General features: G+C 45.6%; 1 protein-coding gene and 1 pseudogene across 2 annotated transcripts; both read left to right on the top strand.

The window, feature by feature from the left end:
• Positions 1 to 57,038: 57,038 nt before the first annotated feature.
• LOC139053001 (pre-mRNA 3' end processing protein WDR33-like) lies at positions 57,039 to 276,897 on the top strand. Of its 2 annotated transcripts, XM_070530134.1 has the most exons (19): positions 57,039 to 57,377; positions 62,401 to 62,477; positions 62,581 to 62,676; positions 63,521 to 63,785; positions 73,254 to 73,322; positions 106,899 to 107,003; positions 120,057 to 120,152; positions 131,254 to 131,405; positions 152,635 to 152,732; positions 161,727 to 161,853; positions 162,406 to 162,560; positions 177,202 to 177,280; positions 185,562 to 185,672; positions 186,300 to 186,394; positions 218,862 to 218,954; positions 227,302 to 227,601; positions 238,334 to 238,591; positions 251,597 to 251,733; positions 274,588 to 276,897. In XM_070530134.1, exons 4-19 carry the CDS (start codon positions 63,534 to 63,536, stop codon positions 274,951 to 274,953), a joined length of 2,493 nt encoding a protein of 830 aa, XP_070386235.1. In that variant the 5' UTR covers positions 57,039 to 57,377; positions 62,401 to 62,477; positions 62,581 to 62,676; positions 63,521 to 63,533; the 3' UTR covers positions 274,954 to 276,897. The 2 variants fall into 2 exon arrangements, with proteins under 2 accessions (XP_070386235.1, XP_070386236.1); XM_070530135.1 differs by lacking the exon at positions 62,581 to 62,676.
• LOC139053002 (general transcription and DNA repair factor IIH helicase/translocase subunit XPB pseudogene) lies at positions 105,010 to 105,942 on the top strand (annotated as a pseudogene).
• Positions 276,898 to 288,358: the final 11,461 nt, after the last annotated feature.

Genomic DNA, 288,358 nt, shown 5'->3' with positions numbered 1-288,358 from the left:
TTATAAGACCACATACATAAATTAGTAGCTGTACAAAACCTTGATTTCCCAGCACTTCCACAAAATTCATGCAGATGTGGAAACACAGATTACACTTCATTCCTCACCACAGCTTACTATGTCTGCATCAAAGCTTGATATTACCTACACGTGTGCACTGTCTTTGTGTCTTCCTTTCTAGCTGTCGGTCACTGCATGAGCAGAAAAAGATTTTGTTGCTTAAATGTTCATGTGCTTAAGTAGGCAATGTAGTGTACTTGATTTTCACAATGCTTAACTCAATTGGTGGTATGCCTGCCCTATAACATGCACAAACTGAACAGCATATCCAAACCAGAAAATTACTAGCCTATCACAGTTAGTTTGAGTCATTTGAATGAAAGTAGGGACAGTTTTGTATGGGATGGCTGATGGCATTCAGGCTCATCATGTCAACATCAAAGTGGGAGCAAAAACGCAGTACATGTATAAAATATGAGCAGTTTTATTGGATTGTGGTGCTTTACATGCACCTCACTTCAAGCACAACGATGTCTTTGCGTGTCACCTGTGTCGAAATGAAGCCACTGCAGCTGGTGAGCAATGTGCTTGTAGATGGCACTGGCTACATTCCTTTGGAAAGGCATCCTCATGTTGCACAATGTAGTGAAGATGAAGGCTTTTAAATTAGTGTGTACTTTATTTTTTATTTACCTCTCACCTACTGTTGCCAACACAAATGATGTCTCCTGGTAAGCCGAATGCCTGTGAACATTGCAAGGCACAGTGTCAGGCAACCGTTTATAATCTTCAGCATAATACTGTAGAAGGCGGCCTTCTGGTTTGTACACATGAAAGCACCAGGAAAGCAAGCTAGATAGACTAAAGACTAGCTGACTTGACAGCTCTGTACAGCCTGTACTGCTTACAGAAAGCAAGTCACACTAGTCACGGGACCTATAGTAGCGGCATGCAAATAGAGGTTTGTATTGCCTGTAGTACACATGCATAGCCTTTCTTTGAAAAATATGTTTGGTCACATTTCATTAACTTTACCTAGTCAGGACATGCATTATCACTTAAGCTGCTTGGTCTTCAAATAAAATGAGCATTTTCTGCATAGTAACTTTTACTTACATGAAATATGTGGTGGTGTTGACCTGTAGAAGTGTACCGAATACATAAAATCTTGAAGCACTTAAGCATAATTTATAAACAATGCTAAATTTAGGTGGACTGACAAACTGGACTGTACAACACAGATAATATAGGGCACTTGCGAGACAGTTTCTTTGTGGCCTAGTTCCTAGAAGGTATTTAGAACGAAAACAGTGTCAACTGATTGGAAAAGGAAAGGGGACAGACACAGTGCTCACTTATGACTCAAGGTTTTTTTTTTTTTTTTGTGTGTGTGTGTGTGTGTGTGTGTGTGTGTGTGTGTGTGTGTGTGTGTGTGTGTGTGTGTGTGTGTGTTTGTGTGTGCAGTAATATATACGAGGTGGGTTCAAAAAGAAACCATACTTTTCAAATAGCATGCCAATCAGCAGAGCGAGCGCGCTGCGGCTACTGAGCGCATGTTTGAAGTTTGAAGTTTATTTCCTTTCTTCAATACAGAAAGAGGAAACAAGAGCTAAAGGCCATTTGGCCTGACAGGGGCTCTTGCTCCTAAGTGCGTTCGGCTTACATGATGAACCGATGTACGAAAAAAAGCAAATATAATAGGAAACAAGCAAGTATGATATACAAAAGAAAAATAAACAAGATAATGTGAACATTATACAATGACTATATGTAAAAGACTTTTATGCTTCAGTTTTGGTTTGTGCAATCACATTACCGCGCAGATTAAGGAATACATATATAGTGCATAAAAAAAATTAGTGCGAGAGCAATTTATGTGTAATTAATTTGATAGTGTATGAGTAGGTTTTTTATATATTGCTTAAAATTAGGCGCACAGAAATCAACCTTTTGCTCAACAATGTTTAGTAGCCTAGGTATTTGATAGTTTATATCCTGACGTCCGTAGTTAGTACGCGTGAATGGTATTTTCTTGATTTTATAACGTAATGGGTATTGAAAAGAAGTGCGTATGCTGACAACATGGAGCCTGTGTTTTTTTTATATGTAAGAGTAATCTATAATAAAATACTTGATTTGCTCGGATCAATAAATGTTTGTCGAAGAGATTGTGCGTGGGTAAGTCACGCGGCCTACCATGGTAGTTTTCAAAAATTCGGACTACTCGTTTTTGCAAGCTTAATAATTTATCATAGTTTTTTTTTGTAATTGTTCCCCAGATCAAGACACAATAATTTAGCTTCGAGTAAAAAGGGCGTAGTATATTGATTTCTTTAGCCATAGAGGTATTAAATCACCTATTTTATACATACAGCCTACTACTTTGCTAAGATCATTGCAAAACTTATTGACATGATTGCCCCAGGAGAGGTTTTCTTGGAACCATGTAATGGCAGGTTTAGCCAACAAACTGCCATTTGCTGCGTTTCGCTCTGACCGTAGGTGGCGAGCTACAGCCACTGAAGTGAGCACATGAACAAGCTGCTCTTCGGATTGGTGCCAAAGTGAGAATGAAGGAATTGGAAGAACAGCGTGTGTGTGTGAAGTTCTGCTACAAACTTGGGAAAACTTTCACAGAGACTTTTCAGTTGCTTAGCCAAGCATACGGGGAGGACTGTGCGAGTCGCACGCAGTGCTGTGGTTGGTTCAAGCGTTTTGAAGAGGGAATAATGTTGGTAGGTGACAATCCCAAGCCTGGACAACCTTCGACATCCACAGATGATCACCATATTGAGAGAGTTCGAACTGTGATTCGCGGAAATCGTTGTTTGACCGTTCGAGAAGTCGCTGATGAAGTGGGTATCAGCGTAGGATCATGTCATGAAATTTTGAGTGACAAACTAGGGATGCGTCGTGTCAGTGCAAAATTTGTGCCACGTTTGTTGTCTGGTGCACAGAAGCAGAGCCGTGTTGAAATCAGCCAGGAAATGCTTGCCACTGCCACTGACGATGAAAACTTCCTTAAGAACATCATAACAGCCGATGAGACATGGATTTATACCTACAATGTTGAAACGAAAGTGCAGTCGTCGCAGTGGGTGGCGAAAGGTTCTCCTCGTCCAAAAAAAGCACGCATGAGTTGGTCAAAAATGAAGGTGATGTTGGTTGTGTGTTTTGACTGCAAAGGCATTGCCCATCAGGAATTTGTGCCACATGGTTAGATGGTAAACAAAGAAGTTTGCCAAGGAACCCTAGCATGTTTGAGAGATTCTGTGTGCAGTAAGAGGCCTGAATTGTGGGAAAATCAGGCTTGAATGTTGCATCATGACAATGCCCTGGCTCACATGTCGCTCCTTGTCCGCAGCTACTTAGCGAAACACCACACTTCTTTTGTGCCCCACCTACCATATTCTCCGGACCTAGACCCTTTCCAAATAGTAGAGGAGATCCAGGACAATGCGAGAAGAGACCTGCATGCCATTCCAGAAATTTCATTCCAGGAGGCTTTCCAAAAATGGAAGAAAAGATGGGAAGAGTGCATTGCCAGTAGAAGGGACTATTTTGAAGGGGACAGCACTTAAGATGTTGTACCATAAGCAGCAAAGCTGTTATAGCAAAAGTTCGGTTTCTTTTTCAACAGCATGGAAAGGGTGGGGTTCAAGGCAGGTGCAACAAGAACGCCCTATGTGAGGTCGAATGTAGAGTTTAATGTCCAAACCACAGCAGTAAGCTGGTAACCTTTAATTGGTAAGCACAACAGTAATGCTACGGGAACTGTCAGGCCCTTCATAATTGTAACAACCGTCGGAATGTTGAAGTGTCTTTTCAATGTCCCATAATTTTCCACTATTCTCATTCTAAATGGGCAAATGCACCTCCATTCATTTACCATAAGACATATCAAGAGATCAACCCCGCTAATGCTAGTTCTTTCTAGGTAGCTGAAGCAAAATAGCATTTCGTTCAGTCAGTATTGATGCAAGTTTTCAAACACTCCTATCATGAAATAGCTCAGTTGCTCAGATCTTGGGCAAGGCAGTTATTAGCTGGTATAATGTCAGAATTTGTTTATCATTTACTGGTAGACCTGCTGATGATAATGTAAGCAGAATGCTGCTGAGACCAATGAGAAAATGTGAAAAAGAAAATAATTATTACATTGTTCCAGCCATCATTCTCTAACGTGTCCACCCTGCCCCATCGTAAGCAATCACTTCACATCCCAGCATGCATATCTTGCGCATTTCTTTATTTCACTCTTTCTCTATTGTGTAGGACAGGCCATACTAGCTTAAAGCACTAGAAATCAATAACAATGACATCAGCATTGCCGCTGAGGAAAGACTGAAGTTATAGAAAACAGAACAAAATCATACAAGGAAAGTAAGGTACAACACAGGTACAACACAAATTGATAAGAAAAAAAAATGTTCACGGAAAATCTGTACATGTGTAACAGACCCTTGTGGGTGCATAAAGAAAAAAAGACTAAATGTTAACCTCATCACCCAAAGGGTCCCTGAAACTATTTTATTGGTGTGACCTACACGTACACAGTATCTCTCCTGGAATGGTTACTCAAAAAAAGCTTCATGTCACCATGCTATATAAAGAGCTGCAAGTGGTTAAAAATTACCCTCCTCTAAAGCCTTTCCTCTCCAATGTCACTTTTATTCTATGTGGCCTTGGCTATGTCCTGCCTCATTGGACACGACATCGTACAGTGGCAGTAGTGTTGGCTACTTGCAGTTTACTTGAATCTAGTGCGTTCCCATATGACTTAGAGATGCAGCTTTTTTGTTATTGTGGTGATGATGGCCTCAAAACGAAGTTTACATAGAGCGCTTATGTTTTGTACAGTGTGCAGTCGCGGTAACTTACTCTCTGCACTCACCTGCAGTACAAGAATATAAGTGCAATAGGTACAGTGCAAGTTTCTGCCACCACATGTACCCCTCTGCTGCTTTGCTTTAGTTGCTGTCGTCACTGTGCTATTGTTAAACATTATTGCATTCGTTTTCACTCTTTGCCTGCACATCTACAGCCTGGCACATCTATTGCAAAGCCCTGCTTTTTTGGAGAAACTCTCTAATGCATACCTTCCCTACCACACACGTACAAATGTACTATCGACCCAAAAACTTAACGAATGAAGGGATCTCACAAAAAGCTGAATATCTCCGCAGCCTCAAAACGAAGCCTGGTATTCCCATTTCCAGCCTCTACTAGTATATGCAAACATTGTGATGTACGGTTTTACTGGCTACTTTTAAAGGCTGCTCGGATATTTAGCATTTTCTGAGATCCCATGGTTCGTAAACTTTTTTAGTCGATAGTATGTGTGTAGATAACAGTGGCAGACAATCTGCTATCTCAGGCTAGTCTACCACTGGACTCAAAAAACATCTACATGTCTTACATTAGTGTGTTTACGTTTACAGGTACATCAATTACTATGCCTTCATATCCTACTAAAAATAAGCTAAATGAGGAGGCTTGCTTTGTGTATTCCTAATGATGTCATGTGGGAAGCCAATCCACTTCATGAAAAAAGATCACTAGTTCGTTCTACTAGAGGTGGCTCAAAACCTGGGGAGTGGTGCCGCTATGACATCTAGCAATGGTGATTTTTAATACCTAATAATTACACAATTGATGCAGAATACCTAAATTTTATTTCATCATTCATCATTAGTACAGAAGGAGGTCCCGCAGTTGCAAAAACTGTCAGTGGGACCTATTAGTAGTTTAACAATATAGTAATTAATACATTATGGCAACATAGCAGTGATACACATCAGAATACACGAAGTTAATGAAGTGAGTAATCAAATACAAGGAAGGTGCTTACAAATACAAGCAAATGAAATAGATGCTGCGTATGAATAAATAAAAATGTAGTAATTGGCACGTTATGGAAACATAGGGATGACACATATCAAAGAACACAAGGCTAATGTACGAGATAATCAGAAACAAAAATGTGCTTACAATATGCAAAGTACAAGTGAAATATATACTGTGCGACAAAAAACTTAAAATTTCTAAAATTATGGAAGGAAACAATAAAGACAATGTGATATAGAGAATAAAAGCGATACATTTGGCAAATACAGAAGCACTGAAAGTGGTAAAATAAGTTTGTATATAATATATGTTCGTAGTAATGAGTCTGTAGCCAGTAGTGTCGATAGTAAATATGTCTTCATATTTCTCTTGAATGTTAATGTTGTGCGGCAGGCTTTAATATGGGGTGTATGGCAAAGAAGTCCGACACGGCTGTGGACGACACGAAGGACGTGGACAAGAAGACGCAACAGCGTAGGCTTAGCCGGTAGAAAAACCAGGAACAGCGTCTAGCCCGAGCCCCACTTCAGTAGCGCTGGCGATCCGGCTGCGGAACTCGGCACGGCGCACTCCTTCTTCCTTACAGGTGGTTTAATTTAGTGTTTAATCGCCATAAAAGAGCAGTAAACATTGACAATTAGTGTTTATTTGAGGAAGGAAAGAATTGTTAGAGGAATATCTCTTATTGTTAGTGTTGGTAAGAGCAGATATATTAAATGCTGAACCCTTGATGATCACCAGTAGGTACGCTACTGACGGTGCACTTGCACAAAACTCAAAATAATTTCAGAGCCCTCAAAACGAAACTTTTTTTCCCTACTCGTCAGGTGTTTCACAATCTGCACTGATGGTATTCTTCTCGAGTATGGCTGGAGTACATATTTGCTGTGCGAATGTTCAAAATGTCAAATGTAAATCAAATAGCTGTTGACCATTTGACTTGTATTTAATTGGAGAACACGCAATTAGAAATTATGAAATCTTCCTTTCTGTCAATAATCACACATACTGGAATCTTTAGGGAGAAAGTCAGGTGCTTGTGGTGACCATTCTCAAAGGGAACTGCAGTTCCTGAGCGGACATATACGGCAGGTATTTTCTTGCTTTGCTTAGTAATTTCTAGTCGCGCAGTAAGGATGCCTCGCTTTTAGGCAGCCAACGCATTTTTCTCAATTGAGGCTGTAAAAATTATCATTTGGACAATGTGAACATGTTCCTGATGTCATCTTGGTGCAGCAGATACTATCACCTTTCAGTCACTCTCATTTACAAACTTATCAGTTGACCAGAAACCTGGTTGTGACTGGCATTACACGTGTCAAACAATCTAAAAAACATCTCTTCTAAAGTTTTCCGTGGTTTCTCTCCACCTCTTGAGTTTCAAAACCCGCCATAATGCCTTTGGCATTGTGTGCTGCTAATCCCAAGGGCGCGGAATCAAATTCCGACTGCAACAGCTGCATTTCCACGGGGAAGAAATGCAAGAACACCTATTTACCATACATTGAGTGCACATTGAAGAATTCCAGGTGGTCAAAATTAATTCGGAGTCCCCCATTATGGTGTGTCTCATAATCATGTCGTGGTTTTTGCACATAAAACCCCAGACTCACCTCTTGTTCCCTGTAAGTAGCATTGGTTACACGAATTTAAGGCCATACTGCTCCACTCGAGGCCTATATGTAGTAGGGGTTTTCATATTCTGATATTTCTGGATAGAATAAAATATGGATGTTTGATGAAACTGACCTATTGAATATTGAATAACAAATATGTTCACATTACAGAGAAGTGTGGAGTATTCTTGAAAAAAAAGAAACTTTACATTGCAAGGGTGGACTTTTAACATTGTTGGTACAACATTTTTTTTAATGCTTAGCGCAGAAACCATAGACAACACAGGCGAGAGAAGAGACACACACAAGTGGTGCTTTCAACGATTTATTGGAAGTTGGATCACGGGTTTATACATGCAAGAATTTGCTAGCATTCTTGATAAACCTGGCCAGATTGATGTTATATTCCTGTAGTGCAGACAGAAAAGCATTTGAGCTTGTTTGACACTCTAAACTAATTGAGAAGCTCTAAATCGCAAATCTTCTGCCATACTTAATTGGCTGAATCTCTGCATACTTAACTAAGCACAAACAATTCGTCAGCATAAGCGATTGCCCTTCCCATGAAGTGCCAGTTACTTCCAGTCTTCCTCAAAGCAGCATGCTTGGCCTCTTGTCATTTTTAATATGTATTAATGATATAGAAGTAGTCAGTCACCCCTTTTAAATAAAGTTGTTTAATGATGATTGTTTTTTATTTAATGAAATACATTTCTGTGAGCCCAAACTTCTGTTATTTCAATCTCAAAATTGGCCTTCGTCGGATAATTCGAACCTCACTGGTCAGATTCGCCCAAATACAGCCGTGTTATGCGCTGAAGCATAGGCAACGTACTGTGGTGAAGCATATTGAGAATGGAAAAGGGCCACTGTCACAGGACATCACACGTGTTCCTTGATTATACAAGCATGCAGTTTCCTGTCACAGTAGGAGAACCTAGCCACCTAATAAGCATAGTGGCAGCCATTCAGAGCTGTTTCTTATGTTTCAGTGGTGATTTGAGTCCTTTTTTCACCTTCCATGCATGTCTCGTGTATGAGACTGTTAATGAGGCCTAGTATGTCTTCTTTAAGTAAATGTGCCGTGCACAGAGAAGTGGAAAACAATCATGTGTTTTGGGAAAGCTAGCAAAAAGGAAGGCAGTAAGTTGAAAAAACTGCGTTAAGCCGAGGAGATGTTAAAAGCCAACAAAAGAGTGCGAATATATCAAACTCTGAAGGCCTGCCCATACACCTATTAGGCGTCATGGTACTCATACTGTGACTATAGACTGCACATGTGCATGTATGTAATTTAGGGAACACGTGCTGTCTTGCAACAATGGCACCTTTCCCTGCTTGGTATGGTTCTATGCATAACATGGCTGTATTGCAGTGAAGCTAACATAAGAAAAATAGTAAACTGGGCGAGTTCGTAGCTGTTGATGGTTGCAGGTGTAGCGCTAAACTGAAAGGCGGCCAAAGTTAATTTTAAAGGCAAATACTGCAAAGAGAAGCAATGGAATGTTTCAATGTTTTTTATGCTTTTTGTTTAATTCGACCAGTCTCAATGGTCGATAGGATTTGCCCAGTTTCTACTATTAATCTTACACACTTGCGCTTATCCCTGTATATAATAGCGGTGTCACTTAGAAGAGGGCGACATGGACATGTATTGCAATGCAAAGCAAGAAAATCGTCACCTGATACACTATATTTCTGTGCTCTCTTAAGTGCTCATTAATGCATCTTCCGGTTTGGCCTACGTAGCATCTACCGCATGACAGTGGAATATGATAGACCACTCCTACACCGCATCCGACGAACTCATCTTTGCAATGCTACCATAAACCCGCTTATTTGTCCTTATCGGGTTAGTGGTTTTACACAAGGTGCTTAGCTTATTTGGAGCTGTAAAAACACCCGCACATTACCTTGGCTTCCTATCTTTTTCAGGCTATGTGATATCTGGTGTATATACGGAATCACAGCGGTTTTCACCTGGTCACGGCTGCTAGCTCTTGCATTTGCACGGAGGCATCGTCTCGAAAGTTCCTGTTTGAGCAGCCTTTCTGCCCCCGACACCAGCACGTTGTTAGGGTAACCAGCCTCCTTAAGACTTGCAGCCGATTGCTGGAAAGTGGTTTTCATTAGGACGTTTTTGAAACACATGTTAGTTACGAAGGGTGTAAGATTGGGCTTGTTGATAAATTAAGCTTCAAAGTCAGGTTAACGGCGCAAAGCCACCAGAAGGGATAGAAGAGAGAACGGAGCGCTGAACTTCCAACTGTTTCTTTTCTTTTCAGAAAGCATCGCTATTTATACAGTCACACAATAGCCCACCAACCATGCTTAGAACGCCACGACAAAGTCACACAAAATTCAACGTGGTGATAGCCCGAGGTATCTGATCTCCTTGTCAGTGAGAGCGATAAAGGGATGCTGATGCAACCATCCTTAAAACGTAGAATTTCTCCCGCTTTGATTATCTCACGTGTGACATGGTTTTGTAACAACATTTTTTCGAATTTCGGCCTACATCCACGTGCACAGCAGTGGGCGGAAAGCCATCCCTACTAGTTAGTTATGCCCCTCTTCACCAAATTCAAATGGGCTGAATGAAATCGGAGAAGGGGTTTCTTAGCTCATGGACTGTAAGCCCAGCAAGTCCTACTATCAGTAGAGATCAACTGAAAGTCAAGAAACTGAAACGTATTGCACTTCAAAAGTCACTTCAAGAGGTCTCAAACACTCGCAAAAGATCTTAGACATCGGGACATTTTTCTAGACAACTATTACTAGGGAAATCCGGAAACACAAAAAAATGTTGACAAATCTAAAAGCTCGCTGAAAAACTGTTAGTCCCGTGAGGTGGTCATATATGTGCCTATCTAATTGTGCTAAATATAGGTTGCTAAAGATGGGAGCCAGACACAACCCTATGCAAATGCCTTTCTTCTGCAGATGCAGCCTATTGTTCCACTGTGCAAAGGTTGGCGACATGTAAAAACACCATAATTTTAAATACCCTTCTACGGAAACAACCTGCTTCCTGTGAAAACCTTACGGCGCCATATTTGTCAATACAATCCTCAACACATTGAATAAGGTCATTGAGCAGGATAGAATAATATAATTCTTTGACCGTAGCTGAGAAGGCCTTGAAGCCCTTTTTGCCGTGAAACCTAACAAAGTCAAGGATTCGTCAGAACCTTTTACAAGAAACTGGTCATCAATCTCTTTAACGTTCAGCTTTGAAACCAGGTACGGGGCAGCTTGCTTCTGTCAGGTACCCCTTTCGGAAATTATGACCCGAAAAGGAACATCCTCCTTGTGCACTTACTAAAAATTACATCTTTGAACTTTTCCTTAGTTTATCAAGATTCAACTTTCTGTAAATTTCACTTGGTTTCGCTGCTACTTTCATAAGTGATACATCCTTGCGCTCATTGAACACTGCAGAAATTGCGTGACTGGCTTTTTCCAAGAAACATTTAAAGGAAAAAACTGCAAAATCACCCTCTTTGTCAGCTGGTATGACACACAATGAATTGCTCTTCAGGTAAGACTACACATTTTACAGGTAACTTAGAAGGTTGGGGCTTACATCACAACAGGGCATCTAAACCTTCCGAATTCATCCTCACACCATCTTCTTGCGGGGCTCTTCTGGACCCTTTACTTATGACGGACAGGGAAGTTCCGGTTTAGTCCAGCTGGTAGCTTGGGCAAATTTTGGACCGAGGCCTAGAACATTGCACACACTGTTGGGTAGGATGAAACCTTCAGAAACGTAGACATCACTTGTTGCTTTCTGTCAATCCTTGTTCACATGAGCCCGTAGTAGTCTTATTTGAGGTTGTCAAAGGAACTTGGTGACCTGATCAGCTAAGTGTAGGTGCCTCCACAGAAGATTCCTTGCAACGCACGGCTCATACTGATAAAACATTTGCACGCTGAGGTAATCTCTGTGGAGACACGCCTGCTGAAGTTGTTTAGCACGTACAATCTTCAAAATTCTTTTTCCGTGACCGACATCCGAATCGTGCGAAACCAGTAAACAACGATTTTAAATCCTGTGGAAGCCGCTTGTTATGAATACAGAACCTTAGGACACACGTGCTGCTGGCAGCCATGGCAATGAGGGCAACAGTATGCCCGGAATGCCGAGGAACATATTAAAAAAAGCCTGTTGTACTAGAAATGAAATCGACAAGGGTGGCAATATGGGCTTGTTGGTCGGTCATCATGGAATGGTATCTGGGTAATGCAGCAAAACACGGACATAATAAAACAAAGCCAGAACTACCTGTGAGCGCATATATATGCACAAGTCCATGGTTGAGTAAGCTCACAGGTGTTTAATTTGTTTTCTTCTGTTGCTACTTTTTCTTGCATTTTGATTGCTACATATATTGTAATTCCTGCAAAAAGCATCAGCTGGTAGTCACCACTGTATTTTGCTATGCAATTTCTATTTTGTTATGCAATCTTATCATCTCAGCGCGCGCCTGAAGGCGAAATTGTTGCCTAGGCAAACTATCGCCGAAGTGGAACGTTTCAGAAGACGTCCCCAAGTATGTGCACAAATATTTCACTGAAAAACATTTCAGGCGCATCTTTGCTTTGTTTCTACTAAAATTTCGCAGCAACACAGCATTTCTTTACTCCAAGTTATTTATGAATCACTAGATGTCATTATCTACGTCGTTAATGCGTACTTTAGGCAGTGAAAACGGCACACCCACCTGCGAGCTTCTCCGATACCGACGTGCCTGTTATAAGGCGATGATATATACATATGTATATATTGTTCTGGACAAATCGGGCGAAGCCAACATGCTAAGCATATAATGAACGATGAGTACCAACAAATGGGATCTTGTTTTGAAATCGAACTAGAACTGAAGGAAACGAAAACGCAGGTAAAGATTGCGGTAGATTACGGTAGAGATTGCGGTTGCGTAGTACCCATGTAGTGGTTTCAATGCCACTTTTCATCAGGCCTATAAGAAAGTGGTGGTCAGATGCAGCTGCATACCGATAAAGCATGTAGTTAAATTACAAATATTGCAACGAAGGTCGGTGCAAGCTGGCTGAGTGGGTTTGCTTACCTCCAGAGATGGCGCGTATACAAAGACACACACGTATCGATGCAGGACTTTCTAGAGGCTCCACAAATACACACAGCATCTATTTAATGACATTGCGTCATGCATAACGGCACAGGAAAGCTTCGAGGCTCAGCTGCGTTAGTTATGCCAACTTCGAAAAGTAAACAGGAAGCTGCCATGGCACTTTTTGCAGGAAGCAGGTGGCGCTTCGTGCATCAGAAACCGAAACAGAAACTAGCAACACCATTTTTTTTTGTAAGGGTTAATCTTGTTTTCGGCGCTCGGAAATTATTCCATTAGTTTGTTGCAGGACGTCCGTGTCATTGAAGGATTCAGTCCCAGTTTAAATGGTTTAAATTCTTCAAACAGTTTGTATTTTTTGCACCGCGAGTACACAGAAGCGTTTCATAACGATCTTTATTGATATGTGGCCATTGTTTATTGCGTTTTGAAGAGCACTCGCTTCGTCTTTCCAACAAGACGCATAGGTTCGGCGCTCCGATTTGCATTTAAAGTGAGCTTTTGATTGCCTTACTTTATCCATTTACGCGCTGTATATGCGTTGTGACGCCTTTCACTAGTTTGCGAGGTCGCAGAGTATAACAGCGGAGTCCCGCTGTTTACCTTTAGCATGTTAAACGAAGCAAAACCTCGGTAGAGCATCGTAAATTTTTTTCTAAACATAATGCAGGCACCACTCGCACCGTTAAAGCATGACTGTTAAGAAGCATTTGCAGCAGCTCATTTGTCACTACGTTGGAACGAGAATATTGCTCATCTGCCGCTTTACCTTTCTTTACTGCTCCGTATTTTTGTGTATCCGGATATTTTAATTTTATGCAAACCACCCCTTCCGTGTGAAAAAGAAAAGAATTTAAGGAAAGGAAGATGCAACAGTTGCAAGGAAGGTGCAACAGTTGTGTGAAATAAATAATGCTTTACCAACATCTGTAGTGACCTGGTGATCGTGCGCCTTGGGCGAATTAATTTTGTGTAAAAATGTGTTCCGGCTACTTAAAAGGTAAGCGTGACGTTGTGGCATCAACTGCTATCTCTCTTGTTGAATGAATTTTTGACAATACGTCATTGTCATGGTACCGAGGCAAAACACAACTAAAGGTCACCTTGCAACCAAAACGTTGCCTTTCAACATACGACAGCAACACATAAACAAAACATTAGTGTATGCTTCAGTATACCTTATTTTTACAGCTATTTTGAGCTATAAAGCTTAGGTAGTTGTGAAAATGAGAGGCAACTGTGATGGATATAGAAGAGCATAGTATGCTTGCATGACCAAGAAATTTTTTAAGGATGAAATTTCAGTACTTGAAAACAGTGCATAAAAGTAGAGCACTGCATGGACACTTTTCCCTTGCCTGACCCGAGCCAATGCCATGCACTGGTCCACCCTTGTCTAGCTCAGCTAGGTTTGTCCAGTTAGCCCTCGAGCCTCAGTGTAGCATGATCCACCTCTCTGTTGTTATGAACATGCCAACAGCATATGTATTTGCTAGATACATATCTTGATAAGCAGTTTTCCACTTGCGTTGCTGCCGACAAGTGGCAAAAAAAATTACATTTTTGGCAGCAGTGAATAATTTGCCGCCTTGCATTACTTTAGCTGTGGTCATAGTAATGCCAGCACAAAAAAATTTAGAAAATTTCTGAGAGCAATGAAATTCACTGGAACTGGACTGGACATTAACTGGACATGGAAGGATATAAATTATGGATATACATTCACCAATTATGTTGCAGGTTAAGGTGTAGTCCAACCGACTAATGGTTTCCATTTAATTTCTTTATTCATTGTTCAAGCAAGTTGAATGAAGTTCTGTAATTCATTGCATAATTACATCAACATGAATGAGTTCTTGATTGAAAGTTTTCTTCAATAAATACTTGAAGGGGGGATGCTGCAAAATTTCTCATTAGTGGAGGGGATTTGGAAAACAGAAAAAAATGTAATGTGTCACCGCAATGTCGATGAGATCGGTGGATGAATAGGCGACCAGAGTGTAGTGTCTCCGGTTTGAAGAGGGAAGGCAGGCGGCGGCAGATGGTGGTGGCGTTCTGGCCAGGCAGCTGGGCGTAGAACTCCGGGCCCATAGCCCGACTGCTCTCGTTCTGCCCGTAGGCGCAGAAACTCGCCGGTTTCGAGCAGCAGTTCATGATCGGGTAGAGTGGCGAAGCCCAGGAACGGGTTGGCAGGAGGTCCCGGTTGGGTGAATTCCTGGTGGCTCGGGTCCGAAACCTGCCGGCCGGTCTTGAACTCCCGGTCCGGTGGCCGACGTTCTCTAGGCGTCGCTTCCTGGAACTCTCCCTTCTTCTGCCAGCGCACCTCGCTTTTCTGCCACTCTGGTCGATTTGTCCTTTCCTGATTGGCCCCTGGAAGCTCCGTGTTTTCTTCTGATTAGATGCCTTTTCCTTTTATTTTGTTCTTCTAGTGCTGCGTGCTCACATGCCGGACACTCTTCAACGTTGTCTTCCATCCAGTACGGAATTCACCTCTGCGTGCACATTCTTTCTCGTCTGCTTCTTGTCTCTCTCCATCTACCGTACCATGTCACGCACTACACACCACACTATGTAGTACAGACATTCATATTATTACGATCTCATCAAGAGATGCTCAAGAGACGAGCCGCCGCGAGGAAGAGATGGAGTGTGTCTGGGCTCATGGTGTGAGCGAGTGTCGGCCTGGCTGTCTGGCTCCAGTGAAGATAGCATGTAAATAGCCTCTTTCATTTGTGTATTTTGTCTGTGTCTGTGCAACATTCTGGTGGAGGTTAGCGATCCCCGTCCTCTTCACGGCACTCTGAAGTGGTCAGCATATCGAATTTTGTTATAGCGCAAGCTTGACAAGGACAAAAGAAGGCACATCAGACACACACAGCGCTTCTTTTGTCCTTGTCAAGCTTGCGCTATAACAAAATAAGATATGCCGTACCAACAAGCCCCTATTGCTATCCTCATCAGCATATCGAGCTTGTCACCATACCTGCCGGTGACGAGACCGCATCTACAACGGCTTCAGCTTGTCCGACTGCTCTTATCGTCATGGTTGCCCAACATCGTGACCCTGCTCTCTTCTGTGGCCTGGAGGGACAGGACGTTGATGAATGGCTCAAGCTCTATGAATGCGCCAGTGCTAATAACAGGTGGAATCCAACAATTATGCTTGCCAATGTAATCTTTTATCTCGGTGGCACCCCATGCGTGTGACTCCAAACACATGACGAGATAATGAGCTGGGACACTTTCAAAGTAAAGCTACGAGAACTGTTCAGTGACCCCTTCGGGCGCAAGGTTGCCGCGAGAAAGGCTCTTGCGCCTCATGTCCAGACATCTACAGAGCCATACGTTTGATACATCCTAGACGTCTTGGCTCTTTGCCACAAAGCCCACGATACTATGTCTGAAGCAGATAAGGTGGCCAAAGGGCATCACCGACGATGCTTTCAATTTTTTGTTTTCGGCAACGTCTTTCCTATCGGCGCCATGATAAATGAATGCCGTCCCCTTCAATAAGCTAAGAGCCGCCGTATCACACACCACATCACGCAGCTACCCAACAGTGCTGCTACGTCGACATGTAAGAGTCGACCACATCAGACGACCACCTGTGATGACCTAACCCGTATTGTTCACCGCCAGCTCGAGGCCACCTGTTGGCCAGCCTTCTCCGCGACACCTCCCGACCCGTCAGCAACCACAATTGCCAGGATTTAGGCTGTCGTCAGACAGAAATTTGAGAACATGGGTCTGAACTCTGTGTGTTTAACGACTCAACCCAGCGTTCCCCCATTCTCTAGCGGCCCTCCTTGTCCCCAGAACTCCTTTTCTGCCACATATCGCAACCTGTCAAAATGGCGTACCCCTGATGACAAGCTGATCTGCTTCCACTGCTGTCGCATCGACCACGTCGCTCGTCACTACCGCAACCAATGGCCACCACCTCCTCGGACATACACCTGCGCTTATTCCTGCACCTTTGGACCTACTCTTCCCTATGCCACCCGCCTAGAACCCACTGCCGCTGATGCTCCACCTCCGAACCTTCGCTACAGCCACTCGCCCTCACCTCAACGCCATCAGTCTCGTTCGCCCCAGGCCCGTCGCTTCTCCTCGCCGCCTATCGCCTCCTGGATGCAGCCAAAAAACTAGGCACTACAGCTTCTGGAGGTGAAGCTGTGTTGTCGACCCTGCCCTCAAATTCTCTGCTCATGTTACCTACGAACCAAAACTTTCTTGGCATTGACAGGTATCCTGTGTTACGTTCGACCAGCGGGGGCTGGCGATCTTTGAGGAAGGGACCGACGGAAAGGCGCCACCAGTTCTGCTGTGACGACTCGCTTTGAAAGGACGACCAGACATCAGTCCCCAGCCCATCGGCGCCACCATGGCTGTGGCGGCGACTGGTTTTGTAAGGAGAACAATGCGCCGTGTCCCCAACGGAAGGGCGCCGAGATGGCTAGACACAGTGGGCAGAGCAAGTATTGTTAGCGTGTACACCGTCAAGGTCTGCTTGGAGCAGGGGAGCTCCTGGAAGATATTTTGCGTTGCCGTCTCATGCAGCTTAGAACCCGTCTCACGTGTCAGTCAACGGACAGATGCGGCGGCCACTGACTGCAGGGTCAACTCTGGGATAAAGAGGTGCCTGCTCGGGTCAAGCACAGTGTCTGCGAAAACCCTCTCACCTCGGTGTTGTCAGTGCAACCTGTGCAGAAGTGAGTGTGTAGAAGAAGAAGAACAACTTTATTGTAGAATAAAACGCTCAATGGGTGGAGCCCCTAGACAAGGGCCCCACTGGCTTCCGGGCGCCGTCTTGCTTGTCGGATGATGGCCCTTTGGACCTCTTCCTGTGAGCTGGACAGCACCGCCTCCCATTGTGTATGCTCCGTAATTTCTGTGTTTGTCTTTTATGGATATGCCGTGCATGCCCATGAGATGTGGTCTAAGGTTGGCGTGGCTCCGCACCATGGGCATGTGTCCGTATATCTTTCCGGATGAATTTTATGGAGAATATGCAGGTTGTTATATGTATAGGTTTGCAGCTTTCTCCATATAACCTGTTCTTCCTTAGTGAGATTCTTATCTGGGGGTGGTAGCTTCATTCTATTTCCTCTGTGATAGTTTAAAATTGCAAAGTAGTTCTGGTCAATCGGGATTGGGTCGTCAGAGGCTTCCTGTGAGCACCCGTGGGGTGTAGCATGCGCACGAGCTACTCTGTCAGCCTCTTCGTTTCCCCTGATTCCCCCATGACCGGGTATCCATAAAAGGTGAAATCTGGCTCGGGGTTTTATATCTTGCATAATCCTATAGGCTGCGGTGCATACTCGTCCCCTGAGGTAGCTTCTGCATGCCGCTTGAGAGTCTGATAGGATGGTTATTTGTTGTTGGTTTGGTTCCGTCGCTTTGATAGCAAGGGCTATTGCGATTTCTTCTGCTTCCACGATAGTTGTGTTGTGAGTGGAGGCGCTGATGATTTCTCTGCCCATGTAGTCAGTGACAGCAGCTACCGTTCTTTTCTACCTGCCTGGGTATCTTGCCGCGTCCACGAAGCGGGAGTTTGGTTAGTCGCCGTACGTTTTTTCAATGTATGCAGCTCTGGCTTCTCTTCTGCCTGCATGTAGAGTTGGGTCCATATTTCTGGGTATTGGCGCCACTTTGATGCAGTTTCTGATTATTGTGGGGCTGGGCTTAGTTTGGTTGTGTTTTTCAAGGAGCTCGTGATACCCGAGTCCGCCAACGAGTTTCCTACCCGTGGTCGTTTGTGCGAGTCTGTTTCTTTGAGTTATCAGCTGAGCGTCTGCCAGTTCCTCGAATGTATTATGAATTCCTAGAGACATGAGTTTTTCGGTTGGGGCGCACTGCGAAATTTGTAGGGCGATCTTGTAGGCTTTCCTTAAGCACGAATTGATCGCATCCCTCTCTGTTTTCGTTAGCTGGTAATACGGCAAGCTGTAGATGAAGCGGCTAACCACCAGACTTCTTATTAAGCAAAGGGTGTCTGATTCCTTCATCCCCGTCCTTTTCGTGGCTACCTGCTTTATCATTCTCGTGACTTGTTGTGTTGCCGTCTTGATGAGGTTAAACCGTCCCCCTCAAAGGCGGGTTGGTTACGATGACTTTGGACGCTCCGAATGGGTCGGCGGTGAACTTCCGTCACCTAGGGATTTCGGGAGGACAGTGTATTTAAGGAGCTGTTTGCAGCTCTTCAGGGTGCATTCCTTTTTCAGTCATGTTAGACTGATGAACTGTAACATTCTCATGCAGATACTGTAAATAAATCCCAGATTCCCCGTTCTTGATGAGAACAAGTCTCTCCCTTCAACAACGTCCTCAGTGTGGATAAGTTTGATGACCGCATGGGCCGGCTACCATCTATTTCATGCCCGACTCCAACCATTACACCTGTCACTGCACTCATCGATGCAGGAGCACATCCTTCTATTATAAGTGCTGCCTTCCGACGACGACTGAAAAAGCACTTCACCCCAGCGTCAGCACGCGTTGGTCGCGTTGCGGATGGCGGTACTGTGCCTATCATCAGCATATGTACGGCATGTGTCAGCATCGCCGGCCGCCACACTCCTGTTTTCTTCACCGTAATTGCTCATTGCCCCATGACCTAATTCTCGGACTCGATTTTCTCTCTGCGCATTCTGCTCTTATTGACTGCTCTGCGAGTACCCTTTGCCTTGAGGTGCCGATTCTCGTAGAACCTTCTAACGCACCCCAGTGCCGCTTACGCCCCACCTGCTTTATTCGCCTGCCATCGAAGTCAACAGCCTATACTGAACTGTCGTGTTGCCCACCTGTTCCTGATGGCGAGTACCTCGTCACTCCCCAGCCCAACATTCCACTACAGTATGACATCACCGTGCCTCACAGCATTCTGACTGTTACTGCTAACCACACCCGCACGCCTATCTTTACCTTTGGATTGGAAAAGCAAATCCTACTGCAAGGTATTTGCCTCGTCAACGTTGATTGTCTCGGCGACCATCACGTAGCAGCTTTATCAACCGATGGTTCTTCTGAGCTTAGCAGGCCCCTCGCACCAGCCTCGGGCACCGATGCCAACATAAAGAAAATGGTTGCGGTGGACCTGTTCTCTGCGCAGGCTGACAGCCTTTGCAAAGTATTATCGTCCTACCGAGATATTTTTTTACTTCAAACGATCGCCCTTTAGGCCAGACGCTCGCGGTCCAGCATTGGATTTCCACTGGCGATGCTACGCCTATTCACCGATGACCATATCAAGTTTCTGCATCGGAACGCCGAGTAATTCTAAGTGAATTGAACAAAATGCTAGATAAAAACATCATTAAGCTTTCTTCGAGTCCCTGGGCGTCACCTGTGGTTTTGGTTAAGAAGGACGGCAAATGGCGCTTCTGTGTGGACTACCGTCATCTGAACAAAATTACTATGAAGGATGTCTACCCGCTCCCAAATATGCTCAATCAGCTTAGTAAGTTTTAAAAAGTAGGGTACGCTGTTCACTCCATAGAGAAATGTTTTGCGTTCCTGGTTCATTGGCCTTGAGACGAAATTGACCTCACTGTACAGAACTATATCATGGTTGAACTTCAAAAGTTCCTCCCATGAGAATGCAAAGCTCTCCAGTAGGATGGGTGCAGTTGTCTAATGTGGCTATCACTAATATTACCCACAGTCAAGATTCTATGGCACATATGTGTCTTTGATTAACAAGGCCAACTTAAAGCAAGATGTGTGTTTTAACACCATAGATCAGCAGCACATAAGCTCCACCTTAAATGTGCTTGTTCACCTAAATCTGCCTGCATTTGGAAAGTTAGTGCAAACCGTAAAATTAAATTAAATTGTGGGGTTTTACGTGCCAAAACCACTCAACATATCAAACGGATATGTTGAGCTAACAATGTGGACTGATTGTATAAGGCGAGCAAGCTGCAGAGAATTCCTAAGCTTGATGTGCAAACCTCATTTCTCAGGCAAATAAACTGTGCAATGTCTTGTTTTATTATTGATGACTGATCTGCCAGTCTGCCTGAGTTGTCAATTTTTGTATTTATCATAAAGCAGACAATTTCATGTTTTTGTAGTTGTGTGACACAGAGTCATTTGTTTCTTACAGCTGTCGTCTTCTCGGAAGCAGGCACTGATGCTTGGAGACCTGCAGAGCACAAACTGCAGCATGTATGCCGAAATAAACAGCTGTTGCCTATTTCAAATAAAACCAATGTAAGGCAAGGGCCCTTTTTGCTGTACTGTGCTTGCAAATTGCACAGCAATGATAAGACACAATGTAGAAAGAAACATTTTCTTTTATTTGGCAGACATTAGAGTGGCATAAAAAAAATATTGAGCAGCCCCAAGTCAGTCACTACACCAAGCAGCTCCACTGCAATTCACATGACCTAGGAATCCCAGCCATACAACCGAATGATTATTCGTATAAGTGACGATCAAGATCATTCTTCACTTGAATGCCAAGGAGCGCTGTTCAGTAACAGCAGTCAGTTTGTTTCCCTGCAAGCAGGAATATTAATTCGTGTTTTGGTTATTGGTGACATAACGAAATTTATAGTTTTCTGACCCATCAGATGTTTGAATCGGAAATAAATTCTCCAAAGATGTACACGTTGTCAGCGGTACATGCAGGATGATTTGAGGTGGCCAGAGACTTTTGAGTGGGACATCGGTATCAATGGAGGTATAATGTGTGCGCATGCTTCAGTACCAGGGAGATTGGAGGCAGCATCAAGGCAACCTATAGGCACTGCGTGAAAAATCTTGAAAGCTACACTATTTGCTAATGCTGTTCTGCCCTCTGCACTTGATAGAATACTTTCCAGCTTTAATTTCAATCAGAAAAGAAATTTGGTATTTTCTGATGCTACCTTGACATGCAAACAAGTTTTTGTCATGTAGGAGGAGGAGGGGGGTTACGTTAAACTACAACACAATTTATCTATAAGTTTTTCAGCGTCCTATTTCATGTGTGGTACACTTTCTTTAATTTGGCTTGCTGACCTGGCAGTTGCATAGTCTTGGGCCAGGGATGACTGGATGGGAGAAGACAATGAGGAGTACTGTTCATTGTTTAATATGCGCTTGTGTAATATAACATGTAAAAATAAAAAAACGAGTGATATTTTTATGCGTTTTGCAGAGTGATGTAAAGTTAAAACAAATTTTGTTTTTTTCTAAGAGATGAGAGAGGATGGTGTTGCTTGCTCATGATGTTGCTGGGATACCCTAGTACCTAGCTCATAACTCTTTAGTGCAGTGAAGATCACCAGATAGAAACCACATCAATTTTTAAGAGTTATGAATCTTCAGCATGAAAATAAATTAGTGCTTTATTTTATTGGATATGTTCCCCTTTTGGAAAGTCCTGTGAACAAAATGAAAATCAGCAAAAGGAACAAATAAGGATTTGGAACAAGCATGCTACCAACACAGCTAATGCAGAAGCAGAATTTAGTCACACTACATACCAATAAGGACAGTGTAGGTGTGAGAACGTTGCCGATTACTTTTCCACCTATGACATAGGAAAAAGTATACTCCAGTAATTCAGATGAGAACACAATTCTTGTTACACCAGGTGTGGTGAGCCCGGGAGACAGCAACAGCCGCAGGAGTCCTGGACCAAGGGCGCCTCCCACACAAGGAGAAATACACCTGCTTTTCCTTTCTTTTCGTTAATACAATAGTTTACCTGAGTTGGAGGCAGTTTTATCTCGGGAGCTCCTATCTGAATACATGGGAAAAGAGAAATAGTTTTTCTCTGAAGCCAGCAATGGAATTCGATGAGGTTGGTTACACGTAAAAAAAAAGAAAGCTGAAATGTAGCCACTGTTTTAGGGGGCAATGTTTTGTGGCAGGAAATTTTGAAAATTGTGAAATTAAAAAGACTTTCGTATGAAGTTTACAACTTGATACAAAAGCTATGACATTGTAAACTTCGTGCTTATATTTTTTAAGCTTACTGACTCTCAGCAATTTTTCCTAAATATTCAAGGTGCTAAATCAAAATTATGCAGCCTAGAATGACTAAAATTTAACTTTTTGTCTTAAATGCAACAAATTTCATTGAAATTATTCGGGTAGTTGTCTCAAAAGCATTTGTGCATTTTACATGTATTTGAATAAAGAGATTAGAGTTGGCACTGAACTAAAGCATCCTCCTCAAGGTAAGCACGTCAATTCTGGCCGTAAAGCCAGTTATCATTCGACACTCTACGCTATAAAAGAGAATTGCCTTTTTTAACACTTTTCCAGCAATTCCAACTTAGTAGCATGCTTAACTGAATGCAGCTAGGAAGAAGGAAACTTGACAATATTTAGTTTATGTGCAGAATTAATGCATTTGTATGTCACTGAATTTTGGCCTTCATGAGCATTCATATCCTTGAATTTTTTTCAATGTTGAATCTAACATTTGAATCAATTGAATCAAAGCAGCCATCAGGCCACCGAGCAACATGAATAAGAACTTCATGTGGAAGCACTTAAAAGGTCTGTTCAATTCATCTGCACAACTGTGAACCAGTTAACGGAGGTTCACAAGAAGTTCAGAAATTGTGCAGCTTGTTTCTGCAGTGCAGGCACAGCGCAACACTCGAAACGAATGGCAAGGTGCAGATGCGGTGCAGGTGTTATGTTATGCCCGATTAATGTGCACAGAGTGCGTACATTTGAAAGATTGTGAACTACAAGTATCAGCTTGTGGGCCTAACTACAAACCACACTTGTAGACACATCAGACGTGCGTAAGCGGGCTTTTAATGGCGCTTGCGCCCATGTGCTGGATTTTCTGCTGCACTGCTGCGTCGCACTTGTATGGCTGTACCAAGTCGGCACCGACAGCGGAGCAGGTGCAGCAAAATCATGAACCAGCCCTCCACCTTTTGAAACGAACGGAGTAGTTCAGCGGGCGCCACTGGAACAAATGACTGGGTGCAACTTGTCGTGAACTCGTTCAGGCGGTGCAGGCGAATCGAACGCACCTAAAGTAAAGCACATTCAGGGGTGCTATAACATAAAATGATTTCAAACTGTTTTGATTCCAATCTCCTGGCATCAAATTTACGTCACCACCGGTGCAAGCATAGGGCGGTGACCTGCAGTGTAGTCTGAACAACCCAATCAGACACTCTCCTCGTTTATAGGAGGTCACCTTTGTTCACTTTCAAAACCAATAACATTGCCTACACTCAGCGGTTTTTCTTATCTAATTGGCAAGAGGCGAGGAGTACGGTCTAGTGGAGAGGGTTTCGATGGGGCTGAGCCAGCACAGTGAAAATAGATAACCGCATGAAGAGGGTGGTGCTGGCTTCTCCGATTGGTCCGCTTCACCTTACTTAGCTTGCGGTGGCTGGTCGAAAATCGCGGCAGCTTGCAACAGAAGGATAAGAATGCCGCTAAAACGGATCCTCAGCAAGGAAGAGTTGGCAGAGTGATGCTGTATACATGCCGCAAGGGCTCGATAACGTTTTACTGTCATGCAAAAACGTTTATCATGTGCAAATAAGTACATGCTGATCGGCAGGTGCGAGTAGCGAGGGCCTGAGCGATCGGCGGGCAGCCATATTCTATTCCTTTCAGAACGGGGTAGTCTCTGGCTATTCAGAAAAATTTTCAGTTTTGTTCGGCATATTAATGCATTTTTTTTCGCGTACACGTCACTTTGATGCAGTGAGTTTTTGCTGTTTTGTGAGGTCGCGTGACAGACAGGCGAGGTGGGTGTCGCCCAATAACATTGAACCAATAGCAGAGGGCTAATGGTGAAAAGGCGTTGAATCAGGAATAATTATTTTTCTTTTGTGCGGTTTAATCATTCACTATAAGTGTGCACATGTATATCAGGTGGAGAGCAATCACGGTTTTCGTGACGTCGCGTGACAGACGAGTGAAGTTTGGAGTGGCCTGAAAAAGTTTTGACCAATCGTGGTGGGCTGATTGCAGAATTGGAATAGAAAAGTTTGGAATCATTTTGTTATAGCACCGCAGGATTCTACAGGGGGCCATAGAATTAGACTTCCATGCAGATGGCCAACCTCGCAAGGTTCACACGGCTGACGTAATGAAGTCAACCTAAGCTGATTTCAACCTCCCAAAGTGATGCAACATTGGTAGGCTGTTAAATTTTTTTAGCTATGGCAGTGGCAACCTCATGAACAAATTTGAGGTTGAGTGAGGTCGAATGCTCGGTGAGGTTATATTTCACAGCAGCTGATGTGCACATTTCCACCTCATGAATAAATATGTGGAAAGTTTTATGATTTTACTGATATGAAGGGGTAATTATTTAATACAATAGATCTGGAAATGGGCTTCACCCCAAGCCACCTGAGGCTTTGTTTTCAATTTGTATAGACAGCTCTCATCACATATGAAGCATAGGTGTACATTTCTTTTGCTTTACTTCAGATGTGTGACACCACCGCAGTTGGATATCTTGCATCGGCCTGTATCCTCTGACCTTACTTTTAAAAGACAGTGAGTCACATGCCAAACTTCTTCCCCGTCGAGTATTCCTGCTCTAAACTAACAAATGAGTTGCTGCCTCTCATTCAGTGTTGGCCAAAGACACCTAGCCAGAATCTTGGTACTGAACAATGAAACTAGGCAAGACAAACATACTTCTGGTATGTTGCCTGCAGGCAACAAATGTCAATAAAGGGTTAATGAGAAATAAATTAAAAACTGAAATACAGTAGAACCTCGTTGATACGATCTTCACAGGAACTGGAAAATAAAGTGTATCATAGGAAAATCGTATCATCCAACATATTATCCAACCAAATTGTATTTTCGGGAAAAGAAAAACAAAACTTAACATTTCGAAAATGTATTAAGCAGAATCGTATCGAGGTTCCACTTTATAAAAAGAAACGACACTGAAATTGGCGGTAGAAAAGTTAGTAAATTACTAACTGCGCTCTGAAGCTTGTCACAATTTTTTCTAGAGTTTAGAAGTCTAGGACCTTGATTTTACGCAAGAAATGAATAGTCAAAAATATTGTTACGGTGAAGGGAAGGAAGAAGTTGGATTAGACTAAACGAAGTCTGGCAGTTGCCTGAATGCCATTAACGTGAGTTGTAATTATACATTATTTTACACTTGTGGGCCTGCTTTTTTCCTGCAACATTTTGGTGGAGGTGCTAGGTACAATCACTGAACTTCGCAGCGGACGTCATCTACCTGCCGCCACAATGGCAAATCAACCCGACGATACCGATGCAGACTCGGACATCAGTGTACTATCCCTCTCCGGCTTCCTCCATATTGACGACGAGCAGCGGAAAGATCCTGTTCTTCGAACACTTATGGAACGCCTAAGCTCCTCGCCCAATGACCCATCGCTCCGGATGTTCACCTTGCGCGATGGAACTTTATACCGTTGCAGCGTTCGTCCAGACGGCCCGGAGCTCCTCCTAGTCGTTCCCAAGCACCTTCGACTCGCCTTGCTTCAGCAAGTTCACGACGCTCCTTCTGGCCCGGCATTTATCGCTCTGTGCACCGTTATGTCGCTTCTTGCGACCTGTGTCAGCGCCGAAAGATGCCTGCGATGCCTCCTGCTGGTTTGCTGCAACCAATTGATATCCCTACAGAGCCCTTTTACTGTGTGGGCCTACACCTCCTTGGCCCCTTTCCAATTTCCATCAAAGGAAACAAATGGATCGCTGTAGCAACGATTATGCCACGAGATATGCCATCGCACGAGCGCTACCAACCAGCTGCGCTACAGATGTCGCCGACTTCTTACTATACGACGTCATCCTGCACCACGGCGCCCCTCACCAGTTGCTGATGAATCGCGGCCGCTACTTTCTATCGAAGGTCGTCGAGGATCTGCTCCGCTCCTGTTCTAGAGAACACCAGAGCGCTACCGCGTACCACCCTCAAATGAACGGCCTCACCGAGCGACTCAATCGCAAGCTAACTGAAATGCTGGCCATGTACGTTTCCGACGACGTCGCTTTACCATACATCACTTTTGCATACAACTCGTCCCGTCACGACACTGCCGGATTTTGAATGAATGAATGAATGAATTTATTTCCATAAAAATGCAAGTTTATGGAGAATATAAGGAAAAAAGTTACAAAAGAGCAACTTGACTAGTCCTTAATCCTTCTCGTGACAGCAGCAGCAGTAAACAAACACATGGCAAAAAAAGAGAGGGTAAGAAAAAAAAACAGTAAACGTTCTCATACAAGTGTACATACAGCAGATAGCAATAGAAAAAATACATAACTCAATAAAAAGAAGCCTACTTATACAGACATTAAAGGCTAATAGGCACCAAAGTAATTTATTAACTTGTTTTTACTGCAAGAAAAGACATCAATACCATCGTTCATTAACTTATTTAATAAATGCGGTAAAGTATATGAGAGCTTTTGTTTCGGATAGTTGGTACGTGGGTATGGCACAAACCAATATTCCGGAAATCTTGTAGCATAATAGCTTCTATTTCGTGTCAAGTTGGCTATAGACCTGACGTGGTTAATGTTTTTCTGGCATTCCTTACCATATGTTAACGCTAAGCGAAAATTCAAGAGATCAGGAGCTTTAAGTATCTTTAAGTCTTTAAATAATGAATTAGTTGGAAAGTCAAATGGCACTTTGCACACAACACGAATGGCTCTTTTTTGTAGACGAAAGATACGATTAATGTTAGTGGCAGATGTTGTGCCCCAAACCAGGCAGCCGTAATTTAGGTGGCAAACAAATAAAGAGTTATAGAGCAGAAGTTTTACCTTCTGTGGAATCTGTTTAATAGTAAAAAGAAGACCTGAAACTTGAGAAAGCTTGTTTGTTAAAAAATTAGTATGACAGTTCCAAGACATGTCAAGATCAAAGAAAACACCTAAGGTTTTAATGGAATTCACGAGCATGATTTTTGAAGAGCCTAGTTTAATGTCAGGAGACTATTCTTATTCTTGGCTTGAAACAAAATTGCTTTATTTTTTTCTGTGTTGATTTTCAAACCATTTTCGAGAGACCAAGTATATAATTTCTTAAGCACACAATTCGCAACTGTAAGCAGTGTTATAGCATTATTTGAGGAATACAACGCGGTTGCATCATCACCATATAAAATAAACTTGGTGGCGAAATCTACATTAACAATATCATTAATAAAGATATTAAAAAGAAGAGGGCCTAAAATGCTACCCTGCGGAACGCCAATATAAACTGGTTTAACTTGGGATGAAATGTTATTAATTTGCACAAATTGGCATCTATGACGCAGATATGACCTAATCAGGTCTAAAGCGATGCCACGAATACCATAGCGATTCATTTTATGTAACAGAAGGGCGTGGTTAATACAGTCAAAGGCCTTGCTAAAGTCTATAAAAATGCCTAGAGTAAGAAGGCCTTTATCAAAATTATCCAAAATGAATTCTTTTTGCTGAAGCAGGGCAAGTTGAGTAGACCTATTTTTACGAAAGGCAAACTGACAATCGGTTAAAAACTTTTTGCTTTCGAGGAAATCAGAAATGCGTTGAAAAATAATTTTTTCTAAACCTTTTGAAAATACGGGGAGAATAGAAATCGGTCTATAATTTGTGAACAATTTCTTATCTCCTTTCTTGAACAAAGCCAAAACTTTTGCAGTTTGCATCTGACGTGGAAATACACCGGAAGAAAGGCAGACATTGTAGACGTGCATTAATACAGGCGCAATCAAATCTAAAACGTATTTCACAGGCTTAATCTGAATATCATTGACATCACAAACGCTGCTGTTATTGAGTTCACAGAACTTGCATATTATTTCTGAAAGGTTTGTTGGGTGCAAATAAACTGAATCGGAGCAATCAACGGATAAGTAACGACTAGCATTCATGTTGATAGGTGCACTTGCAACGCTGGTAAAGTAATTGTTAAACGTGTGAGGCAAAAACACGTCTGGAACTACATTACCATTTTCCAAAATACCTGTTGGAGGCTGATGATCAGGCACACGATTCAACAAAACGTTGGCCCGCTTCCACAATTTCCGGCTGTCATTCCAGCAGGATTGAAAGTATTCGAAATAATAGCGGTCTTTAGCGCGCCGCAGCTCGTTTGTTAATTCGTTCCGAAAAGATTTAAAATACCTGCAGGTCATGTGGATTCCGGGTTTTAATGAACTTACTATATAATTTTATTTTAACCTTAATTTTACGCAGCAATTCTGTCGTGATCCATGGTTTGCGGGTTTTCGAAGAACGCGAAGGTTTGGTACGAAGTGGGAAATGTTTTATCTGTCCTTTTAAAAAAATGTCACCATTTTACCTGCTGTATGGCCGCGACACCACCTTGCCCTTTGACATGTTGCTACCTTCCGCAGTATAATCACCCAGCACTGGTTACACTCGCAATGCTATTGACTTAGCCGCCCAGGCCCAAGAAGTAGCCCATTATCGCCTCACAGTCTCGCAAGCTTCTCAAAAGCGACGCTACGACCTTCGGCACCGAGACTGCCATTTTTCACCTGGTTCCCTTGTCCTTCTCTGGACGCCTTCACGTCGCGTCGGCTTGTCGGAAAAACTACTGTGCCGTTATTCTGGTCCGTACCAGATCTTACACCAACTTTCCAACGTGACATACGAGATTGCCCCAGTCGGTCTGCCTTCAGTGCCTTCCAACCTCATTAGCGATGTTGTTCCCGTCGCCAGGCTGAAGCCCTATGTCCCCCCATTAAGTGATGCCCTATAACTTGCACCGGGACGGAGCTACCCCGCCGGGAAGGTGATGTTATGGTGAAGGAAGGAAGACGTTGGATTAGACTAGATGAAGACGAAGCCTGGCAGTTGCCTGAATGCCATTAACATCAGTTGTAAATATACATTATTTTACACTCGTGGGCCTGCTTTCTTCCTACAGCAATATCATGTAAGTACCCCTTTAAAGTTCAACATCTTTAGACGTATTTCTGCACATTGAGACGTAGTATTTACCGAAGCCATAGGACTCTTAACAAAGCATGTTTCAGTCTTGCAGGCAAACCAAACATTTACAGTGGTGCACCTTCAAATGGTGCAGTCAATTCTATGGACCTAATGCTTGCATCTTGCACACCTGCTCAAGCCAGAGGCAGGAAATTAGGACAACCTCCAAAACATTTCAATGATCTCTTTCTGAAAGGGAGAAGTGTGTTTCATCCAGCAATTCTTGACATAGCCAGAGTGGTGTAAAGGTAAATTGACAACTATGTTCCTCACGAGCCCTGATTCACACTACAGGTGTTATCAGCCCCATCACGGTACACGCGTCTGTCAGGACAGAGCATTTCCTTGCCGATTTCTCCGCAGAAACAAGACGCTATCGACATTTGCTGATGCTCTAAACATCACCAGTATCCTATGTTAGAGGAGAAAATGGTGTGAAAACCCTCTATTTTCACAGATACAGGTTCCGTAACATTTTGTGCGGTGACATGCCAGGATGGGTCAAATGTGTGAACCAGAATTAACTTACAATGGCACTTGAACATAAGATAAGTTAGAGAAACATTGCTGTAAACAGATGGCAACACAGGTGAAAAGTTTTAGATAATGATGCCAAAGGACAGACACCATTGCTTGTAATGCTACAGTAGAAGCACAAGGTAAGATTTTCAAGATCATATGCTGGAATCTAAACCACACAAGGCAAGCAAAGCCCACCTGCCAACTGTGTTCACAGCAGCCTACACATATTGTCAACCCACGTGACGTTTCTGTGGCCAACATACCATGGCGGTTGTGCCAGGATGATTGTGGACGCAGATGGCAACGTAGCCAAAGCATTCTCGCCTTGAGCGCCTGCTGCATAAACCAGTCTTGCGTCTGGAAGCGTTCGCAACGTTCATGAAAGTGTTACAGAGGAAAAGAGATGCACCAAATATATTTACTGAATATTTACAAAAACTGTAGCAGCTGACAAGATAGTAGTTAGCACGCAAAATCCAAAAGTGTTCCGTTTTTCATCAGCCTTTTAAAGTATGCTCTCTAGATCACTAGACTTTATCTAAAGCAGGAACAATCGATCAATCCTCTTCAAAAAAAGACAATACAGCACTGACATGGGTACTCACATGAATGAGCCCACTTCATGTGTCGACCACTCGAATCTGTTTTAAACACAGGCCTATTTCCGAAGTTCCAACTGCAGTGCACTTGCTTTTATGAAATATGTAAACTAGTTTGGGCTAGTTGATGGGTCTTAAACGAATGCACAGTGCAAAACAAAATATAGATAGAAGCGACAATGGTGCACAGAACCGTCTTCCAACTGTTTCTATTAGAGCATAACCTCCCTATAGCGAAGCAACATTTAGGGGACTGACAGTTAAACTGAAAAAAGTGCCAGTCCTGATTACACTCCCTTAGGCATTCACATATTTTTCAATGATATCCCATACATGCACTGCGTGCACAAGAGACTATTTAAATATGACAAGTTTTTGGTGCAACTTAGAATGATCAGGGGTTCCCTGCAGTGCGATTAGGTGACAAGTTTGGTTCAGTACATATTGATCGGTTTAATTGCATGGTATTTATATAATTGTTATTTTTACAATATATTTCGCCTACTGGCTAATGCGAAATTTGAGTGCAGCTCTATACATGTTTCCATCTCGCAATATATTGGCTAGCATGGACATGCAATCTGTCTCGTGTGGCACTTCGCAAACAAACCGAAGTGTGGCGCGACTGCGTTGCTAATTGGAAGACCACGAGAGCAGCATATGGGTGATGCGTGGGCGCAATTCACAGCAGCTGCCGCAGACAGATCTCTGCTCATGCAGCGCTTTGTTTCCATACAGATGATGCGCACTAGTGTGGTATAAAGGCATCCAAGATTTTCCTTCCTAGGAAACATCTAATGAAGCAATAGCTCCTAAGAAGGCCACTATCCAAAATAATCAAGAAAGGAATAAAGAAAAATGTCACAGAAAATCACATCAAACTAGGTCAGAGCACCAAAAGTTGACCAACATTCTAGGCCTTGCCCTTGGAAAAAGTCTTGCAGCAATGTTAATTGAGCACAAATGATATGCAGGTATTCTATGGAGTGACGTCAAGGCTCGAACACTGAGCTCTGCTCTTCTGCAGGACCTTGGTGATGCACATTTTAAATGCCATTCTTCTGGCTACTATGGTTTCCAGGAAAATTGGTAATCCTTAAGAGGACAGGACACCACCATAGTACATTTTCAGGCATATTACTTGCATCATCATCATCATCATCATCAGCCTGGTTACGCCCACTGCAGGGCAAAGGCCTCTCCCATATTTCTCCAACCCCGGTCATGTACTAATTGTGGCCATGCCGTCCCTGCAAACTTCTTAATCTCATGCGCCCACCTAACTTTCTGCCGTCCCCTGCTACGCTTCCCTTACCTTGGAATCCAGTCCGTAACCCTTAATGACCACCGGTTATCTTCCCTCCTCATTACATGTCCTGCCCATGCCCATTTCTTTTTCTTGATTTCAACTAAGATGTCATTAACTCGCGTTTGTTCCCTCACCCAATCTGCTCTTTTCTTATCCTTAACGTTACACCTATCATTCTTCTTTCCACAGCTCGTTGCGTCGTCCTCAATTTGAGTAGAACCCTTTTCGTAAGCCTCCAGGTTTCTGCCCCGTAGGTGAGTACTGGTAAGACACAGCTATTATACACTTTTCTCTTGAGGGATAATGGCAACCTGCTGTTCATGATCTGAGAATGCCTGCCAAACGCACCCCAGCCCATTCTTATTCTTCTGATTATTTCTGTCTCATGATCCGGATCCGCAGTCACTACCTGCCCTAAGTAGATGTATTCCCTTACGACTTCCAGTGCCTCGCTGCCTATTGTAAACTGCTGTTCTCTTCCGAGACTGTTAAACATTACTTTAGTTTTCTTCAGATTAATTTTTAGACCCACTCTTCTACTTTGCCTCTCCAGGTCAGTGAGCATGCATTGCAGTTGGTCCCCTGAGTTACTAAGCGAGGCAATATCATCAGCGAATCGCAAGTTACTAAGGTATTCTCCATTAACTTTTATCCCCATTTCTTCCCAATGCAGGTCTCTGAATACCTCCTGTAAACGCGCTGTGAATAGCATTGGAGAGATCGTATCTCCCTGCCTGACGCCTTTCTTTATTGGGATTTTGTTGCTTTCTTTATGGAGGACTACGGTGGCTGTGGAGCCGCTATAGATATTTTTCAGTATTTTTACATATGGCTCGTCTACACCCTGATTCCGTAATGCCTCCATGACTGCTGAGGTTTCGACAGAATCAAATGCTTTCTCGTAATCAATGAAAGCTATATATAAGGGTTGGCTATATTCCGCACATTTTTCTATCACCTGATTGATAGTATGAATATGATCTATTGTTGAGTAGCCTTTACGGAATCCTGCCTGGTCCTTTGCTTTACAGAAGTCTAAGGTGTTCCTGATTCTATTTGCGATTACCTTAGTAAATAGTTTGTAGGCAACGGACAGTAAGCTGATTGGTCTATAATTTTTCAAGTCTTTGGCGTCCCCTTTCTTATGGATTAGGATTATGTTAGCGTTTTTCTAAGATTCCGGTACGCTCGACGTTATGAGGCATTGCGTATACAGGGTGGCCAGTTTCTCTAGAACAATCTGCCCACCATCCTTCAACAAGTCTGCTGTTACCTGATCCTCCCCAGCTGCCTTCCCCCTTTGCATATCTCCCAAGGCTTTCTTTACTTCTTCCGGCGTTGCCTGTGGGATTTCGAATTCCTCTAGACTACTTTCTCTTCCATTATCGTCGTGGGTGGCACTGGTACTGTACAAATCTCTATAGAACTCCTCAGCAACTTGTACTATCTCATCCATATTAGTAATGATATTGCCGGCTTTGTCTCTTAACGCATGCATCTGATTATTGCCAATTCCTAGTTTCTTCTTCACTGTTTTTAGGCTTCCTCTGTTCCTGAGAGCATGCTCAATTCTATCCATATTATACTTCCTTAGGTCAGCTGTCTTACGCTTGTTGATTAAATAGCATACTAGCATACAAAACAATTAAGGCCTACTGACAATGAACATTTGCAGCAGGACACAATAGCAATGACAGTATTTGGCAGGATGTTTAGACAACAGACTAAAAAGAGTGGACTGGAGGTGAAACCAGTTCTTTTGGTGAAGTATTTAGCTCGGCTTTAAACAGTGCATTGCTTGCATATAGGGTAACATACTTGTCATGTGCAATTTTGTAACAGTGTACTTATAATGGAAAATTCTGATCAAAACCACGCAGTGGCATGGTGAGGCAAGTGGACAACACAGTGGTTTTAAAGCATTGTTTCGTGCTGAGTACTAAGTAGCAAGTTCGGTATTCCCGCACAGCAGCCAGGTTAATAAGATCAAAAATGGGAATAAAATGTCAAACCAAGTGACAAAGCATGAAGTGAGACCTACAAAGTTTCAAGGTTCTTTGAGTCGTGTATGCACCTTGTTGGCAAATGTGTTAACTTTCAACGCAGAAAAAATGTCATTGGAAACAACTTGTCAAAGACAATCACTTGTTTATCAACAAAGCGAGATTTTATCACACAAAAGTTCAAAAAAGCCTGCTTAAAAAATATAAAACACCAGTAATTTTGACCTTCTCTTACCCCAAGTAACCACGGATATCCGTGGGACGTCCACCACAAGTCCCAACGTCCATCCATCCGGATATCCAACATGGACGTCCGTGGGACGTACAGGAGAAGTCCATATCCTGTTTGGATGTCCGAAGGACATCCCATTTTGAACGTCCGCTGGCTGTCCATAAATAGGCATGCCCAGGATATACATTAGTGAGTTATATAGTATAAACTAGCATAAATATATTGCCGGAAATTTTAGTTTTTTCATATTATATTTGTTTATTTTTGTTCTCTATCGGACACAGTTCATTCTTTTTTCAAAGCAAAATAAATATATTTCCAACTTGATATAAATTCTGCCTACTTTAACATCGCAATATTAAAATACGATTTTTTTTGCTATCGGTGGGTCATACAAACAATTTGTAGTTTGCTTTAAAAAAATGCTTGTGGATGACTAGCAGAATATATAAGCGCCCATTTGAAGCCACTTATTCGCCTAGAGCCAAGCACTCAAGTTACCCCTCATTATGAAAACTTCCTGATCATAGAGTTTTGGTCCTGACCTCCGAACATGTAACTTGGACTTAGGCTATGTAGGTTCAGGTTTATCATTGAAACAGGAAGTAAAACACGTTGTTGGGCTAGTTGGTGCATTGTATTAAGAAAAAACCAGCAAAAAAAAAAAGACGGACACAGGAAACATACACAAGACAGGCCTCTTCCAGCCTCTTTTCTGTCTTCTCGTATGTTTCCTGTGTGCGCCTGTTTTTGGCTGGTTTCTTAAAACAGGAAGTAGTCTGCAGTGTTCAATTGTGCATACAATAATATCATTATAGGTAACAAAAACAAATCTCAAAGGCTACGCTTTTGGTGGCTGCGTGCGTTGAAAGCGATTACGAAAGCTATAATGCGTCAGAGCCGCCATGCATTGACAGTAATCTCAAAGGCTATGTTTTTCTGACGCCGACAGCTTAGCAGAAACTAAAAACTCGAAAATCAGATACCGAATATTCCCAGAATAAGTAAGTATTTCACTGTGTAATAATAGAATATTTTAAAAACCTATTTATGTTTGCGTAGATGCACGTGGAAGTGTTAGAACCTTGGCAAAGCAGAACGCTGCACTCATCCAATCCAATCCAAGCTCTAGCCATCGTCGTCACGCCATTTTTCATTCTGCAATCGTTTTAAGGGCAGCGGAGCAGCGTTTGTCACCTTCCGTGCCTGCTGAAGTCTCCTACTCAGCTACCAAGGTACGACAGCTACATCGATTTCTTTTTTAATTCGTTTGGGTATTGAAATGTGTTTTCTTCACAGGTGCCAGGATGCCTAGACTGCGGGAGAAGCCGCACGCGCGAAAACGAGCGTCGCTGGAAACAAAGACGATATTCGAGGACTTCGGATCTCGCACCGGCAGCCAGCAGTCAACAGCTCGATAATTCGCAAGTCTAGAACTGTGCAGTGGCGCGTATACCCCGCACGCATGCATTAACATGTGCGGTCGGGCTGTCCCTGCAAACATTTGTACGCCTTGTGATGCTGGTCGCTGCTCCGAGGCGACATCGGAAGTTCAGGACGGTGGTTGTGAGACTACGCGCACTAAGGACAATGTGCCTTGCTTCCCTGATGGATATACTCTACATGACGCTTCGGATGGTTCACTTCGCTGTGAGAACGGAACAGGATCCCTAGGAGAGGTGTACGCACAAGTCAATGCGGGTTTTCTGGTAAGCAGGACCCCGGAGTCTACATTTGCTTTAGCTACCGCGGACTCTTCAAAGGCGCCCTTTGATTCTCCTGGCAAACAGCTTCTCCTGGCTAATGCGCTCATGATCAGAGCTGTAGCCGTCAGTAGCGGCAAGATCGCCTGCTGATCTCTACGAAAATAAAAAGCTCCTTTTAAAAAATTGAAGAATATATTAGTTGTTTTTATCTACAAGTTTGTTTAATATCGTTAGAATATGGTCACTACGGCCACGGCGGGGACATTGTAAACGAGAGTACGCATTCGATGGCCAAGTGATTTTTAATAATTGTAAGAACGCACTACGTCGCGAATAACATTTAAGCTGCAATACCGTTAAGCATGTCCGTGTGGCACCCCGCGAATGACATTAAAGTTTAAGGCATTAGCCAGTTAATGTCATTTTTTGTGCCCGTGTCGCAGAGTGCTAGTGAAGTGATGTACTCAAGATTAATTCCTTCTTGTCATTTCTGTTGCTTTCGCTGCTTAATAATGCTAATTGATGTATTTTTGCTCTTTCTTTTTATTCCATGCTGCAAACTCAAATGTCAAAGCAGGGTAGGCAATAAGTATTTTTGTTCTGCTGTTCTCTACCTTGTGTTGTGCTATTGAAATTGCAAGTTTTCTTCTTTATCCGTGTATTTATTTGTTCTTTGAACAGTACGCATATATCTGCTTATTGGTCTTTTTATGTATATGTATAAGGTGACAATAAACGTTTAATTGCATGTGGAAGTTGGTGTAAGTTCATTTCTCGTTTATTTAAAACAAAAATGCATTCAAGCATTAGACCAATGTAATATATATAATAGTCCGGTGCTTGAATGTGTCCCGGCCACTATTGTCGCTTCAAGGCATGTGTATATCTGGAATATCCCCGGGAAGACACACACACACACACACACACACACACACACACACACACACACACACACACACACACACACACACACATATATATATATATATATATATATCCTGAACGTCCCCTGAATGTCCATGCTGGATGTCCGCGTCGGACGTACTACGGATGCCAAAGCGATTACCTTTGGATTTCCCAGGGACGTCCCTCGGACGTACGTCGGACATTCATGGATATCCCACGGACATCCCGAATATCCAGAAAGGACGTCCGTCGGACGTCGCCCGGATATCCGTGGTTACTTGGGACATTGAACACCCTGTGATTAAACTGTCTATGGCATCTCTAGCATGTCATGCGGACCAACACCTAGGCAAGAGACAATGCCAGCAACTGCTGCAGAATAGGTGAAAGCAGAGAAAACAGTGATGGCACGAAACAGGCTGTAGCATTACAAAAAGAAAATGCACAAGTTTGATGACAAATGATTAAAAAAAGATACAATTCAGAGCCCTTCCACTGTGTGAAGATGGAAGACCAGCTGAAGCTGTACTTGTTGACAAGTATATTGAGTTATATATGGTTAATTGCTATATTGATTAAATAAAGAAACATACACACAACATCGTTATCTTTGATATTCTATCTACTTTGTCACCATGGTAACCATTCCTTTGTGGTCACTGTGATATACTGCAATTGGTCGCTGATGCTTCCGTGCCCACTACCGCTTCTGTTTGCAAAGGTGATCCTCACGGGCACGCTGTTCTTCATCGGTCACAGAGCAGCTATCTGACATTACGGATCTGCAGACAAGACGGGTCTGGCTATAGCAGCTGCCCGTTGCCTTCACGCTGTTGCTCACACCGGTGCTCTTAACATGCACATCATTCTGTTTCAGTACGGGCTAGACGCGTCCTGGCCATAGCAGGACCAAAGTAAAACTGCTGATAACATCGCTAGAGTGATGTCGACTTCACAAGAAAACGAGGCACAGACATTGGTCGGTACACAATGACGTTTTAATATTCTGCCATCCACTCCAGAGCCACTGAGCACTGCTGGCGCACAGCAGGCTACTGTGGATTCAATTTTGTCGACGCAACTTTTTTCTACACACCCTGTCGATGTATGCACTATTGGTCGCGGTCAGAACCTAGCCATATACAGCTTCGCTGTAAAAATAGCAGGGGAAACGGAAGCAGACACGTTCAATGCATCACAAAGGAATGCAGCAAGCAAAAAGATGCGGTTTCTGCAGCACAAGCCATGACCTTGTACAGCTTGTGGCAACAAAATGCAGCACAAGCAGATAGCTCAATCACTTCGCAGTTGTTCTAGCCTTGTGAACTGGAGCAACTGGCTTTCCTGTCCAGGAAGCACGGGCAACGACACTGCACACATGTTGGTAATATCAAGCTTTGATGCAGACATAGTAATGTGTGGTGAGGAATTAAGTGTAATCTTTGTTTCCACTTCTGCATGAATTTTGTGGAAGTGCTGGAGGGTCAAGGTTTTATACAGCTATTAATTTATGTATGTGGTCTAATAAACCATTGCAAAGTGAATGTGTGGCATCAGCAACAGATAGCCAGGTACCATCACAAGAAGAAGCAAAATAATGTTAGGTTGTCGAACGTTGCAAATTCTGGAAGAGAGAGAGAAAAGGACAAGACTGCATCGATCAATTGAACATGACTGAAGGCATGCACGGTATGTCGAGCAAGAAGCAGACAGAAGGAGTATTAAAGAAACGCATGAAGGAGAAGCCTGACAGTGTGTGAAGGCAAGAGCATCACATGAAAAGAAAAATTTGAAGAAAGTAGCAAATGAATGGGGAGCTCAGATGATAAGGAGCAAGAATTTTCTGCTAGAAATGTTATTGCTGTTGTGCCTTAGCCCTGGTGCTGCAAATGGAAGGTGGAAGAAACAAGTACAGTACAAGTTGAAAAAGTGTTGTGGCAAGAGTGAGCGGCATTAGATCGGTGCCTCATCAAAATGATTGAATTTGCAGTGCTCATCTGCACTTAACAAAGTGTGCTAACCTGTGCTGCTGGAAGTGTGTGAGCTATCTCGAGATGAAATGTGCAATCAGCCAGCTCTTCCAGATTCAGAAAAGACTTAAGACCAGAGGAAAATTTCTAAAACTACAAGACGGCAACCTGACTTGATAAATCTTATTTTGGATGTTTCCAGTAGAAGCACTTGCACCAACGGAAACTAAGCTGCATTAAAGGTTGGACTTCAGAAAGTGAATCAACACTACACCAACGATATATGCACTTCCACTACATGGATGACTTGCCTTGTATGAAAATATTCACCTTTTGCTCTCCTGTTCGCCACGTAAGCATTGCGGACTAAGACGAAGTCTCACTGTTTGGTGCAATGCGTTTGTCACTGTCTGACCACAAATTAATCGCTGTCAATGTCATGTAATAAAATTAAAAAGTTCTCTTCAGCCTCTACTTTGTGACTAATGAGCCGGCTGCGCTTACATAGGTGCGGATCCACCTCCAGAGGGTCACCACTGAATTGCATCTTTCTTTTTTCTTTTTGTACAGGAGCGTGGAGGGCTGCATTAATAGTGTTTTCTCACTGACTGCACATATGTTACCAGGATTTTTATTAATCTTTTATATCACCCACATAGGCGTAGGTTATCCTCTTCATTTAGTAAAGAGGGGTAAACATCGACAAAATGATGCAGCTCAAATAGCTTGAACGTGTATGCGTTTTCTATCCGCAGTGATAGACAACATGGCTCGAGCGTTGCATAATGCCGTTTGCCTAAATCCAGCTTCGCTGCAGGGCCCCAATGTCGCGCAATGTATTGCGGCAAAGTATACCAAGAGTGGAAAGCGGCCAGTCAGAGGATACAGCGTGATGTACGTGCCCAATTGCCGTCACGTCTCCTGCCGCAGTACAAGCACAGAGACTCCGAACAAGTGTACTGGCAGGCATTCAGAGCTATTTCGCATGCGGTTGTAGCAGTCTGAGCCCTTGTTTCGCCCACATAGAGCGCCCCGTATATGAGCTAGACATCGTAACAGCTGGGATTATTTGATTCATTTTTCATTTATTAATACTGTTAGCCCATTTTTGGGCCGTTACAGGGTGGAAAATATTTGTTGCAATGCAGTAAATGCATTGGCAATCACAGCCTTGCAGACATGCAAATACAAAATAAATTAATTGCGCACAACCTGCGGTTCACAACAAAGTACAAGTGCGGTAGTAGAAGCACATACAGCAACATTCATATTTCCAATTACCCTTGCGCACAAGCACCTCAGAAATGCTACGAATCTGCACCACGTAACCAATATCAGTGTTACTGTACAGCTTTCACAACGGTCTACTGTTATGAAATTGCATGACGACCACTTTTCTTTAGCATAAATTTGTTCCGTATTCATCCGCAGGGCGTAGTGTTTTGCCAGTGTGGCTGTACAGCTCTCACAACGATCCACGGCTCAGATTGCATGGCGACGCAAGTTTTAGTACTTACACATACAGAGTACAAAATTTCCATTCCCACGAATCTCCAAGTCTGTTGTATGCTCAGTTACATTAAGAACTAATGCATCGGCACGGCAGTAGAATTCGTAAACTGTTTCCGTTCCCGCGATTCCCCTGAAGTGTGTGGTATGCTGACCTTGATCAACGACACTAATGAACAATGCATCGGCACGACGTAATACTTTGCCACTAAAGTCCTCCGAGAAGACACCTCACTTCCAAATGTATCCCCTGCGACTATAAAATTTAATATGCTACCGTCGCAACAAAATAGCAACAAACTCACCTCGGACGCGGCTTTGTCACCTTGCCACCCACGCAACGTGTCGATTTTGTGCTGCAAGCTCGGCTAGGGACAAACGGAGCAAACGATTTTCTTCCCTGTAGTACATTGGCTAGACCTGTAGTCCCTAGGCGAAGAGAAATTTTGAGCACCAAAAGTCCCCACATTTCTCTCTCGCAACTACTGCTCCTCGCGCGTGCGCAGAAAGAGCGGTGAAATCCATTTTCGATGTGCTCGGCACCGAGAGCGGCGCTGCTGCGCCGGCGTTGATAGAGTTAAAACATATACAGTAACTCTAGGCGTTGACAGCGCCGCATGCGAAGCAAAATTCTATTAGCCGGTGGTACCCCTCTCCCATCTCTCGTTCGCGCCGCCTTGATTTCCTGCTGCACTGCGCGTGTTTGGGCACGTTTCGTGCCGCGCCCGTTGTGTGCCTACGTGTGTGCGCGTGGACATTTCCTTCGAAGGGCGGTGTACAGACTGTTTCACATTTAGGGGAAAACTCGACGCGCATTGCATCGCGATGCGGCGAGCGGCGGCAGCAGCTCGCGCAGGTGCTCGAGGGGCGGGATCTTGAGCGGCGTCGTCTGCTACGGCGGCGCGCGCTGGCCGCATTGTCGGGAAACGTTCTACTGTCAGGTGCAGGGCGCCGATCACATCGTTACTGCGTGAAATGAACCGGTATTCTTTGCTAAGCGTTGCGCTACGCCCACTGATACGCCTCGAATGTAAGTTCATCGCTGCAGGGCAGTCGTAGACGACGTACTGATTCCATACACTCTTGACGGCCCGTTTCTGGAAGGTGACTATGTATTCTAGCGCGACAGGACGCCGATCCACACAGCTCGTGCTGTGCAAGAACTGCTAGAAGAGCGCGCAGTCACTCTCTTGGAGCGGCCGCCTCAATCCCCGCGCGCCAACATCATTTAAAATGTCTGGGGCTCGTTGAAAGTATCGCTGGCGCAACATCCCCTCTATCAGTCGCCCGAGGATAGGCTTCGATCCACCATCGTCATCGACTGAGACGTGCTGCGAATGAACACATCCCTGATCAAGTCATTCTACACTTCACTGCCTTCCAGGATGAGTGCTGTCATCGCTGCCGCTGGGGACATGACGAGATACTAACTGAAGTTCCGAGCCTGACGTGTCCCATTCCCCACCGGCGGGCAGGGTCTGTCTGGTGTAGCGAATGACTGTCGAGAAAAATCACTTCCAGCTCATTGTCTGAACCTAAAACTTTCATTTAATCGTATCCGTTTGTTTCATCGTGTTCGACTCCCATTGTTGAGTGCTGTTTTCCTTTCGAGCCAAACAAAGACTGAGCACGTTGCGCGCACATCTTGGTGCGTTTTGTCGCTGCTCATTACGGTAGCACACACAGTGAAGAAATATACGTGCACACGCTCAGTACTCCCGGCCTTTCGAAAGGCCAAATGAAGCATGCTGTCAAAAGAAGTTTGTGGAACTCCATTATCGCCAATGAAGGATCAGAGTTTGGCGACGCACGACGTTTAGTAAAGAATATCAGCTCAGTTCCCGCAGTACCGATGAAATCGGTGCACTGCCCCTGACACTACCACGCTTCCCGGAAATGCGGCCAGCGCCCGCCGCCGTAGCAGACGACGCAGATCACGACACCGCCCCTCAAGCGTGTGCGCCTGCTCGAGCTGCTGCCGCTGCACAAATCCATTGCTTGCCGCATCGCGATGCAATACGTTCCGAGTTTTCCCCTTAGTGTGAAACAAACTGCACACGCTATATTTGCCTTTAAGAAGATCGGTACGCTTGACGATTATTTTTATGGCTGCAATGCGGCGATAGGGCAGCGTCTGCTTAACCATGTAAGTGACGCTGAGCAGGTAATTGGAAACTACATCGTATGTGCCGCCGGAAAAATCGTCAGCACATACGATGCGGCACATACATACGGCACCTACGAGCTAAAGTCATATTTGCAGTTTCTCACATTATGTTTGCTACAAATCCGTGTTGTATCTGATGGCGACAACGGACTTCTATCGACACTGTGCGGAAATAAACAAGATATATCGCTGCATAGCACAAGTACGACATGCGCACACAACTTTAAGTAGTACGTCTCCTACAATATGGAATAGAGGCAGCAATGTAGACAGCTTGGCCATTTTTTAACCGTACTCAAGAGACGGAAGTTGAAAGTATTATTAATCATTCCTGCTTCAGCAATGCCGGCGCGACCAAGACGCGGGTGTGTATCGTCCAGTAACCCGATCGATCGGTGCAGTGGTGAAGCGGGAATGAACTCCGATCATGTTCAATGCATCATGCACATATTCAATCTCTCGGCACGCGTGAACTTCGGCCACTGCTAGCGCATACAACAGACGTGGTTTCCATTCTTGGGCAGCGCACACACAAACGAAACACGAGAAAGAAGACAGGACAAGCGCTCGTTGAACTTAAAGTTTAAACTTAAAAGGATTATGTACCGAGTAATTATTAAATTCACGTGGGTTACATATAGAAACCGTCATACACTCAGGAGTGATCAATGAACGAGCTCGCTTCGCTTGCCAGTTGTTTACTTCGCTCGGCGCACCGCAGTAATCCATGTCTGTCGTCTGCTTCTTTCGTACCATTTTCTTGTGAATCGGCAGAATTTCACTGGTGGCATCAACCATATCATGTTTACATTGCTGTCGTGACAGTTAACAACACAATAATTTCCGGTTATTCGAAAGGCGCCGTCGCAAACAAGAGACGTTTCGCGCGCAGCGCGAACTGAGCGCGGGCGCGACCGCGAAGGGAAGCGGCGACGAAAACCTACACCCGTTGGAGATGAAATCGCCCCGCCAGGGGAGAAACGAGCGCTGGCGTCTAGGATGAAACTTGGCGTGCGGTCGTCTTATATCTATAAACGTTGTTGATGCCTACGAATTAGGCATACTTCAGTTTCACAGCTCCGCTCGGGAGATGGCCGAAGTGGTGGTCACGCGAACTAGCGGCGCTGCGATCGCGTCTTTCGTCACTTTTTGTTTCGTTTCCGATAGAAATTGCTCCATTTCTGGTAGAATTCCGGTTTCAATTTTGAGACGTTATTTCACAGTTCTTAATTTTGAGCCTCTTTATGAAAATTTGTCATATCTGACTAGGCATTGTAAATGCGTTTCTGGTAATGAACTTGAAACATGACTTCTGCTTTCACTTCTGGTTTCATGTTGGTTGCGCTGCATAGTCTGCCGTTATCCTTCTCCGTTTTGTAGGTGTTGTGTGATGTGTCGTGATTTGCTCTCTTGAAAAGCTTCTTGAAGAAGCGTTTCCGCGTCTCATGACAGCAAGAAGTTCCCTATGCCGTGCTGTTTTGCCCCCGGCTGCACCAGCGGCCTAAGACACGATGCCGCTGGTCACGTTTTTTTCGCACCGCTAGAGACGCTGGAGAGTTTTAAAGTTGGTAACGCATGCTACACCGAAAAGACAAACCCCTCACAAACAAATCAAAAGTGTGTGAACTCCACTTTGAGGACGACGACATATACTGAAACACTACATGCATGTTGTGGGTAACAAAGAAATATTGATTCCTCGCGCGAAATGGATGCTTGTTCCCGGCCCACTTCTTCGGCTCTTTACTGAACTGCCTGAGCACATCTCAAAGCCAAAAAATGTGAAGCGAAAGCGACGTCCACCAAAAAAACGAGCGCAAGTGCCGGCAAGTACATCGGGAGAAGCTATAGTGACAGCGCTCAACTTAATTCAAACCTGCTGTTGGGCTTGGAAGAAGGAACTTGAGAAATATGCGCTACACACACCTGGTGCACAACGAGCTCACGAACGTGACACTGCCTTCTGCGCTCTGGAAGTTCGAAATTGTTGAGGACGACGCAACACAGAAGCGATGCGGAATATTTTATATGAGGCAACTGGTAGCCAGGCATCTGCGAGTAATGAAAACTGTTGTGCTTGAAGAGGATGGTACTTGCTGCATAAACGGCTACAGCAAAATTCACAGGAGGCTATTTCGAGCTGCGACTAGCATTGCAAGTGTGGAAAGAATCCCGAGAGAAGCAGACAGCTTGAACATGTGTGCGGGCGTGAAAGCAGGCCAGCGTGACACGGTGACATCAGATAATTTATGCACCACAAGCAGTGCAATGTCCTTACAAAGCAACTAGTCTGCGCGCGTTGTCTCAGGAAACTTCGACTGAGCATTAATGCTCCGTGCGCAACGCTCAATTAAGCGATATCAGAAACTACGCCTTGCGAAGAAGAGGCTGCTTAGGCCGGCTGCTGCGCATCAAAAGCAAAAGAATGAAATCTTGGCTCTGAAGAAGGCTAATTTCTGAAATGACCGATAACAGAATCGAGGAAGCGTTGGCCGAACTTCCTTGCATTTATGACATCGTTTAAACAGTTGAATTAAAGCAAAGTCTCCGTGTGGCGCGCGGTACAATGCGGACTGGCTTCTTAATTGTTTAATGCTGACGATAGCGAGCCCTCGAGCATATAAGCTTCTATCTGACATGAATATGCTGCCCTTGCCCTCCATGAGCCGTCTCAGACAAATTCTGAAAGGAATACCATGCAAGTATGGTTTCAATCCTCTCTGTATGGAAGCTATTGGAAAACAGCTGGGCAACAGAGCAGATGGGAAGAAATACGGCACACTGATTTGGGATGAAATTAAGTCACGCCAGGCGTACAATTTCAACAAGTCAACCTTCAAACGGTGGTATTTCAAATGAAGGAACTGACCAACTTGCAGATCATGCGCTCGTGCTGACGTTCGTACCACTTCTGGAGAGCTGAGTGCAACCGATTGCCACCTACATAGCTTTACTACGAAAGGTGCTGCGCCTGGCAGGATTTTAGCAGAGCTGGTGTTGCAAGAAATAATGCAATTGCATAAACATGCATGACGTGCGCTATATGGTGATCGCCGTAGTCAGTGACGGAGCTGCGAACAATCGCTCGATGTGGCAGCAGATCCATGGGTATCAGCGGCAGCGTAACCTCACCTTCTCACAAGATTCCACATACATGCCTGCCTGAGCGAGCGTACCTTTATTTCCTGTGTGATGTGCCACATGCCCTGAAGTGTGTACGCAACCATTTGCTCAAGCACAAATATGGACAGGTGAGCTGTAGGTTATTTCATATATAACCTGTGCTGATTGGCGTCGATAACTCGCTGACATAGCAGGTGCAAGCAGCCAGAAAGAGGGCAAAATTGTTTTGAGCAAAAGTAGCTCAAAATTACTTTTTTGTGCACAAAGTAAATACAAAGTGTCACTGTGTTTGTTAATGTTAGTTTTGTTCGTCAAAAAGAAAATGAATTAAGGTTTGACATAAATATGTTCATAGTATTTAACTTCGTCCTTGTCACTGCTCACAGATCACTTCCAACTCAATTGCACGTCCCATAATATCCGCGGACAACTACAAAAATACATGTGTCAATTAAATTTATTAGGCGAAGAAGCGTTGACGGGGGTGGATCAATTCACCACAGCGTTGTCTCAAGCGACTGCTGGGCGTGATGCGTTATTGTTTCTACGTCTGCACAGGCGCTCGCCGTCTTTAATGAATACACATATTAAGAATAAGCAGCAAAAAACAAAGCCCCCGCTGAAGGGAGCACCATGGCGCTTTTATAGGGCAAAAGTTGCTTGAAAACCGGAATCGCAGTGCACGACCTCTCATTTGCGGTGTAGTTGCAGCTTCTAAAGACTAGCTAGACATGTCATTCAAAGGTCCTTGACATAAAATACTCTTCGGGCAGCCAAAACGCAATCGTCAAAGAGCGAACGGCACAGGCCAGTTGGGGAAAACGACCCACCGCAGAGATGACATCGTAGGAGTAGACGATGCGCGCTGCGGGAGAGATATGTCACTGCAGCGCCGATAGTGCACAGACACCGTGAAGCCCCCGTTACTTACACCCGGCAGGTTTGTCACAAAACTCAGACTGCGTATCTAAACTACATTTACCGTCGGATAAGCGCATACAGGCCTGTTGGTGCAAACGACGCGTCGCAGCAGGAGCAGACGACGCGCGGCGCATGACGAAAGACGCGACTGCAGCGCCGGTAGTTTCAGTGACACCCGTTTCGGCCACGACGGCCAATGGGCTCGCATAGGGAGCTGTGAAACTGAAGTATGTCCAAGAACGTTGGTTGATGCCATAGAGTTTCTCACTATAACACCTAGAGGGTAATCTGGCGCCACCATCTATGGGAGTTTCTTAAGGGGGCACCGTGCCGTCATGGGAATGACGGTATATGTATAGTGCCTAGAATATACTGGCTAGTGTGCCGTCCACGGCCTCCCGGGTGGCACCAAATGCAATGAATGCCGGTGGCTGCCGCTAGGGGCGCTGCAGTGCAGGTGGGTGCCGCGGCACCATCCGGTCTTCGTAGCCCGCCGTGTTTCCACAGCATCGGCAAGCGGTCTGCTACGCTTTTTGTTTTTATTAAGCTGTAGCAGCAGCACAGTTCAAATGTGGGCAGCTGATTTATAAATCAGGGTTTGTTTCGATTACAACAGGCTTCTCTAGCGCTTGTCGCTTGCATAAAAAGCGTGTGCTCAGCTGGGCTTCGAGGTGGGAACCTGATGTGTTTCTATGCTGGAAAACGTAATTTTCAAGGCAAATGCCTTGATCTCCATTTTCCAAGGCCATGTTGCGAGGTACAGAACATATCACACGATCCAAGAAAGGCCAGAAACGAACCAAAGCATGTCCAGCCGCGTATAAGAGATGCTAAATGATTAGCAAATTTAATTATTCATTATAGTGATTGGATTAAGAGGGATTAGGCTGAATTAGAGGGATTAAGCTGTATTAATTAAGGAGGATTAGGGTGGATGAAGGAGGATTAGGGTGAGAGTAGGCTTTACAAAGCGATCGCCTTCGTACGTGTCTCTTCGGCGATAGCTAAGGACACTTGTTTTTATGCGAAGCATATTACGAGGGCTCAACCCAGCTCCTCAGGCGCGGCGGTGTCGCCTTGAAACCACGTGACACCGTGACGTCACGACAGAGGAGAAGTGGCTTTGGCTCAACTATAGGCCGCGTGCACCGCCTATAGAGGCGCCACTGATAGCCACCTAGCGGGCGCTTCCAACAATACGCGTGGGAGCAGTAGCAGACGACAACGCTTTGCAGCAAGGGTGACTGAAGTTCGCGGCTGCGATTTGTCCTTTGTTCGGGCGCCAGACTGCTTCTTCTGCGGTGACGGCTGTAGGGAAGACGCAGACCTCTGTGGGAGCGGGTATGAACAAGATGTTACCGGTGTTTGGGGCAACATGGTCCACATACGCGCCAGGTGCGTCCCGCAGACAAACGCCATGAAGACCATTTACATGAAGTGGAGCTCATGTAATCTAGCCGACAAATTTTGTTGACTAATGCGATGTCTCGACCGTGTTTTTTTTTTAAATTCTACCCTTGCCGTAATGCTGCTTCTGTACCTCAGTAATAAGCACCCGTCGTTAGTGCAGACTTAGATAACAAATCCGCACGGTGCGATGTCTGCATATGCCGTTGTGATTTTTCTGCCGATGAATACATGTGACGCCGCCGAATAAGTGTAGTGAAAGTCACTTGAAGAAGAATAATTGCGAATTTATTGATAGAAACGCGTACACTATAGTCAACGAAGCCACCAAACGCACGGGTTAATAAAAGTGCGTGTTAGCGCTGTACCGCCGATGAACTGCCGTTCGCGCTGCAGTTTTTGCAATTTTAAATTACCTAAGGGAGCTGCTTGGAAACGTACAAAGCTATAGTCTGACTAACTTTGCAGTACTTTCTTCAAATGTTACTAGAGAGAGGTGCCACATGATATATTTAAAGGCAGAGCAGCGCCAGTCAAATAAGATCCAGCGCTGGCGGTAAGGCCGGGTTTAGTCCTATGCGGCGTAAGCATAATAAGAAATAATTCAGTTGAGTACAAAATTCACTTGCAAGAAGCGACAACGTTGTGAAACAAACAAATCACTCGGCGTGTGAAGTCTGCTCAGACAGCATGAAGGTGTGATGACTTACCAAACGTGACGCGAGCTATTCAGCGAAAAATGGATCAGCGAAAAATGGAACAAAAATACCATGTGCAGCAACTATTAGCAATTCTCGCCCTGAGCTACCTATTTTCTAAACACATTTCCCAAAAAACCACAATATCTAAGATGCCCTCGGGCGAAATGAATAAAGCTGTTAAAGAAGCACTTGCTTGGTGTCATTCCGATAAGACACAGCGTGATTTATACCCCTTACAAACGAGGCAGGGTGAAGACCTCGCAGCTCAAAAGAATCAGGAGTTATGCATGAAGCAACTAGCAACAGTTAAACTTGTGCGAAGCCACGCATAAAATAGATGTAAAAACATGAAGTGCGCGACAGCTGGTGCGAGGATTTACCGGGCCACATAAAACTAACAATTTCAGTTCTTGCAAACTTCTGAAACTTTAACATAAAAGACAATGCGCTCATGCAGTCGTGCTGCCTAGTTAGCCCAACGCGGTAAAGACGCGGAAAACAATATAAGCGGCAAACGGCATTCCGAACTTTAGCGAAATGCCTTTAAACCGCATGTTGCACTGCAGACGAACTTCGTCGCTTACGCGTCTAACTACAATCGAGTAAAAAATAATAATAAAAAAGAAAAAACACCGAAGCGACAAAGGAAAGGATGAGAACAAGAAATTTCGCGCCGAAGCGACGATCCATTGCCACCGTTGCTCCTGCTGATGAGGCTTTGCGGGGAATAATTAGAACCGTATCGCCGGCACGTTTTCGCCGGTATTTGAGCCCCCCACCTTGCAACAATTCTTGTTCGACATTCTTCGGAAGCTTTGGTCATCCCACACATGCGAAGGGTGTTGCCTATTTTGCTCTGAAAACACAAATAAGGCGGAGAAGCACTATCAGCGACGCAACAAACTACGGCGTGCTACGGCGCGCGGCTCGCTCCTCTCCCATGCGTTCTGCGCAAGGCCGCCACCAGTGGCGCGGCCATCGGCGTGCACGCCGCGTATAGTGCCTAGAATATACTGGCTAGTGTGCCGTCCACGGCCTCCCGGGTGGCACCAAATGCAATGAATGCCGGCGGCTGCCGCTAGGGGCGCTGCAGTGCAGGTGGGTGCCGCGGCACAATCCGGTCTTCGTAGCCCGCCGTGTTTCCGCAGCATCGGCAAGCGGGCTGCTGCGCTTTTTGTTTTTATTAAGCTGTAGCAGCAGCACAGTTCAAATATGGGCAGCTGATTTATAATTCAGGGTCTGTTTTGATTACAAAAGGCTTCTCTAGCGCTTGTCGCTTGCATGAAAAGCGTGTGCTTAGCTGGGCTTCGAGGTGGGAACCTGATGTGTTTCTATGCTGGAAAACGTAATTTTTAAGGCAAATGCATTGATCTCCATTTTCCAAGGCCATGTTGCGAGGTACAGAACATATCACACGATTCAAGGAAGGCCAGAAACGAACCAAAGCATGGCCAGCCGTATATAAGAGATGCTAAATGATTAGCAAATTTAATTATTGATAATAGTGATTGGATTAAGAGGGATTAGGCTGAATTAGAGGGATTAAGCTGTATTAATTAAGGAGGATTAGGGTGGATGAAGGAGGATTAGGGTGAGAGTAGGCTTTACAAAGCGATCGCCTTCGTACGTGTCTCTTCGGCGATAACTAAGGACACTTGTTTTTTTATTCTAGCGATGATGGCAGCGTAATTTTTAAGGGTAAGTTTTAGGTAACATTTTTCATTCTAATAAAGTAAAGGAATTCTAAGGTTACGTTACTGTTCTATTGATTTTATAATAATGCATAACCATTCAAAACCGCTGTACCGATCATCTTTTGAAATGACTTGAATTTGTTTGTTCTTTCTTTTTATTTTATTTGCTGCTATTTCTGCCTATTATTGTTGTCCTCATAGGTTTGAATGTTTTTTTATTGTTTGTAAACCATGTACCCATCTCTTCATAATTCCCACTGGACCCTGAGGATAGGATAACAAAAAAAAAATGCCTGTAAAATGGACTGCACGTGGTGTTCTGTGTACTATACATTTTTTAATACCTAATAAATACGTGCAGATTTATTTTTATGTTTGATATACGTGAACAAAAATAGGAAACAGATCTTTCATTTAAGCGTATCAAAGATTTTATTCATGCGTAAGAACAGTCAAACGGAGGCATATAAGACAGCCCTAGATGAAATAATGTACACATACATGAAGATAATAGATCGCGCTGTGACGTAGTTTAAGGAGCTTCTGCCGTTGCCTTTGCGCATCCCTCTCTTTGTTGATGCCTTTTACAAAAAAAAAACCAAAACCTCAAGAAAATAAAGAACTTTGCGAGTGCTGTCAAAGCTGGTTTTTCACGCTCTGCGGTCACCCTAGTTGGGAAAATGCCAGCTGTCTGCAGCTGACCTGAAAATTCAGCTAGACTCGCTACTGGTAACTTGTTTCTGCTGAAGAACACAGTAAAAGCATCTTCCACGGCCTTCACAGCGGTTGACAACGTCTGGCTAAGATAGACAAGCAAGGCCTCCATTGTCAAAATGGGAAATACAATAATGAAGCAGCGTCGTTACTAGCTTCAGCTTTACTTACGTAAAAGAAGCCTGCACGATGTGGTCAAGAATTTTGGGCAGTGATCTTTCGTGCAACATAACCTGCAGTATAGTAGATCAAAGCACTACTGCTCATTTTTTCTTGTTTTTTCCCCTGGTACTCAGGAAAAGTAAGCTGAATGCTTAGCATAATGCTTAGCATACGATGGAAGAATACTTCCACCGTGGGCGTGTGTTATCGCGGGGAATCTCGTGGACAACGTCATTCACGGTGATAGAGAACGCGCGCTCGGCTATGCTGTTTTCGAAATGCTTTTCACAAACCGCAGCAGTTGGTGCCGGCCTTCTGTCCGTTCAGATGGTATCAGATGGTAGAGTGAACAAGGATACACGCCCTTTGTTCGAGCGGTAACTGCTTCTACACAACGGCACAAAGCAGGTCCTCTCCTCGCACTGTTTCTATAGCTTCGGCATTTTTTCACCACCGCCGCATAGATCTCGCAATGACAGGCACACGAACATAAATAACAGCCATGCACTCACTCTTTGACAACACCAAGGACAAACACGCAACGCTGCTATAACACTGAAAACGCAAACACAGAAACCGACGCAACAGCTGCGAAACTGATATGCGAAGCAGACGACACACGCAGTCTGCACCCACCCGTGTGGCAGCGACCTCTGCCGGCCATCGTGGGCATTCATTGCAGGCGGCGCCACGCTCGCCCATTGAAAAGAGCTGGTGGATGGCACACTAGCCAGTATATTCTAGGCACTATAGCTCAACTCTTGCAAGATGGGCTGGGTGGGAATCGAACCAGGGTCTCCGGAGTGTGAGACGGAGACGCTACCACTGAGCCACGAGTACGATACTTCAAAGCGGTACAAAAGCGCCTCTAGTGAATGCGGTGTTGCCTTAGAAACGAGCTGTTTCTAAGGCTCAGGCGTGCGTCGCTTGCTCAGGCGCACATTTCGTTGCCGCGCCGAACGCTGCGTTGCTCGACGCTCACCGCGTCCAATGCGGGGCGTCCAAGGCTAAGCAGAGTAACGCATGAGTTGTTTCTTCGTCTAGCCGAACCAAATATAGCCAAGCAACAGCAGTTCACCAAGCTAAACAGTGGTTCAACAACGAAAATAAAGGCTAGTATGCTTCGCATCCTGGGCTTAACCTTACCTAAGCCACAGTCATTTTTTTTTTTTATTCTAGCGATGACGGCAGCGTAATTTTTAAGGGTAAGTTTTAGGTTACATTTTTCATTCTAATAAAGTAAAGGAATTCTAAGGTTACGTTACTGTTTATTGATGTTATAATAATGCATAACCATTCAAAACCGCTAACCCGCCGTGGTTGCTCAGTGGCTATGGTGTTGGGCTGCTGCGCACGAGGTCGCGGGATCGAATCCCGGCCACGGCGGCCGCATTTCGATGGGGGCGAAATGCGAAAACACCCGTGTGCTTAGATTTAGGTGCACGTTAAAGAACCCCAGGTGGTCAAAATTTCCGGAGTCCTCCACTACGGCGTGCCTCATAATCAGAAAGTGGTTTTGGCAAGTAAAACCCCAAATATTATTATTCAAAACCGCTATAACCGATCATCTTTTGAAATGACTTGAATTTGTCTGTTCTTTCTTTTTATTTTATTTGCTGGTATTTCTGCCTGTTATTGTTGTCCTCATAGGTTTGAATGTTTTTTTTTTTTATTGTTTGTAAACCATGTACCCATCTGCTCATAATTCCCATTGGACCATGAGGATAGGATAATAAGCAAAAAAAAATTGCCTGTAAAATGGACTGCACGTGGTGTTCCGTGTACTATACATTTTTTTATTACCTGGTAAATACGTGCAGATTTATTTTTATGTCCGATATACGAGAACAAAAATAGGAAACAGATCTTTCATTTAAGCGTAACAAAGATTTTATTCATGCGTAAGAACAGTCAAACGGAGGCATGTACGACAGCCCTAGATGAGATAATGCACACATACATGAAGATAATAGATCGCGCAATGACGTAGTTTAAGGACCTTCTGCCGTTGCCTTTGCGCTTCCCTCTCTTTGTTGATGCCTTTTACAAAAAAACCAAAACCTCAAGAAAATAAAGAACTTTGCAAGTGCTGTCAAAGCTGGTTTTTCACGCTCTGGTCACCCTAGTTGGGAAAAGGCCAGCTGTCTGCAGCTGACCTGAAAAATCAGCTAGACTCGCTACTGGTAACTTGTTTCTGCTGAAGAACACAGTAAAAGCATCTTCCACGGCCTTCACAGCGGTTGACAACGTCTGGCTAAGATAGACAAGCAAGGCCTCCATTGTCAAAATGGGAAGTACAATGAAGCAGCGTCGTTACTAGCTTCAGCTTTACTTACGCAAAGGAAGCTTGCACGATGTGGTCAAGAATTTTGGGCAGGGATCTTTCGTGCAACATATAGCCTGCAGTATAGTAGATCAAAGCACTACTGCTCATTTTTTCTTGTTTTTTATCCCTGGTACTCAGGAAAAGTAAGCTGAATGCTTAGCATAATGCTTAGCATACGATGGAAGAATACTTCCACCGTGGGCGTGTGTTATCGCGGGGAATCTCGTGGACAACGTCATTTACGGTGATCGCGCGCTCGGCTAAGCTGTTTTCGAAATGTTTTTCACAAACCGCACCAGTTGGTGCCGGCCTTCTGTCCGTTCTCCTGATCATTCTTGCCCATTCTGCTGCCGCTTCGTATCAGATGGTAGAGTGAACAAGGATACACGCCCTTTGTTCGAGCGGTAACCGCTTCTACACAACGGCACAAAGCAGGTCCTCTCCTTGCACTGTTTCTATAGCTTCGGCATTTTTTCACCACCGCCGCATAGATCTCGCAATGACAGGCACACGAACATAACAACCACGCACTCACTCTTTGACAACACCAAGGACAAACACGCAACGCTGCTACAACACTGAAAACAGAAACACAGAAACCGACGTAACAGCTGCGAAACTGATATGCGAAGCAGACGACACACGCAGTCTGCACCCACCTAGAGTTACTGTATGTGCTACCGCAGGTAGCAGAGTTGCGCGTCTGTTTTATCACGCCGCTAGCGCCTCTATTGGCGGAACGTCATCACGTGGTAGCCAAGCAACCATGCATTGCGGAGAAGCAGATGTTCGGGCCAATTTTTGTATTTCCCGACGCCGCCGCAGCAGCGAACTGGATTGACACAAGTTATCGCCAGTCAAATTCAAATCCAATCCGGCCGATCTTGCCGTTCGCTGTCCACGTGCGGGCTAGCTGCGTAGCAACAACGCAACGTGCGCAGCGCATCTCACGTTTGTTTCGTCGGCCTGCCTCGTGACACCTTACTGCAGTAATTGTTTTTCTTCCTTTGTAAAAGTAGTCAAGGGTGTTCAGGTAAAGACACCTGAACAAAAAAATTTTCAGTCAACTGCCTATTGCGTCAAGTGTGTATGAGATGAAATTGATTGACTAACAGCTACGTGCTTTTCGGGCTGTGCTAAAAAATTCACAGCTGGAATATTAAAAGCTACTGCAAGTCTGGATTGTTCTTTAAATAATGGAAGCACGTAGAGTTATATAGAATATTTAGCTGGAATTACCAGTTGTCTGCATGTGATGCACCACACTGCTTTCACAGAAGTGTCGTAAAAAAGCCAGCTCACATTTTCATGATTATGCACTGCTTGGGTTGTTTCTGAAAATCAAAGAGGTTACTACTAAGCAAAGATAATTAATCTACTACAGCTTATGTGAACCAGGATGCAAGAGGAATGAATGTCGTCATTTAACATATACGGTAAGGGCCTAACTGTGTTTTGAATTATTCCCTATAATGTAGCTATGTCAATCCTGTGAGAAAAACTTTCGCTACACTCCCACAGAAGGCTACTTTTGGAATCCCTGCAGTGAAAAGGCACATAATGTAATCACACTTGCAGGTGTAGCTGATATCTATTGCTTGTGGTAGATGGATATGTTCCTACACAAGATCTAATGGGGTACCAGAGTCGAAATAGCAATGGTTGGTCATTGATTCACCAGTAATATTTTAGACTGGCTACATGTTGAGAGCTATGGCACATAAACAAGTATGAGCCTCGTCATATTTAGCACAGTTATTTTTGTAAAAGAGCACCACTTGATAAAGCTCGCTATATCAAAATATTTGCACGCGCATATACTAGTGCTTGTTTGTTTTCTCTGGAATTCGCATTGTGATTTCATTGCCAAAAAAAGAGGTAGTTGCGGCTCGGTGCGTTTTGTTACTGTTTACACGCTAACCTGGGGCCAGTCAAGCTGCTTCTCCGCAGCTTTTTTCCCCTTGTTTTTCCGCCACAACCATGTACCTCCTTGCTTGTGGAAACAAAAGAAAAGAGCACTGCACTGCTCTTAGTAGCGTATTTATCTCTGTTGAAACAAAACCTGAGTGCCAAGCAGTATTCAAGTGAAGGAAAGTTATTAAAGTATCCGATTGTTTATCTCAATTACTAAAGTTTGTCCAGTTTTTAATACGCTATGTTATTTCGAACCTTATACTACGTTGTGAAGTAGCTTTTTCGCACGAAACTTTTTGTAGGATTTCCGGAATCTATAAAATAACATCACCATATTCCCTAAGTTTATTCGGTGTGATCTAATCGTTACCGTCGCGGTTCACGAATGCTGCATCTGATCGGCGTATATAGAATACGCAATCTATTCTAGATACGCGAGTGCCGATACGTTATTAGGGCGGAGAAAGTGCACAGGTGAATGCAACTAAAAAAAAAACTAATATACGTGCTGCATCTTACGCCACGCGCTAAAAAAGGGCAGCGCCTTTTTCCTCACAATCTAACCAAGTCAGCTGTTTCGATGCGCTTTGTTTGCGACTAGGCGGAAAAGCGGTCCACAAGCGATGCAAAAGCGCTCACGGTCGATCGACGATACGCTAGGCATGTCGCCTGCAAAAACGGAGTGCGGCTTCGCCGCATAGACTTGGTTGCTTCTCAGGCAAGATGGCGGACCTACGCGCAACTCTGCTACCTATGGTAGCATATACAGTAACTCTACACCCACCCGTGTGGCAGCGACCTCTGCCGGCCATCGTGGGCATTCATTGCAGGCGGCGCCACGCTCGCCCATTGAAAAGAGCTGGTGGACGGTACACTAGCCAGTATATTCTAGGCACTATAGTATATGTGTCTGCGAGGCTCGGGTTGGCTGGTGTTGTAAGAGGCTTCGTCTAAAACGTGGATATGGCTACGCAAATAACGCGTTCTCAAAGTAGAATCTTCATAAAATGTTTCCATTCACGCATATTACATCTTTACTCACCCATGATGCATGACCAAGCGAAGAAAAGCAAGAACAGACGACCAACTGTTTCAAAGCGAGCGCGAACCTTGTCGTCTGTCCTCCAACTTTAACGGCCCGCTGATACTTTTCAGGTAACATGTAGTCGTACACACAATAACAAGTTCTCATAGTTAAACAAAACATGTTTTCGCGTAATAATAAAGCTAAAACAGCTTTTCACGTGCTGTTCTAGTAGAAAATGAATCAATGTGACAGACGGAATGGTACTTGCCAAGCGTGTCTTCAAGGTGTCCTGTGTCTACGAGAACCAAGCCAATCCGAATCCACAATATACCGGCATTCCCATGCATACCACAGCGCAACAGCGCCAGATTTCCCTCTAGGTAATGTAGTCAGAAACTCTATGGTTGATGCCTAGGTTCAGGTCACGTGAGGGATAAACGTGTCTAATTTTTTTCCTGATCCTATGATGGTTTTAGTATAACGAAAATTGTATGCCTAAAAACTAAATATCTTTTTTACCTATATGAGTACTGACAGCAACAAGCTCTTCGCTTTTTCAAAACATTATGACAAAATGCGCCAGAAAGCTCGCGCCATAGAGTTACTAACTCTATGGCTCGCGCAGCGGCGCAGGACAGAATACAAAATGGCCGCTATGTGTATTCCATGGTGTGTTGGTCTCTTGGTGCGTGAATTGCATTCGTAGTGTGGCGCATTCTGTTTCCTGGTGGGCGTGAAGTTACGACATTTTTAAACAGCTTAGGCTTCCCAACTCATACACATTGCGGCAAATTGGTGTGTCACACACAGAACACCACGCCATGAGCGTAAGGACTGCCAGTGAAATTCGTGGAATTGTGTGAAGGCGGTCTCATGGACGTCAAAGCAAAGAGTATGCATTGGACAGCTTGGCCCGAGTCATCCTAGCTGCACCGAAACATCCTGTTCTGTTTAACGTGAGTATGACGCGCAGGCCCTGTGGCGTGCGCCTCTTGCAACCTGGCGGCCATGCTTTCCGCGTGGCATGGCGTCTTGGAGCAGGTTTGCTTCTGGCCGGTTTCCTTGCAAGATATTTGCCATTCCATTCCTTCCTCTAGCGCTGCTAACGTCTCTAGTGGTGGCGTTAGCTCCGGGTTGATAAAGTATAGTCCTGTGACTGCATAGCGCTTGCCAAGATCAGGTTGCGCATCTTTCCTAACGCGATTACGTACTACAGGGGTACGTGATGTGAAGTTCTCTCTCATACGGAACATGTAAGAAAATGCGCATAAAATTTCACTGCCACGAAAGTCCAGTTCAAGCGTTTTAACATGACGTGTTACTTCATTCGGCCGTTACAAAACAATATGCTTATGCAATGGCTTTGCTTGCCAGTCTGGGGAGAACATAGCAGTGGAGCTCCTTCGGGCGCGTGCGACGCACCTAGGTACCGCTGCGTTGGTGCTCCGACGAGGGGTTTTCTAACAGGTAGTAATATACAGTTATCAACTACAGAACAGTGCGAATTACGATCTTTCCTAAATGTCTGTTCCTCAATCTGTTAGTGCCATTTGCAGCGACCTAGCCACAACTTCTTCACCAAGGTATTTACAATGGCAGCCCTTCATTGTTTTCATCACTAGGTTGTATGTTTTGGGATGCCAAATTAACAGTCACTGCAGCTTGGATGGGTCACAGCAATTATTCCCACTGTGCGGCTGTGGAGGGCCTTTCTGAAGTGTGCGAGCGACATCTTTGCTGGGAATGAATAAAAAATAAAAATTGTTCTTTCTGGTCCAAAGCCCTGTGGTGCCATCTTTATGCACCTTGATGAAGTTTCGAAGGAGCAGAACTCCCAGATGACTCGCAAGTGGTTGACAACGCATCAAAGCAGTATGACATATTACTGGTGGATAATCCCACACAGGAATTGAGACTTCAAAAAGTGCTGCCCCACTGAACATGCTAAAAAGCCACTGTGTATAAAATACTTTATAAGAACTGTTCGGGGCTTTAGGCCACTAAGAAACGCTCAAGTAGCACATTCAAAAGACCGTAGTGCCATTAAAATTGTGAAGACAGACATGCAGGTACCGCTTCAAAACTGCGAAAGCCGAAGAAAAATACTCTAAAGAGAGTATTTTTCTTCGATTTTTGGAGCTCTGGCTCATCTACCCTACACATATGACCTTCTCAGCTTCAATTATTTCTTTTAGTTAACTAGAATGACCCTTAACTAGACTGGCAGCCAGGGTTGCTATCTTGTATGCATTTGAAAAGCCGATGTTCGGTTTTGCCTCACGTGATTGTCCTAGGCCATCTAGGCAAATCGCGTGAGACAAAAGTGAATGTTGGCTTTTCGAACGTGTACAAGATAGCAGCCCAGTTGGCAACTAGCTAGTTCCAGTTCTGATGGGAAGTCACGTGGGCTGGATCCCAAAACAACCTGAAGCAGCCCAAATATCGCAACATCAAATGCCATAACACCTGGCTGCTGGATAAACATAAACATGTGACTGGCACGGCAGTGGCCTGTGCTGCTTTACCGGCTTTGAAAAAAAAAGCTGCAGCAACGTTTTCAGGCAATCACATAGAGCGATACAATAACTTTTGTGAGGTTGTGCATGACTCAGCACAAGATGTGCACTGGGCCAACCTGACTCTACGATGCAACAAAAATCCTACGCGTCCAATGCCAACACATGAAATCATGCAAAAGTGATCGTTCAAGGATACCTACTCACAGCAGTGAAGTGCTTACCGGCATTGATAAGCTGGAGTTCTGTCATCATTTGACAAGTCACAGAATAAAAGCAGGATTTCGGTTCAGTAAAGTGGAAAGTTGGGCTAGTTGGTGAGTGATCATCATACCTTGCTGGTGAAGCAGCGCACTGTCACAGACACAGTGAAGACAAACAGCAGCGAGTGTCGTTTTTTCCTGTTTGTCTTCACTGTGTCCGTGTCAGTGCGCTGCTTCACCAGCAAGGTATGATGAGGATTTCGGTTACATCGTATACGTATTAAATTTCTTTGCCGACCAGCTTGGGCTTCCATTTCAGAAAGTTCTTTGGTGGCGCAAGGAAATGCAAGTCCTCTGTGACTAGCAGAAAGCTCCACACAAAAAACAAAATTGTTCATTAGAGCAATAATTGAATGTATGTGCAATTATACAGACTTGCTGGCCATTACTGAATCGGCACATTCAGTTAACTTCGATGATCTACTTTGAACACATCACGGTATTGACGATGTACATGCACTTAAACAACCGACGTAGCGAAGGTTAGCAGTGTGACCATCTTCACTATCTGCAGAAAAATGAGATGCTACCGCATAAACTCGAAAATGGTACCATCGCAGATAAACCCAAAAAGGCACCATAATATGTGGGAACGTGTGTCTACAGCCTGTGAAGCACAATGCAAGTAGTACGCATAAGTGTACCGCAGGCTGTTCAATGGGATGCAAAAAAAATCTGACAAAATTAAGTGCTAACAGCTCGGATATTTGCCGGCTCTTCTATCGCACCATCTCATAATGCGGAACATGCTTTAGAAGGTAACGACAAAACTAATGAAAACTGAAGGTAGTTGTCGCCAATTTGCTGAGCAAGGTAAATGTCCTCAAGCAGCTAGTTTGTAATCCATCAACTCTCTGCAAAGATAGCGGTGAGCACTCATCGCCTCTTTTTGTCGTCTGCTAGCCAAACAACTTCCGAGAGCTGCTTCGTTGTGGCGGGTTCTGGCAGCCTGCGGGTAGCCAGAACTGTTCAGCCCAACACGGAACATATGGTGAAATTACGCTCCACGAGGGGGAGAGGAGGTGTAAAATCGCAGAAATCCCTGAGGCTTATGCATGCAGATTTTGACATCTCAGCCTGCAACAAAAGAAAAAATTTGCACAAGTACTAAGTGTAAATGAGGTGTCTTTGTTAGGTATACATTAGTAGCACCTTCAGGACACCGAAGGGGCAATGAGGACACCAAAGCTGGAATACAGACTGGTTCTTAGGTTTTCAGCTTGCTGAGGCCTCCGAATACAGGGGCTGCATAAGACTGGCTGTCCACAATCACGGACAGCTGATCTAGCATGGAAACACCCCCTGGCACATTCAGACCTTTGCAGTGAAACCCTTGGACAGCCTTAGCGGCCTGGTTCTAGCTTTGATCTTCATGGGTGCGCTGGAAATCTCGTGCCACCCACTTTATTTAGATGCTCTCCTGAGGCCTCTGTTTGCTGGTATTGCTTTTATTCTCGCGTGCTAAATGACCTGATAGGACAAAATCGCACTAGGAACAAAAATGGTTGGTTCGATGTGGGTACGCTAGAGACGATTTGGACAATACCTACCCACTCGTGCTTGGCTGCCAGCAGTGTATCCAAAGAAAATTCTCATGGCCGCCACGAGAATAGACACTGCTTTTGAATGTGTGTCCTCTAGGTAAAGAGGGCAGTAACTGAAAGCCGAGATATTTTGCTCTTTCGAGCTTTATCATGCCTTCAAGTTCTGCGTGTGCTGGGTGTACTTGAGAGCATCGTAATTACTTCAGAGATGGCAACACTATTTTAGGCAAGGTTATATATATTTGTTCCAAAGGTTCTATGTATGTTTTTCCAGCATTTTGGAGCTGTTTAATAGAATCATCTCCAGCCTCAGTAATTGATTGAATTCAATTTTTGAAGATGGCTGTATGCCATTTGCAATTGAAAACAGCTGTAGGCTCGGATCAGGTGGTGCTCATTGATGTTGGCCGCTGCTACCGCAGTAGCAGGTATTGCTGACCTTCTAGCATTGTGTGGCTATTTTCACCCTAGGTGAAAGCCTCCCTCCCTCCCCGATATGTAGCAGGTCTAAATAATAAAAACTAAGGCACCACATTCAAGGCTCATTCATATTGGCGATTGACAACAGTCGCGCGATTGGTGAACATGGAGCAACTCACGACAGCCAATGTTCACACAGGGACACCGGCACACTGAACTGTTCCTCAAATTAGGCCGTTCGTGTGTGCTCATGCTGCTATCACCACATAAAATAAGTGTCAAAGTATACAGACGTCCTGTTCCTGGGAATCTCATTGGTTGTAAGAAAGAACACAGTAGCAGTACTGTGAAAGACAAAACTAGCTTTTATTGGGCGAACCTGTGCCCACAAAACAGGCTACACTTAAAGCACAACGATAGCAGCGAACACAGTCGGCGATCGTCGAAAATCTGATCAGCGGCTCAAGCGCGTCGCCTTTTATAGATCAGTCGTCGAATGTTCCAGATTAACTGATGGAACCCGCGTGTCTTCCACAAAGTTCTACACCATTCGTGTCACGCGATGAAATCTGATAACACAAGGTTCGGCGACAACAGACACGCGGATAGAAGCGTCGATAACTTTCCAGAAACGTCGGATACATGCAGGCGTGTCCCTCGCGGTGCGATTACAGTTGTTAAGCGGCGAAACGTGGTTGCCCGATAAAGATAAGTACACGTGTCAATATTGGCGATTGACAACAGTCGCGCAATTGGTGAACATGGAGCAACTCACGACAGCCAATGTTCACACAGGGACACCGGCACACTGAACTGTTCCTCAAATTAGGCCGTTCGTGTGTGCTCATGCTGCTATCACCACATAAAATAAGTGTCAAAGTATACAGACGTCCTGTTCCTGGGAATCTCATTGGTTCAGAAGGTTTGCAACTGAGGTTGTGTGACTTATTAAATATCACTGACCCACTTTGGACTATTTGCAGCCAGTTTGGTCACGCTAGCTCTGTAAGTCGCCAGTGTTGATGATCCTTATGGATGACATGGGGTGCGATCAAAGATTATTGTGCGAAAAGCGCATTCAGTTAGCATTCAGTTTTGCCTCACATGATTGGCCTATTCCTAGGCTATTTGCGTGATGCGAAACTGTACACTAACGGAATGCGCAATTCGAACTACAATCTCCAATTGTGCCCCTGGCTGCTGAAGTTTACAGCCACCCACTCTTGTTTTTTGCAGGCTGTGCAGTAAGAAGTAACTCCATCACTTGAGGCAGGTGCCTAATGTCCTCGTGCACAGAAGGCTTGGCTTGACTGGTAACTAAAGCTGCTTTTCAGTGCTTCCACTCATGATAGTTGCTAGAGAGCCATCTTCATAGTACCTGATCACTGGCCATGCTTTTTTCTCTCTTTCGCACAGTTCATTGATCGAAGCCATTAGTTCTCATACTGAAAATGGGGTTTTGCAACATTCAAGAAGGTGGTAATCTCAAAGTCACTCTAGCCAACATCTAAGGCAAGTAGGACTTAATGCGCTTCCGCATGCTGTGTCACACTGGAAGCATCTACCCTTGAAACAAATGTGCTAGATACGTGACAGAGGGGTTAGGGATGACATAGGGCCCAGACAGCTGGTCAATGCCTGTGGCAGTCCAGCTTGGTATTCTAAAATACCTCACATCATACTGCATACGATCGTACACTCCAAAATAACGCCTGCAAATCAGAAACATTGCTGAAAAACTCCATTTTGCATCTATTTTAGGAATTCATGTAGCATCACTTGCATCCGTGTAAATGGGTGAAATTTTGTAAAGTTTTCCCAAAGGGACGTTCACATAGCAGCTGCAGTTGTAATAGCTCCCTCGGAGTGACGGAAATTAGTTGGATGTAGCATTGGAAAAGGGAGGCTACAAACATTGGAATGCGTCTGTGTTGGCACTGTAAGAAAGTGCTTAAAGTATAAAACAGGTCAGGCAGTGATGTGGAAGAACTGTATCTTTATTCACTGCAGTTCATAACACAGCAACAAAGCTCTGCATGTGCATCAGGTTTAGTGTAGCCTTTGAGATTGTAGCTTTTTTTCTGTTGGAATGGCACCATGTCCATGGAAGCTGTGCCTTTGGCATGCTGGGATATTCCCACTGCTCCTCAGACAAGCAGGAAGTGCTGCGCACAAGCTTAATTAAATGTCCCAAAAAAAAGAAGCTGTTTTTTCCACTGAATTGGATTTAGAGCGTTGGAGATGTCAGGAGGCAACTTCAACATAACTGCTGGCACCAGCTTGCCTGGGCGTTTAAATGTGGGTGATGAAATGTCTTGCGTGTATTTGGAATGCCACCTGTTGTTCTTTCTTGCAGGTGACAATAGCCTATGCCAGTGGTGACCATGCAGGTAATCCAGACGCAGCCAATGACTCCTGGTGGCCGCTTCCAGTATGGAGGTGGCCCCAAATATGGGGGCTACGGAGGGGGACGCAGCCAGGCAGGAGGAACCTATGGGCCTGTTGGAGGCAGACCAGGCATGTCCTCCATGCAGAGTATCGAGTTTGATGGGAAACGCCTGCGCAAGGCCGTTGCCCGCAAGACTGTTGACTACAACACTGCTGTGGTTGAGTACCTCGAGGTGCGTGTCTGGGGCAGACTTTAAGTGTTTAATTTTCTTTGTGAACTATCTGCGATTCTTCGTTCCTAAAGCCTGTTTCAACCTGCATGTGACTGTGCGGCGGCAGTCGCAGCTGCTGAGCAGTACCGCGGCGTCTAGACCTGGCTTCGTTTTACCTGCACCCTCCTCAAGCAATGCCCACCACTAACGATGAGTGTTGCTTGTGGAGAGCGCCTGTGAGCAGTGGGCTTCCGCAGCCCCCGGAAGCGGTGCTGGAGCTTCGCTTATCTATGATTCAGCATGTGTGAAATGCAGAGTTCATTGTTCTCCAAGAGTGCCCTAGCTTAGTTCTTCACTTTCTTGCGTAAAAGAACACTTTGATTATTCCCAATGTCAACTTTGGTTTAAGTTGTTTTCTAAAGCCTCTCCCAACTACAGCCGTCTAGTAGCCGAGTAGGATAGTATCAAAATTTGGCATGAAATGGGTAAGTCAGCGGATGCACGGGTCTGTCAGCGGCTCTCATTCTTGAATGCTATCGTGCATGCCAAGTGCCGTCTTGGCCACAAAGCGTGCAAATAGGCATTGTTGGCTTTTAACCAATCCCTCGTCCCTTTTTCTCCTCAAGGTATTTGAGCAGAAGGGCAGCTGCCTTGCGGTTCTAGTAGATTTTGGATGAGATGTAGCCAAGGAAGCACACAACCAAACTAGGAGCATGCACGCCCACAGTGAAAGAAAAACACCAGCGTGCGGCGCGAACGAAGAACACGGACTGCTATTTCATCCCCTATATCTGCAACCGTGTGGGCCACATCACACATGAAAAAGTTACTACAGAACCCATCTCATGACTGTTGACAGTAATGTGTCAGCATTGAATCAGTACAGGGACACAGCATATTGCCGCTGAGGTGTGTATGAGGTGTGTACTGCAGCAGGGCTCTTGCGCTTCCATGGGAACACTTGGTGCCATCTGTGCCGCCGCTGCGATGCCTGCGCATGGCCTCCAAAATGCACTGTGCGCTGGTGCCTGGGAACACTTGAGTAACACGCCATGCAGCAACCGAGCTGCACTCTCGTGCTTCTTTCTGGAGGTGCTGTGTCGTCTAGTGACACTGCCATGGAGTCCGTCTCCGAGACAAGTACTGTGGCGCTGGTGCCTGTGAACGCTGAGAATTGTTCCCTCGCTTGCTGCACATTCAGCGGTGCGTGCTCAGTGACCCAAGTTGGCGAGAGGCTCATTGAAGAGAAGCATACACCTTCATGGTGCAGCTTGCTAAAGCGTTGACAGGAAAACCATTCATTGAAGAGTGGCACATACCCAGTGCATTTGTGGCACAGCCTGCTAATGCGTTAGGTTGCTGTCCTTGAGGACCTCTGCGAGATAGGCTTGATTTTGCTCAGCATCGGATAAATACAAGCAATATTTTTGGTCATGGTGGAATGGCACATTCCCAGTATGACATGCCTAGTTACCTAAGTAGGTGTCAAGGCCATTCATTGGAGACTAGCAAAGATTGAGCGGCACATACCCAGTACCCCGGGTCGGTGTGAGAGCTTCTTCGAACGGTAGTACCTACCATGTCCTGCATCTTACTGTGACCCATGTCAGCGTGAAAGAGGTTCGTTGAAGAGTGGCACATATATACACATTGCTACATACTCAGCGACCCAAGTTGGCCCGATGCTTGGTTCCAAACCCTGATACCTAAAGCACAGCAGCTCGATGTGCTACCCATTGCACCATTGACTACTCAGTGACCCAGGTAGATGGAAAAACGGCTAGGTACAAACGTAGATAGATGCATAGATAGAAAGATACATACAGTCGAACCCACGTATAATGATACCGGTTTCAACAATATATCGGTAGTAACAATGAGAAGCTGCTGCACCGTCAACTTTAGATGTTTTCCATGGTGAAATAACCTGCTTCCTATAATGCCTCGATGCTGCATTATCGGCTATAACAATGAAGTCTGGCTGGTGGGTGTCCGAGCGGGAAGGTGGCGAAATGCGAAATCGTTGAAAAAGAAAACTAGAAATTCAAGCTGCTGCACGATGGGCTGCTGCTCAAGTTTACCACCATTTCTATCACCAATAGCCGCGGCGTGCTCATTTTCCAGCCGTCGCGATGCGCCTCTCTCTCGTTGCCCTTCCACCCCTCCAAGCATGAATGGGCTGCACCCATAGCTCTACGACGCCCCACCCTCCAAAACACAAATGGACCGCGCCAACTGTGCTGCTCCCAGCTTGCTCCCATGTTGCTCTCTGGCTCCTCATTCAGTGCAGTTCTGTCAGCAGCTTAAGCGCTCTCGTTCATATTTTTTTGCATTGAAATCGTTCCTGGCCACGCGGATTCTCAGCCTCGTTTGACTTTCTGCCAAAACGGAAGATGGCTGATCCGTCCGCTGATCATCGGCAGTGCTTGGCGTTGCCGGTGAAAAGAAAGTGCAGGGCTACAGATTTGGAAACTAAGTGCTTCTAACCGGTAAGGCGATTATCGCGAACGTGCTTGCGTCAGATAGCGACGGCGACGACGGCAGCGATGATGCGGCAGGGCAGGCTGCCTCAACCTAGTCCTTATAGGAGGCCGAGCAGATGATTCGGTCCCCTCTAGGGCTTCGTTTTCGCGAGGAACCTCCTGCTGCTCTACGTGGAGCACCTGGGTGCCTTGGAGAAACATGTAGGCTAGCTTCGCGTAAAGCATGAGAGGCTGACGGACATAGTGTTTTGTCGTGCAAGCCAGTGAGAAGTACGTGGCAAGATGCTTACGGCGATCTCACCTCAGCGTTTCTTCTGGATTTCTCAAGCTGACAGACTGTCGCGGCAGCCTTCTCGCAATTTTTTAAGGCCCCTTTTGGGGCCACCAAAGCGATGCCTCGGTGGTGCCTGCATATCGCTTGCGAGCCGTGACCCCTCTTTGCAGTTATAACAGTGCCATTCCTTAACTCCGACACCCGCGGCTTGTTACGTGCAATCGGAGCACCTAGGAAGCAGTTAAATAAGTGAGCACAATCAGCAGCTAGATGGAGGGAGGTGTTGGGGAGGACACTGGCCTACCTGCCATTATAGTTTTCTCACAACAGCTCTGCCATCCCCCTATTTCAATTTCTTTCATGCAGCCTGGTTATAACAATTATCGGTTATCACAATGGAATTTTCATGGCACACGAGTATTGTCATAAGTGGGTTCAGCTATACATTGATAGCCCTGGGAAAGTGTAAAAAGAAAGGCAAATTAGATGACCCCTACTACAGGCAGACTGACGCCAGCTCGAGCGCACAAGCTCTTCCGCATGCCTACACTGCCCCTGCCATGTGCCTCTCGCTTAACTGCTCACGGACGCTCCATCATTAGTCGCCGCACGCAAATTTTAATGCCTTAGCATTTTTTAGGATACTTCACACACTTTCCGGGGCCTATCCATTTATCTATGTTTGTTTCTATCTATGTACATTTGTATCTAACCATTTTTCTGCCTACCGGGATCACTGAGTAGTTCATGGTCGAATGAGTAGTGCATTGGGCTGCTCCACTGGGCAACAAGGCTCGAAACCAACCATCGGACATCCTTGGGTCACTGATTATGTGGCAATGTGTGCATATGTACTGCTCTTCGATGAACCTCTTTCATGCCGACATGAGTCACTGTAAGATGCGAGACGTGGTAGGTACCGCTGTTCAAAGGAACTCCTTGACACCGACTTAGAATACTGGGTATCTGCCACTCATCTGTGCTAGTCGGCAATGAACCTCTTTGATGACAACTTAGGTACCGAAAAGAAAAGAGAACCCACCGTGGTTGCTCAGTGGCTATGGTGTCGGGCTGCTGAGCACAAGGTCGCGGGATCGAATCCCGGCCACGGCGGCCACATTTCGATGGGGGCGAAATGTGAAAACACCCGTGTGCTTAGATTTAGGTGCACGTTAAAGAACCCCAGGTGGTCGAAATTTCCGAAGTCCTCCACTACGGCGTGCCTCATAATCAGAAAGTGGTTTTGGCACATAAAACCCCATCATTTTTTTTTTTTTTTTTAAAGAGACCCTGTATATTTTTCCGATACTCAGCGAAATCGAGCCCACGTCACAAGGGTGCCTCAAGGACAGCAACCCAATGCATTAGCAGTCTGCTCCATGAATGCAATGTGTATGTGCTGCTCTTCAATAAACGTCTCGTCAACTTGAGTCACTGAATATGTGCCTCTGAGTGTGTGGAAAGTGAGGAAACAATTCGCAGTGATCGCCAGCATCGGTGCACAACACTTTTCATCTCAGAGGCCATGTATGGACTTCTTGGCAGTGCTACCATATGGTGTAGCGTGTCCAGAAAAGAAGTGCAAGAGCCCAGTTTCCACACGATGCGTTTCTCAGCGATCGCACGGGCTGGCGCACCATGCATTTCAGAGGCCACGTGCAGGCTTTTAGGTGACGGCGGTAGATGGCGCTGCGTCTTCCTGGGGGGAGTGTGAAAGAGGAGTCCCATTAAACCCAGCAGACTTAGTTTCTCAGGGCACTTCGGTCCAGTCTCTGATCGACTGGGAAATTAGGTGGAGTGGACCGGCTTGGTTAGCAAGAATTGAAGAATGGCCCAAGTACTCGGCTGCCATTCTGACTATTGTACAAGAAGAGGAGTCAGAAGAAAACACCATTAAACTCCATGCTTTAGCTACACCGGTGCATCTTGTCTTCAACTTGTCAAGACGTAGTGCAGTCGCCGACTTATTATTCAGACTCCAAAAATTCGGACATGCTCGATTATTCGGTCTGCTTCGCGGCACTGCCATTCTCCCCATAGACCATAATGCATAACAACTGCCGAAAGTTCGGACATCTTGCAACCTCTCGTCTGATTTTTCAGACACTCCTTGAGCCAACTCGATTGACAACACCATGCACCAACTCTGACCGGTGCATGGTTCGACTTGCTGAACGCCATTTTTGTTTTGAACGGAGCCTCTTTGCTGCCCCACGAAGGGGCGCTACTGCAAATCTCCGCTCATCATCATCGTTTCTGCCTGGTTCGTAGCTACAGCAGTTCCCCCCTCAGCTTAGTAAGCCATGTCACGACAATCCAGCAGCTAATTTGTTTCTTTCTTCGTGCTCGATGCTGCGAGTAGGCCACGTTTTTCGTTTGTGCGACTGGTGTCGGCGTGGTGATGTTTGCTTTGAGTGCTGTGTCGAAATCGCGGTGATGCAACGCGGCATACGGAAACATCGCGTCAAGTGTCTAATGGCGCCGACAGTGCCAGTGCGGACTCCGCTGGAGAATGCTGGCAAGTGGGTGCCAGGAGGCCGAGGATTTGTTGCCTTCCGATGAGCTCCCTACTGATGCCGAAAATGTTCTGCCGAGACCTGCGCAGTGGCTGCTTTGTGATTCTGGACATCGTCTCATTTGACAGTTTCACAGGTGCCGATACTGCTGTACTGACATGCGCAGAACTCGACGATGGCGAGATCATTCGTCAAGTTTCTGCTGCGCCGCCAGACGATGACTTCGAGTCGGAAGATGACGCACCATGTGCTACGCTGCCGTCGCATACGGAGCATGCGCAAGCAGTGACTGTGCTTTCAGCCCCCTATAGTGACCGTTTGACCCTCTCCGAGATTCGGGCTTATCTGATTGTGCGTAAATGGAACAGCGTGCAATGCGCATTCACGATTTCTTCAAGCCTACTGACGAGCCCGAATTAGTGTGTGGAAATAAAGGATTTCTTTTCTTTCCTTTTTTTTTTCTTAATCTGCTTTTTCGGACACCTGTTTATACGGACATTTCCGCAGTCCCCATGAGGTTCGAATAAACGGTCGGCGTCTGTACTTGGTTTTGGGTGCTAAGGGTCTCAGCATGGATTCTGATGTTTGTCACAGCCTGCCGTGGCCTGCCAATATTAAAAAACACCTAACATCATCGGAGCTTGCCAGTTTGGAAAAGTAATAGGCTTTTCACGGCCCAAAAGCAGCAATGTGACCTTGAATTATCAGCGCTCCAGGCAGGACAAGACCTCCACGAGGTGTGGAGAATCAGATTTGTACCCCTTTTTTGCAAAGGAGAATGGTTTTCTGCAGATCCAAACAAGACTTCGGAATGTCGTGGACCAGGACTGCATCAAGCACCTGGTCCTGCTCCCCGGTGATCACCGTGTCACTGAACTCATTATCGCAACATGCTTGTACTGGAGGATTTTTCAGAGCCCCAACGACCATCGCAGAACTCTGAGAGTGCTTCTGGGTGACAAAGGCAAAGCAGTGTGTAAAGAGAGTAATCGGGCAGTGTACTTGGCGTGCCCGCTTAAGGACCAAGCCTGCAACGGCTCCAATGATGTTGCTACCTGTGGACTGAGTGAATGTTTCAAAACCGTTTAACATTGTTGATATGGATTTTACGGGCCCAATATACCTGAAAAGTGAGCCTACACAGAAATCCTACATCGTGTTGTTCACTTGCTCGGTAGTTCGTACTATCCACCTAAAGCTTGTCTTGCGCTCAACAGGCGAAGGTTTACTAGAGGTTCCAGCATTTTGTTGCATGTCGTGGACTTCCTGTGGTAATTTACTCTGACAATGCTCTGTGCTTTAAGCGTGCTTCGTATGACACTCTTCAAGGAAGTGAGGTTGGCGTTCACCTGTATCGCATTATGTGAAAATTCACTGCCAATTGTGCTCCTTGGTAAGGTGGATTTCAGAAGCAAATGGTGCGGTCAGTTAAAGACAGTTTGAGGAACGTGCTAGGGCGGTCACTTCTAGATTATGATCACATTAGTACGGTCCTAACAGAAATAGAAACGATCATAAGCAGTAGACCACTGACGTATTCATATCCTGCCCCAGACGAACCAGAAGTCTTTTACACCTGTTCATTTCTTGCATGGCAAACAATTGACAGCATTTTCCAACTTACAAATTGTAGCCGTAATGCCTAGCTCCCATACTGAGCTGCTTAAAACATGGATACAGAGTCAAGAAATGCAAAAATATTTTTTGGCATCGCTGGTACAAGGAATTATTTAATACTCCTCAGAAGCACTCATAGTAGACCAGTGTCAGACATCACTAACATTATTGAAGACAATACGTTGTAGTGCAAAACAATTACGTGCCCAGACTGGTGGAAACTCGCACATGGCCTGGAGAACATTGCGGATAAACGACGGGCGCATGTCGCCTAAAGCTTGGAAATGGCAAAGTGGTCATGTGACCTGTAAGACATTTGTGCTTCGGAGAAATGCCCCCATAGCACTCCAGGCCATGACTGTTAATAGAAAGAAAGAACAATGAAGTTCTTCCTCTTTTTGCGGAAATAAACGCCTGCGTAAGACGTGCTGCTCTCGGCTCTTTGGGCATATTGTCCTTAACCGTGCTTGAAGCCTGGTCTACCCGACAATAAGGTCTTCGAACTTTACGCACGCCTCATACATAACTCATTTTTATGGTGGCAATATATTGTGTTGCTATATTGATTCAGTGCAAACACATTACCATCGATAGATGCTTTAAAAAGAAAATCAGTGTCTCTATTTTCGATACCACAGTGTCTATGGCTTCTATCGTTATGACCACTTGCCAGCTCTGTGCAGCTTATATATAAATTGCATTGGATTTAAAGGGAGAAACTATATTAAAAAAGTTCCTACTAACAAACTATTGTCATATTTTGGGGCGGTCCACTTGGTACATATGCTGAGGCATAGTGGATGCATCGCCTCATTATGATGAAGTTCGTTGCAAGTCAGCTTGACTGTACTCTGGCCTGTGTTTAATTGCCTGCCTGATGATGATAAGCACATTAGTGGGCCTCTTCGCTTTTCCACTTCTGGCTACCTGCGGGCTACCAAGCCAGCCAAAGCGCCTTTGTTTTTCTCTGGTTGCTCCACCCACCGTGCCATGCACTTCCGCCGGATGTGCATTTTATTTGGGCTGACTGTTCATGCTACCCGCGTGCTGCCAGAACCAGCCAGGACGATTTTAGTCGGGCATCTCTCTGGGAGTTCTCTGGCTAGCAGATGACTAAAAGAGACGATGGGCGCTTGCCGTCATTTTTGTGGGGACTTGACGGATTGCAACACGGGCGCTTGAGGACTTAAATTTACCTTGCTCATCCAACTGTCTACGGTCATCTTCGGATTTCCTTACTTCTAGCGTTATCTTCTTAGGTTCTAACGCACTATTTCGCATTGCAAGGGGGTGCGATACGAGCGGCAGTGAACTGTTGGACGCTTTTGTGTGTGTATGTGTTTGCGTCTTATGAAGCCTTTTTCCTAGCAGTGATAACTGCACCACGCTCTCTTGCGTGTATGTTATCTGCATGGTGTTCGCGTAAGTTGTAGGCACTCATTCACACACACTGCGGTACATTTTCGGTTGATCTTTTTCTGGTGGTCTTCCTTTTCACATATCTTGTGGATGTATGTGGCGATATCTCCTTTTTCTGCAGTTAGCAAAGGCATTGCAGCTAACCCGTGTTCACTCTATCTCTCCGTGGTATGCTTGGGTGGCAGCTCGAAACCGATATGTGTTCAGAGTGCAGGCTGTTGATGTTAAAATGCACTGGTTGGGTACAGTAGGCCCACATACATGTACATACAGTAGGCTACATGTGGGCTACATGCCCACATGTAGCCACATGTACATTAGCCACGTGTACATTAGCTTATTGCTCTCATGATCGCGACCCATATTGTTTTTTGTGTGAAACTTTTCGTTGGTCACAGGCAGCGTACATTTTCATGCGCCAGCCACATCCCCAACTCCTTAGGGTCAAAATTAGAAGCACCATCAGCTGAAACAAACTTTCTGAAATCGAAGCCGAAGCAGGTATTAGATGTATTCAATATCCTGCTCTTTCATGTCTTGCCAAGTGATGACACAACGCCAACTCATCAATGTCGCTGGTGGGCGACGTGATCGCTGCAAGCAGGGATCCTTGAGCGATCGCTTCCGGGTATGTAATCACTTAAGCGCAACTTCGCGTGTTGGCATCGAGCGCGTTGGAGACCGTATGTTGCGCTGTGCAAGGTGATGTTGGCAGAGTGTGTGCCCTGTGTCGAGTCGTGCAAAATCTCTTGAAAGGGATCACAACCCTTGGGGTAACTTTATATATTTTCAAGCTGGCAACGCATAAATGGGCCGACTACGCCGAGTGCGTGCCGGTCTTGCCGGCGCTGCCATGCTGGTAGCATGTTTATTTATTCCACGGCCAGCTGCCCTCACCACGGCATTTGGTTTTGCAAACTTCGGGCAGCTGCGGGTTGTCTTGGGATCCGAGCCCATGTGACTTCCTATCAGGACCGGAACTAGTTGGCTGCCATCTGTCTGCCAGCGGGCTGCCAGAACTCAAAAAATTGAAGAGGCCCAGTGTCTGAGTGGGCCCCCAAAAGCAGGGGATGCTTCGTCCCATCAGCCAGTGAAGTATTTGTGACGTGTAATTTTGCGCTTGCCTAGCATAATGGTTGAGTCATGTTGACTTGCAACATTTGCACTTGTGTGTATGCAGAATCGTGTCTGGCAGAGGGACTATCGGGACGCAAGAGCCCTGCAGCCGGATTCGGGTTACTACACCAGGGTGAGTAATGTTTGACTCACCGGGAACGGTTACAGAGTACAGCGTTCCATGCCCCATGCCACTGAGTGGGCCAGCACTGGTCACCTGGATCATGCTTCTGTCGTCAGCCTCTGATTTGGAAAGGTGATGTACGGTCATGGCACCTTGCTAGCATTGGGTACATCGCAGGAAAGTGATACAGCTTCGCACTAAATTGTAGTATGCACAAACTGGTAACTACTAATTTGCGGCTTTTTGGGGATGCGACACCTGGCCACAAAGTATGGATACCTTGAGGTGGTGACTTTTTTCTGGTATTATTGTTCTTTTAGTTTAGGATATTGGGGTCTGGTGGGAAGTTTTTCGAGATATGTGAAAACCAATGTGGTATTGACATCAAAATGGGAAGAAATTGGGACTTAAATGTTATTTGGAGACCTCAGCTTTAGAGTTAACAAGGGTTCACTATACCTGGCCTTTCTGCTGTAACACTTGCGGCAGCACACATTGTGGAGTGCAGCGAAACTGTGCGCAGTCCTCGCTTGTTACATTTCCTGTCATTCAGTGTTGTAGCTGCTTCTAATCAACTGATGCCTGCAGCAATTGAGCACCTGTTCAAGAAGTGAACCAACGGTCTACAATAGAATTGACTGTGATAGAAGCCTGCACTTGTTGGTTTGACATGAGCAGTAGTAAGTAGCATGAAGGACATGGACGAAAAGAAAACATAAGGCACAGGCACTACATGAGTCTTGCATCCCCCTTTTGTTCATGTGCGTTGTGCTGCTTCACCATTCCCAAAGTGCAGTAGGAATCACCATAGGGTGCAATTTTTGCAGCCTAACAACTAATCTAGCTTGTTCTACACTTCTACTGCTCCCTGGTCAAGCACCTGCCAAGGCATTTTGCAGCAGTAAAATTTGATTTCACCTCTGACTCTGCACATTGTTCATAAGGGCTTGTGTTTGGATAGGGGCCCATATTTACATGGTTCTGCTGCACCCCCGATTGTAAAATGCAGTTAGTGAAACCTCGTTTCTACGAACACCATGTTAACAAACTTTTCAGATTAACAAGCTTTTCAGAAATCCCCTGCTGACTTCTTATGGTTTCAGTGTAAAAACATTTCAGTACTACGAACTACAGAATACCAAACTTTTCAGAATAATGATCGTTATTCAGTTTCCGTGTCATCTTAGCAACGCCTCAGCACTATAAACTGGGGAAACCTGGGGATTCTTAGTTTTCAGTGTATCCCTCACGGCAGCCGAAACAGTGGGCCAGCAGAGAAGGCGCTGAAAGCGAGTGCCGCAGCACACTGGTTCGGAAGACCTTTGAAGGCACTGAACAAAAGTGCGCTATAATTTTTTTTAGATCTATTGTGGAGGCGATGACGCATCAGGTTTTACGAACACATGCTTCAGCGAGGCAAGTGTCACTCAGCAACAGAGGTGCATCTCTTCCTTCCTTCACCCTTCTTTCTGCGCACGCCTCTTTCTTTCGCGTTTCTTTCTGCGGCCATCCTAGCTATGCGTAGAGAAATGTAACATCTGTACTTGCAGGGATGCCACACGGTCGCCACACTTTGCACTTCACACTTTGTTTAAGTGGATTTGTGCTTTGAAATAGTTCAAGTGTCCCCTTCGAGTGAAGCCGTTGCGAAGTCCACAGCAAGCAAAGTGGAAAACAAACAAACAAACAGTTCACTTTGGAGGCAACGTGGAGCTTGTTTTTTGTCAGTAGTTTTCTCAGTGTCAATATTTGCTTTTTGCATCACTCTTATTATATGGTGCTTTGGTGGTGTGTGGCTGCGGAATCTATTAACAATAGCAACAACGCAGGCCGAGAGCCAACAGTGACATTCTCGGGGAGAGCTCAAAGAGTGACAACTTATGAACTGATGGGTTGGTGGACAGAATGGCTAATTTTGAGGCCTTCACTATAACAATCTTTCAGAATAACGAACTATTTTTGGCGGTCCCGCGCACTTCGCTTTATTGAGATTTGACTGTATAGTATTACCGTCCAAATATTTTAAAAATCGCTTGGTGCCGATTCTGCCGCGCACATCAAGTAATGAAACCCAAGTCGACATGTATCATCTTGAAACAACTTTATGGAACATACATAGTCACACAGATGCGCAGGCAGCTGAATCTCAGTGGCTAGTTGCTGTCGGGATTGGACGACACCTCCTTTTCGCTATCTACCGATCACAGAAAGTAACCTTCAGTTCCATCTAATGCATTAGTAATGCCACACTTAAAGCAAACCAGAAAGTGGCGACCACAATCCAAGGCATAAAAAACAATCCCTATTGATGGCACTGTGACTAGCTATCTTGCATTGAGCTTTTTTTAGTAAGATTCAGTCACATTTTTTTATTTTAACTAGGATTGCCTTATTTGCCATTCCGTAATCCACACCATGGTATAAGTATCACCGCTCTGAAATTGGCAGTTTTTCTGAAAAGAAAGAACATGTATAAGTCGCACTGGTCTTTATAAGATGCACCTGTCCATACGGTGAGTGATTTTAAAAAATACACTGACATTTCATTTTGTGAACGCGGGTCATGCACACGCAGTGATATGGACACTCCAGGCGCAATTCTGCCCTTGGGGTCGCTGAGGTGTTCCGTTTAAAGTCCACGGGCGATAACGTCGTGGCCGTGCGCTGTATGCTGTATGTGCGAGTGAAAATGTGCGATGGGGAGCCGAATCGCGCACAGGGAACGAAAGCGGGAAGTGCATGAGGGAGAATGGGGAGTGGCTTGTACTCTTGAAAGCGATCTGCAGTTGCGACGACTTCGCAGTTGGTCGACTTGCAGTTGGCCTTCTTGCATTGCTGCTCTTTTTCTGACACAGTGCTCGGCGACTCGATCACGAGAAGAACCCAGTACCTCGATAGCGTGCCCGCAACCCTTGCAGAGGAGACCAACCCAGCTTGCTTGACGTGGCCATAGCATCTAATCTAAGTTTGACAGCACCTTTTCAAAAAAAAAAAGACGTATAAGTTGCATTATTTTTTAAGATACACCAGCGAAAAATTCAGCAAAAAAAGTTTGATTTACGCACCAGAAAATACGGTAGTTATGACAGTAACCCACATGCAAATTTGAACGCACCTTTTATTCAAGAAAGGTGCATGTAAGAATCGTGCAAATATGTTGTTCAAGACACTTTTGCTGTACGATATGCTTTCCCACGTATTTCATTTAGCAACCGTATTTTTTGCATTTATAACTATGGCCCAGCACATCATCGTGGGGAAGGGCTGAGAATGAAGGGCGGCCGCAAGGGACCGCCAGAGCGCTGAGCAGCACTCAAGAAGAGACACGCATACTTTTTAAAGTAGTCGAAACACGAGGACAACTGGTTACAACAGGAAGTCAGTTCTGAAACCCAGCACAACAGTCTGCCTGGCTCATTGCGCATGTACGATGATCAGCTATTTGAGGGGGGAGGTGGGGATCAGAGCTAACTTTTTTGTTCTTTGACCTAGAACAACCAAATTTGGCAGCCACACTCGTAAGTGTTCGAAATAAAGAAATGTGCAGTTTCATTGCAATACCTTGACTAGTTTTCAAGTTACAAAATGTTACAAGTGTTCCACTGTGGAAAACCGGGCACTGTAACAAAACATGCCAGCTGTAATTTGAATCTTTGCTCAAAAGAGCAATACAGGGTACACAGTTCCAAAAATTTTATAACTGCTTTATTTCTTTTATTTTTTACACAGAACATCGTGTTCAATTTTATTAATTGTACCAGAACTTGTCATTCACAATTAGCATGCTGAAAAAGAACTACGCCCTCAAAAGAAGAAGACTGGCATGCCCTCAAGCAGACTTCAGGGAATACATAAAAACAAACGGGATCAAAATTGGTCCAGGCAATCCTATGCTACCCTTTCCACAGACAACGCAGAATGCCCAAAACACACTTTTGAAAAAATGTCTCTCAAAGTTTTTGGAGCAGTTCACATCTCTCAAAATGCACCAGGATTGTAGTTTTTGCAGTCTTTGTTTACAGGGGACTTTTTGGGTCTCGGCCATTTGATTCGCACAGTTCGTGGTGACGACACGCGAAGTACCTAGCCGCGCAGTCCAAGGTACCGATGCGTGAAATGCCTAGATGCGGGTTTGAGGAGTCGACGCCCGATGTACGTAGTCACGCACTTAGAGGCGCCAATGCACAAAATGCTTAGGCGAGGGTCCAAGATGCTCGCACGCGATGTGCTTGATCGCCGAGTTGGAGACTCCTATGCGCGAAATGCTTAGTAGCGGGTCCGACGATTGCGTGCGCGATGTGCTTTGTCACGAATTCCGAAACACCGAGTGCTGAAAGGCTTAGCCGCGTGTCCGGATTCCGTGCACGAATCTTGGTCGCAATGCCCGCGTCGCCGATGCTCGGTATGCTTAGCCGTGGCTCTGACACGTCTACAAACATAGGGGTCGGCCACGCTACTGCTATGTCCGTGTAGCACTCGTTTTGACACGTCGAGATTACGGTGAGTGGAAACATCCAGACTTCGGAGGTGCAAAGAGCCGAGCAGACGACACGAGCACCGGACCAATGACGAACTACGCTGGAGTCACGAGGCGGGCGCTGCCAACCGCAGACTCCGCAAGGACCTTCAATCATTTGCTTTTTGTGTGCTTGTTTCTGTGTGGAGGAGGTAGCTGAAGCGGCAGATTTGAAGATGGAGAAATGCGCTTTCCAACAAGACCAAGATGGCGGCGCTCGGTTGCACCATTCCGGAGATATTGTGGCTTGAAAAATGCTGTTCTTTCTTGATTTCCACGAAACTTTTTGCCACCTTGGCTGATAAAACAAATTTTTTAGAGCACTTCTATGTGGTTTACAGTGATATTTCGGAATCAGATAGAGAAAGAGTAATAGAAATTGAAAATCTAGTTTTCAAAAATTAGATTTTTTTTTGCCATTTTTCGCGATGCAAAAGCTGCGTCCTCCCTTAAAGCGTATTGTTGGTATTGTAATGGACAAGCAGCAGGGCATATTCACGCTTGATTCGTGTTGAAGTGCTCCGATCACGTCACAGCTCGTATCCATACTGGCTAGTTTACTTCCTCAGTGTGTCCATTTAATGTTATCTGGAATAAAAATGTGGAACAAGTACTTGAACATGCGTAAAGTGCACTGCAGTCTTGTGTCCGGGTGACTCAGAATTTTGGGGTTGGCATTACAAAGGCTGTTTTGTGGTGCAAGCAACTTGCAACATTCGTGAGCAAAAAATAACTCAACTTTTGTGCATTCGAAATGGTCTTAGAGAAGCGAATTGGTAAGTTCTCGCTTCTCACAATCTTGGGGAAACTGTCCGAGATGTGCGGTGTTCTCAGATAATCACCGAAATACCGGTATATGGAACTATTTCGCGATCCCCTTCGCGTTCCTTATATCTGGGATCGACTGTATACAAAATACAGTAGAACCTCAATCATACGTTCCGAAAAGTTGACAGCTATGTAATACGAATGGTTGCGCATGAGATGCGCAACCATTCGGTAGGGCTTCGGGGGTTGGCGGGAGGCATGTTTTGTTGTTTTCCTATTGCATAGTGTTTTAAGATGGCGATGAGAAACCGAAACAAGATTGAGCTGCGCATTGCCTGCAGCAGAGAACAGCAGCACGTTTGGATTATCACCTACTAAAGGCATGAAGTACGCTATCAACAGCACTGCACTTCATGCCCTGTAAAACAGATAGGTGAAGGTGCTTATCACAATAGGTTTGGCGGCGATAGCTGTGAATGCGGCGTGCAGTGACCCGGGCAGAGATTTTCTGGTACCGGAATAAGAAACTGAGTGTATGCCAGCATTTTTACGTGAGAAGGGCTGGCAAGTATTACATTGGAGCTGATGCAGCAGGCGGCTACTGTTCTCAATTGCACACGCCTCGTGCCTTTTCTTGTTTGCATGGGATCTATAGCAGCCAGAAAACGTATCCTGTGATCTCAGTTTAGCGATGTACTGAATGTTGGTGCCGCAAAATTGTGTTTTCCCGGAATGTATGAACCAGTAAAATATAAACGTAAGGGGGGCTGGGACCCGCCACGGTTGCTTAGTGGCTATGGTGTTGAGCTCCTAAGCACGAGGTCGCAGGATCGAATCCCGGCCACGGCAGCGGCGTTTCGATGGGGGCGAAATGCGAAAACACCCGCGTGCTTAGATTTAGGTGCACATTAAAGAACCCCAGGTGGCCTAATTTCCGGAGTCCCTCACTGCCACGTGCCTCATAATCAGAAAGTAGTTCTGGCACGTAAAATTTCATAATTAAAAGAAATAATAATAAATGTAACTCTATTGGGTCATTCTTCGTGTTCGCGATCGTGAACGTTGGCGCCTGCAAATTGTACGTAACAGGATCATATCGATAAAGTTCAGCCGTACGTGTGACTTGAAGAAAGGTTTGTACTGGTTGAACCGAGCATTACATAAACCAGAGGCGTTGATGATAGTTTTTGTTCATGGAGAACAAAAATGCATGGAACCATAGCCATATACAGCTTCGCTGTGGTAACCACTCTGCAGCTGGCTTCGGCAGTTATGATTCGGCACCGCTTTGGTCCGAAAGTATGATTTTCAGTACCTTCATTTTTTGTTCCTGGCAATTTTCTGCCTTTAACTGCAAGTTTCCGTTAAATGCATCATCCAAAGAGTGAAATGCAGCGGCGTAGCTCCTTTGAAACCTTGCCTACAGCTGGTTCCGATCGCCTGCGATTTCGAAACTGTGAGTGCATCGTCACCATTCTTTCTTCGAGAGTGTGATATCTATATATTACTACCAGCTGGACAAGTGGATTCTGCATACGATAGTGAAGCATTCTAGTTGGCTGAAAGTGGAAACTACTGTGGCATGCTGGCATTTGCGAAGGACTTGCCGTGACAGCTGCAGCATCAGCCACACAGGCGCTGAGAGCAGCGAAGTTACATTTGTTTTATGTCATTTCAGCCGAAAAGTGTGAAGGTAGAAAGGTAGAACACCATCGTGAGCCGTTATCGGCAATAACCTAAACAAGGCGTCAATGAACTGTAACTACCTACTCCTTGCAATTTTACATGGCAGCAGCACGTCATGCTGCGTTCACGCCGACTCAGGCCTTGTAAATATCGATAGCTACGCTTGAGCGGCCATTGGTTCAAATTGGCCATCAAAAAACGTGATTTCTTTGACATGCGCTTTCACATTGTCATGAGCTTGACAGTACATGACGTGCAGGTTGTGCCGCACTAGGGTGGCACCGTCGTAGGCCGCCCTACACTGTACCGCTTTGCCCTGAAGCACATTGGAGACATGCCAGGCATGCTTTGAAAGCAAGGTTACCCTAGCATTGTTGAAAGCGAGTTACTTTCCTCGCGGCTTCTGAAATGCGGTGCTTGCTCATCTCGGCAGATGAAACTTCGTTGCTGTCGGACTGAAGTGTGCCTAGTTTGGTCGGGCTTCCATGCTTCAGAACTTTGCGTGCGCCCTCCTTTTACAGCCACAGGTATGAAGTGTTCGTTGTAGAGAAACGAATTTGTTCATTTTAAATGTACATCACTTTCGTACACGTACATCAAATATTTGTAACATCTGCATGCAGTTTCCATAGGCAGGGTCAGAAAACCATATATGTAGTGAAATTTAGTCGTTACAAATGATAGAGCGTTATATATATACTATATGAGTGGGTTTGACTGTAGACTTCATGGAGCCCTTTCAAAATGCCTCCAGTCACTTTCACCTGCACTGGCACCGTGTACAGGTCCACGGGCATCTGCATTACTGGCAATGTGCCAAGACAGCATGCTTTTGCACAGAATCCAGACGTATAATCCTAAAGCAATATTGAAGCCAGCCATCTGAGCATAACTGCTTCCAGGCATCCAGAAAGCTGACGCTGCTACTTTCTGCATCGTAATGAATTCTGGGCAGTTTCATTCCAGAAGTTAAAACTGAACTGCAGAAGAGCGCAGTTGTCATGCTTTTAGCATACTCTTGCGAATGACCTGGCATGTACGACTCACGGTTGCACAATCATGAAGTAAGCGTCTTTATCAAGCCACCATCTTGCTTAAAATGCTGGGGGCTCGTACGCTGGCTTCTTTTGGGCGCCTGCGTGGGCTGATTGCGGCTGCTGAACAGTGCCGGTAACCTTGCCCAAGGTCGTAATTAGTACATTGTGACAACATTAATGCATGTCTGATGGTGCCCTAAATTAGAGGGGGGGGTTGCTGCATGAGGTCACATCAAAGTGGCAAGCGAACCGAGCAAGTCCACGTGAGCGGTGATAGACCAGAAAACGGAGGGGCCAGACGAGCAGAAGACAGGGCCGGCGCACCGTCTGGCTTGGCTAGCGAGCCGTCACTGGGTGAAAAGTGAGTGCAAGTGACGCTGCCGACCTTGCCCCATTGCCTTTTCTCTAGCATTTGCCAAGTTGAGATTTTGTGACATCCAGAGCCCCGTGCAAATCTTTGCATGGTAATCTTTGCATGATAAGAGGTTCACATTTTATTTATTTTATTTGAAATACTGCAAGCCAATGATTTGGCTCGAGCAGGAGGGGTTTCAGGCACAATACAAAGGTACATAATCCAACAACGCAAGGGATGAGCAGAGGAAGCAAATGCATATTATAAATGAAAAAAAATATGTGTCATGAAATTTGTTTAACAAATGTGGTCATTAAGAGAAAAGCACAATACACGTGTAGTAGGAATGCTTAAAAAATTCACCAGGTGTGTAAAATAACTAGTTAGGCTAGGAATTCAAAACATGGCACTGCATTTCAATAACAAAGTCATCAGTGTAAGTACCCTAGGTGGCAAAGAATTCCATTCCACAACTGTGCGCGGGAAGAGACTACATCGAAATGTGTTCGTGCAAGTGAAGATTGGTGCTAAAGAATGTTTATGACTGTCGCGTTGACCTCCTACTAGATGCCTAACAGATTTTGGGAGAGCTAGTTTAATTTTTCCGGAAAGGCAGCTGGGAAGAAATTTTAGGCGACTAACTTTTCTACGGGCTTCCAACATTTGTACATTATTGAGTTTCATTAAATCTGAAGGGGAATCTAGGCGTTTGTACTTTACAAAAATAAATCTAACTGCTTTTCTTTGAATTCTTTCAAGGTGCATAATATCTTTTTTGTAATGCGGATCCCATACGATGGAAGCATACTCCAGTTTTGACCTTAAGCATGGTAAACTAGAAGTTTTGTACTAATTGGTGCATTTCTAAGTTTTCCTTTGAGGAACCGTAGTTTCCTTAGGCCGACTACACAGATATCCGACATATGTTCTGACCACGGGAACTTGTTTGTTTACTTAACACCAAGATATTTAAGCTTGTCAACTTCTGAAATCGGATTGTTATGAATTGAATATGTAAATGTGCTAACTAGCTTTTTTCTAGTAACACAGGGTAGTACTGTTTTTTCTGAGTTTAAAACCATTCCTCAACATTCGAACCAATCTCCAATTGCACAGATACTGTTTTGTGGAAAGATGTGATGATTAGTAAAGGATATATCTTTGAATACGACACAGTCATCGGCAAAAACCACATAGTTACTGTGCTGGCGACTACTTCAACTGCATCATTGACATAATTGAGAAACAACAACGGGCCTAAAACACTGCCCTGTGATACTCCCGAGGTAACAGGAAGCACAGAAGATGTGTATTTCTTTATTTCTACAAATTGGCTTCTATTGGAAAGATGTGCACTAATCCATCGGACAGTGAAGGAAGGAAGGCTGAGGCATTATAATTTACACAATATCTTGCCATGTGGCACTTTATCGAAGGCCTTCGAAAAATCTAGGAACAGAATATCAACCTGTCCAGCGATATCAAGTACATCCAAGATCTCATGCACAGTTGAAACCAGCCGAGTGACTGTTGACATAGCTTTTCTGAAGCCATGCTGATGTGATGACAGCACTTTACGCTCAGCTAGAAACTCTTGAATGTAACATGCAATAGCATGTTCCAACAGCCTGCAACAAGTGCTTACGATCGAGACAGGGCGGTAATTATTTACAGAAAGCTGGTCACCTTTTTTGGGGGGTATGGGTGTAACACGTGCAATGCGCCAATCACTTGGGACGACACTTGTAGTTACTGACAGGCTAAACAGAATGGTCAAAAATCCAGAAATTTGCTCTCCGAAATGCACGTCTAAGAAATGCGTTTGCAATGCCGTCAGAGCCTGCTGACTTTTTCATATTCAGATTAAAAAGCATAGCAGTGGCACCTTCACGAGTAATTACTGCTATTTTCTCCGTTGTCGCCAGAGATCCTTGATAATCGTATTAGTCTAGCTCAGAAAATAAAGTCTGAAAATACCAATTGAAAATTTTTGCGATTTCCCTTGGTTCATATATAATTTGGTCATTTACTTTTAATTTATGTATATCTTCATTAGTTTCACTTATGTGTGGCGCCAAATTTTTTGGTAGTCAGATGTAATAAATTACGCCAGAGTATTGCTGAAGAAGCTGTTTCTTGCATATCTAACTTTTTCCATTAAATCATATTTTAATTCAATGAACTGAGATGAGTTTTGTACTGTTTTCTGAGGTGTTTCGTTCGCCGGTTCATCTGTATTATAACTCTACCGATCCAAGGATTTCTGTGACGTTTGTAAATTTTTTTCTTAGGAATGAAATTGCCAACGCAATATTCTGTAGTTGAGTGAAAAGTTTGCCACAGGCGCTTAACATCATGACTGACAGAGTCAAGATGCGTGTCCGAATAATCAATTATGGCTGTGTCGTCAGCCTTGTTGTAATCTGTAATTGCAGCCAAAGAAGACATTTTTCTATTTTCAACAGCTTCTTTAGTCCAGTTAAAGATACTAAATTATGGTCTGAAATTCCAGGTTCCACGAGAACAGTAATAGTAAGATCTTGATGAGGGCTACTTGGTTCATACTTAGAACTGGGGTTAAACAGCGCGAAAAAGACGAGGACACAAGGAAACAAATACCACTGACAAGCGCTGACTGCCAACTGGAAGTTTATTTGAAATTCACCGAACATTTATACCTTTTTCAGAATAGGCATGCGCACATCAGTCGCAAAAACATCTGCAAATCAGCAACATTATAATCTTTCTTCCAAAAATGTTGTTTCTTTTCCCGACAACGCAAGCGAGGGAGTGCTTACACATTTATCTCCTTCCTTTCTAGTGTGATAGGCCTCTACTATTTGCCTTTCCCTCTTACGTTCCTTCCCCCATGAATTTTCTTTTCAAATATGGGGGCGCAGTGACACTTGTTACAGTGTCCGGCTAAATGACTCCCATAGCCATTTTTTTAGGTTAGTGCTGTGCTGACGAGTTCTTTCATTGAAGTGCTGTCCCGTTTTGACCTATATAAGATTTTCCACAGCCGAGCGGTATCTGATAGAGAGAGAATAAACATTTTTATTCGGTGAATGCAGCTTTGGAGAGGCGTCCTCATTCCAGAATGCTTTGAGCTAGATAACGTTGCACCTGCACTCAGTGAAATGAGTTTTAATTTAAAACTCGTTTCAACTTATTTTCAAGTTAGTTGAGATATCAGAGTTAACGAGGGTTTACTGTGTCAAGTGGTCATGGCTGTACGTGTATGATGGTGGTGAAACGAACAGCCGGAAGAAACACGCCTTTTGGAATGAAGCGCTGCCTGACATCACACTAGAGGTGCTGGAACCTTCTGCGACTTCCAGAAAAAAAATTTTTACTGCTGCTCTGCTTCAGCCAAACTGATATTTCGCACAGCTCTATGCATGCCTGCCTTGCCTAGTTTACTGCTACGAACTCATATCCATGCTTGTGCCATTTATGATTGTAATTTCTTGTGCAAGTTTTGAGTTGCGGTCATTTGGAAAAATTATTTCTAACTTGTTCATCACCAAAAGCATTACCACGAGATGCTTGCCTGCATGGCTCTTGTTTACAGGCAGACAAACTGGCAATGTTGCCTACGTGCACCTCTCCAGGGACGCATGAGAACTGATAGAATCTTGTCTGGTGATCTAACAGTTAACCCTTTGAGGGTCGAATTATTTTGAAGAAAACTTTCCCTGGTGGTCAAATTACTTTTGTAGAATAATTAAAGGGCTACGACCAACACTCTGTGGAGGTCACTTCGCGAGTGCGACTACAAAAACTGCTGCGTGAGACTCTTTCGGGCGGCGGCGTACAGCGGCCGCGCACGCGGGAGCCTCGAAGGAACGATTCTCACTCGTCGGGGTTCGCTTCAAGACTGAACGTTTATTTTACAAAAGACATCGCAGTGACTAGAAAAGGAAGAGAAAAGTAAAATACAAAATCCAAGTTGTCCATTGGCCGCACCGACGCCTTCGTCCTTCTCGGAAGCGCCGGCCATTCGCGCCCAGCAGGCGGACCGCCGAAAACACGGGGCACGGATCGGGTTGCGGGTCGAGGCGCCGGTTGGGACACCAGCCCAGCGGGGCGCCCCCTCGTCCGTTCGCCGGCTCCCTCTTGGTGCACCGCCGCGCCCCCAACAATGGTTGCAAGAAACGTGCGACGGTCGCTAGCAATTCTCAACAACCTCCCCCGCAATGAGCGTCGGCTCATTCTTCCCCTAGTTCAAGCGGGTAGAGGGCTTGGACTGGTGTCTCAGCAGCTTTCGGTCTGGCGGGAAAATCTCGCATGCTCGAACTCGGCCGTCCCTTCCAGGAATCGTTTCGACAACCCGGCACAGCTTCCAGTTCTGTCGCGGGACCTTCTCCTCCCTGAGTAGAACAATGTCCCCTTCCCTTATGCTTCTCTCTAGTCGTAGGAATACCTACGAAGTTCTAGTAGGTATTCCTGCCTCCATCGTCTCCAGAGTGAATCGACAAGTGTCATACGGTGTTGCCAACATTTTATGAGCGCAGCCTTGGTAGATTCGCTGGAGACCGTTTCTCCAGTGTTAGGCAAAACTTTCATTCGGTGCCCTATTAAGAAATGCGATGGCGTTAGCGGCAGAAGCTCCCCTGCATCCGAGTGAAGGAACGTGAGCGGGCTGGAGTTCACAACTGCCTCGATCTGAATGAGTACGGTGGTAAAGATGTCATTATTTAAACCACTTCTTCCGATGACCTTTCGCAGCCCTGATTTTCTTCGAATGGAAACTTTTCTTAAGTCAGGAAGCTGTTGACACCACTTGTTCCACGTTTCGAGGATGTCTGACGGAAGTGGGTCATCCCATTGAGCACCTCGTTCCCATAAGCTCTGAAACATGATCTTAGTCGTGATAGTTATGGGCGCAAGGAATCCAAATGGGTCAAATATGCGAGCCGTCGTTTGCAGAAGGAATCTTTTTGTGTCCTGATGCTGTTTGAGAAAGTCAATCAGGGAACTCATTTCAAACGTGAATTCATCTGTAGTCGGTCTCCACTCAACGCCAAGGATCTTAGTTACGATATGTGCTGAAATTCCGTGTTCGTCTCCTGACTCTTCTGACTATTCTGCTGCAAGGTTTGGGTCATTGGACTTCCATTTTCTCAAATTCATGCCTGCCATCTGAAGAATATGTTCCGCCTCTTTGCATATGCGCATAGCGTCCTCTAGAGTATCGGCACCTGTGACCAAGTCATCCACATACACGTCGTCGTTTAGCATGCTTGTTGTCTCCGGAAAACTATCCTTTGTGTACTCTAGATGGTGCTTTAGTGTCGCGGCGAGAAGGAACGGACTGGATGTTGCACCGAACGGGACCCTCGTCATCCGGTACTCTCTGATTGGAAGGAGAGCTCGTCCCTGTTTTGGAGTACTTTCATACCAGAGGAAACGAAGGGCGTCCCGGTCATCCTTTTTAAGCTCAATCTGCAAGAATGCCTTCTCGATGTCGGACATGATCGCCACATTGTGTACTCGAAATCGAGTTAAAATATCCGACATATTTTGGTTCAGATTAGGTCCGGCGAACAGGACGTGATTTAGAGACAGTTTCCCCCGCGCTTTAGATGGCGTTTTAGTCTTGGTCTTCCTCGCCGATGACAGCCACGCGCAACACTCCCACAGTGGACACATACGTTGCTGTTGATTCTGTGGTGTGCGTTGTCCCCTGCAGGGTCCAGCCAAAAATGGTCTCCACGGCTGCGAGACCGCTGTCGAGGCGCCTGACACCACCGGTTGTGACCTCCCAGTAGTAATCGGATCCCAGCAGCAGCCCTATCTCTGCTCCATCTGGCGTACTGTCGGCGAGTACGAGGCCTTGCTCTTCGAGGTAGTTGACGGTGGAAGCTTCAGGTGCTGACACAATGTCGCAGCAGATTTGTGGGATCTCGAGCGCTTCAACGCGGATCTTTCTTTCGTTGTGTCGACTGCACACGCATAACTCCACTCGACGGCACTTCATTCCTGAAGACGGCTTGTCGCTTCCAAATGTCATTATTTTCAGGGTCTCCTCTCCCATCACACGCAGTTGCATCTTCTGTGAAACCTCTTTCTGGACAAAAGTGCGCTGACTTCCGCCGTCAATCATCAGCCTGACCATCGCTGGCTTCTCCCTACCCTGAACCCACGCTTGAGCCGTCTGCAGAAAGACACGGGTTCTCTTCTTGGTGCCTTCGACTTGCAGCGAAGACTGTACGATTGTCTCAGTGAGTAGTCTTCTCTTCCGACTTTCCTGTCGCTGGTGGTCGATTCAGGTTACACAGGGCTGCTACGTGCCGGCCGGAACATCTCTTACATTTAAGCCATCTTGCGGTGTGGCATTCGTATGCTCGGTGACCTGCCTTGGCACACCTAAAGCAGAGTCTTTCCCACTGCACAATTGTCCTCTTCTGATCCGCTGTCAAATCAACTTCACAGTCGGCAGTTGAGTGGCTGCTCGCTTCGCATAATTTGCACTGTGTTTCAGCTTTCATGACGGCAGTTAAAACCGATGCGGACGCCTTCTTTTCAGGAATATCCTTGCAGATCGGGCGACTCAGCCTTTTGGTGCTCAGCTGTTGACGGGTTCCACATTCGGCCCTCTCTCGACATTCTACTTCGGTCTTGAGGAAACTGAGGAAATTTTGAAGATCATCTCCTGACGCGACTGCAGATGTTGTCTTTTGTCTGCAGTAACCGAGGCAACGCTCATTCGGGATGTTTTTCCGTAGGACTGTCAATAAAAGTACTCCATAAGAATTCGACGCCACACCCAATGCCTCGAGGCTCCGAACCCCCATCTGGACCTCATCATAAAGGGTCCGCAGCCTCTCAGTGTCGAGGATGTTAAGGACAGGTCGGATGTCGAGCAACCTCGACATGTGTTCTTCAATGATAACGTCGCCTTTCCGAATCTTTCGACCAATGTCTTCACTGCAATTTCATAATTTCGGTCACTGAGTGGTAGCCCGTCGATAGCGGCTGCTGCTTTGCCAGTGAGATAGCTCGTCAAGTACTGAAACTTGTCAATTTGATGTAGAGCTGGATTCTTGTGGATGGTAGACTCGAACTGATTCCAGAATCTGTGCCATGATCGCAGGTATCCGTCGAATTTGGCGATCTCTAGCTTCGGAAGTCTTGTCGTTGTCGACGGTAGCTGAAGAGTCGTCGTAACTGCATGCTGGACGGAGCCTGACTGTGCGACGTGGTCACAGTTATTTCCTGTTTCTGATGGTGTACTTGACCTTGTTTCGCTCGCAGCTCCACCTCTCAGTGCCCTTTTTATCCTTGTTTTCAAGGTGCAAATTCTCAAGCTGTACGCAGCGCATTCTGTTAATACATTGTCGAGCTCCTGTAGGTCCACTTTCTTTTCTATAGCGTCGTTGACTGCTTTAAGCTCTTCAGCTTGTTCAAGAAGGATGTCCAAATGTTCTTCAAGCTCACCGGTTGATGCTTCTGTCGCTTGAAGTAAGATGCTGGCCGCTGCGATGGTAGTGTCGATGGCTTGTCGCAGAGTCGCTTGCTTCCTTTGTAGTCGCTCCATGATGCAGGCGAAGTTATTCCAGATGTAGCAGTCCCGGGTTTCGGCACCAGAAAATGTAGAATAATTAAAGGGCTACGACCAACGCTCTGTGGAGGTCACTTCGCGAGTGCGACTACAAAAACTGCTGCGTGAGACTCTTTCGGGCGGCGGCGTACAGCAGCCGCGCGCACGCAGGAGCCTCGAAGGAACGATTCTCACTCGTCGGGGTTCGCTTCAAGACTGAACGTTTATTTTACAGAAGACATCGCAGTGACTAGAAAAGGAAGAGAAAAGTAAAATACAAAATCCCAGTTGTCCGTTGGCTGCACCGACGCCTTCGTCCTTCTCGGAAGCGCCGGCCATTCGCACCCAGCAGGCGGTCCGCCGAAAACACGGGGCACGGATCGGGTTGCGGGTCGAGGCGCCGGCCGGGACACCAGCCCAGCGGGGCGCCCCCTCGTCCGTTCGCCGGCTCCCTCTTGGTGCGTCGCCGCGCCCCCAACAATGGTTGCAAGAAACGTGCGACGGTCGCTAGCAATTCTCAACAACTTTATTGCGGATCTTGAATGTACAAGATGTATAAAGTCGGGAATAAATAGTAAAAAAAAAATTAGGAACAGTATTTTGGTGTCGGCATCACTCAGAACTGCAATATGTTCAATAGTATTTCAGAGTGTGGTACTCCTTGAAACACGAGTCTCCGCACAGCCACAGAGAGCGAGAATACCTCATGAGCGGCGGTGATAAACGATTAAGAGCAGTGCAAATCAAGATAGAAATCAACTTCTGCTGCCCCTGTGATAGCGTGCCGACAAAGATAAAAATCACGTTTCGCGCGCCTCTGCACGGTGGAACCGAAGCCGCGAAAGCGCATTGCTGCTGAGAGCGAGAATACCTCGCGAGCAGCGGTTAAGCTAAGAGCAGCGCCAATGAAGATAGAAATCAACTTCCACCACATCTGCAAGAGAGTGCCGACAAAGGGAAAAAGGACATTTCCCGTGCCACCGTTGCGATCACGTGGCGAAACCGAAACCGCAAAAGGGGTGTTGCCGCAGTCTGCGGGATGCGCTGAAGCTAGAAGTCAGTTCTGTTTATCTCCCCAAGAAGGTAGCACAAATTTGTAAGTCCTGTAAGTTCTGTTTATCTCCCCAAGAAGGTAGCACAAATTTGTAAGTCCTGTAAGTTCTGTTTATCTCCCCAAGAAGGTAGCACAAATTTGTAAGTCCCCAAGAAGGTAGCACAAATTTGTAAGTCCTGTAAGTTCTGTTTATCTCCCCAAGAAGGTAGCACAAATTTGTAAGTCCTGTAAGTTCTGTTTATCTCCCCAAGAAGGTAGCACAAATTTGTAAGTCCTGTAAGTTCTGTTTATCTCCCCAAGAAGGTAGCACAAATTTGTAAGTCCCCAAGAAGGTAGCACAAATTTGTAAGTCCTGTAAGTTCTGTTTATCTCCCCAAGAAGGTAGCACAAATTTGTAAGTCCTAAGAGGTGGCAGCACCTCCCAGTGAGCATGCATCGTCATTATGGCGCGAAATTTCAAACGGAGGGTCGAAACCGTACCCGTATGGCAAAGACCTTACGGGACAGAAAGCCGCCGCCGTACATGTACGGTGAAAACCGTCAAAGGGTTAATTAGTGCTAGCATTTTGTTCACTTTGTTTTTGTGATGGGTACCCGCTCCACTGCATGCAATTGCTGGTGAGCTCTGATACGCACTGATACCATCTGTCGTCTTACTCTGTGCGTCCTGTGGCCGACCACTTCATTTTCCATTCTGAAGCTTTGTCTGGGTCGGATGCTGCTCTGGGGTCGCCATACTGCCGTCTTTGCTGGTTTGGCACCGGAATGGCAGAGCGGGGCCCTCCATTCTATTCCCACTTTATTCAGGAGGGTGGAAATCGCCATTAATTCCACTCATTCTCCTCGGTATAATGAGAGCTGGCCCATTCCCACTCCTGGAGGGGCTGAACTGAACCGTTCCTCCAATTGCAGTAAATGAAATGCTGTCTCTGTGATTTGTTATTGTTTACTACATGTACTCTCCTTGTGTGCCTCATAACTAAAAACACATTTTTGAAGTCTTAACAGTGTTACAAATAATGCAATGTGCAATTTTTTTTTGCACAAACATGTTTGTGGCCTGTTATCTCTGCAGTACATTTCTGCCTTTAAGATTTCTGATACTGTATTTACTTGCATAATGATCGCACTCGCGTAATGATCGCACCCCTGCAATTTTGTCATCAAAATTCAATTTTTTTTCTTTCCCGTGTAATGATTGCCCACCGAACTTGCCGCAGCGATATGTCATGTGCCTAGTCTAGCTAATGATGATTGCACTTACCATCTGTCGTATGCTAACGAATGCTATGAAAATGACTCTTCAAGACCGTACCAAGCAGTCTGTACACACCAAACATTCTTAAGCAGATGCCCCATTTCATTCCTGTCATCACATTCCGCACTTCCACGAAAAAGAAAAGCTGCAACCAAGCTTGCCTTGGCTTTATTGTTTGTAAGCTTTAGAATGGTTGTGCTCAACAAAAACAACAGAAAGACCCCTTTTGGTTCCTCTCGTCTGCACTCACAGGCACGCAACAAATCGCGAGCGGCAACGATAGTAGCCACGTTTGCACTGAAAGGATAGTAGCCACGTTTACGTTAAACAGGAGGTTAAAAGTGTCGTTAGAAGTGTACCCTATTCATGTGCCAATGCTTGCAATACAGCTAAGATATTCGCCCACCCTTAGTGGAAACGTGCCGTATTAGGATAGTAGTGAAGACAAATGCCGCGGTTTGCGCAGCATGCCCGCCATGTGTTTTTATGTCACTGGCAGCTAAGTGCGCCCATCTCTGTTTCTGTTCCCTCAAAGTGGACATGGCTATGTTATTGCCGCAAACTTGCCGATATTCACAATATTATTTATGACTGATATGGAAGAAACTGTTCTGACGCACGTAATGTACTCGCGAGAAGAAAAAAAATCGTATTTGGTGCGTTTGGCTTGCTCCGCTGGCCGCCATTTTTGTTTTGGTGTCCTGCACTGTTACAGCGGCAGCTGCCTGTTTGTTGACCTGCTGTCATCCCGCAGCAAATGCGGGATGAAATTTTTTTTTCTTTTCGTGCAAAATTTATCCCGCGTGATGATTGCACTCCTGAATTTGCATACATTTTTTTTTACAAAAAGTGATCATTATGCGAGTAAATACGGTGTCTACTGTATTAAAGCAAACCTTTCTTTGGTAGCACTCACATACTTTCCTGACCGTGGCCGAATGCTGCTGCCTTGCCGAATAGCTGGTACTGAAAAATCGGGATTGCACTCGTTATAATGAAGTTGAAGGGGGGAGTGAAAATTACTTACATTCATTACTTTGTTATACCAACTGTAGCCTTGTACTGCAGTACTGTATGCCTAATGTTGCACACAACACAAAATGCAACAAAGACTACTTCTCCACAGCCCACCAAACCGCTATGCAATGTGCAATGAAAATTTAATAAAACAGCAAATGACTCCCTGTTTGCAGCATGCAGCTTTTTAGCACCTGATGCGGCAGCTGTTACGATAGCATCATTATGTTCTGATGTTATGGTCTTTTGCTTCCGTTTTCCACTTGGCTCACTCGTATTGTCGCGAAAACAATAAAACAGTGACACAGTTGAAGAGAACAGCTAGCAGGCTGTGATGGAATAATGTAAGCACACATCATGGTGCGCCTACCATGCAGCTGGGGCAGTACTCTCGGGCGACCTTCACGACTTTCAGAGGTGGTTTCGCGAGATTTCACGAACAGGTCGACAGCCAACAGAGCTTGGCACAGTGCCAGAAATGGAAGCAAAACTGTCTGATCCGCTCCCTCATTTCACCCTGCAACTCTGCTGTGTGAGCGGAGCTGCGGTCTAGACAATGAAATGCATGAAAATATATAGCATAAATTTTATTGTCTTGCTTGTCAATTAGCGTCAACAGGCATATGTTAACTGCGTCGGTTATTAGTCACGAATATGTGATGTTAATGCAAAATATATTGAGTTCTTGTGATCAAAATAGCTCCAAAAGATGTCAATTTGTGATGACAGCCGGAATTGGGGTCCCCTCTTCAGGAGCCCTTTCCTTCTTGCATAGAAAAATGCAAAGAAACAGAGCAAGGGCTCACTGTCTACGCTTCTTCAACACCACAATTTCAAAAGTGGTCAAAACAAATTCAAGCCTTTCTAAATGAAATTACTCCTCGTCGTGTTTATGCAGTTTTTCCTGAATTTAGAATTAAACCACACATGACATTAATTTCTAACATCATTTTTCAAATACTGTGTGCTATAGCCTACGACTGCCGACTTATGACTGCTGAAGTTAGCTTTACTTCAACTCCACACGTGTTAGGCGGTTCACGACCTCATTGCACACTGTGACACAAGCAGAGGTTGCATTCTAAATGAGGTCCACCCTTCCAAAAATCTGTAATGCATTCGAAACTCGTTCGTGTAAAGCAAAATAGAAAATAATCTTATTGTGTATGGCATGCATCCATCTAGATTGTTCTGTCACTTTGAAGACTAACAAAAAAGCGAAACGCATTGATAAGTTTCGCAGGGCAATGTTTTTTTATTCACACCTTCTGGCATAATAAAGGCACTATTTTTTCCAGGATGCCTCTCTGACCTCCTCTTAACTCACCTTCTGGATCCTCGAACGTGCACCAAAAACATGGCAATGCATTCACAGTGCTTGCGCTCGAAACCATTGTAGACTCGTGCAGTGTGCAACAGCTCGCGATGTCATTTTGGCCTCCATCCTTGTGTCATAGGTGAAGTATGCTCTTGCTAAATCAAATCATATATTTTAACTACTAGAAGTAGTCTTTAAGGGGCAACTCAGGAGATATTTCAAAATCAGCGGATCTGAATTAAATTTGCTAAGTGTGTTCTTGTGCACGCCTCTGTCATTTCTTGAAAACATCAGACTTGAGAGTTGTGCAGATTTTTTACAAATGAATTTATTTCATTCCCTTGAAACACCTGCCTTGCATGCTCCTCAGCTACTGGCCACATTGTGTTATGACATAAAAGGAGGTATACGTAGAGCATGCTGGTAATGAGTGGCAGATGACAGGGTCGAAGAGTGAGCTAGTGTTTGGTGTGAGAGGTCACAAAAAGTTACATTCTCTGTGGATGGGCAAGAGACGAGAGGCAAGTGGTGTGACGTTGTTAGGTGCACAAGCTTTAGCCCTCGCCATCAGCACACACAGTTTGAGCCGAGTTCAAGCCTATGACAGTCGCCTCGATTTCGTGTTTCTACTGCTGGTGAACCTAAAGCTAATTAAGCCATTAGGATAAAGACAATTACTTCTGTAGTTGAGTTTTGACCATATGGATTTGAAATAAACCCATACAGTGCACACGCATAAAGCTAGAAGTGACGACATGACATGCTATCAACATCCGTACGATGCCGTTCTCGAAGGTGGTTAGTCACACTCGCCGGCACTTCCCTATGTTAAATGTGACTACGTACATGGGTGTATTTTTACGTATTACACTGACTCATTATTTAGCTTCTGAGGTGCATTGCTTGCCTCGTATCCTAAGTGCGCAGCAAGCAGAGGCCCCTTCGATACAGCAGTGCAAGCAACCGCCTCATTGAGCTGCCAACAGTGTCAATACTGGCATTGATGTTCCCGTGAGAAAACTACACATTCTCTAAATGAACGATCATACACGCAAAGTCGTAATCTGTGTCTCTTTTTTGGAACACAGATTTCGGTCTCTATAACCCATGTCTCCCCTTAATTGTTTGCATGAAGAGAATACTAAAAATTATAAGTACCGTATTTACACGATTGTAAGTCGACCCCTTTTTTTAAATTTGAAAGTCTGAAGTTGGGGGGTCAACTTACAATCGAAACCATGCAACACTCAGGGAGGGGGGAGGGGGTGGGGGGGAAGGTGTCGATAGTTGATGGAAGCGCCGCTGTTCCCATTTGCGGCGGCACCCTCAGAACGGCGGCGCTTGCGGGGAGTATCGGTAGTTCATGGAATAGCAGACACCGCTCGCGGGTTTCTCTTTCTCTGTTCAAAGGCATTGGTATTGGTTTGACCAACTTTTTGACGTGTTCCGCTTGACTGCCGGCTACTGCTACTTCTATGCTTCCCCAGTCGTCATGAGTGCTGCAGGCCCACTAATCGTTCGGCACTCGTTCACAGCAGCGTTCAAGGGGGCTGCCATCCCTTACGCCGAAGAAACAAATCACTGCTCAGCGGGCCGCAATTTCGATGTTTCTAAACGGGTGGTGCGAGACTGGTGACTGCAGCGAAGTGAAATTTTCACCCTGTTACGGCATGTGAGAAATTTCCCACATGCCGAAGTCTGGACGCTTTCCGGAGCTGTAGGCTAAGCTTACGGCGTACATCGCTGAAATGCATGATCGGTCCCTGCCATTGAAGTGCGACATGGTCATGAAACAAGCCTGGACCTTCGCCTTAATTTTAAGGTTCTGCTCCACCGTGAGTACAACGAGTGGCTGGTGGCAGAAGACTGCGAAATTACGCCAACCGGACCTGTCAAAAGAGCCTCCCTGACGGCTGCGTGCGGTTGGGTGCATTTGGCGTGGGCTGCTGTTCTGCAAGATGTCCTGGTGCGGTCGTTTGCCAAATTTGAAATTTCGCTGGACCACGACGCGCTGTGGGACCGCAGCAACGATGACGATGGCAGTACTAGTGAAGACGAGTAGTCCAGGGACCATGTCAGCTACTAATAAATTTTCCTTATCGAATGCGCCCTCGGGTACGCTCTCTTATTTTTGTTTTTCCGGTCAAGCGATATGGGGGGTCGACTTACATTCGAGTCGACTTACAATCGTGTAAATACGGTAGGCAGCATACCAACACCCCCCTACTACGATCTCCCACTTGCTGTTTTCGAAATTGTGTGGTCGCACATATCAGCACGACTCAGGGCGATGCAAAGGTGCTTGCTTGCGCAAAATCTGCATGTTTTGATATGTTCTGACAGAAATTGATGTCACTGATGAGCAGTTAGCATCATATCAAGCAAACAATGAGTGGTCGCTGTACCTGCCGATGTAAACAAATGCACCAGTCAGTGCTCTGGACTGTCACGGCATTCTTGCGGGATACAAATGCGGAAAGTTGTGCTCCACATCTTATAGTGGGTATGCAGAGCACCTTCTCAAGGAGTAAAACACATAAAATAGCACGTTTAAATTCATTCGTTAGGGCTACCCTTGGTCTTCATGTTGCAGTGTGATATGTTGTGCATAGGTGCTGGCTCTCCTGGTGGCGGGTCGAATGCTAATGGCGATTCATGGCTATTTGTCGGAACCGTAGCCGTCACTGTTGGACAAATCCGAAGGACTGGTGCAGCTGACATCGTCACCTGAAGGCCCGGTACAGTCACAAATCTGCTGAGCATCTGCTGTTCAGTTTTTTTTTCCACGGGCGAGACTGCCATGTCTTCCCTGCCTCTCGCGACGTCACACGAAGAGATTCGCTTGGCTGCTCGGTCAGGTTCCGGTTTCATTTTTGCTCATTTTGACTCATTTAAAATTATTTTCGAATTTTCGGGACACTTCTACTATCAGGCGCGTACTTGGAAGCCTAAGTAGTCCGTTACTTTGACATGGTCGAAAAATCACCAGAGCTGCCCTTTAAGGGGGGATGAGGGTCTTGAAAACTTTTTTTTTATTTCTTAACGTATCTTCCTGAAAATTCGCATGCAGATATATCTTTCAATGCTGATTCCAAATATATATTCAGATTTGATATATCTCATTTAGAAATGAAGATATCGCAAAATAACTGATCCCACATAGGTCTTTTGTTACGGGCCATTATGGTAATTTCTTAATTGAAAAAACTAGTTTTAAAGAATAGCTGTCATTTCCAAGGACCTACTGCACATCCTAAAGCTAAAGAAATTTTTAAAAAGTCATCATATAGGTCATGAATGAATATCAAAGTAGGAAGAAAAAAACAATGCAGGAGTAATTAGCTTACACCTGACCTAATTGCTAGTCTATTTGGTTTAATGAAAAATGGAAAGCTTTAGGATGCAGCTGAGGTTTCACTGAAAAAAATGATACCTAATTCAATAAAATCAGTTGATGCAAACATTATGAAAAGTTCCGTAAGGCAAAGGCATTTGATCAAAAAAGCAAAGCTGAGAAAATTGCATTCAAAGTTTTGCTTACTCTGCCACTTTTGTTTACCTATCACATGGAAAAATTTAATGCTTTAGCATGCAGCCCAGTCATTACTGAACACAATAACACCAAACTCACAGAAATCTGTTCATGTAAAGATTGTGAAAACTTCTGTATTGCGTTGGCCTTTGACAAAAAAAAAAAGCTCAAAAAGTCACCTGCTATTTTCTATGAATCTGCCACACATTCACAAAAGTCCTGGGCAGTAGTCCTGGGTTCTGTCAGGCTTGTGTTTCTTGGCCATCCTCTTCTTCACCTTTTCAGCGTTGGTGTGACTTTTATCAGACCTGCACAGCCTCTGTTTATCTTTCTCAAGGCTCCTACGAATGAGGCAGCTCCCAGGACTGTAACCAAGCTGTGCTGCAACAGCTCTGCTGGTTGCTGCCATTCCTTGGTTGAAGCGAGAAACTGCTTCTGCAACAGCTCTTTCAACAGCCAGCAAAGAGTCATGCGTGTTCTTGGAGCTTTGGCTCCAAATGACAGAGTGTAGGCACTCAATGGCGTTCTGTGTCATGCCATCTTTGCAGCGCTCCAAGAGGGCCTCGTCGCCCAGCCTTGCAAAGATTGGCTCAAGAGCAGTGCGAACGTGGCCTGGCAGAGGGTTTTTGTGTGGTGACGGCTCCACTTGGTTCGCCAAAGCACGATTGAAGGCACACCACGAATCAACCCCTTGAGGACAGCAACTGTGGTCTGGGGCTTCATCTGTCGAGGTCATGTGCAACAGCGTGGCATGCACTGCCTTTTTCATGCCTGCAACGTCGTGGCTGTGGCTCCGCAAGGCATACCCATAGTAGTTTGTAATTTTCTTTATCTTATCTTGGGTGAGGTTGCCCTTTCCGCCAAGAGATTCTCCTTGTGCCTTCTTCTTCTCCACCAAGTTGCGAAGAGCCGTCCCCATCCGCTTGTGGACATGGTTCAAGCAGTCTTTCTTTTCAATGGATATATATCCATACACTTCTCCTGAGGTCAATGCATGAAAGGTGCGGCTATCACCATCAGAAAGTATAGTTGTGTACCGCAACCCATTTTTTTCCAGAGACCTGTTGAACAAAATGATAGCTGCTTCAGTCTCCATCCGGCCGGCATTGCAGTCGATGTTTTTCATGCACTTGTGGTTCACAGCCCAGTCACCGTACCCATCATCACTGGGATCAGGTGCCCCTTGGCACCCACGACAGTACCTCGAGAGCACAACATGGTCCAGTACTAGGCCAGTGTATAGCTCTATGATGCAGCCTACTGCAATATTTGAATTGTGACCACGTGTCTTCCATGTGCCATCAAATATGACATCTACATTTCCTGGTGGATTCAGGAAGTTCTTGTACATGTCCTTCACCACTTTGACGCTTGCTGCTTCTGTAGCAGTAGCTACTGCCTGGCAAGCTTTCACCATGGTGTCCATATGCCCCCTGAAAGTCTTGTGGTGAAGTCCTCGGTGAGAGAGGTTCATGGTGGCACAAAAATCTGCTAGGGCAGTCGCTCCCTTGCCTATACTTTGAATTCCCTTCATTGCCCGCAAATTGACTTCAAAGGGCGTGATGTTGGATTTCCCGGGCACTCGTGGCGACGAGAAGTGCCGCTCGGCGAAATCGCAATTTGAGCATGTGAGCTCCAACTTCACTGCTAGGCCGTATTCTCTCTCACTGCACTTTGCGAGTTGGAGAGTGGTCATCCCACACTTGCTGCAGCTTGTGGACACAAACATCTTCTTTAGCACTGAGAGATCAACGATGATGTACTCTGTGCCGCGATCGTCATCTTCACTTGCTGTGCCGACGTTCATTAGCTCGAACTTGCGGGAAGTCGCGGACTGCTTCGCCAATGAAGTTTTAATGTTGTCTGCGTAATTTTCGCGCCCCGCGCACTCCGCCTCCGTGAAAAACACCGTGTCGAAGCGTTGAGCACGCGAGCTCGGTTCAGCCGCGTCCGTCGGCACCGAAGCGGCGTGCGGAAACGCCGAAGTCAACGTTAGGCTTAGGTCAGCCGGCTCAGCCGCTTCCGACGACACGGAATCCGAAGCGACTTGCAGCGTCTCAAAAGTTGGCATTTTCGACGGGCTTAGTCCAGGCGCATCCACCGGCACTGCACAGACTTGCGTTAACGAAGTTGACACTGATCGGCACTGTCCAGCCGCGTCCACAGGCGAAGCTAGCGTCGACGGGGTTTGTTCAGCCGCGTCCACCGGCGAAGCTGTTGTTGGCGAGCTCAGTCCTGCCGCATCCACCAAGGGCACAGCAGCTTGCGGCATCACCGAAGCTGTAGTTCTCGACGATGTAGCGCTGTTCTTATTCCATGCGCGTCTCTTTTTGCCGACTGCTTTTCGCGTGCTTGCTTTCAAGCGCGCGTCTCGCACCATCGTGACACGCGGAACAAAGCCACCAGGCACGCAAAAGCAAGAAATTCGTGGTTAAAAGAAGCGACCCAATAGCCAAAATATCTAGAAGAACGATAAAGAAAAAGGCAGAACGAAAAATACTAGGAAACAAAGAGGAGCTCGAAAAATGACGTGCGTGCAGGCGAAAGCAGACGACGTGAAGGAGTCGGACAACGCGGCCGCGGAAGGCGAAGCATACGTCACGGCCAATCAGAGGGCTGCGCCTCGAGGAGGCGCCCGGTTCACCCAATCAGCGGCTGTCTCGCGACGATTTCCCGCTTGAGAACGGGTGCCAATCCCTCCGCTGCACGAGGGTCAACAGCGTGCCGAGGGGCGCCAGAATGGAGAGCGGGAAACCAGCTTTCAAACGAGACCAAGATGGCGCCGATCGGTACGCGTCGCGCGGAGCTACGGCAGCTTGAAAATGAGGCAAATCTTCGCGCTTGGCGTTCAATTTCGGCTCACCGACGTTTATAAATTACCGTTTATTTTATACTTTGAGTAGGAATTGCGCCATAATATTTTGTAGAGGCATAGTTGGGACATTAAAGACTTCAAAAACGCAATTTTTGAAAATTGCCATTTTTGACCATTTTTCGCGATTTCAAGACCCGCGTCCCCCCTTAAGTGCAAAAGTGAATGAGCAAAATACAGTGTTTATAATTACTGCAGCGGAGGTAGTCGCCTATTGGTAGAGAATGAAATAGCTGGTTCTTAGCACCCTCTGCTGCGTCACAGGTCTGACCGCCGCCGTGGTCAGTTCCGTCGCAGCTGCTGGGGGCTGGGGTTTGATTATCGTAGTATTCATATGGGAGGTTGTGGCCAAGTACTGCACCAGGGTGGCGAATCTTGCTCTGGTGAGGGAGTGCGTTACCGGTTCTGGTCTCGGGGATCAGGCCGCACTCCAGGCCTGTTTATGCAATTTTATCAACATGCGGATTTTTTTTTTTAATCCGGTGGAAAATTGCACGGCACCGGGATTCGAACCACGGTCCTCTTGCATCTGAGGCGAATGCTCTACCTCTACGCCACCGCTGCTGCTGGGAAAACATGGCCACAATTAGCACATGACCGGGGTAGTAGAAGTATGGGAGAGGCCTTTGCCCTGCAGTGGGCGTAACCAGGCTGATGATGAAAGAGCTGGTAGGAGAAATACAATATATTGGTCAAGTGCAATTTAGTCCAAATGACAAATTTACTGGTTTGATTGTCTAGCTCAAAATCAACATATAGCTTTCCAGGGCTAAGTGCCGATTTCAGTACGTCTCTCCGGAATTTCGAGCTCGCATTCTATTATTCCATCTATCCGACCGATGCCATTATTACATTCCCATTCCATTCTGGGGGTCTAAAGACGCAGAATGATTAGTATTTAGGCAGTCTGTTTAGTGTGACGTGGCATCTTCTACGTGGGATACGGTTCTAGGAGATATACGGAAGTGATTTAAGTCGGCATGGCTGGAGTTTTCGCTTGTGTTAAGGCGGACAGAGCACCCTGCATGATGTTGCACTATACATCGCACTATACTGTATGCATCTGCAGCATAGGGTAGATAACGCGGCTGCCGCAATGAGCCCGTTTGTTACGGGCAGTAGCGTGCTCCGAGCAGTCTCTGTGGGGGACGGCATCTCATGCTTTGTGGTGAGCCAGTCTAAACGCCAACATCCAATTGAAACAGGTTGTCTGTTTCCCTTGTAGTGCACCTTCGAGGGGTTATGTTAGAAATTTTTTATTGTGAGTGCGCAGTTCGGTGTTCATCATTGTACCCTCGCATGAGTGAATATAAAGAGACTTTTCTTTTGACCCTTGGAAATTGTGTGATTGCCATAGAGACAAGTGCGAACAGAAATGCAGTTTATGCTACTTGCCATCGATGCGAAAGAACACTGTCGCACGCAGCTATCCAGCACACTGAGGGGGTCAGGTGAGCTTGGCAGGCGTGGTAACGCGATGAAGCACGCTGGGGGCTCCTTCCTGCTCCTTTTAAGCTGTGCACTGGTCCTGACTTTCTCCCTGCGGATTTTTTCTTGCCATTTTTACAGCACACATGACATCTTTGCCTTTGGCTCGGGTTTGTCGAAAACGCGGTGTAGGGGAGTGAGGGATCTCATTTGAAATAGCCGTTGTATGGTTGTTGGAGTTAAAATTCGCTGGAGTTTTTCTATATTCAAATACATAGGACTTTGCTGCTGTGACCAACAGAACAGTTCAAATTATCCGTCAGTTTGAATGAAGAGATCTTGAATTATTGATATTTTTTATTTTTTTATTTCACAATAACCCTAAAGGCCCTCTAGGGAGGGTATTACATAGGGTAAATGTTACATAGGTGAGGTGAACAGTTCATAAATGTAATTACAATGGAAAAACAAAACTGGGAAAAAATTAATTACAGTGCATCAACGTACAAACACAAAAAAAATAATTATAGTTATCAGCACAGCAACTCTAAATGATTTCTACAAAATGTGACACTGTCCTGAAAGCTTTGGTTAACGGCGCAAAAAAAAAGTTTACAAATGAGAGAGTCAGATGTGATATATTAGGTATGCATGGTACTGCGTAGAGCGTCTGTAAATTTTGAGGCATTTGTTTCGGTGACAATATGCAATGGCAGATTATTCCATTCTTTCGCAGTGCGAGGTATAAATGACTGACCAAATGCGAGGGAATGACACATTATGCATTTTACTTTGCAAGAATGATCCCGACGTGGAAGAATGGCTGAGGGTTCACACATGAACTCGTTATGAAGAGATACGTGATAGTAGAGCTTATGGAATAGTGTTAAACGAGATATATTACGGCGAAGTGACAAGGCTTCAAGCTCGGCGCGATTTTTTAATGCAGTTACACTGGTTTCTCATGAATAATCTGAAAAGATGAATCGTACAGCACGGTTCTGCAGGCCTTCTAAGTCAGTTATTAGGTATGCCTGATGGGGATCCCATATGGCTGACGTGTACTCTATTTTAGGGCGTATTAGTGTTGTGTATGCCAATTTGCGTAAGTGTACAGGAGCATGTTTGAGGTTATGTTTAAGGAAACCAAGCGAACGGTTTGCAGAAGTGAGGATATGGTTAATGTGATTATTCCACGTCAAGTTAGGGTACGCCAAGATATTTGTAGCTGGAAACTTGATCAACAAGGCTGTTGTTTAAGATGTAAGATGTTGATGTTCTGGGTGCCTGATTAGTAAAAAACATGAATTCAGTTTTAGTAAAATTTAGAGGCATTAGCCAAGTTGAACACCATACGTTTATTGCGTTTAGGTCAGATTGAAGAATGTCGTGATCTCAGTTAGAGTGAATATTACGATATATGACGCAATCATTAGCGAATAGTCTGATATTGGATTTGATGCCGTCTGGTAGATCATTAGTATAAATTAGAAAAAGTAGGGGCCCAAGCACACTTCCCTGTGGTACACCAGATGTTACGGGGACTAGAGATGAGTTGTGATTGTTAACCGATGTAAATTGCATCCTGTTGGAAAGAAAGTCTTTTATCCATGTGACAACAGTAGAGTCAATGTTCAGCTGTGTAAGTTTGTGAATAAGTCTACGATGAGGGACACAGTCGAATGCTTTTGAATAATCTAGGAATATGGCATCTACTTGGATTCCGGTGTCTATTGATGAATGTATGTCGTGAATAAAACCAGCAAGCTGAGTGTCACATGAATAGCCTCTGCGAAAACCGTGCTGTCGCTTAAATATGAGGTAATGTTCTTCAAGGTAGTTAATGACCTGAGAATGTATAATATGTTCGAATAATTTAAAATGTTACTTGTTAAAGAAATTGGTCAATAGTTAAGCGGTGAAGAACGATCCCCAGACTTGAAAAATGGCACTACCTTAGCCACCTTCGAATCGTGAGGGATAACGCCTGTTGATAGTGATTGTGAAAATAAGGCGGACAGTATTGGGAAGATGCTTGGGGCAATATTTTTTAGAATTGTTTTATTTAAGCCAGTGTTATCAGCGGAAGATGAAATCTTAAGATTAGTGAGGAGAGAATAAATTCCAGAATCAGTAATTATTATTTCCGGCATAAACGAATCAGTGGGAGTCATGGTGGCTAACGGTTCCAAATATTCGCACGTGAATACTGATGAAAAAGTTTCGTTCAGTAGTTGGGAACAATCAGTGTCAGTTATCGCTGCGCCGTCATGATCAGTGAGGACGATGTTAGAATTATGCTTGGAATTAACGACACGCTAAAAGCGCCGAAGGTTAGTTGTTAACATCGATGACAGGTCCCGTTTATAGAATTGTCTGCGCGTGGCTTTGAGTAAACTTTGGTATTCTTCGTCACATGCTTCGTACCGACGCCAGGATTTAAATAATCAATTTCTGTCAGCTTGCCTGTATAATCTTTTTTTTTCTTGTTATTTAGGCGACGAAGGTTCAGCGAAAACCAAGGAGCAGTGTTATCGGATTTTATGGAAATGACCGGGATGTATTTATGAGATTAGTGAGTGCTTTTTTAAGTAGTAACCAGTTTTCTTCTACTGTCCGCGACAAGTAATCTCTCAGAAAGTCAATAGAAAAAAGCGATAGTTCATTGTTAATACGATCAAAGTTAGCTCTTTTGTAACACCTAATCTGCTTGCTGATAATTTGCCTTTTGATAGGTGAAGGAACAAAGCGACCAGTTGAAACATCATGATCGGATAGACCAGTAATATGAGTTATTTCAGAACTTATATCTGGATTGTTCGTTAGGATCAAATCAAGAATATTAGAAGAGTGCGCAGAACATCGTGTTGGGCTTGAAATTAATTGGGTTAGGCTGAAATCAGGACAACACTGGAGGATCGCATGCGACTCTGACTGTGTGCTATAGGTTGATTGTGTGGACCATGCTATGTTTGGGAAATTAAAATCACCAAAAATGATAACATTAGAATTCTTTATTCTTTATTCAGTGAGTGCCCCGCTTTTGCCAGTAAGGCGTTACAGCAGGGGGGGGTTACAGACTTAAATAGAACACTTCTTCATCTATACAGCACACTTGCGTCTCTTGCAGCCGGTTCCAATCTCTGATGGTCATCACAAAGAAGCAATTGTAATACATAGTTGTTCTTGCACGGTACTCTTTCACTTTGTGTCGGTGATCATTTCTACTGGATATGTAATTGGGTTGATACAAGTAGTTATTATAAGCAATTCCAGTGTTACCATGAAAAATACAAAAGTAAGACATTGGTCCGAGAAGATGACAAGATTCAGGATCTCAACTTTCTCATTGGCCCGAAGCTGTACGAAGCGAATTGGCTTGAGCTCCAGAATAATGGTTACATTGCCAAAGTGCAGTGTGCTGAGGTGTGGTGCCCAATGTCACCAGAGTTCTACAGGGAGTATCTGCAAGCAAGAGCATGCAAGAAGATGTTGTTATTCGTCATGAACCCAAACAAGTTCAGGGCCTGCCAGTTCCTCATTAAATATCACGAGAGGCGAAACGACAAGATCATAGTATTCTCTGACAACGTCTTTTCCCTCAAGCATTATGCCATCAAGATGAACAGGCCATACATCTATGGTCCTACATCTCAGCAAGAGAGAATGCAAATCCTGCAAAACTTCAAGTACAATCCCAAAGTGAACACCATCTTTGTGTCCAAGGTGGCCGACACCTCTTTTGATTTGCCAGAGGCAAATGTCCTCATCCAGGTGTCCGCTCATGGAGGCTCCAGGAGGCAGGAGGCTCAGCGATTGGGTCGTATCCTCAGGGCCAAGAAAGGTGCCGTGGCTGAAGAATACAATGCCTTCTTTTATTCTCTGGTGTCTGAAGACACTATGGAGATGCATTACTCGCGAAAGAGACAGCGCTTCCTGGTGAACCAGGGCTACAGTTACAAGGTTATTACCAAGATGGCAGGCATGGACGAGGAGGACCTTGCGTACCGCACAAAGGAAGAGCAGACAAACCTGTTGCAGGAGGTGCTGGCTGCCAATGATGCTGATGCAGAGGAGGAACGCGTTGCTGGCGAGACTGGTCCAACTGGCCACCGCGTCCAGATGTCGAGAAGAACTGGAAACATGAGCTCCATGTCTGGCGCCGACAGTGCAGTGTACCTGGAGTACAGGACTGATAAAAAGAAGGAATGTGGAATGTGGAATGTGGAAACCGATAAGTAAGTTCAGTAAAAATGCGATGAAATTCTGCTGTGAACCCATGAGTGAGGTCCGGTGGGCGATAAAAGACACCAATAATTACGTTACTTGATCTGAATTTAAAACAAGTTACTACGCATTCAAGGAAAGTGCTAATAACCACGGGCACTACAATATACTGTCTATTTATTGCAAGGAGGACACCACCACCTCGACGATTTTTCCTATCGCAACAAAAGATATTAAAATCAGCTTCACAAACGAATATGTTTTCATTAGGAGTAGCATCGTTCAACCAAGTTTCAGTTAATGCTTAATGCAACAGTAATCAACAGTTAATGCAACAGTAATCTGTTGCCGATGTTGAGTCGATTAGTGAAGATAGTGCGACATTTTTAGACATAACGCTTCTAATGTTAGTGTATAAAAAGCAGCAACCGTCCTCATATTAATCGTACTATTTGTTCATGTTTGTGGTGTCTGTGGAACCTTAGGGGAAGCTAAAAGGTTGGCGCCATGTCAAACTTTGCACTCGAGCTTTGCACAATTGCTTGAGTGTCCCATACGTACACTTCCTTGTTAATTTTTAGTTTGTTAAAGACAAGGCTTACACGGTGTTTTTCTTTCTTTATGGTTTTAGAGAACTGCCAAAGTTGAGATACTAACTTTGACGAGAAATGCCAAAGTTAGTATCTTTCAGCTTGTGGCCATTACTAAGCACTGTTTCGATTTTTTTTTCATTGAAAAACTTCGCAATAATCGGTCGAGTGCGTTCATTTGAAAATCGTCCAAGGCGATGCGCACGTGCGATTGAAGCTGTTGATACTCCTAGTTGATCTTTGCAGAATTTAGTTACTTTTTGCTCGGACGTTTCCCAGTCTTCCGAATCACCCGTGTCTTGTATGCCATAAAAGAGGAGATTAGAGCGCCTTGAGCGGTTTTCCAAATCGTCTATTTCACTGTATTATTGTTCTGTGCAGTTGATGCCCCCCCTGGCCATGCTGTCCAACCCCATCAATGCTGTGACCACCAAGTTTGTGCGCACCTCCACCAACAAGATGCGCTGTCCCATCTTCTGCGTAGTGGTAAGCAGAATAGGCTCTTGGGATGCACATGCCGTGGCTGTACGAGGAAGGCCGTGCTGGAAGCTTAACTTGCTTACAGTCCCGCACACATTACTTGGAAGCCTCAGTATAACGAATGCGGATGTAATAAATGATCAATCGCAATGAAGTAAACCTAACATTTTTTAAACCACACGCTCCTGTGGCCTGGACCATCATGAAATTTCAAGTAGTCTGAACCAGACACTGAGCAAAAGACCAAATACTGCTGATGCTGTTCAAAAAATTATCTTGCCTTTTTTGTAACAGCACTTTTCATATGAACGCTTTTGTGAGATGAATCTTTCCATCCTGGCAATTAAAGGACCTTTGCATTTTTAGATTAAGGAACTTCTCGCTGTTTAGTCATAAGCTCTTTGCAGTTTCACTATTCTTTAAACTATTCACTGTGAACCTATTTCATGCTATTGCTGTTCTATTTATATTTTCTTCAAACCAACAAATTGAAATTTGCCCCAGCCCAACGTTACACCTGTAGGTCCAATGGGCCTACCCCAAGACTGGCCGAGTAGTAATCTAACGTGTCCGAATTGTGGGTAGGTGGCTGTGAACAACAGAATAAACCACTCGCAAGGCTTTTTAAGGCATACTTTCTGCAACCTGTGTGTCATTGTCCATCATTTAAAGGAAAGTTGGGTACAATGGAGAAAATCGCAGGTTAGCTGAATACATTAAAGGTTTGCTTGGTCAGCATGTTGGCAGGAGACTCGTTTGTTTACAGTAGCCCTTACTTTGCAGAATTTGTCTGCTCTTGATGGGGCTTATGCATGGTGTGAAGGCACCATAGAACCTAAATTAACTATATATAGAGAGAGAGAAAGAGAGAGCAAAATTGTTAATTTGGGAGATGGCATGATTCGCATTCATCCTCTGGACCCTGCAAGCATAGGCATCATTTAATGGCTTCAAACTCCAGTTAGTTGGGATCATAGAGTTTCTCACAACGTTACCTAAAGGGAAATCTGACGCTGCTGCGCTGTGGTATGCATGGGAATGCCGGTATATTGTGACTTCGAATTGGCATCGTTCTCGGAGAGACAGGACACCTTGAAGACGGACGCGCTTGGCAAGCACCGTTCCGTCTGTCGCAATGATTCATTTTCTAGCAAAACAGCACGTGAAAAGCTGTTTTTGTTTTATTATTACGCAAAAACATGTTTTATTTAACTATGAAAACTTGTTATTGCGTGTGCGATTATATGTTACGTAAAAAGTATCAGCGGGCCGCTTAAGCTGGAGGACAGATGACAACGTTCGCGATCGCTTTGAAACAGTTTGTCGTCTGTTCTTGCTTTTGTTCGCTTCGTCATGCATTGCAGCTGAGTAAAGATGTAATATGCGTTGTGGGGTCTGATGTCGGTATTCTCCCACCGCACTCTTGGGACAAAGGAACGACAACACAGTAGTGCAAACAATCACTAGGGAATTTATTGCACCTTTCATACATCAATGCCTGCTAGCCGAGTTGCTATCCACAAAACATGCCGATAGGCGCGCAACAAATCTAGAAGTCCGACTCACCGCGAGCGGAAGCGAGCGAATATGTTCGCCCCATGCTGGATCCCAACGCCTGGTCGTTCGCGTGTATAGTCACGCGAATCGTGGCGTGTTCGAAGGCGGCACCGCGAGACGGTCTCGCCGAAGCATCGGTCGGCGCGCGGCACGGCACGTCCGTCCTGCTCGCTTCCCGAACCCAAAGAGAGCAAGCGCCTTCCTTTCGGCGCCCAAGTAACCTCGCGGCGTTAGCAGCGCAACACTCGCGCCATCTCTCACACTGCCCTTCAACCACATCAACCGCGCGGGCGTCACGCAGGCCACGTGGCGAAGCGGGATTACAGGAGACGCGCTATGCGGAAAAAACATCAGGGGAGGCGCGAGGGTCGTGCATCCCCACATCCCCCCAACCTTAAATCACTTCTTATACCGGCGAAACATGTGACACGGTCTAACATTAACCCGTGCTTCGCGAACAGGGTGGTACATGCAACAGTGGTCGCGCTGAGGAAATGTCCACACGCTGTCCATAACATGCGAGCCGACTGTCCTTGGGTACACCGCTGGCGTCCGCCAGTCACAGCAGCAGCTTTGTAGACTCGACGGCACGGTTCCAGGCCAGGACTCCGGAGACGACGACGCAGTAGTCGGTACGAGCAAGCGTCGTTCGCGCCGACGCGCCCTGCTGGCAAGAGCCGCAGTAGCTGTCGGTGACTGCCGGCTCCTTTGTCCGCCGCCGAGGGTTGTGAGCTAGATGCAGGAGGCCGCCGAAGTCGCCGCGCCGAATTGGCCACAGCATCACCATCGCCCGGGGTGGCTCGATCGTAGTCCGGGGCAGCAGCGCAGACGATGTGCAGGTGACCGCTGTTGTGTCGGCAGCGGCAGGCAAGCGGCGGGCCCCGACCAGCGAACGCGCGGCTAGCTCCGGCGCAGTGAAGGACACTCGGAGCGAACTGCTCCCGATGAAAACCGGAACGAAGACTCGACCGACCCTCGGCCGTTTATTCTTAAAAAGGCTTCACACGCCAGATGACACCTCCCGATTGGTCCAATGCTCGTTGCATGACAGAAGGGGGGTGCGCCATCTAGCTAAACAACTACAAAACATACATGTGCGATGACACATAGATCTGACAGGGGGCGACACTATACCACATCATCCCCCCCTGGTAACAAAGTAGACATGCAGTGAAACGCGCACACAAGACGCGCACTTAAGTCCAAAGGCGATTTCAGTTCATTCCCCCCCACGTTCACACACGTGCACCAGTTGCACACAAAGCACGCACTTAAGTCCACAACAAATTCAATCCGTCCCTGCCCAAGTTCACATACACGCGCACCAGTCTTGGGCACCAAAACACAGGCAGTCACTCAAGCAAAGTCGGACAAGGAACACGGCACAAAACTCACTGCACCGCAACAAGGAGCACTTTATACCTGTGTTAATGAAACGTGGAGTGTCTCCTAAATGTCACACCGAGGCCCCTAGCCGTGGCATTTCGAAGACGGCAATGCGCTCTACACTACATAAACAAAATCATCGAGCCACGGAGGCCGTTTTCTGTCACGATGAGAACGCGTGCATACCTCAGAAGAACTTTGGGGGTTACGACGCATATCGGTCGACTTTAAAGACCTAGTCGTCCCACTACTATTTCCCTCCCCCTGGTTGGAAAACTGAATGTGGTTGTTGCTCAAAGCTGGAGAGGGTTGCCCAGGAAGCTCCTCTCGACGTCCCAACAATTCCTGGGTGGCTACAGATTCTCCTACAGAATCAGAGACGACTGCTGACTGTGCAGACCCGGAAGTGATACAGTCAGACGAACTACTTAGCTGATGCTTATAACTATGAGAAGACGCTGTCACTACAGACGAGTCATCGGAATGACTATCGAGGTTTGAATACGAGTAAAAAAAATCTTTGTCACTTGTACACAATGTACTACCTGTTGGATCCTTCATCACTAGGGTTAACTTAGACACATGCCACGTCTTCCCATCACTGAGTAGAAAAGTAGATGGTCCTATCTGGGCCTTGACTTTACGATGTTTACTGTACATCAAAATTCCTTTCCTGTTAAATCTAATTCTAACGGTGTCTCCCACCTTGACACGAGTTGCCTGAGCACCTCTACGTTTGTCTATGTACTGTTTAGTCTGCCACTGTATCTGCAAGACCCTTTCTTGAACTTGAGACACAAGACTGTCCTGTTCCCGTGAATCTACACAGAGCCGCATGGTTCCATCCTTCTTGTGCACCACCATGAGTGGAGACACCCACTCAGAAGCGTCGACGCGCTCGATGACGTCGCAGTCCTCGAGACGTCGCAATTCATTTGTGACCTGGTCACGGAGAGGCAGGGGCAGTCGGCGCAACTTTGAAGATACTGGCTTCGCATCTTGCTGCCGATGAATTCGGTGCACAATGTTGTTGACGAGACCCAACTCGTCACTGGAAAGGTGATCAAAACTCGGTGGCACACCTGTGGGGCTCTGTACTGAAGGAAGTGATGGTAGACGACATGTCAGCGACGTACCGTCGATCTGTATGCCCAAACGTTGGATGGCGTCTAAACCCAGCAGTGATGTTCCTGTAGTCATTACGTGGAATGTGACGGAGCATGACCTTTGAAAAAACTGGACAGTGGCTTGAAACAGGCCTTGAATGTCGATGCGTTGCTTGGAGAAATTTTTCAAGTCCACTGTTGTTTGTGACAGTCTGTGCTGTCGACCAAAGTGCTTTCCAAAATCCTCAGCCGTCATCAATGAGACAGACGCTCCCGTATCCACTGGCAGTCGCATGGAGACGCCGTTAACTACGACCGGAACTTCCAAATCTGTAGTTTCAAAAGCGCTTACCGTCAAGACAGACGCGGACGGCTGCCCTGCGGAGGTTGAAGACAGCGTCTCTGCGGAAGAGACGTGTTGAACAATACGGGTTTTTCGGCATACGGATGCAAAATGGCCCAACGTGTGGCAGGCGTTGCACTGCCGGTTCCTTGCTGGACAATTCCTGTCCGTTGCAATATGTTTCGTGCTGCCACACCGGTCGCATGCACCACGGTTCCCGGAGGAGCCATGTGCGAAATCTCGGCCCTCTTGGCGGCTTCTCGGAAGAAGTTGGCCCACTTGGCGGCCTCTCGGAAGAAGTCGGCCCTCTTGGCGGCCTCTCGGAAGAAGTCGGCCCTCTTGGCGGCTTCTCGGAAGAAGTCGGCCCTCTTGGCGGCTTCTCGGAAGAAGTCGGCCCTCTTGGCGGCTTCTCGGAAGAAGTCGGCCCTCTTGGCGGCTTCTCGGAAGAAGTCGGCCCTCTTGGCGGCTTCTCGGAAGAAGTCGGCCCTCTTGGCGGCTTCTCGGAAGAAGTCGGACATCTTGGCGGCTCCCCGGAAGAAGTCGGCCATCTTGGCTCGTCGACGGAACACCAAGTTGCGATGCCTCGATTCTTCGTACATTTTCGGAGCCGAACGCGCGATTCGCTCGATGCAAGGCTTCTAACGAGCGTCCAATTTCTTCTGCCTTGTCCAGGGACAGGGTTTCGCCATGAGCCAGCAACTTTTCGCGAACGCTGACGTTCGCTACCCCATGTATGATTTGGTCTCGGACGCGCTCGTCATAGCTTGTGCCGAAGTTGCACTGTACCGCCTTCTCCTTCAATGCGGTCACGAATTCCAGGAATCCTTCTCCCTCGAGCTGCTTTCGACTGGTGAATTCGTGCCGTTCCGCCAGGACATTTGTTGACGCGGCGAACAGCCGGTCAAGCCGCTGCAAGAGTCTCGGAAACTCTGACGCTGGCGGGACCGCATCACTTGACGTTGACGCTGCGCCGATCGACTGCCTTGCTGCTTCACTTGAAGCTGACGCTGCGCTGGTTAACTGCCTTGCTGCTTCCTGCTCCTCGGCTGCAAAGTGCTTCCGTTGTCCCTCACGCCCGAGAGCGCTGACGAGCGCAGACGCTCGTCGCGCGTCCGTCCAGTCGCCGCCGCCGGCCGCTTCGAGGTGGGCCTGAAAAATTTTTTTCCAGCGATACCAAGGAATTAACGGTGGGCCGGGCACTTCAAGAAAAACGGGAAGGTTCGCCGTAAAAGCCATGCCGGGTATTGTGCAGGAGGCAGTGCAGGAGGCAAGCCGGAGCTCGCCGCAGGAATGGGGCACGGAAGAAGAAGGGGGCGAGTAGGCCTAGGCTCGGAAGCCTCGCGACGCCAAGTGCGTCGGCGGCGTTTGCCGGCCGTGCAGACACGGAAGGGACGCTTCACTTACAAAGCTCGTTCTTTTCCCGGGGCTTCGGTCGGAATCGCAGCAGGAATCCCATCCTCGTCGCCAAAAGATGTTGTGTCGGCAGCGGCAGGCAAGCGGGGGGCCCCGACCAGCGAACGCGCGGCTAGCGCCGGCGCAGTGAAGGAGACTCGGAGCGAACTACTCCCGATGAAAACCGGAACGAAGACTCGGCCACCTCGTCCGTTTATTGCTAATAAAGGGTTCACACGCCAGATGACACCTCCCGATTGGTCCAATGCTCGTCGCATGACAGAAGGGGGGTGAGCCATCTAGCTAAACAACTACAAAACATACATGTGCGATGACACATAGATCTGACAGGGGGCGACACTATACCACAACGGCAAACCAGGGGTGACTCCAATCACACTGCGTAAACTCAACACACTCGGCGAACACTAAAGTAGTGCAAGGGAGAGGAATTCTGCATGCGCATCGCCCACGTGGTACGATGTTCAACTCGGCCAGCAAAAGATCGGGCAGCTACTCAGATGCTAAGTTCACGTGAACGAAGCTCGCTTTCTTGAGTCGAACGAGTAATTTCAATTCGTGCGAGGCTAACTAGAATGAGGTAAGCAAAGTGCAACACCTCAACGCCACGGTCCACCAGGTTGTGTCCATCCACGTGCGACAGGCAGCTTCGTAAAGCCTTAGGCCTAAAGCGTCGCTACTCTGACAACAACCGGCATCCAAAAACAACACCCAAAATGAGCGCAAAACAGGCAGCCGCGAGGAGACGTCAGCTCTGTGAGGTGGTCCTACTCCGCTCGGTGCACACAGCATCCGAGTTGACGGCGCCCACCGTCCCAGACGGTGTCGGAGCGTCCGGTGCCAGGCCACAATACCAGTCAGCCCGTAGTGGCACCAGTGGCCCGCGGCCACCCAGCTCCCAGAGCCGCGACTTCATCCGAGTCAGAGATAGAAGAAGCTATTTACATAGGAAATTCGGACCACCCACGAGGCTTCCGTACTCACTCGCTTCAGGCTTGCCACAGCTCCGCGGGCGCTCAGCCTCGCTCTCCCAGGATGCAGACCACGTGGCTCTCGTACCAACGAATGCCATTAAAAAAAAAACACTGCGAAAAGGCTTAGTATGTTGACATGTTCAAACACACTACAGCCACCGCCGCCTCGCTCAAGAAAGCACGCCGCTGACGCTAGCGATCAAAATCCACGCTAGGCCTACGCTTCGGTTCAAACAAAGGTCTCGAACGAAGCAACACTTAAAATTATCGTCCGATGCCCCAAGAGTCCCGCGTTGGGCAGCCAGATGTGGGGTCTGATGTGGGGATTCTCCCACCGTACTCTTGGGACAAAGGAACGACAACACAGTAGTGCAAACAATCGCAAGGGAATTTATTGCACCTTTCATACATCAATGCCTGCTAGCCGAGTTGCTATCCACAAAACATGCCGATGGGCGCGCGACAAATCTAGAAGTCCGACTCACCGCGACCGGAAGCGGGCGAATATGTTTGCCCCATGCTGGATCCCAACGCCTGGTCGTTCGCATGTATAGTCACGCGAATCGTGGCACGTTTGAAGGCGGCCACGCGAGACGGTCTCGCCGAAGCATCGAAGCCAGCGGCACGGCACGTCCGTCCCGCTCGCTTTCCGAACCCAAAGAGAGCAAGCGCCTTCCTTTCGGCGCCCAAGTAACCTCGCGGCGTTAGCAGCGCAACACTCGCGCCATCTCTCACACTGCGCTTCAACCACATCAACCGCGCGGGCGTCACGCAGGCCACGTGGCGAAGCGGGAGTACAGGAGACGCGCTATGCGGGAAAAACATCAGGGGAGGCGCGAGGGTCGCGCATCCCCACAGCGTGAATGGAAACATTTTATGAAGATTTTACTTTGAGAACGCGTTATTTGTGTAGCGATATCCACGCTTTAGACGAAGCCTCGTACAACACCAGCCAACACGAGCCTCGCAGACACGTACCGTCATTCCCATGACGGCACAGTGACCTCTTAAAAAACTCCCATAGACGGTGGCGCCAGATTTCCCTCTAGGTGTTAGAGTGAGAAATTCTATGGTTGAGATGTATTTAGCTGCACACCAGTTAATTAGGACAACCCTCAGAGTGTACCAAGCACAAGTGCCGCAAATGTGTGACACAAAAGTTTCAATATTGATTTTTAATTTGTGTATGTGTGTGTTTTGTTTATTATGTTGCGTTTTTCCATTATGTCTCATTGAGTGTTGCTGTTCTGCTATTTTGTTCTTGTTGCCTATTCCTTTAATACGCTTCTCTAGATGTTTATAGAATTTTTGTCATCATCATCATCAACATCAGCCTGGTTACACCCACTGCAGGGCAAAGGCCTCTCCCATACTTCTCCAACAACACCGGTCATGTACTAATTGTGACCATGTCGTCCTTGCGAACTTCTTAATCTCATCCGCCCACCTAACTTTCTGCCGCCCCCTGCTACGCTTCCCTTCCCTTGGAATCCAGTCCGTAACCCTTAATAACCATCAGTTATCTTCCCTCCTCATTACATGTCCTGCCCATGCACATTTCTTTTTCTTGATTTCAACTAAGATGTCATTAAGTCGCCTTTGTTGCCTCCCCGAATCTGCTCTTTTCTTATCCCTTAATGTCACACCCATCGTTCTTTCCATAGCTTGTTGCGTCGTTCTCAATTTAAGTAGAAGCCTTTTCGTAAGCCTCCAGGTTTTTGCCCCGTAGGTAAGTACTGGTAAGACACAGCTACTATACACTTTTCTCTTGAGGGATAATGGCAACCTGCTGTTCATGATCTGAGAATGCTTGCCAAACGCACCCCAGCCCATTCTTATTCTTCTGATTATTTCCGTCTCATGATCCGTATCCGCCGTCACTACCTGCCCTAAGTAGATGCATTCCCTTACCACTTCCAGTGCCTCGATACCTATTGTAAATTGCTGTTCTCTTCCAAGACTGTTAAACATTACTTTAGTTTTCTGCAGATTAATTTTTAGACCCACTCTTCTGCTTTGCCTCTCCAGGTCAGTGAGCATGAATTGCAACTGGTCCCCTGAGTTACTAAGCAAGGCAATATCATCATCGAATCGCAAGTTACTAAGGTATTCTCCATTAACTTTTATCCCCAATTCTTCCCAATCCAGGTCTCTGAATACCTCCTGTAAACACGCTATGAATAGCATTGGAGAGATCGTATCTCCCTGCCTGACACCTCTCTTTATTGGGATTTTGTTGCTTTCTTTATGGAGGACTTCGGTGGCTGTAAAGCTGCTATAGATATCTTTCAGTAATTTTACATGCCGCTCGTCTACACCGATTCCGTAATGCCTCCATGACTGCTGAGGTTTCGACAGAATCAAACGCTTTCTCGTAATCAATGAAAGCTATATATAAGGGTTGGTTATATTCCGCACATTTCTCTATCACCTTATTGATAGTGTGAATATGGTCTGTTGTTGAGTAGCCTTTACGGAATCCTGCCTGGTCCTTTGGTTGACAGAAGTCTAAGGTGTACCTGATTCTATTTGCGATTACCTTAGTAAATAGTTTGTAGGCAACTGACAGTAAGCTGATCTGTCTATAATTTTTCAAGTCTTTGGCGTCCCCTTTCTTATGGATTAGGATTATGTTAGCGTTCTTCCAAGATTCCGGTACGCTCGAGGTCATGAGGCATTGCGTATACAGGGTGGCCAGTTTCTCTAGAACAATCTGCCCATCATCCTTCAACAAATCTTCTGTTACCTGATCCTCTCCAGCTGCCCTCCCCCTTTGCATAGCTCCCAAGGCTTTCTTTACTTCTTCCGGTGTTACCTGTGGGATTTCAAATTCCTCTAGAGTATTCTTTCTTCTATTATCGTTGTGGGTGCCACTGGTACTGTATAAATCTCTATAGAACTCCTCAGCCACTTGAACTATCTCATCCATATTAGTAATGATATTTCCAGCTTTGTCTCTTAGCGCGTACATCTGATTCTTGCCAATTCCTAGTTTCTTGTTCATGTCTTTTAGGCGTCCTCCGTTCTCAAAAGCATGTTCAATTCTATCCATATTATACTTCCTTACGTCAGCTGTCTTACGCTTGTTGATTAACTTGGAAAGTTCTGCCAGTTCCATTCTAGCTGTAGAGTCAGAAACTTTCATACATTGGCGTTCCTTGATTAAATCTTTCGTCTCCTGCAATAGCTTACTGGTATCCTGTCTAATGGACTTACCACAGACTTCTATTGCACACTCCTTAATGGTGCCCACAAGATTGTTGTTCATTGCTTCAACACTAAGGTCCCCTTCCTGAGTTAAAGCCGAATACCTGTTCTGTAGCGTGATCTGGAATTCCTCTATTTTCCCTCTTACCGCTAACTCATTGATCAGCTTATAAAATACCAGTTTCTTCCGTTCCCTCCTCGGGTCTAGGCTAATTCGAGTTCTTACCATCCTATGGTCACTGCAGCGCACCTTGCCGAGCATGTTCACATCGTGTATGATGCCAGGGTTAGCGCAGAGTACGAAGTCTATTTCATTTTTAGTCTCGCCATTTGGGCTCCTCCACGTCCACTTTCGGCGAACCCGCTTGCGGAAGAAGGTATTCATTATCCGCATATTATTCTGTTTTGCAAATTCTACTAATAACTCTCCCCTGCTATTCCTAGAGCCTATGCCATATTCCCCCACTGACTTGTCTCCAGCCTGCGTCTTGCCTACCTTGGCATTGAAGTCGCCCATCAGTATAGTGTATTTTGTTTTGACTTTACCCATCGCCAATTCCACGTCTTCATAAAAGCTTTCGACTTCCTTGTCATCATGACTGGATGTAGGGGCGTAGACCTGTACGACCTTCAATTTGTACCTCTTATTAAGTTTCACAACAAGACCTGCCACCCTCTCGTTAATGCTATAGAATTCCTGTATGTTACCAGCTATATCCTTATTAATCAGGAATCCGACTCCTAGTTCTCGTCTCTCCGCTAAGCCCCGGTAGCGCAGGACGTGCCCGCTTTTTAGCACTGTATAAGCTTCTTTTGGCCTCCTAACTTCACTGAGCCCTATTATATCCCATTTACTGCTCTCTAATTCCTCCAATAGCACTGCTAGACTTGCCTCACTAGATAACATTCTAGCGTTAAACGTTGCCAGGTTCATATTCCAATGGCGGCCTGTATGGATTTTGTCGGCCTGTCCGGAATTTTTGTCACCCCCCTATGTAATACCCTCGTTGTGAGGGCCTTTAGGGGTTTCTTGAAATAAATAAAATCAATCAATCAAAAGAGCAGAAGCAGTGCTTGCGTGCAACAGAAATGAAGTGATGGAGTTGGCTTCGTCATAGTCAACCGAGTGGTTACACTTCGTGCCTATATTGGCCCTTATAGCCTTTATTCTTGCATTTACCGCTGTGTTTGACACTGCATTGGCTGCATGCCTTCAGAACTGCATGGTCACTATCCATGATCGCATCGATAGCGACCATAGTTTTGTCTGCAGCGGCTGCAGCGAGCTGTAGTTTCATTTTCATTTTGACTCAGTGCAATGCGTGCACAATTTCAGAAACATGGTGGAAGCTGTCGAGGATGAATACTATTGTGGCCTGCATCCAACCCGTCCGCTAATTTTCAACGTGCAGATGATCCTACCAGCTCATATGTGATGGGGATGTGCATGTGGTAGCTAAAAGGCATTCGAGTATCACACTATTGTGAAGAGGCGGTTGCAAGGCCCTTGCGGATTCGGCATTAATCAGTCGCGAGATGCTTAGAATTGGAGTTTCTGCACTGCTTTTGTGTAAAATAGAAGCTGGATTCATTCAGCAAATAAGAATTTGTTGATGTAGTAAGCATCTGTTTACCGTATTTAGACAATTCCAAGTCGACCTTCTTTAAAATTTGAAAATATAAAAGGGAGGGTTGACTTACAATCGAAACCAAACCATGGCACTGCAAAAAAAAAAAAAAAGCGAAGCCAGCGGGATATCAGGGGAGCTACAACTTGGTTCCAATTTTATGTTTGCTCTACGGCCCCACCCGTAGCTTTCGTTATCCCGTGTGTTCACTTTTCAGAAGGGTATTTCAACATTTTTGACAGTTTTACAGCGCACACACCACTCATGTGGGGGAGCCGATAGTTCATGGAAGTGCCGCTGTTCCATTTGCGGTAGCACCCTGAGAACTGCGGCGCTTGCGGGGAGTATCGATAGTTCATGGAAGAGCAGGCACCGCTCGCTGCTCACGTGATTCTCTTTTCCTGTAGCTCTTTCATGCGTTGAATTTGACTGCCGGCCATGTGCTACTTCCTTGCTTCCTCAGTCGTCATGAGTCCTCCGAGTCCACTAAACTTTCGGCGCTCATTAACAGCGGCGTTGAAAAGGGCTGCCATCCTTTACGCTGAAGGAACAACTGTGCAGCGGGCCGCAAGTTTGATGTTTCTTAATGGGTGGTGCGAGAGTGGAGACGGCAGCGAAGCAAAATTTTCACCTGTGACGGCAAGCGAAGAGGTTTCCACGGGCCGAAGTCTGGACGCTTTCCGGAGCTGAAGGCCAAGCTTGCGTCGTCCGACACCGAAATGCGGGATCGGTCCCTGCCAGTGACGTCCAACATGGTCATGAGGCAAGCCTGGATCTTCACCTTTTAAGGACCTGCTCCGCCGTGAGTACGAGTGGCTGGTGGCAGAAGACCATGAACTTACGCCGACCGGACATGTCAAAAGAGCCTCCCTGACGTCTCTGTGTGGTTGGGTGCTTTCGGCGTGGACCTATGTATGTATGTATGTATGTATGTATGTATGTATGTATGTATGGATGGATGTATGCAAATGTAGAATTTCGCTGGACGGCGACGTGCTGTGTGACCGTAGCAGCAATGACGGTGGCAGCACTAGTGAGGAGTAGTGGTCCAGTGACCATGCCAGCTACTAAGAAATTTTCATTATGGAATGCACGCGCGGGTATGCTCTTTCTTTTTTTCCTGTCACACGCAATAGGAGGGGGTCGACTTACATTCGAGTTGACTTACAATCGTGTCGACTTACAATCGTGTAAATACGGTACTCTTCTCTTGATGCCTTAGACAATTCGACATTCGGTTAATTTGTACATTTCTTTTGGGCCTATGAAATACAAGTTAACAAGGTTTTGCTATATGCGCGTGGTTCCCATTAAAAGCAAGAAAAGTTGAAATGATTTGTTCTATTGCGAATTCTGGTTGTATCAAGTTGTAGCGTGTTACTGGCATGGGCAACTCTTGCACGGCTTGTGAGAAGTGCTCGCGTCCTCACATTTGCCACTCACAGTGGACTCCCGAGGGTCGGCGGCTCATCACGGGGGCATCAAGCGGGGAGTTCACCCTCTGGAACGGACTCACATTCAACTTTGAGACCATTCTGCAGGTGAGCTTATCAGCCCCTGTTATGAAGAGTAACCCGTAGAACTTGGTTTATCTGTGTTAGTAGTGATCATGAACAAGTTGTCAGATATGGAACATCCTTTTTTGAGAAAAAGATCCAGCCGGGAATAACAACAAACAAGTGTTGGATTGTTGTTGCCGAGTTAGATTTAAATCTAACTTGGCAAGCTAATCAACAGCATTTATGGTGAATCTGCCGTTGTTCACCTTCTTGCACACTGGTGCAGTCCTTTTTCTGTTGTGTTCATGTATCACGTTTATGCGTAAAATGCAGAGCAGTCTTGCAACACGTCCTTGAGAGAAATCTGGATGGTGCCTTTTGGCTGGTCCGCGGTTATGTTATGTGCTACTGCGTGCCACAATATCTCTAATGCCATGTATTATTCGCTGCTGTATTGTATTGTATGTATTGTACTTATTAGGATGCAACTGCAATAATCATTTGCATGTTTTGCACAAGAGTTCGCAGAGTGAGCTTTTCTACAGCAGGCACGGTGCTTTTGCACGCCGTCATCTGCTACGACTAGCATGCGAGTCGCCTCCACTGCTCGCTGCCAGGGTCACTACTAATTGAAGTTCTTGTATGGTACTGTGGCACCACTGGAATACTCAGATGTGGCAGCTTTGGCATGTATTTAACTTGGCTTACCTTGAAGCATGGTCGTGAGTACGTGAATAGGGCTTTATCTAATGCATCCTTGATTACTTTTTCTCACTTAGAACATGGCAAGTAATCGAAGGAAATTGAAGCATACAATTGGAATTGAGGCCCAATGAGTGCAGGCCTACCCATCTTTTCGCCAGCATTAGGGGCCTGGTGCCCACACAAATCCAGGTGCGATCATTTGTTTTAACAAAGACGGTTCTTCATGTTGGCGAAATTAGTCCTGCTAAAATCTGCCAGGTGATGGTAGTTTCATGAGAGGCAGGCTAGGTGACTATTTGTCACCATCCCGTTTCGAAGGGGATGCTAATAAATCATCATCAGCAGCAGGGTTCTCCCCAGAAATTTTCAAGGGTTGGACATGTTGCGACCAGAAGTCTGCTAGTGTGGCAGAAGTCCACTGGCTATTGATCGTGTGACAAGAGATGACTTGTGCGTAAACCACGCACAAGCAGCGGCCTGGTGGGCCACAAGAAGGATTCTGTCAGTCATGCATCTTCCTGAACACCGGGTGGCCATGTATTGGCATGCCATGTGCTGCCTTGCCCTCTAGTAGGCACGTACCAGATGGTAGAGATGGGTGGTAAAACATGACATCTGCAGCCCACCCAAGAGAAAATAACTGTTGGACTAGTTGCTATTGCAAGACTGCTCAGAGGAATCAGCGCAAAATAAGAAGGGCACAAAGTATTTTAAAAAAGTGGAAAAGTGAACAATCATTGCATTCTGCTGGTACCAACATACAGTGAAATATCGATATAACGAACTTCAGGGGACCACAGTACATTGTTTGTTTGTTGTCAGAAAGGTCATTAGAATGAAAGCCTTCATATGAGCTATCTACGAAGGGTTGCTGCAGGCTCTAAGCCTGTGCTGTTGCTATTTTCCATAGATTCTGACGCCACCACGCGCCACTGAAGCATCGTATAATAAGAGAGACACAGGTAATACAGACGTTCCCACCGAGAAAACTACAGACAAAGGGGTGGGTCCATGTCGCCTCCAAAGTGCAATGTTTCCGCTTGCTTGTTTCTTTTTCACATTCCTTGTTGTGGGCACCGCAACTGTCTTGCTCAAGGCAGACATCTGAACTATGCCAAAGCGCAAGCGTGCGTAATTGACACCGTCCATAAAGTGCAAAGTGTGACTGTGTGGCATCCCGGTGAGTATGGAGGTTACATTTCTCAGCCACGTAGCTAGTACGGCAGTAGAAAGAAATGAAAAAGAAAGAGACGTTCAAAGAAAAAAAGGGTGAAAGGAAGAGACACACCTCCGTTGCTAGGCGACACATGTCTGCGCGTAGCATGCACTCGCAAAACCTTATGTGTTGTTGCCTCTGCAATAGATTTTTAGAAAAAAGCTCTCAGGCGCCATTTCAGGTTTTTCAAATGCATGTGCCGCGGCATCTGCTTTCTGCGCCTTGTCGTCTGCTAGCCAACTGTTCTGGCTGGTTGCTGTGAAGGATACATGGAAATTTAAGGATTCCCAGACTTCGGAATATTAGTTTGTAGGTTGTTAAAATGAGAGGAAACAGAATAATGACCGTTAGTCTGTAAAGTTCAGTATTCTGAAGTTTGTAGTACTGAAATCTTTGTACAGTGAAACCTCGTTAAAACGTAGTCGGCCGGAACTCGGAAAAAGTACGTACTTAATGGTAGTACTGCTTAACCGAAATAGCATGAGATCGCCCACTTACCTGTCAAAAACAGAACTCGGAGAGAGTGCGATGAAAGGGGAAAAAACATGCAGTATTTATTCACTGCGCACGACAAAAGTGTTATTTTCGTTTGATGCCGCGGCAGCCTAACAGCGACGACTGTGGCCTCAAACTTACTGAAGCTGTGAGCCAGCTTTTCAGCCAGCCCCCTCTTCTCGGCAAATACTCGCATGGCAGATTCCTCATTAGCATTGCATACGTCCGTGCAAGGGCGCGGTAGCGCTGCAGGTGTCGTGGGACACCTTTTTCATTGCAGGGCGCTGTTCTCGTTGCGACGATTGCATTCATGAAGCTGACGTAACACTCAGCTTCTGCCATTGTCGAGCCTGAATCGCCCATGCTGTCGCTTTTCATGTCGTCCTCATCACTGTCGCAAGGCTACACTTTAACAACAATGGAGGCAACTATGGCAAAAAGTCGAACCTTATAGCCGACATCTTTTCGTGGTTGCAGCAGCACTGCCAAAGAACTGCTTTGCATTCCAGATGCATACACCGTAGTCAGCAGCAGATCCCTGTTGTGTGCCAGCGTCAACTTTTTCGTGTCACATTCGATAGCACGAACGATGTCTAATTTTTCTTCTGTGCATCTTTTTTATCCGAGTTTCAGCTTGACGCGAGTACTTGTCTGCACGATGTCACAACGCTCTCTGGCACGGTGCCAAAATGATGTTGATGTTGATGTGGCTTCATGCACAAACGCACAGGGCTCTTGGAGGCTGTCATTCTGATTGATTTCGATCTCTAAGGCTTGTTGTTCTGTCGGGTGCCCCATTGGAAGCAACGCACCGCCATGTTTGCCCGACGAAAAGTAAACGCTATGTGTTAACCGATACGTATGCAAGAAGCTGGTACGGCTTATGTGGATACAAAACACATTATGTTCAATGGCCACTGAGTTGTGGATTTGACTTGACGACTTTTAAAATGAAACTACTATTTTAAGTGGGTACAGTTTAACGAGGTTTGACTGTATATTGAAACTAAGAAGTCAGCAGGGGTTTTCGAAAAGTTCTTTATTCTGAAAAGTTTGTTAATGTGGTGTTTGTAGCAATGACATTTTACTGAACAGGGCAAGAACTTGAAGGTTAACAAAAAGGCTTTAGAAGTTAAGAACCGCACAATGAGCGATGGAATGAAAAATCTTAGGCATGACGTTATGAGACAGGAAGACGAGGTGGAGGAGGAGAAACATTTATTTTAAAAAGAAAGAAAGGACAAGCAGGTGTCTTCCTGCTTGTGTGGCAGGCGCCCTTAGTCCAGGGCTCCTGTGGCTCTTGCTGTCTCCCGGGCCTGCCGCACCAGTTGCTGCTGGTTACGAGGGTCCGAACTAGTCAGCATGGCCTCCCACTGCTTGGGTGTGGGGTTGGGTATTTGCGAGGCTGCCTTCTCGTTGGGGCAAGCCCATGTGGTGTGATATAGGGAGGTGTAATCATTACAAAGAGGACATTTGTATGAATATAGTGTTGGGTGTATTGCGTATAGTCTGCTTAAATGGGGGTATGTGTTGGATTGTAGTTGTCGCCATGTTACGGCGTTTCACGTGAGAGGGTCTTGTGTGGAGGTGGGAATTGTCGTCTGTTCAATCTGTGGTGTTGTAGTATGGCATTGTATTGTAAAGGTACGGGCTCCATGGATGTGGCCGTATCCCTCTCTTGTGGCGCCCGGGAGGCATGAGCTCGGGTTACAGCGTGCACATGCTGATTTTCACGGAGGGACTCGTGTCCTGGAGTCCACACTATTTCAACGTCCGGGAATTGGGAGGCTTGCTTGAGGAGTCGGTGGGCAATTGAAGATATTCTGCCTCTCGCATAGCTACGGCAAGCTGCCTGGGAGTCAGTAATAATTGTGATGTACTCATTGGTCAGACTAGAGGTGATGGCCAAGGCGATGGCTGTCTCCTCCCCTATGAGGGCGCTGGCAGTGAGGACAGTCATCGACACCACCTCTTGAAGGTTAAAGTCGACAACGCTGGCCGTCATGGCTGCTTTTTGGGGGTACTGCGCGGCATCTGTATATATCGTGGTGGGGAGGCTGCCATATTTTGTCTGTAGAGTTTTTGCGCGAGCTTGGCGATGATCGGCATGATGTTCCGGGTGCATGCTTCTGCGGATAGGGGCTACCTTGATGTGCTCCCGGAAGTTGGGGGCCAGATGAATTGCTTGTTCATGGCCTTAGCCGTGTGTGGGTAGCCTATGCGCGCTAGGACTGTTCTTCCTGTTGGTGTGAGGGCTAGTCGTTCTCATTGGCTTGTGAGGTGGGCGCCTATAATTTCTCTTATAGTATTATGGACTCCTAGGGCTTCAAGCTTGAGTATCGCTGTTCCCGGTGGTAGGCTGAGTGCTTGCTTGTAGGCTTTCCGAAGAAGTACGTCTAATTCATCTATCTCCTTGGGAGTGAGGGGCAAGTACGGGGCAGTGTAGGCAATGCGGCTGATTATGAGGGCCTGGATGAGCTGTACTATGTCGTCTTCTTTCAGTCCGTATTGTTTGGTGGTGATACGGCTGACCATTCGCATGATTTGGAAGGTGGTCTGCTTGAGACGTTGGATGGTGTATGCGCCTCCGCCGTCCTGTTGTATGTGGAGTCCGAGAATGCAGACGCAGTTTAGTGCGGGTTATTTCTTTGTCGTCGAGGGTGAGTGTGATGTGGGGTAGTTCATTGGGTTTTCTTTGTGACTTCTGTTGAACGACTAATAGTTCTGACTTCTCGGGGGAGCACTGGAGACCACTTGTTTCTGCATATTGCTGGACGACGTCGGTCGCTTGTTGAAGGGCGTCTTGTTTCTCTTTTTCGGAACCAGTGGTGTTCCAGATAGTGATGTCATCGGCGTATATTGCATGCCTGATTCCTGGTATTACGTTGAGTTTGTCAAGTAATTTCATCATAGCAATATTGAAAAGGGGTGGGTGATAGAACAGCACCTTGTGGGGTTCCTTTGTTGTGGGTAGGTAACGTTGGGGTTCTGAGTGAGCCAATGCCTATTGTGGCCGTGCAGTTGCTTAGAAAGGCGCGTATATAATTGTAAGTATTACGACCACAGTTTGTGAGGCTTAGGTTTGTAAGGATGGTATGGTGAGCCACATTGTCGAAAGTGCCTTTGAGATCGAGTGCTAAAATCGCTCCAGTGTTGTGCGGAGAGATGTGTTCAAGGACTTGTTCCTTCAGCTGAAGAAAGATGTCGTGGATAGAAAGGTGGGGCCGGAATCCGAACATTGTTTCGGGAAAGAGGGCGCTGGATTCTAGGTAAGGTTGAAGCCGGTTCAGAATGACATGTTCCTGAAGCTTGCCTAGGCATGAAGTCAGTGAGATTGGTCTCAAATTTTCTAAGCTGGAGAGTTTGCCTGGCTTCGGAATGAGTATGGTGTCCGCCTGCTTCCAGTCTGCTGGTAGCATACCCGCTTCCCAGTGATGATTAAAGAGGTCAGTAAGAGATTGAATTGTGCCATCATCCAACTTGCGCAGGAGCTTGTTATTTATTTTGTCCTTGCCTGGGGTGGTGTTTCGTGTGAGTGCATGGAGTGCTTGTTGCACCTCAGTAATAGTGATCGGCTTGTCGAGGTCGTAATTGTCGCTCCTGCTGTAGGTTGGAGGTTGTCCTCGTGCGGGTTCGAAATCACCTATGTACCGTGCCCACAACTCCTCCAGGATTTTGTCATCAGTACCCGGATGGCTGTGGAGGATACATCGAATTGTTTGCTGGCTAATTGCCTTGCTTTGTGTGGGTTCAAGAAGATGGCGTAGCAGCGACCATGTTTTGGCCGTGCTAAGATTACCCTGCAACTTGTTGCATAGTTGTCGCCAGTTGTGACGGGTGACAGTAAGAGAGCTGTGTGGGTCACATAGCAAATGGAAGTAGCTGATTATTTTAGTTGATGGAGAAGCTTGGCATGTAATGCATAGGGTACATACCATTTAGAGTTACAGAATGGGTGCAAACAGCGCAGTCAGGAAGGCAAAGAATTCGGTAATACGATGAAAATAAATCTTCAGGCACAACTTTGAATCACCTAGCGTAAAACGAGTAATTGGAGATCACTATCAAAGGAGTTTGTCCTGCAGTGAACATAAAAAATTGGTTGACAATGATGATAATGAGTGGTAAAAGAAAAGTTGTACACTAGAATCTCGTTACAACAAACCTCGCGGCACCACCGAATTTAATTTGTTAATTTGAGTTATCAAAGTACGGAAAAACCAATATTTTCATGTCAGTAACATAACACAACAATGAAAATTACATACCTTTGCAGCAGATGCATGTGTTCGTACGTAAATAATAAACAAGAATGCTGGGCACAGTTTAACTACAATTTATTGCTTGGAGAAGTCTGTAATGTTCTCCTGGCGAGTGGAGGGCAAGCGCTGCAGGATGAACGCCTCCACATCCTCGACCTTCCTCTGAACGTCATCGGGGACATCTTTACAGCGCCCAAGGAATGATCGCGTCTTTTCTAGAAAAATTTAAAAATCTGAGCTGGAAACAGTCTCTTCCTCTTCGTGTGCTGATCCAGTGTTGGCATCGTCTTCATCACTACTGCAATCTTCTGGCTCACGCACTTTACTCACGATGTCTTCGTTGGTGAGCTCCGCAAATGTAGCCGCCGCGCTGTCGCTGTCGCTGTAATCATCGAAGGTCACCGCGGTGTCGACGGCGGGCTTCTCGGTAAGCTCATTCCACTGTTCTGCGTTGAGCTCCTCTGTGTCCTCGCAGTCTTGTGGCGTAGGTGAATTAAAAGGCCTGCCTTTCGCCAGCAGTTGCTGATCATGCTTGCCTTCACGTTCCACCACGACCCTGTAAGCATTTCTGCAGCTTGATGGATGTTTACCTGTGTGGGCAGCTTCAGTCAAATATTGATCAGGAGGCGCTGCACAAGCCGCTTCCGAAATTCGGTTTTCACACATCTGATGATGCCCTGGTCCAAAGGTTGGAGCAAAGAAGTACAGTTCAGGGGTATAAATTCAAGTTGCACATTGCTCAGTCGCACATTCACGATATGCGCTGAGCAATTGTCAACAATTAGAATTTTTTGTCTTTCTTCTTCATTGTGTCGTTTACCTGCAGCAGCCGCTGAGTGAACAATTCTTATGTCATCCACGCTTTTTTGTTGGCTCGGTAGTCGCAAGGCAACGTCACGTTTTTCAAGCAGCGCGGCTTAGCAGACTTGCCAACAACTAGCGGGTTGAGTCTTTCCGTGCCCGTGGAGTTGCAGCAGAACAGAACCGATACGCAGACACAATTTCTTTCCGCCCTTGCATTGGTCACCCTTGAAGTTCAATTCTTTTATCAGGCAACAACTGATAAAAGAATGCCGTTTCATCTCCGTTAAAAATGTCGTCTGGAGAAAAAGACTCGATCTCTTGAAAGTGCTTGTTCCGCCAGGGAACCGCACTGTTGGCATCGGCTGCTGTTTCTTCGCCAGAGGCAACCTGCCGCGCCGTTCCTTTGCCGGAAGTGGTAAAGCCATCCGGCACTTGCACCGAAACCGGAGATGTCCAAGGCGGCCGTGAACTGTAACGTCTTCTTTTAAATAATCGCGCCTGACAAGGGCACATCGTTTTGTCTGGCATCCTTAAACCACGTGAGGATGGCGTCGTCGACGTTCTAGTAATTGCCAAGCCGGAAGCATTTTCTTTAGGCAGCCAGCTGTGACTCCCCTCGATGCAATTTCATGATCTTTTCCCGATCCTTGAGCATTGTTGATAAGAGAATATCATGCTCCCTGCACAGGTCGACTTGCTTTTTTCCAGCATTCAGCTGCGTCAAAATGTCCACTTTTAGCTAAAACTGGCGTCACTTCTTTTTAATGCGGGGGCCAGGAGAACTCATTGTCAGCAAAGCAAACGCACAGCACAATCACAGCACCGATAACTTCGCAGCTCCTGCCGATCCCTATCAACGTGGTCACGCTTACGCTGATGCCGATGCTGCTGGGGCTGCCGAGGCTGCTGGGGCAGCGCATGGCTGCTGCTGCTGTGGATGATGATGATAGGTGTAAGCCTCAGGGATTCGGTACCGAAACTTCAACGGAACTTCGTGAAGCATCTTGGGGATTATGGGATTAAGTTACGTACGTTATACTGAAATACTTGGTAATCTGAAATTTGTAGTACTGAAAGTTTCTTTACATTGAAAATATAGGCATTTTATTTATTATTTTTTATTTATACAATACTGCAAGCCCAAATGAGGGCCCAAGCAGGAGGGGCAGAATACAGAAATATTTACATTTGTACGTATATATATATATACATACACACGCACACATGAAAAGGAAATACAAAAGCAATGCAACATATGTAAATATCAGAAGAAAACTAAAATGAAAGTGACAACTAATAAGATTAAGAGAAGGTACACTGAAGGAAGACAACTCAACAAACATTAGAACAGTATCACACACATATATGAGCTTTTGCAACCATTATCGAGAGAGAGAGAAAAAAAATAACAGAAGTTTAATGAGCGACCATTGCAAAATACTGAAAATAATAGAACAAGGAAGATCAGGAAAGTATCAAACAAAATTCACGTGTAAAAAAAAGAAGAAGAAAACAGTAACAAGGCTTGCCGATATGGCAATACCCCTAGTATTAGAGACACATGCGTTCAATAGAATCGGTGTTTATCAATTGTGATAATGGCAGGCTTTTCCAATCTGTTACAGTGCACGGGAAAAAAGAAAACTTAAAGAGGTTAGTTCGGGTGTTATAAGGTAGCAAAGAATCAGCGTGACGATGCTGTGTTTGGCGCGCTGTAAGTGGTTTAATTAGCATATGGATAATCGATAATCGTACAGATTATGAAAGGCTTAAATTCCTGTTCTTAGTAATTCATAACCATGTCAAAATAAGATATGACAAGTACTTCCAAATCAAGACACAGGAAACATCACGGCACAGACACAGTATGTATATACCTCCTCCCACAGTGCACAATGACTGCTTCAGGTATAGTTTTTTTCCCACGGCAATTCAGCAGTGGAACTCTTTGCCTGACTCAATTGTCCAAATAAAATCAGTTAACGCATTCTTGGAAGCAATACATTGTCTTATGTACCCTGATACACCCTGATGTTCTGTAGTAATTTTTGTGACATAAGTCAAAATGTGCTCTGTAATTATATTGTTAATGTGTTTCATATCAGCAGTGCTACTTCATTTTTTATTGCATTACATTGTTGTTGCATGCATTGCATGCATTGTGTTATTGCATTGCATTGCATTAATGCATTGTTCAATCGCACTAATGCACTTCTCTATTTATGTATGTTACATCCACTCCTGTAATAGCCCGTCATGGGCTTACAGTATCAATAAATAAAATAAATACATAAATAATAAGCCTGTGGGTCGAGAGACAAACAGTTGTTTTTAAGCTAGAAAAGAAATGTCAGTCGTATTTTCCTGCGTAGTTGTAGCGTTTGAATATTATGTTGATTCATTAGGCTAGTAGGAGAGTCACTCAGTCTATATTTAGAAAAAAAATTTGGCGGGGATTAAAAAAAAAATTCGTAAATCTGAAAAGTTCGTTAATGTGGTGTTCATAGTAACAGACAGACAGACAAAGAACTTTAATAAGGTGTTCATAGTAAGGAGATACCGTATTTACTCACATAATGATCGCACTCGCGTAATGATCGCACCCCTGAATTTTTTCGTCAAAATTCGATTTTTTTTATTTCCCGTGTAATGATCGCACCCTGAACTTGCCGCAGCGATATGTCGTGTGCCAAGTCTAGCTAATAATGATCGCGCTTACCATCTGTCAAATGTTACGCGAACGACTCGTCTGCACGCACCAAACATTCTTAAGTAGATGACTCATTTCATTACTTTCATCACTTTCCGCGCTTCCATGGCAAAAAGAGGTACAACCAAACTTCCCTTTATTATGGGTAGGCTTTATAATGGTTGCGGTCAACAAAAACAAAAAAGGCGCCTTTCGATTCTTTTCATCTGCACTCGTGAGCACGCAACAAATCGCGCGCGGCAATGATAGTAGCCACGTTTACACTATGTTAAAAGTGTACCCCATTCATATGCCGACGCTTGTAACACAGCTAAAATATTCGCCTACCCTTAGCGGAAACGTGCCGTGTTAGGATAGTAGTGGAGACAGATGCTGCAGTTTCCGCAGCACATTGGCCATGGGTTTCTGTCACTGGCAGCTAAGCGCTCCCATCTGTTTCTGTCCCCTCAAAGTGGACATGGCTACGTTATTGCCACAAACTTGCCGATATTAACAATATTATTCATCACTGATATGGAAGAAACTGTTTCAATGCACGTAAAGTACTCACGAGAAAAAGAAAGATCGCATTCGGCACGTTCGGCTTGCTCCGCTGGCCGCCATTTTTATTTTGGTGTCCCGCATCCCGCAGCAAACGCGGGACGAAAAAAAAATTTTACTTTCACGGGAAATTTAACCTGCGTAATGATCGCACCCCTGAATTTGTGTCAATTTTTCTGACAAAAAAGTGCGATCATTATGCGAGTAAATACGGTATTACTGTTTACAAAAAGAGGGTACGGACACAAGCGCTTACGTTTGTATCCTCTTCCTATGGATGTTTCTTTATTTAGTGCTAATGCCTCTCAACAAATTGAGGAGAAGGACGGGCTTGGAAGTTGTTGATTGTGGATTGGTGTGAAAGATGTGCCCCACTCCAGCTGGTGAAGAGCCTCATCTTTTTGGTTTCAGGCACATGACTCGTCAGTGCGCTGCATGGTGTGGAGCCACAATGACACGTGGATGGTGACTGGGGACCATTCGGGCTACGTCAAGTACTGGCAGTCCAACATGAACAATGTCAAGATGTTCCAGGGCCACAAGGAGGCCATTCGAGGCATCAGGTGGGCACCTGGCAGGGACACCTCACACGCTGCACAGGCATTGGGCAGAGTGCTATAGCTGGCACATTGGCACTTTGATTCTTCTTGTTTTTTCTCGTCCATTGTCTTTTATTACTCAAGCTTGTTTCATCCTTAGACCTTGCAGTCTGTGTTCTGCTGCCATGCAGTCCCCTCCCCCCCCCCCCTTTTTTAAGTTTAATTTGGTGCAGTACAGTACTTACTCGAATTTAATGCGACCACGATTGTAACATGAGGGTTGGCTTTCAAACCCACTTAAACAGTTGAACCCACTTATAACATGATTAAAGTGCCACGAAAATTCCATTCTTATAACTGATAATTGTTATAATGGGGTTGCATGAAAAAAAAAAAACTAAATGGGGGATGGCATAGCTGTTCCGAAAAAACTGTAATGGCGGGGAGGCCAGTGCCCCTCTCCACCATCTTCCTCCATGTGGCTGCTGATTGTGTTCACTCGTTTAACTCCTACCTGGGCGCTCCAATTGCATGAAACAAGCCGCGGCTGTCGGCGTTAAGGAATGGCACTGCTATAACAACTGCAAATGGACGTCACGGATGGCAAGCGATATGCGAGCACGACCGAGGCATCGCTTTGGAGTCCCCAAAAGGGGCCTTTGAACAATTGCAAGAAGCCTGCTGCGGCAGTCTGTCAGCTTGAGAAATTCAAAAGAAACGCTGAGGTGAGATCGCCACAACCATCTCGCCACGTGCTTCTCACTGGCTTGCACGAGAAAACCCTACGTCCCTCAGCCTTGCATGCTTTACGTGAAGCTTGCCGACATCCTTCTTTAAGGCATCCAGGGGCTCCACATAGTGCAGCCGGAGGTGCCTTGCGAAAACGAAGCCCTGGAGGGGACTGAATCATCTGCTAGGCCTCCTATAAGGACAAGGTTGAGGCAGCCTGCCCTACCGCATCATCGCTGCCATTGTCGCCGTCGCTATCTCATGCAAGCACGTTTGCAACGATGGCCTCATCGGTTAGAAGCACCTCGTTTCCAAATCTATAGCAGTGCACTTTCTTTTCACTGGCAATGTCGTGAATTGCCTATGATCAGTGGGTGGATCGGCCATCTTCTGTTTCGGCGGCGAGTCAACAGAGGCTTAGAAACCATGTGGCCAGGAACGACTTCGACGCAATGAACTAAGACCATCGCAAATGGTTTCATCCTTTCAGAGAATTAATAAAGGGATCATGAGACATCCACCCAATATGGGTGGACATCTCCTGATTCCTTTGTTAATTACCTTGCGGGTTTCTGCACAACTATTACGTCAAACGTTAGCAGAATTTCGCAGAATGAGGGCCCAGTGAACAATCTTGGAGCAGCACAGTTGGGGCAGTCCATTCGTGTTCGGAGGGTTAGAAGGGCGCGCACGAGGCCGGTGTGCATCTCTCATGGAGAGAAGTGCGTGGCAGCAGCTGCGGTATAGCTGCGGCGATGGTACAGCGGCTCACATTTCACTTTTTCTTTTTTCTTTTAAAGGATTTTGCATTCCCATTACCTTTCGGCACGGACAAGAAGCAGCCATACTTCATCGTTATAACCGATAATTCGGCATGGGTACATTTTTGTAAGCAGGTTATTTCTCCATAGAAAACATACAAGAGTTGATGGTGCAGCAGCTTTTCATTGTTATAACCAACATATTGTTAAAACTGGCATCGTTATAAGTGGGTTTGAGTGTATAACAATAAAACCGCAAATATAATGCGAGGTAAACGGAAAAAGAAACGGTACCTTTATACATGGAACCACAATTTGGAAACAAGTTCTTTTCACTCATCGTTATACGAGGACGAGGCAGAGCTTGGGGGGTATTTTCGGGTATCACTTTCGGAGATTCTTTCACTTCCGCAAAATTTGCGTGACTTGGCACCGAACGCGTCCCCGACCAGTGCTCTTGGCACCGTGCCAAGCTCTTCGCACAGGGCCAAGAGCGCTGTGGACTTCGAGGAGTTTGGTGCTGAGATGATCAGAGTCTTGCGAAAGCAAAACTATCTACAAAAGAGATCACCCAAGAATCAAGTAATCTTCCATGCCATGGAGCTCGTTTGAGATTAAGCATTTCTTAAAAGACTGCACAATGACTTCATTTGGGGGCAAGGGGCAGTACCGCGCCAGACGAGGTCCACAGATCAAGCTCGACCAGCCTCACAATTTCAGAGGGCTTCTGTTGGTTCCACCATCTGCGACTTGTCCGCTCGTTTATGTCAAGTGACCAAGCCAAGCTGGAGTTTCCCAGCCCCTCGGCCATCAAAACTTCTTGTCTCTCAAAGCGGTTGTCATACTGAACGCGCTCATTGCCATAACATTGCAAATGAATGGAATTGAAGCGTAAGAGGCTGCAGGGTGTCCCAGCACCGTAACTGAAACACTAGTCACAAGCATGGCGAAAAAGCTGTCAATTTGATAAAACATCCGAGTTATGACTCTGGTTGCCTCGTGATTGGATCGAGATGTAAAGTTACAGGTTCCAATGTAACGCTAAAAACCTACAGTCGCCGACTGTTTATTCGGACCTCACGGGTACTGCGGAAATGTCCGAATAAACAGGTGTCCGAAAAGGCAGATTAAGAAAAAAGAAATGAAATCCTTTATTTCCACGCGCTTATTCGGGCTCGGCAGTAGGCTTGAAGAAATCGTGAATGCGCCGTTGCACGCTCTTTCGTTTACGCGTAATCAGATAAGCCTGAATCTCGGAGAGGGTCATACTGTCACTATAGGCGGCTGAAAGCACAGTCACTCTTTGTGCACGCTTTGCATGCGACGGCAGCATAGCATATGGTGCGTCATCTTCCGACTCGGAGTCGTCGTCCGGCGGTGCACCAGAAACCTGACGAATGATCTCGCCGTCATCGAGTTCTGCGCATGTCAGTACAGCAGTGTCAGCACCTGTGAAACTGTCGAATGAGACAGTGTCCGGAATTGCAATGCAACCACTGCGCAGGTCTCGGCAGAACATTTTCCACGTCAGTAGGGAGCACATCGGAAGGCGACAAGTCTTGGGCCTCCCGGCACCCGCTTGCCGGCATTCCCCAGGGAAGTCTGCGCGGGCACTGTCGGCACCATTAGACACTTGACGCGATGTTTCCGTATCATCACCGGATCCTTCATCATCACCGGTATCATTTGGATCACCGAAACCTCAACACAGCAGACAAAGCGAACACCACCGTGCCAACACCAGTCGCACAAACGAAAAACGTAGCCTACTCGTCGGCTACAGCGTCGTGCGTGAAGAAACAAATCAGCGGCTCGATTGTCTTGACATGGCTTACTAAGCTGAAACCAGAACTGCTGTAGAGCCACTCTATCAAACCAGGCAGAAACGATGATGATGAGCGGGGATTTCCAGTAGCGCCACTTCGTGGGGCAGCAAGGAGGCTCTGTTCAAAACAAAAATGGCATTCAGCAAGTTGAACTATGCGCCGCTCGTAGTCGGTGCATGATGCTCTCGATCGAGTTGGCTCAAGGAGTGTCCGAAAAATCAGACGAGAGGTTGCAACGTGTCCGAACTTTCGGCAGTTGTTATACATTATGGTCCATGGGGAGAATGGCGGTGCCGCGAAGCTGACTGAATAATCGGGCATGTCCGAATTTTTGGAGTCCGGAAAATCGGTCGGCGACTGTATCGGTTTGCAATTATCCAATAATGCTATATCAAATCAAATAGCGAACGTTCGAATAATTCGATTCGCGAATTCAATACCTACTATTCGATTATCCGAACATATCATATACAGTAGAACCTCGTTGATACCTTTTCACTACGTACGTTTTCCTGGCGCCAATGTTTGCAGTCGAGAACGCAGAAAATAACCCAATAGAGGTATGTTCATTTTTTACCGGTCCATACATTCCCAGAAAACACGATTTTTTGGCACCAACGTTCAGTACACCGCCAAACTGTGATCGTATGATACGTTTTCCGGCCGCTAGATCTCATGTAAACAGAAAAATGCGCAAGACACTGGTGATCGAGAACAGCATATACAGTGCAGTCCACTTATAACGATGCCACATATAACAATATATTGGTTATAACGATGGGTCGACATCAGAGTGTCATTTTATGCATTAGGTCTATGGGGGAAAAAAACCATTTATAGTCAACGACTGAATTTTCGGACGCCCAAATTTTCGGACATGCCTGATATTTCGGACGTCTTCGCGGTACCGCCACGAGCCCCATAGAATCAATGTATAAGGACATCTGAAGTTTCGGACGCTCGAACCCCCCGCCGTCCAATTTTCCGGACTTTTTGACGCGACAGAAGGTCCTTTGGCTCCTCGCACACCGCCCTTGCGAAGGAAATCGACTTGCAGCCGAAGCATATCACCGCTTTGAACCACAACTAGCAGAATCTAGCCGTCACACACCGATTTGGTCTGGCCACGCTGGTTATGTTTATTGCCGCACTTCTGCCTCTGGCGGAGTTTCCGGAGCAGTGCCGTTTCGTTTGTTTACGCCAGCTGCGTTTTGGCTAGCGTGGTGTGTGGTTGTGCTGCTCAAGTGTGCTCTGCGACGCTAGGCCTAGGTGCTTCGACGCTCGTCAGCGAGCTCCACTGTTCGCAACTTGAGGATTTCGCTGGTCTTCGATGGCATCAAAGCGCGGAAAGCAGTACCATCGGTTAACGATGAAGAAGAAAGCTGCCATTATTTTAAGCAAGTCATGAGCGGCCGATCCCAGACTGGCGTGAGCAAGGAGTTCGGCACCCATGGACGATGTGATCAACGACCTCTGCTCTGCTGGGGTTTCCATACCCACAGAAATAACTTTCGAACAGTTTGTTGACGCTGACAACGAGCTCGACTTCTGCAGAACTGACTGACGAGGAAATAGTCCGTCAGGTTGTGAGGGATTCAGAAGACTCCGATGTTGAAAATGAGGAGCCAATGCCTGCGCCGACTACAAGCGCCGAGTTGACGCGTGCACTGTTGACTCTTTCACCGGTGTACAGTGCTGACATGACCCTTGCTCATATCGAGGCGAATATGATCGCATGCAACCGGAACGCCGTCCAAACAACAATCAACAAGTTCTTTAAGGGGCGACGGGGGGATCAGATCGCGAAAATCGCAAAAAATATTCATTTTTGGCAACGACGCGTTTCGGTATCTGCAATGCCTTGTATCAAAATGGTTTGACTGAGAACGCACTAAAAGTGCCAGAAAAAAATTAATTTATCAGTGCGTAGGGCGAGAAAACAGCTTTAATCGCATAAAAATCACCGCGGTTCACGGAGCCCTTACTCGTTTTTCCCGCCACCGAACGCAGCCATCTTGGTATCGTACGAAAGCCCGAAGTTTCGCCGTTCCGTTTCTGAATTCTTCGGTCGTCGCCATCTTGTAACAAACACACAAACACAAAAAATGCGCAGGTCTGCTAGAGGCGGTCACACGGGCCCTGCGATGAAAGCGGGTCTCCGATTGGTTGCCGTACTGAAAGGCGTCTCGCCATTGGTTGCTGCTGCAGCAGCGGGCAAGCTGGCAACCACAGCGGACCGCAGTTGTCTGCTTTGAAAACCACGCCGGCGTCTTTCTTCGTTTGACACTCGCAGAATTCGGATTTATGAAAACTCCCAGGTCAGTGATGGATCGTCGCTCGTTCGAAAAGAACTTTTAAATGAAGCATGCCTTCGGAAAACGTGAAGCGCAAGCCTCCTACGGCGAGAAAAAGACGACGACCAGCGGGAGAAGCGGAGAACCCGACTGAACACGCGGATAACGTGCCGCGTTATCTTGTACCGTGCGATTCCAGCAGCGAAACCGACAATCGCCCTGTGACATCGACACTGATAACCAAGCCACCGGAAGACGTGCCAACGGAGGCTCTCGCACCTGTGCGTACGGCCGCGCGAGTCGGCAACCGAGATCGCGTTGTTGGAGGCGACGCGGGTCGAAGGTCTCCATCGCCGGCAGAGACGGTGTGCGTTTGCGATGCATCGTGCGACAGGGACACGCAGCCTGCGAGTGAGCCCCAACCGTCGATGAGCTACATACTGTATGGTGACTCAAGGCTCACCAGACGAATCGTTGCACGATTCCGAAAATACCGTTTCCAAAATATAGATTCTTTTTCACGATTTTTTGGTCTCTTAAATCGATGTCCCCCCTTAAGTGGTGTCTACCAAGGCTTAAGGGGGGACGCGGGTCTTGAAATCGCGAAAAATGGTCAAAAATGGCAATTTTCAAAAATTGCGTTTTTGAAGTCTTTAATGTCCCAACTATGCCTCTACAAAATATTATGGCTCAATTCCTACTCGAAGTATAAAAAAAACGGCAATTTAGAAACGTCGGTGAGCCGAAATTGAACGCCAAGCGCGAAGATTTGCCTCATTTTCAAGCTGCCGTAGCTCCGCGCGACGCGAACCGATCGGCGCCATCTTGGTCTCGTTTGAAAGCTGGTTTCCCGCTCTCCATTCTGGCGCCCCTCGGCACGCTGTAGACCCTCGTGCAGCGGAGCGATCGGCACCCCAAGCACCCGTTCTCAAGAGCGAAATCGTCGCGAGACAGCCGCTGATTGGGTGAAGCGGGCGCCTCCCCGAGGCGCAGCCCTCTGATTGGCCGTGACGCATGCTTCGCCTGCCGCGGCCCCGCGGTCGCGTTGTTCGACTCCTTCGCGTCGTCTGCTTTCGCCGGCGCGCACGTCATTTTTCGCATTCCTCTTGTATTTTTCGTTCTGCCTTTTTCTTTATCGTTCTTGTAGATATTTTGGCTATTGAGTCGCCTCTTTTAACCACGAATTTCTTGCTTTTGCGTGCCTGGTGTCTTTGTTCCGCGTGTCACGATGGCGCGAGACGCGCGCTTGAAAGCAAGCACGCGAAAAGCAGTCAGCAAAAAGAGGCGCGCATGGAATAAGAGCGCTACATCGTCGAGAACTACAGCTTCGGTGATGCCGCAAGCTGCTGTGGCATAGAGATATGGCTGTGGCCTTGGTGGATGCGGCTGGAGTGAGCTCGCCAACAACAGCTTCGCCGGTGGACGCGGCCGGACAGTCCCGATCGGTGTCAACTTCGGTGTTACCGCAAGTCTCTGCAGTGCCGGTGGATGCGCCTGGACTAAGCCCGTCGAAAATGCTAACTTTTGAAACGCTGCAAGTCGCTTCGGATTCCGTGTCGTCGGAAGCGGCCGAGCCGGCTGACCTAAGCCTAACGTCGACTTCGGCGTTTCCGAACGCCGCTTCGGTGCCGACGGACGCGGCTGAACCGAGCTCGCGTGCTCAACGCTTCGACGCGGTGTTTTGCGCGGAGTGCGCGGGGCGTGAAAAGTACGCAGACAATAAAACTTCATTGGCGAAGAAGTCCGCGACTTCCCGCAAGTTCGAGCTAATGAACGTCGGCGCAGCAAGTAAAGACGACTTTCTGAGCTTTTTTTTTTTTTGCCAAGTACCAATGCAATACAGAGGTTTTCACAATCTTTACATGAACAGATTTCTTTGAGTTTGGTGTTATTGTGTTCAGTAATGACTGGGCTGCATGCTAAAGCATTAAATTTTTCCATGTGATAGGTAAACAAAAGTGGCAGAGTAAGCAAAACTTTGAATGCAATTTTCTCAGCTTTGCTTTTTCGATCAAATGCCTTTGCCTTACGGAACTTTTCATAATGTTTGCATCAACTGATTTTATTGAATTAGGTATCATTTTTTTCAGTAAAACCTCAACTACATCCTAAAGCTTTCCATTTTTCATTAAACCCATTAGACTAGCAATTAGGTCAGATGTAAGCTAATTACTCCCGCATTGTTTTTTTCTTCCTACTTTGTTATTCATTCATGACCTATATGATCACTTTTTAAAAATTTCTTTAGCTTTAGGATGTGCAATGGGCCCTTGGAAATGACAGCCATTCTTTGAAACTAGTTTTTTTAATTAAGAAATTATCATAATGGCCCGTAAGAAAAGACCTATGTGGGATGAATTATTTTGCAATATCTTCATTTATAGATGAGATATATAAAATCTGAATATATATTTGGGATCAGCATTCAAAGATATATCTGCATGCCAATTTTCAGGAAGATATGTTACGAAATAAAAAAAAAGTTTTCAAGACCCTCATCCCCCCTTAAGTGGCATCTGCCAAGGCCAACGTCATTGACATTGTCAAACTAGTCAAGTCACCGCGTGTTGATGCCGCTACATTCAACTGGCACCCTCGGCGCTATCGATGTGTGGAGCTGTAGTGAGCAGCAGTGGGGAACGCCCATCGCGCTGGTCTGAAAACGTTTTTTTTTTTTTTTTGCTTTGTTGATTTTGATGACACTTGCTGAGTTTATGTATTTCAATGTGCTAGTTTTAAATATACATCCAGTTTTCTTGCACTATCGGCGGTCGGATCTGCAACGAAGCACCAAATCTTTCGCTCCGTGGCCATCGTAGAGGCAATGTTGTCGAGCATAGCTTTCTCAAGGGCTCTTATTTATCCACTTCCTCTTCAGTTACGACAGCTATGTTCAATTCTTACGCTAGTGTAACCGGCATGTGAATATGCATGATCCAGCAAAGCAGTTGAGGAGTCGACGTTCGGCGGCGATACGGCTTCAGCGGCGAGCTGCCGGGTATCCTGTGCTAACTGCAACGACGGAATTGCTTACTGAAGCTTATTGCATCTCGTATGTTATCGCCCGTAATGAAACTTTATCGGACCTCCAGCATATCCAGCGCCGCAGTCGCGAGAAAGGCAAAATGGTGGCTGTTTTTGTCGTGTGAGTGCTCATGGTCCTTGGAGCCAATCATGGCTTGCTATCTTGGTCACATGCTCAAACTGGTCAATAATAGCCTGCGCCGCGAATTTCTCTTTCTGTTTTTTTTTTTATGACTGCAGCGCCGGCAATGTTGCCGACCGACGAATAAAGAAAGCCAAAAACGTGAGCTTTCGTATTATACCAAAATGGCGCTGGCAGAACGCGTAGTTATCAAGTTATGAGCGACAAAAATCGGGTGCGATTTGTTCCCAATTTAAAGGGCAATGCTTGCGGATTCGCATCTTTAGATCACGACAACGGAAGAACTATGTAGTATTTTCTAAATAAATTTCGGAGATAGGCGCAGGAATGTGTCGGAAACACGGAAAATAAAAATTGAAAATTAGAATTTGGACCGATTTTCAGTTCCAAGGACCCGGGTCCCCCCTTAAACAGAACAAGAGACCAAGGAAATTGGTTCCATTCATCAGGAGTTCCATTCACTGAGAGACTATTGCAAAGAGCATTGCATGAATACAAAGCCAACCAACTGTGAGGGTGGTGTTCTTAAGCGGTTTCCATTTATCGAGATTCTGCTGTAATTCGGTTGGCTAGATTGGTGTATAAAAGGTGCAGTAAATGACCTTGTGATTGTCTGCACTACTGTCCGTTGTCCCACAAGCATGTTGAGATTAGAAGACTTGTGAATTTCTGTGGCACCTTATGTTTTTGGCTAAAATTTGTAAGCATTACATTTTGTGAAAATTTAAGGCGAAAGCCTTAAAGGAGTACTGGCACAAAATTTCATAGTTGAGTTCACATGTGAGATCGATTTATACGGGCACACACATATCGTCTGCAAAATATGAACGGCAAATATAGCTCAGAACATATTTAAAATCAATCTTCAAGTACATGCACTCAGCCAACTGCAAAACGCAGCACCTCGCCACATCGACTTCAAGAAAGAGATGTAAACAACTGAGAAAAGGCTACGTCACGAGTTTGCACGGCCGTCGGGGCAGGCCCCGTGAGCAAGTTTCTCGCTGCTCCGATCGTGCCGGTGTCTTTCTTTTTTTCTCCCTGGTCTCATGCACAAGAACTGTCTAAAATTTATTTCTGACACGAAATAACTTGTAGGGTGACCTCGAAAGTGTGCATGTTATAAAACGTTGCGTGATATAGCAAATCGTAGGCCTGATTTCGACTAGCAAGCGGTCAGCGCAGCCGCCGCTGCAATAGTCTCTGTGAAGCAGCTCACCTGGTTAACGTGTTTTCTCATCACTAACAACGGCAACGGGAAAGCTATTTGTATTGTCGCTTATGAGCGACCTAATTGTGCAGATGTTGATTGTGTTGACGAATATAGATTCTTTATTACCAGCTGTGGACGGGTCGCAAGGGCGATCAGCCTCACATCCGATGATCAGCGAGCTAGGCCTATACACCCTTTCCCAGTTGTGTGTCAGTCAGCATGTCAATGGAGTGTACAGCACACCTCTAATACCTGTTGGCTAATGGTCCTAGGCTATCCTCTCTCAGAAAAAGATGGCGGTCATGGGCTGTGATCACCAACAAAGCAGGTAATAGAGGGTTGCTGTGCACCGAATTGTTTCACGTTAACATGCCAACACACGGCCGTTGACATGTGACTGACAAACAGCCGCGTCACCGGCCTTGTGCGCAGCACTCCTTTATTCTCAATTCCACATGCTCGCCGTTAACACACCTGCGCGCGTTGCCGCACCCGCCTAGCTTATACCCCCTCTAGAAGAACCCTACCTATATATACTGTGTTGAGGAAAGCACATGTCACCTTGAAAAAGACAAGTCCACTTGTCAAAACATTGGCTCCCGCTTTCACCTCATAAAAGGCAGGGGCGTCGCAACATTCCATATGGAATTTCTCTAGACGCGTTCATCACTGTGGTAGAATTTTTTATCTAAATTGTGCCTTTGCCACTTGTGTGGCTTTTTGAAATCAACTTCTTTATTTCTTCATGGATTTTGATGAAAAGTGGCAGAGGTAGTGGTAATTTTTCTGGAATGTTATCACAGAAATTTCAAAGTTATATCTCAACAACTTCTTTATTTACAAATATTTTATTTTACTTTACAACATACTTTATTTACAAATACGACTGCAGACAGGGCCCGATGTAGAAGAAATAAACTGAAGAAGGGTTTCTTGCGGGGCTTGTTGGTGCATATAAACTTGTGGGTGAACTGCACGAGGATGGGACAAAAAAGGGCATCGGGCCCTTTTTGTGCTCGTGTTTGTTTCCTTTCTTGTTCAGTCCTCATGCAGTTTACCTGCAAGTTAATATGCATCAACAAGCCCCGCAAAAATATGCTTCTTCAGTGCAATAGAAGACTCTTTCAAAGCACTGTGCATACCAAAATGAATGATTGATGGCATGACATTCTTAGATTAGTTTTATTTACGTGATCTTTTTTTAGTTCTAATTTTTTGTGAGGTGACTGTACAACAGGCATCTAGACTAAACAACTACTTGAATCATTAATTCAGAAAAGGTCGCATTGGAAAAGCAAGAATGTCGCGCCCTAAAATGGCATTTCAAAGACCATAGTAAAAGATAAGGAATTGAAATAGACCTAGCAGCCGCGGAGAAGTAATTGGGACAAGCTGAGCACGAGGCAGGAAAAGCAGTCTTGAGAAAACGGCTTTCAAAGTTTTACCTTAGATTTTAAGTTATCAAAAGGCGCCAGGGATGTAGTCATTTTTATGTCCTATCAAATGCAGGGCTTTTGGGGTGTTTTGCCTTTAGTCTGAAGGGCTTTGCTTGCCTTCTTTTCCCCAAGACATCCTTCTCCGCTGCTCTCTGAAGAGCATGTTGGCTAGGTAGCAGACCAAATGTTGCACAATATCCCACGAAAGCACAGTGGGTCCCAGAATTGGATCTGCGTACTGCCTTGTTGATAGCTGTCTCTAGTGAAGCAGAGAGGCTTACTCCTTAGCATCGCTCACATAATGTTCCTGTCACATTCAGTGGTGCATATGTCTTTTTGTAGCACTGACCAGGTGGCTAAACAAAGGGTTTCAGTAGCATTGTGAATTTGGTTCCTAAACAGAGGATGAGGAGTTAGTTGCACATTAGAAAGGCACTGATACATGGGCAGCAACGCAGCTGAAACATATATGCCCTGTAAGCCAATACTTTTGTGGAGGTTTAAACAGTGTTCTTTGCAGCCGAATGTTTGCACCAGCTGCCATATTTTGAGAACATTGTATTGCACAATCTTTTTCTCCTTTTAATCTTGTAAGTGTCTGGAGAGCTTACTGAATGCAGTGGCAGCCTTGTTGAATATTGTGAGCACAGCTAGATGTAAAATTCTTGGTCCCTACCATAATTTGCACTTTTCATTTTTCTTGGCACTTTCACGTGATACACACACTTTAGGTGTGAGCGAATTGAAATAATCAAGCCAAAGAAAGCGAGAAAGTTCGGACCTGCACTGTAGCTCAAGAAACCGTGACCAATAAAAACAAACAAACAAATAAATAATATAAAAGCCTGACTGGTGAGTGATGTGCTTGTTCGCGGAGCCTTAGGTGCCGATGTGCAAAATGCTTATGCGTGGGTTTGAGGATTTCATGTGCGATCTGCTCGGTCGCCGAATTCGGTGAGCCAATGTGTGAAGTGCTTAACTGTGGGTTCAAAGAGCATGCACGCGATGTACGTCCTCGCGTGTTCGAAGGATTGCATGCACAATGTGCTTGGTCGCAGCACCGTTGTTTGAAAGGCTTAGCCACATGGCGGAGGATTACTTGCGCGACGTGCTTGAGAGTAAACTTGGAAGCCAAGCTCGTAGCACCAATGCTCGGAAGGCTTAGCTGCAGGTCCAAGGATTCCACATGCAAAGTGCTTGGTAGCGAAGTCCGCGTCGCCAATGCTTGCAAAGCTTAGCCTTGAGTATGAGACGTCCAGTTATCGGCCGTGCTTCTGCGATGTCCGTGTCGCACCTGTTTCGAGCGATCACGGTGGCTGGGTCATCGATGCCCCTACGGCACGAGCACTGTAACAATGGCAAACCATACTGGAGTCGCGAGGCGGGCGCAGCCATTTGAAATGCACTTAACGATGAGACCAAGATGGTGTGGCGCGGTTGTGCTATTCCAGAGATATTGTGGCTTGAAAAGCAGTGTTTTTTTTTGTGTGTGTTTTTTTTATGATTTCCACAAAATTTTTGGGCACCTTGGCTGATCCAGCAAATATTTTAGAACACTTCTATGTGGCTTTCAGTGATGATATTTCGAAATCGGGTAGGAAAGGGGTTATAAATACTGCAAATGTGATCTCCAAGAAATCAGCTGTTTGGCAATTTTTCACGATGCCAGGAGTGCGCTGAATTGGGTTGGTTGGTTGTGACGAAGGGGGTAAAAACAGTGAGAAGGAGAGCATGAAAGCAGAGATTACGTACATGGTGCTGTATACATCGTCCCTGCTTTCATGCTGTCCTGCATGCTGTGTTTTACCTCCTCCATTGATGCGAAAGCTGCATACCCCCTTAAGGTACGACACTTGGAAGACAAAAATTTTTATTTTAGAGAATAAAATTATGGTACTGCTGTCCCATGTAAAGAAGTCTGCTTTAATTCTGTTAATTTATTTAAAGTGGTTAAAGATATTTGGTGATTTTTTATTCAATGTTTTTCTATAAAATGTTGGTGATCTCACGAGAGATCGAACATGCGTGTCCGCTTGATATTTTTATTTTGTCTGGCATTTTTATATGTTAAGTAGGAATGTTCAAACTGCACGTAATTTAAAATTTTATTCCCAGAAAGCGTTCCCAGCAAGCCAAAAAAATATTTGAAGGCGGCAGTGCGAGCGTCCTTTTATTACTTACCACAATGTTTTCCAATTTCACAGCCGAATTAAATGCAAACTAAAAACGTTGTGGTGAAAAACTTTTCTGCTCATTTTAATACGCTTTATATGCTGTCCAAAAACAAAAAAATTTTTTTAAATGCTCACATGGCCCAAATCAGAAAAATTTTGTAAAGATGTGTCTTGGCAAGCTTTCTGTTTTACACAGAAACTTGAAAAAAGTGCCAAGTATAGAACATTCCCATTAAAACACTTCTGCAAAGTATTATCTTCCTACATGCAACCGCAAGAAAAAAATTGTTGACACGCAAGCTTTTTCCAAGAAAACTCATTTTCAAAAAAATAAAATAAAATAGCTGTTTCCAGTTTTCTAAAAAATTTGGATGGAAGTCCGCTTACGTCGTGCAAAATGTAGGGGCGATAATATTTCCGCATTTGATTATTCACAAAATATAACGGGCCAAAGTGGGCCATGTGCTGGCTTCAGTACCTTTGCCGGTTGTCTACCAGTTGCATTCTCGCATGTATAGTTCTAATTTATTTGCTGCTTCAGAACTTCACTCTGGCAGCTTGTTCATTTGTGTCCAGTGTGTGCAGATATGGGGGACGTCTGGCGCCCCCTAAAGTGCTAATGCGTACTGAGTTTGCAGCCTAGAACCTTCGCACTTACGCCTCCATTATTCGCTTGTTAACAGCATGCGAGACACCATGATTGCATGTTGTGGCTGACCTTGCCAAAATCCGCCTGGTGCACACAGTAGATTACCCGTATGCATTGCCAAGGCAGGCTAATCCATAAGCGAGGGAACGAAGCAGGTATGCCATTGTAGAAGTGCTACTTCACCGCCTGCTCCTCCTTTTCAACGTGCAATGGCTACTGGAGCCTTTTTCGGCACCACTGTGTGCGACTCACGCTGTGCCTTTCTAAAAACTTAAGAGTCATTTCCCAAGCTGTTTATTTCACTTCCCGTTATCGCATGTTTTCCGCGATGCTCACAGATAACGTAGTCCTGTCTTACTTCAACCGTCACCTCTGCGTTTCGACAGTCCGAAAAAGTGTAGTGCGGCATAACTGAGCCAAAGGCTGCCAAAGTTGCCCAATAGACTGTGTTGTCAGTACCTTGCTGACGCACTTTCCTATGCCGAGAAAAGCAGAGGTCACTGCTGGCGCCAGACGGACATTGTCCTTCGATAATGAGCACAGTCCACATGTTTTCACAGTGAAAAGCTTCAGGCGGCCTTGTTCATGAAACCGTAAGACATTCTTGAGGCTCAGTCACGGCAGCGCTGCAGAAAGAGCGCAGTGCTGTTCAGTACAAACGTTTCAACTTGGTCTAACTATACACGCGATGCATGCGACTCGTAGCTCGGTCCAAGTATTCTGTGCCAGTTATTTACGCATTCACAAGAAGAAGATTGCTTAGAAAAAAAATTTTGTTGCGTAAATGTTTTGGATGTTTCCTCCCTGCGGAAGCTACTGCCAGAGGCTGAGGATATTCGCTACACCGGCAAGGTCTGCCAGCACTGCTTTACGGGCCTCGAGGAAATCCTCTCTTCATCCAGTGACAACCGGGATAAGGTAGATGAGGCATTCCTTTAGAAAGAAAAAGCTATTGGCGACTTGAGGTACGTCTGATGTTTCACCATTGAAACCACCATCTTCCTTTCACGAACACAGCAGACGATCTTACAGAAAGAGAAAATGGGCCAAGATTGAAAGCATAGTAGTGACGAAGATACGCTCAACTTTAAGCGCTGCATACGGAAGCATCAGTATGCCTGAACCCTCTATGGCAGAATGTTGTGCACATGCTGGCTGGTCAAATAGCTTGAAGCAAGCGTACGAGGCTTCAGTGTCATATCGAGAGTGTCTCGGTCTCTTAACCATCGTGCCACCACAAGTCGAAAACAAACACGTTCAAGAGGCAATCCCAACTGTCACAACGTATATGCTCAGAAATGCCTGAAATTGGCGCGAGAAGCATAAAATGTGGTCAGATTTCGATCCATACACGAGGTCAAGGTTAAGCCCATCAGATGTACAAGCTGCACTCGGCTAGTTCACCAAGGACGAACTTGGGTGCTCTTGGCAGAGCCCGAACAAGAAGGATGTTGTGTCAGTCACTACGAACGGCTAGAGAGGGTACGTCTCAAAGTGGTTTATCACATGCTCTATCCGCGAGATGTTCCAGATGTTCGAAACAGCTCACCTCGAAAGTGCCATGGCCCTGTCAAAATTTTACAGCATGCATCAAAAATGGGTGCTGCTCGCACCTCAGCAAGAGGTTTGCATTTGCGTTTATTGTGCTAATGCCAGCCTTTGTGTCTCCACGCTTGAGAACGTAACCAGCTTGAAAGCATTGTCTTTGCGGCTCCCCAACCACAGATTGTATGTTAGGCGAATGCGAGCACTGCCCGTGGAGTGAAAGCCTCACTTTGGCCAGTCTGGGAATGGTCGACGAGGACGAGGTCACATTTGCTGTTTGGTGGGAAAACGGTGACTTGATCAAGAAGTCGTTGTCCCCAACCCTTTTTGTGAAAGAGCTGGGCATATGGGTGACCAAGGGGATTCCTCAAGAGTACATACGCCATGTTCAAGCTGTTCATGAGGCAAAGAAGTGCGAGCAGTGCGGAAGCATTGTTCTGCATTTTGATTTTGCTGCTCTCAAATGAAGCACAATTGTACCATTGGCACTCTGTTGCCACAACAAGAAAAGCAACACACAGCTTTGCTGTAATAAGCGATGGGACGCATCACGATGCAGCGCACACCTGCTACGCCCTAGGCAGAGTGCACGAAGCGTTAGATGAAAAAGCACCCGTCTACTGTCGTGTAACGTGTCAACGATGGTACAGCGAGCCATCTGAAAAATAGGTGCCAGCTGTATGAACTGTGCCATTCCAAGTAGTATACGTCTGCGAGGCGTGGGTGGACTCCTTGTAACACCGAGCTTCCCTGCACAACCAGAGGTCTGGAAGCATCGCCTCCATTCAGTCGGCACATGAGATGGTCTCCCAACTTAGCGGCAAGATCAAGAGTGCGGCCCTGCGCCTGCTGCAGCCATTGAGGAGCATCATCAGCAAAAGTCAGTGCCGCGTGTGCTGGGAATTCAGTCATCGCATGAGTGTGCGCCTGCGATCAGTCAAGCGGACATGCGCTGTCCGTCGCTAGCCAGGTGACGGTCGTTAAACCCTTTTAAATACTAACTGCAAAGGACACGCAATAAATATATTCGAGCATTACAAGTAGTGCAGAGTTTGTTCCCTCTTGCATCGCAGAAAACAAAGCAAAAAACATGTTCTCTGTTCTTGCCATAGTAAAGAAGCCATGTAAACCTTCCTTTATTTGTGACAACCATTGTCTTTTCTTTCTTTAATAGAGAATAAACATCAACAAACCAGAATGAGTCATCACGGCACTAAAGCGGGACGCTCAACATGGGCCACTTTGGCCCGTTATATTGTCACGTGGTAGTGACGTCAAAGAACACAGTAGCAGTACTGTGAAAGACAAAACTAGCTTTTATTGGGCGAACCTGTGCCCACAAAGACAGGCTACACTTAAAGCACAACGATAGCAACGAACAAGGTCGGCGAACGGCGAAAATCTGATCAGCGGGTCAAGCGCGTCGGCTTTTATAGATCAGTCGGCGAATGTTCCAGAGTAACCACTGGGACCCGCATGTCTTCCACAAAGTTCTACACTGTTTGCATCCCATACGTACATGCAATCAGATTACACAAGTTGTAGTGAAAGACAGCAGATTGAACCATCGATAACATTCCAGAAACTTCTTTTACATGCAGGTGCGTCCTGCGCTGTGCAATAACATTTGTTAGGTGGTGAGAAGTGGTCGCCCGATAAAGGTAAAGAAGTACACGCGTCAATATTTTCTGAATAAAGCAAAGGAGGAAACATATTGTCGCACCCAGGTTTTACCCAACATAAGTGGACTTCCATCCAAAATATTTCGAAACTTAGAAGCAGTCTTCTTATTTTATTTTTGGAAAATTCGTTTTTTTTTTTCAGACATATATATTCAACTATATTTTTCTTCTCCTGTATGTCATGTAGGAAAGTAATATTTTGCGTAAATGTTGCAAAAAGAATGTTCTATGTTTGACACTTTTTTCAAGTTTGTGTGTAAAATAGAAAATGCGCCAAACGCATTAAAGCTTCAAAATTTTTCTGATCTTGGTCATGTTTGCAGTGTTTTTACATTTTCTTTGTTTGTGGACAGCATAAAAAATGCGTGGGACTAATTTACTGTAAAGCATATTAAAATGGGCAGAAAGGTTTTTCTACACGTTTTTAGTTCGCGTTTAATTCGGCCATAGAATCGGAAAATATTGTGTTAAGTAATAAAAGGATGCTCGCGCCACCACCTTCAAATATTTTTTTGGCTTGCTGGGAATGCTTTCTGGGAATAAAATTTTCGGTTACGTGCAGTTTGAACATTCCTACTGGACATATAAGAAAACCAGACAAAAAAAATATCAAGTGGACATGCATGTTCGATCTCGTGGAATCACCCAAGTGTGAAAATGTCCACTCATGCGAGCATTTTTACCTTTTAAACAATTGCTCTATCTGTCCTATAATGTTCTGGCATTTATGTAGGATTACCTATGAACTGTGCTATGGACTAGAATAAAAAGTATGTGTTGCGTGTTTGGAGAAATATCCATCAAAAACAGGAAAACTGAATTTTGAAAGCTTATTTCAGAGAAAATCGGCAATATTATAAAATATTATGACTGGAATTGACTGGAATATATGAAATATGAAATATATGAATATATGCAATAGATGACTGGAATAAATGTATGACTTTGGTATGTGATAAAACACTGTTTCAAGAGAAAATCTTCATGTAAAAACTCATTAATGATGGCGCAGCACAAAAATGAAGAAATTTGCATTTCAAGAAACAAAAGAATAAAGATTTTGTGTTGCAATACACACACACGAGAGCAAAGTGCCAGAGGACTAGTATGCTTCACACTTGTAGCCAGGCTGTCTTCAAGTGTCATCCTGGTCATGTTTCGGCCGTTGATCAGCCAATGACGATGATTATTATTTTGACTGGCATTACATCGAAACAGAGTGACGACAAATAGTGACCTAGCCTGCTTGAACTAATCTGATTTTACTACATCTATTGTAGGCTAGCATTTTGCCTGTCTTCAACTTTTCTTTCTCCATTGCCTACCTGTATACTGTACAGTTAGTTATCTGTGTAATGACTCCGGTTCTATCAATCTCTTTGCTTATATTTTTGCCCACCTATACTCTAACCATCTCTTGGTTATCTAAACTGCTGACCAGTAAATGATTCTATCTTCTGTGAATTCCAGTGCTTCTGAAACACAGACAGATTTTACAAGTATTACAACATCAGGCTTCCTTATGTGAGCTTTGAGCAAAATATTAGCAAAGTATTCTAATGTATTAGGTTTTTACCAACATATAATTAATCTTATCGACAAATACTCCCATATAAACGAGAAGGAAGGGAGTCAACTGAGGGGCCTAGTTTTTGATAATCGTAAGAATCCAACAAGCAGTGACACCAAGGACAACATAGGGGAAATTACTTGTTTTTACTCATTGAATTAAAGAAAGGATAAATTAATAGAAATGAAAGTGGATGAAAAAACAACTGGCCACAGGTGGGATACAAACCCACGTCTTTTCATTATGCGTGCGATGCTCTACCAATTAAATCCTCAAATGCAGCAACATTGATGCCTTCAGGTAGCATGTGTGGGTTTATTGACCAGTTGCCTTCACCAAAAGAGATCACGTAATCGGGACGCCTGCAGCAGAAAGGATGTTCCACATCCGCCACCAGGGTTTGTGAGTGGTGGTGCTGGCTAGCATTCTCAGGGTTAGTTCTTGTAGTAAAACATAAATACCCAAGAAAATGGATGGGAAAATGGCACCACGGTAGCTCAATTGATAGGGCCCTATGGTAGTGCTGTGAAGCTGCCTAAATTACATTGTTTGGCAACTTAGTGTAGGCAGACAGAACACCACTGGAATGCCTGTGCACTGGGCTTTCAATGCAAGGCAGTCAAAAATTTTCTGCGCGCGGCTCTTGTGGAGCCTGATGGGGTTTTATATGTAGTTCTTGAACTGAAAATCAGTCGTATCTGAGCAGATTGGCAACAGTTGTTTCCTGTGTAAGCCAGTGCCTTTAAATGTGACCATCGTGATTGCTGATCTGCCCAATGCCTTGCAGTAGTTTGTGTCGGTATCTGCTTTTTTTTGTGTGTGTTTTTTTTCTTCAGTGAATAAAGTTCCTTCAAATAAAAAAAACACGATCAGCGCATCGACATACAGCACACCGGCTCTTATGTACACGAGCTTTTCAATAAAATTCACGCTTGCGCTTCTTCGGTATCTCAATAAAGGCTTATAACTAGTCTCACTCTTGCAAAAAATAAAGGCAAAAAGCCACGCATCATTTGCAAGTGCGCATTGATGAAGTGCAATAAAGTTACCTCTGCCACAGTTTGCAAATAAAGTGAATAAAGATCCAAAAAGGATGGCAAATAAAAGTGGTTAAAACACTTGCAAACGATCGTGCCATGTCTTAATGCAACTTCACACTGAACGCAAGCACACTATTGTTTGGATGTGTTGTTGATGCCAGGCTGTGGTTGCCCCACCTGGGAAGGACTGGCTTGAGACATTCGCGCCATGGCTCTGGGTAGTGGAGATGCTCCACAATTGGCGCAGCAGAGTTTAATTACTTATTTTCTTTATCTTAAGGGGCTTACCGGTGCATTGGTAGCACCTTTTACAGACAAATGCTCCATTGCTCTTGCATGTTCCGCGAGGAGGGATTTACTCATTAATCTATATACCGTGGTTCTCTAGAAATGTTTCGCATGCAACTGCACTGTGCAAATGGGATGCAAGAGTGGTCATCTTCAGCAATGAAATTTTTCATTTATTTTGTCTTAGCCCTTGAAGCTCTTCTGCTTTCATCATCATCTGGCCTCGGCTTGTATGCCTTCAGCCTGTTAGAGAGGCACAAGCAGTTTCTCAGATTAAAGCAAGGTCGTGACACGTTGCTTGAAATACTCATTGTTGGAAAAGAATTTTGAGGAATTAGTTCAGCGCCTTGTTCTTCAGCGCAGCTCACTTATGTTCTTCAAGTGTTATTTTTTTGCAGTTTGCCCATTCAGCCCTACGCTTGCGATACTGCCCTAAGTATTTCTTCAGAATGTCGCCAGGGCCTCCACCTTCCGGTGCTATGGCTGTCGGCTTTAACACCAAGCTTCGCAGTGGTGGTTTCAGAAGCTGCAGAACTGGTCTCCGAGAAATATCGGCTCATTTCCGGCCTCACTTTCGTTCAATGGGCTCTGCATGGTCTTTAGAGTAGTTGCGACATTGCAGTTGCCATGCAGCTGCGCCCAGGTCCATTGTGCACGCCCACTGCCGTGTGTGGTTTGGCAGATGGTGTCGCCCTGTGCCCAACAGTTGGCAAAGCCTGTCATTGCCTTTTGCTTTCTGAACCACATTAGTGGGCTGTCGCCACTCTTCTCCCTGTGGGGGTGCATGTTTATTGCAAGGTGGTGGGTGACAAGTGCAGGGGGTGCAGGTAGAAGAGAAAGTCGAACAAGATGTTGTTTCCCCTCTCCCCCGCGCCTGCAGCTTCTGCCCGACGGACACAAAATTCACCACTTGTTCCGATGACGGAACGGTGCGCGTCTGGGACTTCCTGCGCTGCTTTGAGGAGAAGATCCTCCGAGGTGAGCCGAGGCCTTTCCTCCTCTAATTCCCCTGGTACAACGGTGTAAACCATTTTCCATTGGCACTGCCTAAACAAAATGTTTGCCTGTTGTGGCTTCGTCCAGTTGTGTAATTTCATGCTTTGGGGCAGTTGGCCATGTGCAAAAGGTAAATGGCAAAACTTGGCGATTGGTCCGAAGGTGGCCAGTGCCAGCACGTCAAGTTTGCTAAGGTTTCATTCACTGTGCCAGTTGCTGCCAGCAGATTGTTCGGGATTGTGAAATGTGAATTCAGTAAGGTGATCCTTGAAGGGGCTACCTGTACAGCGCATTGGTAGAAGTAGCTGCTTTGTTTACTGCGGTATGTTGGATTACCTACAAGCAAGCTTCCTGCAGTAAGGACCAGCTCTGTTATGTGCAAGTTCATAACGTCTAGTTGTATTTAAGTGGTTGAGACGTGCTTGTTTAATAGCGATTTTATTGCTTCAGTGTTATTACCAGAGTTCCCGGGAAAATATTGTGTAGGGTAGTGTCGCTCTTAAAAAAGCATGAAGCTGCATGCCTTCAGAGACGCATGTTTGAGCAACCATGAAAGAAGCCCAAGATCAAGTGAGTATTTTCCAGGATTTAGAGCTGCATGATAATTTCCGCTGGGCCAGTGATGCAACCTGACCAATTCAAAAGGTTAATTATAATTTGCAAAGGTACACTATAGACAGTACAGCAGCCACGGTGGCATGTGCAACAAATGTGGCACTTGTGCATTTCGTTTTGGCCCTGTCTGTAGTGCACTTTCACAGATTTAAATATAAATTACAGACTCTCCAAATCCTCGCCCTAGTATTCAAAAGGTTCTGCCAAGTGCTGCTGCAACAGTCTTATCCAGAATGAAAACAAAGGTGACCAAATTATTTGGAAAACGTAATTATTAGTAAGCATACGTGACAGTCTGATGTATGTATCTGAAGTCCAAGTTGTACTGCCATACACCGGGTGTCCCGTGTTACGTGAGCCAAACCTTAAAAATATGCAAATGCCACATAGCTGGACAGAACCAAGGTAATGTTGTTTGCCATCGTTTAGATACTCTGATTTCTTGCGTTCTGCCTAATTGCATAAATAGTCTTAATTGATCAACTTCTAAAATACATTAGGTTGATGAAAAGTATCACTGAGAAAATTGTAGAGCAAAATAACCTCGCAATGCAGCTTTCTGTTCCTCAATATGTGCTCCATAAACGTGATTATCCAAGCATGAGTGAAGCTCACAAATATATGCAAAGTGCCTGGAGCGACCAGTCGTGTGGCAATTTTTGTAGGTATGACACATCGCATTGCTTGTGCTATACCTACACCACATGTCTGTAAAAGGTGTAGGTAGGATAGGGCTTCTTGGGTGTTGAACTCATGTGGTACACCACACAAGAGCAAGGGCAGGACGGGGGATACTTTCTCTTTGGGAGACATTCTCTGGAACTCCAGAAGACTAGCCCACTGCCCATTCATCGGGCTATGGCTGTTGGGCAGGACCCAGTTTGAATATGCAGCAAAGGTTAAGTCAGTGAAAGGTGGGGGGAGGGCGAGGTTTAAGCCGCCAGAACGTAAGACTGCAAATGAACGTTGCAGCATGCAAGAGCAGAAGGTGACGCCTCTATTTCACCTTTGTGCAGTGGTTGCAGGATTTGGGAAGAACAAAAAATGCTTGATTATGAGCGGTAATCTTTAAGGTTGCCACATTTGTGTTCTGCTCCACCACTAGAGGGCTTCTTTATTTTGAATGATAGTGCAACCCACTGCCCCATTCCAGAGGGGATGCTTGTAGCATCCATCCATCTACAGCAAGAAACATTTAGAGTATTGTTAGAAAAAAAAAGCGAGGAAGAGATTGATAGAACCGAAGTTATTACACGCATAAATAACTGTACAGTGCAGAGATGTAGGTTTTAATAAAGAAAAAAGATACAGGAAAGATAGGCAAAATGCTAGACTGCGTTAGATGTAGTAAAACCTGATTAGATCTAGCAGGCTAAACAACTCTTTATCAGTGCCCATATCAAAGGGGATGCCAATAAAAATCATGAGTTGGTGCTAAAGTTTTTCTTGGCAAATATGATGGAGATTTTTCACATCATGTGCTTTTGTGATGGCACATTGAGGCTGTCTTGCATAGGCTTTAGTAAGTTGTATGCACTGTTCTTGTGTGCTGTAGCATGTGTGCAAATACTGGTTTGTTCATTTCATCGGCTCAATTGTGAGGAGACTGAGTGCAAATTTTGCTGCAATGTAGTGCATTCCCAGCACATCCATCAATGTTTCGTAGAAGGTCCCCAATGACAAGACAGAGGCAGCTCAAAGCTTGCAGAACGTTAAGCAATTATTGTAAATGTTTTGCAAACTTGTCATGCCTGCATTGGTTATCCCTATTGAAGGGCATCCACAGTATTCATCGTCCTTTAAAGATGTTCTGCTATTCTTTAATGATCTTTGGCTAAGGCCTGTGGCTTTTTATCTCCAAGGGCTTGACCAAGGCAGCAGTTAGGGCTAGTTCGTCTGTCATGCGGAGAAACTGAGCAGTGCTAAATGGACAATGGGGCGGTGGAACTACGAACGACAGTGTATGTTATTGTTATGTCTGTCCTTGACCATTTTAGTACTCCAAATAATTGTTTTAGCATTTGTTAGATCTCTGCATACAAGCATACAGGCTGCCAGCACCTAGCTCTTCTAAAGCAACGAGGATTTCATTGCACAGAAGGTAACATATGCCCAAGCACCCTGCACCCTACAAGCGGTATTGTTTCTTCTTTTGCATGGAGGAAACCAGGCTGACTACACTGTCTACATAGTACATGCCTTCATTGAGCTATGCTGAGCCAGGGATGTTGTCAAAATTAAGTGAAAGCAAGGTATCGTTTTGCGCTAGAGTTGTCAGAATAAAAAGGCATATGAAATATTGACACTGGAGGCTTGTTATAACATCAATCTTGTAAAACTCTGTACACAACACTGAGCCACAGTTGATGAAAAGGGGTTTTCTGGCCTTGCTAAAGTCGGAGACAGCCAGGATCGCAAACGCATGTCTTATCTACAAAGGAATTCTTACTGATCGTTAGGGTTATTCCTGTAACGGTTCATAGAGGTCTTGATGGAATTGGAAAGCAACGCCCTGACACCATGATAGCATTGAGAACATAAATACAGTAAACTTCCGTTTATTCGACTTTGGCTAATTTGATCCTGACCGAAGGACCCGGCAAGCGCCCATGCATTTCTATGGGTGCAAATGTTCATAATAAGTTCGGTCCTAAAATTGGCATTCGGCGGATAATTAGAACTTGACCAGACCGCACGCGTATGCCTGACCCGTTTGGTAACGCGAATAACAACTCCTATAGTGGCAGCGTCTGTCTCGGTGGAGCTCAAGGAGTGCGTTCGACACGACACTTCCCGTCAAAATCGCCTATTTTTGGTCCATCCTAGGATGGTTTTTTCAAGCAATAACGGTACCATACAATGTCTGACTACGGTATTTACCCCATTCTATCAGGTACCTTTTATTTGCCTAAGGAAATTGGGCCAAAAATTGCCTGCATAGTGCAATCGGATACGAAACCAAAACTTCCTTTGTGGTGTTTGTGCGCTTTACTGAATAACTTGGCTGTGTTGCGGCGAAGCTGACTTAAAAGAAATTGGCCGCCGAAAAATGGGTGCACATTAGATTTCTACTTTGGACACATAGAAAGTAGGTGCGCGCTTGATTAGGAGGTGTGTTGAACTTGAGTAAATACTGCCAAGTGAAGCAGTGGTGCGCTCTGGCGTTGTTTTTTTCACCATCTTGTCTAATTCAACTCGCTAAATAATTCGATCAGTTTCGTCGGTCCCGTCAAGGTCGAATTAATGGAAGTCAACTGTAGTACATTTAAGTGTGGTGGCACTTGCTACCACCCCGTTTCTGAGAGGGAGCAGCTGACATTCATCATGATCATGATTGTCTGGTCATCTTGTGGCTTGTGCAGCCCTCACAAAAAGAAAAAAAAAGAATGGGCACAGAAAAGGAACTGCAAAAGGCAAGCTCAGGCTTTCAAGTAACCGAGTGATGATGAGGTCTGAGGGGGAATGAGTTTAAGTACCTTGCTAGTATGAGTACAAATTGATGGTGTTTAATAAACATCTCCCCAAAAGAGTAAGAAGGTGTTGTGGCATTTCTTTTTCTGATGCTCTACTTTTGTAGTCAGTGTAGCATAACTTGAAGCACCTGGTGTATGCGACTCTTTCTGCAATACCTTTGGCTGAGCGTTCAACTGTTGCACTGAATTACCATTTTGCTTGAAGTTTAGTTTAATACCATATTTATAGGCATTACTTCCCAGTTTTGTCTATATCCAAAGTGGCTATCATTTGCAGCAATGCCACCCAAGCATGTTGATTCCACTGCAACAGAGCAGTGGTGCCATCTTTAACAGCTACAATGAACAGTAGCCATGATTATGCCCTCATGGATAGCACTACCATCCTCTTGCAGTGGAATTTTTCAGTGGGGCCACTGCAGACAGCACCCACTTGAACGGAGCTTGTGATGCCAACAAACCAACCTTCATGCAAAATGATGCCTTTGTGCTCAATTTGACGGGGGATTAGAGCCGTGCACACTCGATGCCCCTGTTAATACAACGCTCAGTATGCAGGATGTGCCACATGTGCCAAAACTTATAAATATGCGAGTGCCACATAGCTGGAATAAGGTAATGTTGTTTGCCAACGCTTAGAGCAAGTTGGACTATTTTTGTCTTTTGCCAAATTACATAATTAGTTACTATTAATTAGCTAGCTTCTCAAGTATTATAATCAGAGCAGCATTGTCCATCAGAAAATAGTAGGTCATCATGAAAATTTCCAGATCGTTCTTTCTGTTGCTTCTACGTGCCATATGAAAAAATTTTCAAGCATGAAAGAAAGCCCGACAAACACAAAAATTGTTTTTGCTAAATGAGTAAGGTCTCTATATTTATTTTGGAAGGCGAGGCGGCGAGCGGAGCAGTGACTAGCCTGGCCGAGAGTTTGAGTGCATTTTACTTGTGACTCGAGCTCCACGAGATGCGCAGCATGATGATGACTGAAGATGATGTGCAATGAAGACGACGATGCTACGCATGGCATTCATGTTGGCGAAGGTGCAACAACAGTGATTTTTTCAGGACCTTGACTTCTGCAGTAGCTGCAGTGACATAGTGCACTTCCTTATTTGGCTCCGAGGGAACCATAGAGTATCATACAATTGCTAGAGGGAACTGTGATGCTTGTGCAAACGGGCTGCGCAGCCAGTGCAGGGAATAGTGGGTAGTGCACGGCTCTGCCTAAACTTCGTCGTTCTTGGATTTAGATGGCTTCATGACTTTGCAAAGGGATCGTTTTTAAGCAAGTACTGCATTATAAATGATTAAACATTGTTAGAATTGTTCAACAACAGGATTCAAACACAGGACCTCTAGCACAGATGCCCAGTATAGAAACCATTACACCACAGATGCACTGACAAGGGGAACCACTCTAATTAGTAGTGATTATGCATGCTTGCAGAGTCTTATTATTCTCTGCATTAAAAAGAATATGAATTGCTTTGAAAGTTTAAGCCAACTTAAGCCCAGATAAAGCATAGTAAACAAGATCGCAAGAACTTATGCAGCCTCAAGCACGAAGACCAGACAGGTACTACAATGTCAGATGCACTGCCCATCATTCCCATGGTGGCTGATCAATCACAGCACCAGGGTTCCCTCTAGCAATGAAGAAAACTGTATTGAGGGAACCTTTCTTTGCAAGAAAACAGTGTCTGTTTCATCCCCGCTGCAGGGCAGAGGCTTTTCCCAGCAATCTCCTGTCACTCCTGTATTGCATCCCAGGCTAGTTTCACCACACCACCACATTGTCTGGTGTCCATGGCTACATGTTCCTTTACATGGTACCAGTTCTGTTACTCCAACATGTCTGCTTGACAAACCACATGGGCTGCCGGACTGTCAGACCAGTTCTCTTTCCTTTCATCTAACTGGTTTTGTGAGGCACCAACAACTGATGGTAGGAGCACCAACGTTGTACAAAATTACCTGCTGACATAAAAGTTCTGAAAAATAATTGAATAAAGGAACCGAGCTCTGGAACCACTTCGTTTGGTCAGCTGAAATAAAAGAGTCTTCATTTCAACATATGTAATTAATGATATGCATGGAAAGAGAGAAAATTAAGCTTGTGATAATGCGAGGGTCCGCTCGAGTGCAGTTGTGCTCTGCTCTGGTTGCTTCCAGAACACTCTAGAGGTGCACATTGCTCTCGCTCTGCCCTAGACACCTGGTGGTTCCTAGAGGTGCACCTGACATTGCTCATTCCACAGTAATTAGTTTCTAGATCATTGTAATTGTACTTAATCATCATCATACTACAGACTACCTTGACACAACTCCATTTGGTGCCTTATATGAACCTCTGTATTAAAAGTAGATGAATGTAAGCAAATCGTTTTCTTTTTTTTTTTTTCTTTGCATAAAGTGAACAGCCTTTGTGGCCTATTGATAGCATGGTCACTTTTGAATCTTGTCATAGATACCTTTTGTAATACCATTTTTTGCTAATGGACAAAAGCTACATCAGATCGGCATCTCAAAACCTTTGATGTTCACAGTTATTGCTAATTGTGCTGCTACACAGGTGTACGCTGCTGACGTACGCAAAACCTAGCAAGGCACTGCCAACAGCAGGTCAAAATTGGCATTAGATGAACTGCCTCAGTGTCGCTTGATGGGTGCCAGAGTCAGTCAAGATCATAGTCGGTCGATAGGCCTGCTGACCTTTTCCGCTTCTGCATTCTTGATATTTATATTTTTTCTCTCTTTGTGAGCAAATCATGCTTGGGGTTATTTCTGAGACCACTGTGGTTGAGTTGCTCCCCATGTGAGAGGCAGTGGCGCCACATTTTTATCATTCTTGTCGAGCCCCTTACTGCTCTTTGTCTTGCTCTGGCTTAAGTCATCACCAACTTGCCCAAACTGCCATGCTTTTGACTTAAGTAAATAACGAAAAAAAGAAATTGCCAATGATAACAGTTGCATGTGCACACATCTAAGGTTGAATTATGTGATGGGCACCAGCTTCTGGATCGCAGTAACTGTAAGCACAACCCTTAAAATTACAATGGCTGGGACTCGCCAATGTGTCAAATAAATGGAAGCACTGTGTATAGGCTCTCAAATTGGCGCGCTCATTTCATTGAACTAAATGCACTCTTTTCTGTGATTAGTTAAGGATAATGGCTGCCATGCTTCCATACTATATGTGGATCAGTACTTGTACAATGGTGCTTTGCAAAACTGAGTTCATTAACTTCAACTGCATCATTTTTCTTTTATGCCCTTTCATGCCCTGAGTGCACAGATTGAACTGACACATTGCTGCTTATAAAAGTACTTGGCTGTCCAAGGCCATTTAAAATATAAGGGAAAATCGTGGCCATCTAGGTGCCGTTATCGTGTCCCTTCCTAGTAGCTTGTTCTGTCACTTGTGACAGATTCTTTTGTGCAATCGCTCAAGTATCTGCTGATGCATGCACTGCCACAGCAGATTATCTGTCTGTTCATAGTAAAGTGCAGTAAATTACATTCATAATGAAGTAAAATTCACCTGTCATATTTCCCGCATCACAGGTTAACTGTGCCTTATAAAATGCTAATATTGCTGCGCCATAATTATGTGCCAGCAGTTAATGCTTGAGCCACTTGTTAACAGCCACATGTCACTGTGGGTGCTGAGCCTCTGTTTACAGGTTATAGGTATGGGTGTGCTAGAGGTGCATGTGCCAGCTGGAGAGCCTGGAGTTGGCAACACTGCACTGCAAGCCGGCTACACTGGGCGTTGTGCCCCATGTGTGTGGTTTTACTTTTGGCCAGCTATCGCTTTCGCTGAAGTATTTATCTATAATTACCCTCGGGGCTTACAAGAAGCATTATAGAGGGGAGAGGCTGTAGTATATCAGTACATATAAAATAAATACAAGGAGAAGGGAAGAACATAGTTACATTGCAAAGAAAATACAGCAACTACAGGTAAATGAGCACAAAAGTAACACAGCAAAAATAAACACTTAAAATCACTATTGTCTTATCGTTGTTCTGCTTGCTGTACTGGTGCATTTGTGAACAGCGTCGTTGCTGTGATAGCAAGGCTGGCCCATAGTAATCAGTTTTTTATCTATGTTGCAACTGCAGTCATAAAGTCTTAACTGACGCAACCACCGCTGAGTGCGCTTGAATGTGCAATGGTACACGTGTTATATAGTGGACAGATTCAAGCCCTGGGGTTTGGTTTAATGTTTGCCAGCAATGCTTGACGTAATATTGCTACCAATGTGTTGCTCTGTTTCTTGGACACAAAATTATCCATAAACAACTAGATTCTGCTTGTTCAGGTTTTGTTTGTTCATTAATTTATTCATTCATTTTCTCACAAAACACCCCCAGCACCAGTTTGGTGTTATTGTGGGACAAGAAAGTAAACAGAAGTACAGGAACAAAATAGCAAATCCAAATTAACAGTATGTAGCACATAACTTCAATAAACACATAAAACACAAAATTGAAGTTGATATGAAAAATCAGGTACAACAGCAGGTACAAATGAATAGGATAAAGCACACAACTTCTAGCAGATAACTTAATGATGCACAAAAATGAGGTTTACTAAAAAGAAAAAAAAAAGCTAGTGTTTCTGTGCGCCATTGCTGTCCTGTGACAATTTCGGGCTTGAGTGACAATATATTTTGCAGGGAAAACACAGTGAAGCCGGGAGATGGAAATTCAAGATTATGAGCAAACCGAGAGCAAGGTAAAAGCGGTAGCCAACATTTCGACAAGTGAACTTGTCTTTTGTTCTTGAAAAAGACAAGTCCAGTTGTCGAAAAGCTGGCTCCCGCTTTTACGTTGTTCTTGTTTTGCTCATATGTTTTGCACGGTCTGTGGTCATTTGCAGGGCATGGGGCAGACGTAAAGTGCGTGGACTGGCACCCGCAGAAGTCGCTCATTGTGTCCGGCAGCAAGGACAGCCAGCAGCCCATAAAACTGTGGGACCCCAAGTCTGGGCAGAGCCTGGCAACCCTGTGCGTATATTCTCAGGACGCAAACCATGTCTGCCTGCATGGCACACACTAAATTTATTTTGGTGCTTTTGGTGTGCCTCAGTTTGACTCTTTACATTGGGGTTCCGGGAAAGCTCTTGGCCTTGTGTTTGTGTGAATGCGTGCCTGTTTGCGTGCAGTGATGCCAGAAAACGCACTCACATTTCACAGAGACTCGTTACTTGCTTTTCAAAATCAGGACCATAATCTAAGACAAACTAAAGTACACCCAAAGAACAGGGAATGGAAGCATTGAAGGCACTGGCGTAACCTTCCATTATGAGTCAATCACGACTGCAGCTCTTTGGCATGCAGAACAGGCATGCTCTGTTGTGGTTTTGTAGGAGTAAAGAGATTGCCCACGAGATAAATTAGCGCAACAGACCTTTTTCTTCCACTCCTGTGTGCATTGCACCAACCTTCCTCATCGACAATTGTAAAGATGTAAATCACATCAAACAAACAAATCAAACAATTGCAATGTGTAAAGATGTCTTGTGCACATTCCCGAGTATATGTGTACCTCCTTCACAGCCACGCACACAAGAGCACAGTGATGGAGGTGAAATGGAACCGCAATGGCAACTGGCTGCTGACAGCTTCCCGGGACCACCTGCTCAAGCTGTTTGATATTCGCAAGATGAACCAGGAGATGCAGACCTTCCGTGGACACAAGAAGGAGGCCTGCAGTCAGTACCCCCCTTGTTTTCTACACAATTTTATGGCTGCTGCACACAACTAGCCACCCCCTGCGATTATAACTGGATGGAAATTTGGTGGTACTGTCCACACGACATTTTGTTAAAGGATACTGTGACACCGTAGGGGTGCTGGGATGTGGAACTTGGCTTGGCTTAGAAGGGGGCTGTGACTGTGCAACTGAAGAAGCTTTCTGAAAATGAAAGCTTTAGAAAGAGTCCTCACTTACTTGCAATACCTCCTGCTTGAATTCCTTTTTTTTTCTTTTTTTTTTACTCATGCATTTCATTGCACTAGCTATGCACGATCCGTAAGGTTCCATAGCTAATGGCTAGTATGTGGCTCATTTAGAAATATACATATGAGATACTATTATACAATAATACTAGTAATGAGTGTGGTAATGAGTCTATTGAAATTGATTCACGTTCACTGCAAGAAAATACAACACTTCACAATAAACACAAGAATAACTGGGTAATAGTAGTACATATATTTGCAAATGAAAACTTATTGTGTAGGTATTAGTATTAGTCTTTTCGATAGGTTAACAAAGAGAACGGGAAAATTACAACGCTTCGCAATAAACAGAAAAAAGACCTGATGAATAATAGTTGTACATGGTATAACAAAAAGGGAACATAAATATCTATCAGTTCAAGAAGCAGAGAGAATTACTTCAAAATAGTACTTATTCATTGCTCTCAGTAAGTTCTGCGAGTTCTTTATGTAATGCAGAATACCGTTCCAGACTTTCACTGCAGCATACTGTAGCAGCCGTTTGCCATAGGTGTTTTTTATTGGTGGGATATTTAGGTTACCAAAAGTTTGGTTCCTAGTGTGGTGTTGTGGGGTGCAGAGTAACGAAATAGGGAATGACTTGTTGTATCTCGTAACGTTGTTAATACATGTGGCTAATCTTAATTCCCATACGAAATCGAAAGGCAAGATCTTTATCATAGAAAACAGGGGTTTGCTTGTTTCTTAGTATCACAAGAAAGTTATTGTGTGTATAGCTTGTTTTTGCAACCAGCGTACTGGTTCAAGGAGGGAGTTATGTGTCAAACCTCAGGATTCTACACAGTAGAAAAGGTGGCGTTTCACGAGAGTAAAGTACAAAATGTGGAGTATCGAAACATAAAAATATTCACGAGCTTGCACAAGGGAATAACAACTTGAAGGTAATTTAGAACAGACAGCATCTAGCTGAAACTGCCAATTTAAGCAGCTATCTAGAAGGACACCAAGGCAAGGGAAAGAGTCAATACGATCGAGGGAGCAATTATTAATGCGTAGTGTAGTATATCATTATGTGGAGTAGTATTAGATCGGGAGTGGAATACAGTGGAATCTCGATGATACGAATCTCACGGGGTCACGAAAAATATTCGTATCAGCCGAAATTCGTATCATCGAAACAATTAAAACTAGCTAAATCAAAGAGTCAGTGGTGAACTCACTCAGACACACGTATGTAAAAAGGATTTATTTCTTGTAGAAAATTCTCTAATGACCTCTGCCTCTTATTCTTTGTCAGGTCAATTAGCAGGCTTTGTTCAAATCCATAAAAAACGCGCGCACGTGTCGTCGCTGATTTCGTTCGCGCACGCCTCAGAACTTAGCGCGCATGCAGCGTTTCAGCCGCCGGTGGTGGGTCCTTCGCCGTCGCCCACGTCTAACACAAAGAACGCGGCCCGAAGCACAGCAGCCACTCCGTCCAATGGCACGCGGAAAATGAAGAAAAGCACAAAAGCAACACAAGTGCCACCGCTTCAAACTCTTCGCGCCCAGTCGCGGCCTCCGCGCTGTCCGGCGCCGCATCCGCGCCTCCGCACCAAAAGAGAGAGGGACAAATCGCGTAACTGCGCGCTGTTCTCTTTCACTGCCATCGGTGGGGCTCATGCTCGCGGTCGCGTCCATCCGTGTGCTGGAATCGTGCCAACTGTTCAGTTGGCACGATTCCAGTCCAGTGGTCTCTCCTCGCGCAGGACCACTCTCCTCGACCACGATTCCAGTGGTCTCTCCTCCGCGCAGCGGCGCAACCTCCTCCCCTCCTTAGCAACCGGCGCGCCGGTCAGGGGCGCAGCTGCGCATAGCAACCGTGACGTCACACAGTAGCGGTAGAACTGGCGCGCGTGCGTCGGCGGTGGCACCGCCGCTCCTTCGCCAGCCGTTTCGTTGCAGTCGAGTGAGAGGCCCGTGTTGCGCGCCATGCGGTTCGGAGAAGCGCCAGTGGACGCCGGATTCCCCCAACACCAAACGCCAGAAGAACAAGGAGCGAATGCGCATGCCACGAATGAACATGTCACCAGATGCGAAAGCAAGGGAGGCAGAAAAGAAACGCCAACAGCGACTGATCAGATCGCCGGGTACCAAAGGCAGGGAAGCAGAACGAAAGCGGCAGCAGCGACAGGCGATATCGCCGAACACCAAAGCGAATGAATTGGAGCGCAGACGGCAGCAGCGTCTGGCTTTCGCCAAGCACACTTTCAAATTTCCAATGTCTTCGGTAATTTTCGTATCAACCGACGCGGGTCGAAAATTGATTCGTAACAACCATTCTCTAACACGTTGCGAAGTAATGGGGCTCAGCCGGGACCACAGAAAAATTCGTATCATCCAGAAATTCGTATCAGCCGTGATCGTATCATCGAGATTCCACTGTACCATATATTTTGTCTTATTAGGAATAATGGTAAGCTTGTAATGTTTGCCCAAGTGTAACAGAACAAATAAAAAATGGCAATGCACAATTTGAAACCATGCACTATAGACCCACGTTCCTGTATTCTGTAGCAAAACTTCCCGTGCTGTTTCTACTCAGCATAACCGGACAAACTAGCATATGCACTGGTATTTTATTGCGGAAAGATGTTCATGCATAATATTATAGAAAAAACGGGATTTCACAACAGAGTGCTTTAGCACAGACTAAACCACTTAGACAGGCTCAGCACTGATAGCCGCACAAATCTTCAAGATGCCCTGGCTCTTCGAGAAAGAGGCTAATCCGAAGCCCTGCCTGGCATTCCCTCTGGGTAATTGTAAGAAACACTATTGGTCCGTTCAATCTGTCTGCGCTCTTTTCATAAGTTCACTGCTTAGTTCCGAGCTGGTTTAGAAGTTCAGCCGCAATATGAGACAAGGTCTTTACGGAAATGAAAGCAAAAGTACTGATGTAGTGCAGGTCTTGTGCATTTGCCTCTTGCACCTTTGTGGCTGGTGTTGACCAGCGCATGCTGTGGTGGCGTCCGATTTGGGGCTGCTGGGCCAGTCGTTGCCAGCACGGTGGAATTAAGCAGGGTAACAGTCAAGTCCAGCAACAGGGGGAAAAAACCTGATTCAACTTCAGTTGTTGCCTGTCTATGTGTAGTAGGGGTGATAAGAAACTACTTTGAATTCATGTTCAGGTGTCTTTGCAACCTGGGCAGGACACGTTCAAGGGCCGTGTGTGAATATACTGGCTTCTCTTGTGGACGTGGGTGCTGTCGTTGGCGATTTCTTGTAGCGCTGCCTGCCGCCATGGCTCTGGAGAAATTGTGTGCTGTGGCAGCCCCAGCACTGACATCATTCCAGCGGTGCAGAAAGTTCAGGAAAACGGCCTGAGTGCTATCTGCACTTTTTGATGCCATTCAGAGGATACCACGTTTGCACCACTGAAACCATCAGTGAAGTGTGCCGCTGCATGAACTAGTTGACATGGTGCAGGTAAATCAAATGAACCTAAGGGTGCAGCTTTTTCTTAGCACTTTGAGCTCGCCTATAGCCAGTTGCAAGATAAGAATTCAGAAGCTCCTCCCGCATGCTGTGCCTGCCTTCTATCCAACTGCTCACACAAATGAAAGAAGGTGCTACCAATGGTCAGCAGCAGGCAGAATGTGCCACTACCAGGTGGTTTGGGCACTAAGAAGAAAACTCATCACTCAAATAGCATGCTTGAACCATTGCTGTAAGGAGCAGAGGCTGACAAATGGATGCAGACGCACACACATGGCCATTTCAACAGAGGGCATTGCATATTGTCACGTGGTGGTGACGTGAAGAACACAGTAGCAATACTGTGATAGACAAAACTAACTTTTATTGGGCGAACCTGTGCCCACAAAACAGGCTACACTTATAGCACAACGATAGCGGCGAACACGGTCGACGATCGTCGAAAAATCTGATCAGCGGTTCAAGCGCGTCGGCTTTTATACACAACCGTCGAATGTTCCAGACTAATCGTTGGGACCCGCGTGCCTTCCATAAAGTTCTACATCTTTCGCGTCAGGCGAATAAATCAGATAACACAAGGTTCGGCAACAACAGACTGCGGATAGAAGCATCGATAACTTTCCAGAATCTTCGGATACATGCAAGCGCGTCCCGCGCTGAGCGATAAGATTTGTTAGGCGGTGAAACCTGGTCGCCCGATAAATATAAATACACGTGTCAATACCCCCCTCTTAAAAAGCATCGTCCTGATGCTACAAAGAGAGCGAAACACAAAGGGACATAAACATAAGTAAACAACATAACAAACATAAGTAAGATAAATTAAACATAAGTAACAAAACAACGAAAAGAAATAAAGCCCAAAGGTCAGTTACGCGAAGTCCCAAAGTTCGTCAACGCTGGTGGTACAGCTTGAGCCGCACAACGTGGACAATTTCAGGTCGTGAGCGGCGCCGCTGTGACAGCGAAATGCCGTCTGGCACGACCTCGTAGTCCAGTGCACCAATACGTCGGATGATCTTGTACGGTCCAAAATAGCGGCGCAAAAGCTTCTCGCTCAGTCCTCGTCGGCGTATAGGGGTCCAAACCCAAACACGGTCACCGGGCTGGTACTCGACAAAGCGTCGTCGGAGGTTGTAGTGTCGGCTGTCGGTCCTCCGCTGGTTCTTGATCCGCAGGCGGGCGAGCTGTCGGGCTTCTTCGGCGCGCTGGAGATAGCTAGCGACGTCGAGATTTTCTTCGTCAGTGACGTGGGGCAGCATGGCGTCGAGCGTCGTCGTCGGATTCCTGCCGTAAACCAGCTTAAACGGCGTGATCTGTGTTGTTTCTTGCACCGCCGTGTTGTAAGCGAATGTTACGTATGGCAGGACGGCATCCCACGTCTTGTGTTCGACGTCGACGTACATCGCTAGCATGTCGGCGAGGGTCTTATTCAGCCGCTCCGTAAGACCATTCGTCTGCGGGTGGTAGGCCGTTGTCCTCCTGTGCCTTGTCTGACTGTAGTTCAGAATGGCTTGAGTGAGCTCCGCTGTAAAGGCCGTTCCTCTGTCGGTGATGAGGACTTCTGGGGCGCCATGTCGCAGCAGGATGTTTTCGACAAAGAATTTCGCCACTTCGGCTGCGCTACCTTTCGGCAGTGCTTTAGTTTCAGCGAAGCGGGTGAGGTAGTCCGTCGCCACGACGATCCACTTATTTCCGGTTGTTGACGTCGGAAAGGGTCCCAGCAAGTCCATCCCGATCTGCTGGAATGGTCGGCAAGGAGGCTTGATTGGCTGTAGTAATCCGGCTGGCCTTGTCGGCGGTGTCTTGCGTCGCTGACAGTCGCGGCATGTCTTGACGTAACGGGCGACATCGGCGGTTAGGCGCGGCCAGTAATACCTTTCTTGTATCCTCGATAGCGTCCGGGAGAAACCGAGGTGCCCAGCGGTCGGATCGTCATGTAGGGCGTGCAGTACTTCTGGACGTAGCGCCGACAAAACAACAAGAAGGTAGTTGGCGCGGACTGGTGAGAAGTTCTTCTTCACGAGTAGGTTGTTTTGAAGCGTGAACGAAGATAATCCACGCTTAAATGCCTTTGGGACAACGTCGGTGTGCCCTTCCAAATGCTCGATTAGGGCTTTTAGCTCCGAGTCACCTCGTTGCTGTTCGGCGAAGTCTTCCGCGCTTATTATTCCAAGGAAGGCGTCGTCATCCCCGTCATCTTGCGGCGGCGGGTCAATGCGGGCGCGGGATAGGCAATCGGCATCTGAGTGTTTTCTTCCGGACTTGTAGGTTACAGTGATGTCGTATTCTTGTAGCCTGAGGCTCCACCGTGCCAGCCGTCCTGAAGGGTCTTTTAGGTTGGCTAGCCAACACAACGCGTGATGATCGCTGACCACCTTGAATGGCCTGCCATAAAGGTAAGGGCGAAATTTCGCTGTGGCCCAAACGATGGCGAGGCATTCCTTTTCGGTTGTAGAATAATTGCCTTCTGCTTTTGACAATGATCGGCTAGCGTAAGCTATCACGTGTTCATGTCCATCTTTTCTCTGGACTAGGACGGCACCGAGGCCTAGGCTGCTGGCGTCAGTGTGTATTTCGGTATCGGCGTGCTCGTCGAAGTGCGCAAGTATGGGCGGCGACTGCATGCGTCGTTTGAGTTCTTTAAATGCGTCGGCCTGTGGCGTTTCCCACTTGAACTCGACGTCACATTTAGTTAGCTGTGTCAGCGGCTCAGCGATGCGTGAAAAATCCTTGACAAATCGCCTGTAGTAGGCACACATGCCAAGAAATCTACGCACTGCCTTCTTGTCGGTGGGCTGCGGGAACTTTGCAATGGCAGCTGTTTTCTGCGGGTCGGGGCGTACTCCGGATTTGCTGATGACGTGGCCTAGGAATAGAAGCTCATCGTAAGCAAAGCGGCATTTTTCTGGCTTCAGAGTGAGCCCTGATGACTTGATGGCCTCTAGTACTGTGGCAAGCCGCCTAAGGTGATCGTCAAAACTTTCGGCGAATACAACGACGTCATCCAAGTAAACGAGACAGGTCTGCCACTTCAATCCTGCTAAAACCGTGGCCATCACGCGCTGGAACGTTGCAGGCGCCGAGCACAGTCCAAATGGCATAACCTTGAACTCGTAGAGGCCGTCTGGGGTGATGAAGGCGGTCTTTTCACGATCTCTTTCGTCGACTTCTATTTGCCAATAGCCAGACTTGAGGTCCATCGAGGAGAAGTATTTAGCATTGCAGAGCCGATCCAATGCGTCGTCTATCCGTGGGAGAGGGTATACGTCCTTCTTCGTGATCTTGTTCAGACGACGATAATCGACGCAGAAACGAAGGGTTCCATCCTTTTTCTTCACCAGCACAACAGGAGATGCCCACGGGCTTTTCGACGGCTGGATGATGTCGTCGCGCAGCATTTCGTCGACTTGTTCTCTTATAGCTTCACGTTCTCGCGGGGAAACTCGGTAAGGGCTCTGGCGAAGTGGTCGAGCGTACTCCTCGGTGATTATGCGATGCTTGGCGACTGGTGTTTGTCGAATCCTCGATGACGTCGAAAAGCAGCCTTTGTATCGCCGGAGCAGACTTCTGAGCTGCTGTTGCTTAATCACGGGGAGACTTGGATTAATGTCGTAGTCTGGTTCGGCAACCATGGTCGTCGGGGTAGATGCGGCGGATTCCGAGAGGACAAACGCATTGCTGTTTTCCAGAATTTCCTCGATGTATGCGATCGTCGTGCCCTTGTTGATGTGCTTGAACTCCTGGCTGAAGTTTGTCAGCAACACTTTCGTGTTTCCTCCGTGCAGTCGAGCGATCCCTCTTGCGACGCATTTCACGGTCTAGCAGTAGACGTTGGTCGCCTTCGATGACACCTTCTACGTCAGCGGGTGTTTCGGTGCCGACCGAAATAACAATGCTGGAGCGAGGCGGGATGCTCACTTGATCTTCGAGCACACTCAAGGCGTGGTGAGTACGAGGGTTCTCCGACGGTATCGCATGGTCTTCCGACAGAGTTATTGACTTCGACTTCAGGTCGATGACTGCGCCGTGTTGGTTGAGGAAGTCCATACCGAGAATGACGTCTCGTGAACACTGTTGGAGGATAACGAAGGTGACAGGGTAAGTCCGGTCGTGAATGGTAATTCTTGCCGTGCACAGTCCAGTCGGCGTTATGAGGTGTCCTCCGGTGGTACGAATTTGAGGGCCTTCCCACGTAGTCTTAACTTTCTTCAACTGGGCGGCGATGTGTCCACTCATGACGGAGTAATCAGCCCCTGTGTCGACTAAGGCAGTGACTGCGTGGCCGTCGAGAAGCACGTCGAGGTCGGTGGCTCTTTGTCTTGCATTACAGTTCGGTCTTGGCGTCGGATCACGACTGCGTCGCGTTGACTTGTGGCTGGTATGTGACGTCGTCAGGTCGTCTTTCGTCATCGCATTCTTTCCTTCCAGACTTCGTCGGGACGGCGGCGTGTCGTTATGTCGTCGAGGTAGTTTCTTCGGCGTCTTCGTCGGCGGCGGAGGATCTTCGACAGTTCGACGGACAGCAACCGCACCTCCATCGGTTGCTGCTTTTAGTTTTCCGGATATGGGCTCGCTGACCGGCCCCGAGCTGGGCCAGTGTATGGTCGGCGCTGCGGCGACAGGTAGCGGCCTGGTGATGGTGAACGCGATGGTCGTCGAGAGCTCCACTGAGTAGCCACGAGGTAGTCAGCGATATCGCGAGGGCGTTCACCTTGCTGCGGGCGCGGAGCGTTGACGGCGAAACCTCGCAGTCCCATTTCCCGGTATGGACATCGTCGGTAGACGTGACCCGCTTCCCCGCAGTGGTAGCAGAGCGGGCGGTGGTCAGGAGCGCGCCAAACGTCGGTCTTCCTCGGGTAGCTCCGCTGGGCGGCGGGTGGGCGAGCTGTCGGCGGCGGCGGCGGTGGTCGACGGAATTGCGGCGTTACAGGGCCCTGGGGCGGTCGCTGAGGAGGGCCTTGACGGCGTACGACGGCGGCGTAGGTCATCGCTTCGGGTTGGGGTTGTGGTAATTGAGGTTGCACCTCCGGAACTCCAAGCGACCGCTGAACCTCATCTTTGACGATGTCAGCGATCGAGGCCACTTGAGGCTGCGACGAAGGGAAGATCTTCTGAAGCTCCTCTCGTACGACTGCCCTGATAGCCTCGCGCAGGTCTTCGGAGGCCAGTGATTGAGCTCCGGCATAGTTTGTAGCGTTGGTGCGGCGGTCGAATTGCCGGTTTCGCATCTCGAGTGTCTTCTCGATGCTAGTGGCCTCGCGAAGAAACTCGTCGACAGTCTTTGGTGGGTTTCGTACCATACCGGCGAAAAGTTCCTCCTTAACACCACGCATTAGTAGCAGGACTTTCTTTTCCTCGGACACTTCCGGGTCGGCGGGGCGGAATAGGCGGCGCATTTCTTCTGTAAAAATCGTGGTGGTCTCGTTGGGCAGCTGCACTCGGGTTTCCAGTAGTGCTTGGGCTCGTTCTCGTCGTACGACGCTTGTGAATGTCTGCAGGAAGCCGCTTCGGAAAAGGTCCCAGGTCGTTAACGTGGCTTCTCTGTTCTCGAACCACGTCCTGGCAGCGTCTTCCAATGCGAAGAAGACATGTCGCAGTTTGTCGTCGCTGTTCCAGCTGTTAAATGCAGCGACCCTCTCGTACGTCTCGAGCCAGGTTTCCGGGTCCTCGAATGTTGAACCGCGGAACGTGGGGGGCTCCCTGGGCTGCTGCAGCACGACGGGGGATGCTGGGGCTGCCATTGGGGTGGACTTGGTGGCAATCTTTCTGGTCGTCTCGGGCAAAAGTCCGTGCTCCGGGGGCAGTTGTTGAAGACGGCGGCTTGCTCGATGGTCCGGGACTGCGTTGGTGTTGTCTTTGCGTTCCGGGCTTGGATCACGGCTTGTCGGGGGCGTCCGGCACATGGACCAAAAGCACCTCCACCAGATGTCACGTGGTGGTGACGTGAAGAACACAGTAGCAATTCTGTGATAGACAAAACTAACTTTTATTGGGCGAACCTGTGCCCACAAAACAGGCTACACTTATAGCACAACGATAGCGGCGAACACGGTCGACGATCGTCGAAAAATCTGATCAGCGGTTCAAGCGCGTCGGCTTTTATACACAATCGTCGAATGTTCCAGACTAATCGTTGGGACCCGCGTGCCTTCCATAAAGTTCTACATCTTTCGCGTCAGGCGAATAAATCAGATAACACAAGGTTCGGCAACAACAGACTGCGGATAGAAGCATTGATAACTTTCCAGAATCTTCGGATACATGCAAGCGCGTCCCGCGCTGTGCGATAAGATTTGTTAGGCGGTGAAACCTGGTCGCCCGATAAATATAAATACACGTGTCAATATTAACAATCACATGGGCACTTTGAATCTAGCAAGTTGAACATTTTTCACTTGCATGCAAGAGTAACTAGTTGATGTAATGACAAGTGAATGCCGGCACACAAATACATTAGCTGGGAGAAGTCTAATTACTACTTTTTTGCCCATACCCATCCCCAATGATAGCTTGCTATCGATGGTTGCACATGCATATTTTGCCACTCTCCGAGCGCTCTTGGACAACTGGTGCCATCTAAGGCGTTGAACTAAACCATTTCTTCAGTTTCAACTTTTCCATTTCCCTTTTCCACGGTGCAGTGATATTTAAGGTGCCTCCAGAGCTCAGGCATAGTTGGAAGAGGAAGTCGGAATACACGGAAAGACAGGAAGGCAGGCATAGTCGGGGTCACAAGTGTTCTTAGTTCCCAAGATGGCATAGATCTTGCGCACCACTCTTCCACGGAAGCATCGCATTTCTGCTCATTGTGATGCATCTCTGTGCGAGTCAGTGCTGAGCAGCACTGACATGAAAGGCAACTTCAGTTCGTCAGCTTTCGGCACAGAATTTTGCTTTCTTCTCCAAACTGCCTCATTGCTGCCATGGGCTGATATAGAGATATCCTGCATCTTCTGTAGGTCACAGTTCTTATCTCCAGGGTGTTGACATCCTTCAATCAGGATCGCCATATGAGGAAATGAGTTTTGTGCCAAAAGACGGCCTGGCATTGACTTCTGCACTGGGGTAGAGCTAATCACAAGTACCAATGCTTCTGTATATGTCTCAGGGAATTGCTTACATATTAAGCCGATATTTGCTGGAATATTACACAGATCTCTTGCATTGACAATGTATATGCCTAAATATTTTACAGTGATGCTGTCTATGGCTACCCTCTGGAAAAATCGTGGTGGCGAACAGAAAATGCCTTGAGGCAAAGCTAACTTTCATGCGAATGCTCTAATAACTCTCAATCTAATGTAGGTATCTTGAAAAATATCATAAAGAAAGACTCTATCAAAGACGGCTCTATCATTACATCGTTACTTGTCATAATTGGTTCACAGTGAAGTAGTAAGCATTACAGAATTCCTGTCTGCTGTCAATACATAGTCATCTACTGATGGAGTATGGTTACAGCAAACGGCTGTAACTCTTTTTTCATTCAGACTATCTCGAAATAAATTAAGTAACAATTAGCCACTAAGGCAACTCTAACATTACACCGAGTTTCATTTACTTTACCAAATTACGTAGCTGACGGTGAAGTTGTAAAAGTTTTGAAAATCCCGTCTGCTGTCAACACATGGGCTTCTACGGGAGGGAAATGGACAGCCCCTTTGTTTGTCCGCTAGAACAAAACTCTGGTCCTTCCAGGTTTTATTCAGCTAATTAGCTAGGAAGTAAGCTCAATTGCAAATTATAGACAAACATGTTTTGCTTTGTGCACTCCTTTGGACTGCACCCTGGTCAACACATATTGTTGAGGCTTGGCTTAACAGCCACCTGCGTCTGAACGGTGCTCCGTCGCAGCTGTGCCAGCGGCACCTGCGTCTCCGGAGTGGCATCGTGAAAAAGAGCCGTTGGCAGTGTGTCACAGCGACCACAAGGCCATGATCACTTGGATGACAAGATAAGGAGACAACAAATGATTGTGTATTTATTTGTACTTTACGTAAGTGACATATACATACATAACTATCTGTATAGTTGCATAACAACATGAATTACACCACCATAGCAGCTTCACAGGGTGGAATGGCCCCTCATTTTTTCTGTGTTCTCTCTGTGTGAAGCAACATTGATGTTTTTATATTACTTTTTCTTTTTCATTACAAAATTTCTAGGTAGACATTGTGGGGTCTGATGTGGGATTCTCACACCGTACTCTTGGGACAAAGGAACGACAACGCAGTAGTGCAAACAATCACAAGGGCATTTATAGCACCTTTCATAGATCAATGCCCGCTAGCCGAGTTGCTATCCACAAAACATGCCGATGGGCGCGCGACAAATCTAGAAGTCCGACTCACCGCAACTGGAAGCGAGCGAATATGTTCGCCCCATGCTGGATCCCAACGCCTGGTCGTTCGCGTGTATGGTCACCCGAATCGTGGCGCGTTCGAGGGCGGCCACGCGAGGTGGTCTCGCAGAAGCATGGGTCGGCGCGCACGCGGGAGACGTCCCCGCCGTGCGCCGACCCGCCGGAAAAGAGGGTCGCTGCACGTGCGGCACGGCACGTCCGTCCCACTTGCTGTCTCGAACCCAAGAGAGAGCGCCTTGTCTCTCCCGCACCCAGGTAGCCCCGCAACAGCTAGCAGCAGCGCAACACTAGCGCCATCTCTCGGACTGCGCTTCAACCACATCGACCGCGCGGACGTCACGCAGGCCACGCGGCGAAGCGGGAGAACAGGAGACGCGCTATGCGGGAAACACATCAGGGGACGCGCGAGAGTCACGCATCCCCACAATATATTTTTGTATAGTCGTTTATTAAACATGTTATTTGGGGCTAGTACCGTAGGAAAGAGAATTTCTTCCTGTACAGTTTGATGCCATACACTTAAGTATCAAGCATGCACCATCAGAGGAAAAAAATGTTTACTAGACTACCTGAAAACCACTGCTTTTCCCACGGGCAGAAAGTGTTAGCAATTGCGATTGGCCACCCTATAAATTACGAGTTACCCTTCATGGATTGATTCATGGTCGTGTTGCGAACAATATACACATGCACAAGAAGTGGTGGACTGAACTTTGTGCCTGCCTTCTCCATTTTGAGGTTCCGTGATGCAGCTTTATCACATGTTTATGGCACATAGCAAGCATACACTTAGCAAGGCGAATAATCATATAATTTGATACTGGAGTTGGTGCCATCACATTACTGTAACATCATGACACGTGTGAAATTTACTGATGCTATGCAACAACATGGCTAGGTACGGTGGTGTCGCTCTTTTAAAAAAAAAAGGAATAAGGGTGCTGCACCCGTTTCTTCCGACTGTGCTCACACGTGACAGCCGCAGCGAGCGGGTGTATTGCGACGTCATAATTTATTTTATTTTATTTATTTATTTATTTATTTATTTATTTATTTATTTATTTATTTATTTATTTATTTATTTATTTATTTATTTATTCAAAAGAACCTTACAGGCCCAATTTTGGTATTGAAACTGAAACTGGTTAGTACAAACACATATACTGAATTGTTTAAAATACCCTAGCTCTTGCTAGTATCTTTCTAAGGCTGAGAAGGCATGACCATTAATTTACCACCCACACAAAAAAAGAAAGCACACATGACAAGCCGAATATGCTATGTCAGTATATTCCTTGAAGTATGCAATGTCCCTTATTTTATTAAAGTTGAGCATTCTGGTAGAACCATTGTGCAAGGAAATAGTGCAAGGAAGATGACAATTTGGGCTAAAATGACAGAACAAGCGCTAACTTAAAACTAAAGCACTCATTTTACCTGCCTTCACGGTAACTTGAAAACAAAGGGCGAATCATGGCACACCGCTCACCTTCAAAGCACGAACATATTCGGGACCACACTGCTGCGCCCTCAGAAGAGAGAGAAACCAAATGCGGAAGCAAAAACGGGCGCCACCGCTCATGCGCCTGCACAAGGGTAGACATGATTTTTCAAGGGATTCTATTTTACTGTTTAGTAGGGCTATCGAAGGCTGGCTAACACACACGGGGCCATTCTTTTGTGTATGTGTACAAACTTGTCATAATTTCTGTTCTTGTAAGTACCGCTGTGCGCATTGTAGTGGCATCAATGCACCAGCGACATGAGGCAGCTGCAAGAGGGAGGGGGACAGCCTTGAGAATGTCACTGGTCACATGACTGTTCCTTTTGTATTAAGCATGAAATGCTTTTAGCTCTCGTTGTCAGCGACCTTCAAGTGACCTTGAGCCAAAAGCCAGAGCCATCATCCGGGCACTGAAACGAGAACATCCGGGCAAGTTGTGAGAACAAAATGAAATCTTCCCACCCTTTGTACAGGACCACATTACATACTCTAGTTACTCCCAAACAACTTACAAAAAATATTGCTTCCGAGTTCTTCCTAATGTTCATTCACAATATCACTCAAGCTGTAACTTCTAGTATGCTCAAGTTTTATTTGTCATTTCCAATACCGACATTTCAGAATGCAGATACAGGGCACTGTACATTTGATTGTCATCTTTACACGATGAGACAGATTTGCCTGTGCTCTTTTCGATGCCAGCAGTCCGCGAGGCCCGCGGCGGGTCCGGCAGCCTGGCAGCGCCTAAGCTGGTAGCGTCCGGCATGCCGCGGATGGCCGTTGGACCGAGACGAGACTTGCAATGAGGCTCTGTCTGTGACAAGAAAGTATTGTGCCCACATAGACCAGTGCACACTATGGCGTGGGGCATTGTGGTGTGGCGGGGTGTGCCGTTGTGAACATGTACTGCATCCATTCTAATATTGTGACTAGTATCATCTCCACCAATCTACTTTGCCGGTTGCCATTTCATGCTTGATGTACTCTTGATTACGGGAGAGTTAGTAATTTTTTGCATTTGCATTGTGATTTGTATTTACAGGCTTGGCATGGCACCCAATCCACGAGTGCCTGTTTGCCAGTGGCGGTTCTGACGGTGCCGTCATGTTCTGGATGGTTGGGTGAGCTGACCTCCCTTAGTGCACATGTGGGCAGCATTCTGTGAGACGACAGCAATGTGGTCTCTGTAAATCCAGGTCTGTGGGAAGATACACTGAGCCTTCCAACAGCCAGGGTAATTGTTCTGTGTGCATTTAGTCAAGCTGTGCTCAGAAAATGATAGTACACACAAAAAGGCCCTGTATGGTTTGTGCTTAGACATGCCGGTATTCAGAACTGTGCTTCATTTGGGCAATTTGGTCTCCTAAGGATATTGGTGGTTGTCATTTGATTTGACCGCACTTTTAACCTAACCTTAGTGAATAGATTACAGTGACATAGTCCAACATGACTAGTTGCTGGGCTAGTTGATTGCGCTTCTTCATCTCTCCTCTTCACTGTGGGCTGATATCTTTACAAAAAATAAAAGTGATTCTAGTGCTAGCCTCCGTCCTTGTGTTTTGACTGACGATTGTAGGGCTACTTGTGTGACCGAGTTGCTAGGTGCCCCATTTCCACGAATGTAACATGCTCCTAGATTCTGGGAAAAAATGGGTCCGAAAATTGCCTGTGCATTAAAATCAGATACAAAAACAAAATCATGTTTGCAGCGTTGGCAACGGCTTACCATCGTTTCCATCGTGAGATGACAGCAGAGCATGTTTCCTTGAAGATTGCTGTGGGCTCATTTTTTGCTTGACTACGACCGCTTTCAGAGAGACTACCACTTTTGCGAGATTTCGTGTGTCGGCTTATACGGCCCACAACATGCTCCCTGGCGTTGCGCCATGCTTGCTATCTATGCAGAGTGCCAGGGACGCTCTCGGATTCACATTTCGGCAAGGCTGGTGCAGAGTCACCTAAAATCATGTGAAAACGATATTAGTATCTCTAGAAGTGATCACTCGAGAATACCCCCTTGTGTGCTTGGTATCTGTGACCATTTGTATTTTGTTTTATTTGTGTATTTTGTTACATGTCATTATTTTGTATAACTGGATTCTGTAACGCACAAAGCTCGCACCATTTCATGTACGTATCTGTTCCTCCTATGTATCACCTATTCAGGTGCCTTTACGGGTACATATTGCGAAATTAAAAAAATAATGAAGCACAAATGGCAACGACAGTGCACCACCGGCTTCATTATGGAAGCAATTTTTTTTAATTGTTTCTCTTCTGTGTAGGTAAATTCTGCAAGTCTTATTTTATCTGATTGCAAATGTGGAGACATGATATGTTTTTCTTTTATAAATTGGGCGCATGTTACATTCACATGAACTTTTATTTTCTGACTTTGAGCCCTCTAAACTTGAGTGCGCATTAAATTCTGGAGCACATTAGACTTGTTTAAATACAATACATATTGAACTCTGGACAGTGCTCAGGACACTTCTGCAGTTCCTTTGTACTCAATTGGAAACTTGGGAAGATGATCTTTTTTTTTTTTTGCATAGCCTAGCCTAACCTAATCTAATGCACTGGAATCAAACTTATCTTAACTCCACTGGAAACAAAGCCAAATAAATGGTGCAGCTTGTCCAAAAATATCCAAATTAAGCAGAATAGTAGTGCTTCCAAGGAAGTGCAAATCAGGCTCATTTGAGTGAAATGACCATTTCACTGTTTACAAATGGCAAGCTTTCTCAAAAGCTTCCAGTTTTACTCACAGAAATATAGTGTCGGCAAAAAAAAGTATGATGAGCTGTAGGTATTTTGTAGAACTATTGTGTGCATATTCCTAACTGTTTGCCTCTGCAGACAAAAATTTAAAGAATGTACAAGTAATTGCAAGATTTTCTGCTAGACTAAATGGTTTAGAACCACATCCAGTGACCTGTGTTTCTCTTTCAAAAACTTTTAAAAAGATTTGGCACTCACAACTCCTTTGTTGTTGATCAAATTTAACAGCAAATTTGCATCCTATGGCCCCAATCATTCAATATATAGCCACTTGGTTTCACCACTCGCCTCCTTTGTCAGTGCTTTGACATGTTGCAAATGCCGGAAGGGATCAGGTCATGTCATAGCCGCCATATGTTGGACACCACTCGCTGTGAGTGACACCGACGAAGGCAACCTAAAAATTTTTTTCTGGACAAACCATGCAAGTAACAATGCAAATAAGTGTTACAGTGAATGATCTGGATGATTACAGTGAAAAGTACAAACCTGTTGTGCAATTTTAGCGAGAATAAAGCAGCAGTATACACAAAAAGAGACGTACACAATTGGAAGGGCCTATTTGACAGCTTTCGGCCACATGGTCATGGTGTACCACAGCGCCGGGCCAACAGGCAGACTCATTCACCCTGGCAGCTTGCAGAGGTCGCACGACCAAGTTTGTTGCAAATGTTCTCGTACACTGAAGTTGCAAAGCGATTGGTCGCGTATAATCGCCTATGGTCACCTTTGGTTGAAAAGCAACTATTTTGGGTCAGTAGCTCTCGGCTTTCCGTTGCAGCAGTGCAGGTGCGATCCCATGACAACCTGAACAGTCGGCGGTGCAGGAACAGGATTGCTTTACGCGCAGGTGCCTGTGTTGCACAGTTTTACATGGCGATGGCAGTGCAAGCAGACAGCATAAATCACGAAGCATTTCGGCTGTGTTTACGGGCGTGCTTGCCGGTGTGAATATCAGTCGCTGTGACTCGCTCCTTGGTCACCAGTCACGGTTGGTCACGTGAACACTGTCAGTCACCGTTGTGAATATACCCTCGAGTTGTTTTTCATAACATGGGACCACCACATCTGCTTTCAGTGACGTAATCAGGCTTCTTTTCATGTCCAAAGCCACGCTATGCTTGACCCGTGTTTTGAATTGGTCGTGTAAAAAGTGTTGTAATTATTTGTGGCACTCTCAAAAAATCAAGGCTGTACTTAATTATGGATCCGAAATAGGCAAACAAAAATGAGGAACGCGACACTTTTCTGTCTGCACTTGGAATTATCCCTTGTTCTCGCTACAGTAAGCCATCCTGTGAGTGCGGTAATACAGCCAGGCCTGCTAAGTGTCGTCATCATCATCAGCAGCAGCCTATCTTATGTCCAGTGCAGGACAAAGGCCTCTCCCTGCAATCTCCAATTACCTCTGTCCTGCGCCAACCGATACCAACTAACACCTGCGAATTTCTAATTTCCTAAGTGTAACTTAAGTGTAATATGTGCCAAACAAGAATAAGGTGTTAAACACTGGTTTGTTGGTTGTACAGTGAAACCTTATTACTAGAAACACCAGATTAGTGAACCTTTCAGATGAACAAACGTTGCAGAAATCCCCTAATGACTGCTTAAGGTTTCAGTGTAAAAATATTTCAGTACTAGTACAAACTTCAGCGTCCTGAACTTTTCAGAATAATGATCGTGATTCAGTTTCTGTATTATGTTAAGAATGCGTCAGTACTACGAATTAATATTCCGAAATCTGGGGATTCTTAGACTCCAGTGTATCCTTCACGGCAGCCGGCCGGAACAGTTGGCTAGCAGACAACAAGGTGCAGAAAGTGGACGCCGTGGCGCTTGGGTTCGGAAACTTCAGATGGCGCCAGAAGAGAAAAATGTGGGACGGGACCCTTTCTTTTTCTCTCTATTGCAGAGGTTACAAAGCATTGGGTTTTACAAGTGCATGCTTCGCCCAGGCAAGTGTCGCCTAGCAACGGAGGCGCGTCTCTCAGCATCTTTCGCGTTTTTTGTGATTGTGCCAGCTACGCACACGTAGAAACTTGACCTCCCTGCTCGTGGCAATCATGCCACATGATAACACTCTGCACTTTTTGGACGGTGTCGTTTACACACACTTCGACTTTAGAATAGTACAGGTGTCCGCCTCTAGCAAGACATTTGCAGTGTCCTCCGCAAGGAATATGAAAAACAAATAAACAAAAAGAAGCATTGTGCTTAGGAGGCGACAAGGAGCTTCCTCTTTTTCGGTGGTTTTCTCCGCATGAGCGTCTTTTTTTTGTGCATGCCACTCTTGCTGGTGTGTGGCAGCGTAAACTATGGAAAATGGCAACAGCGCGGGCTGAGAGCCAACAGTGACGTTTTCAGGGATAGCTCATACTGTGACAACTTGTTTTTGATGGGTGGCATGGTTAATTTTAAGTCATTTACTATAACAACCTTTGAGAATAATGATAATTTGCCGGGGGCCCCTGAAGTTTGTTATATAGAGATTTAACTGTACACTGAAGGATGGAAAACACTGAATACGAGCGTTACAGTGTGTAACAGCTGTGCAGAGGTTCATCATCATCATCATCAGCCTGGTTACGCCCACTGCAGGGCAAAGGCCTCTCCCATATTTCTCCAACAACCCCGGTCATGTACTAATTGTGGCCATGCCGTCCCTGCAAACTTCTTAATCTCATCCGCCCACCTAACTTTCTGCCGTCCCCTGCTACGCTTCCCTTCCCTTGGAATCCAGTCCGTAACCCTTAATGACCATCGGTTATCTTCCCTCCTCATTACATGTCCTGCCCATGCCCATTTCTTTTTCTTGATTTCAACTAAGATGTCATTAACTCGCGTTTGTTCCCTCACCCAATCTGCTCTTTTCTTATCCCTTAACGTTACACCTATCATTCTTCTTTCCATAGCTCGTTGCGTCGTCCTTAATTTGAGTAGAACCCTCTTCGTAAGCCTCCAGGTTTCTGCTCCGTAGGCAAGTACTGGTAAGACACAGCTATTAAACACTTTTCTTTTGAGGGATAATGGCAACCTGCTGTTCATGATCTGAGAATGCCTGCCAAACGCACCCCAGCCCATTCTTATTCTTCTGATTATTTCTGTCTCATGATCCGGATCCGCAGTCACTACCTGCCCTAAGTAGATATATGCCCTTACGACTTCCAGTGCCTCGCTGCCTATTGTAAACTGCTGTTCTCTTCCGAGGCTGTTAAACATTACTTTAGTTTTCTGCAGATTAATTTTTAGACCCACTCTTCTGCTTTGCCTCTCCAGGTCAGTGAGCATGCATTGCAGTTGGTCCCCTGAGTTACTAAGCAAGGCAATATCATCAGCGAATCGCAAGTTACTAAGGTATTCTCCATTAACTTTTATCCCCATTTCTTCCCAATCCAGGTCTCTGAATACCTCCTGTAAACACGCTGTGAATAGCATTGGAGAGATCGTATCTCCCTGCCTGACGCCTTTCTTTATTGGGATTTTGTTGCTTTCTTTATGGAGGACTACAGTGGCTGTGGAGCCGCTATAGATATTTTTCAGTATTTTTACATATGGCTCGTCTACACCCTGATTCCGTAATGCCTCCATGACTGCTGAGGTTTCGACAGAATCAAATGCTTTTTCGTAATCAATGAAAGCTATATATAAGGGTTGGTTGTATTCCGCACATTTCTCTATCACCTGATTGATAGTGTGTATATGATCTATTGTTGAGTAGCCTTTACGGAATCCTGCCTGGTCCTTTGCTTGACAGAAGTCTAAGGTGTTCCTGATTCTATTCGCGATTACCTTAGTAAATAGTTTGTAGGCAACGGACAGTAAGCTGATCGGTCTATAATTTTTCAAGTCTTTAGCGTCCCCTTTCTTATGGATTAGGATTATGTTAGCGTTTTTCCAAGATTCCGGTACGCTCGACGTTATGAGGCATTGCGTATACAGGGTGGCCAGCTTCTCTAGAACAATCTGCCCACCATCCTTCAGTAAATCTGCTGTTACCTGATCCTCCCCAGCTGCCTTCCCCCTTTGCATATCTCCCAAGGCTTTCTTTACTTCTTCCGGCGTTACCTGTGGGATTTCGAATTCCTCTAGACTGTTTTCTCTTTCATTATTGTCGTGGGTGGCACTGGTACTGTATAAATCTCTATAGAACTCCTCAGCCACTTGTACTATCTCATCCATATTAGTAATGATATTGCCGGCTTTGTCTCTTAACGCATACATCTGATTCTTGCCAATTCCTAGTTTCTTCTTCACTGTTTGTAGGCTTCCTCCGTTCCTGAGAGCATGTTCAATTCTATCCATATTATACTTCCTTATGTCAGCTGTCTTACGCTTGTTGATTAACTTCGAAAGTTCTGTCAGTTCTATTCTAGCTGTAGGGTTAGAGGCTTTCATACATTGGCGTTTCTTGATGAGATCTTTCGTCTCCTGCGATAGTTTACTGGTATCCTGCCTAACGGAGTTACCACCGACTTCCATTGCACACTCCTTAATGATGTCCACAAGATTGTCGTTCATTGCTTCGACACTAAGGTCCTCTTCCTGAGTTAAAGCCGAATACCTGTTCTGAAGCTTGATCTGGAATTCCTCTATTTTTCCCTCTTACCGCTAACTCATTGATCGGCTTCTTATGTACCAGTTTCTTCCGTTCCCTTCTCAGGTCTAGGCTAATTCGAGTTCTTACCATCCTGTGGTCACTGCAGCGCACCTTGCCGAGCACGTCCACATCTTGTATGATGCCAGGGTCAGCGCAGAGTATGAGGTCTATTTCATTTCTAGTCTCGCCGTTCGGGCCCCTCCACGTCCACTTTCTGCTATCCCGCTTGCGGAAGAAGGTATTCATTATCCTCATATTATTCTGTTCCGCAAACTCTACTAATAACTCCCCCCTGATATTCCTAGTGCCTATGCCATATTCCCCCACTGCCTTGTCTCCAGCCTGCTTTTTGCCTACCTTGGCATTAAAGTCACCCATTAGTATAGTGTATTTAGTTTTCACTCTACCCATCGCCGATTCCACGTCTTCATAGAAGCTTTCGACTTCCTGGTCATCATGACTGTATGTAGGGGCGTAGACCTGTACAATTTTCATTTTGTATCTCTTATTAAGTTTCACAACAAGACCTGCCACCCTCTCATTAATGCTATAGAATTCCTGTATGTTACCAGCTATATTCTTATTAATCAGGAATCCGACGCCTAGTTCCCTTCTCTCTGCTAAGCCCCGGTAGCAGAGGATGTGCTCGCTTTTTAGCACTGTATATGCTTCTTTTGGCCTCCTAACTTCACTGAGTCCTATTATATCCCATTTACTGCCCTCTAATTCCTCCAATAGCACTGCTAGACTCGCCTCACTAGATAACGTTCTAGCGTTAAACGTTGCCAGGTTCATATTCCAATGGCGGCCTGTCCGGAGCCAGTGATTCTTAGCACCCTCTGCAGCGTCGCAGGTCTGACCGCCGCCGTGGTCAGTTGCTTCGCAGCTGCTGAGGACTGAGGGCCGGGGTTTGATTGTGTTGTTCATATAGGAGGTTGTGGCCATGTACTGCACCAGGGTGGCCAATCCTGCTCTGGTGAGGGAGTGCGTTACCGGTTCTGGTCACCGGGATCAGGCCACACTCCAGGCCTGTTTATGCAATTTTATCAACACGCGGATTTTTTTTTTTTAAATCCGGTGAAAAATTGCCGGCACCGGGATTCGAACCACGGACCTCTTGCACGCGAGGCGGGTGTTCTACCTCTACGCCACCGCGTGCAGAGGTTGCTCATGCCCAAGTTCTTTCCTTACTGCTTTATAGGATGTGTGTAACTGTATCATAACTGTCAATTACCAAAGTGGCATTGTCTATGCAATGCGACAGGAACAATGCTGACGCTCTTTTACAAATGTATTTGCATGAAAATGTTAATGAATTATTTTAGGGAAGTTGATGAGTGATGTGCTTTTTCTAGAAGCAAAGGTGTTAAACCTGTTAAAATTGATCACAAGGTGAAAAATTAATGTGTGTCTGTGCAGCAAAACTGCAAGTAGGCTATCCCCACCCCTCACGTAAACTCCCAAATGCGGTATTTGAGGTATGAATGAATGAATGAATGAGTAAAGTTTGAATGCGCTGCAACTTCTGTGGAGGAGGCCTTCGTGTAGTGAGGAATGAAAACACTTTTGAAGTTGTTGGGAGGCAAAAACCTCAACTTGCGAGTGGCTGCAGTCACAGCCAAAAGAAAATATCTTCTCACTAGGAATCCATGCACCACCAAAGCTTTGGAATACAGGCGGTGCATGTCAAATGGGCTATCTTGAAAAATTATGCCGGTATAATTATTGTGTATTTATTTGTTTGTCTCATTGTAAATAGTTAAGGCGTTCATTTAAATCACTCTCTTAGACTTGGGATGATCATGTGATGCATAGGACACATTCGTATTGGCCTACTGGAGCAGCACAACATCTGCCAATAAAAAGGAAACGCAGTCGAAAAACAGCAGAGGTGGTGCAATGCAATTAGTGCAGGCATGTGATGAAGCTAGGCTGACAGAAGTAATTAGATAGAGGTGTTTGTCCTGCGGTGGACATGAAACAGGATGAAAGGCGCGGCACACCTTCTGTTACATTCCATGCAGGGCTGACAAGGAAGTGGGTGCTATGGAGAATGCTCACGACTCGTGCGTCTGGTCTCTGGCCTGGCACCCATTGGGACACATCCTCTGCTCTGGGTCCAACGACCACACAAGGTTGTACTTTACTGCATCGCAAGTTGACCTTCTGGTTGGCAGCAGTGCCTCCGAGTCCCCCAACCGTCTTGAGGAAATTCGAAATAGGCTGGCTGCACAGTCTACTCAGAAATTTTTTAAGCTAAAATTTGACGGTAGGTTTTGTTTTCATGTGACAGATGGTATGTAAAAGCTATGTCTATGTTGCTCGTGTCTCTTGCTTTCTGACATGGCAGGCTGGTGCAAAAAGGTTGCTCAGTTTTTTGAAGAAATTCAGAAACTTCTTATGAACTGAGTTCAGTGTAGGCTATAAGGTGCGTTCCAGGGACAATGACAGCGACAAAATGGCCATGTTGCCTGGGGAACAGTAATTATCCTAATTAAAATATTTATCATAAGTCTGAATTTTTTGCTTGAATTTCTGCGTAAAATATTAGTGAAATATTTAGCAACATATTGCAAATAGATACCATTTGAATTTGAAGCCTGCTAGTGTGTTACAGAAATTGAATTTTTTTTATGACTTGGGAAATTGCTAATTGTGATTTTCTGTTGTGGACCTAGAGCAGGCTTGCAGAGTACCACCCACTGTCGCCATTCTCTTGTTGTAGTCCAGTGTATGTCACTCGCCCCTTTGTCCCTTTACAGCAAGTTCTGGACACGCAATCGACCGGGGGACAAAATGCGGGACAAGTACAACCTCAACACTCTACCCAGAGGGCTGGATGACACTGGAGAATATGGTGCGTTCGCAAGTGCTGTTGCATCTTTTGTTTCTGTGCCTTTGTGTGGTAGATCCTTATTGATTCAAGGATGCCAAGAAGAAAAAAACATGTATAACCCAAACTGTATGGTGCAATGTTCTAATTATTCCAGGAGGAGAAAGGTGGGAGGAGGGACCCAGTGAGCTTTTTCAGCCACCCCTTCCCTCCCTCTCTCTCTCTCTGTGTCTCTCTCTCTTTGTGTGTGTGTATATTTATATCGATCAATCCGTAACATCACCCTCCGGTGGCAGAAGCGCCGTCTTGGCACTTACTATGAAAGTGAGGCATGAGAAGAGCAACAGTGCTTCAGCCGGGTAACATGAACAGCATCAGTTGGTAGCGAGGAGATCGAAGAAGCAGGGCCGAGGGGTATAATGTCGTAATTGACAACACAGAGTATACGCAGCTCCTTGTAAGGCCCGGTGTAACGTGGGAGGAGCTTTGCTGATAGGCCAACACAGCAGCATGGTGACCATAGTAGGACCAGAGCACCAGGCGTGAAGTGTGCACTTCTGTGTCAGTTGTCGTAATAGGACTTTTGGGAGTCTTGTGAAGCACAGAGTCGGTCGTGGGCAAGTTGACGAGCTGCACGGTCTCGACCAACGACGTCACTGGCGTATTCAGTAGGCGAGAGAGGAGCCGACGGAAAGAGAGTCTCAAATGGGCAATGCAGGATGTCAGCCAAACAGTAAATAAAGCGGTGAATATCCAGCGGTGTCATGCCATGACGAATTGTATGTGAAAGTAACAAATGGTGACGTGCTGTCCCAGTCACGGTGATCAGGTGAAGCATACATGGCATACATGGCGCTTGTCCTTGTCCGTCTTTCTTGTTTCCATGGTTTTATTTGCGCTAAGCCACTGCTTCAATATACATGGCCAGCATCTCAGTTAGTGTTTGGTGCGCTTAGTCAGTCCATTCATCTGTGGATTATAAGTGGTCGTGAGCTTATGTTTAGTGGAGCAGGCACCAAGAATGTCACCTACCACTCGTGAGAGGAAGTACCTCGCAATCGGGGAGGAGCTGCCGAGGGGTGCCATGATGTAGAATTACGTCATTGGGGAGGAAGTCAGCGACATCTGTAGAACAGCTTGTCAGCATTGCTTGGGTGACTGCGAATTGCATGATGTAGTCTGTCGCGAGCGCAACCCGTTTATTTCCCGAGATGAGTGTAGGGAAAGGGCATAGAAGGTCAAGGCCAACGTGGAAAAAGGGCTCTGCAGGGATGTCAGTCGGTGGTGTCTGGCCTGCAGGCAGCGCTTAAAGGGGCTTGTGGCATTGGCAACATTCACAAGCAGCGACAAAGCGGCGCACGAAACGGTGCATGCCAGGCCAGAAAAACCAACGGTGGATGCAGGCATATGTACACGAGACACCTAAGTGACTGGTAGTTCGTCCGTCATGAATCTGGCGTAGAACGCTGAAGCGTAGATGGTGAGGTAGGATAAGCAGAAGCTCTGGGCCATCTGAGCTGAGATCAAACAGGCAAACAGAATGGTCTGGTGATCGAGTGGTTAGACGGTTGATGATGATTCATAAAGGCGCGTCTCATTGCTGTTCAGTGGGGATGTCATTCAAAGCAAGGATGGACAGTATGCAGGCGTCTGGGTCAGGGTCAAGGAGGTGGGAAGCATCGGCAGGGTGGCGTGACAAGCAATCTGCATCTTGATGCAGTCGTCCAGATTTGTAGTGCACAACAAATGAGTATTCTTGGAGCCGTAGTGCCGAGCGGCCGAGGCGTCCAGACAGATCCTTGAGCGACGAGAGCCAGCAGAGGGCATGATAGTCTATAATCACAGAAAAAGTTTGCCAAACAAGCAAAATCTAAATTTGGTGACAGCCCACACTAATGCCATGCACTCACAATCAGTGATGAAAAAATTCTACATGGACAATGAAAGAAGGTGACACATTCCTTTCCCTGCTGTTTTTGGCCAAGGACAGGCCCAATTCCATGAGCACTAGCATTGGTGCGAAGTTCTGTTGGCGATGAGGGGTCAAAATGGGCCAGTATTGGTGGTGTAGTCAGTAGATGGATGGGGGCAGAAAACGAAACTGCTTGTTCGCATTCCCACACGAAAGGAAAGTCCTTCTTCAAGAGTACAGTGAGAGCGCAGGCAATGTCTGCAAGTTCCGGAAAAAGTGACAAAAGTACGAACATAATCCTACGAAACTCCGGACGTCTTTAGCTGAACACGGCATGGGAAATTGTTGCTCTGATAGCCCCTTGTTGGGGTCTGGTTGTACACCAGCAGAACTGACAAGGTGACCGAGCATAGTTACCGTATTTACACGACTGTAAGTCGACTCGTATGTAAGTCGACCCCTCCATATCGCGTGACAGGGAAAAAAGAAGGAGAGCATACCCGAGGGGACATTCGATAACGCAAATTTATTAGTAGCTGACACAGTGATTGGACTATTTGTGTCTTAACTAGCATTGCTACGGTCCCACAGCGCGTCGTCGTCCAGCGAAATTCCACATTTGGCAAACGATCTTGTCGAACAGCAGGCCACGCCAAATGCAGCCAACCACACGCAGCCATCAGGGAGGCTCTTTTGACAGGCCCGGTTGGCATCAGTTCGCGGTCTTCTGCCGCCAGCCACTCGCTGTACTCACGGCGGAGCAAGTCCATAAAAGGTGAAGATCCGAGCTTGTTTCATGACCATGTCGCACTTCACTAGCAGGGACCGATCACGCATTTCAGCAACAAACGCCGCAAGCTTGGCCTACAGCTCCGGAAAGCGTCCAGACTTCGGCAAGTGGGAAATTCCTCACTTGACGTCACAAGTGAAAATTTCACTTCGCCACAGTCGTCACTCTCGCACCACTCGTTCAGAAACATCGAACTTGCGGCCCGCTGTGCAGTGATTTGTTTCTTCAGCGTAAAGGATGGCAACCCTCTTGAACGCTGTTGTGAACGAGTGCTGAATGATTAATGGGCCTGGAGCACTCATGATGACGGAAGAAGTATGGAAGTAGCACGTGGCCGGTAGTCAAGTCGAATGCTTCGAATCAATGCCTTCAGTCAAACTACAGAGAAAAACCCGTGAGCGGTATCTCGTCTTTCATGAACTACCGATACTCCCCGCAAGCGTCGCCGCCGCCTATGAAACAGCGGCGCTTCCATCAACTATCGACACCCCCCCCCCCCTCCCTCCCCATGAATGTTGCGTGCACTGTAAAACACTTTAAAATGATGAAAAACCCTTCCGAAAAGCGAACAAACAAGCGGGATAGCGAAAAGCTACGGGCAGGGTCATAGAGCAAGCATAAAATTGTAACTACTTTGTAGATCCCATTGGCCTCGCTTTTTTTGGAGCTGCAATGTTTTGGTTTCGGTTGTAAGTCGACCCCCCCCCACTTCAGGTTTTCAAATTTAGAAAAGTGGATCGACTTACAATCGTGTAAATACGGTATTTGGCACTTTGCATAGTTAAGCTGAAGATTGACTCGACGGAAGACAGCAAGAATGGCCGATAAACGAGTGAGGTCACTGTCAAATGTAGGCAAGTAGTCAATGACATCGTCTAAATAGCGTAGACAGATGGACCACTTATATCCCCACGGTAGAGAGTCCATCATTCATTCGAAAGGTACTAGGGCATTACACAGTCCGAATGGCATGACCTTGAATTGGTACAGGCCATGTGGTGTAATACCGTATTTACTCGCATAATGATCGCACTTGCGCAATGATCGCACCCCTGAATTTTGTCGACGAAATTCGATTTTTTTTAAATTTCCCGTGTAATGATCGCACCCCGAACTTGCCGCACCGATATGTCATGTGGAAAGTCTAGCTGATATTGATCGCGCTTACCATTTGTCGAATTCTACGCGAACGACTCTTCAAGACAAACCAAGCAGTCTGCACACACCAAAAATTCTTAAGTAGATGCCTCATTTCATTACTTTCATCACTTTCCGCTCTTCCATGACTAAAAAAAAGCTGCAACCAAACTTGCCTTTATTATGTGTAGGCTTTGTAATGGTTGTGGTCAACAACAAAAAAGGCGCCTTTCGATTCTTCTCATCTGCACTCGTGGGCACACAACAAATCGCGAGCGGCAACGATAGTATCCACGTTAACACTGATACGTTAAAAGTGTACCCTATACATATGCCGACACTTGTAACACAGCTAACATATTTACCCATCCTTAGCGGAAACGTGCCGTATTAGGATAGTAGTGAAGACAGATGCCGCAGTTTCCGCAGAATGCCAGCCATGTGTTTCTGTGTCACTGGCAGCTAAGCGCGTCTAAAGCCGCTCCATACACGTTTCCGCCAACCTGCCCTCCTCCTCCTCCACCCTCCTCTCCCACTCACCGCCTTAGCTTCCGGCGTCAAGTGGAACTTATGTAGCTGCAGCTTCCTGTTCCGAGTGGAAATGACGCTATGTGTTTTAGCGTTGTGTACTTTCGCGTCGATGGAGAGGCTTTAATTGCGTCAGCTGCGGTTTAAACTGTGAATGCTATTCCATCCAAGAACCACCGCCCATTGTAATCAGCGATCTGCTCGTATTCTCTGCTTCGCGTCAACCTGCGACGGGCTGTGCCACGAGCGACAATGTACAGTGGAATATAGTGCCCGGGCGCTTGGAGACCACTGCCGTTTCTCGTGCATTTGGAAAACAGTGACCGCGAACTACAACTTCAGCGCAATACAACAGCTTCGTGTCCCCTTTGCATTCTTCTTATGGTAACTGCCACAGCACTGCTAAGCATGCGCGGGTGTCTCACCATTGTCTAACAGCCGTCAAAGCGGAAATTCCCGCAGCACAACTCCAGGAAGTGGAAATGCCGGAACCGGAAATTTTTAAACCGGAAATGCCGGCACCGGATTTGGTGTGAGGGGAAAAGGCAGCGCACAACAAAGGTTGTCGCTACTTAAGAAAGCGGCGGTGGTGCGTGGATGCAGGGGCTTTAAGCGCGCCCATCTGTCCCCTTAAAGTGGACATGGCTACGTTATTGCCGCATACTTGCCAATATTAACAATATTATTAATTACTGATACGGAAGAACCTGTTTCAATGCACATAATGTACTCACGAGAAGAAACAAAAATCGCGTTCGGCGCGTTTGGCTTGCTTCGCTGGCTGCCATTTTTGTTTTGATGTCCCGCAGCAAACGCCGCACGAAAAACAAAATTTTTTTTCTTTTTGCGGGAAATTTAACTTGCATAATGATCGCACCCCTGATTTTGCGTCAATTTTTCTGACAAAAAAGTGCGATCATTGTGCGAGTAAATATGGTAAATGCAGTTTTTTCGTGGACCATAGGGTCGACAGAAATCTGCCAATAGCATGGACAAAAAATATTGGGCTCCATGAAGGCAGTGGAGGCTGTCATTGATGAGAGGCAAACGGTAGATGTCTTTATGGGTTGCTTTGTTCCAACTCCAATAACCAATGCAGAAACGCCAGCTGCCGTCCTTCTTTTTCACAAGAATGACAGGGATGACACATGAAACCTTCGTTTAGCTCGTGGGCTAAACGAAGGTTTGATGACGTCTTTTGTAATCATTTTGTCGACCTCGTTCTGCATGACTTGACATTCATGATGGGATATGCGATATGGGTGCCGGCGTATTAGGGTTGGCGTCACTAGTGTTGATTCGATGAGCCATGTTTGGTGTAGAAGGCGACCATCAAACTCAAAGATGTCACTACAAAATGCCAAAACACGGTAGAGACCTGCACCTTGTGCTTGGGTCAGATCGGGAGCGATCGTCTTGTTAATGTCGTTGAGAGATGAAGGAACGAAGCTGGCGGAGCAAGAAGACGGCAAAACATCTGCTTCCAAGGCGGCCACATTGCAGGGATCAAGCACGGAAATACAGTCGCCGACTGTTCGGACCTCACGGGGACTGCAGAAATGTCCGATTAAACAGGTGTCTGAAAAAGCAGATTAAGAAAAAAAAAGAAATCCTTTATTTCCATGCACTGATTCGGGCTTGGCAGTAGGCTTGAAGAAATCGTGAATGCGCCATTGCATGCTGTTCTGTTTACACGCAATCAGATAAGCCTGAATCTCGAAGAGGGTCGTACAGTCACTATAGGTGGCTGAAAGCACATTCACTGCTTGTACAAGTTCCGCATGCGATGGCAGCGTAGCACACAGTGTGTCATCTTCCGACTCGGAGTCATCGTCCGGCGGTGCAGCAGAAACCTGACGAATGATCTCGCCTTCGTCGAGTTCTGCGCATGTCAGCACAGCAGGGTCGGCACTTGTGAAACTGTCAAATGAGACGGTGTCCGGAATCGCAATGCAACCACTGCGCAGGTCTTGGCAGAACATTTTCGGCATCAGTAGGGAGCGCATCGGAAGGCGACAAATCCTAGGCCTCCTGGCACCCGCTTGCCGGCATGCTCCAGCGCAGTCCGCGTGGGCCCTGTCAGTGCCATTATACACTTGACGCGATTTTTCCGTATGCCGCGTTGGATCACCGCGACCTCGACACAGCACTCAAGGCAAACATCACCACGCCGTCACGCCGAGACGAGTCGGTCCGGCGTGACGGACGGCGAGCATGTCTGAATTTTTGGAGTCTGAAAAATCAGTCGGCAACTATAGTGGCCAGTAGCATGCCTTGTGGTAAAACCTTAGTCAACAGGCTGATGTTGAAAAGGGAAATGACCACTGGATTGTCAGCAATGGAAACAATGATGTGAACAAGGGCAACATCACGGGCTAACAGAATGTTGATAATCAGAGACAAGACATAGTCGGCATCGGGAATATCATGTTAACACGTAACTAGCAGATTGAGACGGCAAATGAGTGTGACTGCGAGAATAGCAAGTTGTTGGGCTAGTTGGTTTGGCATAATTTTTGCAAAGGAGAATGCAGAAGTGTTGCAGAAAAAAGGAGACCTGCACACAAAAGACACTCTTTTTTCCGCTATGCTTCTGCGCTCCCCTTTGCAAAAAAAGAAAAGTGATGGTGAGAGCATAAGCGGGGTGTATGTAGGCTGGAATATTGGGAAGATGGGGCAGCTCCAGCTAAAGAGCACCGGTCGCACAATCAGTGAAGGCAGAATGACTGGACAAAAATCTAAGCCGAGGATTAGCAGGGTGTCGACAAACTGGGAAAAGGGAATTTTCAGGGATCTTTAATAGTCTGGAAATACTCAGGAGACTCAGGAGATTGTGTCTCCAAGAAGACACAATCTCTCCAGTGCTATTCACTGCATGCTTAGAAGAAGTATTCAAGCTATTATACTGGGAAGGCTTAGGAGTAAAGATCGACGGCGAATACCTTAACAACCTTCGGTTTGCTGATGACATATTTCTATTCAGCAACAATGCAGACGAGTTGCAACAAATAATTGAGGACCTTAACAGGGAGAATGTAAGAGTGGGACTGAAGATTAATATGCAGAAGACAAAGATAATGATAAATAACCTGGCAAGGGAACAAGAGTTCAAGATCGCAAGTCAGCCTCTAGAGTCTGTGGAGGAGTATGTTTACCTAGGTCAACTAATCACAGGGAACCCTGACGATGAGAGGGAAATTCACAAAAGAATAAAAATGGGTTGGATCGCATACAGTAGACATCGGGAGCTCCTGAATGGGAGCTTACGGTTATCATTGAAAAGGAAAGTATACAATCAGTGCATTTTACCGGTGCTGACATACGGCGCAGAGACTTGGAGGCTGACAAAGAAGCTTGAGAACAAGTTAAGGACTGCGCAAAGAGCGATGGAACGAAGAATACTAGGCATAACATTAAGAGACAGAAATAGAGCAGTTTGGATCAGAGCAAACGGGCATAGACAATATTCTAATAGACATTAAGAGAAAAAAATGGCACTGGGCAGGTCATGTAATGCGCAGACTAGACAACCGTTGGACCATTAGGGTAACAGAATGGGTACCAAATGTATCCGTGCCGCGAAGGACGTGACAACAGCAAGATAGCCAGAACAAGAAGAACGCAGGTTTATTGGGAAGTGTTGCTTTTATAGCCGACCGAGTGATAACAGGCCGACCGTAGCGCGCATGTCAGGAACAGGCGCACAGTCATGCACGCACCTGATACATCCTTTCGTGTGAACAAACAAAACAGACTCTTGACATTAGTTAAGCAATTTGATTAAATGCCTCGTCATAGCGAAGGCGTTGCGGGGGTCTAGTGTTCCGGGACGATCTTCTCAGAGCTGGGGTCAGCACAGAATCCGGTGTTGGCCTTCCTTCTGTGTTGGCTGTGCACTGTTGTGTTCCATCAGTCGTTAGTGACGATTCCGAATCCTCCGATGTTGATCTGGCCGAAGAATGCATTGCAGGTACCTGAGGGTTGTCGACAGGCTGCTCGTTTCGGTTGTGTCGTCCCCGTCTTCGCTGCTTGTCTCAGCATACGGCTCATTCGTTCGTATGAGATGTTTGCGGTTGCGCCGCAGAACTTGCCCATTTTTAGTTACCAGCTGGTAGGAGCTTGGAGCTTGCGTGCCTCTTACCCTCGCTTTCCGGGACCACGTTCTCGTTCCTCGCAGCCGTACTACGTCCCCTCGAGATAGCCTCGGCAACGGTTTGCCTTGTGCGTGCTGGCAGTGCTTTTTCACCTCGGTGCAGGGTACTTCATGGAAATCGGGAAGATTGGCTCGCAGGCGCCTCCCTTGCAACAGTTCACCAAGGGATCGCCCGTCCTCAAGTGGAGCTGAGCGATAAGCCAATAGTCCTTGCCAGAAGTCGTCCCCGGACTCCTGGGTTTTTTTCAAGATGCGTTTGACAATCTGTACACCTTTTTCTGCCAACCCGTTTGACTGCGGGTAATGAGGACTAGAAGTTACATGTGAAAAATCATAGTTTCGTGCAAACATGGCAAAGGCATAACTCGAAAACTGAGGACCATTGTCCGTGCAAACTTCTAACGGGACGCCATATCTTGCGAAGATAGCACTTAGTGCAGCTATCGCAGTCCTTGAGGTAGTGTCCTGGAGTTGTTGGACCTCTGGAAAGTTCGAAAAGGCATCATAAGCAACAAGGTAGGAGTCTCCAGCAAAAAAAAATATATCCACTCCAATCCTGTACCACGGGCATCTGGGAACTGACCGCACCAGTAGAGGTTCTTTTGCTTGCGCATAAGCATATTTCTTACAGGTTGAACAGCTTGCATGTAGCGCTACAATTTCACTGTTAAGGCCTGGCCACAAAACAAGGCGGCATGCCCTCTCTTTGCACTTTTGAACCCCAAGATGTCCCGCATGAATTCTGGACAAAATCTTCTTTCGCATGCTCTGGGGTACGATTACTTTGGAGCCTTTAAAAAGTACCCCATTCACAACAGATAGTTCTTGGGCAAAAGGCTTGAGTTCACCCTCAACAGGTTGGCTCCTCGACAAACGTTCCACCACTACCTGCAGGTAGCTGTCACACGCAGTTTCTGTCCGCAATTCGCGCTCTGTCGTTGGCGTCACCATGTAACCTAGGGATTGCACTGCGTGAATTTCCATGTCATTCATGTTTGTGTCTTGTCTGCTGCAGTCATCAGCCGTGGATCATGATAACATATCAGCCAGAACTAGGTTCTTTCCCGGAATGTAGCGTAAAACAAAGTCATACCTAAACAGACGAAGAAAAAACCTTTGCAGTAGGGCGGCATGTCATCAATTGCTTTTTCCGCTGTTGACACGAGTGGCTTGTGGTCAATTTCTATAAGTAGCTTTCGCCCGTAGACGAATTGATGGAATTTTTTGCATCCGAAGCAAATGCCAAGGGCCTCCTTTTCAATCTGAGCATATCTCTGCTCTGCCTGTGTGAGAACGCGTGATGCATATGCTACGGGTCGCCAGTCATCGCTGTGACGTTGCAGCAGAGCTGCTCCTACACCGTCCCATGAAGTGTCACACGAAATCTTGGTTTCCTTTTGAGCATCAAAAATAGCAAGCACGGGAGCTGTGGCCAGATCTTGTGTTACGCTCTTCCACTCCCTAGCATGGTTTTCAATCCACTGAAAATCTGAGCGAGACTTGATAAGATTTCTCAACAACACTGTTCGTTCAGACAGACGCGGCACAAATTTTCCAAAGTAGTTTAATACTACCAGCATGCATTGAACATCGGGCTTGCTTGTTGGTTCCGGCATTTCAATCATGCTTTTAACGAGCTGTGGGTTCGGTAATATACCATTTGAGGTTATTATGTCACCAAGAAACTTGATTTCTGTCATGTCCAACTTGCACTTTTGTGCATTAAAAGTTAAGCCAGCTTTTGCGGCTGCTTTCAGGACAGCTACTAGGCGCTTGTCGTGCTCTCGCCGCGTTGAACCCCACACCAAAATGTCATCCATGTATACTAGTATGCCCGGTAGCCCGTCTAGAACTTGAGTCATTGTTTGTTGAAACACTTCTGGTGCAGACGATATTCCAAACGGTAGACGCAAAAATCGGTAACTTCCAAAAGGCGACGAGAAAGTACATATCTTCAAGGTTTGCGCATCCAAAGCTATCTGGTGGTAGCCAGAGTTAGCATCCAAGCAGCTGAAGTGCGTGGCACCCTCTAACTTAGCTTCCAAGTTTTCACGCTTAGTGAGGGGAAAATGCTGCCTTTTCACCTGCTGATTTATATTCATAGGATCCAAACACACTCGTAGACTGCCATCTTTTTTCTTCACAAGTACCAGGGGGCTTACCCAGTCAGTAGGCTCCTGTTCTTTCACAATGATTTCAGCCTGCACCATTCTTTCGAGTTCATTTTTGAGAGGCTCCTCCAGGACCAAAGGAACACGACGAGCTGGCTGGACAACCCAGGTTTCAGGACCATGTGATAGGGCTGCTGCAGGCAACTATGTCCCTCAAAGACATGTCTGAAATCCTTCAGAGGACCATACACAGAAACTGCGTTCACAGCATCCACAGTACAGTGAACCACTCCCAAGGACTCACTGGCTTGTAGTCCCAGTGTGGGCTGGCGACCATTTTTTGCAATGAAGAATTTCACCGGAGTGTGTGCATTTCCAACATGCACAAATTTCGACACTGTCCCAAAGCACGTTATGACACCGCCGTTATACGCCCGCAGTACTGTAGAGCTGCCCGCAGAGCCGCACGTTTCATTTTCCGAAATTATGACTACCGTTCTAGCGTAACTCAAATAAAGATTCACCTTTCACTTCAGCTGCTAAGTAATCGTCGCGACATAGCCCTTTTGTCATTATTTCATAAATACGCCCACCACACTAACAAACGTGCCATACACCTAGAAAAGTCATTGCACACGTCGCACAGATTATACAATCATCATAGCTTCACACGCATCTATGGTAAAACAGAAGCATTTAACTCGTCTGCAATCCCACGTGCCATTCAGCTCTGGAACAACCTCCCCGACAACATCGTTGCGGAAACTAATTGTGAAAAATTCAAGCACTCGCTGAACTCACTTAGTAACCCTTGTTAACCATTAATATCACACTCACTGTTCTGTGTTATTTTTTTCTACCTTTTTCTTGCACTGTTATATGTTTGTTGCAAACTTATAGAGTTCCTTTTTATTGTACTCATATGCAGCTTTATGTAGCTAATATGTTTCTCTGACTTTTAGGCTGTGTACTTGGCTGCTGTTTTCTTTTATTATTGTTGTTACTAGATTGTGTGTACTTGATTGTATGCCCCCCTTACTCAATCCCCATGTAGGGGCCTTGTAAGGTATTTTACAAATAAATAAACAAATATGTTTGATGAGGGTCCCAGATAGCGGCGGCATATTCCAGTTGTGTTCTGACAAATTATTTGTATGCGAGTAGTTTGACGTGCTGTGGAGCATGACGAAGGTGGCATTTCATGAACCCAAGGGTCTTGTTCGCTGACAAAATTAGGTTAGTTGCATGCACATTCCAGGAAAGATCGTGGACAAGGTTACACCTGGGTATTTACAGGCTAGAACTGATTCTACTGAGGCGTTTGCGATTGTGTAAGTAGAGAGATAAGTATTACAACGGCGGAAAATCGAAATAAATTTGCACTTGGTCAAGGCCATTAGCCAACAGTTGCACCAGTTCTGCACATTATTAAAGTCATTCTGGAGAGATGCTCGGTCAGAGATGTTGGTCACAGTACAATAAATCACACAGTCGTCAGCGAACATGCGACTAGGAGACGATACATGCAGTGGAAGATTGTTAATGTATATTGAGAAAAGAAGTGGTTCTAAAACTGAGCTTTGAGGGACACCTGAACTGACAGGGAGGAGTTTGGAGGAGAAGTTGGATGAACGATCAGTAAGGAATTCTTTTATCCATTGGTACTACGTGAGGATCCAAGTTCAATCTCGGTAATTTTATTAGTAAGCGGTTATGAGGCACTATGTCAAAAGCTTCAGAGTAGTCTAAAAAGGTGGCATCGATTTGAACGTTGTTATCAAGATTAACGTGAAGATCATTAACCCTTTCAGATGCCACTTTATCCCGTTGATTGAAATGTTGCTTTCACCACATCTCTTGCATCTTCAGAATCATAAAAAGTGTACAGCTGCAGAAAGATTAAGAATTTTCAATTGTTTAGCGAGTTTTGTCAAGTTTACAAAATTTCGACTCCAAGCAAAAACTCACTACAGGAACACGTAATATGAGAACATGTACTATTTCGTGTTTTGAAAAGCTTGAAAACCACTTATCCAGCCACTTGAAAATTATGCCTGGTGCATGGCATTGTAAAAAACAATGAAAGAAATGAACCCGCTACATACAACATACTGACACAGAGTAAAAACACCCAGCCATCTACCTTCCCACTCATTTTGCTAAAACATTCTGCACATTATTCAAAATTGCAGCACAGTTCCAATAATAAGTGTTTCAAGATGTATGAAACACATTTTAAATATCATTACTTTCATCGGTGCTTTTGCTATTGATGCGCTCTCCTGCTGTGCACAGTTGTGTAAACAGTGTCTCAAAGGGTTAAGGAAGATAGCTACAGTCGCCGACTGATTTTTTGGACTCCAAACATTCAGATATGCTCGATTATTCGGTCTGCTTCGCGGCACCGCCATTCTCCCCATAGACCTTGATGTATAACTGCCGAGAGTTCGGACATCTTGCAACCTCTCGTCAGATTTTTCGGACACTCCTTGAGCGGACTCGATTGAGAACACCATGCACCGACTCTAACCGGTGCATGGTTCAACTTGCTGAACGCCATTTTTGATTTGAACGAAGCCTCCTTGCTGCCCCACGAAGTGGCGTCACTGCAAATGCCCGCTCATCATCATCGTTTCTGCCTGGTTCGTAGCTACAGCAGTTCCCGCCTCAGCTTAGTAAGCCATGTCAAGACAATCCAGCAGCTGATTTGCTTCTTTCTTCGTGCTCGACGCTGCGAGTAGGCCACGTTTTTTGTTTGTGTGACTGGTCTCGGCGTGACGGCGTGGTGATGTTTGCTTTGAGTGCTGTGTTGAGGTTGCGGTGATGCAATGCGGCATACGGAAAAATCTCGTCAAGTGTCTAATGGCACCGACAGCACTCACGCGGACTGCGCTGGAGAATGCTGGCAAGCGGTTGCCGGGAGGCCTAGGATTTGTCGCCTTCCGATGTGCTCCCTACTGATGCTGAAAATGTTCTGCCGAGACCTGCGCAGTGGTTGCATTGCGATTCCGGACACCGTCTCATTTGACAGTTTCACAAGTGCCGACCCTGCTGTGCTGACATGCGCAGAACTCGGCAACGGCGAGATCATTCATCAGGTTTTTGCTGCACGGCCGGACGATGACTTCGAGTCAGAAGATGACACACCGTGTGCTACGCTGCCATCGCAAGCGGAGCGTGTCCTTTATGAAAGGGTACACGCGAGCGCGTGGCCCGTGCTCTGCGGAGGCTGTTTAGAGCGCCACCAACAGGCAGCAAGGGAAGCACGTCTGCTTGTGGCGTCATCTGTTGGCGGCTAGAATAACCAGGCATGGCCGATAGGCAAGCGCCTGCTAGAATTAGCTGCCCCCACCCCCCTCCTCGTATGACTATTGCGCAAAGAGCGGGGCCTGCAGCGCAACGTCTGCTCCTAGCAAACCGCGTTGGATACACAGGCGCACTAGAAACGTGGAAGCGGCAATATACGCCCGGTAGTTATTAGGTACTCCTGGCGTACCTATAATAATGCGAAACATTCTAGGGCTTCTTCCCTCTGAACTTTGTCCGTCCGTCCGTTTTTTTGTCTGTAACGCGTGACACAATGAGCTGCATGCATAGGTATACATGATGTTCTACTGAGGTATATATCAGAATGCCTTATCACTGTGTATGACTAATGAGACATGATTTTTACTATATATAGTGAGTACTGAGAGGTATAAGTGTAAGTAAGGTTAATAAAGACTTAAGATTAGTTACAAGAAAGATAGTTAAATCTAACGGCGATTAATTTAGGGTAATTATGAATACTGAGGCTAATTAAAATTAGTTTATGCTAAATTATTAGACTAATCCAAAGTTACTAAGGCTAAATCAACGGAGCCGAATCAAGAATTAAGTTTTCCTTGAGATTAGTTAGACCTAATTAGGTATTATTAATTACAAATATAAACACCTTCGCCATAACATTAACTAACGTTAATTAGCCAAATGTCATCATTATAGAAATATGTAAGCCTGAATAATAAATAAAATACGTTTATTTACCTAAGCTGAAGTTTCACTTCAGTGCACTTCTGTCCTAAACCGCTACAAATACGGTGCGGTTTATTCATACTATTGAGGGGGGGGGGGAGGCAAGCAGGGCTCCATACTGCAAAAGAAAGTATGCAGAAACTCTACTGAAGTTGTCAAAGCGTGCATAAGCATTCCCCCAAATTTCAACTTGGCCCACTACCAAATTTAAGTTGGCCCACCCCAAAATTTCAAGTTGGTCCACCGCCAAATTTTAAGCTGGCCCACCGCGAAATATACTTTGGCCCACCCCCCCCTATTTAAGTTGGCCCACCTCCAAATTTCTCCAAATGTCAAGTTGGCACATCCCCAAATTTTATGTTGGCGCATCCCAAAATTTAAATAGGCCCACTCCCATATTTATGTTGGCCTACCCCCAAATTTCAAGTTGGCCTACCTCCACCTAAGTTCGCTTCCCCATGCATTTTCTGTGGACCCTATGTATCTCTAGGGTTAGTCTCTCTAATCAATTTTTTTCAATTGTTCCTCATCGCTTATAAAGCTACCAATCATCTACATTTACATTATTATAATAATAAATGTCGTAAGTTCGCACATTGCACATTCTTGTGCAGATACAGGGAAGTATACTTTTGGCGTGGCGGACAGATCTTGCTTCGGTACTCCCCAAAGAATGCTTCTGCATTGAAATACGCTGGGAGTGCCTATTAACTTGCATGAATATGTTGGTCCTTCCACGCTCCCAATGTGCTAGCGTACCAATGCGGTTTGCTAGCAGCGTCTGGTTGCAGGTCCCGCCTGTTGCGCATCCACCTGGCATGGGAGGCAGTCCACAACCGCTTGTCTATCAGCCGAGCCTGCTTATTCTGGTCGCCAATAGATGGCGCTACAAGCGCACGTGCTTCCCCATGCTGCCTGTTGCTGGCGCTCTAAGCAGCCTCCGCAGAGCACAGGCCACGTGCTCGCGTGTTCCATTTCATAAAGGACCACCCTGTACAAGCAGTGAATGTGCTTTCAGCCACCTATAGTGACCGTACGACCCTTTCCGAGATTCAAGCTTATCTGATTGCATGTAAACAGAACAGCATGCAATGGCGCATTCACGATTTCTTCAAGCCTACTGACGAGCCTGAATAAGTACGTGGAAATAAAGGATTTCTTTTTTTTTTTTTCTTAATCTGCTTTTTCGGACACCTGTTTATTCGGGCATTTCCGCAGTCCCCATGAGGTCCGAATAAATGGTCGGCAACTGTAGTTGTTTCACATGAAAGCCCTTTATGAAAACTGTGTCGAGAAGGATGAAAGAAGTTTACTAGTCTAAGAAGTTAATGAAATGGGGTGGAAGTTTAAGGGGGAATCTTTGTTACCTGCTTTGAATACTGGAACGATCTTTCCCACTTTCCTATCATCCGATAAGGTACCTGTAGACAATGATTGCGAGAACAACGGAGTGAAACATCATCATCATCATCATCAGCCTGGTTACGCCCACTGCAGGGCAAAGGCCTCTCCCATACTTCTCCAACAACCCCAGTCATGTACTATTTGTGGCCATGTTGTCCCTGCAAACTTTTTAATCTCATAGAACTGAGGTTAAGCAGCGCGAAAAAGACGAGGACACAAGAAAACAAATACCACAGGCAAGCGCTGTCTGTGGTATTTGTTTCCTTGTGTCCTCATCTTTTTCGCGCTGTTTCACCTCATTTCTAAGCATGAACCAAGTAGCCCTCATCAAGATCTTACTAATTCTTAATCTCATCCACCCACCTAACTTTCTGCCTCCCCCTTCTACGCTTCCCTTCCCTTGGAACCCAGTCCGTAACCCTTAATGACCATCGGTTATCTTCCCTCCTCATTACATGTCCTGCCCGTGCCCATTTCTTTTTCTTTATTTCAACTAAGATGTCATTAACTCGCGTTTGTTCCCTCACCCAATCTGCTCTTATCCCTTAACGTTACACCCATCATTCTTCTTTCCATAGCTCATTGCGTCATCCTCAATTTAAGTAGAACCCTTTTTGTAAGCCTCTAGGTTTCTGTCCCGTAGGTGAGTACTGGTAAGACATAGCTATTATGCACTTTTCTCTTGAGGGATAATGGCAACCTCCTGTTCATGATCTGAGAATGCCTGCCAAACGCACCCCAGCCCATTCTTATTCTTCTATTTCCGTCTCATGATCCGGATCCGCCATCACTACCTGCCCTAAGTAGATGTATTCCCTTACCATTTCCAGTGCCTCGCTACGTAATGTAAATTGCTTTTTTCTGCCGAGACTGTTAAACATTACTTTAGTTTTCTTCAGATTAATTTTTAGACCCACTCTTCTGCTTTGCTTGTCCAGGTCAGTGAGCATGCATTGCACTTGGTCCCCTGAGTTACTAAGCAAGGCAATATCATCAGCGAATCGCAAGTTACTAAGGTATTCTCCATTAACTTTTACATCCTCAATTCTTCCCATTCCAGGTCTCTGAATACCTCCTGTAAACACGCTGTAAATAGCATTGGAAAGACCGTATCTTCCTGCCTGACGCCTTTCTTTATTGGGATTTTGTTGCTTTCTTTATGGAAGACTACGGTGGCTGTGGAGCCGCTATAGATATCTTTCAGTATCTTTACATACGGCTCGTCTACACCCTGATTCCGTAATGCCTCCATGACTGCTGAGGTTTTGACAGAATCAAACGCTTTCTCTTAATCAATGAAAGCTATATATAAGGGTTGGTTATATTCCACACATTTCTCTATCACCTGATTGATAGTGTGAATATGGTCTATTGTTGAGTAGCCTTTACGTAATCCTGCCTGGTCCTTTTCTTGACAGAAGTCTAAGGTGTTCCTGATTCTATTTGCGATTACCTTAGTAAATAGTTTGTAGGCAACTGACAGTAAGTTGATTGGTCTACAATTTTTCGAGTCCTTGGCGTCCCCTTTCTTATGGATTAGGATTATGTTGGCATTCTTCCAAGATTCCGGTACGCTCGAGGCCATGAGGCATTGCGTATAAAGGGTGGCCAGTTTTTCTAGAACAATCTGCCCACCATCCTTCAACAAATCTTCTGTTACCTGATCCTCCCCAGCTGCCTTCCCCACTTGCATAGCTCCCAAGGCTTTCTTTACTTCTTCCGGTGTTACTTGTGGGATTTCTAATTCCTCTAGACTATTCTCTCTTCCATTATCGTCGTGGCTGCCACTGGTACTTCATAAATCTCTATAGAACTCCTCAGCCACTTGAACTATCTCATCCATATTAGTAATGATATTGCCAGCTTTGTCTCTTAACACATACATCTGATTCTTGCCAATTCCTAGTTTCTTCTTCACTGCTTTTAGGCTTCCTCCATTCCAGAGAGCATGTTCAATTCTATCCATATTATACTTCCTTATGTCAGCTGTCTTATGCTTGTTGATTAACTTCGAAAGTTTTGCCAGTTCTATTCTAGCTGTAGGGTTAGAGGCTTTCATACATTGGCGTTTCTTGATCAGATCTTTCGTCTCCTGCGATAGCTTACTGGTATCCTGTCTAACGGAGTTACCACTGATTTCTATTGCATACTCCTTAATGATGCCCACAAAATTGTCATTCATTACTTCAACACTAAGGTCCTCTTCCTGAGTTAAAGCCGAATACCTGTTCTGTACCGGGATCTGGAATTCCTCTATTTTCCCTCTTACCGCTAACTCATTGATCAGCTTCTTATGTACCAGTTTCCTCCGTTCCCTCCTCAGGTCTAGGCTAATTCGAGTTCTTACCATCCTATGGTCACTTCAGCGCACCTTGCCGAGCACGTCCACATCTTGTATGATGCCAGGGTTAGCACAGAGTGTGAAGTCGATTTCATTTCTAGTCTCGTCATTCGGGCTCCTCCACATCCACTTTCAGCTATCCCGCTTCGGAAGAAGGTATTCATTACCCACATATTATTCTGTTCCGCAAACTCTACTAATAACTCTCCCCTGCTATTCCTAGTGCCTATGCCATATTCCCCCACTGCCTTGTCTCCAGCCTGCTTCTTGCCTACCTTGGCATTGAAGTCGCCCATCAGTATAGTGTTTTTTGTTTTCACTGTACCGATCACCGATTCCACGTCTTCATAGAAGCTTTCGACTTCCTGGTCATCATGAATGGATGTAGGGGCGTAGACCTGTACAACCTTCATTTTGTACCTCTTATTAAGTTTCACAAGACCTGCCACCCTCTCGTTAATGCTATAGAATTCCTGTGTGTTACCAGCTATATTCCTATTAATCAGGAATCTGACTCCTTGTCCGCTAAGCCCCGGTAGCACAGGACGTGCCCGCATTTTAGCACTATATATGCTTCTTTTGGCCTCCTAACTTCACTGAGCCCTGTTATATCCCATTTACTGTGCTCTAATTCCTCCAATAGCACTGCTAGACTCGCCTCACTAGATAAGGTTCTAGCGTTAAACGTTGCCAGGTTAGTATTCCAATGGCGGCCTGTCCGAGTGAAACATGCGATAGATATATGCTTAGTATTCATTAGGATCTTTGAGTTAATTTCGTCTACACGAGAACTAGTACATAATTTGTTTTTCTGGTTTTTTCTGTATTTGTTTTTCTCTTTCTTCAATTATTGACAGTATACCTTCTATTGAAAATACAATGGGTGGCATATGCGATGTTGGGTTAGTAGGTAGTGGAAAGTCTGAAGTGGTAGTTTGTTTTGTAAACATGGGAAAAAAGTGCTGTGTTGAAAATATCGGCGCATTCCACGTCTGTGGCGGTGTCGCCTGCTGCATTCGTCACGCTGATAGTATGAGCTTCTTGAGCATTTAAGATGTGCCAGAACTGCCGAGGATTTTGAGTAAGTAGCTGGGGTAGGTCGACGTTATAAAAAAGTCTTTTTAGCAGTGTGAACGGCACTCAGGTAGGCATTCTCTGACATGTAGTATTTTGACCATGCCTCAGAGCTTCCATGACACGTGGCTAGCTGGAAGCGACGTTTCTTTTGGTCTTCATGCTTCTTTAGAGTTTTGGTGAACCATGGCTTATTGGTGTGCATACCGTTAAAACCCACATATAATACGAACCTGCATATAGTACGAGGTTAAATTTTTGGGACACGAAATGGAAAAATAAAAGTTTTATTCGCATATAATACGAGTTCGGAAAACAAGGAAAACATTTATTTAAATTGCACTCCACACTTCAATCGCTGTCTTCCTCAGCTGTGCTCTCTTCAAATAGTTCCTTGTTGGACATATCTTCCCAGAGGTATTCATCCTCTGTGCCATCGAGCACATTCGAGATGCCACACTCCTTGAATGCACGACACACAAGGTCCTCTGCTATGCTGGCCCATGCGTCCACAATCCACTTGCGTAGCATGGCTGGCGAAGCCCATTTCAGCTGCCCGGTCGGCATCACTGCAAGCTCACCTGAGCGCATCCAATCTGCGTAACACCACTTGATCGCGTGCTTGAATGGCTTGTTCACGCAAGCATCTAAAGGCTGCAGCTGAGACGTCATCTCAACTGGGATAATGACGAGCTCAGTGCCGGATTCACGCAACAGTCTCTTTACTGAGTCGGCCAAATGACAACGAAATGCGTCCAGCATGAGGATGGACGGGAACGACAACGGTGCGCCTGGCCGCCTACACCAGATGAACTTTATCCAGTCGAGCACAAGATTCTCGTTCATCCAGCCTTTCTCGTGGCATCTCACCACCACATTTTTTGGCAGCTCCTCACCTTTAGGCACTGTCTTGTGCTTGAAGACGACATAGGGCAGGAGCTTGTGTCCGTCTGCCGTGCACAACAACATGACGGTAACTCGCATTTTCTCGTTGCCAGTGGACTGGACATAAACTTGTTTAGAGCCCTTTTCATGCACAGTGAGGGGCGATGGCATATCCAGATAAACCGGCATTTGGTCAGCATTGCCAATTTGCCCTAGCTGGAAGTTCTTGGACTTGCACAGCGAAATAATGGGGCACTGGAAAGCCACAAGTAGCTCTTCAAACGATTCGGGCAGCTTTTGTGAAATAGAAGTTCAGCGGCATAAGGAAAATGTAGCGATAAATCCAGTGCTTGCTCGCTTTGAAAGCCGAGCTCGGTAGCCCTTTTTCTCTTGCAAGCTCCTTTGCTTTTGCCTGCATAAGCTCCACGCTCACAGCTAGATGCGCGGCTCGCTGTTGGCGTATGAACTCTGTCAGGGCGAGTTCAATTTCCGGGAATGTCCCAGTCTTTGGGCCGCGAAAGCTTCTTCACATTGTGAGGTTCCACTCTGCGTGCGGCTAGGGCTAAAGGCGAGCTCCGGATCTAGCCCCACACAGTCGCTCCGTGGTACTCCCCAGCCCATAGCGTGGGACTCACGGCTACGTCGGGTTCGAACGAATAAGGCAACGAGCAGCGTCAACTGTAACAGTCTTTATTGCTAGCAGCAATAAAGAACATTGGCAGAACAACGTCCTCCCTGTAATAATAACAAATAGGCTTGCCTCGTTGCCTGGGTGGGTCAGGCATATGAGGTCACTCACAGGTTGCAGCAGGTGATCTCGTCCCGGGGGCGTAGGTGTCCGGCATCCAAGAGAGTGAGTCTCCCCCGGTGGCACGCTTTTGTGCCTTTTTATCATTTGCGAGGGGAGATCCTCCTCGCCCGCCGGATATTGCTCCTTTTCCCGTGAGCCAGGGGGGGGAGGGGGGTACGCGCATCACGAGAGCAACGAAGAAAGGGAGCTTGCGTAGTGCCTCTCTCCCTTGTCTGTGCTGGCTCGACGCGTCCACCACGTGCGAACGAGACGACGCAAGTATGCGGGAGGAAATGGGAGCGGGTGCTCCCCACAGCGTTTTGCCGCACACAAAAAGGGCTTCCTTCTGTCGACACCACCCGCGAATGCTTCCCTCGTTGACGGCAAACTGCCTCCCGGCCGCACTGTTGCCTATGTCCTGTGCAGCTAACATAACATTTATCTTGAAAGCAGCCGAGTATTGTTTTCGTTATCCAGACATCTTGGTCCTTCAATTCGGTATAAAAAAGATGCACTTCAGGCGCCCCATTGTCAGATGGGAAGAGGACTTGGCACCCGGAGGTGCCGCGTCCCAGAGCTTACATGTACTCATCAACCCAACATCATTCAATGCATTGGCTCCGGAGCTCCCACTTTACCCGGGCTGCCTGGACGGGGGGCTTTGGTTCGGGCCAGCGGTCTTTCCTGGACAAGGGGGCTGCTGTGGTGCAGCACAACTGAGTTACTGCACTCAACACACAAACAGCCATGTCGGTCTTACAGGACACAGGCTTGACTGACGCTCAGACTGCCTTGATGCAAAGGAAGTCAAGACATGCAACCATGGAGACCACCAGAGCCATCCGCGGAGCAGCGCAACCATACGACGACGCACCACGACCGGTTCCAGCTCTGGGTTCATCTGAGCCTAACAAAGCCCCGTAGATCGACTGGCACACACGGCCAAGTCAAGTGACCTTAGGAGCATGCATCATAACTTAATGGAGAGCTTTCCACCTGACTCATAAAAAATCACGGCAGGACAAGCCCACACTTCGAGAAACTTCTTGTCGCCTAAGCAATGCCGCTCCCTAGTGAGATAAAACCAGACCTCCTTCCGTGGTTTCGCAAGCACTTCGTGAAGGCCCGGCGCCCGGCGCCCGTCCCCCGAAAATTGCATCGCAGCATGCCAACCAAACTTGGTATGAGCACTCGGTGAGAAGAAGCACGAACTGGTTGGTCGCCTGATTTGGCAAAGGGTGCAAAAATCGAACCGTCTGATATGGAACGCTTGGGAGCTTAAAGAGACTAGCAATCCTTTGGAGAAGAGCTGCAGGAAGCAAACACTGCGTACAGATATGAACAGAGTCCTCACGACCGCCACAAAAGGGGCACACTCTACAAGCCGGAACGGCTGTGAAGCGCCTGTAACTCAATGGCAGGCACCCTCGCGCCAGGCGGTACATGAACGTAGCTCGGCTAGCGTCGAGGAAACTGGCCGTAATGAGCTTCCAGTTTGGCCTGTGGATGCACAGATCATAGCTTTGGCAATGCGGGGGGGAGACCTGGGGTGTGGATATCGACTAGTTCTTGGATTGGAGTTGAAACTACGTCGATGCCGGGGTGAACCTTGCGGAGGCTTACCAGAGAATCGGCAGCCGCCACACAAATGGTGGACGGGGAACCTGAGCGAGGAACACAGTGGGAAATGTGCTCTGCGAAAACAAGTGGGGTTGGGTGCTAAGAAAGGAGGAAGTTAAGCTTCGCGTTAGGAGCATATCCGAGTTAAGAGACCACCTGACCTGTAGTGCAGTAGCCACAATGTCCAGTTCGGGAATTCCAAGTCCTCCCCTATCCCCGGTCAACTTGAGCACCTGCCTAGCTACACAACCAGTTGTCTCTTTCCAGAGGAACCGAAAGAGGACCCTCTCCAAGATAAGCTTGGTTCGGGTTGGAACAGGAGACACACACGCCAAATACGTCAGGAAAGAAAATAGAAGTGAGTGAAGAATTGTCGCTCGAGCAGTCAATAGGCCTGACAACACACTGAATTCCTCAATCCAGGTTTCAAGCTTCTCCTTAGCCTGTTGCCAGTTTTCAGGAGAGAGACTGGCTGGTTTCAATCGGAAAACTACAATGCTCAACCGCATTTTCACTGGGAGACCATGAACGGGCTGCAGGCTGGACGGAGTGGAGTTCCAAGTACATGGCTGCACTTTTCGATCTATTCAACCTTGCACCGCTCACCTTGCAGTAACTGTCTGTGACCTCCAAGAGGCTGCAAGCTGATGGCTCGTCTGGGACGACAATGGACAAGTCATTCGCATAGACAAAGAGTGCAACCGGAGGGGAACCGGGTGAGAGGAAGAACTTGCCAATTCTACTGTCACAGGACAGCATGCACGTCGCGAAGCGTGATTTGCACGTGTGCTGCCAAGGTACAGACTCAACAACAAAGAAACGATGCTGTAGTCACGCAGCAAGAATGAAACCAAGCCGTAGCCACGCAGCAATAACAAAGCCAGAGCTTCTAGCACAAACTTGTGACAAATTTGTGTTCGGATACATATGTTGACGCAGTATGAGGCAAAAATTTGGGACACTAATAACAGGAAAAAAACTCCTATATACACAGGTTTTTATATTAGTTATCCTTGGTATATGTTTGTTTACGTATTCATTAATTTTGTTTTTAAATAGTGTCCAGCTTTTTTTTTTTAGGTGAGTGCATATGAAATAATGTCTCAAAGCTTGAAAAGAAGTAGCCTAACTTGTAATTAATAGCTTCGTAGTTCATTTTACCATATAGGCATATAGTTTTGTTGGATTTTTGTTGTCGCATGGGTTGAAAGGTGAAGGTAGCATGGATTACTTTATGATTGCTTACTTCACAGACGTAAGTGTCAGGATGGCTGGTTAGTATAAGGTCAAGTACATTAGATGTGTCTTTTGCAACGCGCGTAGGCTCTGGTACAAGTTGAGTTAGACTGAAATTAAGGCACACATTAACAAATTCTTTACCAACATCGTATGGTTAAAGCACTATTGTTAGTCCAGTTGATTTGCGGAAAATTAAAGTCACCAAAAAGCAAGATCTCTGCATTAGGATGTTTTTCATTAAGTTCGCTCAAGATGTTATTAAGTTTATGCAAAAAAATCAGGAGTGTTATGTGGTGGCCTGTAACAAACGCCCAAGAGAACAGTCTTTGGTGAATCGCAGCAGATTAGCCATGTTATTTCCACGTTAGTCTCAATGGTTGCAAGCAAGCATGATAAATGATGACGCGTGGCGATTAGCACACCGCCACCTCCTGAGGTTTCGCGGTCTTTCTGGTAAAGGCGGAAGTTGGGCAGATCAGCAAGAACCTCGGTACTGTCAGTCAGCCAGGTTTCAGTTATTATCTTCAAATTACTGTTAGACAACAACACGATGTTAGACAGAATATCGCATTTGGGAAGGAAGCTGCATGCGTTGGCAAAGATTATGGGAAAGCGAAGGTTCGCTCGTGTCGACACAGTAGGGCAAAGGGCTTTCCCTCGTCGAGCTGGTTGCTATTGCAATTCTTTCACGCTATGTGTGTGTTCTTCAAAAACATTGTGCTTATTATCTATGAACAGAGTTTTAAAGCGCAGGGAGTAAGGTGCCAATTTCCTTTTTGCAAGTGCAACGAAGTGTCTGTGGGCAAATTGAATAGGTTGTGTAAAATCCTCACCAACGTTGAAGTTCATCCCTTTAAATTTTCGACCGTTTGAAAGAACAAAATCTTTTTTTTTTATGAAAGGTGAATTTCACTATTATGGGGCGGTTGCAATTAGCTGCACAATTGCCCAAGCGATGCAGGCGCTCGGTTTCTCTCAGGTCAAGCATGATGCTCGCATGTTCGTAACAGTGGTCAGTGAATACAGTCTCCATTTGCGTGAACGACCCTGAAGACTCGGCAACACTATAAGAAATTAAATTTTTGCGCTGAGGATGGTTCTTGGCATCATCAAGATGCGCTTCCAGCCTCTGCATTGTATGTGCTGCACGGGCAGCATCACTCTTCACGCTTTCTATATGAGAACGCTTTGGTAGTGGGTCTCCAGGTTAGTCATGCGCATGCTCAGATCAGATATTGCCTTGTCAGTTGTTAGTAACTGAGACTTGAAGCCTTGAATCTCGGTGATCACTTGCGATTGACCTGCGGATAGGCTCTTAAGTTCATTTAGTACGGCTTGACTATCAGGTCCAGGATTAGTTTCGATGTCATCCGCCAGCAACAATAAAGAGTAACACAACACTGAACAACAATGGAAAGGTAGCAATGTGGGCACGGCAGCTGCAACAGAAAGTAATTGCTTGAATACTTTGTAGAAAGACTGTGATTTACTAACCTGCATGACGAACATTAGTGGATTAGCGTGCTGTGTTGAAGCATAGCAGCCGGGCCCACAAAATGCCTCTGTCCGCACCTACTCTTCTATAGCTGATGGGCGAATTGATGTCGGTGGCGATAGGTATTCCAATCGCAAGTCGAGTGATGCTGCCGGGTACAGTGATGCTGCCAGACACAAGAACGGTGTCAACGGCCTGGAAGCAATGCTACCATCCATCGGGTGGTAGAAGCCAGTTCTATCGTAGTCCACGTGCCAGGCAGGATGTGGTTGTGTGACGTCTGGAGAAATCGTAGCCAGGGCAGGGAACAGAAGGTGGATGATAGTGTGAACTGACACCGGCATGACGAAGATTAGTGGATTAGCGTGCTCCGTTGATGCACCGAAGCCAGGCCCATTGTGGCAGTAATGGAGAATAGCCATGAAAGCAGAAGAAAGACAGAAAGTTCTCTGCCGACCATAAATAGTCCATCGGCTGGTGCTTGTGCAGACAAGTTTAGTCGGTGTTACTTGAAAGTCCAATGATGTCAGTTGATGATGTTGGGCTTGTCAAAGATGGACTACTGCAGCCAACAAACCACTCCTGCATCCGACGCAAACGCATGACACTTCTTCCTTTACTCTTGTTGAAGGTAAACCATGGGATGTTTGGCTGAAGGCATTGGACCCAATATTTCTTTGAAATTTTTAGGAAATCTCCTCTGGCATATAGCACAATTTTACTTATTGAGATGAAATACTGTAAGAAGTGGACGTTGCTTACATTGGAAATCAAAATGCACAATTGGCTAAGTCACAAAATTTCCGTAATAAACTTTTTAACTGATTGCTTTTGCACACGTCTTGCCATAAACAAATTGAAAACAGTGATTTAGCAAGGTGCATCTACATGGAAAAAATTTTGAAACAAGCACTAGTTTTGAGACATGTGGTGTCAAATCTGCAGTAAAAATGTAGTGCTGTTCGAAAAGTGGAATTGGGTAGAATTTTGCTGCATGCCACAGATGGTTTTTAAACATTCTCATAATTATAGAAAGATAAGCTGCATAGTTTGCCATGTCAGCATGTTGTTTGCCACTACTATTCCAAGGGGCCGAAAAATGGAAAGTACCACATTTACTCGCACAATGAACACGCTCGCATAATAAACGCACCTCCAACCTTTCTCTGCAAATATGTTGATTTTTATTTTCTCCCTACAATAATCATACCTCCAACTTGGCTCCTGTGCAATCCCACGATCGAATGGCTGTGCTGTAGTTTTTTGGAGAGACTAGAATCTTTCACTCTAGCACATGTGTTTAGAGCTAGCGCACTTAATCTCGATGCCCATTGATGGCAAAGCCATGATAAGAGAACATAGGTGCGAAGCATGCGGTAAGAACCATTACCACATTTGCTTGACAGAAAAAGTGATTGCGATAATGCTCAGCCTGTTGTCACCGCGTGCTTGTGCCGCCTGTGCCAGTGGAGAAGCACCTCGCCGACTCACGAGAGAAAAAAAACGGCAGCTGGCTCTCTGCAACAGTACTCAACACAGTTGACAGGCTGTGCTCTGACTTAAGGAGATGGCCAGTTGCAGTGCGTGGGAGAGTCCAAGCAAACGAGGGGCAGCCGGCATGTGGTTGGCATAGCGAGCATAGTCAGGCGTAGTGCCGAATCGGTGTGCCCGTCGCTCGCTTTTCTGCCCGTCTTTGGCTTTGTTGTGCGCAGTGGACCCCAAGTCGAGATTCCGATGAAACCTGGCAGACGACTGAGGAAAAACTGACTTCTATCCTTAGTGAGTGCCTAACTGACCCCCTTTCCCCTCACGAAATTGAACGTGCACACCGTTTAGGAAGATTCGCACCTAACAAATGTCGCCTTATCATTGCAAAATTTTTGAACTTCAAAACTAAAGACCTAATACTCGCCAAACGCAACAGCCTGAAGGAAAGTAAGGCCACCATTAGTGAAGATTACTCGGTCGCAACACGTCTAGCACGAAAAAAATTGCTTGACATTGCGAAAATCCAACCTGGATCCCCAACCCATAAGTTGCGCCACAACAAGTTACTTATGAACAAGAAATCTTACATGTACGACCCTATCACTGCCACTGTCATTTCCACTGATACGAAAAGCGCACATGCCAGCTCGCCCTCTGCTACTATCTCTGCTAATACTTCCTAGGGACGAGTGAGGGGTAGTGGCCAGACATCCTAGGTTTCAGTATCGCTTCTTTGTACTAATATCAGAAGCGTCCTTAACAAGTACGACTCACTCACATCATCAATCGATACATGTTCTGCTAAAATAATCGCACTAACCGAAACATGGCTCACTGCGCATGTCTGCAATGCTGATATCTTCGTCAATGCTCACCACTTCTCATTCTATCGCTGTGATCGTAGCACGCAGAGAGGCGGCGGTGTGCTTCTCGCAATTTCCAATGATATACCACCATCATGTATACACGTGCAACTGAACTAGAATTAGTATGGTCAGCAATAACACTTAATCATCAAAAAGTTGTAATAGGGGTATGCTACCGTCCACCTTCGTCGTCACCAAGCTTTAGTCGAACGAACTTTATGACGCTGTTAACACCGTTGCAACACGCTTTCCTTCATCATCGCTGTTCCTACTTGGCGATAATAATTTACCAAACATCACATGGAATACCGACCTCCCTTTAATATCCCAACTCTCACCTCAAGCTCGTGACTTTTTAGGTGTGTGTTCAGTATTCTCACTCGTGCAGATCTGCGTTCAGGCTACTAGAATAACAGCTACCACAGCGAATACACTAGATTTAGTCTTCACTAATCAACCCGATATAGTATCGCCTGTAATGTACCTGCCAGGAATTAGCGACCACTTACTTCTACAGTTCGATATTAAACTAGACCGTCCGAAAACTAAAAAGAAGAAAAAAAATAGTACGAGACTACTACAGAGCAAATTATCAGGCCATAAATAATGCACTATCTTCGTTTATTGGTGTTTTCCTTAATGGCTTTGAACACCGTAGTGTACAAACTAATTGGAACATGTTCACAGCTATATTCAACCATCTAATTGAACAGTACATTCCTCAACGCACCATTACAACTCACACAAACTCTCCCTGGTACAATAATTACATTAAGCGTTTATCAAATAAAAAAAAAGCGTCTCTACCGCATTGCAAAGCTTTCACCCACAATTGAACGCTGGGCATCGCATACTGCGGCGTCAAACACATATGTGCAAGCCCTCAAAGACGCCAAAAAGCACTTCGAATCACAGGTTCTCCCTTCAATGCTTACCTCTAATGTTGAAAAATTTTGGCGTGCAATTATTCCTTCGACTGACAACAGCCTTGCCTTAAAGGGAAGCTGAAGAGTCTGTCGAATTCAATAAGACGCTCATATACGGATGCGGGAACCTTATAAACCATGTAGGTAAAATTTGGGTTTTTTTTTTTCAATTAGGAGCGACGTAATAGTCGCTTGAAATTGCGCTGTTGCTCCGCCCCCCGTCGAATGCCGCGTGCTGCTGCTCACGCTGACGATGCGAGCGGAGGCCGGAAACCGCGGTGTTGTGGCGTCAACTCTAGTGTTTCGTTCCTTCACAGCGTCCGCGACCGTGCCTGACCGCGCTTGTTTCTGCGTGCGTGCCATCGTAATCTGCTTCGATCGACCCTGCATTCCTTTGTTGGTGCGTCTACGTGTATGTAGAGTGGTAGTCAACATGCGTGGTAGTCAACGTGAGTGGTAATCAACGTGAGTGGTAGTCAACGTGGTAGTCAACAGATGAAGGTCACTACACGTACTGCATGAACCGGGAAGCTTTTCACACGTTTAAACCATCTTTGTAGATTGCCGACAGCTTTGGACAGCGCACAAATGCCGACGATCGCATCCCCGCTTACGTTCCACGAGGAGGCATGCAGGCAAACGAGCTCACTAGATCGGCGAAAGATCGGCAAGATCACTAGATCGCTTTGCAAAAAACATACTCACCAAAGAGCATTTCCAACACAAGGAGATCCCAAGACTTCGCTTTCATTCGCGTCAAAAGCACTGCTCGCACCAGCATCGTTTGCTTCTTCGAGAGGCCGGCTCTTCGCAATCGGCTCGTACATGTAGGGAGTAACGCCGAACTCCTCAGAAAAACGCAGTCTCTCAAAATTTTCCATTACCGTCTCAGAAAAACAGCACCAAACTACCTGGCACCGCGCTTCATGTGTAGCCGCAGCGGTCGGTTACTAGAGTTGACGTCACGAGGCGCCCGACCAATCACAGGCGAAAACGAGACGCGCGAGCTGGGCATGTCTGCTGCTGCACTTTTCGTCGAAATAAAATATATTTGCTCTTTCTTTCGCTCAATTTCGATACGATATTCGAATTCGGAGGGTTGAAAACCATTATGTACAGATGTTCACTCATTTTTTCTGGAAAACCTTTTAGCTTCCCTTTAACAGACTCTTCCGGTGTTCCAATTTTCACAATTTCACAAAGAAAATTTCACAGCCACATCCAGCACACATATACCAAGTACACAGCACCGTAACTATGTTACCATGCCCTCCATAATTGTTGCTCCATCTGGTGTCGTTAAGCTTATTGATGGACTAAGCATTCATTCTGCTCCCGGATACAACTGTATTAACTCGAAATTCTTAAAAAACACTTTATATTATTCTTCCATTATACTATCCAAACTTTTCCAGCAATCCCTTGACCATTGTACGCTAACTAATGAGTGGAAAATAGGCAAAGTGATTCCAGTGTATAAATCCGGCAGCAAAGCATCCCCTAATAACTATCGTCCCATCTCTCTCACCAGTACATTCTGTAAAATACTCGAACATATTATTGTTACTAACCTGGTTAATTTCCTTGAATTGAACTCATTTTTTACGTCAGCACAGCACTTTCGGAAATCTTACTCCTGTGAAACCCAATTAATATCATTTACACATGCACTACACCATATTCTTGACAAATCATCACTAGCTGATTGTATATTCTTAGATTTTTCAAAAGCATTCGACAAGGTGTGTCACAAACTATTACTTCATAAACTAAAACAACTTAACATAGACGGTAACCTTTTGAAATGGATTGAATGTTTTCTTCTCAACCGCTCGCAATTTGTTTATGCCAACGGCATTAACTCCGGTTTTATAGAGGTCCGTTCAGGTGTTCCACAGGGTTCCGTCCTTGGACCCCTACTGTTCCTAATTTACATTAATGATCTTCCCTCGCTTATCAACTTCCATATCCATCTATTCACTGATGATTGTGTCATCTTCAGAGAAGTTACCAATGCTAACGATATTGAATTGCTTCAGTCAGACCTTACCACGATAGGGAACTAGTGCAATGAATGGTTAATGGAGCTCAATATTAACAAATGCGAAGTCATGTGTGTTTCTAGGAAAACATCTACAATACCGTCATACTACATTAACAACATGTAGTTGGAATCAGTTTCTTCATATAAATATCTTGGTGTTTACATCACTTCTAACCTAAACTGGTCTCTTCATACTGAAAACATAATCAAAAACGCTAATCGCATGCTTGGCTACCTACGTCGCAACTTTTTCAACGTACCTACTAATTTGAAACTTTTGTTATATAAAACATTAATATGACTCAAACTCGAATACGCAACTCCGGTATGGGACCCTGCTCATGAAAACCTAATCACTGACCTCGAGATGGTTCAAAATAACTCTGTACGTTTTATTCTTGCTAACTACAACCGCACAGCGACTATCACTAACATGAAATCTAATCTTTGCCTCCCATTGCTGGCATCTCGCAGAAAAGTGTCTCGTATTGCCCTCTTCCACAAGTTGTACCATCACCATACTCTACGAGATCACCTCATCCCCCATCCAATTTATGTATCCCGTTGCATTGATCATCAGTACAAAGTTGGTATTTTGTCATGCAACACAAGAATTTTTTACAATCATTCCTGCCGCGAACCTCGCGTGACTGGAACCATCTTCCCACTGAAGTTGTAAGCCTTATTAATTATGAACAGTTCCGTGAAGCCTTAGCTAATATTGTATACACAGGTGCCATTTAAACACTCATGTAACCAACGGTCTTTGTCTTCTTTTTGTATTTACCACTCCCCCTCTTTAATGCCCTTGGCCCTGGGGGGTATAATAAATGAAATAAATGAAAAAAAAATATATGCTTGCTGTGGGACAGAGAATTTATCTGCTCACACAATGGAAGCACTGATCAGGCATTAATAAACTTTGACCCGCCAATGACCAGAACAGTCAAGGAAAGAGACGCACACGGCATACTTGTCAAAACAACGGGTGCCGAAAAGTAATGCTTCAGCATGATGCTTGCACTATGGTGTGCCTCGTAATCATGTCGTGATGTGGGCACGTAAAGCACTTAATCATCATAGTATCCCAAGAGATGCCTGAAACCAAAAGTAAACCCATCCCTGTTTTTGGCATGATACGCTATTTTTTCCAAAACACCAAAAGATAGCCCACTTCTCATGATCCCACTGCCCTATGCGGGTGCCACTGCCACTGCCACCAATGGTGACCACGGCAAAAATTGGGTCAGTTAACTACTGGCGGAGACAAGGAATAGTGCTGACTGTGAAGGACAGTCATCTTTGCTGTAATGGTGCCCCTGGCAGAAAGTAGATAGGCGAACGTCCGACTATGCGCGTCACGACATCATCAACATTTTGTGCAACAGGGATAGTGACTGTTTTCTTGAAAGTTTTGAGGAAGGCTGAAGAAGGGCATTATAAACAAACCTTTACAACCTTTGGCTGCAATGTATTTTTTTTTTAACTTTCCTTCATTGTACACCTAAAGTTAGCCCACACCCTGTTTTCATCCGCTTTGCACAATAAATAAATAAATAAATAAATAAAATAAAGGCCTTCGTCCTGCAGTGACCATACATTAAGCCAGTGATCACAATGAATGTACCATGAAAAATTTAGTAGGTGACTGGAGAGCCTTGCCCGATTTTCCAGATGAGCCGACGACTACACCAGCATCGGCCACGCCTAACATACCTGGCATGGGACTGGAGCAGAGCACCCTGGAGGCTGTGCGAGCTCTGAGCGGTGAGTGTGTGCACTGGAATGGTGCCGCCTTTTGTGACAACTTGCACCCCGACTAGTGTTTTGGTTGAAAATAATGCCACAGGAAGTTGTCACAATGGTTCTGTACAATTGTAAGATTTAAGGGCCCTTAAATCTACCTTGAAAATAAATGCTCTCCTTGACTTCTTTGAAAACTAGCTTTGGGAGTGAGTTTTGAACATTCGAAGTAATAAACTCAGCATAGGGGCTATGCCATAGACACTGTCTATTGGGAAACAGTCCGCTTCACCAGATGTTTCCAACCCAGTCCAGAGTCGGTGCTCATGGGCCGAGTTTGTTCGTCTGCCGCCCCAAGCAGTGACCTGTATTGTCGTTGTGCGCTGCCCCAGTGTACTGGATGGTGACTATGTGGTTACTCGTCCCCCAGCGCCCTTTTGTCGCACAGAGTTTCCTTACTCTGCACCTCCACCAAAATGCCATGGGAAAAGATATTAATGAAAATATATTTACAAACTATCTACAGCGAGTTGCAGCACTGCCAAGATAGCGGAAAGACAATCATTACAACTGTCTTTTTTGTTCCCCCAGTAGCCAACATCGTCTTTATCATGTTGCTCACAGTCCCGTGACAATATCTTCTTTTGAGGGGGTCGCTAGACGATTGCAATGTGACTTGTCTACAGCCACCAACGACAGGCTGGCTTAAATTTATATCACTGTTGCCATTGTAGAGCTAGACAAAGTCAGATCAAGAAAACAAGCTCTGCCACCATCTTGTTGTTTTGCTAATTGATTTACATCGCAACCACCGGGTTCTGTTTTCGAGCCCTAAGCTCTAAAAATGCTTGGCGGAAAGTAAGTTTCAGCCACTTGGCTTTAACACATCAAGTATCTTAATTTTGCTAAGTAGGACATTGCTAACAACCATGCAAGAAAGTTACTGACATCACCAATGTGAGAAAGTTGGAACAGAATAGAGACCTGAAGAGCTTGAAGAGTATGCTGAAATCGGCAGCTGCTTAGCATCAACAAATTGCACCTAAGGAAAAGGATATTTTGTGATTTTTTGGTATATGTGTACAAATAAGGTTTGTTTCCCTCTCCTTTAATTTTGCCTTTCGGCATCCTTAAAATCCTTGAATTGTCCTTGAATATTAAGTCATAAGTGCTGTACGAATCCTGCAATTGGACACCTCCCTTTGGTGCTGACAGTGTCCGGTTCATAGAGCTCCCTACAACCACACTACTAAAGGCAACTCTGGTGCGAGTGTCTGTGGGAGCTGCGAGCACGGCTGCTCAGCCATCGTGGGAAGGATGGTCAGCACACAGATTTGCCTAAACTTAGTCCTTTTGGCTTCAAGTGGCTTTGTAACTTTTCACATTGTTCAGTTCCAATGAGATATTGCATTACAAATGCAGCAATTTGAAGTAATTCTGCATGTGTGCAAAATCGTTGCCTTTTGTGTTTAGAAATGTAGGACTGCTTTGAAATTTTTATGATAAAGGTAGGTGAAGTGCAGTTAGTGATGCCGAAAAACATCTGAAGCCACAAGCACGAAGATCACACAAATCTATGCACTACCACCATCATTCCCATGATAACTGAGCGATTGCAGCGCTGAGTTACACCCGTAGCGGAGACGACTGATGTGCACAGGTGCAGACTAGACTCGCGAACAACTTCTGTAGCAGTGAAGGGAAAGCTACAGGGGCAGACCTTTTGCACAGGCGTTACTGCACCAGGTAGTCCAGCACCGTATGGCAGTGCTCTTGGTTGGCTTTTGGTTTCTTGGAACAGATACTGAATCTCTGCATAGCTTCCCCATGCAGCAGTTTCGAATTTGCCCAAACATGAAAGAAAGAAACAGGAAAATAAGCATAACTGCGAGTCGGCCTAGTTGGAACATATTCATATTTATACTTTTTGTGTGCAAACAAACAGGGACGAAGAATAGGGCAACACAAGGACGAGCGCTTTCTAACAACTGGTTTTATTTTTGAAGAACTACTTACTTAAATACCCACAGAACTGCGCGATCTAGTGAACAGAGCACGCCTACAGCACATACGATACCCACTGATCTGCGCGATCAAGTCAAAAGAGCAACGTCAATATTACATATGACACTTGTGATAAAAAGACGTGGACAAAAGCCACCCGGTCATACTAAAAACAGCAAAGTGCATAAAAACAACTACTCACAATAAAATGCGTTAAAGATGTGATGATAGAAGCGAATTTTCTTTATCTAACAATGAAACAGAAGGATGGCTGACGCATTTTTATTTTTGTTTTTCAATCCAGTATGCTTCCACGATTTCCCTAGCGGTTTGATTCCTATGCCTGTACAAAATGTCTGTGCTAGTAACACAAGGGGAGCAACCATGTTCTTGGCAATGCATTGCCAAATGCGTACTAGGGCGACCTTTCAGGCTAGACAAGTGCTCCCTTAACCTAGTGTTAATGCATCTCCCAGTCTGCCCTACGTACACGTGACCACACGTCATAGGAATCTGGTAAACAACGTGCTTCGCGCAAGCAACAAATTGGTTCTTGCGCGGATGTTTAACATGCATTCCTTCTGTACATCATCCTTACTTTCGAACTTCTTTTTAACCTTGGAACACACACTACCTATCTTGTTTTTTTGCCAAAAATACCACTTTTACTTCATAACTACCAGCCACCTTCTTAAGTCTGTGTGAAAGGCCGTGCACATACGGAATCACTGAAACATTGGAATCTCCATCCTTCTGCCTTTGATTCTTTGTGCGTTGTCCTTTATCCTTGTTAAGTTCTTTCATTAGTCTAGCACACGTCGCCAGCATCACAGCGAGCGGGTACCCAGCCTTTCTCAACCTGTCAACTTGCTCAAAAAATGCAATCCTTACAGTGTGGTGACATGACTTCAACAACGCTGACCGGAAACACGAAATGACTATTCCATTCTTCACAAGCCTGGAATGGTTTGAGGCATAGTTCATTAGCGGTTTTCCAGCTCAGGGTGAGAAAGACCAACACACATGTTCCGGTAGGAATGTTAACTTGACATCAAGAAACTGTATCAGGTCAAAGGTAGCTCCCATCCTAAGTAGCATATTTTTTGGGGAAGCATAGACAGAGAGTTGGCCAAAGATTTAGAAGGTGTAGTAAGTAAGGTATACAGATATGTCGATGACTACTTGATTTTAGGTTGCCCTGTAGACAAGGGTGCTTTCAGAAATAGGGTTGTAGAAGCCTTCAATTCTCTGGGAAAGGGCTTAACATTTACTTTGGAAGTACCGGTAGATAATAAGCTACAGTTTCTTGATGTCAAGTTAACATTCCTACTGGAACATGTGCGTTGGTCTTTCTCACCCCGAGCTGGAAAACCGCTAATGAACTATGCTTCAAACCATTCCAAGCTTGTGAAGAATGGAATAGTCATTTCGTGTTTCCGGTCAGCGTTGTTGAAGTCATGTCACCACACTGTAAGGATTGCATTTTTGAGCAAGTTGACAGGTTGAGAAAGGCTGGGTACCCGCTCGCTGTGACGCTGGCGACGTGTGCTAGAATAATGAAAGAACTTAACAAGGATAAAGGACAACGCACAAAGAATCAAAGGCAAAAGGATGGAGATTCCAATGTTTCAGTGATTCCGTATGTGCACGGTTTTTCACACTGACTTAAGAAGGTGGCTGGTAGTTACGAAGTAAAAGTGGTATTTTCGGCAAAAAACAAAATAGGTAGTGTGTGTTCCAAGGTTAAAAAGAAGTTCGAAAGTAAGGATGATGTACAGAAAGAATGCACTATTAAACATCCGCGCAAGAACCAATTTGTTGCTTGCGCGAAGAACGTTGTTTACCAGATTCCTATGACGTGTGGTCATGTGTACGTAGGGCAGACTTGGAGATGCATTAACACTAGGTTAAGGGAGCACTTGTCTAGCCTGAAAGGTCGCCCTAGTACGCATTTGGCAATGCATTGCCAAGAACATGGTTGCTCCCCTTGTGTTACTAGCACAGACATTTTGTACAGGCATAGGAATCAAACCGCTAGGGAAATCGTGGAAGCATACTGGATTGAAAAACAAAAATAAAAATGCGTCAGCCATCCTTCTGTTTCATTGTTAGATAAAGAAAATTCGCTTCTATCATCACATCTTTAACGCATTTTATTGTGAGTAGTTGTTTTTATGCACTTTGCTGTTTTTAGTATGACCGGGTGGCTTTTGTCCACGTCTTTTTATCACAAGTGTCATATGTAATATTGACGTTGCTCTTTTGACTTGATCGCGCAGATCAGTGGGTATCGTATGTGCTGTAGGCGTGCTCTGTTCACTAGATCGCGCAGTTCTGTGGGTATTTAAGTAAGTAGTTCTTCAAAAATAAAACCAGTTGTTAGAAAGCGCTCGTCCTTGTGTTGCCCTATTCTTCGTCCCTGTTTGTTTGCGCACAAAAAGTATAAATATGAGGAAAATAAGTTTTCGACACTTGGTGGTTTGTTTTGTCTTATTTTGCTGTTTTAAATAAGGAAGGTGTATATGTTTTGTCTTGCGTAACTCAAGCTCATGTGCAAGAAAATGTGGCACTGTTTTCAGAAGTGCTTTGCTTGTGCACGCCATGCCTCCATAGCCTTCCCTTCATTGCCACAGAAAGTTGTCCAGGAGTGTACCCTATGTGCATCTTGAGAGTGGAAAACATCTAGTGATGAAGTAAAAGACAAATTGGTTGTGTGCAAAATGAAAATAAAATTTAAAAAAAATAACTGTTCTAATCTGACGTCTTTCTTTTGAATACGTAACGGACATATATGGCCACTTGTTTCAGTAATGAGGCAGACAACATATCAGGTTCCTTCATTGGTCAAGCCTGCGTGAGCTGAACTAAAGCAGCACAAAAAATGAGGACAGAGACAAAAAAGGCACTTTTCCTTGTTTGTGGCCTTTCCCACGCCTTCAGCGATGAACCAGCGGCTCCAGTGCCTTGGAGCAGCTTTAGGTGAACAAAGCAGTTTGACAGAAAATCATGAATGGCATGAGCATCAGCTTGATAAACAAAGTGTTACTTTCTTAGAGCTAGGGCCACAGTTTTCATCAGGTTCCCACCATAGCACTTGCCTATCAATGTTTCCTGCATGTTTCTTGCGTGTTACCACAGTAGAATTGGCCACTCTGACCAGTAAGCTTTCCATTGCACAAAAAGAAAAAGAAAGACAGGCATCACAAAAATTTGTTGTCAATAGTGTGGCAAAATCAAAGTGGGTATTGAAACCTTCTTTAAAGCCTCCTTTACCAAATTTTATGAAACTGGGCAGTATCGTTTGGCTATTTATACTGATTTCAATTCATTTGTATAATAAGCCAATTAGTTTCAAAGTTAATTAAAATAACTTACTATTGTTTCCTATAACAATGTAGCAAAGAATACACAACAAAATATTGCTTTAGGCACATAGGTAAACACTAGGAAGAATTAGGTTCACAATGGTAGGAATACATTTTGGTATGACAAATGTTAACGTTTATACACCACTTTGAAGTGCTGTGTTCAAAATTTGGTTAGTTCATTATTTAATGTACAGCCTAGAAAAAACAAATCGTAACCTAAATTTGATACTGTGCTCCTACCAGTGTGTGCATATTGAATTTAGCTACATGTTGTAAGAAAAATTGTGATTCTGGGTGCCCTGATCACTGAGACCTTGCTGCCAAAAGACTGCAAGAAGCCCAAATTTAGTGCTTTGAGAAAATGCAAAAAGCAATAAACAAAGTGCTTCTTTAATTGGATACAACAAAAATATTGAAATATTTGCATTGTGAGACAGTTTGTAGGCAACAGGAATAAAATCAGTCTGCCTACAGCTAGCTACCTGAATACCATTTTGAAAAAGTCGATTTTATTGAAATTTTTTTCGTCTTTAAGACCAGTGGGTCCCCCCTTACCCCAGCTGGTCAAAATCATTCCAGAACTCTCCACTGCAGCATCTTTTGTTAACCACTGTGCAGGAACATGAAACCCCACAATTTAATTTAAGGCTAATGTTGTTGTTCTTATTGTTTTCCCCAGTTGATATCACCCATTATGGTGCCTGTCTGTTGTACTGTTCTTTTTGTTGCATCCTTTCTGCTCTTTGCAAAACCTCATGTCATCATAAGCTTTGTCTTATTGTTGCTACTCTTGGTGCAGCACACATTTCTGTTGGTCTGCCACTGGAATGTCTAAGGGCCAAAGGCACCCGTTTCGTACATAACAGGCAGAGCTGCGGAAGCTCTGCAAGTAGTGCAGTCATAAACAGTGTCACTCCGCATGTTCTGCAGTGCAGTTATATTTGACTTGCAACATTTTCTAATGAACAACCACTTTATATGTCAAAGCTACAACTAGTGCGTGTAAGGTTTCGAAAAATCACATACTATTTGTACATCTTTATGCTTGTCTGTATGCAATGCACTGTCTTTTAGCCACATGCGCAAGCAGTGCACTATGACCACTGGTTGCAAAAACACACCACTTTGCTCGTACGGTGTTAAGTTGAAGTTTACTTGTAGCAGAGGTGGAAACAAGCATACATCTTCAGCAGTACATTAGGAGGTCTCAAACTGTCTGGGGGACCTCCAGTTTCGTGATGCATACAAGGTACTGGTATAAACAACAGTAGGATGCATCCAAAACACAATTATACTCAACAGATTGTTATATAAATAAAAAATAAAAAGATAAAGCAATAAAGTAATGAACTGTGCTCATAGAAAAAGTTATTTCATAACTATAAGCTAACAGAGCCATAAATACAAATTATCAAGATTCTTTATCAAGAATTTATAACAATACAATGTAATTGTTCAAAGTAATTTCTTAAAATCAAAGAAATTACATCCTTAGGTATGTCAAGATGAGTGAAGCAAAACACAAAAAGTGATATGTTATATTGAAATAAGTACCGAAAGGGTAGAATACAAAGATGTTGGTAAATAAGCAGGTAATGGCAGTGCAGTGGTCTAAATGTCATAAGTTTCATTGCTATGTGTTGAAGGTGTTCTAAAGGCTTAAGGTGCGCAGGATATGTGTTTCCCCATGTAGACAAACACAATGTTAAATGGCTACCTATATATGCTGAGCAAAACAAGAAAAGGTAAAAGCAGGAGCCAATGTTTTGACAAGAGGACTTGTCTTCTTCAAGGCAACATATGCTTTCTTCGGCACAGTATACTGTGGGATTCTCACCCATGCTCTTGGGACAAAGGAACGACAACACAGTCGTGCAAACAATCACAAAGGCATTTGTTGCACCTTTCATAGATCAATGCCTGCTAGCCGAGTTCCTATCCACAAAACATGCGGATAGGCACGCGACAAATTGCAGAAGTCCGACTCACTGCGACCGGATAGCGAGCGAATATGTTTGCCCCATGCTGGACACCAATGCCTGGTCGTTCGCATGTACGCGGTCACATGAACGGTGGCACGTTCAAACGAAGTCTCGTGAGACGGTCTCACAGAAGCATGGATCAGCGCACGCGCAGAATGTCCACGCTGCTTGCTGACCTCGAGCCGAAGAGAAAGCCTTCTCCTTTCCGCGCCCAAGTAACCCCGGCATTAGTCAGCGTTAACAACCAATGCTCGCGCCATCTCTCGTACTGTACTTCAACCAGACCGACTGCCGCAGGCATCAGGCCACAAGGCGAAGCCGGATTACAGGAGACTGGAGCTATGCGGAAAAACAACATATCCGGGGACACGTGAGAGTCGTGCATCCCCACAATATATAGGCACGCCTTATGTAAAGGGGAGAGGGGGTCAGGCAGGTGGGCGAGGCAACAACCGAGGGTGTGTTAGCGGCGAGGGTGTACAATTGAAAATAAAGGGTTGCTATTCAGCTTCGGTGAGAGAATGTGCGGTACTGCCATGTGTCAGCCGACAGTGTGTTTTTTCTTGGAAGGGGCCTGGACAGCGAAGGGGGGCGAGGGAGGGGCGGATAATCTACTCCACTGGAGACTAGTGAGCTATCGTCTTTCTGAAAGAGAGACTAAAAGAAGCAGCAGAAAATGGTGCTCGGGGGAAAAGATTACTAAAATGGTTTTTTATATATATGTGTGTGCGTGTGTGTGTGTGCGTGCGTGCGCGTGTGTGTGGGTGTGTGTGTGTGTGTGTGTGTGTGTGTGTGTGTGTGTGTGTGTGTGTGTGTGTGTGTGTGTGTGTGTGTGTGTGTGTGTAGGGAGGGAAGAAAAAAAACGCTAAGCAACCCAATAAAAAATAACTAAGTGCTGTTGCTGGTAGCTTGAAATTTAGCATAGCGAATCGATTCTAAAGCTCTTTTTGAAAAATTTATGGCTATTAATTGCAATGTCTTGAACTTATGGATATGGTATGTGCCACATGCTTGCAGATGTGCAGACTCAAGCCATGCCCAGTGCTGGAGGCGGTGGCCGGAAGGACTTTGGTGGCGGTGGTGGCCGGGAACTGGGTGGCTCCATTCCGGGCCTGGACTTTGGCGAAGAGGTGCACGAGAGCCACTCGGGTGGTGGTGGGGGTGGCCGACACAAGCGCACCCCGTTTTCCAAGCCCATTCCGAAGCACTTCCAGCAGCAGTGGATGGAGAACAAACAGCCCCTGCTGCTGGCACCTCCACCCACGGATGGGGCAGGGGTGCCCTCTCCGAGCCTCGCCCAGCAGCAGCAAGAGGGTGGTGCGTGCAGTTTGCTCCTTTATTTACTCATCTCATGGGCCCTCAACCACAAGAGTATGCATGGCCCTAAGTGATGCTGTCTAACATACCCCTGGTTAGGTGTTGTATGCATACCGTATTTACTCGAATCTAGGCTGGCCACAATTCTAAGCCGACCCCCAAATGTCCAAAACCACCAAAAATAGAAAGCTTACCTCGAATGTAGGTTGAACAAAAAAGTGAGGACAGCGTTCACACAATGAAAACAGCATTTATGAAAACCCGCGTCCCCCCTTAATATGAGCATGCTGAGCTCACTCTACGTCATCGTTGCCGCCAGCCAGACCACACGCATGCTTGCACCCATGCATGCGCAGACAGTACGGCATGGCTCGCATGCATCAAAACACGGTGTGATCTCGGTGAATAGCTGCTCTCCGTTATCATGTGCTTATCTTCCTTATCGCTGTCATCTCCTCGTTGCGGCACACGCAAAAAGCGTCCGGTTACCCCTCCAACGACGGACATTTTTTCTCATCGATGCCGAAGTTCTGCCCGGCTTGAACGTTGACGATGCCTCTGCGGCTAGCATTTTTCATTTGAAAATGGCGCTATAGTAGCATCGCATCGCCTGTTTGGTGCCATTACAGAAACGCCACTTCCTTATTGCTGTCATCTCCTCGTTGCAGCACACGCAAAAAGCGTTCGCCGTTACCCCTCCAACGACAGACATTTTTTCTCATCAATGCCGTAGTTCTGCCCGGCTTGAACGTTGATGATGCCTTTGCGGCTAGCACAACTTTTCATGTGAAAATGGCGCTATAGTGGCATTGCCTGTTTGGTGCCATTATGGGAACGGCACTTCCTTATCGCTGTCATCTCCTCGTTGCAGCACACGCAAAAAGCGTCTGCCGTTACCTCTCCAACGACGGACATTTTTTCTCGTCAATGCCGTGGTTCTGCCCGGCTTGAACGTTGACGATGCCTCTGCAGCTAGCACAACTTTTCATTTGAAAATGGCGCTATAGTGGCATCGCCTGTTTGGTGCCATTACGGGAACGTCACTTCCTTATCGCTGTCATCTCCTCGTTGCAGCACACGAAAAAAGCATCCGCCGTTACCCCTCCAACGACGGACATTTTTTCTCATCGATGCCGTAGTTCTGCCCGGCTTGAACGTTGACGATGCCTCTGCGGCTAGCACAACTTGTCATTTGGAAACAGCGCTATAGTGGCATCGCCTGTTTGGTGCCATTACAGGAACGCCACTTCCTTATTGCTGTCATCTCCTCGTTGCAGCACACGCAAAAAGCGTTCGCCGTTACCCCTCCAACGACGGACATTTTTTCTCATCCCGTAGTGCTGCCCAGCTTGAACGTTGACGATGCCTCTCTGGCTAGCATAACTTTTCATTTGAAAACGGCACTTTTGTGGCATTGCCTGTTTGGTGCCATTACGGGAACGCCATGCTATGGGCAACGCCACACGCTGATACGACACAGATCAAAATAGTGATGTTGCTCGTGCGGCTCGTGTGCTTCAGTTGGCTACTGGCAAGGCTAATAGCGGCTGCGATACTGACTTTTCTAGATGGGACTAGCTATGCACCATATTTATAATTTTTAATTACGAACTGGTGAATTTCTTAAAATCCTCGAATCTAAGCCAACCCTAAAGTTTCAAAAGAGCTATTAGCCTAGATTCGAATACATACAGTACGTAAATACAGTAGAACCTCGTTGATACGTTCCCGTTACACACGTTTTCCTGGTGCCAACGTTCCCAATCTAGACCACAAAAATTTACGCAATAGAGTTACGCTCATTTTTTACCAATTCATACATTGCCAGAAAACAAAATTTTTTGGCACCAATGTCCAGTACGTCGCCAAACTGCAATCGTATGATACGTTTTCCATCCGCTACATCCCATGTAAACAAGAAAATATGTGAGGCATGTGCGGTCGAGAACAGTATATATAACTGCCTGCCGTGGCAACTGCACCACAATACTCGTTCCCCCCCGCCCGTCTCATGCGAAAACCACGGCACGCACAGTTTATTCGGGTACCAGCAAATCTCCACCCAATTTGTTGCATGCCGCATTCACAGCTATCGCCGCCAAACCTATTGCGATAAGCGTCTTAACCTACCTTTTTTACAGCACATTGTGTGTAGTGCCATTGTTAGCGTACTGCACGCTCTTAGTTATCAATAATCCAAACGCGCCGCCGTTCCCTGCTGCAGGCGGAGTGATGTAGGCACCACATTCGGTTAGCGGGATCTTGCATCGCCCACCAGCTCAATTTTGTTTCGGTTTGCCATCGCCCTCTTGAAACATCGCGCAATAAGAAAACAACAAAACACATTTCGGGCTGCCGGAGCACCATCAGCTCAACGCATGTCGGCTTCTTGTGCCACAACGATCCGCGCGATGCTTCGCATTACTTAGATGTCAACAATAGTGGAGCTCGTCAAATTTTTTATTTACTTCGGATCGTACGTTTTCCTGGTTAGTATGTTTTTCTTGCGTTTCTTTCCCAAATGTATGAACGAGGTTTTACTGTACTCAAGAATGTTATATAAGAATCATTGCAGCCGTAGCACAATTCGTAGTGCAAAGCACATATAATGTGAAGGTTGTGGGTTTGGCCCCCACCAGCAGCAAATTGTTTTTTCATGCAATTTCATTTCACTTTAGCCTATCATATTGTTAACTTCAATTTAAACACAACAAATAATTCCCCCCATGGCTTTCCTTGGCTGTTGGCTTCATATGGTGCCAACTAACAAAAATCATTCATTGAATAAAAGGGAGTGGGCCAAAAATTGGTTGAGAAGTGTTTGATGTGATTGAAGTAACTTGGGAAAAATATGCTGCAAGTTGCACAATTCTAAACTGGTGAGAAAGGCAAAATGTGTCAAAAAGAGTGTCAACAGCACTGGACATTTCTAATGGAAATTTGCAGCTAGGTGTGGGAACACTCCAGGAACAAGAATGGCACTGAGAATACGTTTTCGGACCTGAGTGTTGCTGAATCGTTACTGCTGATGCCAACGTTGGTGCGGCTAATTTGTCAGCATTTTCATGGGCAAGTCCACATATACCATATTTACTCGCATAATGATCACACTCGCGTAGTGGTCGCGCCCCTGAATTTTGTTGTCAAAATTCGATTTTTTTTATTTCCCGTGTAATGATCGCACCCCGAACTTGCCGCAGCGATATGTCGTGTGCCAAGCCTAGCTAATAATTATTGCGCTTACCATCTTTCGAATGCTACGCGAACGACTCTTCAAGACAAGCTAAGTGGTCTGCAAGCAACAAACATTCTTAAGTAGCTAGATGCCTCATTTCATTACTTTCATCACTTTCCGCACTTCCATGACAAAAAAAGGTACAACCAAACTTGCCTTTATTATGGGTATGCTTTATAATGGTGGTCAACAAAAACAAGAAAGGCGCCTTTCGATTCTTTTCATTTGCACTCGTGGGCACGCAACAAATTGCGAGCGGCAATGATAGTAGCCACGTTTACACTGATACGTTAAAAAGTGTACCCTATTCATATGCCGATGCTTGTAACACAGCTAAGATATTCGCCCACACTTAGCAGAAACATGCCGTATTAGGATAGTAGTGAAGACAGATGCTGCAGTTTCCGCAGCACGCCGGCCATGCGTTTCTATGTCACTGGCAGCTAAGCGCACCCATCTGTTTCTGTCCCCTCAAAGTGGACACCACTACGTTATTGCCGCAAACTTGCCGATATTAACAATATTATTTATCACCGATATGGAAGAAACTGTTTCAATGCACGTAATATACTCACGAGAAGAAAAAACAAATCGCGAGCGGCGTGTTCGGCTTGCTCCGCCGGCCGACATTTTTGTTTTGGTGTCCCGCACCTGCATCCCGCAGCAAAGGTGGGACAAAAAATTTTCTTTTTCTTTTCGCAGGAAATTTAATCCGCATAATGATCGCACCCCTGAATTTGCGTCAATTTTTGTGACAAAAAAGTGCGATCGTTATGCGAGTAAATATGGTATCGAACTACTGGTATAATGACCACTTTTCGTGGAACTATGGAACTATCGAGCTCGTTCTAAACGGGTGCAACTGTATTATTAGACACTTGCGCTTTGTTCTATGCATACTAAAAAGCTCCACACTAACGAGTGTCCCATGCGTCCCACAATGCATGGCAGCGCACTTGCTGCTATACATGTGAGTTTGCAAGTACCCAGAGTTGTGTGGTATCCTTGTGATATACAAAACGCCATCGACTATAGTTGTGCCATAAATGGGTGCCAGCAGTGCAATATTAGCACATGCATGGCTGCAGCAACACACTGAATTGTGTTTCACTTGTAAAAGCAGGGTGTCTACCAACTGGGAATTCTCAGGGAGTTTGCCTAATCTCGAAATACTCGGGGAAAACTCGGGAATTCGTGCCTATATAAGGGAGAATCAGCTATAACTTTATTGAAAGGGAACGAAAGTCGCGGTAACGTTGACTCGAGTAACAGAGGGGAATTGTAACATATCGTTTTTGAGGCCATGTTGCTGACTGGAGTAGGTGCCAGTGAACGACCGATTTTCTGGACACCCGATTTTTGGTACATGCCTGATAATTCGGACGGCTTCGAGGCACCACCATGTACCCCTAGAGTCGATGCATAAGAAGGTCTAAAATGGCATTAATCAAAACCACCACTGCTGCCATTTTGATTGTCTTGCCATTTCGAACCGGCGCTCTCGCACGCAGATCTGCTGGCAGCCGCAGCCACCACCGCAGCAGCGCTAGGCCAAGCTCCTTCAACATTCACTATTAAGCTTCTTGCCATTAATAAAAGGAACATCAGACATCCACCCGTTCGTAGCGATTGCTACAAAGGAACCCATACGGGTTCGTCGAAAGAAAAGCTACACAGTTGAAGAAAAATTCTTCCTGGTCCGGGACTCGAACTCGGGACCACCGCCTGTCTAGGTCAGCTGCTCTACCATCTGAGCTAACCAGGCAGCTAGCAGATGGCAGGGCGAAGTTGAATTTGTCGACAACTCGAAGCAAAGGCAAGAGTTTGAGATAATAGTTCTGCGGAAACCCGCAAGGTGGAGAGAAGTAATTAATAATGGGAAAATCAGACATCCACCTGTTTGTAGGAATTATTATTATTATTTGTTTTGAACACATATACACTTCACAGGAAAGGGAAAGCGAGGAGCAGGCAGGCAACTGCCACCGGAAGGTGCACAACACCTGCCTACTCATTGTAGGCAGGCATTGTGCCCCTTCCTTTTCTTTCCTTTTTAGCAATTTGTACAGGCGAGTGGATGTCTGATTTTCCCTTTATTAATTACTTCTATCCACCTTGCGGTTTTCAGCAGAACTATTATCTTAAGTTTCTTGCCATTCAGTGCCGTGTTTTTCATTGAAAGAATTCGCCAATGGCTTCGAAAATCGAAAAGCATAACATGTTGCATGATGCCGGTTTTCAAAAGTCCGCTTCGCCTCAATACAGCAATGTTACGCGGTGAAGCATCGCGAAGTATTGCGGTGAAGCCCAACAGTAGGAAGGGGCAATTGTCACGGGACACAGTATGTATTCCATAGTTATACAAGCGTGCACCCGCCGTCTCCTGTCACAGCACGAGCACCAATATGCCTAGTAAGTGTACTGGCAGGCCTTGTCTAAGTAAGTGACAGCAGGACGAGCCTGTGGCGATTTGAGCCCTTAAGGGCAGTAAAAGACAAGCATTCATTTTTTCAGACGTTTTCGCGGCCCCTAGGGAGTCCGAAAAACCGGACGTTGACTGTACAACTGACCAAGACGATGCTTCATATGGCCTAAGGGGCGAACGCACAGCAGAAAGACACGAACAGGAAGGATCGACACATCGAGGAATCAATCCAAAAGGAAGTGTGCCACCGCTTCTTGAAGAAGCTTGAGCTCAAAAAACAAAGTGCTGGCTGACGCCGAGATGCAGGTGTCCCTTATCCAAACCAAAATAAACTCTTTAAAGCAGTGAAATGCAACACTGAGGCATTGTGCGTGGGCTGAGTGTATGTCAAGACAGTTGAGGTTGACTTTCCAGCTGCTGAGAGAGAATCCCATATGTGATAATGTTCAGGCCTTATACCAGTGCACTTGCTATCATATAGATAGCTCATATTCGAAACTATTTGCTTTTGTATACATATGCTTTTTGTTCATATTTGAAAATGTTTGACTCGATTGGCAATGGGTCTTACCATTTTTTCGAAGATATCTTATTTGCAGTGCATTTTGCTAACACTTCCCTTCTGTTCTCTTTTTGAATAAAGCACTACTCCTTACTATTCAAACAGGATTAAGTCGTTTTTTATTTTTTAACATCCTTACTAGAGAGTGACAGCATTAGGCGACATGGTGTCAGGGAATTTCGCATAGGCACTCAGGGAAAACCTGGAAAGCTCAGGGAATTCGGAAATGTCAGCTTGGTAGATAACCCGAAAAGCGTTTTCGCTTTCGAGAACCTAACTTGGCTTGGCCGGGGGGAAGGAGGGGAACACGCTTGATTGGTCAGTGACCAAAGCAATTGGACAGGAAATTACAAAAACACAGAGCTGTTCTTGTAGAAATAATTTAACACTTTGGAAAACATGAATTGCAGCAACATCGGCTTGATAAACAGAATACTACTTTCTCACAGCTACGGCCGCACTTGTTGTCTGCCTTCCCTCCGTATAATCGCTGTTGTGTTCACCTGTCACTGTTTTCAGCATGCTTCTAGTGAAGACTACATTCTCACTGCAGATCAAAAAATCCTGATAAAGAATGTTCCACAGCTTTACTGTTTTTCACCTTGCCATTTTATGATTAGACACTCTACCCGTCAAGCTTACCATTGCACTGCGAATTGGGTACCATGAAAATTGGTTGTCAGCCCGAACCATTTTAATTAGAAAAAAGTGAAGCTGAACCCATTTACATCACTAGTGGTTTTAACCCTTTCCCTACCGATTTTTTTGGACAAAAATAATAGAAAAGTAAAAAATTTTTGTTATTTGACTAATTAATTCCACACATTTTGAAATAACCAAAATATATCCTCACGTGCTTACCTGAAACTCTTGACCCCAAGGGCACACAACAGAAAAAAGATTTCGAAAGGGAAAATGGTCATTCACTCAAATGTAGCATGAAGCTACAAGGGAAACCGATGCTGCTTTCTCAGAAAGCTTCGCAGTTGAGGAAAAAGTCATCCGGGACAGACAAACCTGAGTTGGCATTGGGCTAAAGTTTCCTTTCAATGTCCATCATTCTCATTCCCACACAGCTGTATATTGCTGTGAGCTGTGACATGTCACCTTCCGTGCAGTCTATAGCATTTAATTCTTTCACATTTCTTGAATAACTCTGCAGCTAATGAATGGAAAGGTTGCCCATGCCTAGTAATGACTGTGACAGTTCATCATGTAATGCTGCTAAGTGTGGACAGCTGGGCTAGTTGGTTGTGATTAGCATTATGAAACAACGTTCCAGCACACATTTGAACACGGACGAGAAGAGAAAGACAACACGAACGCCGGACTTCACCTGAATTTTATCCATGGAAAATAGAGCTTTATGTACACAGGGGGAGGGGGGGCGGGGGGGGGGGGGTTGCTGCTAGTGCGCAGGACCACTCAAAAATAGTTCCTTGGTCCGAAAACAATTACTGTGTCAGTGCTTCTTCTGTTGCACTCAAAATTGCAAAAAAGAACTTGATTATCTCAGGGCAAACGGGTGTGTCGAATCAGCTAGGTAGGGCGTGAGATGAGCAAGATTGTACTGAGTGATGTAAAAAAGGGGGGAGGAAAAGAGAGGAAAAGGTTTTTTCACCTTTTTTTTTCACTTTTTGCTTTTATTACTTTCTTCTTTTGGTTTGACACTTCTGATGACTGCTGCCTGGACCAAGGAAATATTTTTGGGTGGTCCCGCGCACTAGCAGGCCCCCCCCCCTCCCCCTGTGTACATAAAGCCCTGTTTTCCATGAATAAAATTCAGTTGAAGTCCGGCGTTCGTGTTGTCTTTCTCTTCTTGTCCTTGTTCAATTGTGCGCTGGAACGATGTTTCATAATGTAATGCTGCTTCCATTGTGGCTGGCCTATGACTTGAGCTTGCACAATGAAAGTGGCATGTTGTCGCTGCCAACATAGGGTGTGTGCGTGTTCATATAAGGACAGCCCCAAGAGGGTGGGGTTGGGGGGGAGTGAGCTTGGGGATGATCAAGACCAAGCTGTGTCGGGATGTGTCCATGTGTCACAAGTAGTTGGTGTTGTTAGACATTTTAGGTAAAGTTTCACAACTATTAGCCATGTGCTTACCTTTAAAGATCCTTAAATATTTTTCCTTGTTTCTTGCGCCACATCAAGTTGCTTCTTTGTGAATGCATCAGGCATCAGCTTCATTCTATTTGGTTCACGCTGAGGCATACACGGTACAAGTACAGTTAAAGCTCGATGTAAGGGAATTTCAATATAACAAAATTCTCAATTAATAAATTATTTAACTTCTTATACTTTCTTATATATAAAACACCGTGTGTTGAGAACCTCAATACTATAACAAAGTGTGTTTATGCACGTCTTCAGTATAACGAAATTTCACTGCCACTGCGAAGGAATACCGAGACAGACTTGCAGTTTTGCCCGAGAAGCGAAGAATTGATTGCCATAGCAAATTATTAAAAAGGTATACGAAGTAAGGATAGTAGTTTTACTGGCTGTATAAGCATTTAAACATTTCCTTACTAACTAAATTAATAAGCATGGGGTCATGCGCACGCACAGGTAAACACGAACACATCTCACTCTATGACCACGGACACTCTGCGTTCGAAACGCTGGCGTGAGTAAGAGCCGCAGCAGCAGCAAGTGAATTGATCTTTGTGCTGCCTCTCGCTTCAACACAAACTAAGCAGTAAGAACAAAGTGCACACGAAGCTATCAGCCATCAGTGCACCTAGACTCGTACCCATTGCAGATCGCTTTCAAGATATAGACGGCATGGTTGCACTTGTTTACACCATAGACAGCTTCCGCTGGAGTAGAAGGCCCCCCCTGTAAGAAAAGTCCATCAGCGACTGTAATTATTCACATAAAAGGTCAAATTTCAACAAAGAAATTTCAGTATGAGAAAGCAAATTGCCAATTTTGCCGAGTTTGTTACATCCAGGTTTAACTAGATAGAACGACAGAAAGCTGAGCTAGTTGGATAACTGGATAATTGGATAACTGGATAATAGTACATGACTTTACAAGAAGAATCTACCGCATTTACTCGCATAATGATCGCACTTCTTTGTAAAAAATAATTGATGCAAGTTCAGGGGTGTGATCATTACGCGAGTTAAATTTCCCATGAAAAGGAACATTTTCTTTTTTACGCCGCATTTGCTGCGGGATGACAAGCAGGCGGCTGCCGCTGTAACAGTGCGGGACACACAAAAAAAAAAATGGCGGCCAGCGGAGCAAGCCGAATGTGCCGAATGCGATTATTTTTCTTCTCATGAGTGCATTACGTGCATTGAAACAGTTTCTTCCGTATCAATAATGAATAACATCGTTAATATAGGCAAGTTTGTGACACTAACGTAGCCATGTCCACTTTGAGGAGACAGAAACAGAGATGGGCGCGCTTAGCTGCCAGTGACATAGAGACATATGGCGGGCATGCTGCGGAAACTGCGGCATTTGTCTTCACTGTTATCCTAATACGGCACATTTCTGCTAAGGGTAGGTGAATATATTAGCTGCGTTACAAGTGTTGGCGTATGAATAGGGTACACTTCTAACGCATCAGTGTAAATGTGGCTGCTATCGTTGCCGCTCGCAATTCGTTGCGTGCCCACGAGTGCAGACGAGAAGAATCTAAAGGCACCTTTTTTGTTGTTGTTGATCACAACCATTATAAAGCCTACCCATAATAAAGCCAAGTTTGGTTGTAGCTGTTTTTTTTTTTTTATGGAAGTGCGGAAAGTGATGAAAGGAATGAAATGGGGCATCTGCTTAAGAATGTTGGGTGCATGCAGACCTCTTGGTATGTCTTGAAGAGTCGTTCGCGTAGCATTCGACAGATGGTAAGCGCGATCATCATTAGCTAGACTTGGCACACATCATATCGCTGCGACAAGTTCAGGGTGCTATCATTACACAGAAGAAAAAAAATCAAATTTTGACAACAAAATTCAGGGGTGCGATCATTATGCGAGTGTATACGGTATTGACTTCTTCAATATTTATAGTTGATTATTTGGTTGATAGGATAGTTTCATTGCCTCAAAGCAACAGTGGGCCTATGAGAAACGAAGTAGAAGGCTGTTCTACCTTGTTTACCTATAGTATCTAAGTACCGGGGTGTGCTTGTGTTAGTTTCCATTGGAATATAGCTGCTGCAACAGGTAGTTGAACCTGTGGCATGCCACTGTTGCAGCAAACACAATGTCGACACTTTGCCGAAAGAAGGCTGAACATAAGTTCTTTTTGTGAAGAAAATGTGTCTTTTGCCAGCAAGGCAGACACCGTAGCCATTAGGGTCACTATTGGGCTCAGGTGCATCAAGTTCAACTCTTCCAGTGAGAGCTAATTTCAGGACGAAGTAATGAGACTAGGCGTATAGAAGTCTGTGAGCACTGGTCAGGACCTTCAGTTGGGATTGAACAAACTGGAGTAATTAACGGAAGTCTGCTGTGTTCCTCTTTAGGTGGCTTTATGTGTGCAACCCGTGCAGGTGCGGATGGTTCCCAGTTGCAACAGCCCACAGTGCCAGGCATGACACCCGCTGGCATGAACCTGCAGCAGCCACCACAGCAGCAGCAGCCAGGCATGCCCATGGGCATGATGGGCCAGCCACAGGGGGGCATGGGAGGCTTTACACCTGTCGGGGGCCTCCTCGGCGCACCGCCGCATCCGAGCAGCATGATGTTTCCCCACTTTCAGGGGGCACCGCCGGTCTCTGCTACAGGTGTCGATGCACCACCCAACGGCGGTGAGCACACCCATCGATCACAGTGGCTATTGGAGGATGCGGCGCTCGGTGAAAACGCACAGGGAAAAAAAATAAAATAGAATGAGTGCCAATTAGCAACTAAATTTATTTCTTTGAGGTGCAGATTAAGAAAAACTTCCCTGAAAATAAGAATTATCTTCAAAACGAACTTTATTAAGCATCCAGAAAGTTTTGCTAATGGGCACAATTGTGCACACCATGCCTTGACACCTACACTTCTGCAGCCACCTCTCCAACGAACAAAAAAAAAAACATTTGCATCACGCTTTGGCTGCACTTAACTTGTCATTTGAATGTTTTGTTGCCATGAAAGTTTAGTTCATTACTTCTTCGCGTGGAACTTTTAGAAGCAATCCTTTGTTACAGTCAGGCAGAAAACGATGTTGCACTTTTGGCAACAGTTTGAGATGTTGAATTGCGGCCGAAGCACCTTTGTGAAAACTTGGAATCAACGTGCGCTGGCCAGTGATTGTTCCCATCTGATACCTGGTCTAGTTTGTAGGCATAGGCTTTGGATTGTGTGCCTGCCTTGTGGTGGTCAAAGCATTGTTGCTCGGTCGTCCTCGCCTGGTGGGCTCATTCCAATTGCTTCCAATCATGTTGTGGGTGATGTTGGACTGAAAGGCTAAAACGTCCTTCACTTCCTTTTTCGGTAACTTCTAAGCTCTCGCATCGTGAATGTATTGGACCCAATAGTTGCAAATTGCAAATCTGATGATGTGGGAAATAACCCTGACTGGCCACTTTCTTGTTCTGGTGTACAGACGATGGAACGATGTGAAAAAATCAAGCTTACCCACGCCACCCATGAAATTGTTGTATGCAGCGATCACATCTGGGTAATCAATTTCACTGTGCTGCTTGAGTGACTCGCTCCATCGTTTCACTTTCCTGGTGTTTCCGGTGCCAACAATTGTGCAGACCACACTGACAGGAGTGTTGTCATGACAATGAACAATGATGACATCTTTGTCCTCCGTGATTCTAGTCACTGGCTCTGCTGATTCTTTCCTGAGCTCCCTGTCACTCGTACAGCCAAGTAGCCAGTTGAATTGGATTGTCCCAGTTGCCAAAATGCCAACAAGCTTTAAATGATGGAAAAGAGGTACGGATGAAAAGTACTTGTCCATGTAGCACCTAGTACTGGGACCATGGAGAAGGTGCTTCACTGGGCGCATCATCACAGATCCACCAAGGTCCTAATCCGAAGATCAGCACTTGCCCCAGTGCCCTTGCTTTGGTGGAGCTTGAAATTGTTTGACATATCATCCATACTGCAACATAAAAAAAAAACTTGATGCCCTCGGGTTTAACCTTGTTTTTCACAAACTGTTTGGCGATGGCTCTTCCAGTGAATTAGATCATATGCTTGTCAATGCTATTTTTTTGAAGAGGCTAAAGGTGAAGACACCGCCATCTCACTGCGTTGAAGCTGGGTGTAACCTTCCAAAACTGGTTCATTGTGGGATTTATTGTGGCATTAGTCAGTTACATGCAGCATCGCCCTCAACTTGTGAAACCTCTTTCAGGACATAGCATCAGCAATAGAGGGAATTCTGGTCGCTTTCTGCCAGTAAATTTGGACATGAGGCATCTTGATGATTGCCATGAGCAGCAGTATGCCAAAAAAAAATATTTTTCTTCAGGTGTGGCTCATAGCACAATTCCATCCGTTTGCAGCATGTAAGATGCATGAGCTCAAAGAAGATTGTATCTGGGAAATATTTGCCAAAATAGTTTAGCGGCTCAATTGGTGTCAACCCTTTTGGAGAGGGGAGGCAGTGATCTGTTGCGATAGACATAAAGTCCTGACTAATTCATTTCACATAGGTTTTCTTTTTTCTCGCTAGTGCTGACTCAACTTCCTCTTCCTCTTTGCTAGGTTAATGGAGTAGCTCGCATTTTCGTTTGAAATTAGCAGAGGCTAAAATTAAATGAAAGGTAAAATCCGAAGCAATCTCTAGTTTAATTCGAGAAATTGTTTAAGGCCAACTGCTATGAAATTCTGGACCACGTAAAGAGCCCCATTTCAGATAATTTAGACATGCAGTAGCCTCTGTGGAAAATTTTACAGATTAAATGCGAGTGGGCGCTTCACAAGATGCTTGCAAAAATGTATGTCTTTCATACCGAAACTGAAAAAGCACCGCCATTATCAGTCACCAGAAGTGACATACTATGCAAACTGTAGAGAACCAGTCCCTGGGTTGTCTGCTTACCTTGCTTGTATACCGTTCCAGTGTACCAGCGAACAGGCCCCACATGTCTGCCAGACACAGAGTTAGTATACCTTGCTAGCTGCTTCGTGCCTGCAATGGTCTTCTAGTGTGAGGTATTCTGAGTCCAGCCAGTTTTCTCTATCTGGTTGTCTACCTTATTTACCCGATTGTAAGTCGACCCCCCCCCCCCCCCTTATCGCGTGAAAAAAAAAAAGAGCATACCCGAGGGCACATTCGATAACGAAAATTTATTAATAGCTAACATGGTCACTGGACTACTAATCTTCACTAGTGCTGCCATCGTCATCATTGCTACAGTCCCACAACGCGTCGTCGTCCCGCGAAATTTCACATTTGGCAAACGAGCGCACCACGACATCTTGTGGAACAGCAGCCCACGCCGAATGCACCCAACCACACGCAGCCGTCAGGGAGGCTCTTTTGACAGGCCCGATTGGCGTAATTTTGCGGTCTTCTGCCGCCAGCCAGCCGTTGTACTCACAGTAGAGCAGGTCCTTAAAAGGCGAATATCTGGACTTGTATCATGACCATGTCGCACTTCACTGGTAGGGACCGATCGCACATTTCAGTGACATACACTGTAAGCTTAGCCTACAGCTCTGGAAAGCGTTCAGACTTTGGCACGTGGGAAATTCCTCACTTGCCGTCACAGGTGAAAATTTCGCTGCAGTCACCATTTTTGCACCATCCGTTCAGAAACATCGAACTTTCGGCTCGCTGCGCAGTGATGTGTTTCTTCAGCGTAAAGGATGGCAGCCCTCTCGAACGCTGTTGTGAACGAGTGCCGAATGATTAGAGGGCCTGGAGCACTCATGACAACTGAGAAAGAATAGAAGTAGCACGTAGCCGGCAGTCAAGTAAAACACGTCAAACCAATGCTTTTCATCAGAAAGCTAAGCGCAACAGGCAAAGAGAAACCCGCGAGCGGCGTCTGCTCTTCCATGGACTAGCGATACTCCCTGCAAGCGCTGCCGTTCTGAGGGTGCCGCCACGAATGGAACAGCGGCGCTTCCATCAGCTATCGACACCTCCCTCATGAGTGTTGTGTGCACTGTAAAACTCTCAAAAATGTTGAAAAACCCTTCCAAAAAGCAAACAAACCGCGGGATAGTGAGAAGCTACGGTTAGGGCCATAGAGCAAACATAAAATAGTAAGTACGTTGTAGCTCCCGTTGGTCTCGCTTTTTTGGCAGTGCCATGTTTTGGTTTCATTTGTAAGTCGACCCCCCCACTTCAGGTTTTCAAATTAAAAAAAAGTGGTCGACTTACAATCGTGTAAATACGGTACATTCCACAGCAGAGCCTCGATGTGTTCCGCCTCCGCTCAAAGAAGAGCACATTGGGGTGGCCAAGCTAAAGGCACAGATATTATTTGCCTTAACATGAAATCAATCCATGCATAGTGCAGTTACAGTCTAGTGTGGCTGGCGTGAGAATATAACACGTCCTATTGAATACCGGAGCTGCTGGAACAGTGTGCATCGTGGGCTAGCTTGCATCAGAACAGCAAATTGGGCCAGTTGGTTGGGATTCATGGTAAGGGTTGTAACAGCGCACCCAAGACAAGGACAATAGAAGGAATAAGATGACGACACAGCGCTATGAAGTAGCATGTGGGCTAGCTTGGCTCACCAGCAGCATACTGGCATATAGTGTGCGGTTCAGGTTCACTGACGCGAGCATGTTCGCTCACCGCGCGTTCGCTCACCGCTGTAAGAGTTGTCGGACGATCCTACCGCTGTCCACCAGATGTAGGAGTCGTCGGACGACCTCGCCGCTGCCACCATTTGAAGAAGTTGAAGGTCGTAGAGAGGAACTCGGTGAACAGGATTTATTTACATATTAACATTTTGAACAAGATACATTGGCAGTCTAGCGCGACTCCCATATGGAGCCCGCAAGACTAACATACAGCAAACAGCTTACGAGCACACAGCTCACGAGTACATTTTAAGCATGACAATGAGCACTCAGCTCCCGACGACGAGCACTCTCTAGCAGCCGGCAACCGCTGCTTATAAGCCCTTGGTCCCCCCATTGAGTCCCAGTGGACGGAAACGTTCGTCCAGTCATCGTTCGACATCACCGTAGAACACAGCTCACGAGTACATTTTAAGCATGACAATGAGCACTCAGCTCCCGACGACGAGCACTCTCTAGCAGCCGGCAACCGCTGCTTATAAGCCCTTGGTCCCCCCATTGAGTCCCAGTGGACGGAAACGTTTGTCCAGTCATCGTTCGACATCACCATAGATGACCCACCCTTTTGGAGGAGGGCGAGGGCTTTTGGAGGAGGGCGAGGGCTGTTGGAGGAGGAGGATGACTCACATACACATGCCGCACATACACACAGGTGAAAAGGGCCAGAGCCGACGTCAGAGGGCTTCGTAGAACTCTGCTTTGTCCCGGGTGGCGCAGCCGAGTACCACATTCCTGAGCTCTGAAGTGCGCCTCGTGTGGTTGGATTCGAACACGTGCAGCGGGCTGAAAGCTGGCACGTTGCCACCCCGTACGACCATTCCTAACACCGCGCACTTCTGTGCTTGTGCTGCGCCAACAACTGATTGCCATGCTGCTGCCGGTCACGTTTAATGTGCAGAGTAAAATTTTAGTGATCTTAGTGTCTCTGGCATGACGTGTCCAACTTCATCGGCCGCTGCCTGGCACACTGGAAATGCTGGACTCTTCGATCAATCAGACAACTACCACCATCTGTAGTGAAGGATGATAAACAGCTGAGGCTTGGCACGGCCAGGCTAGAGGGGCTCGGCCAGGTTGGTGCTAAGTGCACATAAACTCACAGCCAGACAGGCCGGACACCGGCCCTGATGAAATTTTGCCCATTTCGCTCTGGCAGCATTGCAATCCTGCATGGCTTGCAGCCACATCTACGCCATAGCCACGACGTCGCGTTCTTCTTCGTCACAAATGCAGCACAAGGTTCCTGCTGACAGCATTTCTGCCGCTGTGTCAGAAAGGCTTTTGTTCATCTACTTTAATGCGTCCGATGTAGAGACACACACTACTTTGTGTGTGTGTGTGCGTGTGTGTGTGTGCGCGCGCGCGCGTGTGTGTGTGTGTGTGTGTGTGTGTGTGTGTGTGTGTGTGTGTGTGTGTGTGTGTGTGTGTGTGTGTGTGTGTGTGATGCACTGCTGGAATGAATGAATAAAGCCTTTATTTTAAGGAAGGGCACGGCTCTAGGCCACTGTTGGGGATTAGGAGGGAAAGGAATGTGGGTTCCCGGATTGTTGGCTGAAGCACATCTTCGTCTCAGTCTTTGATCTTCCGCTTTGTGCATACTCAGGTGCATGTTCAGTTCCACCGCTCTCGCATAGGCTAGTCGACCACTTCTACACTACTCGAAACAAGCCACTTTGTCTGCCATATGTCGCAATGGCTTTCTGTGTTTCAGGGCTAGTTTGTACAGTCAAACACGGATATATCGAACCCACATATATCGAATTATTGTCTGCATCGAACTCGTAAATTATCCCCTTGAAAATTCTGTGTAAAAGTATAGAAATTCGTACGTTTATATCGAACGATATTTTTACCCGCCATTGGATACATGTATATAGAACGCCGTGCGATCTCGGCACTCGCTGCACCCGCGTGCTCCGCGCCTCCCCCGAAAGGCTCGGAAAATGTGAGAGCGAGAGGGAGGGAGGCTCAGACGGTACTCCCGCTGCGCACGCTCTCCGACTTGCGGCAACACCCTGCTTGCAGAACTGCTTTTATTTTTCTCTCTCCCAATGTCTCTCATCCTTCCCCCGCGTAACCATAGTGATCGGCTCGGAAAAGGTAGCCAGGAACGAAGGCGGCGGTGGCCTCCTCCTTTTGGCTTTTTTTTTTCTTGTTGCTTTTTCACGAGTTTTGCTCAGCCAACCACAGCTCGTGCCTTTCGTACGTCGCTGTCGCCCTCGGAGGTGGCCATCGCGAGTGCTTTGTTGGCGGTGGCTGCGCACGTGAATTCTTGTGTTTTGTTCGTGTTCATTATTGTTTTGCGTGCGTCTCACAACACATGTGACTGGATCGTGGTGAGCTGACGCGGAAGCAATGGCCGCAGCAAGCACAAGCAGCGTCAAGAAGCGCAAGAACCTGGACTTTGCGACAAAGCTGAAAGCCATTCAGCGTGTTCAGGCGGGCGAGAAAAGTGCGACGGTGGCAGACGACTTCGGGATTGCTCGGAGCACTCTAAGCACCTTGTTAAAAAACAAGGCGGACATAAAGTCGAAAGCGGCGGAGTTACGAACGTCGGGAGCTTGTCGTGTGCGCGCTCCTGCTCACGAGAAAGTTTAAAAGGCCCTCTATGCGTGGTTTTTAGAGGTGCGGGCTAAGAACATTCCGGTGGATGGCCCAATGCTAATAGCTAAAGCCAGATGGTTTGCCGCTGCACTCGGTGATGACAACTTCGCCGACAACACAGGGTGGCTGCAGAGGTTTAAGAACCGCCATAAGATAGTTGGCAGAACCATTTCTGGGGAAAGCGGAGCCGTCATCAGCCAGGATATCCAGCAGTGGATTTCGAAGGAATGGCCAGAAATTTGCGCGAAGTTTTCATCCGCGGAAATCTTCAACGCCGACGAGACCGGGTTGTTTTGGCAGATGCTGCCCAGCAAGACGCTCGACGTCCGAGGCAGCACGTGTCACGGGGGCAAGATGAGCAAAGTCCGCGTGAGCATTCTGCTTGCTGCTAACATGGATGGCTCTCAAAAGCTCCAGCCCTTTGTGATTGGCAAAGCAAGGGCACCGCGCTGCTTCAAAAACTGTAAGCAGCTCCCCGTTCGCTACGCCTTCAATAAGAAGGAGTGGATGACGCGTCAGCTGTTCACAGAATGGCTGCAAGCGTGGGACGCCGAACTGGGCAAATCGGGGCGTCACGCTTGCCTCCTCGTCGATAACTGCTCGGCCCATCACACCACCTGCAAGCTCAAAAACATCGCGCTCAAGTTTCTGCCGGTGAACACGACAGCAAAGTTGTAGCCGCTCGACCAGGGCATCATTAAGTCGTTCAAAGTCGGCTACAGGAGGCGACTCATTGATAGGCTTTTGGTGAACCTCCGCATGGGCACCGAGCTTAAGGTTGACCTGCTGGGGGCCATTCAAATGATGACAGGCGCCTGGAGAGACGTGAAGCAGGAGCCTGTGGCCAACTGCTTCCGGAAGGCAGGCCTCGTGACAGCCAAACTTCCTGAAACCTGCGAAGACGGCGACGGCGACAACGAGTGCATGGACGACGCGTTTCGCGAGTTGTCGTCCCTTTTCCCGGCTGCCGTTCCAGCCGAAGTGTCTGCTGACGATTATGTGAACGTTGACAGCAATGTTCAGGCTGTTGCGAGCCTCGCCGACGAGGATATTGTAGCTGCAGTCGGAGGGACCCAGGCTGACAGCTCGAGTGGCGACGAAGATCGTCCGGACGAGGGCGCGGCTACACGCTCGTACTCCGCCGCTGAAGTGGCGGCAGCGTTCAGCTTGATTCGCCGTTGTTGCGGCGACATGGAAGGAACCGGGCTTTCGCACCTGAACAGCCTCGATAAGATCGAGGTTGGCGTCTTTAATTTCATTTGCAAGGCGAAGAAGCAGACCAACATAAGCGATTTTTTTTTCGCACAAATAAAGCATTACGTTGCGTCGTGTGTGCGGAAATAGTTGTCATTCTTGAATGCGCCGATCGGTAGGTCATCGTCCGCCACAGGTAAACTCTCTGGGCCTGTATTTTTTATATCGAATTTTTGATATATCGAATTAATTCGCGATCCCCTTCGAGTTCGATATATCTGTGTTCGACTGTATTCCAATTCCTAGTGTTCTAATGTCTCTGTGTAGTAAATGTTGAATGTTGGATCTCCCTTGTGAAAAAGCTGCACAGCTCCAAATGAGGTGTTGCAAGTCTACTCTGCATGACTCCTGGCAATGTGTGCATGGCGTATAAGTGTTCGCAATCGTAGCTTGTCTGGTTTGGTGCCATTTCTCAAGTATGTGTGGTGTGCATGCAGCATTGGCCATAACCTTATTAAAAAAAAACCTCTTCTGTGCGAGTAAGCCAGCCCTTGTCGTCAAACACATGTACTCGTGCAGCTTCTAATAGTCTCCGTTTACTGTCTGCTTTTATATTAGTGCGAATGTAATGCATCAGTGCTCTGCTAGGAGAGCCTTCTGCCAATATCTTTAGGTATGGATTTTTGGTCCACGGGGTTTGGCGAGGAAATAGAGTGTGGGGATCTGTTCGTGTAATCAAGCCGATTTCACATAATCAATGAAGCACGAATCCGAATGTGATCCCGGTTGGAAAACACGACTCAAGGAAAACAGATCATGGCATGGGATAAACAAGTCCATGCGAAGCCAAAGCCCCCGGAAGCGACCATAACGCCACCATGGAAAGCGCCATTGGGCATACGGAGGCAACAACGCCCTATCGCCAGACGAAACACGGAAGCAAGAAAAATATTTAAAAAGAGAATGGAACTAAGAACGTCGCAGCCCACCATTGACATCTACACGGATCCTGCAATCACAAACGACATAGCAAGTATGGCCTAGATTAGCACATCTGCACCCCAATACAATGGCTATCACACATGTCAGCTTCTCAGAGGCGCAACCTTGCACGCCGAACTTTTAGCTATATGGGGAGCGGTCAAAACCATTCCCATTTACATGGGAGACATTGTAGAGCAGAGTGTGTGAAATAATTATCGGATCCTTACTGATTCGTACGAAGCGGTGACCGAATTAACGGTGCTTATGACTGATGATGCTGTAGCCAGTGACACTAGAAAAAAGCTGAAGAGAATACAGGACAATGGGATGAATATTGAAATCCTATGGACACCGGGGCACACCGGCACGGAAACGGTGCCTACGACTGATGATGCTGTGGCCAGTGACACTAGAAAAAAGCTAAAGCGAATACAGGACAATGGGACAAATGTTGAAATCCTATGTACACCGGGGCACACTGGGACAGAGACGGTGCCTACGACTGATGATGCTGTGGCTAGTGACACTAGAAAAAAGCTAAAGAGACTACAGGACAACGGGACAAATGTTGAAATCCTATGTACAGCGGTGCACACCGGGATGGAAACAGTGCCTACGACTGAAGATGCTGTGGCCAGTGACACTAGAAAAAAGCTAAAAAGAATACAGGACAATGGGAAAAATGTTGAAATCCTACGGACACCGGGGCACACTGGCATAGACGGGGGAAACGCAGTTGCCGCGCAAGTGCTACTGGAAATGATCACTCAAAAATATCATCTCTGAATACGACTTATACCCCTGTCACTCAGCAAATCCAAAGTCATTTAATATGAATGACATTTGTTTGGTGTCATACGGTAAAACGTAATGCCATTCATCGAAAATTACATTTCCAAACGAATGAGCTTGCCAAACTTATTTGTATTTGCTTGGGAACCGAATGCATATCCTCGACACCAGGAGCCTACCGGTCAGCTTCGCAAACAGCACGTGCTTCTTTATTGCTTAAGAAAAAATTAATTATTTTGTCTGTTTGATTACCTAATTATTACTTTACTGGCATTTAAGTGCCTCTTATTGCATAATTACAGAAATTCTCTCAATCCAGTGACTAGACTGCGCCCTTTGGTTTTCACTGCGACAGTCGTGTTTGTTTACACAGAAGCATCAGCCTCGGCCACTTCGATTGACTTGACATAGGTAAATGCACACGCGTGTTTTCCTATGGCTTGCGCTGACAATGTAGATATTAGGAGCTCGCATGCACATCAGAACGGCGGTGACACACAACTGCCGTTTTCATTCCTCTTCAGCAGAAGTAGCGAACGCGCCCATTGTGTTTTCTGCCATGTTGCTTGCCTCATCTTCGGCTTGGCTTGACTCAACTTGGTTTGCAGTGTCTACAAGTTACCTAGTTATCCAAAAGTACTGTCTGAAAGGGAGGATCAAATATTCCAACGGAATTTAGCATATTGGAAACTAATTCTTGAACAAAAGTGGGTTCGACAATGTTTTTGCCTGTCTTCTCTTTTTTTGTTTTATCTATCGTCATTGTCATCATTTTCAAATGACATTAGTTTTTGCCGATTAGCAAAACGAGAACAAGGTGAAAGCAGAAGCCGACGTTTCGACAAGTGGACTTGTCTTCTTCAAGGCCTTGAAGAATACAAGTCCACTTGTCCAAACATTTGCTCCTGCTTTCACCTTGTTTTCGTTTTGCTTATCGTCTTAAATTTCCATCTTCCACCTTTCCCCTGATTTCCATTAGCTTTTGCCGTGTGACAGTGCGCGGTGATAATGACATTAACCACAACATATGTCATTCGTTGGAAATGACATTAGGTTTGCCATGTGACGGGGGTATTACGCTTGGTTTTCGTGCGCCATCGCGGCTTATGGTACTTATAGTCATCCCAAGAAAGCATTTGCCAAGCAGATCTTGCATTGTCCTGTTGAAGATACTGTTCAGCTCCTGATATTACGTCCGGTGGGTGCAATTGTGTCCGCCATCGCGTCGGACGCCAAATTGTACCGTGCCTCCTACTTTCCTGGCGGTAGCAATTATATGGATGCCCCAGGTGCATTTTTGCTGTTGTCGTTTTCATTGCCGCGGGCCGCACGGTGTAGCTGTGAGTGAAAGCGCGCGAGGGAAGCGGACGATCGGGGTTCATTCCCGTGCACCGCCTTTCGTTGCGCAAAAGGCCCCGGGAGAAAGAGGAGGGAGGAGCAGCAGTGTTGTACTCTGGCAGCAACTGCGTATTGTACAACCGCGCCCGACAGGCGCCGACGATTGCAGCTCAATCTCCCACGTACAAGGGAGGAAAGTGGGAAAGAACCACACCTTCTTCCATCGCGCGCATGGCGCCGGGGAGAGGGGGGAGTGCAGCATTTTACTCTAAGAGCAACTGCACATTGCGCGGCCGTGCCGCGCCCTGTCTTCATGCAACGGGGGCTGAGTCAATGGCGGCACATACCTTTGTGCGTGCTGCGTTCTCACCGCTCAGTTTGCGTTGAGGTGAATGTTTGCAAGTTTATACGGCCGATAACTCTACTATCCTTACTTCGTGCAGCTGTCCACACATTTGCTGTCTCAATCTATGGTTCGCATTTCGGGCGAAAGTAACTTCTTTAGGGGTGGCCACAGAAAATAATTTGCTCAAAATTTTACCCCACATAATGAATGCACCCCCAACTTTGTGCATATTTTTCGGGAAAGAAGGAGCATTGATTGTGCGAGTAAATACGGTAAACCATTACTAGCCCTGCGGCGTTACCAAGAATGCATTGATAGCATGTGCTAAGCATTTACAGACAATTTAGACAAAGTGAAACTTCGTTGCAGTTGGCCTTTAAAGTAACACTTACAACTGCTTCAAGAGTCTAATTAACTTCATAGTCAGAAAAATTACTGTCCGAAACATTCCCATTTGCAATTCTGTTCAACATTGCTTTCTGATCTGGTGGAGAGTCAGAAATTCGAATAATCAAGCCCCATGAAGTAAGCAAAATTAATGTATGAGAATCACATGAAGCACTATGTAGGTGCAGGCAGTGGGCTAAAGAGGGCAGCAGAATTGCAAGGCCTGGGGGACCACAATTGTGCATGCACCATTTCAACAATCTTCGCACACTTGTCCCAAGTTTATTTTGAATAAATTTTACACAAAACGGAAGCCTAGACTTTACATTCACACATCATATAATTTTAATTCTTGCAAAAGCCGATTTGTTGCATCAATTGAAGAAAAAGTTGAAGTCACTTACTCGCCATCCCGTACAATGAGGAGGCATCCATCTTGACTGATTTTTTGCACTTATGTTTTCTGCTCCTGAAAGAGCAGATAGTGCTAGTTCTCAATGTGGGAAACATACTGAAACATACATACAGCATTTCCACCCAGTAGCAGCAAAGTGTGGTGGGCGTGGGATTTTCATACGTTGCATACACAATTGTGCAGACCGCCGCTGAAGGGGTTACTTCTGTATGCAACACCCATTATGTAAGTGGAGCTAAGGTGCTGTGAACAGCATTACAAGTGCGGTGCGCACAAAGAAGCACAGAGCAGTATCTAAAAACTGAAATTCACTCTTGTGAAGAGAGCTGGAAGCAATACTGATGCCATAATCACATTCCTTTCTTTATATAACAGGCTTCCAGCAACTCTCAGGCCAACACATCCCAGGCAAACGTTAAAATTCAAGAGAGTGTTCTTGTGGTGCTTAACTTTGAAGTCTCGCTACTCTTCTTCTAGGGTAGGCAGAGTATTAAGTTTAATCTTATGGCGTTCATTGGATTATACAAAAAACATTGATACTGCATCTAGCAATACCTGAGGAACTAATATTTTGTAAACATTTGCAAAACATTAATTGAAAGAAGCTTGCATAAAATTAGTACCAAAGGAGACAAGCAAAAATGAACCTGAAATTAGAATAAGTGTGTAACATTGCATATATATGTACATGTTTTCGGCACTATACCCAAAGAATACATCTTTTCTTGCGATTCTGGTTGAAGATCCATGTCTCCTCTTAACCAAAAAGGACATGTCACGAGACACGTGCTTTGTGGTAGCCATATGTATTGTCTGCATCTAATCTATTTATGTTTCTCTGTTTTTCTTGTGCATGTGAACTGCCCAGTCAAAGACGCCCAAGTTTTTTTTGCGGGTGGTGCTGTGCTCTGACACTTTTGCACTGTTCTTCTGCCCTGTGTAGTGAATTGCTCCTTACTTTACCCCAATGCATTGTTTTGCAGTGCCCATGGGCTTTCGACACCAGGGATTGCCACCCATAGCCGGCCAGGACCAGGGCCAGTTCCAGAGACAGGCGGCTGGCGAGTGGCGCAACATGGGCGACCCTGGCTCAGGCAGCCAGGCACAACCACAGATCAGGGTAAGCCACTGTGATAGCGCAGCTCAGGCTTATAGCACAATCATACCTGCCAACATTTACAATTTTATCATGTTGCAAACGACGACAGGCCAACATGTTATATTCATTTTATTACCACACTGCGTGACTCTTCTCGCACGCTCTCCACATGCCATCTATCTGTTCACACCACAACACACACACTTTTCGCACCACCTGCTTGTTCGTTCCCCTCTCGCTGCCACATTCGCACCTTGCCTCGCCTCACCTGCAGCTCTCGGTTCACTTATGCCGCCACTCTCTCCTCGCAACTAACCCACCTCTCCTCATGAGAATGTGAAGCAGTACAGGAGGAGAGAAGCTGTGCTTCATGGTAGAGCACCAACTAGTCTGCATAGACAATAGTCCAACGATGTCCCATAGTAGAGTCACTCAAAACAAAGTCATTGTTCATTGTCGCCTAAGTGCTTGACCACGCGATAAGGTCCACATCGCGGTTCCCAACTTGGCCGAGACACTCTTTGCAGCATCACTCAAGTTGTGACTATCCAACACCATGAGGTCACGGTCTTTAATGGTGGTTGAATGCAATGACGGTCGTAGCCATACTTCAGCACTTGCCAAGCAGCTGCTTGATGATTGTGAGCGTGCTTGAGGGCCACTTCAAAGCACTGCTGGAGTTCTGCAGCAAAGGCATGCTGTGCCGCTGCTGGAGGCTCTGTATCTTCCTTGTCACCTACCTGCGGGTTCCCATGGGGTGCGGAGCTCATGGCTGTAACACAGCAAGGCTGAAGTATATCCAGTGACTATGCTCTCTGGAATCATGGAATGGTACGTGCTGGTCCCAGTCTTTGTAGTTGAAGCAGCACGCACATAGGCACAGCTTAATGATGCCATTGTGGTGCTCGACTATTTGTTCCGCTTGTTGGTATGGCTACGGTGCAACCGTCCGGGATGGCTCAGTGTTTTAGGAGATTGTGCCATAAAATTATAATGAAGGGTTGAAGTTGAAGTTGAAGTTTATTTACATCGCCAAAAAATCAACGATGCGGGTAGGCCCGGGCAAAAAGTGGACACAATCACTTAAGGCACGCCCGAGCCCCCCTGTACAAGGCATACAGCGAAAACACAAAGTGTAAAAGTCTGTGGGGGTTCCACTCTGCGTGCGGCTAGGGCTGAAGGCGAGCTCCGGATCTAGCCCCACGCAGTCGCTCCGTGGTACTCCCAAACCGTAGCACGGGAATCGCGGCTACGCCGGGTTCGGACGAATAAGGCAAACAGCGGTGTCAACGGTAACAACGTTTATTGCTAATAGCAATATCAAACACTTGCAGAGGGACGTCCTCTCAGTAAAAGTAGAAAAAGGCTTGCCTCGTTGTCGGGGTGGGTCAGACAAACGAGGTCACTCACGGGATCCGGCAAGTGCAGTCCAGGCGGTCCAAGGCGTCGGCGTCCCAAGAGAGGGAGTCTCTCCCGGTCGCGCGCTTTTATGCCTTTTTACCTTGTTGCGAGGGGAAGTCCTCCTCGCCCGCCGGATACGTTTCCCTTTCCTGTGAGCCGCGTAGGAGAAGGGGAGTACGCGCGTCATGAGAGCGACGAAGAAACGGAGGGCGCGTAGTGCCTCTCTCCCCTGTCTACGCCGGCACGATCCGTCGCCACGTGCGAACGGGTTGTGCACAACGGCGCGCCTCGTCGCCACGTGCGAACGGGTCGCCGCGGGTACGCGGGAGGAAATGGAGGCGAGTGCTCCCCACAAGTCATAGTAACACTCTGGCTATTTAACAAGGGCAAAAATATCTCGTATATGCATGAGTTTGTGAACAAAGCATAAACAGAAAAAACACAGCATAATAGTAAAAAAAAACAGAAATGCATAGCAGCAAGATAAAATTACACAGGATACATTGCAGCAAGATACGAAAAAAAGAAAAATACATGAACGCGGCTTTCAAAAAGAAGATATTAGTGAATTAATGCACTTCTCATGTCAACAAGTGAACATGTTTCAGGAATTATACCCCTTGACAATAATTTATTCAAAACAGTGGGCAGGCTACGTCGGAGTATCTGTTGCATGCCGAGCTCATCATGATGCTGCAATTGAAGGGAAGTGATCACGTGTGCGAAGATGAATGAAAATTTGGCTGCATCACAGTCGTTCGGAATTGTCGAAACTTGCATGCGAGACTGGCCTAAACAGAAGGAGAGGCGTTCTACTGCAGTGGCTGCTGCATACGGTGCAGCCGCATACGGCCCCTATCTTGAAAGCTATCTGAGATGGGGACAGAATCTACGCTACAGTCTCGTCGCTTAGGTCGTGTTTAGTAAGTGAGAGGCAGCACAAAGGTCGACTCGGTCACTCCTGCTGCGGCACTTCCTCACTCCAGCAATTGGATTGCAAGTTTTTGTGGTGATCGAGTTAGACATGTTCACATGTTCATGTTTGCTTGTGCATGTGACACTGTGCTTGTTAATTTAGTAAGTGAATATTTACAAGTTTACAAGGCAGATAAAAATATTATTCTTACTTCGCATAGCTGTCTACTAATTTGCTATTGCAGTCGATGCTTTGCTTTTCACGCTAAACTGAGACTTCTTTTATTCATCGCAACTTTAGTGCATTAGGAGTAAATCTTCATTTTTCCAAATGAGAGAAAGTTGTATTTCTGTATGAAAGAATGAGGTTTGTGGTAGTGTAAAGGATTTTTTGTAGGTCACGGCAAATGAGTGCATGTTGCAATCGAGGGAGTTTTCTTTTCTCATAGAAAATGAGTGCGCATTACAATCGAGGGTGCATTAGAATCGAGTAAATACGGTAGGTCCTGAACTTACGCACAGCCCACACTACTGCAAGAAACACCCACTGCTGCACAGTATAATGGCTTTCACCCTCTGTAAGGACCCTGCTAATGAAGGAAACAGCTTGCAGTCAATCAGGGCCAGCCTGAAGAAGCACAAGTGCAATGCTGACGCCACTTGCACAAGTTTTAACCACGAAAGGTCGGTCGAATGCAACTGCATCCTGATCAAAGGATTGCTGGCGTGCAGTGAAAGCCTTGCTCTCTGCCCTCTGCCATGGATTATTCTTCAAAATGTCCATGAGGGGATACACTGTCAGTGAGAAGCATGGGATGAAGTTCCTGTGATAGCCAGCAAGCCCTAGGAAGGCTGGCAACTGCTTAATGTGCTGGGTTTTGGGTAATCTAGCACTGCACCCACCTCTTGTTTATCTGGTCTGCACTGCCCAGGGGAAGTGATGTGGTCCAAAAACTTATAAGGGACTGACGTCACACCTATATTTTGTCCGGGTTAATCGTAAGGCCAGCACCTTCCAGGCGTCGCAATATTTTCCTCACCTGCTCAACGTGACTCTACGGCGCCTCCGGGTAGATGCGAACATCATCTGAAAATGCCACAGCGAAGTGGTGATTGATTCCCTATAGCACATAGTCCATCAAGGTTCAAAAAGTTGCCAGGTCACCTGCTCAGTATCTTTACGAATTCGGACATACCGTGATGGAAGGTGAAAGCCATTTTCGTAATGTTGGCACAGGAAACAGGAATTTGAAAAAATCCTTTGGAAAGATTGAAGCTTGAGAACCATTGAGCTCGGCCAAGTTGTGCTACCAGCCAGTCCGTTCGTGGCATTAGGTTGGCACATATCTTGGTTTGTGCATTCAATGGTCGGTAGCCTACAGCAAGACTCCAGACTTCTTCGTGACAAGCACCGAGGTCCAAAAGCAACCGCTTCACCTTATAAAACCCTGCTCTACGAGGTCATGTATGCAGCCTTCAATGACTTCCTGCTCGTTAGCATTCACTCTTGCGTCTTGCAGGCACACTGTCCCCTGTGTCTATGCGCTGCTGAGCGAGAGTGGTGGTACGCCCAGGAATTGCAGTCGACAAAGGGCTGAAGCAACTGCCTTCATGCTTGGTTGTAGTTCTGTTGCTACAGCATGGTGCTTGCCCTCTTTGGTTGGAATGCTGCTCTGTGTGTCCGGAGCCGCAAGAACTTCTTCAGAGAGGGTGTGCAAGTGGTTAGACTCTCCATCTTCCTTTATTGTGAGCACTGTGGCTGGACCCTTCTTGTGTTTAGGAAATGGCACAATCCTGCGGGTCAGTGCCAATAGCCCATCCACTTAGTGCTACATGCATAGTGCAGTCCACTAATAACAATACCACATACAGTTAAACCTCTATATAACAAAGTCGGTAAAGTTCACGAATTGCTTCGTTATATTGGAATTTCATTGTATTCAAATTCAGCTTTTTATGCAAATAAGTTCAGCCACCGATAGATATTTCTTACACAGATGGGGCCATAACGGCGAGAAAGCCAAAACAACGGCGAGCGGACGGAACGCGGAACCGCGTTCGGGGAAGGCAAGAAGGCGGCAGCGGCGAACGCCGCGTATAAGCAGCTGGGGCACAAGATCGCGGAGCGTTCAATTGCGTCGCACCTCCCGCGATTACCGCCGAACGACTACAAGATCATCCTTCGGCCGAAGAACGGGCTGGCGCTCGCAAAAGTTCCGACTACCAGGCTGAGTGCGGCGGTGCGCATGGCAGCACAAATCCCATGGGTTAAGGGACAAGAAAAGGACGTGCTTATTGTTAACGACAAGCAAGGCACCCTGATTTTCAGCACCCCAGATATGGACACTGTCTGGAAGGTGACCAAGATTAAGTCTATCAAGATCGAAAACAAGGACTACGAAGTCACGGCGTACCTCGCACCGCACGAAGACAACGGGCGGGGTGTGGTGCACGGCATCGACCCGACATTGACAATAGAGGAACTGACTGAGGCCTTCGGTAACCCGAGGAACCCGCCGATACTTGGAGTTAGGAAGATGGGCAACTCCAGCTCGGCAATCGTCACCTTCAAAAACGAGACAGTGCCGAGGTGGATGTACTGTTATGGCGTACCTCTGAAGTGTGTGCTCTACAAGAAACGCTACGAGGTGTGCTACCAGTGTGGTGAGCTAGGACACAGATCGGACGTATGTGTCAGCGAACACGTTCAATGTCGGGGATGCGGAATGACGTCTCCACCTGAGGATCACGCATGTAAGCCCAAGTGTAAGTTGTGCGGCAAAGGTCATTTAACGGCAGACCGGAAATGCAAGGAAGCTTTCAGGACCCCTTATACGATAAAGAAGAGGCAATGGGAAGCCAAGCTGCGCTTGGAGGAGGAAGAGCGGAAGGCGAAGGAGACCGACGTAGGAAGGAGCAGATGGGAAAAGAATCAAGGCAGATCCAGGAGTCCGTCAAGACAGCGGAGCATGTCGAGAGGGAGGTCGGATTCCTTTCCGCGACTGCCGCAGCGGCAGGAAGGGGAGACGCAACCGAAGGCTGGGCGCGGGAACCTGGGGACCTCCGGCAGCGCTGTCGTCAACAATCCAGCGAGATCCACGTCTCCGAACAGAAAGGTGGGTTGGGCAAGCAGGGCCTCCCAGGATAAACGCGATGAGGAAATGTTTCAGATTAAGGAAGAGAATCGCATGCTTAAAGAACAGCTAGCCGCGATGAATAGGCAATTGGAGGAGCTTAAACTAGCCCTTAAGCCTAATACAGCACATGTTAAACAACCGCAAGTGTCGCAAAAGCCACATATCGAAGGATCAGAGGAGCAGATAGCGTCTCCGCCTCCTGCTAAAAAGAGGGCGAAGGAAATGGAGAAGCCCATGATAGATAGGGACATAGAGACAGTGATAGACATTAAAATAGCGAAACTGGAGGGAAAATTTGAGACCAAGTCTGGTCAGGACGATGAATGGCGCAAGGCCTTCGAGGAACGCATGTTGGGGATGTTCCAAAATTTGACACAGCAGTTGCATCAGCGAGATAACAATCTCACAGAGCGACTGCATCAGAGGGATAATAAACTCACTGAAGAACTTAAGGCAGAATTTGCGAAGAGGGACCGGGCATATGAACAGCTCACCCAGCAAGTATTAGGAAATCAGCTAGTTGGCAGCCATGGCTCACAGATCCAGTAAAAACACCGTTTGGCAATGGAACTGTAGAGGCTTCACGCGCAAGCGTGCGGTCCTACAGGAATTCCTGAGGAACGGGGATCGACCGGAGCTAATAGCACTACAGGAATGCGGTAGAAAGGCAAAATTGTCGGGGTACAAATCCTACCTAGGCGAAGGTGAAAGCACGCAGGTGGCCGCCCTAATCAGGCGAAACGTCACAGCGGTGCAGCATGACACCGGGAATGCACAAATCGACCACGTCCTCGTAGAACTGGTACCGCGAAGAAAGAAAGATTGTAGCTTGTTTGTATTAAATGTGTACAGCTCTCCCAGACAAAGAAAATGCGACTTCGGGGATCTCTTCGCGACGACGCTACGTAAAATTAAGAACAACCCGCTGTTGATCGTGGGGGACTTTAACGCTCACCACTCGGCATGGGGATATAAGCATACTTCGATTAAAGGTAGGAAATTGTGGGACTACATACAAACTCATAATCTGGATTTAATAACCGACCCGATGCAGCCTACGAGGAAGGGAAATAGTGTCGCGTGTGATACGACACCGGATCTCACCTTGACGGGGAGCGGCACTAAAGCCACGTGGTGCAATACAAACGAAGACTTAGGCAGCGATCACAAAATCATAGAAGTGGTGGTAGAAGGAGGCCCGACAACCTCCCGAAAAAGGAGGGTGGAGGCCGTAAATTGGGACTCTTTCAGGGCACTCAGGGGAGACCCGGCTCCCATCTCTAATATTGCAGAGTGGAGCGATGGCGTAGTGCGCACTGTTAAAGAGGCCACCGAAGTGGTGGAAACGGAGGGGGACAACGAAGCGGTAGACAGGAGATTAGTTAATCTCTGGAGGAAAAAGAAAACGCTGGAGGACCGACTTCGACAGAGGAGATGGGATCGAAATATCAGGAAACAGATAGCGGCTTTAAATAAGGACATTGAAGAGCACGCCATCACGCTCACGAAGCAAAATTGGGGAAACGTATGCGATCAGATGGAGAGGAATATGAGTACCGCGGGGACGTGGCGACTTCTTCGCCACCTCTTAGATCCGGATAGCACAAAGTCAGCGTCAAAACACCAGCTGGAAATAATGGCACATCAGTTTGATGGCACTAAGAAGGAACTCTTAGAAGAAGTTAGGAATAGGTACATCAATCCCGCCGGACCTGAACCCCTCCCGGACTACGGAGGGGGAGAGAATTCGGAATTAGACGCCCCCATCACACTGGCTGAGGTCAGGGCGGAGATTAATCGGCTACGGACTAAGTCAGCGGCAGGGCCGGACAGAGTGAGCAACAAAATGCTCCGTAATTTAGACGACAGCTCAATCGCCAACCTCGCAACGTACATGCAGGAGTGCTGGGAGACGGGGACGATACCGCAGGAGTGGAAACTCGCCAACGTCATTTTCATTCCCAAGCCGGGCAAAAAACTGGGCTTCGAGAACCTCAGGCCTATATCGCTCACCTCCTGCGTGGGTAAGCTTATGGAGCACGTCGTTCTGACGCGGCTCAATAGGTACATGGAGGACAATGGTCTGTATAAGGACACCATGATCGGTTTTCGACCAAAGTTATCGGCATGCGACGTGATGCTGCAGCTCAAAGACCAAATTATAGACAAGCAAACGCGAGACACGACAGTGATAGTGGGGTTAGATGTGGCAAAGGCATTCGACAACGTGAGGCACGTGTCCATCTTGGAGAATTTGAACTCGCTCAATGTCGGGAAGAGAGTGTACGATTACATCAAGGACTTTCTTACCAACAGGAAAGCCACTCTCAAGATAGGGGAAGAATCTATAAAGAGCATTGACCTGGGTAACGTGGGGACGCCGCAGGGCTCGGTCTTATCACCTACCCTCTTCAACATTGCCATGTTGAAACTCCCCGAACGGTTGGGGGAAATTGAGAATCTAAACTTTACCATATACGCGGATGACTTAACACTATGGATAAACAAGGGCAGTGATGGGCAAATTGAAAGCTCCCTGCAAAATGCAATTGACATTATCGAGGAGTACCTGAAACCCAAAGGACTTAAATGTTCGGCCGAAAAGTCGGAAGTACTGTTCCTGATGCCCCCCGGAAAACAGCGGCTTCACCAAAGGCGCGAAGCGGGCATCCACCTGTACGTTAACGGCGCCGAGATCCCCGCGGTCGACAGTATCCGCGTCCTCGGGCTGAGGATTCAGGCAAACCGGAAAAATTATGAAACGCTTGCTAGGTTAGAAGCCAGTTCAAATCAAACGTGTCGTCTTATCAGGCGAATAGCGAACAGGCACGCTGGGATGAAGGAGGCGAATCTCCTGAGGCTAGCACAAGCCTTTGTAATCAGTAGGATAGTGTACGTGGCACCCTACCTCAAGCTCAGTTCTGTAGAACGGAACAAGCTCGAAATCATTATTAGGAAAAGTGTCAAGGTCGCGCTCGGACTCCCCCCGAACACGCCCACCGGCAAACTTATGCAGCTGGGTGTGTCGAACACTCTCGAGGAACTGATTGAGGCTGCCGTTACCGCGCAGCACCAAAGGCTACTTGGATCTAAAACAGGTAGGAAAATTTTAGAGAAATTAGGCTACGAGCCAAAACATGAGCAAGTGCGCTCAGGCGACATACCCAGACAGATCAGGGACAAGATAAAAATACCTCCGCTACCCAGAAACATGAACCCTGCCTTTCACGACGGCAGACGTAAAGACAGGGCAGAGGCATTACAAGCTAGATACACTTGTCGACAGGACGTCCTATATACGGACGCTGCGGAATATGAAAGCAAAGCGGCACACGCGGCCGTGGCGGTTAGAGAAGATGGAACACCGGTGGCGTGCTGCACAGTCAGTGGCGTCGAGACGGTTGAAGCTGAGGAAGTAGCCATAGCCTTGGCCCTCAGCCAAAGGGGGGTAAATGTGGTCATCAGCGACTCCAAAAACGCTGTGAGAAATTACGAATCGGGGAGGGTGACGGAGACTGCCATCCGTATATTAAACAGGGAAGGAGGACCCAGGCAGCTTGTTCTGCTCGTTTGGGCACCAGCTCACCAGGGACTTAGAGGGAACGAGGAGGCTCATTCGGTCGCCCGAGGTCTCACTTACCGGTCGACCCCCGGAAGCCCCCAAACCACCGAAACTATAATCAGAAGAGAGGATATGCGCGCATACCATGAAATCATAGCCTACTATAGACTAAATCGCCAAATCTACCCGGGAGCGGACAGAACGCTCAGTAAGAAAGATGAGGTTATGTGGAGGAAATTGCAGACGGGGGTTTTTCCAAACCCCGTACTCTACAGCAAGTGGCATCCAGGAGTGTACAGGTCAAAGTGCAGGTTCTGTGATGAGGCAGCAAATCTGGTTCACATGGTGTGGACATGTCCGGCTAAACATGATAGCTCGCGAACTCTAGAATCCTGGGAGGCTTTGCTCCGCAGCCCAGACCCCAACGTCCAGCGGGACATCATCGGTCAAGCCCTTGCTGCTGCTGCGTCTCAAGGCATTCCGGCCGACGGCTAGGGGCGAAGGGAGAGAAGCATTTCTCTTCTGACGTTCACTGACTGGTGTTTTTAATAAAGTTCTTCCTCCTCCTCCTCCTCAAATGCGAAGCTGATGTGATCTGGCTTCTTATTGCTGCCATCAAGCCACCATACTAGGATCAGGCTCCACACTTACTCTCACACTCCCAGGCATGGCACGTGAAGCGTAATAAGAGCTTATTGTACTTGAACTTTATACAAAACATCACTCGACCTTGCCGATGAAAATTCGCTTAGAGTGTCTGTACAATTGCTATTGCATTAAAGGGAAGCTGAAACACTTTTCGAAAAAAATGAGTTCTCTGCGGCATTCTACAGTTCTGAGTCCCCTGAACACGAATATCTCGCTCAAAAAGGGCGGAAACAAGCGCAAGCGGCTGTTTTTTCATGAAAACGCGCACCAGCGCCTCAGGGTATCGCGCGAACGCCGCTGTTGCCCATGATTGGTCGGAGCCGCTGTGACGTAAATGGCGGCAGTCGCCGGTCGGCGCCGCCGTTTCAGAGCGTAGTGCTCTGTTCTGTTCTGGCTTCATAGCTGAGTTGTAAGCGTTATGGAACGTTCTCGCTGTCTCGGACAGCTTGTATTTTCGCCGTACATGTTCGAACCGACAGCCGATACGGAAAACGATGGCGGCAATGACGATGTTGAGTGTGCCAAAAGCGAGAGCGATGTGTGCACCTTCTCGCACGTTGGAAATCTTAGCTGTTAAGTATGCATTTTTTTTTTCATCTAGCTGCACGTTCCAATGACGGGAGAAAAAATGCGCTAAAGTGTCACTGGGAACTTGCTGCTCGAAGAATGCCGAAGCACTAACTTCTCATTAGATTGTAAACACGGGTACAATTCCGCGATGTCAAGCACCTTGCCGCTGCTTGTCTAAAGTCCCGTGGTTTTCTGAGCTTTTATACACGATCGCGAACATAAGTGCCGCGTTTCAAAGCGCGCACATGCAGTGCTGCGAAGTTGCTTATCATACACATCCAGATCGAGATGGTCAGGGGGATTATATGTGCAATATTCAGAATATGGTTCGACGACTTTGCGATTGTGGCTCGATCAAGAATCGGTATGTGCGCTCTATGCTAGTGTTGACATAAAGATATGAGGCAGTTTTAGCACCGCCGTGTGGTAAACATGATAACTGCAACCGTACGTCGAATGTCACTAGGCAAGCCTATACTCCATTTCATACCTCAGGTGCAACGCTGTGGAAGCTACGCACGAAGTCCGGTTACCAAAACTTATTACTGCGCGCGTTTCCGTCTATGGTTCGCAGCGTGCCAGCGGCGTTTGCTCGCGCGAGCATGCACGTGAAGTTGCCGCGACGGGCTGAAATTAAAGAATGCCGAAAAGAAAATTGATTTAAAAGAACGTGTTAACAGCCGTATAAGTACACGGATTGTTTCTATGGGTAAATTCTTTTTTTTTTTTCATTCAGAACTGAGCTTATATATGAAAAGTTTTCTCAAAAATCGGTTCAAAACACACCGAACTTTTTCTAAGTGCGAACGCAGCCACTGCAAGAAGTATCTCAAGCCTCCACAGCGTTGCACCTGATGTATGAAACGGAGTATAGCAACGCTAGCAACAACGCGTTTCCGCATTTGTCGTAAGCCTATCCGGCTATCGCGGAAATGGTCCGAGCACAGCACAGTTGATTTCGTCGGCACGATCTCTCCTCACCGCACTGCGCTGCAAGCTTCTTGTCCTTCGGGAACCTGTGAAACACCACATCGTCTCACCCGCGTGTGTTCGCGCAGCCGAATGCTGCACAGAATGAGGGCATGTTGGGCGCCCTTGGCTGTAGGCACTCACGCAGCACAGAAGGAACGAACAGTTTACGAAAATCGCACAACAAACGTGAGCGGCGCCGGGGGCAAATCTCTCGTAGCGTCGTTCAGTAAAGCGCAGGACGGAAAGAGGCATGCCAGCGCATGACAGCACGCCGGTCCGGCAGCTCGGTCCCCGCCAGTGACGCCACTGTCGCCGGTTCTCTCCTCTGGCAACCACCTCACCCGGCGCTCCGGGAAGCGATGGGGGCGTGTCCGCGGGGGTGATTTAGAAAGCGATTTCCGCCCCTTATATTACCAAAACGAAGAAAAAAATTTCGGAACAGTAAATTATTAGGTCTGTTCACCCCAATCCCAGCAATTCATGGAAATTGAAAACCGTTTCAGCTTCCCTTTAACAGGGTGCCACAGGCAAATGCGACTAATGGAAAGGCCCTGAAAAATTAGGCGTTCAAAAAATTGGTCAGCGAACTTATAGAAACAACTTGCAGATGCACTATGCCCACAGAAAACACTTATTTGCTGGGAAAATAGTTTGTTAGTTTCTTCTGCATTTTCAACAAAGGCATTACACAGCGTTCGTATGCACAGGTATCTTGCATGGCATCCTGCTTGGGTAGGAAACTCGTGTACCGCCTTACACGGGTGTTGGGGATGGGGAGATTGCCGAGATCTTGAATGCCAGTTTGACTGTCATCGTCATTGTCTTGTGAATCACTTATACCTAGCATATCCTGCACAATGGACGCATCAATAGCATCTTCCGTGGCGAGGATGCAGGAGTCAGCGTGCAAGTAGTCATCCAGGTTAACATCCTCTGTAACGACGCCGTCACTACAAAGATGGTGCCAGTTTTCCTGGAGGGCTTCCTGGTCTTCTTGCGAGCCTTCAGGCGTGGGCAATGCACTTCCGCCTTGTTCACTGCTGTAATCTTCTGCAAAAGATGTTGCAGCGGCCACTTTGTGAAATCTGACTTTTCTAGGACAGTTCTCTGTCGTATGTTGAGATGTAGCCTTCCATAGCACAGACATCATTTGCAGCACTTGGTGAAGGTCCACTTTGGTTGGGCGTTTGAACTGAAGACCTAGAAGGAGCTCGTCAATCAAGTGCCGGCGGCGTGCACATTTCACGCTGTTTACGATGCCCTGGTCAAGCAGCTGTATAAGCAACGTGCAGTTTACGGGAAGAAATTTCAATTCCACATGCACCAGCTCGATGTTCTCTACACGGTGAGTGGTACAGTTATCCAAAACTAGGCACACATGGTGGCGAGCACTCTTTCTTTCCTCATTGAATCTCTGCGGCCAGCCACGAAAGATCTTGCGCATCATCCACGCCTTCTTTGAAGTGTAGTATATCTCCGGCTGCTTCGATTCCTTGAAACAACGCAGATTCTTGCTTCTTCTGGGGATAAGTAGCACTGTGTGAATACTCGAGAATTCCGAATGTTAACGAATATTATATTTTTAATATTCGTATTCGAAAACTAGGTAGTAGAAAATTTCCAATATATAATTGGATACGAATATTCGAAACAAATCGAATATGTCACTGGCTGTGCTGGAGCAAACATGGTTCTTAACATTTATTTCTAATCAAAGAAAGTGTGTCCGATTTTGTGCCGAGTCTTGTGATAATTTCATGGTGCTGGCGAAATTTCGCCTGTAAAACACGCTTAGCCACCGGACGTATAAGCAGTGCAGGAAAGCCAGCCTCTTAGTAGCGAGGGGCACGGGTTTGTGAACAGTGAGGGTGCACTCTTTTGCATGTTCCACCCCGAATCCTCAGCTTATTGCCTGACAGCAAATGCAATGAATGAAGACTGGTACAGGGTCAAATGCGTCTGAACTTACGGGAAATTGAAGCGGTATAATAAGGCACAGGTTGGCGAGAACAGACAACTACTAGTGGAAATTACTCAATTTTGCAAAGCTCACATGGGCCAAATACACACTCTTTTAGTATAACGGCTTACTAGTTAAATTATTTTACCAATGACAATGTAATTGCAATGTTCCAACGTCATGTTAAAATAAACCAACTTGCTAATAAATGCATGTGCATATCATTATTCAATATTTGATTCAGTACTTGATGCTAAGTATTCGTATTCGATTCGTATTTATTTATTTATTTAGAACATACTGCAGGCCTACAGTAGGCCCAAGCAGGAGGGGCGAATATATAATATATGCAAAAAGAACAGGATTAGCAAAATTGAAAAATGTTGAATACAAGTTGTAACACAAAATACAGCAATAAATGCAAGTCTCAGATGCAAAATACAAAAAGTAAACGTAGAAATAAATGGCTCTCAAATTAAATGCTGTGAAGAAAACATTGAGTCAAAAGAATCAGCTCTCGTTAAAAGATCTGGCGGACACCTGTTCCACTCCTCAAAGGTGCGTGGAAAAAATGAGTATTTAAAGGCGTTAATCCTAGCACTGTAAGGGGTTAATGATTGTGCATGATGATTTCGTGTTTGGCGCGTAGTGTTAGGTTTAAGAAAGGGGTCTGCATTCATAGACAGTTTATGGTTTTTTAGTAAGAAAAGTAGTTTCAGTCTTTGAATTTTCCGGCGCAGCTGTAATGTTTCAATACCGTGAGTTCGCATGAGGGTCGTTGGTGAGTCAGTTACACGATACTTTGAAAAAATAAAACGGACGGCTTTGCGTTGAATCATTTCAAGGGCCTCGATGTTACGTTTAGTGTAGGGATCCCAGACGGTGCACGCATATTCTAGTGATGGCCTTATTATTGAGAAGTAGGTTAATTTTTTAAGTTCCGGTGGGGCAAGTTTTAGTTTATGTCTAAGAAAGCAGAGTTTACGAAAGGCTGAGGAGCATACGTTTGATACATGTTTATTCCAGCTAAGGTTTTTCGTTATTGTAACACCTAGATACTTGTACTCGCTGACTTCGGTCAGAAGGTGAGATGAAATATTGTAAGGGAATGAGAAGGAAGCCTTTTTGTTAGTTATCGTCATGTATACTGTTTTCTCTAAATTTAGCTTCATGTCCCATTTATTACACCATGTATGTATGTTCTGAAGATTGGAGTTTAGTAAAACTTGATCATCTTGGCAAGTAATTTGGTGAAATAAAACGCAGTCATCTGCAAATAATCTAATTTGAACAGGGGTAGTTATAGCGTTAGTAATGTCATTGATATATATCAAAAAGAGGAGAGGTCCGAGGACGCTTCCCTGTGGGACGCCTGAAGTGACTGGCAGGTGGTTTGAATAGCAATCATCAATACAAACAAATTGTGTGCGGTGAGAAAGGTATGAGGAAATCCAACGAATTATGAAATTAGGAAGACCAATAAGTTCAAGTTTGTAAATTAGTTTGGCATGAGAAATAACATCAAAGGCTTTGCTGAAGTCTAAAAAAATAACATCCATTTGACCAGCGCTATTTAGTACACTTGCAAAAGGATGAATGACAAAAGTTAGCCGAGTGACAGTGGAAAAGCCTTTTCGAAACTCGTGCTGATGGGGGGTAAGTACCTCGTTATCGTTTAGAAATGTAGTTATGTAGTTAGCTATGATATGCTCAGCAAGTTTGCAACATGTGGAAGTTATTGATATGGGACGATAATTAGCAATCAAGGCAGGATCACCCTTTTTCAGCACGGGCACAATCCGCGCTTTCCTCCAGTCGGAAGGAATGTTTCCTGTTTCAAATGATTTGCGGAAAATAACAACCAGGAACTCTGTGATGGCTTCTGCATAACGGCGCAAAAAAATATTTGGTATCCCGTCAGGTCCAGCGGACGCTTTAGTTTTGAGGTTGAGTAGCATGGAGAATACGCCAGATGAAGAAACAATGTCGGGGGTCGAGTTGGGAGACATGGTACTGAGTTGAACAAATAAACCATGATGGGAAAACACACTCTGAAAATACTTATTGAATGCCTCAGAGATTTGCAATTTATCAGCAAGCTGCACACCTTGACATGAAATGCGCGTAATTGTTTTTGTCTTTTTCGATAAAAATTTCCAGAACTTATGTGGTGAGTCACGAAGAAAATTTGGCAGGCTATACTGAAAGTAATTTTGTTTAGCCTGGCGCAAAGCACTTGTGAAGTTAGCCTGATGTATTTTAACTATATTTCGACAGGCACCCCCACGCTTCAGTCGTTTGATTTTTCTTTTCAAATGTATTATTTCTCGCGTGATCCAAGGAGTTTTTTTACACGTTTTCTTTGTTCTATTAGGAATGTAGTTATCAATGCAGTACGTACAGATTTCTTTAAATTTATTCCAGAGTTCATCAACATTAGTTCCTCGAAACATGTCAAGGTGTAAGCTGAAGTAGTCTAACACACTTTCATCATTAGCTCTGGAGAAGTTTTTCGTGGAAATAATTTTTGCTGGTTCACTGTCGACATTTTGTTGAATGGGACAAGTAAAAACCACCATGCAGTGATCAGATAACCCAGTTTCAACTGAAACAGTAAAACGTTCTGTTTCTTGGCTGAGAAAGACGAGGTCGAGAATAGATGCAGCTTTACCGTGTATGCACGTTGGGTGCTTAACTCCTTATTGCAAATTATGAATCAGCATAATATCACACGTGTATGAAGCATTTATGTCATTGTTTGTACTAGGGAAGGGACTATTCCAGTCAATATTTGGGAGATTAAAATCACCGACAAGGTATATTTTATCACGGCGAAATTTAGACAAGTGATCGGCCAGATCACATAAATATTGAGGTGGTGAATCAGGTGGTCTGTATACAGCAAAAAGCACAAACGATCTACCCCCGTACGACAGCTTTAAAGTCACACTTTCATGGTTCGCTGTTTGCTGCAACATGTGTGCCTCTGTGTTTTGATTCACCAGGACCGCAACTCCCCCTCCACGTGTTGCTCTATCACGGCGAAAAACTTGATAAGAGCGGGGGAAAACAGTTTCATCATCAATATCATCTCTCAGCCAAGTCTCGGTTATAACTACGGCGTGTGGATTGTGAATCAACAAGATAGCCTCCAAAGCCTCCGATTTATTTACAACACTACGTGCATTGATATTAAGTAAGCTAAATTCCTTAACACGAGGTTGTGAAAGTCAGTCTTTGCTTTAATAACTTTGATAACCCCCCCCCGCAGTGTCACTGGTGTACCACTACGTGCTGGAGCACAAAACTGGCATGCTCGGACTGGTCGCACCATCTGTCGAATCCTTCTAGAAGCTTGTATTTTTGCCCCACACAGTGTTGGTACATATGTTGAAGAGTACAGAGTGACTGCACCCACCCTTTGCTGGGGGGCTTGGTCGAGTCGCGCATGCTACTCTCTCGGGCTAAGCAACCATGCGATGCGCGTGCAATTACAGATACAAGGGTTGTTCTGTTATCTGCCACAGGTTTGCAGTTTCCTTTTTTTTTTTTTTCTTCTGTTGGCGCGTCTGCTACGGCACGTCATGTTCAGGGGTGTGCACTGTTGCCTCTTGAATAGATCGAAACATGACTCGATCACTGCTTTTGCTCGCTTGCCGCTGTCATCAGCAAACGGCATAGTTGTATCCCCTTTCCATCTCTGTCTGTCATTTTGATTTCACGATGTGCAAGTTCTCTGCATTGTGCAGGCCACTGAAAGTGCTCCCTCTGTGTGTGCACGGTTACTTTTGGATGGCTGACCACGTGGGGCCTTCGACTGCAAACTCAAGCGATGGCTCTTCCGATTCCAAATGCAAGCCGAGCTTGGATTCTGATTCTGAGAGCTTCTCATCTGAGGAGGGAGTGGGTTCCGCAGTGTCAGATTCTGATGTTGAAACGGTGGGGCCATCTTCACGAAGGATGCATGGCAAACCAAAAATATGTGGAAGGAAGGCAATTTCTCACTCACGCTGTTTACTTTCAACGTGTCCCATTCCGAACTGTCCGCAAGCGCAACTCTTCAACCGGATGCGCAAGAAGGTGATTATTTCAAGCTGTCTTTTTTTTTATGTGTCAGTCTTTTTGCACATTGTGAGCAAAACAAACCGGATCACGCGACTGAAGACAAGTGCACAAGGAGTTGCGCACGTGTCGCAGCTGAAAGCTTGGGTGGAGACAGATGTGGCAGAAATATACTGTTTTTTTGCGCTCATTCTACTGATAGGCCTGGTCAGAAAGAATGCCTTGCAAGACCATTGTAGCACGAATCCTTTGAGTGTAGCCTGTTTTTGAGGGCACAAGTTCGCCCAATAAGACGCTCGTTTCGTTAATCACAGTTTTGCTGCCTTCTTAACTGTCACTATCACATGACAATATACAATGTACGAGTTCCTGGTAGGCCAGCAAGTCCAAGAAAAATGCTGAGTGAATGCAGATCATCTGGCTTCGTAAGCTACGAGATTCGTTGCGTCGACTCTTGTTTGGTGCTCTTGGTGACACCATCAAACACCCTTCCAAGAAATACTACCCGAGGCTTGAAGAATTAACTTTTTCTTTCATTTATCTTCAGATCTGCATCACTAAGCAATCGCAGAATTGTGGCCAAGTGCTCAGAGTGCTCTTTTTCTGACCTCAAGTAAACTATAATGTCATCAGCGTAGACGTTCCAAAAACGTTCAAGTTGTGGCTTCAAAACAATATTCGTCATCTTTTGAAACCAAGCTGGCAAATTCCTCCAACCAGAGGCAGTCTGTTATATTCATATATGTCAAAAGGTGTCACAAATGCTGAAAGCTTTTTGGTCTTCTCTACCAAAGGCACTTACCAAGAGCCTTTGCAAAGATCCAAGCAAGGGAAGACACTGCAACCACCACTTTAATTGATAATTTCATTGATGTGTGGCATCGGGAAAGGGAACAGGTCAATTTGTTTTGTTTTTTTTATTTGATCGTGTTTGGTGTAAAGTCAATATGTTCCGTCTTCTTTCGGTGCTATAGTGATGGGTAATGCAAAGGTAGACGTGGACAGTCGGATAACACCAGCGTCGAGTATCTTCTGCAGTTCTTCCTTGAGCCATATCTTCTTATCTCGGAACATGTTGTATGGCTAGCGTTTCACAACTGTTATATCTCGAAGCTTGAACAGCACTTTAAACTTGGATGTAGCCTTAGGATAACTCCTACACAAAGGAGCTCCGGGTACATCTTGGCGACGTCATCTGCAGTAGCGGACTTCCGCAGGCTTTCACTAAATAGGGAGAACAATGATAACTGACGATCATCTTGAGTAGTAACTTGGCCATCCCAGTAAAGATTTAGGCGGAGCTCCTGCATTACTGGGTGTGACAAAATCATTTGATATGTTACTCTATCGAGGACCAATGCTCTGGTTTTGATACTCTTGCTCGGACATGCCCACTCACTGTGCACTTGCTTTTTGCTGTCGTATCCATACATACTGACTGGAAAATCTTTCACTGAGGTCAAGTCTGGAATGTGTTTCTTATTCACAACGGTGATGAAAGCTCCGCTGTCAACCAACGTGTTGACTTCTTTTCCATTTACATGCACTGGAACATATACCAAGTTGGTGCACTCTACAAGAAATATTTTGTGTTGTGGTCATGGTGAACTGTAATCAGAGGTGTGTGGTGTAGCTACCTTCCTGCTCTCCTCTTGATATGCAACTTGTTTATTCGGTGGGGCCAGTTCATCTTGGGATTTCACATTATCATAACTGCTCACAGGTTGCTCAACGTTATAACACAACTCTTTTATATTCTCTGGTAACTCTTCTGTGTTGTTTGTCTTTCGAAACTGAACATGACACTGCATGTCTTCCGGAATTCCCAGCATAATGAGTGTAACCAATCAAGCTTGGGATAGGACAGAGTCAGCTAAATGCAGCAGTCTCCATTTCTCAAAGAAATAGTCAAGAACTGGCCCGAAGTTGTACTTGTAAGACATAGCTTTATGCCATCTTTAAAGCTTGTTCTCACTGAATAAAAACAAAAAGCTTTGTTTCCACTTGTTCCATGAGTGTTCAGCTGTTTCATAAGCTTGAAGCTCGTGACAAATCTTTGCGCTACCTCCCGAGTACAGACGCACGTTCGTAATGTTGTCTTTATCCTCTCACCAGCAATTCCTGTCATAGGCATATTCGTAAAAATCAAGCCATTCCTGCCACCCTGCGCACTTCCTGTATATGACCACTCATAGACCTCTGGCCTGACAAACTTCATGGGTGTCTGCCTCATTTGCCAAAAGTTTGCTTGCAATAAAGAACCAAGATAGTTGCTGCTGATGCTGGCTATTCCTTTCTTGCAACTTCATTATATTTTGCATCAGCACACTTGCACTGTGGTCCTCTAAACTGTAGTTATGAGAGGTTACTTCCATTTTCATGAAGACGGGATGTGCTGTGGTGGAACCGTGAAGCTTACAAGAACGCACAACGTCTGTGTCATGCTGGGGATCACTCATGGCAATCTTGAAAGCCCTTGCCAGCATTTGACTTCAGGGAGTCATGTTGCAGTAGTAAGAGTTCAATATGACAAGTACTCATCCGAACAGGACCGCTCTTCACTGTAGACACACTGTGCAACGTTCACTGACTTATCACGGGAAACTGTAACGTCGGTGCACATTGTCCATGAAAAATCGGTGCGGCTCAGGCAAGTAGCACATGGTTCTTTTGAATATATATTTATTTCCAACAGATTGGGGGAGGCAGGGAAGAAAAGCTGCAAGTTCAGCTTGAAAAAACACCCTGCCTCCTATGATCACAAGACATGGGCAGCACGGAGCTGCTGCGTGTTTTTGACAATACAAAAATACAGTTTAGTAAAAATGCATGAGAAGCACTAAATCAAAAGTGAGTAGTTGCATGTAGAGAAGTTACACAACGTTTCACACATCACGGAATATATATATATATATATATATATATATATATATATATATATATATATATATATATATATATATATATATATATATATATATATATATATACACACACATATACACACATATATACACATAAATATAAATGTAAAGAAGCTGTACACTCAACTAATCTGCACTCCTGAAATAGCTGACCGTATAAACATGAATATTAGTCCTGCTGATTAAGTCGAGAAAAATCTGATGGGGTAAGGGCACATATATCAATTCCAGATTTGTTGTAAGCATTTAAAAGCCTTGGTAAATTGTTTTTTAGCATTTGTGAGCTGTAATTAGTTCTAAAACAGTGCACTGTCCAGGGTTCTGTGTTTCTTGTGAAACGTGAGGGGACACATTCTTCTAAACATGATAACTTAACAAGGAATAGATCACTCTTCCTGTTCATTTGATAAAACTTCTGCAACAGCCAACGCCTATAAATTTCGTGAACTGTGATAATATTAAACTTGTGAAATAAATGCTCGGTGTGTGTATCGTATGGAACATTTGTGAGGACGCGTACTATCTTTTTCTGTAATAAAAATAATTCATTTAAATTCGTATAAGTTGTAGTGCTCCATACGAAGTGACAATAATTGATATGAGAGGCGAATAAGGCATTATATAATAGTACTTTAACTGATGTCGGAAGACGGTATCGGTTTCGGCTTATTATACCTGTTATCTGAGTCAGTTTTTGCATTACAAAGTTTACATGGTCATTCCATAGCAGCGATGAACAAAAATGCCTGCCTAGGATTTTGATGCTTTCTACTACTCCAATCTGAGCATTATTATAGGCTATGCCATGTAATAAAGGGGAGGTGCTTCCTTTGGGACGAAGAATTATAGCTTTAGTTTTGGTTGGATTGACACATAAACAGTTTTGCTTAGAATTCGACTGCGCCAAATTTGTAACAGAACAAGTAACTAGACTGGCAAAGTGGCCATCACTGTTTATTTCAGTTCATCCCAGCCCCCCACTTCGATTTCGGAAATACCTTTCTTGCTTCTTCTTTGGATTGGTTACAAGAATGAAACACATTGTCAGTACAGATGAATTCTTGTGATGTAAACTCTTGTTTGTGCTGGATTGATCTTCAAGCACATAGCACAAAACTTTCATCATCATCATCATCATCAGCCTAGTTACGCCCACTGAAGGGCAAAGGTCTCTCCCATACTTCTCCAACTACCCCGGTCATGTACTAATTGTGGCCATGTTGTTCCTGCAAACTTCTTAATCTCATCCGCCCACCTAACTTTCTGCCGCCCTCTGCTACGCTTCCCTTCTCTTGGAATCCATTCCGTAACTCTTAATGACCATCGGTTATCTTCCCTCCTCATTACGTGTCCTGCCCATGCCCATTTCTTTTTCTTGATTTCAACTAAGATATCATTAACTCGCGTTTGTTCTCTCACCTAATCAGCTCTTTTCTTATCCCTTAACGTTACACCTATCATTCTTCTTTCCATAGCTTGTTGCGTCGTCCTCAATTTAAGTAGAACCCTTTTCGTAAGCCTCCAGGTTTCTGCCCCGTACGTGAGTACTGGTAAGACACAGCTGTTATAAACTTTCTCTTAAGGGATAATGGCAACCTGCTGTTCATGGTCTGAGAATGCCTGCCAAACGCACCCCAGCCCATTCTAATTCTTCTGATTATTTCGGTCTTATGATCCGGATCTGCAGTCACTACCTGTCCTAAGTAGATGTATTCCCTTACCACTTCCAGTACCTCACTACCTATCATAAACTGCTGTTCTCTTCCGAAACTGTTAAACATTACTTTAGTTTTCTGCAAATTAATTTTTAGACCCACCCTTTGGCTTTGCCTCTCCAGGTCAGTGAGCATGCATTGCAGCTGGTCCCCTGAGTTACTAAGCAAGGCAATGTCATCAGCGAATCGCAAGTTACTAAGGTATTCTCCATTAACTCTTATCCCCAATTCTTCCCAATCCAGGTCTCTGAATACTTCCTGTAAACACGCTGTGAATAGCATTGGAGAGATCATATCTCCCTGTCTGACGCCTATTTTATGGAGGACTACGGTGGCTGTGGAGCCGCTATAGATATCTTTCAGTATTTTTACATGCGGCTCGTCTACACCCTGATTCCTTTAACCTTAGTAATATAACCTTAGTAAAACTTTAACCTTATTAATATGATGTAGCTGCCAACTTCTGATTTTATTGTGAAATGCATGGATTTTAGAGCTTTATTTTACTATTGTCATAACGAGACTAACGGGTTTGTAACCTTTTTATTTACTTTGAGCCCATAAAGCAGAATATATATTTAAAAAATACAAATACAGCCGCCGACTATATTTCAGAGCTGGATTTTTCAGACCCGCTCAGTTATTTGGAAGGATGCCTGCAGCAGCACCTCCCACTTTAGTAAACTTGTGGATACCTGCAACCACATTTTCGGCCAATGTTTTGTGAATGTTTCATTACTAAACTTTAGGAATATTTCCATTTGTGAAGCAGATTGCTCAAGCTGTGTATACTATAGAGGAGTGTGCCCATTTACAGTGCTCGTACAGAACAAATGCTGTGTGTTATTTGAATAAGTGGTCTACATATCAAGTATTAAAGCAACTTTTTAGTATTTCTAACGAAAATTTAGTATCTTTGGGCTTTGGCTGTAGTATTTTTCCCACCTTAAAAGTTGGCAGGTTTGTAACAATGTTGTCCAGTCATGGTGCCCTGGCTTTGTGTGTGCAGCAACAGTTCCAACAACAGCAGCAGCAAGACGGCAGTGCTGGGGTTCCAGACACCGGCACTTTCTTCCAGCCACAACAGCAACAGCAGCAGTTCTGGCGAGGCGGGGGCAGCCCGCACAAGCGCGGCGGGGGCGGCAGCCATTGGTACCAAGGGGATGGACCTGGGCAACAGCAGGAGGGACTCAAGCGGCCCTGGGGGGCTGACGAGGGGGGATCCGAGGGACAGCCACCAAGCAAGAGGGGCGGAGGATGGGGCGCCAGGGGTGGCGGCGGCTTCGGGCGCGGCTTCGGCAGGGGAGGCTTCCGTGGTCGAGGGGGTTTCCGTGGCGGCAGGAGCGGTCCAAGGGGAGGAGTGAGGGGCCACTGATCTGTTGGTTTGTGTGTGCTTTCTTTTTTTTTTTTTTTGCACAATCGGTTCACGATGTGTCCCAGTGCGCCTGCTCACGTCTTGTGTCATCGGATTCTTCTCATTCAAGGATTGTGCAGAAGACAAGACTTAAAGACAAGCTTCAGCTCTGGTATGATACTTGTAGCCGGGAATGGGGTGGAGGGGTTGTTATGAACATCTGCGAGGCCTTAGGTGCTCTTAGGACAACCAGTTCATTGGGTGTTATTGCACACCTTCTCATATCTTCAACGTCACCAATTTCATATGAACTGAACTTCTGGAGCGTACAAGGACTCTTGTACAATCCTAGTACGGTGGAGCATGCCGAGCTCTGTGATGAAGCATTGGGTGGCCCTGTGGCATTTTGTGTGTTTCACTGCTCGCACTCACATCTTGAACTGTGGTAAAGAAGTGAACTTCACTCACAGAGAATTCTGGGTCCTAATTCATCTTCCTGTGCACATGTGCACCTGTTTTCAGGCGAAGGCTCAGCAGTTCAACAATTAAAGATAACTATGATGCCAAAGTGAAAGCTACGGACTGGAATAACTATGCACACAGTAAATGGTGGGCAACAAATTTCATTCCAAGCAGAATTAAAGGGGAAAATATATGCTGCATAGAAAGACTAAATTCTGTAAGCCAGTAATTATGGTTTGGTATTAATGAGCAGTTGTTGGCTATTTGTGCACTTCCTTTCTGTGTATGATCTGTACCCCTTTCTGTAACTGCTGCTGCATTTGAAACCATAAAGTAGCGAGGTTGTGCTACAGCATTGGTAACTTCTGCAAATGGCAGCGAAACGGCTCAGATTCTGTGATCTTACACAGCAAAAGGTACGCTTTTGCATGCCCATGAGGCAATCTTTTTTCCCCAAAGTTCCGGTAAAATATCGCTTACAATGATGACCTTAAGTGTTAATTAAAGTGCATCAGTACTGTTTGTATGCATGGTCATTTACCCGCACGATTCACATGTGTGGGAAATTCACATGGCATATATTTAGTTACCAAATTAGTTTTCGGTAAATTTTCTTATTCATTTAGCAAAATCAGTTTGGTCCATGGAACCTCTTCGGTTTTCTGGTGATGTGCACTCCTTGGCAGGTTAAGAATGTGCCCACAACTTGCTCCTGAATGCTGCTTGGTTTTAATCTGGTCCCCTTTAGCCGGGATAGTAAAAAGAAACGGCTTTTTGCTTGCTGGTTTTATGTTGTTTCTAAGTTTATGGAGCCTTGGTCCATAGTTTCTGTGTCAGCATTGTATAGGATTGCAAAGTGTGGTGTGTGTTACAGATTGCCTGTAGCAGGTCATTGATGTGACCGCACTTTTGTCCAGATGGAGCAAACCTTGCGTTCTTGTGTCTTGCTATTCCTTATGTTCTGTTCATTGCTTTGTGAATACGCATTAACAGACAAAATTTGTTGTAGCAATGCTGGCAACCCCAGTAGTTGCTTTGGTTAATGCTCCTCAAAAGAGAAGAAAGGCTTTCTTTGACGGAGAAGTCGGACCATAATAAGACACTTAGGTGTGCACTTTCAGTTTAGGGATGTTGACACCACTCGTCATTTTTAAGAAACCAGTAAGAAAACCTGGATTGTCTTGACCAGCAACTAGAGTCTGACCATGATGGATGTCGACCTGCAGCAAAGCTCCCCTGAAATGTAAACCGTCATTGTTGAATTTTCCTTTGTGCGCATGATTACTGCAAGCAGTGTGTTTGAGTGTCATGTGTTGCAGTGTTGTGAAGGTGTATAGACTTTGCTTGGGATGTGTCACTCCAGTCTTTATTAGTGTGCCCTGGACAATGATCATCTTCAAGGAAGAGCCATGCATCCCAAATACATGTGTGATTTATTTTTATTCTTTAGGTTTGTGTTTCTGAGGTGGCAAAAATAACAATGCACTCTTTCTTTACTGTGTATCTTTAAACTGCTCAGTCTAACTTTATCCTCCAAGCGCTATGAAATGTGCCTGTGTTCGTGGTAAATATGACTGGATATGCAGACATCCTGAAGGATGCTTCAGGATGCTTCATCCAAAGTGGTGTTTACTTTCAATTTGTTTTAACAGCACTAAGTCGACCTCTGGCGTCCAGTGTCATGCAGCAAGGCAGGTTCCAGAGCCAGTGGGTGTGAGCCCCACTGGGATGGGGGCGGACAAATCAGAGCGTGCACCGGGGGAGGGGTATAGGAGTAGTTGTTTCACTGGCGCACACCCTTTCGCCCCATGGATTCCACTTGGCACGAGCGGCAGCGCCAACATCACGCAAATCTCGAGCTTCAAGAAGTGCAAGCAAAGCGTTAGCTGAGGGAAGCTGGTACCGTCGAAGGTTGAGAATGGAAAGCGCGAGCCATGTGCCTGTGAAAGCAACCCCCAACTTCGAGAGTAGGGGGCCCAGCAGAGACATCGACGCAGGGAGATTCCTCCCACAGTGGGTGCCGATGCACGGTTCAAGAGAGAATTCCTTGACCGTGAGTGTGGCCACAGCTGCAAGGTGTGTGTGATGGACTGTGGTGTGATCACGACCTCACACAACTGAAGAGTGTGCATAATACAGAACCGAAGCTCGAATCTAGCAAAACGACAACAACGGGACAAAAGACTTTCATGAAAATCGCGCTAAACACGAGTTCAAACTTGAGAAAACGACCACCAGCTTCACTGTTTTGACAGCTTTCACTGCGTGAAATTGGCTTTACATTTTTCTCTTATAGTAGCAAACTCATCACAAAAAGTATCTAAGGGGAGGACCTGGGCCTGGAGCAAAACATTTATTGCTATTTCTACTAAGGGAATGAAATTTACAGGTAATAGGTAATTTAATGTGCCAGTTGTAAATATGCAGCTAGTTTTTCTCATGTAAATATGCAGCTAGATTTTCTCTACATAATGAACAAAATATATTATACAATTCTTTCTGTTCCAAACTTTTGGGATGACTAGCAAAAAATTTTTTGCTGTAAGAAAGCTAAAAATTATGTGAATATATTCCTGAATACTCGAGGAATGCAATAAGCATTGTTACATGTTTCTACCTCTATACTATCAAACCTTATGAAATTGCAAAGTTGTAACTTGGTATGTGACAATTTTTTTTAGTTTCTAAAAATGTCAAAATGTTTCATTTCGTTTCATTTTTTATTTCCTTTGGTGCAGTACTATGATATTATAGACTTACTGCACTCCTTGGAAGCCTAAATCAAGAAAAGTTATTAAAACTGGATGATTAGGAGAATAACTATGCCTCTTGGAAAATTGATGGCCAAAAATAATTACTTTAGAAAAGCAAGAAAACCGAAGCTCTTCTGGATGCGGAATATTTGGCAGGAAAGCAAGCGTTTTGGAAGAAAGCAAGTCAGAAAAGATAGTCTTTCAAACAAGTCCAATATGGTGTGGCTCTGATGCGTGATTTTGGAATTTTTGTTCCAGGACTTACTTTTATAAATGTGGTTGTTTGCTTGAAATCAAGGGTACAATCAGGACTCGATGGCAGCCAGAAATCAGTGGGACACCTCGCATCGGGTGCTCACAGGAAGACTACAAATGAAGCTGTTCAGGGTGATATGGGCTGGACAAGTTTTGAAGCTCACAGTAAAATTGATTATGAAGAACGACTGAGGGATGTGGAAGAAAGTGAAGGGCTGGGAAAGTGTTGTTGTACAGGAAAAACATTGATTCACAGTGGAGGAAAAGAACTAGGAAGCTTACCAGCAAGTATGCGGCCCGTAGGGTGAGCAACACAACAACAAAGAATGTCAAGCAGAAAGTCAGAGAGGCTGAAATAATCTCACTGGTGGCAGGAATGGAAAAGAAACCTGCCATGAGTAACAGCTTAAGAGGAAAAAGGGAAATCGGGAAAGAAAATTTATGATAACTCAAAAGGAAGCTCATTACTGTTCGAAGCCAGATCAGGATGCCTTAGAACATGCAATTATAAAGTGAGATATAAGAAGGAAGAAGAAGCATGTACTTGCTATGGTAAAGCTAGGGAAAAGTTTTATTAGAATATGAAGGTATCGGCCCAGCGCTCAATTTAGGCACCACTGGCCACCTTGAAGCCCTTGGGTACAGCGAGAGCAGGGGAAAAGTAATCATGTCCGCAATAGAGATTAGTAAGAGGCGATTGGAAGATTGGTGCAAGAAAAGTAGGGAAACGACAAAAAACGGAGACGTATGAAAACAACGTTCACAATAGTGAATCGGAAAAGTTGGTTAGGGGAATTCATTGTGTTTTTTTTTTTTTTCAACCTAGGTAGGTGGCGCAACCTACTGCCCCATTCCAAAGGGGACGTTCATAACATCCATCCATCCATCCATCCGTAATGGTGAACGGCAAAATGAGTCATTTTCAGCACTTTCATGGACAAAACTGACCATTTTGTAGGATAAAAAGTGTTTTCTTTTTTTCCCTCTATGACACATCATTTTAAGCTAGCTTTACATTTTCCAGAATGTGTGTCATGATATGTAGATTAGAAAAGTAACGAATGAAAAATTGATTTTTAGTGATATTTTGTTCTCCAAGACTCAGGTCCCCATCCCTTAAATCCCATTGCAACAGTTACTGACAAAAATATATTATTATGGGAAGAGAGAGCAGGGTGGATGCATTTACAAAAGTGTTTTCCATGGACGGTAGCGTCTACTCAATCTACTTCATCTTCTCAGCCACATCCCATGTTATTCTCTTACTTATATTAGAGGGTGAGTCTGATGTGAAAAATTTGTTAGACATGAACCTTAGAGCCTTTCTCTGAATACATTTCAAGACTGTCAATGTTACGTTTAGTATAAGGGTCCCATATAATGCATGCATATTCTAGTTTTGGTCGCAGAAAAGCAGTGTAGCAGAGGAGTTTAGCATTAATAGGAGCAGTTTTAAATTTGTTTCAGGACACACAGCTTGCGGAGGGCAGATGAGCAAACATTATCAATATGAAGCTTCCAAAATAGGTCAGAAGTCAGTTTCACACCGAGATATTTGTAACAACTTGTAATGGTAAAGACCCTAATAATTAAGTATATAATAGTGGATTTTTTTTGCGAGTTGCTGGAAGGCAGACAAATTTCTTTGTGTTTAGTGACATTCCCCATTGTTTACATTCATGTATATTACCCAGACTCTCCAACAACAGTGTTGACAAGACTAGTGTTGAGGTCGTCGTAATTGTTAGTGCAAATAATTTCTTTAACCAAAACACTATCATCAGCTATCAGTTGAATTTCTACACCAGGGTTAACAACAGCAACAACATAAATTACAGGCGCACAATAGAGAGGCGAAGGGCCCAGTGCACTACTGCCCTGTGGTGTGCACCAGGTGTGACTAGAAGCCAATCCGAGAGCTGACCTCCTGCATCTACATATTTTTGCGATTAGCTAAGTAGGCTGAAATCCAACAAACAAAAATTTCTTGGATGCCTATTATTGTAAGTTTGAAAATTAGTTTACTGTGAGGAACTTCTCACAAAAGCTTCGCAGAAATCTAAGAAAGGCATATCTATCTTACCATGGCTATCGAGGGTTAATGCAAGAGAATGAAACAAAGTGACGCGTCGAGTTAAGATTGAGAATGCTTTCCTAAACCCATGTTAAAACTAAGTCAATATAAAATGCTCTTCCAGGAATTTAGTTATCCTAGTAGCTATGATATGTTTGATAATTTTACAACATGACGAAGTTAGTGAAATAGGACAGTAATTTCCTATTGCTAGGTGGTCTCACTTTTCAAATATGGACACAAATCGCGCTGTCTTCCAGTAATTGGGCAATTGGGAAGTCAGCAAAGAGCCAAAAATAATAACCAACAATTTATCAGGAGATAGAGTGTATCATCATAGAAACAAGTTTGGGATATCGTCTGGACAGTACTGTGTTTTGGTTTTCACATTCGACAGGCCGCACCAGGATAAGAAATGAAGTGTGCATCAGCACATGGAAAGACTGTAGTGTTACATGCGCAGTTTGAATCGGAAGTAGTAAACAAGCTTTGAAAATATTGTCACCCAGCTATTACAACTGGCAGGCATTCTCAGATCATGAACAGCAGGTTGCCATTATCCCTCAAGAGAAAAGTGTATAATAGCTGTGTCTTACCAGTACTCACCTACGGGGCAGAAACCTGGAGGCTTACGAAAAGGGTTCTACTCAAATTGAGGACGACGCAACGAGCTATGGAGAGAAGAATGATAGGTGTAACGTTAAGGGATAAGAAAAGAGCAGATTGGGTGAGGGAACAAACGCGAGTTAATGACATCTTAGTTGAAATCAAGAAAAAGAAATGGGCATGGGCAGGACATGTAATGAGGAGGGAAGATAACAGATGGTCATTAAGGGTTACGGACTGGATTCCAAGGGAAGGGAAGCGTAGCAGGGGGCGGCAGAAAGTTAGGTGGGCGGATGAGATTAAGAAGTTTGAAGGGACGGCATGGCCACAATTAGTACATGACCGGGGTTGTTGGAGAAATATGGGAGAGGCCTTTGCCCTGCAGTGGGCGTAACAAGGCTGATGATGATGATGATTACAATTAAAGCAGTTTGGCAAAATACAGGTTGGCAAAAAACGTCTGCCTTTAGCGATGGCTGGTCCTCAGAGAGCCCATGTGCAACCATGAACTTCGTCGTTCTCGCCTTAAGGGTCCCGTGTCAACACGTGCAAACTTATTTCGCGTCAATATTGATTAAAATGCTGGGCAGTGTCCCTCTGATCTGTCATGTTGGTTCCGTCAAATGAGATTTGTGATACTATTGTTTTCTTTTTCTTTTTTCGCTGATACATTTCAAGAATTCACTGGGGTTGCTTGTAATAAAGTCTGGCAATGAAATTCTGAAGTACAGTGGAATCTCGATGAACGGAAATCACTTAAATGGAACTGCCTCTTAAACAGAACACCATCCTCGTAGTTGGTTGGTTTTATATTAATGCAATTGTATTCAGCTTTGTCTCTCAGTGAATGTGACTCCTGATAAACAGAACCAATTTGCCTGGTTCCTTGAGGTTCTGTTTAGTCCACTGCACTAATACTCTTGCACTGTGTTGAGTGAGGCTGTTCTGCACATCATTTATCAAATTCGCCAATCTATGTTGTTTCTTTAATCGTTCGGCTTTCCGCTTCTGAATAATGCTGAGAGTTACCCAAGGTATTTGTTAATTTTTTTGTTTCATCATCATCATCATCAGCCTGGTTACTCCCACTGCAGGGCAAAGGCCTCTCCCATACTTCTCCAACTACCCCGGTCATGTACTAATTGTGGCCATGTCGTCCCTGCAAACTTCTTAATCTCATCCGCCCACCTAACTAACACTGGTAGCACTGAGATTGGGCGATAATTCGTAATATCGTCAATTCTTCCTCCTTTGTGTATTGGAATTACTTTGGCCAGTTTTAATTTATCTGGGAAGACTCCAGTAGAAAATGTAAGACTAATGAGATAGGCTAGGACAGGGCTGATAATTAGTGACACTCGCTTTACAGGTTCAACCTTAATTTCATCATACCCACTTGCAACATTATTTTTTAAGCGTATTACAAGACCATTGGTTTCTCTTTCGGTAAGGGCATCCAAAACAAATGAATTTACTCGACGAGAAGGCCAGTAGAGCCCACATTGTTGAATAGACGGCTGGGGTACGGCTGCATTAATGAAATAGTTGCTAATTTCATCTGCTAGCGTGTTGCCTCCTATAGAGTCATTGATTACTGTTTGGTCAGCCTTAACCGGTGATGGGTTTCTGCCAGTAAGGTAATTTACCTGTCTCCAGATCTTTGCCGGGTCCATTCTTATCCTAGCAAACATTGCTTCATAATATGCAAGTTTGGCTTTCTTTATATCAGCGTTTAATTGATTGCAATATTTTTAAAATTTTTTGAACAAGTCACCGTCTTTGCATTTTATGAATTTGTGGAACATATTATTTTTCTTGATGCGTTTTAGTAGGGCGGTGTCAATCCAGGGCTTTTTAATTTTCCGATTGCATTTCTTATATTCTCTCAGTGGAAAAGCATCATTGTAGCAACTAAGAAAGACCCGAATAAAAACCTCATACGCTGAATTTGCATCCTGCTGTAAGTACACATTTGACCAGTCAGCCCGCTCAAACAAATAATGAAAATAGCTTATTGAGGAGTCATTCACCACCCTGTGTTCAAGCCTGCTGCGTTTATAGTTCGTGGTTAGGGTGTGTTGTGTGGCAAAGAATATAGGCAGATGGTCACTGATGTCGCATGATAATGCCCCTGCTTTGAAATCTGATGCATTCAGGTTTGAAACACATATCTATAGAAGCAGAACTTTGTGAAGTAATTCGGGTTGGCATAGAAGTAACGTTTTCGCACCCATAAGAAGATAAGAGATTCATCAAGTCGCGCGCAGAAGAGTCGTCGGCCAACGTGTCGATGTTTACATCTCCCAAGAGAAAGAACTGCTTATTAGTATTAATACAATAAATTATTACATTTTCTAAATGCTGAAGGAAATGCCACTTGTTAGCAATTAAAAATGTGCTGGTTTCCACCGTTAGGCATTCTATATCCCTATTCTTAACTGTGCACTCATCAACAATATGATATGCATACTTTCGTTGTAGATAAATAATCAGGCCACCACCTCTACCAGTTCTGTCTAATCGTATTGGCATGTAATCAGTAAAACAAGGGGATGGCTCATCTTTGCTTAACCATGTTTCTGTGAACATGAATGTGTCAAAATTAACTTGCAAGGACTTTAGCCAAATGTCCAGCTCATCTTGTTTGTTCCTCATGCTACGGACATTTAAGTGCAATAAGGAAAAACATGGGTGTAAATATCGAAGACTTGATTTTAGTGGGGACGATTCAGTAATGAAAGAGCCTGAGTTGAGCATCATACTGATTAAATGAAAAACCCGGACCAACACAATGACTTCTAAGATTATTTGATGCGGGCGATATCTTCTTTGTTTGCAATTCGAATGGCATAGGTCTGTTCAACTTTCTGTGCCAAAATTTTACCCGAGCTGACCCAGACGTATTTCCAACCGGCCTTTTTCTTTTCCGCAAAAGCAGCACCAAGAAGTTGCTTGTTATGTCGCGTTAAGTGCTCATTCACATAAATGGTAGTGATACCTGTGCCCTTATATCCCACATCTTCAGATGACAGCTTTTCTTTCTTTTTTTCTTTCTTTTTTTTTTTTTTGGCTTGGCAAGGAACATGTTGCGCTTGGTTCGCAGTATGAACCGTACAACGATGTTCTTATCCTCTCTGCGGGCCGTGGGCACCCGGTGGCAAATGTCGATATCACTATCAGTTACCGCTTCACCCACAAGTTCACCGATCTTTTTTATCACTGAGGTCGAGTCGAGCTCCTCTGGCACACCCCTAATTTCCAGGTTATTACTTCGCTGATATTGTTCGAGCTCGTCCACTTTCTTTTCAAGTCTCTCGTTTTCCGCTGTGAGATGCTGATTCTCAGCTGTTAACGCTTTTATTTCTTCATGTAACGCCTTGATGTCACCAGTAATTGCCTTAACTTCATCACAGGTATCGCTACAGAAACGCAGACTATCTTTTATTTCCCTCATTTCAGCCCGCATTTCCCTGCGGAAGTCTGAAAACGCACTTGCGAGTTCCTTTTCTTCTTTCTTGGACATTGTGTGCCCATGTCAAAAAGCAGTGAAAATACAATTTTTTTTGTTTTTTTGGTTGTCCGGCAGCAGTGCAGCAAGCAAGGTAATTACTATAACGTGTCAAGGTCGTTTGTTCTTACCTGTAACGATATACAGGATCACTTAGTCGCCCTGCCCGCTGGGTGCACTGCTACCGAACTGAAGAGCGAAGCAGGGATTCCGCGCTTATGTAGGCAGCCGGGCACTCTGCTCGGTCAGCATAGGCAGAGACGAGGATGCGCAGTAGGATGCACGGGCGTCATGGTGAACAAAGGGCACAGGCAGCCTGCTTCGTTGATGGCCAGCCGTAGCGTTGATCCAAGGCCCCAGGAAACGTGTGGCTGTAACGATATACAGGATCACTTAGTCGCCCTGCCCGCTGGGTGCACTGCTGCCGGACTGCTTCTTTTGGCCTCCTAACTTCACTGAGCCCTATTATATACCATATACTGCCCTCTAATTACTCCAATAGCACTGCTAGACTCGGCTCACTAGATAACATTCTAGCGTTAAATGTTGCCAGGTTCATGTTCCAATAGCGGCCTGTCCGGAGCCAGGGATTCTTAGCACCCTCTGCTGCTTCGCAGGTCTGAGCGCCGCCGTGGTCAGTTGCTTCGCAGCTGCTGGTGACTGAGGGCTGGGGTTTGATTGTTGTGTTCATATAGGAGGTTGTGGCCAAGTACTGCAACCTCCTACTTGGCCACAACCTCCTATATGAACAGGTTGTGGCCTGTTCCTATAGGAGCTGTTCATATACTTTGTGTTTGGTTATAAATTTATCTAAGCAAAAAAAACGCATATCTTTAAACTGCGCCTAGGTAGCACAGACGTCTGTCTCATCAAATTAGTAAGGCAAGTTTCCATATGTTCAATTATGCGTGCATCGTTAGCCCTTTAATAGTCTTTAAAATAATGAACTGATTAATTTTTATGGTTAGTTACCGGAACAAGGGGAAAAGAAACATAGATTTTTGATCGGAGAGACCTTGACCTACTTCTACAGTATATTCAGAGAAATTGTGGTTAAGAAACACAGTGTCTAATACTGAGCTGGAATTGCCCTGCATGCACATTGGTACATGAACTACTTGCAAGAGGTCATGCATAAGGATAATGTCAAAAAACTGTGGTAACATGTTTGGAAGAGTTACTGCTGGCGTCAAGGCACCCCCAGTCCACTCCAGGTAGGTTCAGGTCGCCAATTAATAAACAACTTTCTTATTCTCAAATTTAGCCATGACGGCTCTGGTCATAATAGCATTTCCGGCATCTCTGTGAAGCAGAGAGACAAAGGCAGCTTGTCTGGTGTGCTTGGATTGCCATGGCAATGGTATCATGATCGTACTCTGTCAGCGAGTTGATAGTTGTGGAAAGAAGAGTGGATTCGCCTCAGTGGCCCAGTGGCAATGGCATTACGCTGCCGAGCTCACGGTTGCAGGTGCGATCCTAGCTGCGGCGGCTGCATTTTTATGGGGCTGAAATGCAAAAATGCTGGTATACTTAATTTTAGGTGCATGTTAAAGAACCCCAAGTCAAAATTAGTCTGAAGTCCCCATTGTGACAGGCATCATAATCAGATTGTGGTTTTGGCACATAAACTCTAGCATATAATTTCCTCTTTTATTTTTTTGAAGAAAGATTGTCAAAGGACATTGTGGGTTGCGGCTGAGTAAAAGGTAGAAAGGTAACTAGCCAGCTATGTCATGGTGTAAGGAATTAAAGGCAAAACTGAAAAATGGTAGAGCAGTTACCCAGTCGTGATCATCAAAGATGACATGCATAACAAGCATGTTGGTGATTGCCAGCTTCAGTATTCAGGCATTCGGTAAGACCATTTGATGGTGGTGGGCAGTATGCAGTAAGCTTGTGTTTTGTAGCAAATGATTGAATAAGTTGTCAATTGGCAAAAATGTATCAACTGCTGTTGGCAAGAAGCTGGAGGTATCCCGTAGTGTAAAATGATGTAAAGCAAAAAGTCCATGACATCTGTCATGGACTTTTTGCTAATCATGCTAATCGTATGTTAGGATATCTTCGTCGTAACTTTTCTACCGTTCCTACTTCGGTAAAATTGATGCTCTACAAAACCCTAGTTCACTCAAAACTTGAATACGCATCTGCCATTTGGGATAACAATCAAGCATCACTAACCGTAACGCTTGAAGCAATTCAAAATCGAGCAGCTCGCTTTATTTTATCTAACTATTCCCGCCATTCCAGTGTTACATGTATGAAAATAACCCTGAATCTGCCAGATCTTTCTTTACACCGCAAATGTGCTCGTCTTTGCCTATTTCACAAGGTTTATCACTCAAACCAGGTGCTCAAGAATCAACTTATCACCCCACCTTCCTACACTTCGTCCCATTCAGACCACAGATATAAAGTTCCCGTCCCATCCTCCCGAACGAACAAGTATCATGATTCTTTTTTACCCCGCACAAGTGTCGACTGGAACCACCTTCCTGCTTCCATCGTTCAGATCACAGATGTAACTTCATTCAAAACAGCAGTCTACCACGCTATCGTTTAACGTTGCCTGCATACCATTATCTGCATATTACATTGCTTTGTATGTACCACTCCTTTCTGTAGTGCCTTAGGGCCTTGAAAGTATGTATAATAAATAAATAAATTGTAGTGCAGCTGGTAGATACAGCCCTTGAAATGGCATAGTGAGTTGTATAGTCCACAATCCGCCTATTTCTGGAATTTTATATATGGAATGACCTGAGAAAAAAAAGAGCGAGTCTGTCTAGAGGCAACAGACAAGCGAGAAGCACAGCTGTTTTTTTTTTTTTTTCCCAGCGCTGACAGAGTCGTATGTAGGCACTTGGTTATTGACAGAGCAGTATAGACCAGGCCAACAAAAATAATTTCTGAATGCTAAATGCAGTCATATGTCCGAGAGACGCCAAGGTGACCAGTGGTGGGACGGTAGTGCAGTTTCTGCTGGACAATCTGCCAAAGATGACACAGTATAAGTGTTGGCAACTTGGACCCATTGAGGTGCATGTAGCAGCAATTCAGGATGTCATTCATTCTGGAGCATGAACATGCGAATGGAAGAGTCTAATGGCTCAGGAAGTAGATGGTGGATAAGCTGGCATGACAATATAAGTGTTTAAGTGTATCAGGATAAGCATCATGGCATTACTCAGCACCAATGTTTTGCGAAGCAGTGAACAAGGTAACGGAGAGAGGTGCAGCATTTCTTAAATCATCCTTAATAGACACTGAAGGGCTGGTTGGTGAGCCATGATATTGAAGCTATGCACTTAAATCTGACATGTTCATGCACACATAAAAAGGACATGCAGAGGTGCTTGACTGCAACTGCTGCTTTATTGTTCAAAGACCTACCTTTTGTAGTGTCCCTTGAGAAAGCGCACATGCTCTGACGACGGTGAGGCATGAACATGATCCAGAGTAAAAAAAAGAAATATGCCATTTTTTGGATTCCCACTCTCATCATCATAATCAGCCTATTTTATGTCGACTGCAGGACTGAGGCCTTTCCCTGCGATCTCCTATTACCTCTGTCCAGCTCCAACTGATTCCCACTCTGGGAATGATCAAAGTCCAAGATAGCAGTGCACTTTATCATAGAATGCTACCAAGGGGCAACTGAAACACCTGTCTTTCCATTTTCCTATTTCTATTGCCTAAGAATTTCACTTATTTATTTTTTGTGTTCTCTATGCACAACTTCCGTATCTTTCAGGATGGTTTTGCAGC

The sequence above is a fragment of the Dermacentor albipictus genome, unplaced genomic scaffold, assembly GCF_038994185.2.
Source record: "Dermacentor albipictus isolate Rhodes 1998 colony unplaced genomic scaffold, USDA_Dalb.pri_finalv2 scaffold_51, whole genome shotgun sequence".
Lineage (NCBI taxonomy): Eukaryota > Metazoa > Arthropoda > Arachnida > Ixodida > Ixodidae > Dermacentor > Dermacentor albipictus.
Note: the sequence above shows the minus strand (reverse complement) of the source record. Positions and strands in the feature narration are given on the sequence as shown.

What these genes read in the sequence shown, in the direction of transcription:
- LOC139053001 (XM_070530135.1), top strand. Translation starts at nt 63,534, where the DNA reads ATGCCAGTGGTGACCATGCAGGTAATCCAGACGCAGCCAATGACTCCT. An exon ending in GGGCAGAGCCTGGCAACCCT is followed by an intron (nt 161,854 to 162,405) that starts GTGCGTATATTC and finishes CCTCCTTCACAG; the next exon opens with CCACGCACACAAGAGCACAG. An exon ending in CCAGCAGCAGCAAGAGGGTG is followed by an intron (nt 227,602 to 238,333) that starts GTGCGTGCAGTT and finishes CAACCCGTGCAG; the next exon opens with GTGCGGATGGTTCCCAGTTG.